This window comes from Grus americana, chromosome 1 (assembly GCF_028858705.1).
Source record: "Grus americana isolate bGruAme1 chromosome 1, bGruAme1.mat, whole genome shotgun sequence".
Classification (NCBI taxonomy): domain Eukaryota; kingdom Metazoa; phylum Chordata; class Aves; order Gruiformes; family Gruidae; genus Grus; species Grus americana.
This window is the reverse complement of record NC_072852.1, coordinates 201,240,782-201,467,614: the sequence shown is the minus strand read 5'-3', so window position 1 is coordinate 201,467,614 and position 226,833 is coordinate 201,240,782. Positions and strand designations below refer to the sequence as shown.

General features: G+C 39.3%; 1 protein-coding gene across 1 annotated transcript; it reads left to right on the top strand.

Annotated features, from left to right (window-relative positions):
• Window positions 1-22,613: 22,613 nt before the first annotated feature.
• DDX10 (DEAD-box helicase 10) lies at window positions 22,614-216,112 on the top strand. The gene is made up of 18 exons (XM_054808723.1): window positions 22,614-22,844; window positions 34,429-34,489; window positions 34,710-34,840; window positions 36,517-36,675; window positions 37,125-37,245; window positions 38,378-38,567; window positions 40,707-40,833; window positions 42,062-42,224; window positions 43,706-43,790; window positions 57,377-57,478; window positions 64,267-64,354; window positions 71,039-71,127; window positions 78,915-79,383; window positions 137,144-137,257; window positions 139,438-139,599; window positions 158,181-158,237; window positions 202,896-203,029; window positions 215,483-216,112. The coding sequence occupies exons 1-18, from the start codon at window positions 22,632-22,634 to the stop codon at window positions 215,670-215,672; spliced, it is 2,655 nt and encodes an 884-aa protein (XP_054664698.1). The 5' UTR covers window positions 22,614-22,631; the 3' UTR covers window positions 215,673-216,112.
• Window positions 216,113-226,833: the final 10,721 nt, after the last annotated feature.

The following is a 226,833-nucleotide window of genomic DNA, read 5'->3' as shown; positions in this document are numbered from 1 at the left end:
AGAGCAAAGCGTTAAGGCACCCCCTTAATGTGCCTGGTTCTTGCTTCATTTGGCAGCGGTAACAGCCTGGTACATCTGTACTTGGACCGTGATGCTCTTGCTCCCTTATTGTTTGGGAACAATAATGACAATCAATCACCTCTGGGCACCTGGTACACCTGTACCTGGGTTGTGGCCCAAAGAGGGTGATGCCAGAGAAGTTCTGAGTCTGCACAACTGGTGAAAAGTACCAGAATATTTTGCCATCCGAGCTGGGCCAAAGTGGAAAAAGTACCTGATAAGAGTCAATTATCTTGGATTCTATACATAGCAATTTTAAGTGAGACCCTTTGAGCTCTCCTGGATCGAAGTGGGCTGTGACCAGCATCTCCCCTGAGCTGGGACACCTCTCAGGCACAAACTCCTTGAGGACCATCTGCCAACAGAAGGCCAGGGTGAAGCCAGCCTTCTTGAATCTCAACTCTTGCCAGTTGAGGAATGCTGATGCATTGGGAGTATTTGCTCCAAACTCAAAGAGGGAAATTTTAACTGTAAGCTAGCTTCCTTCATCCACCTCTCTACTTATATACGTGTTTAAATACACACACTTGCCTTCACAAGTGTGGGTGACATATATCACTGGGCCCAAATATTTTTGTCTGTGTATACCTGTATGTTTCATGTTTATATATATCAATATATCTATATACTTTGATTTAAGATACCTTATAGTAAGTTAGTGTGAATCTTGTCATCTTCAAATCTGTAATTAAGTCACTGTTTTGATCATAATATATTTTACTGAATTACTTGTAAATCTTTAAATTAGCCAATTACTGAGTGCTGCTAAAATTCAACCTTTGATTTAACTCATCCTATTAATAAATTTTGAATTGACTAAATCGTAATTGTGTCAAACAAACACCTTCATCCACAACAGTGTCCTTAGAATTTCATAATTTCTAGTGCTGAGTGAAGAAGGTAGTACATCTTACAAAGATTATTACTTCAATTTTAATTTAATTAAGAAAATTAAAATAAATGTAACACAATCAAAATCTTACAAGCTAAAATAAAGTTGCATAATAGAAAAACTTAATGATATCTTTAGTTAAATTGTTTGAGCTAAAAGCATATCATGTTTTGTTTAAACCCTGAAGCAAGTACAGTTATTAATGCCCCAGAGAAAACTCAGATTTTATTTATATGCTCAGTTTTGGAGGACAAGGTACAGCAACTCTGATACAGCAAAATCAGAATGCCTCTGTGAATATACCAGGGGAAACTAATATAACCTGTGGAGTGAAAATGCCTTCTGTCCAGCTAAGAAGCAGATTGTCTAGAATTTAATTATATCACAGATAATTCTGAGATCTTTTTTAGCACTTAACTGTAAGAGGGCTTTTATTGCAGGAGGATCACTAGGAGAAGGCAAAATCCTTACTCTACTTGGTTTGCGTAACTACCCCAACAGCAGAAGTTGGGGGAGTAGCTCATTCACATCCTGCTTTTAAATATCAGTGACTATGGATGTTGGTCAGCTATGAATATAGTAGGTCAGAAGAACAAACATAAAGAGTATTATTGACTAAAAAATATTTTACCCTGGCTTTGTTTATAGCAAGCAAGTTCCACCTGGAAGATAAGGTAAAAGACACATTTGTGCTTCAGTTCAACTTGCTAGCTAATCCTCTTCTACATATGTTGACAATGAGTCTAAATATCTTCAGCTGCCAGAGAAAGTATTCATTTTACTAAATGTAAACACTTGCAGTGTAGACAGCTCCCTTTAAATGAGTTTGGCTAATTACTTTTATTTTCAACGAAGAAAACCAAATGCTTATAGTACACAATTTATCTGATTCTAAACTAGACACCTAAAATAGGTCAGATGAATCATGCCTTAAAAGAGGCTCTTTCTCTTCATTGAATACAAAGGGAGTCTGGCACAGCTAGCTCAGAAGTGTACACTGTATATGTCTAAAGTTAGGTCAGAGGAATCCCATCCCACCTGTTCGTACACTTAATGAAAGAAGAAATACCAATACAGTATAAAAATGAACAAACTGTCCCCAGGCTTTAAAACAAGCTGTTTTAATCTTGAGCAATTCAGCTCTTAATTTAGGGTTTGATTCGACTCCCATTGAAGTCAATAGTGATATGTTTTAAGAGGAATTTAATGAGACTTGTCAATTATTTTTGTTTACTCTCTCATCAAGGATACTTAACTAAATTCAATGAGAAATGGATGCCCAATGCTTAATGAGAAAGGATATTCTATAAATACAGGTTATACTTTGAACAGGATATTTTATAAATTAGTTTTCTTCCATCTTTTAAATTAAATATCTGAGCAATATAGATCAATCCTTAGTGATAAATGTATTTAATAATTCTAATTGAAGTAACACCAGAAAGTACAGATGTTGTTTCCTTCCACAGGATGATCAACCCCTTAATTAACATGTGTAATATATTAAACAAAGTTCAGCAGGATGTTATTGCTCTGTTTAAGTGATGACTCTGAAACTTGCTTTGCACTGTCAGTTTTACAGAGCTCCTCAGTGCTGGAGCCCAGATAGCAATAGGCATATAGTACTACTTATAACACAGACCACAATGGAGTTGTAGTTGCAAAGTCTGATAAAAACTTTCGGAGCCTAGTATAGGTGATGAAAATGAAGGGTTTTCTAAATGAAACCATTGAAGATTTACTACATAGCCTGGGTGTAATCCAGTCCTGACCTCAATGTTGGGAACTGAGGAAAGAGTGGGCATGCACTTACATGACTCTGACTGTGACGTGTAACCAGAAGCCTCTGCTGGCACTAATGGCAGAGATGAAGCCAAATGATTTGTGTTCTCTTTCCTCCTTGCTGAATTCATGCTAAATATCTAATTGGCTTCACAGTTCATCGATTTGCATGTGCAGCTGGTACAGAGGTCTTGAAGGACGGGAGAGAGGAAATTCTGTCAAAGGAGTTAGCATCTGTGTGAGGTTATAAAATTCTAGAGTTAAACTCCAAACTTCTATTCTTTAATTAAATTTCTACTTCTACCTGAAAACCTGTTTCAGAGTAATACAGGTTTGAGATTCTGAAGGCAGAACATTACCAGGAGCTGTGTGAGCAGTGTGAGAGAGAAGGCTGTCTTTCCCTGGCTCTGCACTGAGAACTGTGCATTACAGGTTCCCCAGCCAACGCCTGTTAGACAACCGTGGTGCAAAGGAAAAAGAGGTCTGCTTGGAAGGATTCTTTTAAACATATTAAAACCTGAAGTAGCAACTCTGCATATTAATAGCAGGATTAAATTAAAAGAACTGGGTCAGTATGGGAATGGCTGAAGGCAAAGGACTCTCTCCAGTGCACCTGGTAGTAAAAGAAGAGGATTTAACTAGATGGGGAAATATAAACAGCTATGAAAGGTTAGAAACAATGATGTAAAATCAAATACTTTTATTCTCCCTACCCCATTCCTGTGGCGTGAGATTTTGCTAAACAAGCAGTTCTCCTGTAGACCAGCTCTGCTGTGCCATTCCTGGCTTTCATCCACTCAACATCCTTGCCACCTTTGATTGCGGCGCCAAATCCAGCCACTTGTGAATAGTCGATCTGTGTAAGCGTGTAAGGGAGAACTGTGTGCTCTGCAGAGATCTTTAATGGGGAGCACTGAAGATGATAGCACATAATGCTAGCGGGGTAACTTCAGCACCTTTGGTGCTTCTCCTCCTGGGGAGATCTATGCTTGAATTGTTTAATTGTGTCAGCCTATATTTAAGAAAATTTGGTGCAGACTAACTGAAACTCTGGGTCCTGAAGGGATGCAGAATTAAGAAGTCTTTCCTGTTCCAACTACATTAGCAGCTTTCCTGCAAATTATCACTTTGTTAATTAACCTTGTAGATTTTATACTGAAAGAAACATGAAGTTTGTATGTGTTAAAAGTGACAGTGATATGTAATCTATTACTTAGTTTTATTACAAGGAATAATGCAAAACAGAGAAATTGTATTGATAATCCACAGGGAAGGTGTTAGAGGCTGTGTATATTCATATAACTGCAGCATTTTCTGCTAACTTTTGGTACGGTGACATGCTGAAGAATTTATAGACGACCTCATTTTCCGGTAACGCTATCCATAAATTTGGTCTTATATAGGTCTATTGCATCAGACGAAAGAATTACACACAAGTTTTATAACACTGTAAAGATAGGAGGGGTTTCACTTTCTTAATTACTAGCACAAAAAGGCTAGTAAAAGCATTTTGATGGCACAAGAGCTGTCAAAATAACTTATTCAGTTTTAGTTTCTTGTTTTATTTACCAGCTCACATGAACTACATAAAAGTCCCTTTCTTAAGAGTGAATGGAAAACTACAGAACCAAGATGGCAAAGCCTTAGTAATGGCTGGGATTTATCGAAGATTTGTATGTTCAGTAAACAATCATGTTCAGCTGCTCTGCTGGATTTGATAGTGGAAATGTTGCCACATGATCAGCATGGCAACAATCATTACCAAATTAGTAAAATTGCACAATAATGATTTTGTACCTCATGTAGCATGGATACTTTATCTAGTATCACAAGTTAATTTGCAAGGATTTGCCTACTCTGCAGGTCCATTGACACAGGTCCTGTTGCATTACAGAGATCCTTATGTAGTGGTGCTGGTATACCTGACAGACTGTTTTTGAGATGTGTTGCTGCCCCAGGAAATAGAAAATGGCACTGGTAGAATTGACTACTTTAATCTGGCAGGATTGACTACCTAAGTGTTTTAGCACGTTGAAAAGCAACATGTTGCATTACCCGAGTGACACACTATTATTCACCAACAGCAGCAGCTGCCAGCAGCAGCGGAAGTAGTAGTATGGCTCCCAGCTGGAAAAATAATCTGGAAGGAGTTAGGAGCTGCCCATCACTTTTAACTTCTCTCCCCTGTACAGACAAGCAGTGATGACGGTAGCTACTTTTTATATGATCTTAAAAATCATAATGTTGTTAGCGGCTGGACATGCTGTGCTGGGGATGGGGATGGGAAGGATACTAATGGAAAAACAGTCTGTGTTTCTAAGGAGGAGCTGAATCCTGTTACCTGGAACAGCAAATTTTTTCCCGCTCTCCTTAATTTCCTTGACACTGTGATGCTTGGCAAAAGATGCTCAAAAAGGAGGCAGAAATAATTCTGTGCCTTTGCAATTAACCCTTGTCATGGATGATCATTATTAGGTCAGAGCAGCAAAGATACATTTTCATTCAAACACCTCCTCACTCAAGGTCAGGAGCAAAACTAGTGCTTCATCCATGCCCTGATGGTGACACTTGTACTCATTTTCCATCAGCTCTGGTGACAAAGAACAGATGTGTATTAATTCAGGCCAAGGAAAAGACTTTGTCAGCCAAGGCCAAGGCAGCATGAGTGCTGTGGTGGGCTTACCCAGGCCAGCAGCTGAGCCCTCACCCAGTCTCTTGCTCACTCTCACTAAAAGGGGTGAGGGAGAGACTTGGAACAGCAAAATCTGAAAATTCATGGGTTGAGATAAAGACAGTTTAATAGATGAAGCAAAGCTGCATGTGCAAGCAAAGGAAAATAAGGAATTAATTCACTACTTCCTGTCAGCAGGCAGTTATCCAGCCACTTCCTGGGAAGCAGGACCTCAGCATGCATTACGGTTACTTGGGATGCTTTAACCACAAACATCCTCCTTTCCTTCTCCTTTCCCTGAGATTTTATTGCTGAGCACAATGTCGCATGGCATGGAATATTTCTTTGGTCAGCCTGGGTGGGCTGTCCTGGCTGTGTCCTCTCCCAGCTTCTTGTGCACCCCCAGCCTACTGGCTCGTGGGGCAGAGTGGGAAAGAGAAAAAAACCCACAACCCTTGGCATTGTGCAAACACTGCTCAACAACACCCAAAACACTGGTGTGTTATCAACACTAGTTTAGCCACAAATGCAAAACAGAGCAGGGCATGGGCTGCTATGAAGAACGTTAACTCCATCCCAGCCAGACCCAATACAAGGGCTGGCCACATTCTGCTGCTGCTGCTGCAGCAAAAGTCATCACGAGATAAGAGGAACTCCTGTGCTGGAAGATGTACCTAGAGAGGAGCTTCATGTGTCCGGGGATGGCATATCACTATGTCAACCTACAAATAAATTAAAAATCCATAACATGTTAGAAGTCTGACTGATGCTTACCTGGGAGAGAAGCATACTGTTACAGCCCATGTTCTCTCCTCAAACAGAATAAATTATAATTGTATTTATGTATATGTTTTGTCTGCATTCAAAATGCAAGCCATCAAGCACTACAGCTTGATGGACCCAGGCTGAGTTCCACTGCTGGGTAAGTGCGTGGAAGAAGCTGTCAGGGAAGCACAAGGCCAAGGGTGTGGGGAGGAGCCCAGCTCGGAGCATGGTTTCGTAGGTGGGGCTGCTGGAGAGGTGTTTGGGCCAGGACCAGGAGTGGCTCCACTGCAGGGGTGTAGCAAGGGGTGCGGCCCCAGGCACGGCTCCAGAGGTGAGGTAGGCATGAAGACATGAGGTCCAGGGTGGGGTGGGAGAGTAGCACGTGTGCTGGCAAAATGCCCAGATCCTGGATCTGTGCCTAGAAAATGATAAAGAGGAAACCAGGAAAGGATCTACCAAATGACCTTCTTACCTGGGGAACCTAATTTTGGCTCCAGCGTGGGCTGTGGTGATACCGTGCTGGTGCATGAGATGATGGAAGCAACAGCATGGGCCGAGGGTGGAACAAAACAGGCTCTGAGGAAGGCAGATGTCCAGTGGAGAGATTGAGTAAAGTCTGAGGTAAGAGTCTGAAGTGACAGCAAAGTGTTAAATTGCAACCTGCAGCATCCAGACCCAACAACCACCAGCATCAATGATGAGGAGGAAGGGCAGGAGAAACTGATGAAAAGGATGGTGAGACAGCTGTGGAGAGTCTCGCAGATCACTTGCAGAGAGAGGCGATGCCTAATCTGACAAAGCCTACTAGTGCATAGTTGACCCAGCAATGTATTTGGAATAACTTTGAACTGGGAGAATACTTTTAACTAGGTCATTGGTTTGTGTCATGAAGGTAAAGTATTACTGACCTAGTTGAAGGAGGCTTCAGCTCCACTCTAGTGGATGATCAAAGCAGAGTGACTCCTAGAATGGGGAAAGGGAAGAATGTTGATTTTGTTGCATGAAAATCAGACTGCGTCAGTATATGAAAGCAACCAGGGGGCTAGAAGGAGCATTGCAGAGCATTAGTACTGTGGCCTGAAGGGGACTCAAAAGGAGTAAGTCTCAGTCCCTGGCTTACAGCCTTCTTCAAGTCTTCTACTGGATTTTTGATTGACATTACTTAATGGCATATAATTCTCTATTATCACTGTCATGGAATTATATAATTCTCATTTAACAGAAAATAGTAAACATCAAATTTATGTTCATGCCTGTATTCCACTACGGGAATAAAACAAACAGTAAAATCCATTATTTGTAATTCTATATGATTCAGAAATTCTGAACTCAGACCTATCTGGAAATAGAGCTAGGCTTCTGAATGCGGCAGTTACCCTCCTGCTGTCATGTGTTCTTACTGTAGTTAGGAAACAGGACTTTGCATAGATGATTTGCACAACCAGGATACGTAGAGACAGAATCGATATTTTTCTTCCAGTGAAAACGATCCAACAAAGTAGTCCTGAATACCGTCTAGCTGCTTGGGGTAAGGGTAAACAGAGTTCCTATGTACTGAGGTATTTGCAAACTGGCTGAGTAACTTTGTTAAAAGGAGATCAACTTAACCATACACCTAGTATCAACAATTTTTTAGTAACTTTATGCAATAAGATCTTGCTCCAGTGCAAAGTGATTATAATTGGAGGCATTGTTCATAACAATACTAGTGCATTATGTTCATGTGGTGACAATGTAAACTATTGTTCAAAGTACAAGGCAGTCAAGCCATTGAGGATTTTTCTTATCTTCCATCTATTCTTCAGTCCCCTGAATATTACTGTTCTTTTCCACCCATTCCTTTTAAGTTGTTTTCCTGATAAAAAGATAAACCCCATATTTCCAGTGCAACTGCATATGATTTTACTATAACGCTGGATTTCTAGATGATTTGAATGTCTTTATTCAGTGTTCTTTCAGGCAAATTGCTGGTGGGGTTTTTTTTCTGTACTGCTTATGTGCATCTGTGGGAAGAGTTTGTTTCTCTGTCACCATTATGTGTAGAAGCCTTTGCAGAAGATTAATGACATCAATTCATCTCACTAAATGTGGTATCAAATGCAGGTACCTATTTAAACATTTTTGAATGATGTCACTTCAACAGCTGTAGAGCTTCTATATAGCAAACTACATATCCTAGTATGTAGCTATGCTATAGGTATCATAAGTGGCAACAAGGCAAAAAACTACAGTGGTGTCTTAGAAATTACAGTGCAACTTTATTGCTCTAATTGGAAGCTCTTGGAACACCAAAATGACAAATTACTAAAGTGCATAAATACTTGTAAAATTATTTAAAACCAAACTAGCATATGGCACTGGTTTTGAAGGATCTGTTTTCTAAGAAAGCAAACGTTGGTTTTGTTTATTGCAAAACTCAGGAGAAGAGGGGTACTCATATGTCACTAGTTCTGAGCTCCTCATATGTCGCAACATCAGGCCTTGAGTCAGAAGAAAGGTCTCTGAAGGCATGCAAATGTATATGATATAAACAAACACAGCTTCTACATCTGCACTCTTCACTGAAAAACTGTTAATATTGAATTTTATGAGAAACTACTTTAATACTGATATCTTGATAACTGTTGATAGGAGCCTTCTACCTGTTGGAGACTATCCAGCTCATAAAATACTTTCCCAACTTTTAAAGGCTGCATTGCGGTAGTAAAGCGAAAGTCTCAAAGGCTTCTGGGTTTTGTTCCTCTCGTCATTATCTGTTCTTCCTCCATTCATTGTTTCTATTTTTACATTCTGCAGAGGTAAAATGATGTGATTGTCATCAGGGTAATAAACTGTGAGTTTATGTTTACATAATGGTCTCCTGCTGAAGAAAGTAATGAAATAAATCTAAGACATTTATTTTAAAGTAAATTTAAATGATTATTGGGGTAAAATTTACACCCTGTTACTGTTGATCCTAGACCACAAAATATGAAAGAAAATTAAGCTTCAAGGTTTCCAGGGCAGCTTCCATCTACGCAGTAAAAAGTTAATCCAACACAGGAATGTCAACTGAGACTGTTGAGATACTTCAAAAGTAATACACTGTGAATGCTTCTTGCACGTTGAAGCTGCTGAAGACAACAGAAATGGTGATAAATTTACAGCAAGGACCCTTAAGAATCTGCAGCTCATCAGAAACTTACCTGTTTGCAAGAGTTTTAATACTCTGAGTACAGCTTCCTCCTGGGAGCTGTAAGAACTGGAGAACAGTCGCTGTGAATCCCTGCTCCTCCACGCTCCCGGGCGGCATGGTGCCAAGCTGTTGAGGAGCCAGGGAAATGCACGGCACTGAAACATCCCATCACTATGTTGGCAAGCAGGGTTTGAAGGCCAGGAACCATTAGCTGAACTCTTCAGATAAATGTCTTGCACATCAAATCAGCATGTAGAGAGCTGATTTGATTGTTCATAATATGGTTAGTCTGTAATTCCTTTAAAATAAACAATTAACTATATCTATCACAGGATTATAAAGGCTTTTCTGTCTTTCTAGAAAAAGCGTGGTTTTCAACAGCTTATTTTTCACTACATTTTTTTAAATTTGAATCGATGCTCACGTCCTTAATGAATTACAGTGTATCTCCGAGGTCTTTATTTGGCAAAACACATTTTTACAGTTCATACTGGCCAAGAACTGACACGGAATCTGTTCATCCTGTACAAGGATTTTTGGGGGCCTAAGAAAATGCGGTTACCTATTCCGACCTGCAGCAGTTGCCTTGCCTGCCTCACAACCTTAAGGACTGTGAACAGCTTTCAAAAAATCTGTCTGTGACACCAATCTTCCCTGTCGCAGTTGTTGCCCATCGAACCCCTCCCTGGAGCCGCTGTAATTGGATTCATTGCAGCAAGGCATCCCCGAACAGGAAGTTTCTCGTTAATATTGCTGCAAGGAATGGGGTGGAGTGATTAGAACAAAGCAGCAAAATAGCTGCTATCAAGAGCGAGGATCAAAGAGAAGGTGATGAATGGGCGGTTTTGGTTGTTATTGCTTTTGAAAGGTGACTGAAGGGAAAACAAAGCAAAACACGCACACACAAATTGTTGTAAGTTAAAGCTCTGTAAGTTAAAGGTCTGGATTCTCAGTCCACCAAGTTCACTCGTGCTGTACTGTTAGAAAAAATTCCACATTAGGGAAAATAAATATTTTTCTTCTCCTCTACAAGAACATAAACAGCAAATCAAATGACTCTTCCTTTTTCCTAAATTTAGACTGAAATCTCTCACTCCATGTCCTCGGGTTTCTCCTCTGTTCTTTAGCTCCTTTTCAAGCACGTGTTTTTTAAGCAGGATCTGTCTTTTATGTTATCTTTGTATCTCATTAGCATCATCATCTCATTAGCATCTCAATAGCATCATATGCCACATTATGCTGATATGTATTATGTCAATTTTTATAGCACAACAAACAGTAAGCACAGATTTACAATGAAGCACAGTAACAATAATAAATGGTAGGAAGAACAGAAGCTTTTTGTAACTCCAAATTTGGATTAATACTTGTTTTTCTCTGAACCTGTCAATACTACCTCGAGCACAGAGGCAATGCCAGATGACAGGACACATTCTTGCCACAGTGTGCTTCTGCGAGCACTCAGTGTGATTAGATGTGCTGCTTAGAGTTTTATTCATCCCTAAAAGGGGCTAACTTCTTTCCATATCTGAAGCACTGCAGAGTGAAACCTAAGCCTCGTCAACACCTACAGCAAAACTCCAGCGAGGACTGGATTTCAAGTTCTAGCAGTATTTGCGTTGCTGTGTTCTCGGTCTTCTTCCAAGAGAAGCTGAGCTACTCAGATGTTCTCTGCTTTATTTACCCTTCCTGTGTAGTGAAGGTGCTACTATTGCCTGACGGCACAAGGCTGTTGAGGGACCAGATGGTATGGAAATCCCAAACTGACCGATATAGGTTGATGTGAATGAATGCACGCGGTTTTCTTCTGTGCCAGACACGGAAAGCCAGAGCGTGGAATATCTGCTTTGGACTTTACCGACTGACATGCAGTATAAATTCTTCACAGACCATTTACAGTTCAGGGTGCAGAAAGATGAGTACTGTTGCTATTAAAGCTCTACGTGTAGCCATTCAGCTGGACAACATACACATATATAACATAATGGTATACAGCAACAGCAGTCGGGATTTTGTTGCTTTCACTTTTAGTTGCTCCTATTGCCCTCACGGGATAATTTCTGGCTAGGTAGACAGTGAACGCCTAAATAAGCATTTTATAATAGAAACAGTCTCTTCATATCACTCACATTTTATGGGTTGTAAAAATCAACTCAGAGCCCGTCCTTGGTACATATAAGGTTTGTATGGTTGTTCCCTGTGTACATAATTTAATCTTTATTTACATTGAATTTTACTTGTCATTTTATCACCTGGCCAGTTATTCTACAGTCTTCACAGGAAATCCTTGCTCACACTAGATAACATACTGTTGGGAGCAGCAAGGCTGCTCTGCAAGGAAAGGTGAGCCGGGAGTGCAGAGTGACAGCCAGGCAGGCAGGGACAGGGGGCTTGGAACTAGATGATCTTTGAGGTCCCTTCCAACCCAAACCATTCTATGACTCTATGATTCTATGACAGCATCCTCCATGCTGACAAGGCACGGTCCCACAGTGCCTGCACAGGGTGAACAGAGCAGGTCCCATGGTGGTCACCCAGCTCAGCTACGTGCCAGCGATTGCCAGACACACAAGTCTGTGGGGACCCAAGGTCCAAGGTCAAGCCAGGGAGCCAACTCGGTGCATCAGGGTCTGTGTCCAGATCACGTCCAGTGAGCTGCACGGCCAGCGCCAGGCATACTTGCAACAAAGCTCAGACAAAGACCAGTACTAAGGCTCTGCCTCCTCACTCCTAACTCCATTTTCAGATCACTTCCAAATGTGTTGAAAACCATGAGCCAGAAAAGACCCTACAGATTGCTAGTGGTGCTTTCCCTTCACTCTTCAAAATATTTATTTATGCAAGAGGCACTTGTAAATATAGCTTAAATATTATTCAGGCATATTTGATTTGTTCCTTTGTGAGCAAAATAGGAGACTGCCAAGTAACTTCTGCATAGATGAGTGCCGACAGTTGCATGGTTATCCACGTCCCCTGGAAGCCATGAACCTGAGCTCTGCGGTAGGAAGTTTATGCTGCCAAACTCTACTGAGCGGCAGAGCCTGTTAGCTTAGACTGAGCGGCTGCGGCTGTCAAGCTCCTGAATTTGGCAGGAACCAACCTTCTGTAGAGCAGTGCAGAGCTCTTATGGGGTTTTTGTTTGTTTGTTTTTATGAGTTGTTAAACCTGTATAATTTAAATCTGAAATAGAGATGCTAATTTCATTAAAGAATACTGAACATTTTGTGAACTGGATCCAAAGAAAAGCCACTGAAGTATTTGTTTAGGCTTTAACTTTGCCCATGAATCAGCTGCATCTGCTGAAACAACCTGTTTCCTGAGTGTTCTTGTTGACGCTAAAATGATTTAAAGGTTTGCTAAATGAAGTGAAACTGGAACACTAATCTGCTGAGAGGCTCAGTGAAGCTTTTTAGGTCCATGTTTTCACATGCCTCTTACTGCGTCTTTACATTTGGTGAACATTAAACTCTTTGGGGAAGGATGCGGGACAGTCAGTTCCAGCTTGCAGGCACTTAGATGTCGTGTCTACATGTCATGCTCCCATTATAGTGAGTGGAGATCTAGTCAATACAGCTAATGGACTGTAGAGGGGGATTCAGATGACTAAATGAGATGTCTCTTTCAAAATGACCCAAATAGCTCTACAGTTTCCTCTGGCATTAAACATAAGCATGTAGTGCCCTGGGGTACAGAAGTATCTGCACAAGGCTGGCAGATACGACATGGGGCATATGGGAGATCTGTGCCCTTCTGGAGAAGCAGCTGAGGCTCAGGCAGGATGCCTTACAGCATCTCAGATGGCAACAGAGCAACTGAACCAAGCCCCACCATTTAGATGCCTACATGTAGGTGTCTACAGTCTGGAGCTGAATCCCACCTCTGGGATTTGATTGTTAAGAAAAGTTAAATCATTATGTTGGTTTGTCTAACAAAAGTATCTGGAATCTCTCATAAAAATGTTGGTTTTCCTAACAATGTTTCTGGGTTTGCTTTTTCCTTGTTCATACAACTAGCAGTAGCACAGAAAAGTTATTGTTAGATTCAGTGTGTTGGGTTTGCGTGGCAAGGTTTTGGTGTGGGGGGGTGTCTACAGGGGTGGCTTCTGTGAGAAGCTGCTAGAAGCTTCCCCTGTGTCTGATAGAGCCAATGCCAGCCGGCTCCAAGACGGACCCACCGCTGGCCAAGGCCAAACCAATCAGCACTTCTGTGATAAAATATTTAAGAAGGAAAAAAAAAACAAGTTAGAGAGAGCTTTTGCAGCTGGAGAGAGGAGTGAGAAGATGTAAGAAATTCTGCAGACACCAAGGTCAGTGCAGAAGGAGGGGGAGGAGGTGCTCCAGGCGCCGGAGCAGAGATCCCCCTGCAGCCCCTGGAGAAGACCATGGTGAAGCAGGCTGTCCCCCTGCAGCCCATGGAGGAAGGATGAGGGGGTGTAGAGATTCCACCTGCAGCCTGTGGAGGACCCCACTCTGGAGCAGGTGGAGGCACCTGAAGGAGGCTGTGACCCCATGGGAAGCCCACACTGGAGCAAGCTTCTGGCCAGACCTGTGGACCCGTGAAGAGGGGAGCCCACGCCAGGGCAGGTTTGCTGGCAGGACTTGTGACCTCGTGGGGGACCCCACGCTGGAGCAGTTTGCTTCTGAAGGTCTGCACCCTGTGGAAGAGACCACGCTGGAGCAGTTCGTGAAGGACTGTAGCTCGTGGGAGAGACTCACGTTGGAGAAGTTCGTGAAGGACTGTCTCCCATGAGAGGGACTCCATGCTGGAGCAGGGGAACGATGAGAGGAGTCCTCCCCCTGAGGATGAAGAAGCGGCAGAAACACCCTGTGATGAACTGACCGTAACCCCCATTCCCTGTCCCCCTGTGCCGCTGAGGGGGAACGAGGTTGAAGTCGGGAGTGAAGTCGAGCCCGGGAAGATGGGAGGGGTGGGGGGAGGTGTTTTAAGAGTTGATTTTATTTCTCATTCCTCTACTCTGTTTTGCCTAGTAATAAATGAGATGAATTCCCTCTCTAAGTTTGGTCTGTTTTGCTCGTGACGATAATTAGTGAGTGATCTCTCCCTGTCCTTATCTCAACCCACAAGCATTTCGTTATACCTTTTGTCCCCTGTCTAGTGAATGAGGGGAGTGAGAGAGTGGCTCTGGTGGGCACCTGGCCCCCAGCCAGGGTCAACCCACCACATTCAGAAATCCAGCTATTCAGGCACATGGCTGTACTCCATCCATCGTGAACTGACCTTCAGTAGGGAACTGTGGACAAAACTGCACAGCTTCATCACCATACTGCTCTGGTGAAAGAAAATCTTGGACCCTTTCCTTGCCTTAGCAAGTGTCTAGATGAGGGGTTTTAGCGCAGCAGCTTTTCTGTCTCCATTTTTTAGAACGCTGCGATCACTCTGGTGTTTGGAGGTCCCATGTGGCTACTCGTGCTTTAGTGACAGTATCCTTTTCACCTGAGTCTTGACAACACCTTCTACTTGAGAAATCCAGTACAACTGAAATAATAAAGCATGAAGACAAATTTCTTTTTAGTGTGATTTTGCAGTTATATATGGGATGAATTTGGTTTGACAACTTTACAGTTCATGCAGCTGTTATGCATATGGGCCCACACTGGATTCCTACCAGAGCACAAGTACCAGGGACTGACAGTAGGAATGGTTGGGCGGTATGGACATGGGCATGGGTCTAGCCTCACCTCTGTCAGCATAAGCAGGTACTACCAAGGTGGTTTATCTTCAATTTCCTTTTACCTTCCCACGTTGCCTTTCTGTGACTGACTCCCAACCCATATCTCTTCTCCAAAATTGGTCTCATGACCCATTATTATCAAATATGGGTCTAAGGAGTATAAATGTTTAAACCAAATATAATTTCTAAAGCCAGAACTATGCAGATAGATAGGGCAGGCTGGGTGGATAACACTTCACAGCTACACAAAGAGGTGTTATTAAGTCATTATAAATAGGAGAGAAATGTGCATCTCAGAGTTGAGCAATACACCTAGTGAATAAACTATAGAATCAAAATAATAAACTATGACTCTTTCTCCAAATGCAAGAATAATCAAGGATATAAAAACCAAGGATAATAAGGCGTACCTGCCTCATAAAGGTGCAGTGCCATTTTTTACATATCTGACAAACTAAATATAGTGTACTATGCTAATGGACTGAGAAAAACAATACATTAACTGTGTCCTGAAATAACTCTGAAATAAAAGAGCCCAAGAACTGTGCTAAATGAAAGTCCGTTTTTCCATAAAATTATTTTCTAATTAAAGGACAGCATTTAAGTGCGTCACTTTTATACTAAGCCTCACTAGCACCATGGTATACACGGTTCTGTTTCGGAAATGGTGTTCTTCCAAAACGTGTGATCGTCTGAGAGGTTAACTAATCTTTCGTAATTTGATTTGTCAACTCTGTATCTGAGTCAAGAAATCAGCTCAGTTTGCGAAAGAATTGTCAAACGTGTTCAAAATTAAACACATATTTATGGAGTTCCCTGAACTGGAATAACAGCCTGTGCCATGGGACTGTACACAGATCCCGGCCATCACAAAAAAGCAGGCTTGACTATTTAATGGTTCCTTTTAGTGCGTATCTAGTATGATCACAGTTTATTACTCATGTTTATTTCTACAGGTCTGTTACGGCCCCTAGTGGCTTAGATACACTGAAACATCATCGTGGTCCTGGCACCAAAAGCTCTGAGAAGTGCAAAGTGCTACAGGGCAAACTGTAGAAGCAGAGAAGTGATGGGGCCTGCAGAGCCTGGGTGTGTTTGACAGTTCTGAGAGGGAAAACAAGTTCCAGCAAACCCCGTCATATATTTCTTGCAAGATTTGTCATGCTTATAATTTTCAATTATAACAACACTTCTGTTGGCTTAAAGGAAAAAAGTTTCGATTTTGTATTTGTTTTAACCTCCATCCCACATCTTTATAAAAAAAAATTCTACATACCATAATGTTTTGCAGAGACAGATCATTTTATTTAAAGACTGAAAGTAATACACAGTAAGTCACTATTTTTTTAAATTACTTTCTGTTTTACAGGTGGTCACCTTGTCTGACAATCTGAGTGAAAGCTTTCATCATAACTTTCCCAACTTTGACGGGCAAAAACTTCATTTTGAGGGTCCGGCAGACTAAATCATGAATACTAGGATCACCAACAGCAGTCCTCTAGAACACAAAAAGTCCTTTGTCATTCCAGAAGAAACGTGTTTATGCCATCTTATTAACGAACTCTTCAGCTTTTTTTTCCTACAGTTGTATCATACAATATCATCCAACACTTCCTGACCAACAGTATCAATATTCTTTGCATTTCTAGAGACTTGACAAGCTGGTTTTGCTTCTGATTTTGAAGAAACTTGGTTAATTTTCCCCCATCGCTGGTTTTCACGTACATCGAGTGTTTTTGAAACATCATGGCACAAAGTTTAATTTTACTGTGTAAACTTAAATCTGTCCTTTGGAGAGTGGTTTTCATTTAAACATTTAGTAAGCTGGTTGCTGTCATTCTTATCAATGTAATTGCCATTTAGTCAAAATCCTGGCAACCAAGAGAACAGCAAAGCCTAAATCTTCTCTCCTCCCCCACTTTTCCCAGTCTGTTTCATCCCAGGTTTTAAGATGATAACAGGCTTATAACCTGTGTCTCCTAAAAGAATCCCAATTTGGAAACCTTTTGAAGGACAATTTTAAGAACTGAGGGCTGTTTCCATAGTGGTGGCTACTAAGTTGTCTGTGGCCAAAGAGAATGAGTGAAGGACTAGTTTGAAGAGGGCCATGTTTCTCTCCGTGAAGACATTGTTTGTCCTCCGGTAGGCTCAAGCTTGAAAAAGATGGAGCTGCTTTCTAATGCTATTTTATATATGATAGTTGGCATTTTCAAAACATAAAACTGTTTACCAATGTGCAAGGAAAAGACTTAATTCTAAAATTTTCTGTGCTAGGAACATTTAAATCCAGATAACTGTAAGAAATCTTTCAGAATTAACTCTATGTTGCCTATGTATGTCTGTATTGCCAAAGTTGCAACCAGTAGTTTGTTCCAAGAGTTTTTAAGCTGGACCACGCATTCACGTTTATAGTAAGACTACTTTTTTTCCAGAGTAGAATACATTTTGGAGTGTCTACATAAAACCAAATTCCTGTAATTTATATACTTGGTAAAAGCGTTTTCCTTTTATTACTTCCACAAAAAGAGCCCATAATGTCATCTGCAAAATCGTCTTTATTTTATTGTTGGGAAACAGCAGCTCATTACTAAGAGGAAAGTTCAAGCTCTCAATTACACCGCACAATATTCTTGGTCATAATTGACAATATTTATTCATCACAACGTACCCATTTGCTCAGACCAGGAATTACTGAAACAGAGTGTTTCTACTGTGTTTTTGAAAATCCAGTTTAACTTTTAATTTCTAAAATTTAATTTCTTGGGTGATAGTTCTTTTATTATAGGACTACTCAATACAGGAAAACCTAATTCTATTAATTTTTCTGAATTTTTTTCTGTATTCTTTTTTTTTCTTTTTTGTGTTCTCCATTACAGACACCTATTGTGCCTCTTTTTTAGAGTTGCTTACCCTGGGTCTGCATAAGAGTGCCGAAATCTCTCTTTTAAACTGACAGCATTGCTTTTTTTTTCAGCTTGCAGTGCTCAGAGTAATACTTCCAGGCTGAGCTGAAATAGGGTCCTGAGCCCATGGACAGGGTTCAGGAAAGACCCCAGGGGAGGCCTGGCAGGGACAGTAAGGTCCAGTAGTGCCCTCAGGGCCCTGACATCCACCCTAACACCCACTTCTTCTCTGAACAATTCTGGCCACCACACCTAATAATGCTCGTTTAAAGTGATATTTCTTTTTCCAAGTAGGATTACCATTTTTCTATGTCATACTGTACATCCTTTAGTCAGATAACATTTCATTACAATTTATTATAGTAACATTACTTCTATTAAAAATAACATTCACAAATCTGACTGCCATTTCCATATTTTTTTCAAAATAGTCTAAGTTACATCGTAGTATTGCAAATATTACATTGAAGATCCATCCTTTCAAGCTACCATGTCTCATTTACAGATGCTCAAGCACAATCTTCAGATGCAACTTCTTACATGCTTTCTCTCAAGTCTCCTGAAGCATAGCAAGTCAGCCTTGGAAGATAAGGAGAAGAGTGTCAAGAGCCTCTCAGTTGAGGAAATTCTCCTAGCACTTGGCTGTTTCATTGAGAAAGGCTTTAGTGGTATTTCATTGACATCTTGTACTTCTGGGGTCACTTCCTCTGGTTTGCTGATTTACTTCTTTAGGTAGGTGATCAAGATTATGTGGAAAAATGGAAAGAAAACAGGTTAGTACAAAACAATCAAAGATTTAATGGAAAACCCAAAGCTTAACTTAAGCAGACACAATGTTACATTTTTTTTATTACATAAAACCAACCCCTAGTTATCTTAAATTCCTGTAGAGTTTTGCAAAGGAAATGTTTAACTGACGTACATGGCATGTGAACAAGAGTCTATGCAGCAGCATGAGGTACCAGAAGAAATGGCCCAGCAGGCGTGCAGGGAGTGATGCATGTGCAGCAAGTCAAGAGCCTAAGACCAACCATGAAATGCAAAAAAAGGTAAGAATGAGGAATTGGCAGGAGCTGGGTGTAGGGCCAACTGTACTAAGTCCATACCGTGAAGAAAGCCCCACAACACAGACATGGAGCAACAGCAGTATGATACAACTCAACTTGGCCCTGAGGTTTTGTCAAGAGAGAATATAAAGGATACCAAAGATTGTGCACCATCATCACCTTTCAGGATGAACCCAGAAGAAGCGATGAAGGCTTGACTGTCAGGGCACAGTGAGGGCTGCTGCTCCCCAAGAGCCAGGAGCTAAGTGTGATAACGCGGCCCCTGAGCGAGGGAGCAGGGCATGCTCATGGGTGGCAGCCAGGGTCAACCAAGAGCCCAGCTCATCAGACAAGTCTGTGGTGATGAGGCAGGTCCAAGGTCAAGCTGGGAAATCAATTCTCTGGTCAGAGTCAGGATCAGGTCTGGTGGCCATAACCAGGGTCAGACACAGCTGTTGGTGACCGGGCAGGTCCGCAGTGACGAAGCAGGTCCCAGCTCAAGCCGGGAAGTCAACCTGCAGCTCAGAGTCCCAGCCAGTGGGGTCTGTGGCCAAGGACAGTCACGGCTGTGGTTGAGCTGGAGACCAACATGTCGTATGACATAACCCGGGCAGGGCCTGGAGCCGCAGGGTGGAGCTGAATTGCGGCTCTGGGCAGGGGTGTGGGGAGGCCTTGGCCAGGCAATTAAGGTCTATGAGTGCCCTCAGGGCCCTGACCTTGACACTTGGTGCCCCTTGTCCTCCTTGTCACCACAAATAACCCTGCCCAGACACATAACACATGTCTGCGCTTATGAGTAGGAAAGCCTGAGTATGCGTGAGAGTGAAATCTCTGTGAGAATGGCTGTTGGTGACATTGGGCTTGTTTAAAATAAAACATTGCCACCTTCTTCTCTGTGGCCTTGTATGGAGCCTTGTTACATTTATTGCTATAGCCATACTCCCTTCCTTCATTTCCCCAAACTTCAAGTAAACAACAGTGCTTAAATCATTTATTTGTCAGCTTGTAATTTTTTCTTTTTCTATTACTCAGAAGGATCTCTAGTTTTGCCACAGTTATAGGGATAGTATTATTACAAGACAAATGAAGTAGTCTTGCATATTATAAATAAATCAAATGCAATGGCATAGAATTTGTTCCTGTATAAAAGGGAAATGTTCACAAACCACTGGCTATTTCTCAGTGAAGCCCCTCAGGGTGAGAGGACAGTAGGGAAAGGGACAGGTGGCTCCGGGGCCTTGGGAGGCTCCCAGACCTGCAGCATGGGGCCAAGAGGCTCTCCAGCCTTTTACCTTCTCCTGTGGGACACAGGACAGGATGCTTTTGACTTTCTGGTTTTCCTTTCCTGGTATATGGACCTCTTGGCTAATGAACAAATAAGTCACTAAAAAGCATTGGAAACATATAGGCATAATTATGAAGATGATCAGAGGGCTGGAGCACCTCTCCTATGAAGACAGGCTGAGAGAGTTGGGCTTTTTCAGCCTGCAGAAGAGAAGGCTCCAGGGAGACCTTATAGCAGCCTTCCAGGAGCTGAAGGGGCCTACAGGAAAGCTGGAGAGGGACTGTTTACAAGGGCATGGAGTGACAGGACGAGGGGTAATGGCCTTAAGCTGAAGGAGGGTAGATTTAGATTAGATATAAGGAAGAAATTCTTCCCTGTGAGGGTGGTGAGGTACTGGAACAGGTTGCCCAGCGAGGTTGTGGATGCCCCCTCCCTGGAAGTGTTTAAGACCAGGTTGGATGGGGCTTTGGGCAACATGGTCTAGAGGAGGGTGTCCCTGCCCATGGCAGGGGGGTCAGAACTAGATGGTCTTTGATGTCCCTTCCAACCCAAACCATTCTATCATTCTATGATAATTAACAGTGTTCATCATGATAGCAGCAAAGAAGTTGTTTTAGAAACAGGATGGCAAGATATTATTTCCCATGTAACTTTTTTCATGGAGGATTTATGTCCGTAGTGACTCACAGACCACTGCTGCTGTTCTGCTATGAGAGATGAGCCTGCAGGCAAAACACAGACCAGGTGAGCAAAGACAGCATGTTCAAACACAACACTTTTACCTGTACTTTTACTTACAAAAAGGTTAAACTCACCCCAGTGCTGCAACAGCAGAAATTCTACACAGGAGGGTTTTTGTTTGTTTTTCTATTACAGGCAGACTGATAGAAAAGTTTAAAGCTGAGCCCTGCAACAGTCAGATTGTGTTAGACTGGGACTTTGGTTTGGATCTAAATTAATGTGCTGTAATCACGGGAAAGATGTGCCAGCCCCCAGAAGCACATCCTTCGGGGTGGAACAGCACCTCTTGCAAACAGGTTTTCACCAGGTACTTCTGAAAAAAAAAAAAATTGTTTTGAGAATAAAAACTTCAGTATCCTTCCTAATTTATCTTAACAGCAAATTAACCCATAGAGAAAACTACTGCATTCAAAGCTGTACCTGGGAGGAGAGGTCCCATCAGGGCTTATTTAATGGAGATTTTCCCAGCCCTTCCTGAAATTAGGAACTTAATGTATTTTAGAGGGAAAACAAACATTTCTGTGATTGCAGGTTTCCCTGATCTCAGGGAGGAGGGAAAACATCTTCAGCAATACACTCAACGTACGTATGGCAAAAGTGGAGCTAATGAAGAGACACTCCCTTTTCCCTTGGTTTTCTGGAATTCCAAGCTCTCATCAGAGGCGGTAATTATTTTGGGAGTCTTTCACTGTTCCCCTCATCAACGTGTTTACTTCCTTCTTATGATATTGCATAAATATGTTTGGCATTTTCTCTTCCTGATGTGGCACAGCGACTCTGCGGACTGTTGTTAATTCTGTGTGCTGATGAAGTGCTAAAACTGACTCAGCAAATCGTTTCTGACCGTCCAACAACCGCAGAGCAATGCAGACCTTCCCCACAGGGAGGGGTTAAGAATCAGCGCACGTAAAGATAGCATCATATAAATTTGCAGGTTGATTAAATCTAGTTACTTTGAGAGATGTGCTTCTTGTAAGAGACCACTCTTATAGCACCCGATGTAAAAGAACTCTGCACGTTTGCAGTTCTCCCTGTGATATTCTGCCAGCCCTTGGCATGGTTCAAGGCTCTGAGCGAAGGCCATTGACTACAACTGGATTGTGAAGGGTCAAAACGCGACAAATGGGGCTTGAATCCAGCATCTTAAACACAAAGCCCAGCGTATGTCTTTCAATTGCTTTCTAATTTTTCCGAATTTGTCTTTTTTCCTGTAATGAATTAGCAAATAAAGCATTAACAGACCTTACTGAACTCTTCCCCTTGCCCCTCTGTCACGCTATGTTAGAGGACAAAACTTATGACGGTACCAAGCACAAACTTCTTTTCTATTAAGGCTTTTTTTTTTCTTCCCGTTTTACAATGTCTATCACAGAGCACATTTTGCATGCTGCGCCAAAACCTAAGGTTTTTGGTTATATGTCACGAAGTGTGATTTTTCCTCCCCTCTTGTGCAACCCCTTAACCTTCCACAGGCATTGGAACGATCAGGGGCGCCGCGGCCCTGGAGGCCGGGCCGGGCCGAGCCGAGCCGAGCCGAGCCGAGCCCTCCCCCGGCGGCGCGGCCGGCTGACGCACTCCGCCTGCGCCCAGCCCCGCCTCCGGCAACCCCTGTGCGTCCCATGCGGGGCGGCGGTAGCAGCATGGGTCGGGCCGGCAGCGATGGCGGCAGCGGCGTGCCGGCGGCGATGGACCCGGTGCGGAGCTTCGAGCGTTGGAAGAAGAAATACACCCGGCGGACGAGGAAGCTGCGGCTGCAGCGCAAGGAGCGGAAGCGGCCTGAGTGGCAGGTGGAGCGGGAGGGCATCAGCCGCCTGGTGCAGCGCTACCCGGAGGTACGACAGGGGCGGGCGGCTGGTGCTGCTGGGCCGGGACGGGGAGTGAGGGGCTTTGCAGGGCGGGGACGGGAGGGCATGGCGGGCCTCTGGGGACGGAAAAGCGGTGTGTGGTGGTGTGGGGGTAGGGCTGGGAGGAGGGAGGGATCTTTAGGAAGGGCAGGCAGGGCAGACCAGGAGAGGGTGTCGCCCACTATGTCAGTAACCAGCATGGAGCTCCCCTGGGGATGGACGAGGAGCTGACCGAGAGCTTATGGGTCAGGATCAAAGGGACCGCAGGGGCAGGGGACATCATAGTGGGGGTCTGCTACAGACCACCTGACCAGGGAGACCAAGCGGATGAGACCCCCTGTAGGCAGATAGGAGCAGCCTCATGTTCACAAGCCCTGGTCCTTATGGGGGACTTCAGTCACCCCGACATCTGTTGGAGGTTCCTGGAGTGCATAGATCACAACTTCCTTCTCCAAGTGATAGAGGAGCCAATGAGGAGAGGTGCCATGCTGGACCTTGTGCTCACCAACAAGGATGGGCTGGTGGGGAATGTGAAGCTCAAGGGCAGCCTTGGCTGCAGTGACCACGAAATGGTGGAGTTCAAGATCCTCAGGGCAGGTAGGAGGGCACACAGCAAGCTCACTACCCTTGGCTTCCGGAGAGCAGACCTTAGCCTCTTCAGGGATCTGCTTGGTAGAGTACCATGGGACAAAGCCCTGGAGGGAAGAGGGTGCCAAGACATCTGTCTTGTATTCAAGGATCACCTCCTCCAAGCTCAGGAGCGATGCATCCCAGCAAAGAGGAAGCCAGGCAAAAACACCTGGAGGCCTGCAAGGATGAACAAGGAGCTCCTGGGCAAAGTCAAACAAAAAAAGGAAGCCTACAGAGGGTGGCAGCAAGGGCAGGTAACCTGGGAGGAATACAGAGAAACTGTCTGAACAGCCAGGGATCAGGTTAGGAAAGCTAAAGCCCTGGTAGAATTAAATCTGGCCAGGGATGTCAAGGGCAACAAGAAAAGAAGCTATAGGTATGTCAGTGATAAAAGGAAGACTAGGGAAAATCTGGACCCTCTCTGGAAGGAAATGGGCAACCTGGCTACCCAGGATATGGAGAAGGCTGAGGTACTCAGTGAGGTTTTTGCCTCAGTCTTCACTGACAAGTGCTCTAGCTGCACTGCTGAAATCACAGAAGGCAAAGGCAGGGACTGAGAGAATGAAGAACCGCCCACAGCAGGAGAAGATCAGGTTCGAGACTGTCTAAGGAACCTGAAAGAGCACAAGTCCGTGGAACCTGATGAGATGCATCCGTGGGTCCTGAGGGAACTGGTGCATGAAGTTGCCAAGCCACTCTCCATCATATTTGAGAAGTTGTGGCAGCCTGGTGAAGTTCCTACTGACTGGGAGAGGGGAAACATAACTCCCATTTTTAAGAAAGGGAAAAAGGGAAGACCTGGGGAACTACAGGCCGGTCAGTCTCACCTCTGTGCCCAGCAAGGTCATGGAGCAGATCCTCCTGGAAACTATGCTCAGGTACATGGAAAATAAGGAGGTGATTGGTGACAGCCAACATGGCTTCACTAAGGGCAAATTGTGCCTGACAAATGTGGTGGCTGCTTATGACGGAGTTACAGTGTTGATGGATAAGGGAAGGGCAACTGACGTCGTCTACATGGACTTGTACAAAGCATTTGACACTGCCCTGCATGACATTCTTGCCTCTAAATTGGAGAGACATGGGTTTGACAGATGGACCACGCGGTGGATAAGGAATTGGCTGGATGGTTGCACTCAAAGAGTTGTGGTCAACGGCTCAATGTCCAAGTGGAGAACAGTGATGAGTGGTGTTCCTCAGGGGTCGGTACTGGGACCGGCACTGTTCAACATCTTTGTCGACGACATGGACAATGGGACCAGGTGCACCCTCAGCAAGTTTGCCGACGACACCAAACTGTGTGGTCTGGTCGACACTCTGGAGGGAAGGGATGCCATCCAGAGGGACCTTGACAGGCTGGAGAGGTGGGCCTGTGCGAACCACATGAAGTTCAACAAGGCCAAGTGCAAGGTCCTGCACGTGGGTCGGCGCAATCCCAAGCACAACTGTAGGCTGGGCGAGGAATGGATTGAAAGCAGCCCTGAGGAGAAGGACTTGGGGGTATTGATTGATGAGAAGCTTAACATGAGCCGGCAGTGTGTGCTTGCAGCCCAGAAAGCCAACCGTGTCCTGGGCTGCATCAAAAGAGGTGTGACCAGCAGGTCGAGGGAAGTGATCCTGCCCCTCTACTCTGCTCTTGTGAGACCCCACCTGTAGTACTGCATCCAGCTCTGGGGGCCCCAACATAAGAAAGACATGGAGCTGTTGGAGTGAGTCCAGAGGAGGGCCACGAAGCTGATCAGAGGGCTGGAGCACCTCTCCTGTGAGGACAGGCTGAGAGAGTAGGGCTTGTTCAGCCTGGAGAAGAGAAGGCTCCAGGGAGACCTTATAGCAGCCTTCCAGTGCCTGAAGGGGGCCTACAAAAAATCTGGAGATGGACTGTGTACAAGGGCATATAGTGATAGGACAAGGGGTAATGGCCTTAAGCTGAAAGAGGGGAGATTTAGATCAGATATTAGGAAGAAATTCTTTACTGTGAGGGTGGTGAGGCACTGGAACAGGTTGCCCAGTGAGGTTGTGGATGCCCCCTCCCTGGAAGTGTTTAAGACCAGGTTGGATGGGGCTTTGGGCAATGTGGTCTAGTGGAGGGTGTCCCTGCCCACACCAGAGGGGTTGGAACTAGATGGTCTTTGAGGTCCCTTCCAACCCAAACCATTCTGTGATCTGTGAGAGAGTATGTGTCTTGGGCAGGGGTGGGGAGCACCCCTAGTTGGCAAGGGTGTTCCTCTGGTTGTTGGTGGTGCCTGTAGGTAACAGGTTTGTTGGGTGACAGTGCTCAGTGGCAGGCAGAAGGGCTTTCACCGCCACGAGGCAGGGACGATCCTCCGTTCCTTCCCTTTCTTCCCCAGGCAGAGAAGAGGGCAGTGACTGCAGTCCCACTAAGTTTGGGTGGACTGCCTGTGCACAGGCTGTGGAGCGGGTGGTGGAGAGACCCTCAGGAGAGGAGTGAGTGTTTGAGAGTGCAGCGAGGAGGACATTGAAGCAGACGGTGGGAATGGTTGTAGCCAGTGACACTTGGCCCTTCTGACCAGGCAGCATGGATGTCTCATTGTTGGAGGTGGGACACATTTGTCTCCATAGATGACGTCCTACAGACAAACATCACACTAGAAGAGTATGTTGATGAACCTCTAATCAAGAAATAGGTATGTAAATATTAGAGCCAGGGTCAGTGGTGTTGGTTTTGTCACCCAGATTCCCTTCAATTCCTCTGTGAGATGGCTGGCTTTTAAGCCATATTGATTAGTGGAAAGTACTATAATTGTGGATAATGGCTTACATGTGCTGTGCTTGTGTGTTGCTCTATGTCCTGCCAACTTTTGCTGAATTTGTGGTTATTGCTGGGGAGGAGCGTGGCAGTTGTATTTGGTTACCCAGCACTCAGCATAGCTGATTGATAGCAGAGACTTTTTGGTGGTTGTAATTCGATTGAGCAGAAAGTAATGACACAATAGGTATAGAGTAAACATGTCTTACCATGAAGAGGTCGTGATAGCTTCTTTGGTTAAGATTCAGCAAGTTAGTATTCTGAAGCTTCACACAATCATTTGCCTTACTGGTTTGAAAGCAAATGGTATACTTCCAAAGGTGGTCAAATTACTGTTTTGAATTACAGATTAATTGACAGGGAAAAAATGGATGTATCATTCGTTGTTTTGATGATAAAAATTAAAGATGGTAACTACATAAATATATTAATATTTTGTTGTGGATAAATTTTGGGTTAACTTGCTTTGGCAATATTTTTCTACTCACTGTAGAAATAGAGGACTTGTCTGCTTTCACAGTCAGCATCTTACTCAAATCATTAGAAGCTTGTATTTTTCTGAGTGGGATGACCATTGGTAGGTATGTGTCTTCCACTGGGGAATGAAAAACCTCCTACATTACTACAGTACTGTTGGACTGCTTGTTATAACCTAGACTGAGATGGTTGCCTTTGCATGGTCTCTGGAGGGTGTGTGTCTGAGCAAGAGGGAGTAACTGGGTTAAAGCAACTTGGCAAAGGCTGTGTCCAGAGTTCGTGAACTCTGCACAGATCCCAGGGTGATGGGCTTATTGTTTATATACCAAATTGCAGTATATATACAATAGGTTGGTCTGTATTTCTGTGTGTTTGAACACAGACAGGGAGATGTGTAGTGAAATTAATTTTGCATGTTGTCAGGCCCTAATAGTTCCTGCATTTGGTAATAGCTTGCATTTACTTGATAATGTCACATGCAAATTAGGCTGCTTCATTACCTTTGGGTACTATGACAATATCTAGCTATTCTCTATATCTTGTTTTAGAGTCCCATCACTGGTCATTGAATACTCTGAGCCGTCACCCACCATCAGTCTCATAGATAAAGTGGTCGAGTTCAGGGGATAGCTTTTTCTCCTAACGCCGTAGATACATGTGTGCAGCAGCTGAAGCAGTATGTTGCTCCTGTGTATTGGAATTATATGTATATGGCATGGGCGTATTGAGAGGCAGGAGCAAGATCACCAGAATCATCAACTAGAGGAGATGCTGGCTTTTTGGAGTGCATTACAGCCTCTTCATCTGTGAGACTGATTGGCCAAATGTGATCCCTCTTCATCTGTCATTTGCCCTTAGTTGATCTGGATTCATTTGAGGAAGATGATGACAATGGAAAAAAAATCTAATTATTTAGGAGAAGGTAGCAAGAACACTTAAAGATTTATCTTGGGTGTTCGGTCTCAGAGATGAAGTGGCAGAAATATTTTGAAAAATGATCTCTGGAAAGCCAGCATTTCCTCCACTTAATGCTGCCTTTGCCTCTTTGTTCTCCCCATACACGGTGTATAGGTTCTCCATATACAGTTTTGCCATATTTATGGTGTATGCATGTATTAAATCCCTATACACATCCCTATCTATTACGCTAGTTCTTACAGGGAAATACTGCTTTGCTATCTGTCATGCCACTCTACAGGCGTGCATCCTTGGCAGATAGTGGGGCATGGCTGTGTTGCTTACGGATGTATGTAAGCAGGAGAGAGGTTTAAAAGGAACACAGACAAGCAGTGAGTTAGTGAAACTATGTTCTTTAAGGGAATGTTGTAACCCCTGGTTTTCCATAGTGAGGTCAGTATTCCTTTCCTATCCTCGTAAATTTTAGGGTGGTATAACTGGATTGTGGTAGATGTGCAATTCTCAGACTTTTTAGTTTGAGTAGTCCCCATTCTTATTTTCTACAGTAGTATGTTCCTCCTTAAATATTTTGCATGATATTTAAATGCAGTCACTTTTCCCTGAAACACGTCCTATACATTTGATACTTACATTTAATTTCCACTCATTCTACATAGATTTATGTTATACTGGCCTTATAGTCAACTCTGTCAATTACTTCCATAGATACTTGTGTTTATTTGCTGTATATATGGCTATGTGAATATGTGTGGAGGCCTCTATGTCACCAATGTGCATGTCTGCACGCACATTTATGTCTGAGACATGGGTGACAATTCTGTGTCTGTGGAGCTTGGGGCAGCATAGGTAAGGAGTGAGTGGTGGGAGGTTGTGTTTGTGTGTATATATAGAGGTCGAAGAAGAAAGGCTGGTAGTGGTCAGGCATTTATCCATCAGAATGAAGACAGGGTAAACATATGTTTGTATTAGGATAGTTTTGGGGACTCCTGGTCTCAACTCTTCTGGGGTTTTGCTGTCATCTTGCTTCAGGAGTCTTCTGCCTGTGAACATACAGGTGGATGCCCACCTAGCTTCCTGTCTGCAGTCCTTCATACCTCATATCTCCTTTTCTGGTCCCTGACAAGGTTTTCCACTTGGTCTCCTGCAATTTCTTCCATATTACCCTGGACCTGGTTATAGTGAGAGTGGAGATTGTGAGTAAGTGCCAGGTGCTTGGATCTTCAGGGGTCTCCAGTGAGTTCTGCATGAGGCAGATCCTTTCTTAGGGACAAGGGAATTAGAAAGCTCTTTGGTAAGCTCCTTTCTGTGAGGAGCACTGGCTGGGGTCTCTGGCATGCAGGCTGTGGGTGCATTTGGTCTTTGTGTGCTTTTGTCATCTTGCATGTGGCATGGAATAGGGGAAGCATGGCTGTTGGATGCAAAAGTATCCACCTTGCCCTCCTTCTTGGAATATATTGTCTATAAATTCCAGTGTGAGAATGACTGCAATGGATAACCAAGACAAAATTTAACAATAATGAAGAGATAACCAAGATATGTTTTTACTGGATTTTTTTTTTGTCATTTGTTGACATGTGATGACAAATGTGTGGCAGCGTAAATGGAAAACATGAAATTTAGTTTCAGTATGCCCAAATCTTGGGATCATTCTCTGTGTTACATGTTCCTAGATGATCTGTTACCTGTCGATCCAGTGAATTTGTTGCCTAACTGTAAGGCTGTTAGGGAACATTGTCTTCTCCATCCGGTTGTGCTCATGAAAAGCATTAACAGCTAACTGATGTCCTGGGTAAGAGTGTAAATTCTTTCTAGTCTGCTTCATGTCAAATTAGTCAAGTTAGATCAGAATACCATCTGAAGTATTTGAAATGAATTTTGAAATTTGAAATGCTCTCACCTAGAGCAGATTAGAGAGAGCTCACAAGTACAGATTACCAGCAGATTAGAGGAGGTAATAATTTCTGACAGGGAAACAAACTAAGTAGAAATTGGTGGTGTTTTCCAGTGGTACACGTAGATATGGAATAGATCTATCACAAGATCCACCTCTATCACCAATCCTTCTTACTCCTGCAATTTGGGCTTTATTTAAAAATAATCCAGGATCTTTGGAGTTTAAGGTTAACAGATCATTCTTGTGCTCCTGGAAGTTTGTAGGGCAGAGAAATAATACAGGAAGCTTTGTGACAACGCCTTTCCTAACATTCCTGTGTCTCACTTTTTAATACTATTCTCACTCTTTTCCTTCTTGGACATCTGTAAGAGCTAAGTTTATGCATGTAATGATTTTTAAATTGATTTAGAGGAGTTTAAGGTAGAAGAGCAGAACACTTTGTCTTCTCTGTGATTAATACATCAGTTCTTACTGAGACGTCTACAGTTAAAAAGAAGTTGACCACTGAAATACGTAAAGCAGCCTTAATTATTTAGAACTATTTCACATTGCTGCAATAGCCCATTTCATGTGTCACAAACCTATTAAAACCTATCCCTTCAGTTACATGCAGTGGATTACTTGAATTCTTTTCTGATGTTAGTAAGATAGTTTTCCCTCCTGTAGGCATACTGTTTTCCTATGTGGACAGTCTCTGGTTAAAATGAAAGTGAACCTGTATACATCACTGAGTTGTCATCCTTTAGCATGCAAAATAAAAAGTCTGGGAATTAGCCCAGTATGCAATATTGCATGTGGTACATAATATTTTCAAAATTAGCAACTGAATTTGGAAATATTTGTCAGAAATTCCAATTTGTGAAAGTTGAAAAAAGAGCTTTTATGGTGATTTCTGATAGAACATTTTTGGGGTGGGGGGAACTCCTATCTTAAAGTATGTGCTTCTCAGCACAAGTAGATTTTATAAAAATAATTCACCTTTAAGATTTCTAAGTAATGTTTGGCACAAGTTTTAATTGCTCTGCTAGGACACAGTGAAAGTTTGAAATCTACCTTGCAAGAGCTTTATCTTGAAATATGTCAAAAATGGTTTTTAATAAGGGTGTTATCACCTTTTATCTGGAGATCAAATTCATGCATTAAATTACTTTTCTTGTTTTTACTAGAGAGAACTAGGCTGAAAAGAGTAGTGTTGTGATCTAGGTGCTTTAAACAGGTATAAACCCTCAGGAAAAAGCAGTGTAGTTTTCTGTAATAGGCAGAGCCTACAGAAGGCTTGGTACTTCAAGGAGATAGAAGGCTGATCTGACAGCTCAGTAGCTCTTCATTTGAGGCTTTCTCTGGAATTGTTATCACGAGTTGTCAGGAACGTTTGAGGACCATTTTGCTTGGTCCCTGTGTTGGGAGATTTCTGTTCAGCAGTCTGTTAGAGAGATGATACCTATTAGATACGCACAAGTTGTGTAAGCTTCCCGTTTGACATCTGGAAATCTCGGTTTATGGATGCTAGTCAGTATGAATTCAAAGCTGTGTACCTTCCTCTTCATCAGCTCAGCCTTTATAGATACAGTAGTCTATTTTTTTTCCTGAGTTCTATGGGGGTTTTTTGTCCTGCTGCTGTTGATTGTTGTGAACTTTGCCAGTGAAAGCTATCCACATCTTCTGATCATCTCCTGTCGGCTAGAACAGACTTGAAAGTATTACATTTTTCTTAAGATCTCTACTTGACATCTCAACATTTTTGTAAATCATTCAGCCAACTCATAGACTCAAACACATGCTCTTGGGGGTTTTGTGTGTGTGTATAATTAACAGGTATACTGTAGAGGTGGATCCACACAGAGAAGTAAATTAGTAGGTGTTAGGACAATGAACTACTTTTTTAGTATGTTTTGTACCCTGTAGGACAGCTCTAAAAAATTCATTATACCAAGTGCTAGAGGTTGGTCAATCTGGTGAGCTTCAGGGCATGGGTGGACTCTTGTTGTCCCACTCTGGTAGATGCAAGATTGCTGCAGTTCTGGGTCCCCAAGTCCAGCCTGCAGTGAGTGTGAGTGTTTATTCTCAAGAGGCGCACATGCGTGCACACGCACGTGTCCAGCCGCAGGTGACCACAGACAGAGCAGTGCCTTTATCAGCACCTGTGCAGGCACACACACACAGCCCTTACACACATGTGAGCAGTACGGATGGCAGGTACTGTTCCTCTCTGGCTGATCACAGTTAACGTCTGCTAATCAAATGCATACCCACACATGGAAAATGGGTCTCTCCGGTAGCTGGCATTAGCTACTCTGTCTGCCCCAGAGCTGGCCTCGGGCCCTGGTTTCCCCAGGTGCTGGCACTGGCACCCTCCAGCCTCTGAGGTTCGTGTTCGCGCTCCAGCTGCCGGCACTCGGCTCTCGTGCTGCTGCCCACTGGTCTGGCTTGAAGGTCGCTGGTGGTCTCTCACATGGGGTCAGAACAGAGGGTGTGCCCACACAGAAGGTGGATGGAAAGGATGTAAGAGTAAGTAGCAGTAGTAGTAAATAATTATTTACATAATTATATAAGAATATTTAGTAAGACTGCAGGATAGGCTGTGGTGATGTGGTGCAGGGCTCAGTCAGAGAAGCGTACTGAGCAGCCAGTGGTTACCCAGGACCTTTTATCCCCTTTTTCCTCTATTTTCTCATGCTGGTTCCTCCCCGTCCACCTTGATCCCTCCCTGTCCCTGCCTTTGATCCTTCCCCTAAACATCCGTAATGAGCCTTGCACATTCCCACAACCCCCTTAAAACACCTCGTGAGAAGTTGTACACCATCCCCAAACGCTTGTCCCCTGGACCCTCCCATGAGTCCCAGGCCCCTGCAGGCGCTGACCCCTGCCAGCCTGCAGGGCCTCTGGGGAGGGGGTGGCCCCACTAACGCCTCAGTGGGGTTCACTCAGGAAGCCCGAGCTGGCTGACCTCCATCCTCTGACGGTCCAGGGAGCAGCTGAGTCAGGGTGCTTTAACTCGCGATGACGCTAGTGGGGCTCCTTCCCCGATGTCGTTCCACTGATTCTCGTGGGGTCTTTGAGTCATTAATTACGTAACCTAATGCCAAGTACATGCAAAAAAATCTTGACACTAGCACTGTGGAGTCAAAATGGGAAAGTGGAATGAGGGAGAAACGTGTTTGTTATCTGCAGTTATTTCCTAAAGTGTGTGTTTACCAGGCCTTTACCCTGCAGAACATTTACCTGCTTTTTTGATGTCTGATCTCATACAGCAGCTGCAATACACTTCATCCTCATTGCTTTCCTGGAATACACTTTGTCCTCATTGCTTCAGGGGATCTGAAAACACAGATGGGAAAAGGACAGGTTAGCTCTAGTAAGGTGGTAGGCTGTAGGGAGGCTGCCAGCAGTGTTTGCGTGTGGTCCTTGCAAGTGAAGGAGTCTGCCTCTATGGATGGAAGCCATAAAGGTTAAATTGTTACAATTTAAGCAGGTGAGCTTCTCTCTTTCAGAAAGATAACTGCTCTGTACTTTGCAGCATAGTAATGTTTTTTTTTCTTAAGCTGGAATGGTTAAAAAAGAAGGGAGATAAGAGCTCTGAGTTCCGTTTTATGGGATATGACTATCATTACTCCATTTGCAGTAGCCTCCAAAACCAGTCTGGTCCTCTGTGGATATTCCCAGAAAAATGAATTTATGCTTAGTGTGCATGAATCATAAACTCAGTGCTTGTTGCAGCCATACAGAAATATGAAATAGAATTATAGAATCATAGAACGGTATGGGTTGGAAGGGACCTCAAAGATCATCTAGTTCCAACCCCCCTGCCATGGGCAGGGCCACCCTCCACTAGACCAGGTTGCCCAAAGCCCCATCCAACCTGGAAATGTTCAAGGCCAGGTTATAATAATTGGCTAGTTATGTGTTGTGCCGTAGAATTTTTATTATAATTTCTATTGGCAGTCTGACTGGGACAGTTTTGGAGAAAAAGGCTACAGAAGTTCTGATTTTTGCAGATATTGTACATATGTGAAATGCTTAGCATGAGGTTTAATTACAAGTTATGTCCGGGGCTTGTGACACGGTGAATTGTAGAAAATTTAGACCTTGCAGTATACTGCAGTATCTTTTTAAAATATGATTTTTAAAATTTTTAAATTTTTTTTTCTACATCCAGTTTTGGACCCCAAAAAGAAAAAAAAATCGGAAAGACATCAATAAAGTAGATCCAGTTCAGTGGAGGGCCATTGAAATGGTGGGGGTTGGAGCACTTGCCCTGTGAGGAGAGGCTGGGGGAGCTGGGGTTGTCAGTCTGGAGCAGAGATGGCTTTGGGGATGGGATGGGGACCTTACAGCAGCCCCCAGTGCCCCTGGGGAGATCATTGAGGAGGTGGTGCAGAGTGGAAGAATGAGAGACAGCAGGTGTAAGTTGACAGAAGAAGGGCTCAGTCTGGATCACTTTTTCCCTGTGGGGACAGTTGGGCAGAAGGACAGGTTGCCCAGAGAGGATGGATGTCCAGTTTCTGTCCCTGAACGATTTCAAGACTGGACTGGGTGAAGCCCTGAGCAACCTGACCTGACCTCAGAGCTGACCAGAGCAGGAGGTTGGAGCAGAGGCCTCCTGACGTCCCTTTCAGCCTAAATTGTTCTGTGATTTCATGATGACTAGAGCTTGAAGTTGTGCTATTAGCCCACGTGATTAAAGTGTATCTTATTGCTTACTGAACAATTTATGGTAGAAGAGCAGTTTGGCTTAGGTCAAACTGGTAGAGATTGCCTGACCAGCTAACTTGGATCAGGTCATACTGAACTACTACATATTTATGTTAACAGCTACGTAAAGAATGCTATTTAATTTCTCTGTTATGCTTAGAGTGTAAGCACTGATTAAACTTAATTTGTTTCAGATAAATGCAAGTGAAATTCAAAGATTTTCAGATTTTCCGTTGTCAAAGAAAACCCTAAAAGGTGAGTACAAAAGTTTTCTTGGGAAAGTAACTTAAGTAAAAATGAATGTATTATTTATCTGCATCTGAACGTTTTTTTGCTTTAAACTAACTTTTAGATAAGTACTGCCATGTACAGTGTTTTCTAAACAGAGGAATACAGCTCTGGGCAAGACAAAAATAAAGTTGTGTGTTTTTTCCCCCACGCACTGTCTCTTCTCTTCCTACACTGCAAATACTAGGATTGCAGGAAGCTCAGTATCGTGTGGTAACGGAGATACAGAGGCAAACCATAGGTTTGGCTTTACAAGGTAAAGACGTACTTGGAGCTGCAAAGACTGGATCAGGCAAAACCTTGGCTTTTATTGTACCAGTAAGTAATTTACATCCTCCTATTTGTACTTAAACCAAGTTATCTGGGAAGTGTTGGATGTCAAACAGCTTAGGTTAATAGGTCCTGGGAGAAGAATTATAATTCAACTGATCTAAATGTTCCAAGAAAGCCAAGATACGGATTTAATAAATGAGGTTCTGAAAGAAGTGTATTTTCAGTCCTAGGAATATTCTGACACTTAGAAACACCATTTTGACCCTTACATTAGTAGACCCTGTATGATTTAGGAAGTGATTTTGTTTTTTTTTTCTCAGGAATGTGTTTTCCTGGTGCAACTCTAGTTGTCCAGTTCTTTTAAAATATGAAAACTAAGCGCATGGAATAGAATGGCAAAATGTCTTTAGTTCCTTAGACTTTTTTTGGTGGGTTGTTTTCACTGCTTTAAAATTTGGACCTTATATAGCAAACATAAGCTTAGTGATTGTGGACTTCCATTTCCTTGTTGTCTTTTGTGGAGTCCTTAGAAATCACTTCCAGGTGCAAGTGAGAAAACAGGATGAAAACCCCTGTCATGAATAATACATATTTGACTGTTTTACTCAAAACATCATGCTCTACATTTCATTTTTTCAAGTTGAAAGTGTAATTGAGACTTTTGCCTGAAGTGCACATATTAGTGGATACAAACCCCATCACGTTATGGTTAGATAAAGGGAAAAAGAAATGTCATTTTGATTGTGTAGGTTTTTTGGTTTAAACATTACTTGCATTTTTGTGAGCATAAATTTCTTTGGAGCCTATTCTGTCAGTAACTGTGGGAACAGCAGTAGATGTTTTGAATATCCTCTCTAGCTGAGCAGATTTATGCTGTGTGCTTTTTTTTAAAATTTATTTTTTATTAGTAAAGAATAAAAAAATGTAAGTGGCTTCAAAATATAGTCTTGTAAACTTCAGAAACAAAAGTGAGATTGCTCAATTAGTTAATTGTTTTACAAACCTTATTTTTGAAACAGTTTAGGGGAGAGAATTGGTAAGAGAGGAGCTAGAGAGATGAGGAGTGAAAAAAATGATCAATTGTACAAGGATACTTAACAGACTTCAGTATTTCAGAATGCTTCAGGTATTCATACCTATGAAATCTTTGTGTTAGGATTAGCTGACTAAGACAGTGTTTCTGCAGTGTGAATTCCTAAGAGGAAGAATAATCCTGGTCTGAGGTTTATGGCAACTGCAGTTGGAATGCTCTGTATATAGCATGTGTGGGTAGTACTGCTTCAAGTCTATAACTGGAATTAAAGCTGCGATAATTGACTTTCTTATAGTTGCTCATTCTGTTTCGGGTTCTCACAAAACCTTGTGAGCAGGGAAGTTTCTTGTATTTTTCTACATCTGATTTCTATTCTCATATAAATGATTAAGGTTTAATTTTTCAGAATTTAGCAGAGTAGGATTAATTGTGCAGTAAAATGTTCATGATTTACCACCTATTACTGTCATAGATTGGTACTGGGGAACTTTGCTACAGCAAGTATCATTACCATCAGTTAGAATTGATATATAATCTAACTATGTGAAACATATACTGATGTTTCTTCAAGCTATTATTGTACTTAGTGTGGCTTTATCTCTTTTCAATGACACTTTTTATTACAAATTTGTTGTTACATATTTTCATTCTGAGATTTTTATAATGAGAATATGGTAATTGTTTTCAGGCTTTGGAACTCCTGTATCGCCATCAGTGGACTTCAGCTGATGGACTGGGAGTTTTGATAATATCGCCTACCCGGGAACTGGCATATCAAACCTTCAAGGTTCTGCGTAAAGTGGGCAAGAATCATGAGTTCTCAGCTGGCCTTATCATTGGAGGAAAGGTGCGTCCTTTCTTGGAGTTTGCCGGATGGAAGCATAAATGAGTGCTATGTTAGGTGCTAGTTTAGGAAGGAAACCCTGGAAATGAAAAGCCAGGGAAGAGAGTAGTTAATGGGAACCTATCAGTGACCCACTTGTTTTCCTCTCTGTGTACTCTTGTCTTTTTAAGCTTTTGCATATTTACAGTCTTTCCAGGTTACATGACTGGATGGACCTCCCTGCCAAGCCTTCCAGGACTATCCTCTTAATCTAGGTTATTCTGAAATATTTGTTGCTCAAGCCGCAAGTGTGAGCATGCTGAAGAAATTGTGATATCTCTGTAGAAAGAGGAAAGGCTGATCCTTGACTATTCTTTCTAGAAACTATCAATAGGTTAAGCTGGCCTGGTCATCTCTAGTACTGAGCTTCTAGTGGGAGCAACTAGAGCTAAGCTGGTTTAACTCCTTTTCAGGATCTGAAAGAAGAGTCTGAAAGAATCCATCACATAAATATGCTAATTTGCACTCCAGGACGGCTGCTACAGCACATGGATGAAACTTCATATTTCTATGCATCTGATCTACAAATGTTGAGTAAGTTTTTTAAGTACTTGTAAGTACTCAGAAATATTTTGTAACAGTTCATAATTGGGTGGAGCACTTCCTTGGGCAAAAAGTTTGTCCTAGTCATGGTATGTACCTGAAATGGCATTTAAGTTCACACACATACAAATTAAAATAGAAAACAAGAAAACCCCTTTCTTGTGTGTCCTTTGTCTCAAACAGCTGCTGAGCATGCCTTCCTTAGGATGATAAGAACAAGTAGGTGAGTTAGTAAGGAATCCAAACCTAAATGTAATGAGATCTGTCTTGGCTAACGCTGACCTTTCTGTTCTGGCCATGGCTCTCCTATTTTGCCTGACATGATAACTAACTATATGGAATATCCATTGCAGCGTGTGTATTTCGGGCCAGTTCTAGAAAACACTTTTCTTTGAATTTTAAGACACAATGCTGCTCCTCTCATTGTTTTGTTAGCCTTGTTAACGTTGTTTCTTTTCATCCTTCCAACCTGAATAAAAATTTCAGCATAATGAAAAGGTTTGCCTGCCACTACGAACTGCGTAATCTTTAGCATAGCTTGAGGAACTTAGAAACAATTAAGAAGCTAATGAAGCTGATAAAATGTGAAATTATGCTTGCTATGCTTAGTACAATTCATGGCAGTTAGACAAGAATTGCATTAAATGTAAGCCCTTTTCTTAAAGCTTTGTCTCTGTGCTACTCTGTTTATTCCCTATGTTTCAATGCTAAATTCACCTTAGGTACAGGAGAGGCTGTTTTGCTTTGTCACAAATAGTACAGCACTGTTTTATATTCCATGTTTTTGTTTCAGTAATAGGACAGGGAGTTTGTAATTTGCAGTCTGTCTGCAAATTGCTGAACTGTTTACTTGAAATGGTGGTCTTTTATGCTTCAGCATGTGAAACTGAGGGCTATTATGCATAGATTATGGGAAATGCTATGACTTCTATTGCAGTTTTTTAAAAATACATATTTTATGGAGTACATGAATATCCAAAGAGAATCCTGTCATATACAGTAATTAAGCTAATCTCTGCAATTTAAGTAGGCATGGATATTTATACTACATAGATTTGATGTATGGTTTTTTTAATGTGAATAAAGCTAAAACGAGATTTTTTCAAACTATCTCTCAATTCAGTTCTTGATGAAGCTGATAGAATTCTAGACATGGGGTTTGCTGACACAATGAATGCAATCATAGAAAATCTACCCAAGAAACGCCAGACCTTGCTTTTTTCTGCAACACAAACAAAATCAGTGAAGGATCTTGCACGGCTGAGTCTGAAAGATCCGGAATATGTTTGGGTTCATGAGAAAGCCAAATTCAGGTATGTTGGGATAATTTTTTTTTTTTTTTTCTGTGGGGGGTGGGTTTAAACAGACAATGACCCTACTTAACTGCTTCTCTGACTGTCAGTTCCCTGAATCAGAAGTTATGCTGTGCATCTTCTTTCCCGCAGTGTCTGATCCTGTTGTGTGCCTTCCTGAAAGCACGGAATTTCCAGATAAGAGGGTACTAGTTCTAACTGATTCATTACAGGGAGGCTGAACCCTGCATTTGCCTTGTGGCTCCTCAGGCAGCTTCGTAGACTGGAAATTTTCTTAGTGGGTTATAGCCTGGATGGAGTAGCGTCCTGGCTGTAGCACTTGCTTCCGAATTCCCTTTTTTGTTGTTTGGCTTCCTTGCCTCCTGCGTATGCATACGCTGTGCAGAACCACCAGGTGTGTTACACAAATACAATTTTTCTTTGTGCCATTGATAAATCTGGCTTGCCAAGGAAATGCTACCCGATTGGGAAAGTGCAGAATGACAGTCTTGTTTGTGTATTCAGTATTAGGTGCCCAAAGGAAAGCATGTGGCATTAGTCCATGTGCAGTAAGTCTTGGCACTTCCTGATGTGCTGGGTTTACTGTGGACACAAAATAAATTTATCATGCCATACAGTTTGGATCAGAATGGGAGGGCCTTGCGAGAAGTGAAGTATGTGGTCTGCCAAGCTCAAAAAATGTAATGTGTCACTTAATGAAAAATATATGCATATTGTTTTTTGGCACTTTTTTCTTTAAAAAACCTAACTGAAGAATGTTATTTAATATTTTGAATTTCTGTGGGTTCTGTCATCTAAGTGGCAAATTGCTTATGAACATGTGGAATTTTTTTCCCCCTGCTTTTCTATGAAGTATGCATATATTTCCATATGTAAGATGCAGGAGAAGGGTGAAGCACAGTGATAAAAATGGCTTTCCCAAGAGCAAATGAGAAATCATCAGCAAAATAGAACAGCAGAACCAGGTTGAATCCTGAGGCAGTTTTGATTTGATTATCTCTGTACTGTACTACAAATACCTTTTTTAATCAGTAGTGCTATCAAAGGCATCTTAAATAAGCGTGATTGCCTGAAAAAATTGTGCGGTTAGTAGCCTCTTAGCAGAAGATTATGTATAAGCCTAGCCTGTAGTCTTCATATTGAGGTCTGACTATACATCTGTTTCACAGATCTCACATTTGTTTTGAAGGCTATTTTAAATTACATTTTCTTAAAATATTTGGGGGAGTTCAATTAGATAATAAACTGAATCAAAAAAAGGAAAGTATTCATATGTTTTAGAATTTACAGCCTTAGTGTACAATAAGGTTATTGCCTTATGAAAACAGTTTCCTCTGAAAGACTTACAAAGCAAAAGGTGCTGTGGCATAATTCAAATTAACTAGCAGCACTGGAGCAGCATCTTGTAATTTCATTCTCCCAAGTGGCATCTTTATTAAAGTAATTTTGAATACCCTTGGTCTGTTTAGGGTGAAGCAGAGGAACTGTGAGATGTGAGCATTTAGATGTATTTCAAGGACAAATATGCCAAAGAATTTTTTTTCTTTAGTTTAGTTTATTTTGTAAAGAATGGAAAGGTGAGTTAATATGACAATTCGGATCTTTACAAAGTCATTTTGCATGTCAGGGTGTAATCAGTAGAAGTACATCAATGCTCTTTTTTTGTGCATGATTAGACTGTGTTTTGACATTGCCTTAAGCACAAATGATGCTTTAATAGGACTAATAGACAAAATTGCATTTTAAGTCAAGGCAATTTGAATGTCACTGCTTAGACATGGAAAGACTTTGGCTTGCTAGTAGTAAATGAATTTAGAAGTAATGTCAAAAGTCATTCCCTCCTCCCCACTGGCTTTTAGTAAGGAAATTGATTCATCTTTCAAGAGTAGCTTTCTAGTGGAGCTGCTAAGACTTGTTCCTCAAAGCAGGAGAACTTTCCAGCCTGACTTTTTTTTTTCCTTCTCTTTTTTCTGGGTATTTGTCAGACACTCTTGACTTAAAAGAAAGGACAGATAGCTCTATAGATACTGTATGCCTGTATATTCTCTCTCTTCTTTTCTTTCCCATCTTAATGTTATGGGGACTAACGGTATCTAAATGTACTTTTTGTTTTGGTTTGGTTTGGTTTGGTTTTTTTAGTACCCCAGCAACTTTGGATCAGAACTATGTTGTTTGTGAGCTTCAGCAAAAAGTAAACATGTTATACTCTTTCCTAAGAAGTCACTTGAAAAAGAAGAGCATTGTGTTTTTTGCAAGCTGTAAAGAGGTATGGCTTTTCCCCTCCCCCCCCATAGCATGTTAAAACAATTAAGATATTTATGTAGGTGTCAAGGCACTAGAGAGGTGAGATTCTGGACTAGTTTGCAACAGGAAACTGGAGGAGGTACCAAACATGACCTGCTCCTGTAGGTATATCATGCAGGGCCTGGCTGCCGGGAAGAGCGATGACCCAGGCTCAATGCAGGAAGGTCCTGGAGACCTCAGTGTACCTAGTCATTTTTGTGCTCTGCTATTAAAAATGAATGCAAAAAATAATGTCACTGAGGGCCAGCTATGTCAGTTTTGTCTCATGACACATTTTGTAGTTGTACAGAGTATTTTAATAGTTGCACCTACTGTCTTTACAAGCTTATAAGTCTGCCTTACTAAGAAATCATAATTGTGAAATAGCGCAGGGAAAGGTTTTTCTTATGGGTATATAGGAAGCAATTCTTCAAATATCTACTTGTATAGATGTTGCGGGACTGTTCCGTTGAAGTTATTTGTGTGGCACAGATATTTATACCTATAACTGCTGCATGTATCAAATATTTTATAACATACAATGGTGTAGTAAATATTCATTGCAGTTCTTCCACTTGTGCAAGAGGTTACAATATTTTTGTTGTTCTGCAGTTGGCTGGTGAGTACGGTGAGGTGGTAGGCTTAGTTGTACAGAAGTTCTCTAAGCTGCAGCTGTTACTGCAACATACGCAGTTTCTGTAACTATTTGCTTAAGATATTGGATAGCCACCTGCTATAAAATAATGCTGCAACATAGTACTGTACGTAAGAGTAAACAGACTGCTTTTCTAAGAGAGGTAGTTGAAGCTTGAAATAGTAAACCAAGACTGTGTAGACTGCTTTGGGTGCAAGCATAAGATGCTACGCCCCTCCAGTATTGTCTAAAAGCAGTGCTTCTGATGGACTTTTGATACTTTGGTCCCTTGCATACAGCCTGCATTGTTGTGTCCCAAGTCATTCTTGCTGTTACCTACTCTGGTTCCTTTTAGGAAATGCCATCAAAAGACGTGCCAGTCTTGAGTGCCATAGTTCATTTCTTCTTCTAGTACCTGGGCATGTGACAAAGTCTCAAAATAGCATCTCTTGTCTCTGATGCGGATAAAAGTGTGTTTTATTTGATGTGCTAAGTCAGTTGCTATATACTGGATGTGATCTTAACAAGTTTAACATTGCATGGTAAATTCCTGCCCCTGCCCCGATTTGTTGAGTAGGTCCAGTATCTGTTCAGAGTGTTCTGTAAGCTTCAGCCTGGTCTTCCTGTACTGGCACTCCATGGCAAGCAGCATCAGATGAAGAGAATGGAAGTCTACACTTGTTTCGTTCGGAAAAAGGCAGCGGTACTTTTTGCTACAGATATTGCAGCTCGTGGCCTGGGTATGTACCTGCAGAAGCAATATTTATTCACAAAGTGCTAATGTAACCCTACTGAGACTTTATCAGACTTTATGCTCTGAAGACCAACCTGATTTGTAAGAAATGAACTTATAGTTTGCTTAAGAGCTCATTAGGGTATCTCAGAAGAGATATGCTTCTTAGAGTGCTGCTGTTTCTTTACTGAAGAGGCACACTTGTGCTTTTTTTTTTTTTTTTTTTTCCCCAGAAAGACGTATGTTGTCATTAGTTTTGTAATGGCATTTGTTAGTCTGGTAGTCAGTAGAACCTCTCTTTCCGCCTGTCTTTCCTCCTGTAGTTTTTCCAGCAATATTCTGTGACAAATATCTGCAACAAGAGAAAATGGAAATAGTGATGCATTTGCTTACTACGTGCCTTGAGGCAATATTTCAGCGGCTTGAAGTATTTCTGATGTTCCTGAATCCTGTGGGTTATTCCAAAGGGTATGAAAAATTACTAACCTACCAGGATGTGGAAATGAAAACCTGAAGAAATTTTGATGTCTGAACTATGAATGGCATTATAGGTCTGTACTCTTAAGCAAGCAGAAAAATTGATGAAGGAAAAAGCAAGAATATTTATAGGAACTGTTTGGGCTTGAGTTTCTTTCCTCTGGTCGTTATGCGCTGAATTATGACTGTTTTCAGGAGTTTACCCGTTCTTCTTTCAGCTAGCAAACCCCATTGTCCAAAATGTAAGGTTTTGTCAGTATGCTACAAAAGGAAGGTGCTCTAAAAACAAGGCAGAAGTGAAAACTGTTTATCATACCTTCTACACTGCTGAAATCTCACTGGTGAGGATCTAATGTGGGTAACCATACCTCCCTAATTGTGGAATACTTCCTGACCAAGCCTATAGCTACGCTGTAACACAGACTTAGTCCAATGCAATGCATGCTGCTGCCGGGTGAAGTGCAGCAGTTACTAAATGCTTATTAATTATATCATTCAAATTCAATGTTGACTTCTTTGTGAGGCTTGGTCACCTCCTCCTGTCTTTGAGAGGGACTATGATATTCTGTATGTGGACAGCTGAGGTAATGTTATCTTGCCACAGCTAACTTCAAACCCTGGTGGTGTAGGGTATTGATACTCTAGGTGAAAAGTGGGTCAGATATGATTATTTAATTATTAAACGTAGTGGTGTTTTATCATCTGTGTGATGCAAAGCATGTCTCTTCTTGTCAAGTGTGAAATTATGTTCCATTCAGTGCACTGGCATAATTTAGGAAATGAAGACACCATTAATTTTAGCTTGCTTTGATGAAGAGGATGATTGTTTATGATATGATAATACATGCAATTAATTTTATTTTTATTTCAGAGGTTGCACCCAATGTCTGTAAATTGGTCTAAATGATGGTTCTTACAAGAATTAATGCTCCAAAATAATATGTTGCTCTTGAATCGGAGGATTTTGGGTATGGTGAGCTTAAATTTTGACATGTTTTTTCCTTTACACAGATTTTCCAGCAGTGAACTGGGTCATTCAGTTTGACTGCCCAGAAGATGCAAACACATACATCCACAGAGTGGGAAGAACAGCCAGGTTTGTTTTCACTTTTCATTAATATTTTAATATATAAAACTAGATCCCTAATAGGGACAGATAATTGGCTAAAGACTCACTTGAAAAAAATCAAGGTATAAATTGAAAAGAAAGAAAGGCTGTCATCACCAAAAGACCCTTTTGATTACTTATGAGTAATGGTTTGACATAATCATTTCTTAGTGAGCTTCAGAGACACCTTAGAGCAGACAGAAAAAATATCCCTAGTTTTTTAATCTGATCAGGGAAGATTAATAGTGAGGAGGCAAAAATCTTCTTTTGCACTTGGCAGGTTTACCTTAAAGGCTGAATTGAGCATGTTTGTGAGTGGAAAAGCTTGTTTTGCCACCACCATTTATAGATAAATAAGACTTTGTGGATCCAATGTATTCGTGTCATTAAAGACTCTTCAAAAGAATGGAAATATTTCTTCCTTATTTTAATTTGGGGAGGAGGGAATCAAATAATGCTAATTAAAGGTTAAATTTTTAATTTTCTAAGTCTTTTGTAGAATTATATTCTTAGGGATATCTTTATTTGTGGCTAAGCCTTTATGATAAAAAGGAGTTACCCAGATGTACTGTTAAAAACCTGGTCCTTGATCTCTGAAGTAGGTTTTTAAGAGAAACGGGAGTTGTTACTGCGTATAATTCAGTAGATCAAAAACTTTATGCAATTATCTGAAGGACAAAATGCAAGACCTAGCATTATATCTTGTACATAAGTTAATTTGTTTGTAGTAGGGTTTGCAATATAGACTGTTGTCAAATGTAATGACAGAGCAGTTGCTTAGAATAGGACTTCAGCACTCTACGCTATAGGAATTTGGTAGCTGTCTTCCTGGATCAGATGGCATTAAATTTTGGTGACCGTAACAGGAGTGTATGCTTCCAGCCCTCTTTCAGAATGTGGAAGTTCTAGCTATGTTTTCACTGTAATTGGTAATATCTGCCCTATTCTGTCCTGTGTTCTCCATTTTCTATACACCTGTTATAATAGAAGGGAATAATAAATAATTAAATGCTTTTGGAAAAAATCTGTCTATGAACAAAATCAATGAATGTTATATATATAAATAGATAAAACTGGTAGCTATTTGGCTAAATTCAAATCTATGTGTAATCTCGTGCATCCCAATTGAGAGAAAAGCATGTAGGCTTAGTTCACATTCTGGGTTTGTTTTTTGGTTGTTTTTTTTTTTTTTTTTAATCCTGTGTGGCTTCCACAGAAGGCTTGTAATTTTGTCTTTATGGGATACTGTCATCGTGGAAGGGAAAACCATATATTTGACACTGTTTAATTGGCGGTTTCTGGAGGGCTTGTTAAGCTCTTTCTGAGCCATGTCACTGAGTTAAAGCACCTGCCCTGGAGTGACAATGCTCAGGTCTTGTCCCAGGTCTCATTAGGTACCAAGAAGAGTGATTGTACGTAGGTTTAGAGTGGGGAAGCAGCTACATAAAGAGAAATAACCCTCCTTTTCCACAATGCTTTTAATAAAATGTCACTCTGACGAGGACATTAGCCTTGCAACCTGAAGGGTCTGTCCTCAGCTGCCTCTCGAATACAACTTTCTGTGATTGCTTGAGGGACAGATTTAGGCAGAAGCTTGGGGTGGAGGGTCTGTCCCGTAGGCCATGGCCATGCTGGATGCCTGCCCCTTGCTTCACTGGGCTGGCAGCTGCATTTCCCTTTATGTGACTTTTTCAGTAGCCAGACCTTACTGAAATTTGGAGTATGTCTGAGCATGTTGTTTGAACCAACAGCATGGCGACTGATATCGAAAGCAAATTCCTTCTGTAGGGAAAGTTTTATGGATATTTTCTGTCTTTTAATCTGATAAAAAGGTCAAGGAAGGTTCTGCCTACACTGAGTTTTCATTCTGGAGAAACATACAGGCTCTCTCTGTTCTTAAAGTAGTCCTGGAAAGAGATTTGTTCAGTGCACTTAACAGCATGCAATAAATCTTTGAAAATAAAGCAAGGGAGATGTTTAACAGTTTAAAGTAAATACTATGCGCTAAGTAAATATGCTAACGCAGTTTTAGATGTGGGTAATTGAGAGTACACTTCTTGATGAAGTCTAAATGTTGAGTAGGAAACTTCACTTGTTTCAATAGCTACAGTTAGTATGAGAAGCTCATGATTCTTCTAGAAACTTGACAAAAATGAAATGAAGTGCAGTTTAGTAGTCCTCATTAATGAGGTTAGAGATAATTATGAATTCTCATGGATTATAAGAGTGTATAATTGCATGGAATGAAAGCTAAATTAAATATCTCAGCTAATTAAGAGACTGTGTTAAACTGTAATTAAAACCGGGATGCCAAATACTGTTTACTTTTGAAATCAAATTATTTTGTGATACAAAAGTAAATATGAAAGTCAAGAGAAAAAATATTTTGGGGATTGGGCTGAAAAACCTTTGCCTAGCAATCATGGATGTGTTCCCACATCTGTTTTACAGTTTTGCAAAGCCTTATCTAAGATGAAAGATAATGATTGATTTTTAAGTGGATAAAACCACTGTGTTCCCTAAGTAGCATTTCACTTGCATTTTATCCTACTGAAGAACATAAATTGCAACTCCTGCATTTCTGATTTATGGTAAAGTAAGATCAAGAAAACCTGGGTGTTGTCCAGTAATGCTTTCATTTTATAGTAGAATTGGCATATCTTGATTTTTTTTTTTTTTTTAACTTGAAAGGTATGTTATGATTGGAGTGATTGGAAGCTGTTTCTTCCAACTGCATTTAAAAGTGTTTATTTAAGGTCTTAACTAGTTCAGTAATAGAATTTCTAAACCACTGACAATATCATGGCCATGCCCACAAATATTTTTGGCTATAATTTTGTCACAGAATCTCTTAGCAAAGTCTGTAATTTAAAATACTAGATCAGTGTTTTCCTATGTGTTTTAGTTTCAAAAATTCTAAGTAAATAAGAGATATTTGTAGCAGTTGTCTACAAAACTGATTTCTTCTGGCTTTTAATTTCTATTGATGCCTTCTGTTCTGTAGCCTATGAAGCTTACAGTTGAAAATATTCTTTGATTAATCTTGTGAAACAAGTTACAGTGCCACTAGGGGACAGCAGAAGATAATAATTTCCGAAGCACACTGATACTCACTTTTTTCCCCCCAAACTGTTTTTCCAAACATGATTTGTAAGTTGTGTGGCATGAAAGGAATTTATGTAGGGATGTTTTTCTTTCATTCATGATTGCATTGATGAGTAGAAAAGACTCTGAAAAGTCTATTTTATCTTTCTGTTCATGCGTAAATATCTTGTATTTTAGATGTACCTGTATCCTGGCATGTCTCAGTAATTATTTTCTTTCTTTCCTAGCATTACATTCCTCCCTCCGCTCCATTTTTTTTTTTTCTCCTTCAGAGGAGACTATTAAAAACGGTTACTTGAGTTTAGTGATTTTTCTATCAGGAGTCTCTTTTTTAAAGACACTGACAGTGGAATCTTAAACAGAATAAATCTTTTTGCTCTGCAGTTTTTATCTGTGGTATGTCCAGAACTTTATATAGGCTTTAGATTTGACTCAGGCTCAGACTTCTGATGGTATTTAATCCAGGCTAGTTGGTTAGGTTTCTTAGGTGCTTAAACTGCCTTAGGAAAGTCAGTGTAATTTTGTTGTTGCTGTTAAATGTAGTGTGCATACAGGCATGCATGTTCTGTCTAGCTCTACATATGCTTTTTTCCTTTTGGTAAATTATATTCTGAGAACAAATGGAATAATAAAAGTCTATCTTTCCAAAGCAGGATACTCTATTGCCTACCATCTTTATACTGGCTGGTACGATGGTTAGAACCAGGAAGTATGAATAAAGATTTAAAAGATCTAGTCTTTCCAGTGCCTTAGGAATACTGAAGAATATACACATATCAAATTTTGGAAAGGTGAAAGGGGCAGGTCATATAATGATCTTATTCTGTCATGAAGTAAAATGCTTTGAAGCATGCTCATTGGGGCTCTCCTTAAGTAATTGCACATTTTATGTGTGAAAGTGAGACTAATAAGCCTTTAGAGTAATCCTTGCAAGTGGCACTAAAGCATTTAAAAAATGTAACATAATGGAACTATTTTTCAATGGGGGAAGCTTGATTTTTTTTTTTTTATTATTTTATTTTATTTTATTTTTTCCATTGGGAAATGTGCCCCAGGAATACATGTCTTGGGTCCTGAATGAACAGTACAGCCAAGATGGCAGCTCCTTGTTTGATTATTTTTTATATTTAAGGCTCATTGCCACACTTTTACTGATGTTTCTTTAAAAATCAATGCAGTATTTAGACCATCTCATATTATATAGTAGTCAAGTCATTATCCTGACTCAAGTGAAGTAAAAATAGCTGCTAGGGGAGGTCAGAAGAAATTGTTGACACCACATATTTAACTTGCAATTCACATTATTAAATTCTCCAAAATTAAACACTGTACCCTAGCTACATTCCTGACAGTGGCCTGCGATGCCACAGTCATGCTGTCACCATGTTATCTGTTAGAATTCTTTTCATAATGACATGGTATGAATGTTCCAATATGCTGAAATATTAAGTGGCTAAGATGAAGCTATCCTGTAAGCTGTAATAAAAAATAAATAAGCACATGTATTTTAATGTAGTGGAGTGGACACAGCTGAGTCTAGGCTGGAGGACCCAACAACCTCCCAAGGCCTTTTGAATTCAATTTATTCTGAGACTAGCGTGATAAGGTTGGTGAGCCACTGCCTATTCTTGTCTGTTATTTCTTGTGACTAAGTCTGTCTGGCAAACAAGGACACCTAGCAGTATAACTGAATGAAGAGGATTATGGTTTTGTGGTATGAATAAAACCCAGTCGCATGGTTCTCAGAACTTGGCAATAGATATAAATAGGCTACTGTCCAGGCAGGAGAAAGAAAAGGATATTAAGTGATCAGAGGAAAACAAAACAACCCCCAAAATAAACAAACCCTGAAGCAATCTCTAACTTCATAGCAAAATTTACTGATTTTTTTTTTTTAGGATACTGAACTAAGGTCTATGCAATGGAGAAATAGGAGTGAACAAAGCATTAAAAGTGAGCTAAAGCAAAACCAAAAAATGAAGCCAGTTCACTTTTTGTTGTTTGTTTTAAATGCTCCGTGGGGTGTTGGACTGTTCACAACCCATGGGAAAGAGCTCTTCTCCCTGGCTGAACTGAGGAACCAGCAGTGAACACGGTCTGTCTGCAGCATTTGCTCAGCTGTGAATAGCAAATAGCTTTCTAGTCTATTGTAATTTTTGTTGGGCTGCTTTAATAGGACTTGCTGTAGATGACACAGCACTGTTTCACTTAGCAGTGCACAGAGATCTCTTGTTAAAGATTTGTTGCTTTAAAAAAAAATATGTATTACAAGAAGAGACCATTGATCATGTAGATGGGATAGAAATTCCGATATTCATGCATTTTTTTCTGTGCTCATTTGTCACTTAAAAAAATAGAATAACAAATTACCATGTTAAGGAAGAAACCCAGCAGTATAGAAGTTATGATAAACAGTAGATAAAACCTTTCTTGCTCCTGGGCTTGGAGAAATAATGTTTTCTTGTGCTGAAGCTCAGAGTTCACCAGTCCTCATTGTATCAGAAGGCCCGGAAGGTAGTATAATTGGAAATGAAGCTTTGCCTGAGTTGAGCCCAATATGACAGACCTAAAGCTGTTACTTTAAGAAATATGTTTAAAAATGGTAGCTTATATAATCAGATTTAATAGTTGAATTTTAAACAAAACTATGAAATACTGTAGTTCTGTGGAAGGCCTTAGAGGTAGATATGGATATTAATTTCTCTTTGTTGAAGGATAGTGTGTGGGTGAACAGATTTATTCATATGCATATCAGATTCAAATAGGTCTCAGGATAGAACTGCCCATTTTGATATTTTCTGGATATATTTTAATAGATGTCTTGTATTGTTCCTTTACATAAAGAGTGCAGCACAGACAAATGTCTGCGTCAATGAAATGCTTTTTCCTTCATTACTGTAGTTATTTTATCAAGGAATTGAAAATAATTTTAAAATAAAATATAAATTACATACTAGAAATAATAGAACTTAACTCTAACTTTTTTCTAATCTGTATTATATTACGCATGATTGTTAGGTTTTTAACTAATCTATAGACTGGGAAGTCACTGTTTGTAACCTAGCTTCCAACAGCTAGATGTGTATTTGCATACTCAGATGATGATTCTCTCTTTCCAAGTACTTCTTACAACAGATGAAGAACTGTACTATGCCATGTTTTTCTCCTTCATCCTAAAGTCTCAATTGCAATAGTGTGTACATTACCTACATAATTTCACTAGCATATTCTTTCATTCTTTACAGGGGTAAATCTTTGCTCTAGAAGCAGGGATCTGTGCAGATTTTTGAATTTTGCTTGTCAGTTATTCCATGTGATTGAATTGTCTTGTTCTTGATTCTTTATGGAAACTAAAATTGTATGCAGAGCTTTAAAGAACATTATTGTTGCAAAATCAAGTGCTTGAGAATATTTATGTTCTGAGAAGGGTGTGAATGGTGTGCAGTGAATAATTTGACTTCACAGTGGAAGTAACTATTAAATAGTTTTGTATTAATAGTTTGGCAATCGTGTATGATGAGCAAAGGGTCCAGCGGAAGAAGAGTGAGGATACGTAAGTAGAGTGTATCGTAACAGCCATACAAAACTAGGCAAATGTAGCGGGCTTGGTTTTGATGCTATTCCAACTGCTTTACTTACTGACCTTAATGTCTTAAGGAAAGCAGTCTTTTCCTTACTTCTGGTAAGTCTCTAGTAAATTTGACTTGGGTGAGGAAGAGACGGTTGAGAAGTTGAGCTGGCTTCCCTGATGCCTGATTTCTTTTCCCTGAAGAGATGTACTATGGAGAGTTTTTGCAATACTAATGTATCCAAAGGTGGCTTGTTGGCTTGGAACGCAAGACATTTTAGCGATGGGCTTTGATTTAAGCTCACAAGTTTTGTAGTGATACCTTACTTCCTTCTATGTCTTTTGACAGATGAGATGACAACATGTGTTGATACTATCCATCCTGGCCCAGTTAGGCTAAAATTAGATCTTTAATCAAGTCAACTTGGTAAAGTCTCATTTAAGTTATAGATTAAAAAACCCCACAAAACACAGGGTTTTTTTGAGAATGGTGGTAGATGTGTGACCTCCAAAGCATAAAAATTATGTACGTATGGTTCCTTTCATGTTCATGTGTGGTAAATAGCTTCAAAAACATTATCACCTCCTTTATATTGAGTTTTCTGTAATGGGAAATATTCCAATTCAGGAAACTGTAATGTAAGTATCTCTATATCCGCAACCCTCCTCCCCCAAATTTTACGATTATCTCATCATCTCCATGTTCTCCTTTTGCCAGTTTTTAAAATAGATTATTTTTTTCTTGCCAAACAAAGCAGCAATACTGCCTTTAACTTTCTTGAAATTTGGCATCAACTTATATCTTCTGAAATACAAATGTTAGGGAAACATGTTGCAATACATCTGTTCAAGACAACCTGTATAACATTTTCTGTAAGATCTGCATATCCACGCAGGCTATCCTTACAGTTCTCTTTCCATTGCTTTCCCATCACTTTTTTTCCTACTGGATATCTGCCCTACAGCAGTACACTGGTGCCAGATGACCATCAATCAGATGGTTCGCATTCCTATTTTATTCTGATATCACTATGACTCGCATGTCACTGACAATTAAAATATGGTGCATTTGACTGAACTATATGTTATAGTGGTCATGGCAAGGATGTAATATTACTCTGAATGTAGTCAGAACAAGCTCCCCTCTAAGCTGCGTGGCAAGGTGAGGTTGATTAGTAACCATACTATGTTTTCATCTATTGCCTTTGTGATAAAGTTAGTACTGCTTGCTTTAATAGTGTTGGCTAGGGGTATGTGTAGCCTTTGGCTGGCTCTGATCAAGGGTAGGTTAAGACAGGTTAAGATTAGCAAAAATTGAGTGTCTGTTTGGCCTGCACAAAAAGCATTTTTTCTCACCTTGTCCTCACCATGCTTTCAGTTCCTTCATGCTGGATACCAGCTATTGCCTCAGGGTGATTTTTAGCAGAAGTTTAAGATAGATTCTGTCGTAGTGAGTAAACCATCCTCTTGATTTTAGTGTTTTATTTATTTTTTAGTATGAAACAAAACTACTTGGCAACTCTTTGTGTTTCATTGCTAGGGAAATGGTGCTCTTGACACCATGGTTCTCTACTTCTAATTACCCTGTATCACACTGTCCTAAATAATTTATCCCATTTCCTTCTTGTCCAGCCTTTGGTGCTTGCCCTTGATTGTGGGCATCCTTTTCTCATCTGCAGGCAGTGTAAATACGTCATTCCTACCCTTTGCTAATGACGATTTGTCACAGCTTTGTTGCTTGTAAGTCAAGATTGAGTTGCAGAGAAGTTGCCTGCCTTTTACATAAGTATTGAAGTCAACAGACTCTTGAAAATAAGACAGATACAAGCTAGAAGTATGTGAATTTTTTTTCCAAAGACTTTCTGCAAGTAAGATGCAATTTTCCATAGAATTGGAATGAATCGTATCTGGTATCCTAAGAGACTGTTAAAATCACAATGCAAAGATGAGTCCCTGCTCTGGTTTCTTGATCACCTTGAGGAGATGACAAGATAAGTAATATCATCAATTACTACACAGTCCAAGAAAGTTTGATTACTTTGAGGTTTTTAATTTATCTTTCTCCAGCACAGTTGAGGTGCATACTTAGTGAAGAATAAATCACAAGAATGGATTAGCCTTTTAGGACAGATGTTTGGTTTTGGTGATGACAGACAACTTGAAGGCTGCAGTCAGCAAGAATGGGGAGAACTTCTCCTAATGTCTTCTCATCTGCAGAAGTAGTAGTCCTACTGCTGAAGAATTTCAGTAGCTGAGGTTGACGCTTTGCTGCTTTATCATCTATAAAGGTTTAAAGGTTTTATTTGTCTACTGAAAATAATTGCAGAAATGTTCTTTTGTTGGCTTTAATGGAGAACTTCATTCCCTTAGGAATGTTCTTTTTTCCCCATGTTTTAGGCATTGTAATGGAAAAAAATTTTGAGCAGAAGATCTAAGTGGTTTTTATTGCTTATGCCAGTTTTTAGTAGCTTGTGCTTTCATAAGTTTGCCAATATAGAAGCTCTTAGTATGAAAGACACAGAGAAAACACTTTTGAAAACTTAAATTTTCCACTGCAACCTCTCTTTTTGAGGTTATCTTTCAGACCATAATTTTATTAGCACATTACTAAGTTATTTTCTTTTTTGAGAAATAAGATAATACTCTGCCCAAGTAGAACTTTTTTTTTATAGGCTTGCATTTTGCTTTAACTAAATACCCACTGGGGACACTGAACAGATACAAACCTTCCCAGATGGCACTTAAGATTGTTTGGTTTTCAGCTTTCTCAATTCTGTAATGATTTCATTTTCATGTTTAGCTCTGAAGAACAGCATTAATATTAAACTGTTTTAATTAATTAAATCACACTTACAATATAAAAATGAGCAAGGACTGTTCCTCCTTAGCTTCAAGTATGTTTAAAATACTGGCATTTAAAAGAGTGAATGTTTCCAAAATAGGTAAGGAAAAAGATTACACTGCATCAATAGTTACCAAATGTCTTTCAGTCCCCTGGAGTTTCTGAAGGCATCAGCTCTGAGAAATATTTTCAATGTTGGTTTTTTTTTTTTTTTTCTTAGTAGTTGCGAAAAGATGAGAAAGTATAGGTGTTTGGAAACCTCTGTCTCTTCTTAGTCTATTTTTATATGATTGTCTCTTTACTTAGCTATAATACTATTTTCTCTGTGTAAAGGCTTGCAAGAATTAATATAAACATTGAATTAGTTGTTATCCATAGATACCAGATTTAATGCTTGTTTTCTGTTTGCGAATTATCTATGGAATATGCCTTTAGAATTACAACTCCTGAATTTGTACTTTCTGAAAACATAACTGACTTGGCATATAATGTGTTTAGCGCTAATAACACAAGAACACCATTCAAGGGTCAGATGGAAGGTTCATCTGATCCTGCATCCTCTTTTGAGAGTGACCTCAAGGGTACTGAGGAACAGCTGTAAAAGCAAAACTAATGTAGAATGATACTTCCTGTATCATATCATTCCGGACTTTGGGTTTGTGGCTTGCAGAGAGAGTATTTGCACTCTCTGACCCTTGATGGGTATTTCTTCCATGATTCATATGGCACTGGTCTTTCATAGTGTGTTGCACACAAATAAAATAAATATAATAAAGCAACAATTTAAGAATGCCACATCAGGCACTCCATGATAAGAAATGCCAGAAGCAACAAAACTACACAAATCACTTCATGCCTTTGACTAAATTTAAGGAATCTGCAAAAAATCATCCTTTGTAGGTGTTTATATAGTGTGATCAACACTTTTGTCTTCTTGACAAACGAGGAAGATTCTTGTTAAGAGGCTGAACAGATGTTCTTTCCAGATACTGGATCATTCTCATAGCTCTTTTTGGAATCCTCTCCTTTCGTAGCATCTGTTTTGAAAAGAACAGCAGAGCTGTGTTTTATTCTGTACTCTAAATCAGTGGGACTGGTATTAACAGCAATATTATCTCTGTCTTCCTGTCTGATACAAGGCTTGGGTAGATGAAAGAGAACGTTTTCATCCTTCTTTCTAACAGTGCTCTGAGGGCTCAGGTTCTTTTGATGAATAATTAGCTGCCTTGGAACTGTGATCATAAATTTTTGCCATAAAATGCAAAGTCTTCTAAGGTTCAGTGGCTTTCTAGGATTTCATTGCTTGTTCAAGCAGTGGCAGTCCTGACATTCACCCGCTTTGTGGAAATATCATCTGGAATTTGGCTGGGTTAAAATATATAGAGCTTTCTTACAAGGTCTATGTAAGCAAGTCATTCCCAACCTTAATTCTTACATAAAGGATCTAAACATTCATGGGATGTTTGGTCAGCAGTGACTTATGTCCTCCTGTGCTGTTGGTAAAGGTAATAAATTTCCTTAAACCAAGCATATGGGTTGCTTTAGAACTCTTTTTTAGAAACATTCTACAGGCTGATAATTCTGCATTGAGAACGTTTTAGGTCTACTAAATTAAATGGATTAAAATCAAGTTAGTATAGGTTTTGTACAGTATCTCTCCCTTACTCTCAACCCTAAAGCAGTATTTTCTGGGACAAAGTCCAAATGCTTTACCATTTGTTTTGGTACTCATCAAACCATATAAACCCAGTAAATTACATAGTGTTGGTATGTGACAGAGACTCTCCTCTTTATATCAATTTGACTTCCATGTAAAATTTCAAAATCTAGAATGTAAGGGTTAAAATCTCATTATGAAAACATTTATTAAACATTTTAAAATTACCTTTAAAAGTTAGTCCCCAAACCCACCATGTATAACATTGGGGGGAAAAAAAAAGGCATCCGAGAGCATTTTGTTGTGATTTTTTTTCAAATTCATCGAATGAAAGCAGAGAGCTGTAATAAAAGCTGTCAGACTGTTCTAACTGCAGATTTTGTTGCTACTTGCATTGCTTACTATGCTGTGACAGATAGTGTTTATAGTTTTCAAACAGTTCTGCAGTACTGTTTTTGCCAAGTGATAACTGTTTATACTTGGAGAAATGTGGGCTCCCTATGTTCCATCTGAAATGATTTTTATCAGGTAGTGGTATGAATCTTGTTTGGTGTGCCTGAGAACGTCCTTCTGCGCTCTTGGGCCTTCAACTTAAAAGCTGTCTTCAGCCAAGGAATATTGACTCTATTACTTCCTTAAATAGTGCTTATGTCTTCTTTTCTGTGCACAACAACTGAACTGGTGTTTCCTTGTGTCATTGCTGAGCTTTTATTGGAAAGATATATGACCTACACAGTCTTGTGGTCTCTGACCCAAAGACAAACTAGTAACATCTCCCACCCTTCTGCTGATAGTTTATACCTTTTTTTAATATCCTTTCCTTGATGGTTCTCTTGATGGAGAAGAGTGAATGCAATTGGAGTAAAGACCCAACAGGAGAATGTATCATGGAGTAACAGAAGCTGAAGATTTATGAAATGGCAACAGACTGAGTGGAATAAAGATCAAGGCAACAGTTAACTTTCCTTATAGAAAACAGAAAGGACAAAACAGATACACTTAAGATGGATGAAAAGTTTTACCAGCATAGGAAAAAAAGACAAATATGACTGGAGTAGGAACCAAACCAAAGGCCTGTTAAGGTAGTAAATAATTTAATATAAAACAACACTTGAAAAATAATACAATGAGTATTTTCTGTTTCAAATAAATGGAATACTCATGTATTTACCCAGTTTATGTATAGGCTTACAATCTGCTGCTGCCTAGGGACTTCCCTGCGAGTAGCTCTTGGCAGTTAGACCTGCTCTATGTAGTAACTTACCACTCTTATTTTGCTTTGTCCCACATGTTGCTCTCATCAGTTGACTGTGACTTTGAGTTGGATTCTGTCCAATTTTGGCTTATTTCTGAAATTTAGCTTGATTGAAGTTTTTTATATAATGGAAGACTCTGCAATAGTTTCCTGTCAATCTGTACTCTTAAGAACTATTTGTAAATATAAATGAAATAATATATGTCTTACAATAGATAGGGACTTAGTTAATGCAGAGAAGGTAACTCATCATTACTACTTTGCAGTAGGACTTAAACCTGTTTTCTTTTTTGTTTACTAATGCTGTTGGGTATTTTTCCCCCATGAATGTCTTCAACTTGTTAAATTTGCCAAAAGTAGGAACTGACATTTTCTTAAACAAAAAGAAAGTGAACATGACGTTGCTTTAAGAATAAAATAGAAGAATTTTTATTTCTTTGCCAACCATGTATCTTGAGTAATTACCAAGTCAGCTACATTTGATACAGCTGTTAAGTGCAGTGAAGAGTGAACACTAGATATGTTCTTATGGGATCAGTCTGATTGTATTTTTTATTTTACACTTAAAAACTGCTTCTATAAATGAAAGAACTCCTGTTTTTATGCTTTTCTTTCAGTGATGCCTCTGTGACCTGTTAGAAAAGTAGCCTTTATCGAACATGCAAGTAGTTGTTGTTGTTTTGGGATCAAGGCACTTATCCTTTCCCAGCCTTTACCGTCTTTCACTTGCAGGATGCGCAAAGGAGAATCAGTTGTTATCAGGTGTTAAGACTTGCCTGTTGGTAAAGGATGAATGCAAGTAGCTGATCTTCTAGTATTGTAAGCTTTGATCAAGTGCCATTTGATTACTACAGAAATATTTCTAATCTAGGAAAGAAAAGATTCACTGGTCTGAATCTATGTCTTAGTCCTGGATGTTTAGGGATCTACGTGTAGTTTTGAAATCAGTTCAAGTGGAGATATTGGCAAGTCACTTAACTGGTTTGCCTTTTCTTTTCCCTTTGTAAAGTCAGGATTTTTGTCTGCTCTTTGGGCTGCTTATAAAGAAGCAAATGTAAATTCTCATTATGTGTTGAAAACATCAACAAAAAATTGTATTTTTTGCATGTTCTTGAGGTCTGTCTTTTGTGGTTTTCCCCCTGATCAGATACAAAGAAGGTGGTGAAGCTTTGTTAATATTGCTTCCCTCAGAAGAAAAAGGCATGGTGGAACAGCTGGCACAGAGGAAGGTACCTGTCAGTGAAATCAAGTAAGTGACTAATAGTTTGTCGGTTACTCAGCCTTCTTTCTGCAGGAATAATGTGTGATGAATCTATGACAATCCTGATGGAGTAAAGTGCTTGAATTGCCTGGAGCTGGACAAACAAGGGAGATTTTGATAGTATTGCAGGAAGGAAAAGACCTTGAGAGGTTACCTATTCCATCTCCTTTCCGAAAGGCAGGATCAGCTACATAAATCATTCTTATCAGATGCTTGTCTGACTTGCCAATATCTTCACAATTTCCCAGAGTGATCTCATCTATACTCGACAGTTCCTGCCATTAAGGCTTTTTCTTCAACTATCTGATAAGCCTTGTAATTTAAGTGAAATATTTCTTTTGTCTTGTGCCAAGAATATATGGAAAATTATGTATTCTCTTACTCTTTGTAACTACTTTTTATGTAATTGAACATTATCATGCTATCACTTTCTCTTTTGCAGATTTCTTTAATCTGTCCTTGTATGTTTCTATACCTGTTATCATTCTTACTTCTCTTACCTGTCTTTTCTTTAGTTCTAGACTATTTCCCCAGTTTGTCATGATCTTTCTGAATCAGTTAGTTGAAGAACAGGAAATAAAAGATGTGGCTAAATGGTCATTTTACATACTAGAGAGAGTATTCCGATGGAGACCTGTAGAATCTGTACAAAAGAGAACTGACTTTGAAGGAGTTGCAGAAGCATGTAATGATACCATGTAAAAATAAAAAAGCACTTGTATTTCCAGTTTCTATTAAATGCAGAATAATGGACATGTAGGAAAGACAAAAACATTTAACTGTAAAAATAACAGGAAAAAAACCCCACAGCACTAAAAGAATTGGTGGTAATTTCTTAATTAGCAGCTATAGGTAGGAGGAAGTTCATTGTTCTTTGAGCCTGTGAGTCTAACGCTGAATTAAAAGAGGAAACATAGCGTGAAGGAAATATGGAAGAAGAATTGAAAGCAAGCCAGAAAATACGGTATGAACCTGACTCCATTTTGAATGCTTATATAGTTCAGGTTACACCATGCCAAAGATCACAGAGTGGAGCTAGAAGAAATCCAGAGAAGGATGGCAAGGTAGGAAATTAAGTTTCTCTACAAGTGGGTATGAGCAAGGCTACGACCGTCTTTCTTTGAAAAGCTATGATTTGAAGGTAAAGATATGGATATCTAAGCAAAGAAGGTAATTAACTGTATGCAGGAAATGTTTGTGGAATAATTGTTTTTGAGAAGAAATCAAAATAGGGTGGAACTTTAAGTGATTATTATTACCTCATTGCTTAAACCTCCAGGTCTGCTCAAAATTAACTATACTGTATTCTTTGAATTCTAGTGTAATGAAGGATGGTAAGAAATTGCCACTACTTACAAGGTTAACTGTTATTTGTTACACTTTCCATGTACGTTTATGTCAAAACTTGAGTTAAAAAATAAAGTGAACACATACTTTGGGATTTGTCATTACTGAAATTCTCATTACTAAATGAGAATCTTTTTCACTTCATTAGCTTTTTCAACTGTAAATTCAATAATAGGATGCATTACAGTAAGGTTTTTTGGTTTGTTTATTTTTTTTTTAAACACCACCCCAAAAAATCATTCTTTTACTGAGCCACTAGGGCATATGTGTAATAAATACATTTAGGTAACAATCTTAACTGGAATAATTATAAGCAAAGTCAGGGCTTTTGATTGATAATATATTTTAACAGCCTGCCCTGAGATCCAGTTTTCCAATCTGCAAAACATACCTTATTAGTATTTGTAACATCTTAATGAATGGGAATGCTTTCACTTAGAATTTGTCTACCTAGTGTGGTTAAGGCTTTGTACTTCTAAGAGGCTAACTAAAGTTCTTAAAAAAAAAAAAAAAATTCTTATAGTTACTTGTGGATTGCAAACCAGTTTAATCCTAAAAGCTTTTAACTACAAATTTTCTTAGGTTGTTTACTTCTAGCCAGTTTCCCAATTAATACAACCCTGGTATGTTTTGGCAGTTGATAAATTGTTGAAGAAGTTCCATCAACCCATGGATCATGTTCCAGGTCTTCTGTTGAAGTCTTCTGGTGTTGTTTGTGTATATTTACCTAATTATAGGTTATCAAGAATTGATTTAACTTGTGAGCTAGAAGGTAATGAGCGTTGCTCGCTGCCAACAGAGTTTAATTCTTTGAACTTCTGAAACTCATTCTGAAAGCTTTTTGTAATTAAAGTGTTTGTTTTGCTGTTCTTGTTAACCTGTTGTCTTGTGTAGGGATCGCAAGAACTCGTTTTCTGTTACTTTCCTTGTTTTGTATTTTCTGACTTAAAGAAATGTTAAGAGCTGTTTGTATTTCATTTAGACAGAGCTTTTAAAACAGTTCCATAATTTGAAAGCAGAGAGAGAATAACTTTTTTCCTGAATACCTATTCAAAAGGCTAGGGTTTAGGCTGTTATCTTAATTTTCAGTTTTAAATCTAAGCTCCTTGTAGAGCCTGATAGTGTACCATTCCTTTCTAATCAGCACAAGATGCCAATTTACAGGGAGTGCTTTCAGGAATACATCTCTTTTTCATTGTTCGAACAGAGCAAGAGAAAATGCAAAATATGTGATAATAAATATCATGTTTTAGAGCATTCAAATATAGCAAAAAGCTATTCTGAAAGTACTAAATATTACAAGGTGTCTATAATTTCAAAGTTTTACATGCAAGCTGTAAACTGAACTTATTTTTGATAATACCTTGAGACTAATTCATGGCATCCAGTTTTGTTGAGTAACAAGATAAGAGATGCTTCCTAAGGCGTTACTGTGACAAATTTTGTGCCTAGAAAATTTTACCAAAGGAAGTACAAGTATACATATACCCACAATGTAATACTGCTTTCTTTAATATTATGACAAAAATGTAGTTCTTCAAGAAAACAACAACAAAACTTTTTTTTTTTCCCCAACAATGGAGAATACCTGGATATATATTTCAAATGACAGTAATATTAATACTAGGGAATCTATTAAAACTTGCTGCCTCTCAATTACCATAATTACTGTAGAACAATTCATTAGTGTCACTAACCAGCGTGGTTATGCACCTGCATGTGATCTGCTGATGTGAGGCTGGCAACTCTGAGCAGCCGTCCTTAGGTCCCAGATATTCCTCCTCTCTCCAGCCTTCCAGGTTGTCCACTGTAACCACAGCGAGCCACGTTCCAGGCTGAGAGCGCAGAGCAAAACCTGCCACTGCTTGGAAGCCGGGTGGAATATGGAAACTGTTTTGCTACATGATGGCAGCATGGTCTTTTTGGTGGTTGTTGAGCTTTTGTGGTTTAAATTCTGCTTTGGAGGGGATGGGGAAGAGAGGATATCTAATTAAAGCAGTGTTTGTATCCTGGTGTTAAAAACAGTGGAAATGAGGGGAAAGCAGAGTGCATATGGACCAGGAAATTTGGAAAGCCACATTTGATCAGTTCATAAGACCAAGCAAGCTGAGTTCATATTTATATCGTGGCACAATCAAGTGTGGCCATTTATGCAACTGCTAGGCAAAACAAGTTTCAAAAAGTTATACTGCTCCTTAAATGCAAGAATTGTTCTCACAAAGAAAGAAACAGCCTAGTTAAAATGACAGACAATGCCATAAAATCCCCTTCTAGTCTTTGCATAGTTGGTTCTAGCTCACTGGCTCTTAGTTGTCTAGGCAAGCTTATAAATAGTGATAATTCATTTAAGTGTTTATAGTTTAGGTTTGTCTCTCTTGCCAAATAGTCACATGTATATAATTATTGTAAAGAGTTTTATTTGTTCAAAAAAAAAAAATAACACGCCAACTCATTAAAACCAAAATCCAATTTAACAGTGACCAGCTTTCTTATTTTTGGAATCCCAGCATGAGATGAAGACGACAGTGGGTGGTTGTCATGATACAGTGTTGGAGAGGAGAGAATCCAGTGTTACAACTCTTCTTAATATCCAGTGTTGCAAATTTAGTCATTCATTAACAAACACACAACCTCAAAATGTGCTTGGGACACCAAATTCTTGGTTGACATTGCTTAGATTTACACCACATCATCTTGCCATGCTTTAACTGTAAAGTATCTTGTGTTTTCTGTCTTTTTCAAACCCTTTTCTTGCAAATCTCAACCAAATTACTCAAACTAACATTTATGTGCAGTCAACAAATGTCATCTTGTCTAAGATTATTGTTCATTATTCTTGTAGTCCCAATGATGTATTGACTCCTATAAATAACGAATCATATTCCTACAGTAATCAAGTCATAGAAAATAATGAGTAATAGCGGGCCCAGGTGAGAACTGGAACTTGGCATGCATTTTGAGTTTGACAGTGAATAGTTGACAGTCCCAACTACTCTTTGAATACAGCTCCAAGGCCATTTTTGCATTTACTTAAAGATTTCATGTGGACCATGTTTCCCTAGCTTATGAGAATGTGCAACTGCCAGATGCTTTGCTGACATCAAATATGACATCTGCTGTTTCCTTCCTGTTCTTAAAGGCTGCTAATGCTGCTATGAAGGATAATCAAACTGATTAGTTATATTTTGCTTCTGACTAAGCTATGTTGGCCATTGTGTGTTTGCTTATTTTCTTTAGGTGCTTACAAATTGGTTTTTTGGTGTCAAGAAAAAAGTTAATTGTTTAACTTCTCTTTTTTTGCACCCTTTGAAGATGAGCACTATATTTACCTGCCCTGTCTCAGATTTTTATCCATCTCAGATGAGTTCTCAAGAATAGATACAACTATGACTCAAAGTGCTTTGACTTTCTCTCTAGTTGCTATGGAGCAAATTTCTTTTGACCCAGCTGATTCATCTTAAGTACTTGTCCTATGATTTGTGATTCTGGAGTGAGCTTGGACTGTGCTGTAGCTGTTGTTAGCTGAGTGCAGCTGCCACTTGGAGCAAAGACAAGGGAAAAAAGACACTGGCTAATTTAAGGGCCTTGAGGTCATCTCTTAATAGCTTTCCCGTAACTTAACAGCAATCCAACACTTCTCTGGGATCTCTTACTACTGGTGTTCATGTTAATATTTTTTTGTTGTTGTTATTCATGCTATCCCTTCTTTACTTTTTGTATCTCATTTGTGCTTGTAATTCTTATTTATCCCAGTGCATTTGTGCTGCTGTTACACTTGTCTTCAGTTCTACTTCAAACTTTATTCTTGAGTTTCAGGTCATTGTAAACATGGTTTTTTTCATCTAGCCAGCCTTTTTACTCTTCCTCCTGTCTTTCCTTTGCAGTGAAATAGTATACTTTGTACTTTCTAATACAATTTGGAATTAAGCAAGCCACTGCTTTTATTTTCCTATTCTACCATTTTTCCTTTGTTAGGATCATAAATATTTTTGTTATCACCTTTTCAATCCTGTTTTATAGAATAAAATCTAGAAGAGCCTTCTCTCTTTTTACTTTTTCTATCTTTGGTATCTTGTGTGCATTCTGTCCTGCATTCCATTTCAAAGACTTGTTGGTCAGTTTGTCCCCCACTGAATTTTTCATGCCTCTTCTTTTCTTTCTTAAATCTTTCCACTTTCAGAGCAAATTATATGCTGGCTTGAAACTGGAACTCAGCTTTTTGATCTTTCACTAAAACTGTAGCTAAATAGCTCGTGTGCACTACAGTTTTCCGCTGGCTGTATCTGACATAGATAAGAAATTGAAATGGTGAAGGAATAAAGCTTGATGTCTTTATAAATTAAAGTATTCTTTGGTAATACCCTCTAACCCCTTGCTTAATTGCTGTTTTCATATTTAGTAGGAATAATGGATGATCATAATGGCTTATCTTACAAAATATGACTATAAAATGTTTCTTGCCTAGTCTTTTAATCAGTCATGTTTTTTAGACTGTCATACTGCTATGTGAAGAGGCATGATTTTGATTTTTTTTTTTTTCTTTCTCCTTGACTTCCTTCAGCAAAGGCTATGTTTTGTCGTACAGTATGAGATGACATGGCACACAGCAGCAAGAACCAGGTTAAGAAATCTGGTAGCTGTGCATCTCTTTTGACCTCTACTTGAGGGGTACCCTCCTACCATGTTTGGTAGGTTGTATGATACACTTGGGTGGCACTAGCAGATCAAAACCAGAATTAGGTAAGAAAAGATCTGGGCAAATAAACCTGGAATAGCGTAGGTATCACTGGAATAAGTGTAAAAATCCAGAGTCTGGGAGAGGACTTCCATACCTTCTCACTAGGTTTAATGGCATTTTCTAGAATACAGTCACTGGTCTTTATTCACCTGATCAATATCTTGAAGGAGCTCTTAAATCTGTTTAATCTCAATGTCCTTTATTTTTGCTCATCTGGCTGTAGGAAAGAAGTACTTAAATTTCTGTATTCCCAGGGCACTGGATCTTACTTAAGCTTTCAAAAATGCTAAGAATTTCCTTATGAAGACTACTATCTCAGTATAAAGTAGTACTATAATTCATTATGCTTCTTTTATATTTTTTGTCTTTATATTTTTTTATAAATCCAAGAAGTTCTTTTACTGCTAATTTAGGCTTTGCTTTGGAAGAAGTTTCACCACCTTCACTGAAAACTCTCTGGAAAAAAAGTCTGAGCTCCCATTTGTCTTTTCTGTATTATTTGTTTGAGGAGTGTATGCTTCATCTTTAATATTGTTCCATTCTAAGCTCTTTCATAGTCAGAATAGCTTGATGCATATTAAAGCAAAGCAAAAGACATGAAGATACTCCTGAGAACTTATTAGGTGCTTATTTTTGCACGTTCTAATAATTAAAGCTAACCTTCTTCCCCCTTTTTTTTTTTTTAAATTAGAATTAATCCTGAAAAACTTACAGACATCCAAAAGAGGATGCAAGCTTTCTTAGCTCAAGATCAGGAGTTAAAAGACAAAGCTCAAAGGGTAAGTCATCTACTGCACTATAGTTCTTGAGGCATGCTACTTGAATAGAACTGCTGTTGGATTAACTGACCTCATATATGGCCTAGCAGCAGTGTTTGGAACTGCTAAATTGTTCTGATTTTTAAGCTTTAAAGCATGGCATCGATAGAAACAATAATCACGCATTAGCAGTTGGTGGTAAGTACGCCTGTATAGCCTGTGTGAGTTGACATGGGCTCATGATCCTAATGCCTGGAGATCCACCTGACCTACTACTGTTGTGCCAAAGTTAAGGCATAGATGAGGACATACTTATTTTAGAGTTTTGGGTATGAAAGTAATTTTTGATTTAGCAGTCACTGCTTCTCAACTGTTTGAGGGTTTTTACTGTTATGTTTGAGTCTCCCAGCTGTTTGAGACCTGAACCTGGGAAGGAGGAACCCCATAGACCAGTACAGACTGGGACCAAATGGCTGGAAGGCAACTTTTCAGAAAAGGACCTGGGGCAACAGATTGTCCTAGGGGACAACAGGCTGAACATGAGCCAACAATGTGCCTTTGCAGCAAAGAAGGCCAACCACATTCTGGGCAGCATTAGGCAGAGCATTGCTGGCAGGTAAAGGGCAGTGGTCCTTCCCTTCCACTCTACTCAGCCCTGGTGAGACACATCTGGAGCGCAAAGCTTGTTTCTAGGCTTCCAGAACAAGACATGGACGTACTGGAGGCAAAACCAATGAAGAACCGCAAAGATGATCAAGCACTTGGACTATCTCCTGTATTAGGAGAGAAGTATAAATTAGAAAGAGCTGGAGTCTTCCAAGAGGTGCCCAATGACAGGAGAGGAGGTGATGGGCACAAATTTATATACAAAAAAACTTTGTTTAAACCGAAGAGAAAAACTTTTATTGTGAGGGTGGTTGAACATCAGAACAGGTTGCACAGAGAAGTTGTGCAGTCTCCATTGTTGGATATTAAAAACTAGGTGCATTCCTGAGCAGCCTGCTCTAGCTGACCTTGCTTTAAGCAGAGGTTTGAACTAGGTGATCACCAGAGGTTCCTTTCAACTTCAACTATTCTGTGATTCTGTAAACCATAAAGCTGTTAAATCAGTACAAATACATCTTTTTTTCATCACGTATCCTTGGTAGCATGGTGAAGAATAGGACTGTGTACCCTTTTCAGTTCCGTAATCCTTTTGATTGAAGGGAGATAAGTAAATTGGTAATTCTTCCTGCGAGGATTTTTCTTGGGGAGCTGATATAGAACATTTTGAAATAATAATAATAATAGTAAAAGGTTACTGAAAAGTAGCAGATCTTATTCCTTGGCTTAAAAAATTAAAAATATGAAACCGTGTAGGCCTCGCATGCCCCCTTTCTTCATCAATTTTTATTGTTGTAGCTCCTGAATATAAACGACAGTTTGTCCTTTCTCAGTGGTAAAATCCAATGCATTGAATAAAGCATTTTAACTTCCATTTGAATTTAAAGAGAAGGAAAATAGCTTTTCCAGATAAGATGAAGTAGTACATGAATGGGACTATGAATGGGATTTTTTTGCTGTGCTGATTAATGTTGGAAGACTCCATGAACAATATGTGAATTTCACCAAGATTCTAGTAGATTCAGGGAAGGTAGAAAAACTTAAAATAACTAGGTAGGTTCCTGGACTAGAATGAGCTAATTGTAAAAGACACTTTCCATGGAAGCTGGCCTTTGAAACATTTCTGGGCATTGCACTTCCTCTTGCCATCACTCGGCGCATTTGCTGACCTTTGCCTGGTTTTATAATATTTTTAGGCTTTGAACTCTTTGGGATAGACCTTACTACTTGTGTTAATGTAATGCTGCAATATGTTTGCTTTCTGAGGTTGGTTGGTTTCTTTGTAAACTGTGTGGATATCATGAGCCTGTGAATTCTGTAGTTGTACCAAGTGTCTTCCAAACTATGCAAAATCAGGAGTTCAAATTGAGATGCAGGGAAACAAGATAATTGGAAGAATAGTGAGAAAATCTTTTCTGTCATTTCTTGTTATACATACAGGTAAAATTTAAAGAGCACTACCAAAGGCCAAATGATCAGATACCCAGAAATGCCAACGCCAGAGAAATACAAGATTGCAGAAATTCTGGATTAGTGTAAATAACTTTTTATTTGTCTAAGCTAATGTGGGGATTGATGACACCTGAAGATATTCTGGTAAATCTTAGTGGCAGGGTAAAATGAAAAGGGGTTCATAAATGTTTAAAGAGAGACTAAGAGTTGTAGCCTTTCTGTTGAACTTGGATGTAAAATGGAGCAAGTTGCAATATATAAGACTCTTAAGGTGAGGTTCATCTCACCTAACTTTAGATGTCCTGTGTGAGCTAGTCTGCCTGAGCTTTTATTTATAGCTGATGGAGAGGAATAGGCACTTCTAGGATGCATCATGACATAGATACCTTAAAAACCCGTTGAGATGGATGGACGGTGGTTTCTTTGCACTGCAAAGGTAACCTGTGTGACGTGACCTAGCTTGGGTCAGAGGAATGTCATTCTTACTTTCTTAAACAAGGAGTCTTAAATCAAAGTGCCTGAGGAAGTCAGTGGGAATAAAATGTCCAAGGCTACGTTCAAGGGACTGCTTTTAAAACTATTTTTGGTGTTTAGGTATCACAGGTTTTTGTAGAGCACAAAGTATTACTTGTAGTATGTGGAATGTCAGCGTAAGCTTCATCTTAACGTTGCACAGGCCAGATGTACTGGTGACATATTACGATCATCTGCAACTGCCACAGGAAGTTGCAGTTACACCAGTTTGTATCAGAAGTGACAGAGCAGCTGGTTGGGGGAGGATGAGAGTAGGAGGAAGCCAGCATCATCTCACTTGGAATGAAAATACTAATAAACCTCTCTGGTTCTGGCTTTGCCTTTTAAGATCTCTTCTTAAGATTATTCTGAATTGGGCAAAAGAAAATAATGATAAAGTTTAAAAATAACACAAGAGTAAAATCAAACATGGTTGTCAGCGTTACAGATAAAAGCTTTAATTTCAGAAAATTTTAATTTACATTTAATTATCCTTTCAAACCCATTTTGTTGCAGATTTTCATTTATGGGTCGCATTGCAGTGTCATCTTTCAGACAAACTGTATATACATTAAATTTTTGAAAATTTTGAAGTATGAACAAGTGGTTTATCACAGAAGCGTCCCTCCTTAATAAGCATTACGTATGAGTGTTCAGACATACTGTGCAAATGTGCCCCAGTAGTCTTGCATATCAATGTGAATAAAACAATACAAATAATGCAAATGAAATCCTGACCTTGGATCCTTATCTGGAATGCTGGATTTCTCAAAGGCATGAGCGTTGTGCTGTCTAGCCTATCTGTTGCAAGGTGCTAAATTCTTGACATTTGTAAGAAATAAATTCCTCACCTGAATGGATCAGATAGCAGTGAAACAGCACAGCTATGCACTGAAGTTCAGGTGGGATGTAGTTTACTGTGTTGAGGGCATGAGGTCTAAGTGATTGCGTTCTCTGAGCTTGTTGATTTACTTCAAGGTGCTTTTACTTTGTTTAAAAAAAAAAGAGATAAAAGAAAATTCTTGATTACTGATTGCTTCAACAAACTTCATGGTTTGTTCGATAGGACATGGTTCCTCTGCTATTGCTTGGAAAGAAAGGGTAAATCAGATTGGGGCTCCTTTGAAACCTTTGCAGTTCCTCTCATGGACTGGTGCTGCCTTTTGGCATTTCTTGTAATTTTAGTATTTAATACATCAATTCATCCAGTTCTGAAAAACAGTTTAAAAAAGCATATATTTTTCTTGCTAGTTTGAATGTTACTGTGGAGGGGAGATACTGGGACACTGAAGTGATGTCTGTCCGTTAAATGCTCCATCACACCAGAGGGACGTGCAGGGTGTTACAGCCTGAGATTCCAGTCACACCCTGTTACTTTGAATTATGTCAGAACAGCACATAAATTGAATTGTGTGTGTTTTAATATTTAAAACAATTATCTAAGAAATGCATCAATAAATCAAAACTTAAATGTAGCAAATTAGTAGAGCATAGTACTTGCTGCCTTATGTGTTTCTAGTACTTGTACGATAATCTCAGGTGGTTTTGGGGGCCTTTGGCTACTATTGTAATAGAGCTGTAATATGTTTCTGATGCCCAACCATAACACTTTCCATAATGGTATAAGTTAATTCATATACTATTTTTGAAATGTTCAGTTATTTAAAAAAAACCTTGAAAGTGATATCAAAATAGCAGTGGAGAACAGCAGTTGATAAAAGAGCAGGAAAAAAAGTTCAGACTGACTAAACTTGTTCTCCCTCAGCTGTCCAGCCTGTGTGCACTGAGTGACCAAGTCTTAGGAGAACTGACTAAAATCCAGGAGGAATGACAGTATTTTAGAAGGAGGTCAAAGTAAAGGTACTGAAATCAAATGAAAATCAAAGAAGTCGTTTACTCTTTCTGTACTTAATTTCTCTTCTTGTAAAGTAGAACAGTTCTTCTATGCAGTATCTAACTTTGCTAGTTTGGGTGTAAGTTCTTGGAGTAGGGGGTATCTTTTGCTGCAAGTGTTCACAATGCCTAAAATAATAGCGAATGAGGTCAGCTGAAGACTTTAATCATCATTATATTACTATTGAATGGTCTTTGAAGCCTGTTACCTTAATTAGATGCCCATTTCTTTGAACATAGAGCAATACCATCCTGCATACAGTCCATGACAAACTTGAAAAATTGTTTTGAGTCTGAAGGGGCTGAACCCTGTTGACAGCTGATAGATGCGAGTTAGAACATCTGGCATTTCTTTGGTGGTTCATTCTTAGTTATTGTAGGGTTTGATACATGTGCAAAAAGTGTGTTTCTTCTGCCCCTTATCTGTCACTTATTAAGTTCTAGACCATGTGTACCAAAGAAATACTAGTAACGTAAGTGGATGGCTTTATAGGTTATCCAGCAGGCGGAATGATATTTCTACCCTGGGGCATGTAATGACTCGTGTAGATCTTCAGATCTGCAACTCTCAGCTTCATGGAAAAAATACCTCTTGTTTAACCTGCTTTTTTCCATCTGTCACTACAGAGAAAAAAATAAACTCTGTCATTTATTTTTGTCACTGCTTGCTGGACAGCAGTAGATTAATGAGATCTGTCAAATTTGAAGCCTTTTCCTAAAGGTTCTAGATATCTTCATAAAATGATTAATAATTTAATGTGAGCAAACAAGTGTTTTATTCCGCACCTCATTCTTGGTAGCAGCTGAATGGATTGTGCTAGCACCTTCCACTGCTGAAATTAGTTGAAAGACATAATTTAATCAAAAACTTATCATTTGGAAAAATAAGCAAATGAAAATTTACTTCTAGAATGAAGTGTTGGGCAGCTTGAAAGCTATATCCCTTAGCTCTACATATCTTACAATTCATAGTTTTTATTTCAATTTGCCAGGGGGGAAAGTATTATTTTATGGCATTGCTTAATTTACTGTCTCATCTTTTCACCTTTGGAAATGTTTTTTCTCTTATAAGCATTTAAAGGATCCCCTTGAGAAATTGATACTCCTAACTGTTGGGTCTTTTCCTACTCTGTCTCAAGTTGACAAGAAACAGGGGTTTGTGTTTTTTGGTTTTTGGGGGTTTTTTGTTTTTGTTTTGTGGTTTTTTTTTTTTTGTTAAATTCCAGATTATTATTAATACAATTATTAATACAATGATTTTCTCTGACAGGTGCCTGTACATAGCAGAACAAGGGTGTGATTATAGTATGCTTGAATATAACCCTACAAGCTTAATTGGCTATCGTTAGTAGTGTTTGTTGGTTTAAGCCTTGTGGTAGGAGTTTTGGTATGTGTTAGGGATTAGGTTATGAGCAATAGAAATCCAAGGATCTTTTCTGATACTTAAAATATTCCAGTATTTATGCTGCTACTGACAGGCAGGAATAGACTGTGTAAAAGAAACATGAGAAGAATAAGAATCTTTCCTTTTGAGAAGGATGGAGGGAAAATGCAACACAAGATTAAGTTATTCTGTTATGCAGTGCTTCCAGGTTCTTGTTAAATGTCTGGGATTAATTGAAACTTCAGTCTTGGGCTAGTCTTAGTAAATGTTGTATAGTGAATTTATATTGGTCAACTGAGTTGCATTCATTGACTTCATGTATTTATATATTTGATGAGCTGATGGCAAATGCAAGGCAATAGAAATTATCTTAGGCCACAGTGAAAGGCAACTACAGTAAGTTGAATCACTTTCTGTTAGTGGCTAAAATTAAGTCAGGACACCTTAGATAGATTGATAGCAACACAGTCTGTTCATGCTTCCACATAATTCAGATGTCAGAATAGCATAACAACATCTGGCAAAGCTGGGGAAAAAAAAAAAGAATCAGTGATGTTTCCTTCTGACTAAATTGCCATATTTTCCTTCTAGGTAAAATAACATGACATACCATTGGGAAATTCAGCCAATTGATGTGCATTTAATGAAATATTTGAATACTTGAAGTTGCATCACTTCTGTAGTACTGATAAATTTTGGCTGATGGGTATAGTGTAAAAGAATTTCAATCTGAAATCAATGTTAAACCACTTAATAGTGAAATTCTATTTTGTGTTTAGAGCAACAGTACAATGTTAGTTTCATGTGTTGATAATTGAATGGTTTCTTATTTTGTGAAAGACTTTTATTTTTTCTTTCAGTGTTTTGTATCCTACTTGCGTTCAGTTTACTTGATGAAGAATAAGGAAGTATTTGATGTTTTCAAATTGCCTCTAGCAGAATATGCCCTGTAAGTATAATCAACTTGGAAAGTGAAAACTGTAGAGTAGTTTTGCAGTGTATGATAGCTTTAAATAGCTGTTTTGACTATGTTAACGTACAGAATTGGACAGTCTTGTAATGTATTTACAATTCCATAGTTATGTTGTGCTTTTGCATATTTTCAAAGACATTCTAAATAGAAATTATGTGTAAAACCAATATATCTCTACAGAAAGAAATAACTTAGAGCACAAGGTACATTTGCTATATACAGTAGACGACAAAACTTGTGAAGTAAAAGGATAGAGAACAATAGGGTGGTTGGGCATTTTTTGGTGGGGGTTTTTTTTGTTTTGTTTTTTCAGATTCACCCTTCAGCTTCATAACTAAATGCCAACCTGTAAAGTGTATTATTTAAAAAGAAATTGGAGTATCTAAAGATGATATATTGCAGTCTCATTTTGAGTGTGATTGGGACATTGCTCCTTGGACATAAATTACTTTTCAGAAGATTCAGTGTGCTGAAACATCTGCACTGGACTGAATAGCATCTATTTTACTGTGTCTATTTTTGTACATATATGTGAACTGTTCCACATTTTGTATGGGAAGGAAATTAATTCTGACAGGTTGACTTTACAGATGACAGCCATCTGAGATTGTTTTAAGATGTGAAGTTTTCGAATAATCTCATGGGACATAGGGTAGTCAGAAGGGAGCAGGAAGGTTCTCAAAGATGCATGGTAAATTAATTTTATGTCTGGAATTTCATACAGAGACGACAAATCTTCAACCTCGTCAGCACGTGGCATAATGAACTAAAATGTGACAAATTACTAGACTGTAGAACACCTGGTCTTCCTGTGCTGTGCTGCAATTAACATGATTATGGTTTTTAAGGAACATAAGCCTATTATAAAAGATGCTTTCTTACTTTATAGACTGAGAAATTTTTAAAAAGGAGAACTAGCAAAAACTTGAAAAATTTCCCTGCATGCATTGCCTGCCCCTTCACATGTGTGATTTGTCAGCATCTTTAAAACCTTATTGTAGGTCTTACTATGCTGAATGGAAGGGGTAGTGGCAGAAGATTAGGACTAAGAGGGATGACCACAGAAATTTAACCAGCGTGTTAAGAAACCAACTGACAGATGGTGGCAGTGCAGAATTTTTGGAATCCCAGTGCCTCATTCAGGGTGGCGTGCCATCTCGTATCTGTTACTGATGTGGACATAGTTGTCTACAGTTCTGTTCTTCTCAGACCTCTGTGCCAGGATTTAGTCCTTCATCAAAGTAAATTCTAATCTCAACTTTGCAAAGTTACTAATAAGTCATTCCTGTATTAAAAGGGAAGAAACCAGACAGTTGTTTAGAGAGGGTAGGAAAGGTTTAGTCAATGCTGTGAAATATATGGAAGTGTAATCAAAAAGTCAGAAGATAATAAATCTGGAAGATAGTTTGGAGATTCTGCTCTAAATGAACAGTTTGTTGGCACTCTTCTTCCCCACTCTCCAGACTGCTAGTCTACCTAAATACACGCTGCAGTCCCCTGGCTTTCAATTCAGTGCACATCCACTGATACAGCGCATCAGTCAGCTTAATTTATCCAGAAGGCCCTCAAAGTCTGGTATGTTTGAATTCTGCATTCAGAAGCAACCTTGGTGTATGTTCAAACGCATAAACTCATGGCAAAACCTGGAATAAGAATCCTTTCTTCCCTTTACTTTCTGTGTGTATTCTCTGAAATGTATTTCAGCCTTTCTGTGGAGATTTACTGCTAGCTTGATAGATGTTACTCCACTAAAAATCTTGCAGAGAAAACAGGCTGCTTAATGCCCCTGTCAGGTTTGCATTTCAGTCTGTCAGGCTGTTGCCTGCCGTCTCCCTTGCTCTCTTGCCTGGCTTGTCTGTGCACTGAGATTCTCTTAAGCTCTGTCGATTGAGTCTGCAGAAAAGCAGCAGTCTTTTTTATTTTCATATGTTATATAAAATTATTATCTATATAGAAAGTAATATAAAAATTAAAAAGTGTGTGTTTGCATTTCTATACACATATGTATTCTAGAGATTGATCACTTTTAAGCTGTGAGACATTAGTATTCTCTCCTGTACCCTCTCCTTACAAATTGCGATCAAGAATAATTTGCTGGAGGAAGTCTTGCACAGGCCTTGTGTTAACACAGGCAGCCTTTAAGTTTGGTGAAGAAGAATCTCGATGCTTGCATAATAGAGAAATTTGTCTTTTTATTGCAAAAGACAGCTTTGAAAACATAAGAAAATACAAACAAACAACAGGGTGGAAAGGAATAATTAGTTAGTCTGGCCTCCTGGACAGGAGACAAGGTAAACAGAAGGCAAGGATTTGAACTATTTTATTTCTCAGGCACTTTATTTTATTAAATGCTAACATATATATCAGTCTCCAGGGGCAGACCTTAACAGGTGAGTGCGCTGCATGAACCGGTTAGTCACAGCTCTAAGGGGCTGCCAAGGAAGGTAATTTCCTCTGTGATTTTCATCATGTCTTCCAGGAGCAATGCAGCATATTTTTCTCTGTTTATCCCTGTATTGGTACATAGAGACAGATAAAGCAGGTTGAAGCCAAGTTATTTGGGAAATGTCTGATACACACAACTTAGTACCCAGCTAATTTGTAAGTAGTGCTTACAGTTCAGTGCTACAAAGCAGTAGGTAGCTGCAGGTGCTGTCAGATCTGAAATACCTCGTACAGTATTACTCATATGAACCTCAATATTCTCCAGTTGTCTGTAGAGTTGGGGCATTTCTCACACAATTGCCCCTCAACCACCTGGAGATCCAGCCATCCCTTTCTGAGCTTTCTGTAACTACTTCTGTAAGCTTCTGAGCTTTCTGATTCTGCCATGCAGATAGATCTCTGAACAAGCTGCCATCTCCTCTCTCAAAGTCCAGGGTCGTTATTCTCTTAGTCATCATTCTTGTTTCTTCTAGGATCTTGAACTATCTTTTCTCATTGTGCGGCCAAGCCTGCTATTGACCTTCACTCACCTTAGAAGTAAATATCCTTGCATATGCATGGATAGCAGTTCCAGTAGAGTGCTTCTCAGAGGTGGCTAATCCAGCTAACTTGGAGAAATAGTCTTTAACGTACTCTAGAAATCTCTGTTGCTGTGTTGCCCTTTGAGCAGGTGTCAGGGTAGCTCAGGTACCAAGAGCACCAGGGCCTGCATCTGCAATAGAGAAGCTTCCTTTGCTTTTATAAAAAAGACTACATCTTGGTCTAAGTGATTGGATTCCAACCATGATGTCCTCTTTGGCCTTCTCTTTGATCCTGACCCATACACCCTTGATTAGCTTGGCCTTCCTTATTATTTGTAAAGTATCATGCATTTGAGCTCCTTAATGTAGAGGGCTAAAGCTGGCTAATCAAATAACACAGCAAAAGCAATTTCTCTGTTCATTTTGGTTATTAATCAGACCATCTGGAAAGCCCGTTAATTCAGATTTGTGTCACTTCAGTTGATTTGATTTCTCCTGTTTTCAAATGGTTGCTCATCCTGTCTTTGGAAAACATTTTAAATGTTAAATGTAGATGTAGCATATATTGCAAGATAAGTAACACACATTTCTTCTCTTGCAATAGCTTCAGGGAGTATTTAACCTTTTTCAGGCTATTTTAAATCTTCGTCTGAATCCGATAGTAAAAGAAATCACTGTGATATGGTTTTATGTGTTCAAATAATTCTGAAGAAGTTCACTAATGGAATATGTCTTACATTTAGTAAACGTAGTAACTTAGTATTAGAATGAAGGACTAAGTTGTGTAAAATTGTTGTGCAGCAGTTCTGCAGAAGTGACTTCAGATTCTTTACAACTGGTTCATATTTCAAAAAGGACTGGAAATCTAGGTGCAGATTAGGAACTCTTGTGACTCTTAAAAGGTTGGTCTTAAATTTCCTGTTTAATATGTTTTGTGCAAGGGCAGATTTTGCTCGGAGTGTCTTAAGAGTCTGTTTTTTTGAAGAGTTAAGAGAGGTGCCCAGCTTTTCACCCAATCTAAATAGAAGCATAGTGAAGTTACCATTTTACTCCAGATCTTTGTATAAGCATAATTAACAAACCTCAGAAAAAGCAATATTTTAAGTGGAATACACCATTCATTTGAATTAATTTTAAAAAATGTTTACTAATCTTTGAATTTCCTTATTCAATAGCAAATAAAAGTGGTATTCTTAAAACCATACAATGTTCTTTCTTTGGAGTTTTACTATTTTAACTTACTTCCTGAAAATCTTCGCTTGCTTTGATTTGATTTGAAGGAGGTACCTGAGCATTGCAGATGTTTTGTTCAGTTACTTCTATGCGTTCCCTGATAAATATTAGGGGATGATGATGTCTGGCCACCTCAGTTTCTGTTGATAAATACAACTGTCAGCTATACTTTCATTTATAGTAGCAAAATAATCCATTGGTTTCAGTATTGCTTTTAGAAGCTGATTTACAATGTCTTGCTCCCAAGAAGTAACTGCATTTGACACCAAAACATGAAACAGGATTGTTTTTTTGGTTTGTCTGCTGATTTGTGTTGCCATTTTAAGGCTACCATAGTCTGAGGAATATATTGTAGTGTTAGCATGTTTTTGGTGTTCTGTACTAGAATTTCTGAAATCTCACTAAATAACTTACTTGCTTTTTGTCTGTCTTTCTGAGAAAACAATGCGCATTTTGTATTCCAGAAGAGCACGTGAATGCTAGCACTAGAGTCAAAGAATAGCTGTAACTTCAGGTGGAGTAGGATTGTGGTCTGAGTGGCATCTAATGAATTAATGAGGATTAATATTGCCCTTTCTAGTTGTTGGAAAGAAAAGCTGGTTCATATATTCAGGTTTCGTAGTATGACTGAACTCTAGATTTGGCAAATGATTAAGAAATAAATTCTAAAGAAACTGTCGAATCTTACAGTATAAGGAAGCTTTTAGCTGTAGTGGAATATGTTTGTCCCGAATTGTTTGGAATATACTATAGGAAAGAGGCAGTAATGAGCCAAAATGCTGGCATTTCTTTGAGAAGTTATGTAATTAAAAGTGTTTAGGGATTGTTTGCGCACAACTTTGAACTTATCTTTTTATTACTTTCTCACCAAATTCGACCATAACACCTTCCCTCTCCCCCAAGCGTAAGGGCTGTATGCTTTTGGGTCAGATGTCATTTGAATTCTGATAGCACTGGTCGTCTTCTGGTAGGGTTGCTAAGCAGTGTAGAAAAATTGGCCAACACTAACTGATAATTAATTTTATGCAATTATTAAAGAAAAACATCAGTGCAGAAGAGCAATCTGGCAGATGGGATTTCATATTTGAAAGAGAAAAGGTGTGTTGAAGTCTCCTCCACATCATGGGCTGTTCTTTCGAGTTGTCTTTTTTAACTTTTCCTGTGGAGAGAGTAGTTTCTTCACCTCGTCAAGCTTTTCTCTGCAGCCATGACCCTGATCTTTGATACTAGCTCTGGAGACATAGAAGAGAAGCTGTGATAAAATTGGAGTTTGCAACCCTGTGTACATTGTGTCTATGTCTGTCTGCATGAAGAGGAGAAGGGAACACAGATTGTGTAGTTGCCATATAGTACTATTACTTGCAGTACTATGCCAACAGTTGACAGCGATACTTTATGTAGAATAATGTGAAGTCTGCAAAAACAAAAATGTGTTACTCTTGCAAAGGGGTTTTTTTTTTTTTTTCTCCTTTGATCCCCTTGCTGAAAAGATTGCACATTCGTTGACATTGCAGCAATCTCTTTATATGTGTTTTACCGTGCCTGATGTTAAGGCCCAATTCCGGGTTTGAATCTCCTCCAGCTGCTGCAGTGAAGCATTACATCTGCTTTGTTTGATTATTTTTGTTTCAGTTAGTCAATAGGCCAAGCTGTAACACATAGTTTTATTGCAAAGGTAATTAGTGTTAACTGTCAAACACTGAAACAAGATTGCTGGTTGCTCCAATTTCAGGTCCCAAATGTGTTGTGTTATCCTCTCAGCAGTGCACTGTCAGTATATCTTCAAAATACACTGGATAAAAACTTACTTTGGTCTTTTTTTTATAAAACTCTATTTACTTTACTTTTGCTGTTAATTGCTTGTAGAAGAACAGTATTGGGTTATCAGAAATACTTAAAATTAACTTTACACTTAAATTAAGGCTTTATTTATTAAAAAACTTGTTCCTCATCCTAACAGTGTGGGCTGCTTTTTGGGTGTGTGTGCGCCTTTCAGTGTTTCAAGCTGTGGCCAGTACCAAAACAGCCCTGTTTAACCACAGGTGTGGTTGCATTTTTTTTTTTTTTATTGTGGTGTGGGGTTTTTTTGTTTTGTTTTGGGTTTTTTGGGTGGGTTTTTTTGGTCATTTAAGCAGGGTGCCTCTCCTGTTTACTACTACTCTGTCTCTTTGGCTGCTATTAACAGTTCAAGGCTCTCTGGGGCTACCGTCCAGTCTTGCTACTCTGCAGTACTGTTTGGATGCTTCATGGACTGTATATAATGACATTTCCGTCAAGGACTATGGAATTGATTTTTGCCCTGTACCATAACTCAGGTTTCTTTATTCAGAGCTGTATGGTGAAGAGAAGACATAATGCTGGCTACTTGAAATGGGCAGCATTGAGAGGAGAGGTGGCGTATGCATAACTGTGCATAATCTGAATTGAAAGAGACTGGTCTTTTTATATCTGTGTGTGTTCGTGTATATATGTAGCCATTTTACTTGGTTAACTACTTTGCTAAGTGTACATATGAGCCCCAAGAATCACAAACACTGTCAGTTCTGTATTGTGTGTTTTCAAATGCAGCTGTGGTCTCCATGTGTTCCTTTCACAGCACCAGTGTCCCCCCATAATTTTTATTCACCTAATAAGAAGACTCATGAAGTCTGAAAGAGAATTAAATACTGCTTTTTTTAATTGGTGTTGGCAAGGTCAGGTGTTACAATAGTGGGCAATTACAAAGTTTACTGAAGTCAAATGGTCTGTTAGAGGCAAAATATCTGTTCCCCTGTAATGCTCTCCAGTATTGTTGCTATATGGTATTCATGCTTTTTGGCTAATTTTTGTCCCGTCATAGAATAGTTTGGGTTGGAAGGGACCTCAAAGATCATCTAGTTCCAACCCCCCTGCTACAGGCAGGGACACCCTCCACTAGACCAGGTTGCCCAAACTTCATGTAGAGTAATAGTATAACTTTGAATTTTCATGAATAGTTAGAGTAAATAATAGTGCTGTTGGCACGGCTAGTTACATATGCCACAAAGGTCAAAGCCTAGAGGGATGCGGGCAGGTGAGATTTCCTCTCCCTTAGCGTTTTCTGCAATTAGTCACTTATCCATACTGTGTGTGTTCTTCTAATCTCTCCATCATCACAAGGTGATGGGGATAATGTTCTGGGTGCACTTCTAGCAGTGAAAGACATTGACAGAGATCAGGGCTATCTTCAATACCAAATTACATGGGTGTTTCTTCCGCCATATTTTACTGTGAATCATAGATAATTTGCTCTTGTCTACAGCTTTTCAGGTTCTTTGATTTCTTTCAAGGGAGGATTTGTAACCGTGCTTTAGAGTTCTCAGTTATTTCATATTCCTTCCTCTCCTAAGGTTCATGTGCATTTTTCAAGCTAAATTGTCCTGTTGTAGGCCACATACTGTTTTGTAAATACGTTGGTCAAAATGTATTAATACGAATTACCATAAATAAAATCGAATCACTTGAGCCATCGATGAGGGCTTCTAATTTAGTCAAATTTTATATATCTACCTTTCAGATTAACTTATGTTTAATTCTGTGCTTTAGATCACTTGGTCTTGCAATGGCACCTCGTGTGAGATTTCTTCAAAAAGTTCAGAAACAGCTGTGTGCGAATGAGGCAGCTGATGGGACGGATCAGTTGAAGCAGACAGAGCAAAATAAGAATACCATCTCCTTGATAGACAATGAAGGAGTGGAGAAATGCGGAACTAATTTCAGTGGAAAGGTATCTGTTACCAAAACAAAGGAAAAGGAGAAAAGGAGAGAGACTGAGGAATGTTCTGCTTCCAGTGAAGGTGCTGAGGAGAGTGGTGAGTCTGAGGATGAATTGCAGGAGGTTTCTGAGGAGGAGGAGGAAAAAGAAATTCCTGTACCAAGCAGGGTTCCAAACCCAGACTCCACGCAGTTCTTTGAAGATGATGATGATGACGATGATGATACTAAAGATCTTGATTTGCTGACAGTGAAACGACGGAATGTTTTTGGTCTGGAAGCTAAAGATAATCCAGCACCGGTAAGTTCACTTTTATAGTAAGGCTCATGAATCTTAAGGATTTTATATTGGACATACTCCAAGTGAGGAGGAGGAGAAAAGAGAAGATTCTGCTCTTGGCAGAATACTTGCGTGAAGTCAGATGTGTTGTCCGTATGTATCGGAGGTCAGAATTGCTCCCAAAAGATAAGTGGTGTGACTTATGCTTTTATCATTTTGTTATTAGCAGAAAGTAATTTTTTTTGCCTAACGAATATCCTTGAAGGTGCTTTAATTTATGAATAACATGATTTGAATACATGGGAAATTTTGACAGTTTTAACTCTTACCACTTAGTAATTTGCTTGTACCTCTCTAAAACAGCTGCCACTTCCAGTCATAATTTTGATGATGTACTGCAGTTTATGGCACTGGGAAGCAGATTTCAATACATAACGAGCCACTTCCTGGTAGAAATAATAACAAACAATCTTTACAATAATGTAACCTTCAAAGTATGATTTTTACTTCCAACACGACCTTTGCTATTGGGAATTGAGCCAGTATCAGAGAGAGAGAGTTTGCGCAGTTCTTGTAAAGCGTGGTTACAAAGGCTTATTAAAAGTATTCACATAGATCTTTCATTTCCTTAGCAAGTAGCATTGTAATTATAATAACCATTATAATGCTTGGTGTTTGGAAAAATGTTGCTTTCATTCAATCTTTAAATACCATGTTATAGTAAGGGTGGGGTTTTTAAATTTTAATTATTTCTATAAAGCAGATTTGGTATGTACATATTGTGAATTTTTTGTGTATCCTTTGCTATCTAGCAACTATATCTCTGTAGTAAAAAGATCCAAGTGAAATAGCCATCTGCTTCAGCAAGATGTTTTTCTGAACTTATATGCATGCAAGCTGAGCCTCCTGTTAAGCAAAGTATTTATTTTTCCAACTGGTATTTTAAATCTTTTTCTGTGCTGTTATTTAACAGCACAGGGCACTTTTCATAGCCTTATGCTAATCAGCCCACTAGCTGCATTTATAAGCAGCTTCTTTCCTTTAGTATTTAGTGAAGTGTTATAAACTAGTTTTTAGCAACTAACTTTGCCGAAGATTAGCAGTTGCACAGTAACCCAAGCACCACCTGCACTCTCTTCTCTACTACGAGGAGGCTGCCGCAGGTCGTCATCTTGTCCCAGAACTATGCGAGGAGGATGCTCCTGGAATTACCTTTCTGTTCCTGTTATTCTAAGCTTGAGCTGTCCTGCCCTGGCACAGCCACTGCCTGGCAGTGGCTTATATTTATTAATAAATTTCAGTTTCATGTAGAAAAGAAATCGCTGTTTTAAAAATGGAGTAAAAGATTTCTGCCTTAGTTAAAGAATGATGTTCTCACAGCTTTCATATCGCCTCATGCTGAAATACACGTTACTTTTGTATGTAGGAAAGTGAATTGGGAAGTTTTGTTAAGGAAATGGTAAAAGAATGAACAAAAGACATTTTAGGAAAAATACCAGTGATTTAAAAAGTAATTTGGAACCTCACTGGGTAACCTTTTAACAGTTTTCCAGCATTAAACATTTATAGGTTAGTTTATGCACAGGCAAGTCAGAAATTATTTTCTGTGATTCAGCGTTGACAACATAAGGGTTAGTAATTTGTACTTGGGATGCAAGTGTGAATCATAGAATCATAGAATGGTTTGGGTTGGAAGGGACCTCAAAGATCATCTAGTTCCAACCCCCTGCTGCGGGCAGGGACACCCTCCATTAGACCACGTTGCCCAAAGCCTCATCCAACCTGGTCTTAAACACTTCCAGGGAGGGGGCATCCACAGCTTCTCTGGGCAACCTGTTCCAGTACCTCACCACCCTCACAGTCAAGAATTTCTTTCTAACATCTAATCTAAATCGACCGTCCTTCAGCTTAAACCCATTCCCCCTTGTCCTGTCACTACATTCCCTGATAAACAGTCCCTCACCATCTTTCCTGTAGGCCCCTTCAGGTACTGGTAAGCTGCAATTAGATCTCCCCAGAGCTGCCTTTTCTCCAGGCTGAACAAGCCCAACTCTCTCAGCCTGTCCTCATAGAGAGGTGCTCCAGCCCTCTGATCAGCTTTGTGGCCTCCTCTGGACTCTCTCCAACAGCTCCATGTCTCTCCTGTACTGGGGCCCCCAGATCTGGATGCAGTACTCCAGGTGGGGTCTCACAAGAGCCGAGTAGAGGGGCAGGATCACCTCCCTCGACCTGCTGGTCACGCCTCTTTTGATGCAGCCCAGGACATGGTTGGCTTTTCTGGGCTGCAAGCGCACACTGCCGGCTCATGTTGAGCTTCTCATCAATCAATATCCCCAAGTCCTTCTCCTCAGGGCTGCTTTCAATCCATTCCTCGCCCAGCCTATAGTTGTGCTTGGGATTGCCCTGACCCGCATGCAGGACCTTGCACTTGGCCTTGTTGAACTTCATGAGGTTTGCATGGGCCCACCTCTCCAGCCTGTCAAGGTCCCTCTGGATGGCATCCCTTCCCTCCAGCATGTCGACCACACCACACAGCTTGGTGTTGCTGCCAGACTTGCTGAGAGTGCACTTGATCCCATTGTCCATGTCGCTGACAAAGATGTTAAACAGTGCCGGTCCCAGTACCGACCCCTGAGGAACACCACTCGTCACCATTCTCCACTTGGACATTGAGCCGTTGACCACAACTCTTTGAGTGCGACCATCCAGCCAATTCCTTATCCACCGCGTGGTCCATCCATCGAATCCGTGTCTCTCCAATTTAGAGACAAGGATGTCATGTGAGACAGTGTCAAATGCCTTGCACAAGTCCAGGTAGATGACATCAATTGCCCTTCCCTTATCCACCAATGCTGTAACCCCATCATAGAAGGCCACCAAATTTGTCAGGCATGATTCACCCTTAGTGAAGCCGTGTTGGCTGTCACCAATCACCTCCTTGTTTTCCATGTGCCTGAGCATAGTCTCCAGGAGGATCTGCTCCATGATCTTGCCAGGCACGGAGGTGAGACTGACCGACCTGTAGTTCCCTGGGTCTTCCTTTTTCCCTTTCTTAAAAATAGGGGTTATGTTTCCCCTCTCCCAGTCAGTGGGAACCTCGCCAGACTGCCAGGACTTCTCAAATACGATGGTGAGTGGCCTGGCCACTTCATCTGCCAGTTCCCTCAAGACCCGTGGATGCATCTCATCAGGTCCTTGTATCATCTGAAAGACTGTGTATCATCTGAAACCTCTTGTATATGGGGACAAAATAATGAAATATTTAGTTATTCTTCTAAGCAGCCATGAACAAAAACCCCAAAAGTTTCAAGATCTGTGTCATTAAGAACTTAAATATAATTTAAATAATCTCTTACAGAATCGTCTACAGTAGCGCAATATGTAATTTTTAGGAAGCAGAAATGCAGGGCATGCTATGCCTAACTGGGAACTAGTCTTGATGCGTACGGTAGTGTGGTGTTTATTACTTTCTGTAAGTGCGAAAATTTTTGATAAATTGTGGAGTGCTTTAAATTTAAGGATTCTATTTCAGTAGGAATAACAGAATAAAAGTTTGTATCACTAACCACATACTGTCTTTTAATGTTTTGGCACACAAATGCATATGATAGAAATTGCACAGAAAGGTTCAGGATTTTTCATAGAAAATCATCTTTTATTTCATGTATGTACCTCAGCACCACATTTTGTGGATGTTAAAAACCAAATTGGTAACTTGCTACACCTTTTGTATTTTTTCCTGTTTATTTTTGGGATAAAAGTTTTGCAGCGATGATTACTGCTTTAAGGTAGATCAGTTCAAATCTAAAGAACTAGAAAGAATTGATTCCTGTGGGGCGTGAGGAGCGCCGAGCAGTGTGAGCGTAGTTCTCCTGGTGCTGTGTGTTGGAGTCTCCTTCAGGGAGGACTCGGGAACCAGTTTGACTGCAGTGCACTGGATCCTTGCAGCATTTCTAGGATGAGGCAGTGCATTAATTACTAGTATCAAATGCTGCAGAGAGTCTAGGAATATGAACACAGAGTATACTCTCTGCTAGAGCAGTTAGGGTTTTTTTTAAAAAAAAATCCATTCTGTGTGCTAAATAAGGTAGGAGTGCTGTGGAAACATTAGTATGTGATCATCTAATTAGGAGATTATGAGTATGCCCACAAAGGTTGAATTCAGTTTGCATTTATGCTTTTAATGTCTAGGATTGATTTTGCAATTTCACTCTTCTTCTATTACGCTTATTGCTGACAGCAAAACAGTCCCACTGTGATTGTTGAGCTTCAGGACGTTTTTGTAAATGGAAACGTTGCATTCCATTTCAGTTTTTGAATAGACACCGTTGCTTCCTCATCCTCACGTCTTCCCTAGCCCCTCCAGCGGCAGAAGGAGCAAGAGGAGGCGTAACGCTGGCTCCGAGTATCCCATGTGCTGGTGGGGCACTGACCTTTAATCACAGGTGGGGTGGGCTCGCCTGTCTTTGTAACAAGGGAAAGGACCTAGGGCACAGGAGCAGGGGTTATTTAAACTGATGATGTGCTAGAAGGCGATTTGTGTGACTTTTTTTAGAACATTTTGTTGTTGCTGAACGTCTGTGGTACCCAAACTAACAGTGAAAGGTAGTCATGGTGTGAAGTGAGACACATCCAGTGTTAATTCCTCTAATAGCAGGACCGGCGTCTCGATTCCACTCTTTCCTCTTTCCCTTTCTTAGTGTGGCCCTTGGCTGCCTGCGTACTCTGTCTCCGTCATTTAGTGATATAACAGATACAAAGCAAAATATGTTTGCTGCACTGCTGTATAAAAGAAGAAACATTGGATAAGGCGAAAGACCTTGGCAGATATTGCAATTTTGTTATGAGCTTCTGAGCTCATTTTTGAAGAGGTACTCACTAGCTGCCCTATTTATGATTTTTACTTAAATATGTCAGGATTTTTAGCTGGTGATCTAACTCATGGGACTTATTTAGAAGTACAGTGCTCTTATGAATAAAAAGAAGGTCAGCTATATGCAGAGAGCTATTAGCAGATATGCAATATTTAGCTGTTGTGTTAAATTATGGAAATTATTTGTTTAAAGTGCGTTTAACAATATTAGCAGTATTGATGTTGCAAAGACTATAAGTACTCCCTGGTTACAAACTTTGTTTTTAATGCTAATTTTATGAAATTGGTTGTTGCATTTGGAAATGCAAAAGCTATAATTCTTAAACTTCAAGCATTATTTATTTTGAGAACTAAGGTTAAGCCTATAGTAGTTTCTTCTTGGTTTTGTTTATACTTTATTTTTAGTCATCTTGTCAGACATATTGCATATTCTCAGACTTGTCTTCTGCTATTGAATTTTCTCTTTTAGGATAGAGAATATTAAATTACTGAGTTCCTAAGATTATTGTGACTCCCTCCCTGCTCCCCCATCTCTTGCTTTATGGACCCCTAAAACTTCTCAAGTGGGGTATTTACTGGCTGCTTGAAACGCTGTAGTAAGCATAAGGGTGCAGAGGGCTGCCTTAAATAGTACCTGCAGATTCCTTGGAGTTAGTCTGAACTCCCGGAGAGCCTGCTGTTTGAATACTGTAGCTACGGAGGGAAGTTGTTTTATATGTCGTGGTTCTGTCTCAGCTGGCCAGCTTGCCTTGTAATCTAATAATATTACGTACAATGACATTTTCTTACACCTCTTAGACACGTGAGCACTGTAAACTGAAATATTATGACCTGGATATGTACATGTTCATAAAAGCAGGAGACAACAGCGAGGGTAAATCTCCCTAACGGGAGATGATAGAGGAACCTATGCCAAGAAGCAGAGAGCGGTAGCTAGTTGCAATGTCGACTTTGCACAGAAAGTGAATTAAGGAAACATCATTTAATATGCACCAAAGTGAGGACATAGTCCTCCAGCATTTCCTTCTGTGATGTTGAGAAGGCCTGTTACCACCCAGAGAAATCAAAATTAATTTTCAGAGTTGTGATTCATCTCAATTGCTTCTCTTACATTGATTCTTCCGAGTGGGATCTCTCTCCTTCTGTTCCATGTTATGAGATAGATTTTTCTGTGTAAAACATCTTCTCATTCCTCTTACTAACTCTTACTCTTATGCTTTCATATTAATTCATATTAAATGTCTGACTTTGTCTCCGCGGTGCCTTTCAGGAGGATGGCAAGATAGGAGATACCCAAAGGAGGGAAGAAGCAAGGGAGTGAGCTGGCTGACTCTGGCAGTGGCGTTGTTTCCCTTATGGATAGTCCTCTGCTTTTGCTGTGGCAGCGCGTTGTGTCCAGGAGAAGAAAGCAGCTCTGGGCATCCCGCTAGCTATAAAAAGAGCATTATTCCTTGGAGATGTGTTGCAAAGCTAGCATTTTGGCAGAGCAAATATACAAGTTATTTATTTTTAAGTTATATAAAAGTCAGTACTGTGATGCATTACATACCATAAATTCTCTTTCCTACAGAATGTAAGTGCCTTAGGTTCTCAGCCTAGTAACAGTGTTCTTGTGTATTTCTAATTGATTATAGCAAGTCATGGTATATGAAGTACAAAATATTTGCATACAAGTGAAGGAGGCCTACATCTGGATATTAGCCAAAGTGCTTCACGAATACAGTGTTAGGAAAAAAAATCTTTTATCAGCCATGAACGGAAATGAAACCTACTGATGGTACCTCAAGCCTCTTTATGCACAGCAGCCAACACAGAATGCATTCCACAGGGCGAATGGAAAATTTTAAAGAAATCCCATTTTCTTTGTGTGTAATTTCAGTACCTTAAGTACAACCAAAACTTGTTTTTAACAATGTCTATGATGTCCAGTTATATTCTATGTAATTTTAAAAAGTCTTGTCATTCAGGAGTGCTTCTGTAAGCTACGCAAAGGATAGAGCAAAAACATTTCTTTGTGTTCTTGGACAACTTTGGCTGTTGAGATTTGCAGGGATGTTTTTTCCCCTGGCTTTATTATTTTTAAGTAGAACATTCGTTATTTACTTGCTAGGTTAAACTGTGTAACAGAGGCTTTTCAGACAGTCGTTTGTAAAAACCCGTAATCTGCGTTAAACTCGAGATCCATAGTTCACTTACTGTTTTAATCTTTCTTCTTTGCTCTTTCAGGTTAGCTGCTTTAGCAGCTAGTGCTTTTAGTCACCCTTCTGTCTGCTTCACACCCATCTTCAGATTTCTCTCTAATGATTTCTATTTCAATTATTTTTTAGCAACTTACCGCAAACTTCTGTAGCGTATGAAAAATTGCTGTAAATATTCGAGTTTCTTCACCTTCAAGGCAACATTCCAGATATTTGTGTCAATCCCCGTGATGTTTAGGAAAACTGGAAAATATGTGTGATCTGTAGGATTAAAATTCTCTCTGAGTTACTGGTAAGCTATGTATTTCAAATAAATTGCCGTTATAGATCTCTAAAGGTATGAGTGCAGCACAAAATGGTCATCCTAAATATTTTTAATCATCTTTAAAATCAGGATAGAAAGTATAATTTAGGAATTCTATTTTAACACCTGCCCTTCTCACAGATTTTAGCTTTCCATATCATAAGCTACAGAGTACATAATTCTGGTAATGTGCTGGGCTTAGCTTCTGTGAAGTTTTACATTTGAAAGTGCTTTTGAACCATTCCGTATGCCATATGTAGCAGCCTCAGAAGTCATCTTCACTCTGCTGAACCTGCTGAAGCATCACAGCGTGTGCTGTCCGACCGAGAGGAAGCTATTTTGCAAAGAGTTTCCGTGGCTAATGTGTACTGAAATACTTTGAAACTCGTGTTTAACAATGTAAGTGGTGAACTGGTTCTTGAGCGAAGATCCTGGTGGTGGATTGATGGTTCGTGCAGTGCTGAGTGATGTGAGCAGGCTAGGCTGTTACTTACGTGCTCGGGTTTCAGCATCTGGTGCGACTTCGGGTTACAGTGAGGCATGCTTTGTCTTGTGATTGAATAGACCCAAAATGACAGGGATGCCTGGTCTTATATCTCAGGAAATATTAGGGCACTGTATGATTTAAAATGATTCACTAAAATACCATTCATTTAATACTTCCAGTAGGTTACTCAAGCCTGCAGTAATACTCTTGGTTTTAATTGTGCTTAATCACTGATTTATAGCCTTGTTTAATGTATTGCAGCAGTCTCATAGATGAGGGTTAGCCAAATACTCTGCATTAAAACTGTCTAGTAATCAATATTCTCTGACTCCATAGGATTTGTAACTTCTAAAATGCAACAATTTCCTTTACATCATTAGTGCCTGAATGCTTGCTGAGTGGTGGCGTTGGAAGTATTTATAACTATGACATGGTTTTTGGATAAGTGATTTTCTAGAGGTTGAGTGCTAAAATTGTGAAAAGCAACTAGAAATTATACAGCACTAATTTTTAAAGGAAATGCTGCTTCCTGAAATAGTAATAAAGCAGCCCTACTAACAAATACATATCCGGAGTCTCCTGATTATTGTCAGCACTGTGTGTAGTTAAAATTACGAGATTTATTCTTTATTGTATATGTGAATGTCTTCTCTGATGCAGACATCTGCTACTGTAAGAATTGCTTAACAAACTGCCCATTCACGTTTTCAATAATATTTTGGGGCAGATTTCTGAATTCGTATCTGAGCTGTGTAATTTTTAACTGGAATTGTTTGATAATTAGGGGTAGAAAAAATCTGTGGTTTTGGTGATGATTCATCAGCTGTTAGCCAAAATGAGTCCCCGGGTAATTCATTACAGTATCACTACCATGCAAATCATAATGTAATGACTATTTTTAAAAGGAAAAATGTGTGCAGTACTCTGTTTTCAAATAGTGACCTACTGACTGACCAGGAGCTGGGCCAGGGATCACAGAAAATCTGCTTGGTCACATGAAGCTGATGCTCCTTGTTTCCATGAGACACTGATTTGTCCCACCGAGCAGAGTTGTAGCGTGGCAGGAAGGGCTGGGAAGTCTCTGACCTTCGGCAGGCTGGGCTCTCTGCTCTCCATCCTCTGTGAAGAAACAGCTACTGCCTCTGGGGATAAAAATCTCTTAGAGGAGCTTTGGTTTGATTGAGTGAAAGGAAATTAAAACAGTTAAGGCCCCAGTCACCAGCTTTATTTCAGTCAAAAATAAATGAAGTATAAATTGCTTTTGGGCCAGCCTGGCAGGGAAGTCTTAGAGGTCTTCCCATCCTCCATTCCCTGTACAATGCTGTTCCTGTGGTAGCTCTCCACTTATTTCAACCCAGGGTTGTTCCTCTCCTTTGCCTGAGCTGTGTGTGTGTTTTGTTCCTCCAGCAGCGAATCTTGCTCCAGCTGATGCTCACTTGATCGAGACCGACCGCTTTGCCTGCTCCTTATGGCCCCTCTGAAGTAATAGGGTTGTGCTTGAGAAATAAGATGTCTGGCAAACATGCCTGAAGAAAATAGGGGTGCATTAGTAAATCCCTTGGATTCCCATAGAGTCGGGAAGGAAGTATTAGTGTCCTTGAGTGGGAGAAACCCATGGGAAAACAAAATGATAAAGGTGACTTTTTGAGGAGCTCTCAAATCTGTCCCCTACGTGACCAAGACCACAAAGCGTTATTTAAAACTGCTTTTCATGCTGGTTTTTTGGGGTAATGTTGACTGTGCTTCTTGCAGAGAGCCTGTGCAGGTAGGCAGCTAGAGGAGATAAGCTAACCTCATTAGTATTGTGATTAAAACTAGGTTTATCAACGAGCAGTGTGGAAGAGGAGGAGTGTGTTTGAGATACTTGGGCCATGTCAACCTTGCTATGAGCATGCTGGGAAGGGAATATGAACCAGTATCAATTTGAAATAATAGTACTGCCACTTTTAAACTGGAGTTGCTGAAACTGCCTTCCCTGCAAAAGCATGATGTTTTACCTCTGCGTTGGCTTCGTAGCGTGCCAGTGGAGTAAGTAAAAGAAGATGTTGGATATTGTTAAAAGTTTGACTCTGAGAAAAAACAAATATCTGTCCTTGTTGGCTTTTTAGGGAGATGTTGGTGAAAGACAGCTTTCCTTATTTCCATAATCTCTGCATTGAGCAAAATTAGGATTAGTTGATGTTTTGTTTACATTGGCGCTTTCTCGGAGTCAGAGTGCTGGAGTCTTCAAAACACCAGCTCTGCCATGGCATCTTCCCACCAGGTTCACAACAGAAGGGCTGGGTCTTGCAGACAGTGTGTATTTCTGTCTCCATAGGGCTCTTTCTGTCTTGATGGAGAAATAACGCATCTACCTCATCATTTTGGGGAAATACTATTTTTGCAGTCATTACTGTTCCCCTGTATATATACTACTAGTCCGAATTTTGTTGGTCTGTACTTCTGGGTGGTGTTCTTGTGTTAGGCTGCTTATAAATCATTAATGAAGGGCAGGGGGTCTTTCTGGTGGGGTCGCAAGTCCCAGTTTCACTCCTAAACTGTTTTTTTTTTAATAAAGGGAGATAGAAGAACAAGCTGATAATCCTCAAAATGGCTAATAACAGCTGCCTGCAGCCTTAACATCTGATGCTTGTTTACATTAAGATATACCGAAAGCCAAAATGTACCTCAGCCCCAGCTGTTAGTGGACTTGTAATGCAGTAGGTACTTGTTCACCTGGATTCGCTTATGCTCCAGCCATGGGAATTCACTGATTTGGGCTTGAAGAAATGGGTAATTCCTCAGTTTGCTCATGTATTTTCGGACCTGTGCGCTGATCTAGATTTACATCATCTCTGCTAAAGAATAAATCAGTGTGAGCTGTTGCTGTTATTTCCTGTGGTCTCTAATTAATGTGAGATTGAGCATGAGAAGAGGACAACTTCTTAGAAGTTCTGTGAAAGTTTACACATCCTGGCTCACCGATAAGTACAGTGTTTGCAACACAGGCATTCACTGTGTTTTCTAATATCCTATTTCTTGAGGTTTTCAGGTTGAAAATTGAGACTCCCTTGAATTAGAAATGGGAAGTATATTTGCAGAATGAAGTTACAATTCGGAGTCTTTGTTTTCATGGTGTTTTCACTGCCATTTGTGAAGTAATCTTAGGGTCTCAGATAAAAGACTAGGTTTTTTTATTTTTTTATTTAAAAGCTGTGGCTTACAGTAATTTGTTACTTTCTCTAGTTTTTGTTCCAATAACTTTCCCAACAATGTTGTCTGAAAAGTACAAGTAAGTTCTTGTTTATCCATTTTTATGGTGATCACAAAAAGCCGAAGCTTTTTAAAAATAAGTATACCCTCTGGGATATATTTATATGTATGCTACATGTCAGAAATGATGTGATAACAAAAAAAAAAAAAAAAGACCAGTACCAGAAATCAAGACATGCTATCGGTGAGAGACTGTGGTAGGTCAGTGAGTGATGCAAAGTTTATTTTGATTAGCAGACTGAAAAGAAACACTCATCTTATTTCCAGCTTTAGGACACAAATTTTGAATAGACATTTCTACTACATACAGCTCTTAGAACAGTGTAGAAACAGTGTTGGAAGAAGGAGGTGCAGTGTAGAAGAAAGCTCTGTAAATGACTGTGGCAGAAACTATGGGAACTGATGTCAGGAGAGGATTGAAGGGAGAAAGGAGGGATAAGGTGAGAGAGCAGAGCTGAAAGGCCGTAGTTTGTACGAGGATGACAAATGCACGAGGCATCTTTCCAACCTGATCCTTCGGGAGCCCATAGGATACTGTTAGCAGATTCCTGTCTCTCTTAATATCGTGTTTCATGAAAATTTATACTACGTCTTTTGCAGTGATTTTTTAAAAATATGTTAGTGTTGCTCACTGCCACAGTTTACAATGTTGACTATTCATCTGGTATGTGATCCCCCCTCCCCTTCCTTACAGCCCTTTAGTGCTGCAGTCATTACATTTTATAGATGTAGAGGGAAGCCATCATCTGGTCTGACTTCCCTGGATATCATAACCCTGATATCTTACTCTGTCACTCTTATATTGAATGCAAAAATTGAATTTTGCTTAAGTGCATCTTTCAAAAGGCATCCTGTCTGGATCTGAAGACATGAGGAGAAATCCACCACTACTAGTAACTTTTTCCAGTGGTTTTAATTCATTTTTTGTGTTGCATTGAAGTATGGGATTGAAGAATAAATACATAATTAGAGGAGAGCAGCTGAAAATAAAGGTATTCTAGCAAATATTCCTTTGGCCTGCAAGAGAGACTTTATTTTAGCACACAGAAGAATGTGAGAAGAAAATGTGATACTGTTATGGAGGAGGTGAATAATATGATATAAACTAAAAATGCAACGTGCAAATGCAAATTAAGACAGCATTTAGCTTAGTGACACTTTGTTACTGAATGTTATCAAATGTTGCAAGTAATTTGGAAGGCATCCCGTAGTTCCTTAGGTATGGAAAAGATGGTGTGGGAGTTGAAGGTTGAATATTTTGGCTGACCGAACTTGAGTCAAATTTCTGCTCCTTGCTGGTTCAAGTGTTATAATTAGCTTAACAAGGCAAGCCTTAAAATAAAAGTTTTATGTACCATGTCTGCAGGTAATTTTTCTTTCTTTGGTTTCAAGATCAGCGTTTATTCTAAGCCAAGGAAATGTTATGTTTTCATTAGCCAGTTTTGGTTTTGTGGCTGTTCTCTCCCCATCCTTTTTTAATGTGGGAAATTTAAAACATAAATTACTTTGACTTCTCTCCATTTTCAAGAAGTATTTTATTCTTTTTAGTGTAGCTGAATTTTTCAGTGGGTCATTGAAGCTAATCAATCTTGATATTTCTCTGTTACTGCTAATCTTCTTTTATGGTTGGAAAAATAACATCTTCATATTTTATTTTACCTTTGGACACTTTTTACGCACTTACGAGCAATAATAGCATTCTGAAACATTTCCTGATATAATGTAGAACAGCTGCTAATGATTAAAACTAAGACAGCTGTAATGGAATATTTACTGGCTAAGTTGAGAAGAGACTAACAAGTAAATACTGGTATGAGAAATGTTGAATTCTTCTAGTGAAAAAAACATTGGAGAATTGAAATGCAATTTTAGGTTAAGTTTTTCTGTCAAGTGTGAGCATTGCAATGAAACAGAAGTCTTGTCATGTTGTTTTCAGTTTTCGCTTTAGTTGCTGAAATACCAGTTAAAAGGAATTTCAAATGATGCTGCTATTATACTCACCTTAATGTCATGTTAAGTGCTGCGGTCTCTGAAATGGGTAGGGCTGTCCTGGTACCCACACTGTGCTAGTGTTGGGGTAGGTGGTAACTGATGTAGTTGAAAACTGATCTCACTTGTCCTTTCTCTATGGGTCTTCAGGTAGATTAACATCTTGCCTCTGTACCAGCCTACCAGCATGTTCTCTTGCGCTGGAACTTCTTGGCCATAATATCTACAGAGCCAGGCAATTCCTCAGGTATTTTCTTGGAAAAAGATTTAAAGTAAATTGGAGCAGAACTTATTTTACGTTTTGATTCTGTGCCTGCCTGAACATTAGGAGAGAATCTAGAAAAGGGTGCGTTATCGGCTGGTGCAGGGTGTTTGCTACCAAGCTGATGTAGCAGCTGATGTATCAGCTGGATAAGAAGAATATCTAGGAAGATACTACCCCCTTATGGTGAAGGAGAAGGGACTTAGGGAGGAGGCTCTTTGCGGTGCCTGAGTTTTGTTGGGATGAGGCAGGCGACAGGCTGGAAATCCATTATTTTTTTTCCCCAGTTGCTTGTCATTGCCTGGACAGGGCTGTAGCTGCGTCCCCGCAGGAGGGGGACAGCCTGCTGCCGCTGCTGCCAGAGGCTCTGCGGGCAGGGCTGGCGCTTCTGCCGAGCAAGGCACAGGGCCCAAGGTGGACGTGCCAAAACTGGCGCTGGGCCTCTGCCGCTAATGGGGCTGTGCTACGCTGATAGGAAATATCTGTGCCTCCTGGTGCCTCACCTCTGTCTGCTGCTTTAGTTTTTTTCAGGAACAGAATGCTGCAGTGTTCCCCTGCTCCTGAAGGAGTGACGTTGTTGCGTGGCTCCTGGTGGGTTATATGGTAACTCCGAAGATACTTAGTTAGATAAAAAGGAATTAATGGCAAGGATTTAAGTGTTTAAACTGGAGGAATAGCTAGTTTTACTGTCGCTTCTAGCTCTCAAGTCTGAATGTAAGGAGAGAGATAGGTCAAATCCACAAAAATTAGCAAAAGCAATTTTTATACATGCACGTATAACTGTGTCTAAATAAAGCTTTTACAGCTAAAAAATTATTAGCTCTTTCCTGAAGTTATTCATCTGAGAAATTTAGTGTTTCTAAAAGACATATTCCCAATTAAATTAGTTCTCATTTTTGCAGCAGGAAGGCTCAAATCTACATTAAAGTATTTTTATCAAAAACATTAAATTCAGATGAAGTTCTGTAGAGGTACATATTCAGCAGGTTAGTATTTATATTAAATATTCAAACTTTAAAATCTGAAGTATTGATCAAAGTGTTCTTTTCCTTGTACATATTTCGAATAGTCTTCAATGATACTTGTGTAGGGTTTTGGAGAACTTGGGTTGTATTGGCATGTAACCTAGAGCTTGGTACCTGGACAGAAGGACCATAGGAAACTGTGTGTGTGAAAAAGTGTGTCTCAGCTTGGCTTTCAAGAAATAGAGTGGTCCATGCCTAAAGAGAGAGGAGGACAGCAATGTTCCAGTTTGGAGTGGTAAGGGGGAAGCATAATTGTAAGCTCGGCTAATAATGCTGCTACAAAATCAGTAAAATATGAGTATTTAATTTCCAAATGCCACACCTACTAAATTTGTTTCAAGAGTAAACCCAAACTTTCATATTCTTAATTCTCTTCAGTGCTTTCGATCAATTCATTTAGAATTTCATCCTCCTTGAAATGTGGTGGGCATTTGTGATTCACAGAAAAAGCACCATATATTGCTGGAAGCCGTGAATGTATTTGCAAAGAGGTGTGAAGCTCTCGAAGCTCAAAAGTATCTTTACAGATGTCAGTGACCAGGGTTTACCTTGGGAATGTTTAATGAGGTGGCTTAGCATAATAACAAACCAGTTGTTTAGATATGGGTGACATGAAGCTTTTCACAAGAATAGCTGTGTGTTTGAGCGCAGTGACGTTAAGTAGGGTGACAAGTTCTTCAGTCATGAGAGATTACGTAGCGCTAAGGAGATTTAAGGTGGTGGGAGAAACCTAGGTTGTTATTTTTAACTGTGAACCTGTAACCAGTTTGTTTTCCTGTGTTTGGTTTACTCTGAGCACGTGCTATGAACTCATTTTCCATGCTATGTAAAAATATCCTTTTTTGTCACACATAGGTTGCTTCAAATTCATTGAGCAGTTCTGTGTACATTAATGTCTGGTGTTCGTGGACTGGATGCCTGTAGCTCCTTGTTGCTTGTGATTGCAAAACAATAGAAAATTGTTGAAGTTCAAAGCTTATGTCTCATGGTAACCTGTAATGTCAGTATGAACAGTGCATTCAGGCTTTTTAAACTTATCCTTTCCTTTTTTATTTGTTCTTTTTGTATATCTTAACAAAGAAAAGCTCTAGCTTTTATCTTCGGACCGCTTTGAAAGCGGGACTTCCTATCCTGCCTAGATCGATGAATTATAACTGAGTTTCACTGTCTCGAGACAGACTTTTGCCGTTCTCTTACCTTCAGCCGAGGGGCTGAAATCTATCAACGAGAGCAGTTTAGAGCTATCTATCATCTGCCTTTTCAAACTGTCCTTTCTGAGATCCTGCTGGAACGTATAGCTACTGCACTTGCCGTGTTCATAGCCTGAAAGGGCTTAGTACAAAATAGAAATTCAGTGCTTGTGCTGTGAGACCTGGGGCATCTGAATGTCAAACTCTATCTGATGAAATTGCATTCTTCTCCTACTTTAATAGGATTGTGAGGATAATATAGTTTAAATTTATAGTTGTCATAAGGATAAGGTCAGCAAGTAGATCAGAGATGAATTGGAATTGACCCTGTTTTCTTTTTGCTTGAGTTAATTTACTGACTTACTAGGCTACCAGTTGCTCAGGATTCAGTGCGTGACTAAGTTGTGTCACAGGTTGGGTTATCTTAAACTTTTTTTTTTTTAAAGAAAATATATGACATATACATAAACTATTTAACCCTTATATATCTTATATATACAAAGTGCATATGTATATAATGTAAAAAGATAGGATGTCATATAGAATATTAATTTTTATATATTTCATTTCTATATATAAATTCTCATATATATACGTGTGTGTGTATATATATATATTAAAAAGATGCTGCCCAAATACTTCTACCTCCAAGGTCTTTCCTAAGAAACCTTACTGTTGAGTCCCTGAACTCAGCACAGTTTATATGGGGTTAAATTTGCTAATGTAAGTGGCAAGAGTCTGATGATTAATATTTAAATTTTTGTGGTATATCTTACTGTCTGAGCTAGGATTACCAGCTTTTAACAGGAGTTTTTTGGGGGTTTGTTTTGTGGTCATCTGGAAGATGCTTTGGTTTAGAAGGTCATCGGCAAAGGTTGCAGAGAAGCAGGCTATACCTGTCTCTCAGGCAGTGTATTGTAGATATTCCATATGATGGTTATAGGATAAACTTACTGTTGCGCAGGGGATGTGCTTCACTTTATGTTCCCTTCTCCCTTACTTTATCTATGTTGTTTTTCCTTCCCTTAGTGCTGACTCTGTCGCAAACACAGGAGTTAGCTGACCAATCAGTTTTCTTTGTGCAGAAAGACAAGTCTGCCGACTATCCCAGCCTTGTATTTATTCTGAGATGTTGGTCGTTAAATTTTCAGGAAAGAGAATGAGTTGATACCATCTTGAGCTCATGTTTGTATGTAATCAAGGCCAGATGCGAAGATTTCCTGTTCATCCCAGGGAACAGTGGTCGGAGTTCTTGAACAACTCCTCAGGAGTAATTGTAGCAACGTAAGCAAACCTGTTTACCTTCAGGTGTAGGTTGAGATGCTGGAGGGTAAGCTTTATGTCATTGCCTGTGTATGGTAAATAGTAGCTAGACTTGAGGAAAAGTAAGTCATCCCTTTTGGGTTATTCAACCTTCATGATTTCCTTCAGTGTAAGTGGTTACGGTTAGTAGCTTGAACTTTGGTGAATGCTCCCTGTGCATCAGGAGTGGCAGAAGTTGTCACCTATTGCTTGGCATTAGTTTTAATTACAGGGAGGGAAGGGATTTGGGCTTTTTGGTTTTGTTTTGTTCTAGGCAAATTTCAGAGCAGGTATTGCTCAACCAAAGCACATATACAATAATAATATAAGTAAAAGTATATGAGAAATAGTAGATTTTAGGAGAGAAGGCAGAAACACACTGATATGCAAACAGAAATGAGAGTTCACCAGTGGCAATTAGAATTTTTTATTTCTTCTGGGACACGAGTTAATTTAAAATGTATGAATTGTTAATACTTCACCTTTTTATTGTATTCCTGATTTTGTATTGGATATGCTAATGGCAGTTAAGCCAATGAAACCTACTTCTGTTTTATCAGAAAGCTGCTGCAGTTGTCAGACATTATTTTGTGAGCATCTGTCACTTTTAATATTGGGTTGGCAAACCCCCAAATTGGTAATGAATAAATGAATTCTAAGATCTGAATGGGCTGTGCTTGGATCAGAAAGCTTTGGTGGCTAGCTGTGTACACAACAGGCAACACTTCTAAATACTGGGTCTAGACTAATTAGGCTATTCTAATATATGGGTTGCTGATGAAAGCACTTAAAACTTTAGTTGAAAGAATCTTCAAACAAACAACAACAACAAAATCCAACCAAAAAGCCTACCCAAGAACTCCCTCTTGAGATTCAAATTCAGAAGTATTGCTAATCCCAGCTGTGTAGTCAGAGTAATGTGCCAGCTGTCCCAGACATAAATTTCTTCATATTTCTTCACCGAAAGGGTTGTCAAGCACTGGAACAGACTGCTCAGGGAAGTGGTTGAGTCACCATCCTTGGAAGTATTTAAAAGATACGTCGACATGGCACTTAGGGACATGGTTTAGTGGTGGATTTGGCAGTTAGGTTAATGGGTGGACTCAATGATCTTAAAGGTCTTTTCCAATGTAAATGATTCTATGATTCTGCCCATTGAAGTCTTGAGTAATTCTACTTCTGTGCAAGAAGAACGTTCTCCAGCATCACAGATCAGTGGATACTCTTACGAGGTATATTCTACTAAGTTTCCTTTAAAATATTCTGAACCTCCTTCAGTTTCTAATTCTGCATATATGCATGTGTATTCAGAACACAAAAGGTAATATTGTCCCTTTTAGTAAATCAAAGCCTAGACTAAAATGTATTAGAGATCTACAAAAACCCTAGGCAAACTTTTCCCAGTGGTTGGTGACAGGAAATAAATTGGCATGTTATGTTTCCCAGGAGAAAAGACTCAAGGCTTAAAATATGGACTGTTAGTGAAGAAACCTATTCGTCTTTCGGTCTGATACTGGAAGGACTACCGTCTGAATTTGTCCTTGGAAGAAAAGGCACGCACGAGCCTTTCTTTTAAGAAACTGCTCTAAGTTTATTTTAGTTAACAATTCATTGTTGACTGGTTGTTTAACTGTCCTAAAACAACCTGAAGATATAATTTTCAGCTTCACTTCTTAATTTAGGGGAATAAATAGTAGAATTTGAAAGTGATTTATTTGAATCAAAAAGCCATGAAGCAAGACCAGGTTTTTTATTAGAACAAAAGTGCAAATATTGAAGTCCCATTGCATCAGTGACTGTTCACATGACAAAATTTATTTGCAGTAAATGCCCTAGAAATGAATTTTTTTTTTATACCAGTCAGCCACAAGCAAGGGAGAATGCAGAAGTTATATTTATTTTTGGTTTTAATGGAGAACAGAAGCATCTTTCCTATTTAGCTCCATAGTTACGTGCTAGCCAGAGCTGTATCTTTCCTCCAACCCCAAATGTTCAGCATTTGTTCCCTACTTCATTTTGAGCATCTTTCTCCTTTTTAAAAGGAAGGATTTTTTTTTCTGGCAAACATTTGAATTTGGAATCAGCATCCTTTGTTAGCTGGTGATTTTTTTGTATTATTAAGTGGTACCTGCTTACACATCATCTCTATTCCTGTGGGATGTTAATTTTGAGTAGTTACTTGGCAGACAAAATAGAGGAGGTACAGCACTCAACAAAAGCATTCCTATTATACTGTCTGAGTGGATGCAGTATTTTCTTTTTAAATGAGGAAACAGTACAAAAATCAAGTGATACAGACAGGCTGTAATAACTCCAGTTGTGCAACCAAGCTAAGATGACACACAGAACTTCCATGTCTCTCATGCATCTGCCTGCTCGAGATACCAGGAGTGTGGAAGGGAGGCTGTTCTCCTACTTCATTCACAGTAAAGTCTCATTTCCCAGCTGTAGATTGGAGTCATAGCTGGAAATTCGGTGTCTTTGTGTTGTGAGGGAGCAAGCAAGGAACAGGAAAGTGGAGTTACTAGAATTTAAGTCTTGCTCTGTGCAATTCTGCTGAAGACAGTTAATATGTTCTCTTGAAATGCTGCTTTAAAACAAATGTGTTGTGTTCCTGTTGCCCCTTCTGAAAGCAAACAGGGTTAGTGCCAAAAAGCCTCTGTAACTTGGTAGTTAATGGATGAAGACTCAGACTTGTCCTTAAGAGAGTTGTAGTGCCAGGTAAAGGTGACTTGGTACATGCACTACTGCTTGTAACTTTTCCTGGCAAACTCTTTATTGAACGTAATCTTTGACATGAAACCCTGAACAACTTCACAGCTGTGAGAAAAGTTACCTGATATGCACACAGTGAGGAGCTGGAGTTTAAAATATAAATGGATGATTTACTTTGACAGTACCTATATGTATGCAAATCTTCGGAATCCTCCCCTTCCCTACATAAAAGCAAAACCTGGTAACTTCATAGGAATAGGTTTTCTATGGGAAGTTTTATGAAAATGTTGCATTCTTTTGTTAAGCATAAATCAGCTCTGTGACACAGGCTGCAGTACTGCAATTTATTTGGGAAATGAAAATAATGCCTTGACCTTGAACTGGAATATTCTTAAATAGGGAACCGAATCTAATCTTATATGTACACGCTTAAATGCTGAGCCTGACACACTGCTGCATGTGCATTCGCTTTTGCTAGCATTTCCAGTACTCAAGCAAGGTAAGCTCATGTGTAGGTAGTCTGAAATTTGAAAGCTCCCCTCTCTCTAAACAGTGTCAAAACCCCCAAAAGCACAGCTCAGGTCTCTAGACATTCTCAGACAGTCTTTATTCTTGTTGCATGAACTTGAGTCTTAACCCCATTCAGCTCATCTGGCCCATGCCCCATGCTTTTAAAATAGAGTTGGTACTTATATCTGAAACAGGAAAGTTTAAATGTAAAGTAAAGTATGAAATACATTTATATAACCAAACGTGTGATGATTCTCACCTCAGAAATGCTCTCAGTAGCTGCAGCGGCAGCCAGCTTGCAGTAGTTAGTGGTGCATTTCCTTGCATTCACTTGAGTGTGAAGATGTACTTCAAATAACCCAAAAGTTTAAAAGCACTTTGCTTGCACAGGTTGTTATCAAATAATTGAATTCATAATTTTGTAGTTTACTAAGACTGTATGAGTATACTTGTGTCGACGATGTGTCCCAGGAGATGCTTTTATTATTTCTTGAATGACAATCTAAGTGCTGCGCTCAACCACCCTAACGAGCAGGCTGAGGATGTGATTGGGGAAAGGAGCTGTTGCTGACAACATGTTCCCTTTAGATTTGGTTGGGGCAGTAAATAAAAGGTACATAATTTGCATAAGCCTATTAAGTGGTATTCTCAAGGGGAATAGCAATAATTTCTGATGCTGTTTTCAGTGCTGACAGCTGATCTATGTACAAATTAGACATTGAAAAGAGTTCCAGTGAGAAGGATACGGTGGATTGGCTTGTGGCTGTGACACAGCAGTGTCAGGGAAATGCAGAAAGTGTAAGTCCTCCTGTGAGCAGTGACTGCTCGGTCTCATAAATTGTCTGGAGTGAACGGAAAAGTTATACCAATTCTGTCATTCGAAAAAGAATGTGATTTCAAGGATTTAAATGCAGGTGTAAAGAGATTAGTGAGAGCAGCATAAATTACATGTAGACACCTATCTTAACTGGAGAGTATACAGATGTTTGTTTTTCTGCCTAAAATAAGCCAAAATGAATCACGAGGAAATTGGACATACGTTATTTGCACTGGCTCATTTAAATCTGTTTCACAACAAACATTCATTTGAACCACACAAATTTGTATGGGGAAAAAAATCTTTTGTGCTTTATGGTGTTTCTTGGAGTGGCAGATTGAAAAAGTTCAATACATCCTCCTCCTTAAATAGAAAGCTGCTGTATGCTGTCTCTTTACAAAAGGGACAACTAGAGTAACTTGACTTGGTAAAGGTCTACGAAAAGACAAAAGTAAACTTTCCTTTAAGTCTTTATATCAGTTTCCAGTTTCTCATTCAGGTGTCCCCTATGGAAGGTGTCCCATTGTGTTTCCTCACCATTCAAGAGGGTGACACAATCGTAAGATTAGCCAAAGTTCATGTGTGACGCTGTCTCCCAAAAATAAAAATGATTTGTTGATAAGCACAGTTATGAAATAAGTATATCAAAATCTTCCCTCTTTGTTCAGAGATGGAAAACTAGTGTAGCCTGTATTGTTGGGATGCCAATATGTGCTCAAAATAGAGCTTTAACATTTGCCTAGGATGTCTCAGAAGCAAATGTGTGGGTTTTGTTTTCTTTTAACACAAATGTATAAAAGGATTTTCAGTACAAGTATTTTTTAAAACTGTTGACTGGTGTAGAAAAATGAGCTCTAGAGACAAAGGGAGAAAAGATTTGGACTGTTTTAAAACCCTTCATTATTCTAAAAAAATATTTGTCTTGGCTTAAAAAGCGGATTTTAATTTGCAGAATACCCAAAGTGTTATTCAAAGTCAACATTAGATTGTGTTCCTAGAGTTTGAAATTATGATTTTATTAATACTGTGTAATTAAAATGATGAGTAGAAAATTAGGACTTGGCATTTGGGAATAGTTTTATTAATATATTCCATGATATATTTTGTGTGCTTATCCAGCCTGCAAAAGTTCATAACTTCTTAGACTTTTGGCCATTTGTTGAAACTTAAGTTCATAAAATCACCATATCACAGAATCATAGAATGGTTTGGGTTGGAAGGGACCTCAAAGATCATCTAGTTCCAACCCCCCTGCCATGGGCAGGGACACCCTCCACTAGACCAGGTTGCCCAAAGCCCCATCCAACCTGGCCTTGAACACTGCCAGGGAGGGGGCATCCACAACCTCTCTGGGCAACCTGTTCCAGTGTCTCACCACCCTCATAGTAAGAATGTCTTTAAGTTAATGAAAGCCTTTTCAAAAGATACTACAGAATAGTTAGTAGTAGATACTGACTTTCTGATAATGATTCAAAGTATAATTATCTCTGGTCTTGTCACACATTGTGAAATACTTGCATAGGTGTCACAGAAATGTTTTAACAAATATAATTCATATTTGTTGAATGCTTTCTGATTTGAAAATGTGGTGCCTTAATGCCCAGAATTAACATGCCAGATTATTGTTGCAGCAGTTTTCAGTTCTGTCAGTAAAATAGGCAGCTTTGATTACCTGTTGCAGTGCAGTTGTGTCTGAACAGGGTGCTGGATAATCTCATCCAGGCTTCCTTTCCCATGAAAAGTTGGACCAGATGATCTTTGAGGTCCTTCTATGATTCTGTTTTCATGTGGTTATGTGACAGATTGGTCATATACCTGGTGAACAATTATGTAAACTGAGGAGTCTCAGGAGCATCCCAAAGTGTAGTCAGGGCTCCCAAGCATCAACGAGCGCAGTGACCTTGACTTGCAGCTCGGCCAGCACTGCTGGATGCTTCACACACTCAGCAACTGGCCCCCGAACGTGCCTTTTCTGGTATGGCATTTCAGGATGAAGTAATGTGCTTTGATAAGCCAATAACCTTGTGGTTGTACTATGCAAAAATTCCAGAGCTGATGGTTGAACAGTTTTATACATTAATGTGGTATGAACATGGCAGGCAGCACAGTGAACCTTAAATTGTCCTAAGCTGAGCCACCACTGTGCCCAGTCATTAGGGGTCTGATAAGAAGACATGAGCAAGCCAGGGTGTCAGGCTTGCTCTAGACTTCCTCAATCCTTCATTTTCTCTCTTGCAGTGAGGCAGGGAAAAAGCAAATTTTACTGCTGACTTCAGAAGAGTTCTGGGATGGGTTCTAGGATTATGTGTTGCTCTCTTTTTCTTGACTGTGTCTGAAACTGGTGCGGACAACTGTGCATACTGGTTTAGATAACAGGTGCAAATGCTGGAGTTGAGATTGTAGATTTAAAAGTTAGGGACCAGAGTTTTGCTTCTTCAGGTTGTCTTTTTTCCCATATGGCTAGATACTGTGCTGCCTTCAGGAGATTTGGAGGGGGAAAGTTTATTTTAAAAAAACACAAGAGAATCTTGCAGAAAACTTTGGAATTACTGGACTACCCCTAAAATAGAGTAGAAAATATTGTATTCCTTTAGTGCTTTTCATTATGAAAACACCGACAGAACTTATTTCTGTTCTTTCAAAGTTGTGAAAGAATGATCGGAATAGTTAAATTTCAAAATTGTTTTGAAGCTGGTTAAGTAAAGGGATCTTTAAGGTAACTGTTATCTCTTTTAAAAAGACCATCTTCATCCCTATACGTGCTTTATTCTTCTTGAATAAGTAACTCACCCTGCCTCACTTTCCTTTATTCAATATAACAATTAGAACAAAATACTTGCCTAGATCAGTGTTGATTGCCAGGTCAGTGCTGTGCTGTTTCAGCAGAATACTCAGACTTGACTTGCCATTGACTTCCCAGTCCCCGTGTTGAGTCAGCATACCAAGAACCAAGTCAAGAGCCTTACACTGTGCTTCACTTTGAAGGCAAATTTTGCTGTATAAGTGCTGCTGTATTTGTTCTGAGAGGTTTATTGAGTGGTACTTTAGTGTTTTAGAGGGATACTTAGAGCTACTACATAGAATCACACAGGTTTGATCGTATTTTCAGAGCACGCAGGGCAATATCTATTGGTTTAAATGATGCCTTTGTTTTCATAGAATTTAAATGATAGAGCGAGAGTGGGTTCTTAGAGAAATTCGCCAATCCCCAAGTTCATTGCCAACCAAGAAGTGCCGTGTTAAAATGCTATTCTGGTTTTTAAACCTTCTCCCCAGTAAGGAACCTTGAGATATGGATGAGACAGTTTATTTACATTGCCTTTAGCTGTATATATTTAAGAAGTAGTGGAATAACCTTTTGTGTAAATTAATTTAATACTAGTTTGCATCCTCTGTGCCAGTGTCATTGTAAGCAAGTTGCTGCCTCAGTAGTGTAACACATATTTAATTTGGGGCCTTTTCCACTCATAAATATTGTTAATTTGGCTGATATTAAATGAAATGGTTGGAAGTTTAACTGTATAAAACTAAACTGAAAACTAGTTATGATGATTTCTTAATTTGATGAAAATGTGATGACAGTGAAAATTGGTTTGAATAGGAGTTACTGATACTTAAGAAAATATTAAAGAAAAACTGTGGACCTTCTGGTATACATTCTTAGTTTTCTCTCTTCAGCCTGGAGCTTTTAATGTCTTTTAAAGAGAAATAGATTATTTACCTTTTTCTTGCTGTTTATTTTTGTCAAGAGGAAACGATTTACAGAATCTCAGAAGGGTAGGGGTTGGAAGAGACCTCTGGAGATCATCTAGTCCAACACTTCTGCTAAAGCAGGATCACCTACAGCAGGTTGCACAGAATCATGTCCAGGCAGGTTTTGAATATTTGTATTGATATAGACATATATGTTATAAAAGCTAAGGGATCTCTTTGTTGGTCAAGACCTGATGGATAGTTCAAGTGTTTTACTCAGTTTGCAGATTGGCTGCATGCTTTGTATTTTGCTTTCTTAGAACCAACAGCAGAAACCCGTCCATTCTTATTCTGAATCCTTACACCAGTCGTCCAGTGATCGTCCTCTGAGTTTAAAAAGGGGAATGAGCATTGGCTTCAGTATTGAAGAGTTGAAGTCGCCCACATCTTGCATGTGGAAAGAGACTTACCTGGCTGATTTCCACCTCCTATTTCTCTGCAGCTGAAGTTTCCGTGCCTTTTTCAGGGGTTCACTGTGTGCTTTGTAGGTCACCCCATCACTGTGTGCAAGCCAAGGCCCTTGGGATGGTGGAGGACGGGGACGAGAGTGTGGTGTGACCCCATGGCTCTGTGGGAGCTGGTGGGAAGCCAGCTCAGTCCTCACCAAGTGCTCTGGCCTCTTGTGTGTCCCTTGTGCACGAAGCATCAGTTGTTGCATATTTTGTTGGCCTCGTTCACTGGCAAAGAAGTCTGCTGAGAGATCTGAAGTAGTGCCTTCTGTTTTAAATAGTGCTGAGCATTTTCAGTGACAGGGACACATCTTTCAATCTCTGCAAGGTTATAAAGTTGTGTCGTGCACTTCAACAGAAGTATGTTTAATGTATAGGATAGTGAGTCATTGATTGCACAAGTAGATTCTAGAATACTTACCTGTCAATTCCCCATTACAGAATGCTCATGTGTAATCAGATTAAGCTTTAAAATACTTAATTTGAATTATTTTTTCTGACTGACTATATGACATGTTTTATATAGGCAAAATATAAATGGAAGAGTAGGAGTCTGACAAAGGCACACTGTGCCCATAGAAAACACACCAGGAGTTTTAATAACGTGAAATGCTCTTCTCTCATTGCATTAGGAAAAATGACACCTTTAAGCATCCAATCCCTAGAATATTTTGGAGCATTCATGCTCGTTCTTTACCTGTTCCAGGAGTTCTTTATTTTCTTGGGAATTATTTACCATGTCAGGAACCTGCTGAATTGAGCTCTAGTGAGGGCATGTCCTAACATAGTTTGTTTAATTCTAGCTATATCATTATCAACCTTTCTGGCAGGGCACCCTGGTAACACAGATGTGTCTCATTCATGTATGAATAAATTCCATCTCTAGTGGATTGCCTTTGTTTATCCAGAATACTCTGATCCTATTTTATTTAGTGTCCACTATTAGTGAGTTCAGTGGGCCTAATTCTTGTACATAGGGTGAATTTTGTGATGAGCCAAGTGATTATGGATTAGTTTCATGGGCACTAATGTTGCATCTGGAAGAAGAATCTTTGCCAGCAGGTTGCAAGGCTTTTTTTTTTCTGGTGTGCACGTGAATTCAGCTACCAAATACTGTGTGATGCTGTCAGTGGTCTTTAGCCCTTAAATGATTGTTTCCACCAAAATATAGATCAGTATGTTAACACTTTCTCCCATATGTGACAGCACACAGGCAGGCTGTTTTCTGTAAAAGACTCCACCAAGCTGGCACTGTGAGGGGAGAAGTGGAGACGTATGAACTGGCAAGACACTTAAAATCTGTGAAATCTGTTGGCTTCTGTTCTTTCCTCTTGATAGAGTGGAAGTACAGAATTATCTGTGTCTGTGGCTGCAGAGGCAAGTAGTGTAATGCAGTAAGAGTGAATCTGCAGAGCAAACCCTGTGTCTACACTACATACGTAGGAGTTGTTTATTCCTGTGGACCAACTGCCCATAAGCAGTCAGAGCACGTAAGGTGCGCTCCTGGGGTGCATCTGCAAGTCTTGTTTCATCGAAAAGGAACCCATTTTGTGTGCTTTGAGACTGCTCTAGTGTACTCACCAAAACATGGTAGGTGGGAATAATCAGGAGAATAATTTCAAAAGCATCCTTTCACGCAAACTGAAACATCACTGGAGACGCATCCTGCAATGCTGATGGTATATTTTGTGGCTTAGTTTAAATGATGCCTTTTTTAGTACATAGTTTTTTTGTTGAGTAACTTTCCTCTCTACTTACTACTGATTATCAATGATGTTTATTCAGCATAAAATGCCTATGATCTACCATATGAATTTACTTTCTTCATTCTTAACAGAGTATAAATTGGATGATGTGTATACACATACCCACAAATGTGCGTGCACATACTTCTAGTGAACAGTTTGTATGTCAGTAGGTGTTACAGTCTGTTTCCTCTGACCCAGTGTAGTCCTGGTAATGATTAAGGCATTCAGGATGGAGATGTGCCAGTATTAATGACTAACAGCATACACTTGGTAATGTCTTTCTGGTGCTGAAACCACCTGTGACCAATACCCTCTTCAGCTCGGTGTTGTAACTGCATTCCCCAGGACCAGGTCATCTTCCTTTCCCTGCAAAGGGAGGAGTGCACTATGCTTGGACAGGCTTTGGGGGACAAGAGGAAATGGCCTCAAATTGCTCCAGGGGAGGTTTAGGTTGGATATTAGGAAAAAATTCTTCACTAAAAGGGTGGTCAGACATTGGAACAGGCTCCCCAGAGAGGCGGTGGGGTCACTGTCCCTGGAGGTGTTCAAAAAGCGTGTAGACATGGCACTTTGGGACATGGTCTAGTAGACATGGTGGTGTTGGGTTGACGGTTGAACTTGATGATCCTAGAGGTCTTTTCCAAACGTAAAGATTCTATGATTCTATGACTTACTACTCTCATTAGTCCTTGCCTTATGAGATTACTTCAAACAGTGGGACATTGTGACTTCTAAGCATATAGTTCTCTTACAAGGTCAGTGTTTTTTCACTGCATGTTTATGCAGTTCATAATGCAGTTCTCATTTTTGATACTGAAATGTTATTGTAATGTCACTTATAATTTAAAGGAGACAAGGATTTATAATTGTTTGCTCTAATTTGCTTACGAAAACTTCAAATGTAAAATTTCAATACCTAAAGCTCCTATTAGATATTCAGCTGAAATTCTGTGGAGACATAAAAAATGGTGAGCTCTTAAAACAAAAGGCTGGGATCATGAATGTAAAATGATTTCACAGCATACCCAGCCCCAATCAGTGCATTTGAAAGCGGGGCTTACAATGTACAATTAACCTTGAAAAATCTGCACTGCTGTATTTAATGGAATTTAAGCCTCCACACCAATATGAAATGTTGCTACTTCTCCAGATGTGTGTGTGGCTTTCCAGATGTGGAGCTGACAGTGCCTGGTGGTATCAGCCAAATGGTGATCGTCTGCAAGGTTGGCCAGTAATGGGATTCTGGGAGCTAAGCAGCTGGTTTTCAGTATTTTACTTAAGAGTTTGTTGGGATCAGGTAAAACTATCCAGTTGGGTCAAATGATTGGCCTTTTACTCAGAACTGTTTGTCAGTGCTGGTGGTAAGGGCAAAGCAGGGGAAGTTTCTGCAGCCCATGCCTCCAAACTGCACAGCAATTGCAGTATTAAGTATTCTGAGAACTCTCTAAGCTCTTCTCTTACACTAAAATCTGCCACAGCTTTTACAGAGGAGATAAGGCAGATGATGTCACTTCTCTAATCCTCCTTGAAGTATAGGTACGTCACTGGAGGGAAGGGAGAAATTAAATCTTTCGTTCTGGACAGCAACACAACATTTAAAATGTTATTAACTATCTGACGCAGTTTATAAAATTGCATAGTTTGAATTTAATAGTTCTACAGATGAAATTTACTATACAAAAAAGTATATTTCTAGAATACAGCTAGAAGGCACGAAGATTCTAGTATCAGATCTCTGTTAAAACAATATTGGATTTGTCAAGTCTTCGTATCCTTATCTCTCTTCCTGAATATAACTTATTTTCTACTCTGCAAGGTCACACTGAATCTTGTACGCTACCAGGATATTCATCACTATACAGTCCTTCAAAATTTTCTCTTTCATTTCAGTTTTTCTTTTAACTCCTTCCTTGTATTTGGTTGAAGTGCATGGACTTGCAGCATTTTCTTTATAAACTATTGAAATCTAGAAGAGGTTTATCATCTTGGAAAATTTTTCTTAGGAACACAGTGTCTTTGAATGGACTCTTTGGGTTTCAGGATTCAGGTTCCTGTGATTGCATATGGAAGCACCATCATCTCTTTTTTTTTTTGGGGGTGGGGTGGGGGGGTGTTTCCCTTTTTTTCCCTTTTTTTTTTTTGTTCTTTCTTTCCTCAGTTCCATCTTGGGACAGGCTTAGGCTTCTTGCCTGAATTATTGTTTGGGAAGCCATACTTTTTCTTCTCTAATGATTTAAAATGTCTTCTAGTTTACAGTTTAATTTTTTTATTTTTTTTAAGATTTAATTTATATCCACCTCTTCCTGGCAGGTTTTATTTTTAACTATAAATAAATTTTGTATTTACTCTCAATCTTTTAGGGGCATGTTGTCTGATTCTATGTTATATGAAGGAGAGGTTTTTAGAGGGTTTATTATATTACACACCCTCATCCCTGTGGTCTATTTAACACATAGGATTTGCTTGTGGTTGCCCTGTACTGAAGCTGCTCCATAGCTCTCATTATCTGTGTTGCTTTGTTGTGTATCTCTTGCAATGGGTCTGTATTTCTGAGGCAAGATGATCAGACCAGATGTAGCTACCAGAATGCAGAGTGTATCCTGAATACATAATGTTTAGTTTTCTGTTTTGTTCTTGATTTATTTGCCTCTTTGATTGCACTCAAGTGGTTAGCTCATGTTTGAAAAATCATGCACAGTGATTTTGAGATCTTTAAGTGGGTGATATAGCTAATATAGAACTTGTAAGTGTGTGGATAGTGCTGTATAGCCATTTTTCTGTGTTACTTTGTGTTTTCTGTAATTCAGTACATCATTTTATTATCAAGTTGCTCAGTATCACTGTGATCCTTCTCAATAAGTTTGTTGTCTACAGATTTTTCTAACCTGGTTATTCATTCTTGCTTCAAAATTTCTTGGGAATGTGTGGATCAGTATAAATCCTAGCTAAAATCCTTGGAAGATCCTGTTAACAACCTTCCTACATTGTGAAAAATGCCCTTCACTCTTTTCTATGAATTAACTCTTCATCAACGTATAAGGGGGTCTGCCCTCTCATCCTGCATAACTTCATCCTTTATGTTCTTTCCTGATCTTTCCAGGCTATGGCTGCCTCCCTATTCTTTTTCCTCAGAAAATGTCATTAACATAGTCTTCGTGCAGAAGTCATTAATTAGAATTCTGAAAATGGCAACGCCGAGACTGATATTTCTGTTGCCAGAGCGGTAACTGTGGGCAGTGAGCAAGCAGGGCGCAGACGCTGACTCCTCTTAGCCGAGCGGCTGGAGGAGAGGCGCTGGGCTGTGCCAGCAGACGCCGAGCTGTGTGGAGCCTGTCGCTGAGCTGGGCTGGAGGCAGATAATCCTGAGCTGGAGACAGATAGTCCTGAGAGCAGCTGAGGGCCTGGAGATGGCAGGCGAGCAGCTAGGCAGATTCACCTCCTTTAGGTGTGTTTGCTGTTCCTTTGCTCTCGTTGCCTTTTAGAATTTTCCATTTTTCTGTTCTTTTCTACTACAAACAAGCTGATAGGACTTTATGTCAGCAGTTCCATCCTCCTCCAACTGTTCATATTTCCTTACCTTTCCACGGATGATTTTTTGCACACCACCCCTCCACCCTCCCCCCCTTTTTTTTCTCTCCTGTTATGCTTAGGGAGTCTGAAATCACACAGTGGCAGCTGCTGGTTTTATTTTGGGAGGTTCATTCATAGGCTACTTATGCTATCGGCTCTTGTGCCTCCCACAGACCTTTTAGGCTGTGCTTGAGGGACTTGTAACCTCCTCTGCAGTCCTGCTCTTAAACTTGCAGTAACACCTTCTTCAGTATAGCTAGATGACTTGTAGCTAAATTACACCAGTGTCTCTTCTTTGACTTAAGTAGTAATTTTCCATGTGGCACTGTATCAAAAGCTTTATTGAAGAACAGGTTTTTTTGCATTTCTGTTCTTAAAATCTTTTTTGATAACTGAAGAATATTGGTTTAGCCTGGCATCTTTGGTCAGCCCCCGCTGAATCTTGTCCTATTTTATATTTTTAAGTCTTCTGTTACTGTTTCCACCAAATGTTGTTCCAGATCCTTTCACCCCACTGAGTCACCTGGTGATAGTTGCTCTATTTTCCTGGCGATAGTTGCTCTATTTTCCTTAGGCCCCATTTGTTACTGCGCTGTGTTGTTCTGAAAGCACGTTCAGATAATCTGTAATCCTTTATTTTTCCTGCATAACAACTCCACTAGCGGTGTTCTTACTGTGTCTTTATGCGGAGTCCTAGGAATCAGTTTGACTTCATTCCTATTAGGTGTCTTGTATGATTTCTTTTTCTCACACGGATCCCTATTTCTGCTCTTAAGAATTGTTAAGAATTTCACACTTGTTGGCAAACCCTGTTTTCTAATGAAGTTGATCAGTCCTCCAACTGGTCTCTAGTTTCTTACTTTCTCAGCATACACTTTTGGGGCTTTAATTTTTCATGCCTGCAATATCCAAGGCAGTGGGTACCAGAGCGCGCGACACTGATGCTCTGCATCCCAGAAGGACCACTTCCTTGCAGAGAATGAAATGCCACCTTCAGGGACCTCAGGCCAAATGTAACTCTGTGGGTAGTATTTGCAATTCCCCGAAAACTGCTTTCCTAAAGTGAAAACTGATAGTTTTTAATTCTGTTGTTACTTGGGTCTTATTTCTTGAATGTGTTATAACAGGCATCTGAACTGCATTTCCTATCAGCTTTCTGTAGTGGTTAGGGGAAAGGAAATGAGATTTCTTAATGTCCATTTTCTATCAGACATTATTGACCATTAATGGCCAAGGGTGGCAATAAAAAACCCAAAACCTGAGGACAGTGCATTCAGCAGGAAAGTTATTATCTGTTAGTTCTCATAATAAATAAATAAGTAAATCTTTATTTCACATAGCCACCAAATAGCCTAATATACTTCATCCCAAACTCTGTAGGAATCACAAGCTGTTTTCATTTATTACATATTTATCGAAAAGTTTATGTCATATCTCTGATTTCTGTCCATAAATTTTACTTTGCTGAGAATACTTCTCTTTAGTAGTTTAATAATGGCAAACTAGATTTTTGTTAAAATTATACTAAAAAATTCCCCTTTAATTTTTTACCTTAGTGTTCCTTTTTTTTGGTATTACTTCTGAATGACTATGATAGTTACATCAAAATGATCCAAAATTGGAAGCTTTTCTCAGACCATCCAAATAAAACCACATAAAAGTGATTATTGTAGTTGCTATAAACAAGCAAGTATTTTTGTCAATGGCTGTACACACAGAGGCAAATATTCAAATCCGCTTTCAACAGATCATGAATCTTTGTGTCATCAATTAATGTAGAAATTTTTAACTTTCTGTTTATCTCTACTGATGTGTCACCTTATACTTGGTATATTCCTGTCCCAAGTGATGTGCCTTTAACCTTTTGTGTGTCTCTAAAGAGCTCATTTGTTTACCTTTAGCCTAGCATTTCTTTTATAACCTTCCTGTATATAAAACTGGAAAGTCTTTCAGTAAAAATTGCCTTATGTTTTAGCTTTACACTAGTGTTGCTTTTTAAGAAAGTTATTTTTTTTCTTTCTTCTTGCCGTGTTTGCTGCCTGTGGAAGTTGATTTGGTCTCTAATGAGCTAATGCTGGGATTCAGAACAGAGCTCTTATTGCTCTGTGGTGCTGCATCTTAACTTTATTCCCTTTCTGATATGACCTTATTGTTAAATCTTTATTTCCTTTTTGGTTTTCATCTCTCCTTTTTCTTTATATCTTTTTCCAGTTTCACTGGGATAAACTCTTGGTTTTTTTTAAAAAAAGTGTCATGCATGAGAAGAAACAGCAGCACTATAAGTAGTGTATGTAGAAGTAGTAAACAAGCAAATGCATGAAATGTTTTGGGGTAAACTGATCTTTAGAGAACGAAAAGGGATTTCAGCAGATGCCTGTTTGGATTAATGCTTTTTGTTTGTTTTATTCTCAGAGCTTGCTATTTGTATTCTGTGCTTTTTATTTACTGCGTCATGTAACCTCCGTTAGCTGAAATTTGCATTTCTGCCTTCATGAATATGTTATTTTTCAGAAACATTTTGGGTGGATGTAAAGCTTTATTGAAATTTCTATTTATTTAGGAAATACATCTCTGGAGGCTCCAGAAGAAACAATATCCTACAGTGTTTAAGCTTTGGTATTTCCAAAGTATTTATTGCTTTAAGAAGAATCTGTAGAGAAGGAGAATAGTAAGATATTAAGTTTGCAGTCAGAATAAAAATTGTTTTACGGATATAATTTGAAAGAAATTAAGGTATTAAAGAGCCCCCCTATCACTACCTTCATTAAATGATGCACCAGCAAAGGCAGTAATGGATTTTTAAGCATAAAGCTTGCCTCATTTAGAGGTTAACAGTTTGCATTTGAAAAAAGAGACCAGTATAAAGGCTTAACACATGTAGTTTCCTTTTTAACTGCTTATTAAAACAACTGATCAAATGCTTTCCATCAGATTTATTGCTTGCTTTCATCTTGTCTTAGCCATGTGTTTCAGTAACATAGAATGATAGTTTAGCAGAGTGATTTGGTAATGGCTGAGTAATAAGGTGGCATCTGATCTGGGCATAAAGGTTCTGCATTTGAGGCTGTGTTTTCTTCAGTACAGCATCCAGGACATAACTAATGAGGATTTGTAAACGGTAAAGGAGAAGGTTGGGATACAAAGGAGGTGCGTTGCTTCACAGCGGTGATTACTGAAGATCATCTGAGTGTAGACCCAGGGTGCTGACCTGGTGGTGCAGTAAATGCGAATTTCCTTTGCAGACTACAACTACTGACAAATAACACTGGCGAAACTGTGGGCGAGGAGCACTTACAGTAATCACAACACTGGCAAGGGGGAAGCAGCAGGATAAAAATAACCACCTTGTATTTCACTGTGCCTTCCATTACTGTAGCAATGGAGATTTTATATGTCTTATGGCCAATGGGAATTTTCTGCCTGTGGATACTTTGGGCTGAGTCCAGTAGTATCTAGTGAAGCATTTCAGCTCCAAAATGCATTGACATTGCTGGTTCCTGAATTTTGGTTTGTGGACCAACACTAATCCTTGAGGTTTATGGAATGAGGCAAGCTGAACACTAAATAGCGTTGGAGGAAGTGGAGAGGCAAGATAATAAAAAGGAGAGAGCATCTACCTTGAATCCTGTAGATCAGCAGTTCTTCTTCTACAATGTAATGTAAAAACCTTGCATTTGAAGGCAAGGGAACACTAAAAATCTATTTCCTTTACTAACTAAATCAACAAAAATATAACACATGATTTGTGTATGTTAATAAAGTACATTTTAAATAATCCATGCATAATCCCGACTAAATGCAATTTATATTTTGTTTAGCATAGATTATAAAATCTCTTAGTAAAGGCTGGCACTTCGTTGCAGTAGGCACTTAACATACTGCATAATGCTGCGGCAGAGTTACCAATTTAAGGTGAGAAAACACATGGACAGAGAAGACAGATGGGGAAACACAAGGTAATGGAGACAATTATGAGTGTTGTAATAAGCTGTGGTTCTTGTGTACCATCTGCCCAGCTACGGAGAGAAATTTTGTAATACTGTTTTTTTTTAATTGTAGTGCACTGTTTCTCATTCTGCCTTAAGCAATGCATGTGCGTAGATATATCTCTATGCCTGAGCAGTGTTGGTTGGGAAAGTATATTACGGCAGCAGAGAGTTCCTCAGCTCTCAGCTGCGTTTGACACCCAGATGTGTGGGTGCCTGGGAGCTGCTTAATGCAATTACATTTGGTAAGGGGATATTGATGAATGTTGGTCTTCAATTATAACCCAATTATATTTGTTCCAGTCCTGCAATGAAGTATTTTCTTCTATTGTTGCATAACTGTTATGATTAGATTTGACTGAGGCTTTTAAGATTTTTACCCTGACTGTTCAGCTAAGAGTAGTCATCTTTGATGCAGTGCTAAAGTACTAGGGACATAAATGAGAGCACTTGTGTCTGGTATGTGGCGTTCCCAAGTTTTGCCTGAATTGGAGTATTCACATGACTTTTTTTTTTAAAGCTATCCAGCGGTTGGCTTCCCTTGCGCAAATCATTCTTTAAGCTGTGATAAGCTAAGTCAGCTCCATTCATCTGAGTAATGGAAGTTTGATTTTTTTTTTTTTTTGGTTTTGTTTTGTTTTGTGGGTTTTTTTTGTTGCTGAGAGTCCAGGAAGGTTAAACAGTGGGACTGTTACATATCAGTGTTTCCCCAAAAAGCTCTTTCCATCAGATTTGGAAAACTGCTGACCAGTTTGATGCTAGGTTTAGGGTCAAGCTGACTGTGGTGACTAATACAATTAGTCAGATCAAAGGCAACTGGATTTATGGCAGGATGATGAAAATACATTTTAAGGAGAGAGATGGGTGGAGAAGCTACAGTTAGTTAAGTTAATGTGGTTTGGGAAGACGAGCGAGGCTTATTTTGCATGGGGAAAATGTGAAGATTGTGGGTGTTTTAATAGAAAACATTGCTTGACATAGCTGTTATCTTACCTAGTGATTTCCTTGGCTTTTTTTGGCTGTTGGAGTAGTAAGATGCACAGCTGAGAGGCTTTCACAAGGCTTAATGAAAAGAAAGTTTTATCAGATCTGTTACATTTTCAGGACTTCTGGTAATGTCCTGTCCTGGATAATCTGGTGGTTGTGGGGCAGGGCCCACATCCCTTACAGAATTTGCAACATTAGATGTATGAATATATCTTATCTCTGACAGCATATCGGAGTCATCTGCAGCCTTTATGTAGAAAGTCAGATAAGGTAAATAATAAATAGCGATATTGGTTTCTTGCAACTTAGTCTAACTTCTAAACTTTTGTATGTCAAAAGGTCATATGAGTGTTTTATGCGGGAACTTCAACTTGAAACACAATTTCTCAACAAGAATTGAATGCAAATACATTAATGAGGTATATCTGCTTATGAAGGCAAGCTTAATATGATGTGGTGAGACTTTGAAAGGTGGTTCTGGAAAGAGCAAAAATAACAAGGAATCCCAGATACTTGTGTGGAAAGACTGATGCTGGTAAGTTGTGCCATTCGAAGCACAACTGGTGTTGCAGTCCAGTGCCACACCACCTTTTTGTGGTGGGGCTGCGGTAGCGGAGGGCATGGAAAGAGTATGAAGGTTTCTAGGGAAAAAAACATTAGCAAGGAGCTGGTGCATTTTGTGGGGGTCTAAGTGAAAAATCACTAGAACACATCTTGGAGAATGGGTAGGGGTGACCATAAGGAAAATCACAAGCTTAAATTTCTCCTGGGTAGGCCTCTACAGGTTACTCCTATAGAGGAGAAGGGAGGTAATGCTTCTCCAGCAGTTGATTCAGAGCTTCTAATGTTTATCTCCTGCTCAAAACCAGCCCCCTTTGTGTGCAGAGGCAGCCAAGAGAGAACAGTTTTCCTTTGCTTCCTGGTGTGCTACTCTGCTCTTCCAGTTTGCTTTGTCCCTGCTTTGTTTCAGTCTCTCTTATCCTGCACTTCAAGTAAGAAATGTGCTAATTCTGTAACGTACAGTCCTGCTGTCTGCAGGATGCCTGCTACTTGCTCTGTAGAATATTTGGAAGAAAAAAAAAAAGAGATCTGGATAATATATCTACCCTGTACATAGCTGATGCTTGTACTGCGTTACAAATTGCTCCTATATCTTCTAAGGAAAAATGGCTGCTCTGCAGCTGGAAAGGAACATATCAAACAGTGACCGTCTGCTGGGTTATTCAGGGTGAATGGGCAAACCCACTAATGAAGCAGTTTGCTGCACAGTTGTTAAAACTCTGCTACAGAAAATCTTTAGCCAAAATGGTCGGTGAATCTTTGTCCCTTTTAAATGTGGAAGTGACATAATTGCAGTTTTTTACAGGATCGGATCTGAAATCTCATGTTAATGCTTTGGAGTAAAATGACTTGATAATAATGTGGAGGGCAGAACTTTTAACTGTCATGTAGGTACCTGCTGGTCAGTAAAGGTGCTCACCACTATCGGTCTGTGTCTTGGGTTACCTTAGTGAGAATTGCTTGTGGCTAGAGGTGCAGAGCGCCCCAAAGCTGGAAAGTAGTAATGAGGAAAATTGTTTTGTGTTAGGTATTTTAAAATTGTAAGTAGGTCGTCCCCCCCCCCCCGTTCACCTTTGAAACAAAAATACAATTCTTAGATTAATTTTGTTTCCCTCTATTTCTTATCATTCTAGAAATGCAGCAATTTTCCAGATAAGATTTTCAGAAGGTTTGAAAGGAGTCTTTTGTCTGGCTCCCTTTAAAATTAAGTTCATTTCTCAAACCACCCAAGGAGTGGAGGACCATGCTAACTGTCCAGAGTTTTGGCATCCTTATGATGATGTTGAAAATCATGTACCAGAAAACAAACTCATAGTGGCTCCTTTGAAAATCCAAGTTTTATAATTTTGCAAGTGAAGGACATAATAGCCCCAAATCTAAAAAAAATTTAAAAAAAAAAAAAATTGAGTTTGTTTGAACCACAGTCCTTGCAAATGAGCAATCCATGAAGCTGTGAACAAGTAAAACCTGATTGAGCAAATGTTCATGGAAAAGGCATTCATTTCTGCTGTGCGAAGTGTGCTCACATTTTCAATTTGAAGATTTAAAGTCAAGATTTTTCTAATGGCAAATACCTGTTGCCACTTTCAGCATTTTTTTCCCAGAGGAAGAGAAATATTTCCCTCCCTGTTTTTTTAAAATTTGGCTTAGTGGGTGATTTTTATTTTTTTTTAAATAAAAGTATGGCTTTTTCTTCACATACATTGTATTTTAAGCAGTGAGAGTGGGACTTATCAAAAGACAAATTTTATTAAACCTGTGTAAATAAGTGAGCAGATGGATTCTCAAATTAATAATCTATTTTGCATAAGCTTAAAGGTAGGTATAAAATACATTAAGAGCGAATATTTACTGGTGGACTGGCTCTGTGTAATAACATAGTTTTGATTACTGAACATTCCAGTTTTATCCTAGCTAAAATATCGATCTCTTTGCACTGATGGCCTGTAGCTGCCTCATTATTTTTCCTGTAGCTGTACTAAATACTGCAACCTACTGATGTTCTAAATAGCAGAGTAGATAACTGCCATAATTTATTATCTTATTTATCCTCTGGGAACTGCTAAATGGATAGAAAATATATTATGGTTATGTCCTTGAAAGAAGCTTGCTTGTGCAATGTAGTGTGAACTTTTTATCATGCTTCTTATCATGTCCTCATTATTGACCACCGAATTCCCTGAGCTGCTTTTTCCATTTAAAAACAAATCAGTCAAATTTCCTTACTTTATAAGGAAAAGTTCATGTTAGACAAAGCATGAGAGATAGTTGCACACTAGACTGAAATGAAAGATTACCTTTTATCCATAATGATCTCTCAAACTCTGCTCGTCTATGTTAGCCTAAACTCAGATATGCTTTTTTTGTGTTTTCCCTCAGAGCAGGTGAAAATGATAGATAAAAAGAATCTTACCCACATTTCTGTAAATGGCTACAGGAATAAAATCTCTTGCATGCATGATAAAAAGTTACTGCACGGTAAAAAGCTGTACTGTTCAAGCGTGGAAGCACTGTAAATAGTGCTTGTAAAAGCATTTCAGAATTTTTTTCCCTACTAGAGTAGAAGTAAGTCATAGTATCTTCTCCCTTTTGAGACAAATCAAAACAATATCTATGCAGCAATGCAGTGGCATAACCTCAGTTTCTGTAGATGCAGTAGGAAAAATTACTTCCTTGAGTTTTCTTCCTGTTATATATGATCTTTCATGATCTTGGAAAAAATATATGTATGAAATGCTGTAAGTGTTATCTCAAAGTAATATACTTTGTGGTTTAACATTCAGTGGCTTGTGCAGAAGGTCAAATTGGCTGTTCTCACAAACTGGTCTGTTTGCAACAGCCATATCTGATTGTGTTATCACAGTTACAGAACTTAGGAAAATACTTACTTTGTAGAAGAGAGATTTAAATTGCTCTTTATTTCAAGTGGTTCCATCTTGGGTTACTCTTTTGAATAGAAAAAGATCACTAGCAATGCAGAGAACATGGATGTCTTCCCACTCAGCAGTGGTTCTTATGTAGGATCTTTTTAGGAAAGACTTTTTCTGCTGAAAAGTTTTAAGGGAATGTTTTTGTTTAGAATAAGATGTGTCAATGTGAATGCACATGTTTAAAATCCATTTTCAACACTGGCAGTTGATCTACCATTGCTCCTGATTTTCTTGCTTTTCCTAACTCTTTCTCTGCTGTTCAGACTCTCTCCAGCTGCCTTTACATTCTGGAGTCATGCACTTTCCAGGTAAGTGGTATTTGGGATTCTTCCAGCTGTGATCAATGAGTACCTCCTGGCACACTTGCAATTGAAATGGGAAACATTTCTCACCATCCTCGAAATCTTGACTTTCAGATTATTCTTAACTGAACAAATGTCACCTGCCATACGTGACCCATACATTCTCTGAAACTGCTTCAGAAACTATGATTTTTTGTAAGAGATGAGTATTTCACTTATCTCTTATGCTACCTGTCTAGATTTTTTGTTTTAATGGAGACCTCTAGTAAAACTTTTTTTTTTTGGTGATTATGGATTCCTAGGCCTAAATCTATTTTTTTTTTCCTTCATTTTCTCTCATCTGTTGAAATAACTTTTTCAAACTCCTGATTTCTCACTACACCAGTTTGCTTGAATTACAGTGTGTAAAGTTGCTCCAGCTGAGCTAGGTGGTCTTTTCCATCTCACTGAGTGAGAATGAGCATGGGGTGGACCTGGGGGGGCCATGACTGGATTGTGGTGGCCCAGTTGTGCTAACACAAGCTGCTGCCTCCCCACTGTATTACCAGCTCCAGCCTGGTGGCTCCAGCTTACTTCTGGACTTAAGGCAATGTCGCAATTTGTGTGTGTGCCCAGGACCTTAGCTGAGGCTCAAATGAAATAATTCTTTGGTGGTAGAGAAGTGCAGTAAAGTCCAACCAAGAGACATCTGTCAAGAGAGGATTTCTTAATTTAGGGAAATATCTCAGGAGACCACATTCTTTGAATTACAAGGATGGGAGTTAGGCCTGAAAATGGACAGCTTGTAGCTTTTTCGGCAGTGCTCAGAAAAATGCTTCAGGAATGAGTATGTGTTATTTAGTTTGTATTGCTAAAATTGGTATGGTCCAGCTATGGACCTATGTACCCGATGTGTCCTGCGACAGGATTCCCAACAATTCACTGCACTTCCAGTGGGAAGACTGGAGACATCTCTTTGGATGGCAGAAGTATCTTCCATCGCCAAATGTAGAACACTTTCTTGCAAACAGTCTGGCACTTAGAGCTCAAATGGTAATGCCACTCCTGTTTCCTTGCTTGTGGCTTCATGTGGGCTGGCTGCAGTGTTGGCCTTGGCGTGACAATGGGAGAGAGATGAGGAGGACTGATCAGTGCCCAATGTCTCCCCTTTGGTGGATTCAGAGCATTCTTTGGTACGTCAGTCATGCATTTCCATCCACTCTGGTTTGTGAAACTTCATTGTTAAGGATTTTCAGTAAGCACGAGAGACATCCAGGTCTGAGCTGCATAGTTTGGCGAATAGCTAAGAAGAAACACATTTGTTCATGTGTTATCCCTGTAGACTTAATTTTCTGTCTATGCAGAATGCAAAATCCACATTTATTCAAAAGTAGTACAATTAAATCTACAGGGAGGAGAAAAGTGTGTAATGTTATATAAAAACAAAGTTAATTGATGATGATGAAATAACTATAACAAGTAGATTATGTTCATTCCTTCATGTCTGTAAAGTCCAGTGCATTCCTCTAGAAATAATTACTAGTCTGATTTCAGTTTGATTTTCTTCCAAGGATCTTTGAAATATGAGTATTATGGCTCAGATAGGATAACCAGAACATAAGTTTTCCCAGAGACAGTTGTAGAGTTGTAAATGCAGCTCAGGAGGAAAGATTTGTTTGAGTGTTAGAATGCAATTAATTACCTGCCATAAATTTTAAGATAATTAGTATTGTGAATGACAGGTGTTTGTTGCACTTTCAAAACAACTGTCATAAATGAGTATAGAAGTTCTTATAAGCTCAGAAGAATGCTATTGTCCCAGATATACTCTTAGTATTAAATATAATAAGGCATAGATTTTAAAAAAAAATCTGCTCTGCTAAAAGGTTTTACTCTTTGTAGTTGTTGGTATTTTAAATGAATATGCAAAAATAGTGTGAGTTCAATAGTATGAAAGGTGTATTGCCTGCTGTACTTACTGAACACTTGAATTCCTTTTTTGTGTAGAAGGTCATAGTAATAGGTGGAAATTATACTTGATTTTTTACACTTAGATGGTGTTTTGTATGCTTTTAAAAACTATAGTGCCTGAAGTCATGGAGCCAGATTATAGTCTAAGGATTTGTTTCCCACCTCCAATTGTTTAAAGATAAGGTGGGAAAGCATTACTTCTGCTTTGTGGCTTTTTAAGGTACAGGAAGTTGATAGTCGAATCAAAAGATAGTTGATTCAGAACTAGCTTGATGTAAAAAAGCTCATGTATGTGCATAATTTCATGGCATGGTCAGTGGAATAATTCTGTAAAAATATGTAGAACAAACCTTAATGCAGACTTAAGAAAAAGAAATAGTCTGGTTTTTATAGGTCAGTGGAAGTCATCATCTTCCCTATGTGACATCTGTGTGACATGCAGGATAGAGTCCTTCTTAGTATAAAAGTGGAACTGGTTCAAGGGGAGGGGGGGGGGAAGTGGTGCTTTTTAGTTCAGTACTGACATGCAGTGTTACTTCTAATTCAGGTTGCTCTTTTTTATTCAGTGCTTTAAAAGTTCAGTGCTTTTTAGAAATATTAACCCCTAATGTTTCTGGAAGCAGAACTTTGGTTAAGTAATCAACTTGTGAAGTTATTGATAGTTAAATCAGTCATGTTTGGTCCTAAGATTTATAAATTCTGTAGACACACTGGATCTACATCTGACACCTGACAGGGCAGAATTGAAATGCCCTTTTCCTGATTCTGTAGTATCCATCAAAGTTTCCCTTTGACCTTCTTTCTGAGTAATTTGGCCAGGTACAGAATATGTTCATGTTAGCAGATGTCTTTTAAGAAGGCAACTTATGGAATGCTGAGTATTCAGACTTTGAAGTGAGGTACTTCAGAGTTAAAATTTGTGGAACATGCTTTACCAGTTTTTAATTTCTATATTTTATTTAGTTTTATTGTGTTCAAAATGAAAGCTTGAATATTTGTAACAGTTTCTTCACTTACATTCTTAATGCTGCCAATATCAAACTGTCATTTTGTGCTACAGTGGTATGTGAGGAATATAAGATACTGCACAAAGTAATAGCCATACTGAATTCTAAAAGCAAATTAATTAGTGTCTTACTGTAAAATTAGTGATTTCTTTCAATCATTCATAGAAATATTTCCTAAAAGCCTGAAATGTAGGAATTTATTATAAGATAAGGAACATAAACGCACTCCTGTGAAAAACAGAAGCATAATGTCTAATCCTTGTAGATTAAATTTTGTTCTCTAATGTATGTCTTGGTATTTCTCTTGTGACTATTTATCAGAAGTACACTTTCTTTCAAAACTTATTTGGGAACTATGGAGTGTCGTATATGCCTTAAGGGAATACTAAAGATATGATTTCATTTTGAAGCCATTTAAAAAAAAAGATGATAGCAGAGCTACTGTATGAAGTAGAAATATTAGAATTAAACCATGGTGGAACATTCTTTTTTTGTTCACTTTGACTTTGGCGACAGCTAAAAAGACTGATCATTTTCAAAGACTTTAAATTTTAGCATACTTGCATTTACTAAAGTGACCGAAGATTTGTCATAGGTTCAAATATGGATTAAACATGTTTTTTTCATTTCTTAATTAATATTCTGTTGCAGCATTTGTTGTTGTTGTTAACTACAAATTGAGTCCTGATCCTTTCAGAGTCTAATGTTCTGATTAGGTTGAGCCCAGTCCCTGGGGTTATCGCAGAGAGACGTATCAAACATATCTGGTTCTTTTTCTTAAAATTGTTTCAGCTGTTTTTACAAAAGGGTAGGATGATTTGCCTTTATTATTCCTATTTGCAAGAGCTGGTTTTGAGGTTATTCTCTATCCCGGTTTATTTTCCGACACATGTTTTCATGGTGAGTTTATCCTCATTTATTCGTATTTAAAGGTTGTTCTTAAGCTTAAATAGTTTTTTCTCCCTCTCCTGTGTTTTTCCCAGATGTGTTTACAAGAAAGCGGTCATATGCTCTCTGATGCTTCATTGAGCTCTTTATTTCCTCTCAAAAGATGGGCTCTTCATCCTGGTAACTCTTCTCTGCACATGCTGCATCTGAATTCATCTTGAATCGGTCTGAGAAGCAAGAGGTGTGCAGTGTACCATGCGAGTTCACACCACTGCCTGCTGTAGTCGCATTAATCCTTGTCGGCTTTTACTGGCTTTTACTGGCTTGCCCAAGAAGTCTTAGGGTGTGTATTTGTCTCTTGCGTGGCTGTGTGAACAGTGGGGCTCACAGTCATCCTGTGATGGAAAGTGCCCAGTTCCTTTTCTTGTCCTTTCTTCAGTTTGGGCTCTCACGTTAAATTTTGAATTCTGAATAGCCCTTGCACTTTGTGCTATTGAATTTCATCTCATTTCAATGTGTCTCGTTTTCAAGGCTATCTCGTTCTTTTGAGTAACCTGTTGCTCATTCTCTTGAGCTGGCAACAGCCCCCAGCTTTGTGCTCCCAGCAGCACAGATCATTGTACTCACCATTTGTAACTATTCTAGTCCTTGACTTTTTTTTTTTTTACTTCACCTAATACTTTTTACTGTGGTACTATGTTAAATGTTCCACTGAAATTTAAATGAATTATTCATGTTATACTGGCTTTGTCTAAAGAGTTAAGAAAACATTTTTATTGCAAAGATGCCTTTGGCATTCCTGTGCTATAATATATTTCTTATTCAAATTTCCATTCCATTTTTGTAATCCATCATTCCTCTAAAACTTGCTTTTCTGCTTTGCATCCTGTTGAAATCAGACTGAGGGCCTGTAACAGTCTGAAGTAACCTGGATCATATTTCCTTTCTCTTCACCATTTTGTATAAGTATTGGTATTTCCAATTCTACATCACCTGTCACTTCCAGTAAGAAAGATTTATTAAGAAAAAAAATAATCTTCTACCAGTTTTGTGATTTCGTGTGCTAATATTTTCAGAATTCCATGATGGGGATTATCTGATCATTTAATGCCTGAATTGGGAAAAAATAAAATAATAATGAAAAAAAATTTTTTTTAATTTGTTCACTACCAAGTGAGTAGATAGTTTTCATGTTCTGGTTCCTGGAAGCTAAGTTACCTTTTTGCCTGCCTAGTACCTTAGTAGCCTTACTGAGAGCTGAGTTAACATTGAGGTCATGGCAAGTGTATGTTCAGTATCTACCTCACTCATACAGCTTAGCAGTCTCAATTTTTTGTTTGTTTTAATTTTAGTTGTATTGCTGAGGAATTCCTTATTGCTTTCTTCACAAAGCATTGGCTTGTGACCCTCTCTTTATACCTTCATCTTCTCACAGTCAGTATGTGTTCTTGCCTGGTGATAGGAGTTCCACCTTTTCTTCTGTCTACTCCTGTGCTCCATTCTGAGGTGTTTATTCTTCTATTTCGATCTGGACCAGAATTTCTAGTCCTCAATAGATGAAGGTCTAAATCCTGCCTGAATGTTTCACCATGAGGACCTCTGTGCAGAATTAATGCAATTTTTACACCTAATTGTCTTGTTTTTTAAGGGAAAGAAAGAAAATGAAAATCAACTGAGCAGGCTTCTTGAAATCTGCACATTTTTCCAGTTGTGTGAAGTGATAAACCTTTGCTGCTGCTTCAGAAGCAACAGAGAAAATCTTAGTGCACTTCAGCATATCAGCTTACTACACTTCAGTCACTGTATTCTGGCAACTGAAAGTATTTTTAAATGAGTGTTTTGGTTTTTTCATCAGTCTATCATTTTCATCAGTTTGTAAACCCGAAAATTTCCAGCAAAGCACCACAGAGTTCTAGAGAAGTGAGAAGGACTGAGAAAACAGTAATATTTATTTATTTCAAATGAAACAACATCACTTTCATGAGTGCTTTCTTCTAGCAACATCCCTTTACGTGTAGGACATTCAAGGCTGAGTTGTATGAAAACTATTTGAAGGTGTATAAGCTCTGAGGAGAGGGGTGTTTGGGACTGTGGCCATACAGTATGTCCTTTGCTTGTAAATTTGTTCTCAGCCCTCCCGTTTGTTCTTAACAGGTTCATAACTCTCTCTCATAATTAAGCACTGAGAGTTATTGCTGAAACAATTGAAAACTTTTAATTGCTTCTGCTGGATACCGAGATGTGTATGATCTTTAAATAATCTTTTAAAAAACAGGTTGAAAATATTATGTCAACTTCTAGATAAACTTGACCTCTTGCTAAAAGTTGTCCCCTGCAAAGAAAGGAGGTATGGAGGCTTTTAGCTCAAAGGCAAAATGTTTCAAAAGATATGGGAAGGCAGATTTAAACTGCAGACAATTTTGGAGCCCTGAGACAAGTAGTTGCTACTGCTCTGAGATTTAGTACCTGTTTATGTAGATGACTATGCTTACAGTTAGCAAACTCTTTCACACAACTTTAAGTGGGCATCCTTTTTGGAAGGGATTTTGCCCAGAACATTTCTGTAGTGGAACAGAAGCAAAAACCTAGCAGACTGATTCAGTCCTGTTGGCTGTGCTGGTTCAAATGGATGTTGGATCCTCCAGTATTTTTTCTCATTGTGATTTACTTGACTTGGAGAGCAGCGCTGCTCTATGTGCTTTGTGTTCTTGTGGTGACAGTTGCACCAGGCACATGCGCGTGCTTTTCTTACATAGAAATCCAGAGAGTAGATGCGCTTTTCCTCACGTTTATCAATGCTTGACGTTGCCATTGTGTACCTTAAGATCTCAGAGTAAGTTTTGCTACTTTTCCTTACCCGCGTTCTCAAATGTTTTTAAGGTGCATTTCCATCTTGCAGCATGGCTGAGATGCTGGCTGGCTGTTACTGACAGGGCTGTGTGTCCCTGCTTCGCCAGCTCTGCTCCCTTCCACCGGCCTGCAGGACTGCTTGTCTCACCCTGGGAGTGAAAATAGCAGAGTACGATTTGCAGCTGTCTTGGTGTTAGCTTTCTGCCAATTTGAAATCTGTGAAGTAGCTTTTCTTAGGGTTGGGAAAGGACCTTTGCTAGCAAAGGGCAGCAATGAGTGTTTGAAGGACCGGCGCACAGGAACTACAAGACCTCTTCTGGCAGCATTTTTATTTAGTCTGTATTGAATACATGGAGAAAGGAGTCAAAATACTCAACCTTTCTTAAAGGGGAAAAATAATAGGCATGACATACTGGGTTTTTATGGTTGTTATTATTGTGGCATCTCCAGCAGCCTTTAGTTGTGAAGAAATTCTCTCTTTCCAGACTAACCTTGATTGACATTTGGTTGGAAGAAACTGGCTCTGTTCTTCGTGGGTCTCTTGCCAGCAATGAGCAACTCACTCAATTGACCCCCCCCCCTTTTTTTTTTTTTTTCCTTCCCCCTCCTCTTCTATGTGTGTTTTCCTCATGTTTGCTGTGCTGCTGCCTTCACCCCAGCTGGGTCTGCCACACCGAGCTCTTGGTTTGGTGTATGGGACTGTGGAGGAAGCCCTGATGGGGTTCCCATATGGGTTGTGTGCTCCCTATTTGGGAGCTAAATTCAAACAAGCCTCATCTGGAAGATAAACCCTCACAGACTGCCAACTAGTAATACCTCTTCTTTCTCTTTTGAGTGCCGTGCTGAGGTGGAGGCCAGGTGAATGCTTGTACTCGTGTCAGCCCTTGTGCATTGAGAGAAATGCGTTTAGAGGGATCTAGAGGGGAAGGAGTATATGCCATCTGTGTCAATCTACAGATGAAATAAAACTCTTTCAAACGTAATGATGGTTTTCACACTAATCTACTGCTGAATAACTTACACTGTTCAAATGGACAAAAAGCAGTTTTGGATATTTTTTTCAAAAAAATATGCAGTCTTTGCTATTTGTGGTCATAGCCTGTGTAGGATATTGTTGTGGTGTGGTAATTAAATGGGCATAGTTTTTGGTTTTAGCATGTGCAAAAGGAAGAAGAGAGAGAGCTGAGATAAATATATGTTTATCTTTTCAAACTAACTTTTTTTTGTTACTTTCTGATGGCAGATCAGGAGAATGTAGTGAGCAAAATTTTTTAAGAAGCTTCAGCCTTGGCTGCCGCTGTGTTCCTGGGGCCATGTGTGGTGGCTTTTGAGGGAGACAGGGAATGTCACCCTGCTCACAAATGGTAAAAGATATTCAACCTTAAAGAAAACCAGCATGAAATTGTAGTATTCTCATCTCACCTTTTGACCTAAGATTCCTCTGTAGAGTATTTTTAAGCCACAATTTTAATGATGTTATGGCATGTATTTAAGCTTTGGCTGCCTTAATGATTATAGAGAAAAGTCTTTTTTTATAGAATAACTGTGTCTTAGCTACTAGAAAATAACAGTCGCATTAAAAAAAAGGATCTTTATTCCTTAACAAAATAGCCACAAATTTTCAGTTCATTAAAGTCAGCTCAGCATTGTCTTCTTGCTGTACCATTCAGTGATTACATTTCTCTGAATATTTCAATTTAATTGTCTTGCACTAAGATATTAAGTGCAGCCTGGGAGAGAAGGAGCAGTCCTGGTTCTTCTGGAGACTGAAAAATTACAAGTTCCAGAACGCAGCACGTTCTCAGCACACCTGAAGGGCTTAAGGGTTCTTTTCATCCAAAACAAGGCAGCCCTCCCCTCCCTTTTCTACTTGTCTCCCCGCACTCCCATTTTGAGTGTGGGCCTTGTTTCATGTCGAATATTGGTGGGGGATGAATAGGCAAGATCTTCCACCTGCTGGAAAGTGAGGAAAGATCTCATCGTTGTCATTGTTGGAGATCTGTAATACAACAAATTGTGCAAAGCAGGTGCAGGTTTTCCTAGCTCCTCAACTCCACGTTAACCTGTTACAGGGTTTGGGTTGGGGGTGGTTTGGTTGGTTGATTTTTTTTTTTCTTTTTTTAAATGACAGACAAAAGATGGCTACATTTGAAGTAATTTGCAATTTGGTTCAATATCAAAGACATGTTCATGCTCTTATTTGCTGTCTTTTGCTGGAAATAGGATCTTCATCATGGCCTTTTCTTGCTCACAAAAATGGAAGCTCTGGAATAGAGAGGATGAATACCAGTTAACAAAATAATGTATTCTGCTTGTTAATTGATGTTGCATGAGGAATGCTCGTTCATTTACTAAGATGTAATCCTCAGCTTAAGATAACTGCAAGCAGTTCATCTACTTCTCTTGGCTGTAGAAGTGCTGGAGAATTTGATGGTTACTGTGCATTTCTGTAGGATTTTACCAGAGGAGGATTGTGTTGTAATGATGCATTACCTTGTAATGACAGGGAGGCATGGAATAAAAACATTTTATGTCTAGATCTGGCACTGCAGTTACGAGTGGTATTAATCATTATTGCATACTACTCAGTCTGAAACAGTCTTTGAGTTCTTAAGACAGCTTAGCTTGTAAGTGTTTCTTTGAAATACGTTGTTCTACCAACCTTAACCCCAAGAATAAATGAAAGCTATGTTAAGATGTTTGGGTTTGAATTACAGTCTTCTGGAATATCTTTATCTTCATTTAGTCAGGCATACTCAATTATAACTTAATTTACTTTTTGCCTAGAAAAATGTAAAGTAGTTCACTACTCTCTGTTATACCTTTCTTTTAAATAAACTGCAGGAGAGGTCATGGTCTTGTGGCGCTAGAGGCGTAATACTTTAGAAAGGGATGTCATTGCTGCTTATGCTCACAGGTAATGGAGATTTTCAGGCTAATGTAGTAGCTGTACTGAAAATTTCTGTGGTCTGGTGCATTAAATGGAGATATCTTTCAGAGTGACGTATTATCTAATTACTGTAACTCACAAATTTCTTAAATAGTGGTTTTGTCCCTATTGGATCTTATAATGATATACTTAGTTACTACTTTTTGCCTTATTTCTTATATAATAGTCTTACATTTAAAGATTTGGAAAATGAGGTGCAGTGACTTTGCAGATCAGTGCCAAAAACTGTTGGTGTACGTAGATACTAGAGTTGTGTGTATAATTACATAATTTTTAGTACTCAAATCAAATGTTTGTTTTGTGGGCTGGGGGAGCTTGGCTCTTCACTAAAGCACTCTTTAAAATCTTCCTGTTGTGTGGACGAGTCTGAGATACATATTAAAAAGAAAGAAAATAAAGAAAAAAAAAGCTGAGAGAGAAAGATAGGGAGGAAAAATGCATGAAAAATCGATTGTGCGATGCTGCTAATTCGTGGCTCCTTCTGGTACCGTGGGCTTTTATATCAGGGTAAAACATTAACTTTTTTTTTTTCCCCCCCCCCAATATAGAAAATAGAAGCAATGAAAATTTTCTCAGGGATGGAAGGATACAGATACACTTTGTTAATTTATTTTCAGGATTTGGTTTAAATTTATACATGATAAATGCTGCTGTGAGGGTACAGGAATTATATTTCAGAAGACCTTTCAGGAGTAGGAATGGTACCCAGGCATTTCTAAATTACCTGTAAAGAAACAAGAGGAAATAGTTAAAGCAGAAGTAAACCTCTTAACATGAATGGGGAGTAGATTTGTGTGTGGAATAAACAATTCCTTTCTCTCATCTAAATTCATAGTTGGAGGTGCAAAGCTACTGATGGAACCCCCAATGTCATGCAAAGAAAGATTGTTTTGAAAATCATAGAATCATAGAATGGTTTGGGTTGGAAGGGACCTCAAAGATCATCTAGTTCCAACCCCCTTGCTGTGGGCAGGGACATCCTCCACTAGACCAGGTTTCCCAAAGCCTCAAACTGCTGGTGCCTTTGACATTGTTTAGATAGTTACGATTTTTAAGTTGTAAATCACAGAATAAGTTCAGTAATTTAATGTAAATTTTGCTATATCAACATCTTTTTTTTTTAATCCTTGCTTTTTTTACTGACTTGCTAGGAGGAGAAAGTTCAACCTCTATCTCTGTTTAGCCTTTGCCGGAACTCCAAATTTTAAGTCTTGATAGCAGCTGCTAAAATGAACAGTTGGGTATCACATGGAATATGCATTCATTAATAGAAAAAGTTTAATAATTCAATAGAAAATTATTTTAATTGTTTTCAGTGTCTTAGAAGTATTCTAGAGAAATACAGCTATGTGGTGTCAGAAACAGGAGTAAGATTTGTCACTGAAGAACCATTTAATAAAGGTTTCTGTTCTTAAGCTTGGTTCTTGTCTGTGGTTGGAGAGAAGTACTGGGCATGGAGACATTTACTGCCACCTCTTTCTCCTTTTTTCTGCTATCATAGTCTATGTACAAGTAAAAACGATCTCCTAAATAAATGCTTTTTTCTAAATACAAGGAATTGTAGCAAATACCTGTGTAAACATAGAACCAAGCTCATCATGTGAATATACTGCAGAAAATTCTAGTTGTTTTAGCAAGTTGTAAGTTGGTAGTTTTTTTAATCCTCACTCTTGCATTTTGTGTTAAATACTGAGAATTTAATCTTATGTTTAGTTCTTTTCAACTTTCATGACTTAATTTAATTTGTTTTATAGAAAATAATACTATGTTGTTGACTAAGACATCCTCTCTAACCAAACTCTTGCACCCAAACACAAAACTCTAATGAAATTCAGATTCCGATGTAATCTTCTGTCCTAACGGTAATCAAAACCCAATGCAAGCATCATCTAAGCATGTGGTTGCCATAGTACAGTTCTGTCTTTGCTATGGTTTCTTGGATCTGTTGCTGTTTATTTGATCTGAATGGCAATTTAAATGGGAATGATAGTGTGGTGAACTGCTGATCTTTTGGTCTGTCATAATGTGCTTAGCAATATTGAATAGTGTTTATTAGAAGCTTTTCTTATTTCCTCTATTTTTTTTTTCTCCTGTTGCTGTGATTTTTGAAAGGATTTGTATCTGTGCTATTCTGTATGCCAAGAGTGCTGGTTTTCTTTTGAATACCAACCTGGATTTATCCTTATCTTCACAACTGTTACTGTAAAAGCCATGTTCAGTTCTCCGTGTAGGTTGTTCTACCCTAGAAAATAGTCTCTTTCAAAATCAACATTCTTTCAATAGGCTTGGAAAGTAAATTATGAATAGATGTAACAAGTAATTTAGGTGTCCAGCTGTTCAAATGGTAATATTGCGTAAGGAATTACCAACCAATAACTTCGACTTTAGTGTCTTGGTTGAAATTTTGCATGATACTAGTTTAAAAACCCGAAATAACATAAACACCCACACCCTGAAGAAAGAAATGCCCCAAAACATCAACAACCCCATCAATCCACCCTTTTAATTTAAGCCATTACTGGAAAAATTCAAGATCATGTTGATCTTGATCTTGATACTTGACTGATGTGCTCTAAAAGTTTGTAAAGAAGCAAATAGGACAACATGTAAGGAGTGCTGGTTCGGTCTTTTGAGTCCCAACCTGCCTATTTCCATATCTTCACAACTGTCATGATAAAAACTGAGCTCAGTGACATATATAGCTGCTCTGCAAGTTGGTTGGATAGTGTCTGTGAATTTAGGCTTCCTAGTTTTTAACATCTAATTAAAAAAGGAAAAACTTGGAACACATCACCAAAGCAAAATTAACCTCACTTGTATTACATTAAAAAACCACAACATAAGTTAACAAAAGAAGCTTGTTTTCTTAGGAAGCGTTGGGGGAGTTGTGTTGTGGAAATGGAGGGATGGTTTGAAGAACTTTACATTACTGCTGCTCAGTGGCTTCGGCTTGTTCTGGTGTTGACGACAGTGCAGAGAGGCCTGTGGCTCGTGAGCAGTCAGCAGAAATCAGGAAGAACTAGAATAGCTGTCATTGTGGAGAAGTGGGTTGGAAATTAAAATAGAGACCACTTAGCTACCAGAGATCATGAAGGAAAGCAGCACCCATAAATCTCCTTGTGGTCATGCTGCATCCTAGGATTTCTCCTTCTCTGGTCCTTTGTAGTCAATGGGAAGACAGATGGGTGGTTGAGACAAATTGTATTACTCAGAGGAAGTTTTTTGGTGTTTAGAGTTTTGTAGGTGCTTGAAGTAATATGGACTGGTCTGCAAAGTCTGGTTATTTGGCCCTTTTGATGTTTTCCTTCTTATGTTTTATAATTATGTGTAAGGTGTGAAGTTTGTATCTCACTGCTGCTTCTGTGGTTAGATGTTTGTCAGGAGAAGTGAAAATTTCTCTCTCCTCTAACTGTGTGTCTGTTGTAGATAATCAAAGCCTCGTAGTCTGAGTTTGGGAAGTTTATGGGGTTGAGAGGTAATGCTTTATGGTTAGGCTGTTTTAGAGCAGTGGTTGAGGATACTCAGTCTCGTAGCTTCGTGGTGCCTGCTACATGAAAACCATGTTGGTACACTCCCCACTACACAAAGAGGAAGATGGCCCTTCTCTTTGTCTAAGGTTTGGTGGCTTCAATCCGGCAAGCCTGTGTGTTATTCTGTGGGGAATGGCTTCTGAGTCAGAACTCAGTAGCTTGACAGGGGGATTGACAGGCTTGGTAATAATACAAATTTGATAATACTTGCTCCTGTTGTGGGCAGTTTCTTGAAGAAATACAAAACAAGTGTGTGAAATTGAGTCCAACATTGATTTTTTTTTTTGTTTGTTTGTTTTGTTTCTCAGAGGCGGTTGCTGTTGAATTCTGGGTAAAGTAATCTAATAATGTTGGGAGAGACTCAAAAATATTTCCAGGTACAGCACCATGTTTCCTAGGAATTTTAAGGTATAAGCAGGGGGAAGAAAAAAAATCTCACAAAACCCCTACAAAAGCAGTAATGCTTGTTATAGCTAATGTGACTGGAAAATTGATTATAACTTTTTTTCTACAGATATTTTACCCTGCCACAATAATACAGTCCTGTCTTTAGACAGCTTCTGTGGTGAATATACTGTGCTTGCTTTCACAGGCTTGTTGAGTTGAAATTAAAAAGGAAATTGTAGTTAGGAACAAAGAAACTTAACATTTGATGATTTGTAACATTCCAAAGGTCAAAGCAAATGTGTTTGTCTTGGTTATAGAAAGAGACTGTAAGTGCTTTGGTCCTGAGTTACTGAGGATTACATACTTAGTCTATTAAATATTCTATTAATAAGAAAAACTATTCCATATTAGAATAGCAAAATTTACTGGCATTTGTGTTTCTGATGCCTTATCTTTTCAGAAAAAAAAAATAAAATTAAAAAATAGTAAATCTTATGTCTTAAACTTGTCAGTATCTTCATTTAGAAAACCTTTGTCATAGATTCAGCTAAGAATATCAGATCTTTTAAGCCAGAAAACAAAAGCCTGCTCCTTCTTGACAAAAATAGAAAAGAACTTGCATATTAGCTCTATTGTTTCTGATTATATATCAAAATGTTTCTGTGCTTCTAAGAGCTTGTTTTTATTCTAACTCATTAAATAATCCAGCAAGCCATCTGGCATGTGCAAAAGGAAGAAGAAATTTAGACTTTTGGTTAGTAACAATAGAAAATCCCCCAACCCTGCAGCTGAGCCTGCGTTTTATGATTTTTTTATAAAATCATGTGACTCTTAACTTCTAATGTTAACTGTTATATACAATTTTAAAGAGGTTGATTATCCCTCTGATATTGTTTGATCAGTTTAACTATTGCCACATCTTCATAGAAGAAAAGGTGAGACTTGAGGGCTTGTTTTATTGGGCATTGGGCAAAATGTAGGCGCTGGTGAGCAGCAGGTAACCTCTTCTCATGGATAGGGAAGTGCGCGTGAGAAGCACCAGCTGGTGCTTTCACTGGCGTTAAACCAGATCCCTAACAGGAACAGAAAAACCTCTGCCCAGGTCACGCGTGCCTGCTTTGGATCGATGACTTATTTGATGGTATAATTCACCTTTAGAAATGGATTTACTGAGGTAGATATTGATTGAGCAGGTTTGATATGCAGTGTTTTCTGAGTGAGCCAGTCAGTGTGGGGAGCTGCTGTGCCCTCTCAGCTCACTTTAAAATGCCCAGGCCCATGGCTTGCTCTGACATTAGGGGCAAGGTCTGGTCGTCAGCAGAAACCCTCCATTCACTCATGTCTGCTGATGTGACAGTGTTTCTGCCTGCAAAGCCTGTGACCCCAGATTGCAGTGGTGTACTGACCAGTTAGAGAGGAGTCATTGCTCCTGCCATGGTTGTATTCTTTGCAACACTTGAGGTTAACAGATGGAGGACATCTTTTGGCAGCCTCCAGCAGCTGGTGTCGTCTGCTGGCATGGTGAACTCTATGTGAAGAAAGATGAAGCCATGGAGAATGTGGGTTAAATGCCAACCTGCTGCTTGTAAATTGTCAGGTATCTTCTAGTACAAAAGATGAAAATGGGAAATGAGTAAGCAGAACGGCTTCAAAACACAGGGAACCGAGGGTTGGCACTGCACATTAGGAAAGCCTGAGGTCTGCTATCCGTTGGTGTTATGCTTTTTACGATGGATAAATCAGACTCCCACGTGATGGGAAATTGATTTTTCAGTGTAGCCATTCAAATTTGGGGTTAAAGCAAAGGCAGATGGTGGCATTAGAAATTTGGTTGAAGGCAATATGCGTTTGGGTGAGGGGGTCCCAGGGGTGCTGTGGATGGGGGAGGAGGCCATGAGCTGAGATGGATGTAACCAACCCATCCTGCGTCAAGACTGCAGCCAGTTGGAGGAACTCCTGGCTCAGATATGTTAAAGACAGAGCGGCAGCCACTGGGGCAGGAGATATGGGGAGACACTCTTGATATGTGGGGAGCAGATGCTCTGAAAGATGCTGCTGGAGACATATGGAGAGAGAGAGGTGACAGAAGAGAGAGTCTTTAGGACTATATAGGGAGTCCAGAACAATGTGAGAGAGGTCCCCAGGAGAGGACTGAAGCAGCATTTATGGGACCCCATGGTAGCCCCAGGACTACATACATCCCATGGCTGACCTGCCTGACTCTTCTCCTGCACCACATAGCCTCCCCCTTGGGACAGGGAGGCCATGCCAGGAACCACTGCACTAACCCACCCAACTTCCCTCCTGGGCTGCACCACTTCTACTAACAGTGAAGTCAAGTTGTTTGTAAAGTCGTGCCTATATCTGTGATGAAAATGTTTTGATATCTGAGCCCATTTGGCCTTAAACTGTATCAGTCAGGAGACGATGTCTGAAGCTGATGGAGCCTTGGTAGCTATTGCCTTTGAAGGGTGTTCAGTTTTGTAAAGCAATGAAAGTGTCCTAATAAAAAACACAATTTAATTATCTGTGTGGTGTGTAGAGTTTTATACCAATGCTCTTTCCTCTATGTTTTTTAAAATTCTGATCTCTTACCTTTCCTTAATGTAGCATATTGTAAATCTGCTGAATTCACATGCTGATCTTACACTATGCCTTTTAGGTGTATCGTGAGAGAATTTGCCTTCCTATTTGTTTCCCCCTCCTCTAGTTCCTCCTCTTTGTTTGGAAATTTTGTCCTATCCCATTTTTTTCCATGCTACTTTGCAGCATCAAAATACTTTTACTTCTCGAAATCACACAGAGCAGGGAGGGGCAACAAGGTACAACTGGAAATATTGCCTATGTATGCATGCAAACAGAGCCCACTGGATATTTGTGCTCTTTAGCCTGGAAAACCTTTTTTAAACCAAGAAATGTAAACAGCTGAGATTCATATTTAAATATAATTTTACAAAATATTGATGTACCAATTTGAAATGTTCAGTCGCCTTTAATTTTTACATTAGCATATTATGTTGGTACCAATAATGCTGGCAGTGCTGAAACGGAAGATTTTATTAAAAAAAAGAGGAAAAGAGTAACAAAACGAGAAGATGAAAGAAAATGTTGTGTTAGTGAGAAGTATTATCCTACCGCCTTGAAGTACATCTTTCTTTAAATTCTTCCTCTGGACAGTTTCTGTTGTTATACTAAGTAGTCCGTATTTTGAGGTTAAGGGTTTTATGCTTATGCAGACTCTCAAAGAATTTGTGTTTGTAGGATAAGCAAGAGGAGTGAGGGAATAGCGCAGCTTTCTGAGCTGTTAAAGGTGTGCCTAAGTAGTAGTAGCTGCACAGTGCAACAAAAATTGTATGACAATACTGAGGACGTAAGTGCTGCTACAGTTACTATTTTCTATAATAGATATGGTCATTACTTGATAACACAGCACAGTGGCTGTCACAAACCATTTTTCCTATTAGGAAGACTGTAATTTTTCTCTTTTATAGTTCATATTTCAGTGAATTAGTGTGCTGACCATGATGACAGTGACTTTCTGAGTTAGGGTTTTTTTTTGCTTTCTTTTATAGTGGTTTTGGTATAGAAGATGAAACTGATTAAAATGACCAAAATAAAAAGGAAAAGTGAGAATAAAGTTCAGTTATTCCTTTTTCTCTCTGGTTGCTTTGACTACTTTCTGTTATTTATCAGAAGTTTAAACAGTTTAGTGACTGTTTTTCAGGCACTTTTTCCTGAGCAACGCATCTTGGCACTCTTTACAGGGTGATGAATGAGTCGTGGATCTTCTCTTGAGGAGTCTCCACGTATTCCTGTAGAATATCTTTTGCTATAAAATACTTCCTACAATGGCAATTATTGCTTAAAATGTCCTCTGGGTGTATTGTGTCTGGACATATGGCTTTTGTTCTTGAACGGAGAGTTCTCAGAAGAAGAACTGGAGGTTGGGAATCTCCACGTTCTTTGGTTCCATGATGTTACCACCAGATGGGTGGCTCTGTGAAACCTGTGTGGACCATCTGTAGATGTGACAATTTATTTTCCACTGCATTTTACAGAAGTAATTAAAATGGTCCTCCTAGAGTTGCAAACTACCTCTAAAATGTAAAAATACTCTGGATAAATCTTCAGTCTCTGTCAAAAAATAGAAGTGACCTCTTCACCTCTTCTACAGCAAGATTATGCACACAAAAAATAAATGTAACTTCAGTATCAGTGTTTTTTATACAGCGATACTATTTTGCTGGTAATATTTGCTTTTTCTGGTCAGTGTTGCTTTCTCAATGGTAGTCAGGAAAGAACAGCCTCAGCCTGTTGGAAGCAGTCTTAATGTCTGGATTTCACAATCTCTGCTGACTCATTTATTAGTTTCCCTGGTGTCTTCACCACTTTGTTTCACTACAGCTTTTTTCCTATAATGCTAATAACTTTTGCGATTCTAAATGTTATTTAATGCTAAGTTGGGTAAACATCTCCTACCACTGCTGTTCTACACCCAGATGGGACTGCAAGGGACAAGAGTTACGAAATAGGAAAGTTCTTGCATGGCCACTTGTGCCGTTCATTGACACAGAAATAAGTCAAACTGGTGCGCTGTGGTGCCTGGGGACAACGTGATGACAAGTGGGATCTGATTAGTTGTAGCTGATGGCTTCAGTCAGTTATACTGGATTTCTTCTCTGGTAAGGCTTGCTAAACAGCATCAGCTGGTGAATCTAGTGTCCTTGTCCCAAAAAGGCTAGTGAGATTTGAATGAGTCAGGTGTCCTGCTGCTGACAGAATTTAAGTTATGCTGAATTGTTGTCAGAGTAAATGAGTTCCTCGTGCTATGACCTGCTTAAAACACTTTTATGAAAAGGTCTGTTAGCTAATTTTTACTGGAAATTACTCTTACTTGTGTTTTAGGAATTACATTTTAATACATCTAATTGCTTTTAAGAAAGTTTGAAGCATATACTCTGTGACTAGGGAAAAAACAACCATAAGAAATCTCATTTTCTTTTATACAGAATGCATCAAAATCAAAGATGAAGAAAAAAGCAACTAAAACCCAAGAAGCCAAGAAAATCTTGAAGAAGAAATTTAAAGTCAACACAAAAATAGTTTTTACTGAAGATGGAGAGGTAAGGTCACTTCAAAATAACTGCCTTTCGGTGGGAACTGAATTTGTAGTTTCTATAAAGACAAAAATACTTATATTTTATATCTGTATGAAAAGATAAGCTTTTCAAAAGTGTGTGGTTTTCATAATTGGATTAAATTTTGCAAAACTGTTCAGCTTCCATTTAGAATTCAATTCCACTGGAGAAAGAGGAACGCTGAGCACTGACCTCTTTTCACCTTTATATGCGTAAGGTACTTGTATGAGATCTGTTAGTGGATATACAGAACTGTACCTCTTTTCTACCTATTATCTTCAATTTCAGATGGAATCAAGACCCTATTTTTTCCTTACAGAAATGTAAAACAATTTTCCTGTAGGTATTTGTCAAAGCTCCCCCAAGTCTGGAGTTGTTGTACTGGAATTAACTGGTTTTCTTTCCAGCATTCACTATTTCTGGATTAAAAGTTTTCTTAGGAAGTACCAAATTTTCACCTACTGGTGCTGATGTAGCAGTGCATTGAAATTTGCCAGTAGTTTAATTGGATCTTTTAATAGCCCCTGGAAAAATGTATTGATTTTATACCGAAAGGAACTATTGTGGATGCTAGTCACTCTAGGGTTTCATTGTGGCAATAACCTCACTAGCAAGTCTCCACGCTCCATAAAGTTTTCTAACATTTGATTTCACAGCTTCAGATGCGGTGTACGTTGTTTTTCCATTTCCAGCATTAAGAAAACAGTAGCTTTTTTTTTTTTACTCTAGATTAATTTCAGTAAGGCATAAACTGAGAGGTGACCTTTACAAGTATATAATTTGCTTTTGTGACCAAATAAAATAAAGCATTGTATATTGCAGGTGAAGGGAGTATAGCCATATAATTACTGACATTAGACAAAATTTAAAAGGTTTAGAGGTTGCCTCATTGACTGGAAATTATATCTTCAGATATTTTTAGAGGTACAAAAGCTGTTGTCTCATCTTACAATAAATATGCAAATGTTTTATGTACCTATGCAATGAAGCAAAAAAGAATGAAGATGGAGAAAAAAAATACCACAAAGATTATAGTTAGAAAAGTAGCATAACAGAGAAGGGGCAACTTATTTAAGGAAACATAAAGTTTTCATCTATGGATATTGTTCCAGCTTTCTTTCTGAGCTGTTTAAAACTGTGCTTTAAAGTTTTACTGTTCTACTCCATGCGCTTGTCTTACATTTCTTAAAGGAGTTTTATTTTACGAATCTTTCTAGAAAATAGAACTACACAAACCCCATTTTACGAAAGGAAGTGGAAACAGTAGGTTGAGTTTCTTAGTATCCAGGTGAATAACACCCCGTGTGCATTAGGGAGTCCTAAACATGTTTGGTTTTGCATTTGTGTCTGAAAGACATTCTATATTTTCTGCCATATAGTTTCCTTTTAAGAGTTACTACTCTACTAATCTATAAGTAAGAATGACTTTGCAAAGACTACCGCAGATGCTGTCTGCTCATACCACGAGGTCGTAAGATAGGTGGGGATATTTTCTGATGAATATGTAGTCTTTGTGTTTGCTTTAGAGTTTCAGATATTTAAGGGAAGCTGGATGTGTTCAGCATGTCATCCACAAGTCAAACTTGAATCATCAAACATTTCCAATCCAGATTTTGTACAATAATCAATAAAACCCTCCACTTCTGTTTTCCTTGCTACCCTCAAAACGTGAACCTGCAGTCATGGTTTTGTGTACTGCGTGATGAAAGCTGATCTCATTTTTCTCTCAGTTAATATGTTGAAATATTGGTTGTTTACTTGAAAACATATTGCTTAGATTTACCAGTGTTTTTTTCTGTTGCATATATTTTGGAGAGTTGTTTCTTGAAAGCAAATATCATTTTTCTCCCAAAATGACTAGCAGGATTATAAATTATTTGTTTCATTAGGCAAAGAGAGAAAAATAGGAGAAGTTCAAGTGAATCCATTAAACAGTAATATGGTGTAATGGACACATTATTTTCAAATACTCATTTTTGACTGAATGTGATGTTAAATAAAGTATCTGAGTTTGTATTGTGCAAAAATTTTGTTTGTTTGTTTCTTTTGCAAATGACCTTTTTATTTAGTCTAGAAAAAGAATGTATTGGAATATTTAGGGCATCAAAACTTTGATGTGGAAAAATTATTCTAACCATTATTTTTCTTGTTGACGTGTAATGCAGTTAGTGCAGCAGTGGCCACCTGTGCAAAAATCCAGTTTGGCAAAAGCAGATGAGGAAGATGATGCCAGTGGTATCAACTTAGCTAAAGCGAAAGAGATACTGCGGGAAGAAGACAAATTTGACAAAGAAGAATACAGAAAGAAAGTAAAGGAAAAACATAGGGTAAGTTGATCTCTACTTTGGTTTCCGAAGTGCAGAAATAGATACTGTGATATGGATTGCTCAGTGAGGAAAAATACTTAAATATATTGTGAAATAAGTGTAGTACAAGTTCATTTAAATTAAGTGGTTTTTTTCAGGACTACATTGCACACAGGAAGATTGTTCTGACGAAAGTAGCTGAGTAACACAAAGCCTTATGCAGTACCAGTTGTTTGTAACAGTAGAGCTTTATTTACAACTTTAAAATCTGTCGAGTTTAGTGGCAGCATCTTTTTTTAAAGCAGTGTTCAGGGGAAGGGTTTATTTCACAAAGAGAAAGTGTTTGGCATACACGCTCTAACGAATGCTGAAGATGTTTAGAGGGAAGGGGAAGTGAAAGAGTGTCTCTGAAATGTCTTCAGAGTACCACTTGTTCAACATTCAACATTACATTTTAGGTAGGCAAAAGTGCTAACTTTTTGCATCATTGTTATTAGGGCTATCAGAATTTATTTAACAAATTATTCAAATAGTGTCATATAATTTTGGCTATAATTTGAAAAGTTCGGTATGTGCAGCCTGGCTTCTCTCTGGCATTTGAAACCCTTTAAATTGCAGACCATAAGTTTGCAAACTTCTTTTGTATTATCTGTCATGGACCAAAGCAGAGTTTCCTGACCTTGTCATGTACCAGTCATATGGAACTCAACTGGATGTCTTTGAGTTTAGGGATTGTTCTGTTAGTCATTGTGAGAAGGGTTTGGATTTCTCCAGATAACAGATAAATGTGAGATCCCAGGAGTCTGTGTTATTAAAGGCCTGCTTTATACTCAAAGCTTCTAATTTCCAAAGCATTAAAAAGTGTTGTTTTATTGCCCTGCTCTGCAACTGCTTACTTTATCCAGTTTGACTTTATCCACTGATTGCTAGTGATTAGTGCTTAGATGTTCCAGTATCTGTTAAAATTTGTATTTGAACAAATTCATTTCGAGGGGATTTGTGAAAGCTTCAAGTTATGTTTGGGCACTGAAGTATTCCAGCTAAAGTCAAAGCATGCTTCACACATTTAATTTGAAAGTCTACTCCTATAGTCCTGTTATAGTCATTTGACATCTACAAAATTCTCACCTCTTTAGTGAAGTGTTGCATTTGAAAGTAGCTGCAAAGCAATAATGTTTTCTGTGCTATAAGTGAAATCATAGTCAATTTTACAGAAAGCAATCTGTCAGATTTCAAGGATACAGCTTAATAAACACGGAAGGAGAGACTGATTTATGACTTTGCAATCAATCTGCTATTCACTAGCAAATTCATATACTTTGAGTAACGCTGTTGACATCAGACTTCAGTGATTAAATACTTCATCAGTTGGTCTGATGAACACAGCTTCATCGTTATAATGCCAAGGAGAACAAATGACATTGATCAGATATTTACCTACATTAAACAAAAAATAATTCAACTGTGGAGATACTATGAAAAGAGTGCCTCTTTTCAAAAGTGAGGCAGGCAAAGTGAACGGGACTGGCCATATCATCAGTATCGTGGGGTTTTTCTGTAATTATGGAAAGTGTCAAGTTTCTTGTAACCTTGAAAGGCATGAGTGTTTTTCACGTTACACCTAATTATTATCCTTTATGAAATGAAAGAAAAGAAATGAATGGTAGTATGTCAAAAAGAAGGAAATGCATTAAAAAAAGGCTTCTGATTGAGGTATGGGGAAATAAATGTGTATCTAATTTTTAGGGTGGCCTTACTGCATTCAGTCATGGCATGCGCATTCAGATTTATTTTTTTTTGGTGTGGCGTAACAATTTGAGGTGAAAAATGCTTCATATGGTAAATTCTCTGTACATGATGAAGTATTCAGTTTTCTCGTTGTCATTTAACTTTTGAAATGGTCTTACAAACAGTTTAGTATCCTAATATCCACATTTAAAGGAGGTGAAACTTAAAAGGAAACAAGGGGCAGGAAGGTGATAGGTGGGAGTTCAGGATTTACTCATTTGCCTCCCCATCATCTCACTAACCTTGTGGTTAAAGATGGTTCTTCACCCTCACTTCAGAAGATATTCAAGTTTGAGATACTTAATACAGTCTCTGTAAGGGTAATACGTAAAATGAATTGGTAAGGCTGCCACACAGATTGAATGTTACTCCACCTTATTACTAAGTCATCCTTTATGTCTGGGATTCTTGACAGTCAGCTGTTGCTGCTTAGGAAATAGCTGTAATAGTAACAGTCGGGAAAATATATCAAAGTCCTGCTCTTTTGTCTCATCCAAGCAGAGACAAGCACTACCTCCTTTCTCCTGGGTTATGTTAAGCTGGTTTAGTGATCAGAAGATCCCCTCTTCCAGTGACCCATGAAGAAGCTACATTGTTTCTGTGTGGGGCACATATTTTTCAATTTTTTTCTTAACAGTAAATATGTAATTAGTTAAATTCACACTATAGGGAGAAGTTCTATGGCATGATTCAGAAATCATTGATAATTGACATAGATAAACATTATTTTAGCCATTTCAGCCATTGGTTTCTCACTAATATTTTTTGGAATTTATTGCATTGACAGTGGGGCAAGTCATCAGTCCTTCATTAACGAAAGAATCCTGGAGAAAAATTTGAACTGCCTCACAGTAAAAAGGACTCATGTGGCCACTTTCACAGTGACTTCCCAATGGTATCTAAAAATCCTTCCACCTCATAAGGTTTCCCTTCCCAAAAAGATAACATCATCACTCAGCAGCAGATACTTAGTTGGTTTGAATCTTTGGCTGGCATCTCAGTGACGTGAAGGAAGAACTACTACCCAAGTCCGAGTATCATGACTGTACTGCAGCAGCCTGGTCAGGTGCCTGATCGTCGTCTGAATTTGCTATTTAAAGTTTGGTTGTGTCTCTAAGTCTGACAGGCTTACAGGTGTGTTATTTCTTAGTCTCAATTGGAGGGAGAGGATGAAACCTAAAAGATATTTAAGCGTGTTACCAACAAAGGATATGAAAGCAACAAAAAGACTAGGACACTTTCTTATTTTCATGACTTCAGATTTTGTGCAAGTATGGATGTCTTAGTGCCCTTCTTGTGTCATTGAAAGAGGAACTTTTGCAAGTCACATGCTTTCATCCCATCTTACACATCCCCTCACTGGCATTCAGCAGTGCCTTTTATACAAAGCCTTAAATCCATCACTTGTGACTGTCGTTGCTTCTTTTCAAATCCTCCGAACTCCACTATCAGCCAAAATACATCATGGCATAGCACAAACTCTGTTGTCTGACCTTTCTTTGATGCAGTAACTCTAATTATTTCATTCCCATCTTTGTTTTAATTTCCTTCCTGCAAGCAGAGTGCTGGAGATCTTTGTCCATTTAACATCTTTTCTAACAGCAGATGTGACAACTCTGTTTCTTGGTTTTCCACCCTGGTCACTGAATTCTCCTACAACTCTCTCCTTCCTAGCTTTTTGAAAAAGCCGTGGTTAAATTTTGATTCTCTGCTTTTGCTTCAGATTTGTTCATGATCTTTCCTTGACTTTTTCATCAATTTAACTTTCTTCTGATCCTTCACTTTCAGCAAGTTTCAAATGTCTGTATGTTGATTCATATTTCCTCCTCTTAAGTCCTTTTCTTCCTACTGTAGCTGATGCTTGGTGTGGTTTCCTGGTTTGTATGTTTGGCAGTTTTTTTCTTTAAATGAATTTTTGAAACATGATAAATCTATTAAAGTTACTATATAGGTAGATTAGAAGACCACTAGAGACAACTGTGGTTTCATTCTGTATAAACCAACTGTAGCAGTCTGCTCCATGGTTACGTACCTCAGTAATCAGAAAGTCCTCTGAGGCTGAATGTATGCTAATACCTGAAGTCTCTACATTGGCTTTAAAATGGTGACTTAGAATAACAAAATAATTTATGGAAGGCTATGAAAGTATATATTCTTTCATCCATGTTTTTTATATCTTGCACATGCGTTCAGATTTTGATTTAGATTGTGAATGGATGTAGAAAAAGCAGTGTTTTTATAAAGCTTGTCATTTTATAGGTCATCTTCCACTGAGAATGCCTCTCTTATGGTTTCTTCAGCATAATTGTGAAGATTAAAGATTTTTTTGGGAAAAAAGAAGAGAACTTCTTAAAATCAAAACTTGCACAGAATAGCTTATTTTTTAGGTGAATATGGCCTATAAGCTTAATAGGATCTTTCCTTGTGAAACTGTTTCTGATGAAGAGCAAAGCTATTCAGAAAGAGTATCCACAGGCCCTTGCCTTTAAATTCATTTGTGAATGTCATGTAAATGAGCACAGTTTTCAGTATGATCAGAAAAATGTTTTGGTGCATTCATGAGATGCTTGGATTAAATGTGTGTTGGGGTGCCTTAAGGCTTGTGGAAGTTTGCAAAGCATCTACATTGTAATTAGGTTTCCTTCATAAGTCTCACATTTTGTTATTGTGGTGGGTTGAGCCTGGCTGGGGGCCAGGTGCCCACCAGAGCCACTCTCTCACTCCCCTCATTCACTAAACAGGGGAGAAAAGGCATAACGAAATGCTTGTAGGTCAAGATAAGGACAGGGAGAGATCACTCACTAATTATCGTCACGAGCAAAACAGACCAAACTTAGAGAGGGAATTCATCTAATTTATTACTAGGCAAAACAGAGTAGAGGAATGAGAAAATAAAATCAACTCTTAAAACACTTCCCCCCACCCCTCCCATCTTCCCGGGCTCAACTTCACTCCCGGCTTCAACCTTCCCCCCCTCAGCGGCACAGGGGGACGGGGAGTGGGGGTTACGGTCAGTTCATCTCACGGTGTTTCTGCCGCTTCTTCATCCTCAGGGGGAGGACTCCTCTCATCGTTCCCCTGCTCCAGCATGGAGTCCCTCTCACGGGGTGCAGACCTTCAGGAGCAAACTGCTCCAGCGTGGGGTCCCCCACGGGGTCACAAGTCCTGCCAGCAAACCTGCCCTGGCGTGGGCTCCCCTCTTCACGGGTCCACCGGTCCGGCCTGGAACTTGCTCCAGCGTGGGCTTCCCACAGGCCGCAGCCTCCTTCAGGTGCCTCCACCTGCTCCGGCGTGGGGTCCTCCACGGGCTGCAGGTGGAATCGCTACACCCCCTCATCCTTCCTCCATGGGCTGCAGGGGGACAGCCTGCTTCACCATGGCCTTCACCACGGGCTGCAGGGGGATCTCTGCTCCGGCGCCTGGAGCTCCTCCTCCCCCTCCTTCTGCACTGACCTTGGTGTCTGCAGAGTTTCTTACATCTTCTCACTCCTCTCTCCGGCTGCAAAAGCTCTCTCTCTCTCTAAGTGTTTTTCTACTTCTTAAATATGTTATCACAGAGGCGCTGATTGGCTTGGCCTTGGCCAGCGGCGGGCCTGTCTTAGAGCCGGCTGGCATTGGCTCTATCAGACACAGGGGGAGCTTCTAGCAGCTTCTCACAGAAGCCACCCCTGTAGCCCCCCCGCTACCAAAACCTTGCCACACAAAACCCAACACAGTTATCCTCTCCTTCCTCTGCAAATAGGGAAAATTGAAAATCAGATGGATATAAATAAGTAAAAGTCTGAGGTATAATTGTGATGTAATTAATGCTTATTGAAGTTTTGGAAGTAAATTTTAGCAGTTGAGCACAAGGGAAAGGGCAGTAACACTGATCAAAATGATGTGAAAAGGGTTCTGCATTAATGGATATGTAATGACAGCCCAGTGAGAGGTATAGATTTGAGCTCTTTTGAAACGTATAAAATGTTATAAACAACAATAAAGGGAGAAGTGAATAAAGTATTCAGAACATGTTTTCGCACTCAATTTTTCAAGTTTTTCAACTGAAAATGCACTATTGTTAGGAGGAAAATAGAGGCAGAGAGGGATTCATCTCGCTTCATAATAACCTCTCTTACTAACCCAAGCTCAGAAAAATGCCCATTGGTGCTGAAGGAAAGATGAATAGGAGCCTTGTTTCTTACCTCACTTTCCAGCAAGTAAGATATGCTGTAAACTTGGGATGATCGACATGAGAAGGTGGCTAGAAGTATTTTTTTAAAAATTTTATTTTATTTGGGTGGTATTAGTAGCAGACAAGCCAAGGCTGTCTTCAGGAGCCTGGTACTGCAACATGCAGTAGCTCTGTGCCGCCCTGGAAGAAGTTAAACAGCCGTGGTTGTAAGAGGTATGACACCAGTTAGACTTCGGGTCATGGGGGGGGGGGGGGAAATCTGTCAGAAGATGCTGCACTGTAGCATTGTACCACAAGTCGATATTTTAAATGTAATATATATTTTGTATTTGTGAGACTTGTTGCAGAATCTTCAAGTGATACTGCTGTTGCTGGGAGAAAACTGGAGATAATTTGTAGCCCTTGTGCTACTGAAATGGTGCTGATTTGTAAACCTGAATTTCAGAGTTACATAGTCTAGTTTTGCTCATACTGTTCTTAATTCAGTAGAAAATATAGAACTATTAGAAACTGTATTGAACAGAGTACCTCTGTTTGGTTTGTCTCCTGTTCCCTAAACGCATTTGTTAATGGGAAAGTGGATAGTTTTAATGAGGAAGATACACTGTGATATTTCACCCTTTATATATTTGCTCTCCCAAATATTTTTACTTAATTGACTCTTTCCAAGGCTAAAAGAGGCAATTCTTCATACCAGGCTTTATGGAAAGACTTCTATAAAATAACTTGCAGTTTCAGGAAGAGTATACTTACCCCACTAAATTTATTCAATGACTTTTTGATTAAAATTCATTCTTGAAAATGGAAGATTGCAGACTGGTAAGGGGAGCCAAATCCCTTGAATTTCAGCTCAGGAGGTTTCTTCTGTTAGATGGAGGCTGCTGCTGTTCCAGGTTACAGACTCAGCCCTAGCAAGGCTGTGCGTGTATCGCACTGATGTGCACACAGAATGCACACGTGAGTGGCCACAGAGACAAGAGAGGTAGAAAAGCTAAACGCAGGCAGCGCTCACATGAATGTGAACAGCATGGGCAGCGCAAGCTTATTCCTTCTTTTTGGCTGCTCAGGGTTGACGTTTGCTAGCAGAACTCTGAACACCCTCACTCCTTTGATTCACAAGCACACTCACATTCACCGATCCCTTAATAGCATGGGCCCTAAATGTCTGATATCCATACCCACACCAAAGGGCCTTTACACAGTCCCTGGTCTTGACCTTGGGTTTTTCCAGATGCTGGTCTTTCTGCACAGTCTCACAGTGCCTTTCAAATATTCCATAATATGTTTGCTCTTTCCCATGAGACTGATAAACATAGATAACCTTGTTTCTCTTGTTCTTATCAGTTACAAAGTTCTGTGTGAACCTTCTCAAGGTTGTGCTTATGTCGTTCCTTTAGTGATCATCTATCTGTGACTTAGGAGTTCAGGTCTCTGTTACCATCTGCCTTACTGCTCATTAGGGTTAGTGTTTCAGTGTTCAGTTTATTACTTTTTCTCCTCCTTGTCTTTGTCTCACTGTTAACAGAATATGCTTACAAACCACATTATTACATTCAAGGTATCCCTAAAGAGACTAGCCAGATAGATTTAAACATGATGTTCAAAAGGAGTATTTTCTAGTAATTTTTGCATCAGTATATAGGGGGGAGAGTAGGAAAGAGACTGTAACTTTATTAATTTTATATTTATTCACATACAGTTCTTTAGAATCTGGAAAGGATGCTTCTTCTGAAGCAGAAAAATGGAGTTATAATACTATCGGGATGATATAATAGCCTCAGTACTGAGTTTAGAGCTGATGCTTAAAAAGCGTGAAGATTTCTGGGGGCATTTAGGGGAAGAAAAGGTACTATACAGCTGTACAGGATATCTTGCATGCGTGGATAGAGTACCTGGAGAACTGTGGTCACCTCATGATGACCTAAAATCTGTATGAATTGAATTGATCCAATGAAAGATGCACCTGATGTAGGACCCTGAAAAAGAGATGTAGGTTCACTTACAAAGGAAGAATTCATTTCCTTTAGAACCTGCAGTTGGCAAAAAGTTAGAATCAAACTGTGAGTTTGCTTTTAAAAGCAGTAATGCTGATAATTTTAACTAGTAGGAGAACAACAGTGTGACTAAGTCAGTTAAGCTCTCAGCTGATAGTTGTAATGGATTATTTTTCCTTTGTGTATCTCGTGCCACACTGCATTCCTTGGGGTTTGCTTCCTACTGTAACGCTGCAGCCTTTGTCTCTTCCTACCTCTGGCCCCTGCCACAATGCTCAGCCCATGCCGTGGCTGAGCCATGGCCCAGATGGGAAAGCTCTCCGGGAGCAGAACGCCCTGTGCCTTGCCCCTTCCTTTGGCAGCCCCACTCCAACTGGAGCTCTAGGCTCTGTCTTGCTCCCAGTCCTGCTTTTGCAAATGATTTCTGTTGATGACACAGTAGATACGATTTAAACATGTTTGGTTTATTGTTTTATACAATAATGCTAAAAGTACGTGTAGCATATTGTAATAGATCATTGAATACTGTGTATAGCAGGTCAAGAAAGAGAAAAGGCCCCTCAAGGATTTCTTTATTTTAACAATTTCTTACTCATGATTAGAAAAAATTATACGCAATTAAGAAAAATAGGTGCCATACAGCGCAAACCATTCAGTATGCTGGAAGATAAATGCACCTGTGAAAAACAGTATTTGTAGTCTGAAATCAATCAATACATTAATTCCGAAGAGAGATTGCATCATATTTCAAAGGAAATAATCTGAAGGGAAAAAAAAATCTCGGTGCAATATTTTGCTCTTTATTAAGTATAGCACTTGAATAGTCCTTCACTTTGAGGTGAAATTTGTCAGATTTCAGTGTAATTGTACAGTTGGTTTAATGTGGTGCTGGGTGAGGATGATAAAATTCTCTCACGTAAAGAGTGTGCCAGAGTAGGAGCAAAATATAATGGGAAGAGGTTGCTGCAGAGAGGAGCATTTAGCTGAACGGAAAGAGAAGTATTAGAGATGGAGAGATGTGTGGAATACATCAAGAGAGTATTACTTTGTTAGGAAGCCTATCTGAGCCCTCTCATAGCTATTGTGTGCAGGCAATGCCGCTGTTATGTTCCAGCTGCAGAGCTATTAAGATAAGGGGAATGGACACTGACAGGTGAGTTAACAGGCATCCCTTTTGAGTCTTAGCAGCAGCATCTGTCCCTCCGGCCTCGCTGTGCTGCTGGCAGAGGCAAGAGCTTGCTCGCTGTTTGCTTTTCTTTCACTTCAACAGCTGGATGGGCTACACTTAAAGCTTCAAGTGCCCTTGAATGTTTTTTAAGAGTTTTCCAGCAAAATCAGAGTTCTTGGCCTCATCTTGTTGATGTGAAAAATAAGAAAATGAAATAACTGCGAGTAGGTTGTTTGTGTACACCCTAATCGGAAAATGCAGCTGTGGGTGGAGGCTGAAGTAGTGCAGGCTTGGCTTAACTTCAGCTACAGCCTTAATGCTGTAAGGGAGCTTCCAGCACCAGGCTGCTTGTCCTGCCAGAGGATGTAATGGCACAACTGCCCAAAATGCTGACCTCTGACTGTCATGGGTCCTTCAGGCAACCTAGCAGCTTCTGACGGGAGTTGCACCCTTTGCTTGCTGAGGACTTGGGTACTGCTGGGTACCTGGATCTGCACAAGCAGGTGCAGATAGGTGTGGGATTTTCTGTCGTCTCTCACATCTGGTGTATTAGACTTGGGTGTTTCCTTAAGAGTGACTGCATTAAGACAACTCAGGAGTCTGTGACCTGTCTAGATTATGAATTTGCACTCTTAAATGGTGTCATCCCTTCAAAACCAAAAGTAGCCACAGATGAAGTGCATCTTCATCAGCCTTTTTCCTCTACTTTTTGCTAGAAAATACTAGCGTGTTTTGCAGTGCAACTCCCATTGACTTTGTCATTAAGATTTTAGTTCACAGCTTTAAAAGTTACTTTTAAACACCGTTAACTGACTTAATTCCTGCTATAATTCTGTTGAAACTGTATTTTCAGTTGAATTAGGGTTACCTTTACCTCTCTTTCTTTCTCTGTGTTTGTGTATGCGTGTACAAAGTGGGATGGAAGTGTCTGTGAATCCATTTGAAGAATCCCTTTGATTTCTGTAGGTTCAGAATCTGGCTCAGATGCTATTTTCACACAAAGTTGATTGCTGGACTGCCTCTGTATTTTAATTACTATGATTTAATCTCCCTTTCTTACTGGAAGGCTGTTTGTCAGAAAGAAACTGTATGTATACATGTGTCCTACCTTGTGTCCCTTTCCTCCTTGGTCAACGAACATCATAAATTGCTTTTGTGACAATATATATATGTTAAAAGTATGTATGTTTAAACCAGATGACCTACTTACCAACTTTAAAAAAATTTCTATCCTGAAAACGTTCAGTACATTCAGATGTTAAATGAGAAAGGAATAATTTTCAGTTTTGTCAACTGATTTCCTCTGTTGGTTTTATTCCAACAATGTCCTTTTAAGGGTCAGTTTCTGCTAGTTTGTGTTTTCCTCTTTTAAATGAGAATACCTTTTTTCCAACTGTCTCTTAAGAGTTTTCCCAGTGCTTGTTTTACGTTTAAGATTGTCACTGTGTGATCTTTCACATGCTTTTGATGCCACACTTTTCCTGTGTTGTCTTAAATAGGTCATACTAGACCTATGTGTTTCAGTTTCCCTACCTATAAACATCAGCTCTAACATCAGCTCTACAGATGAGGTTTACATTGTTATGTTTATATAGTTTGTTGCTTGAAGAGATTATTTAATAGATTTTTAAAACTGAATGTTAAGAGATTAAAAAAAACCACAAACCAAACCAAACACAAAATAATCAAAAAGCTTTTGCTTTTTTCCCTGAAGGTATTAAGATTTGCTTTTTTAATAGTAACCAATTTTGTACTTAATTTCCAGATTTTTTTTTTAAATAATATTCAAAGAAATACTAATGAGTTGATTCAATTTTATCTTTCAGTTGGGAATGTTGGTTTGTTCTGGTGGTTGGAGCACTGCTTGCATGTAGATGATTTGCTAATCTCTATAACAAGACAAATATTAAACTACATAGCAATATAAAATCTAGCAAAGTCACTACTGAAACAGAATTTTCTTACTCAATGTGTATTCAGACCTCCCTCATTCCATTTATTTTTTAGTAATTAATAAATAGTTCTCACTAATTCTAGTTTTTCTTCCATCCACCTGTGCAGAGCAAAACCACCTTGGAAGAGGGCACAGTTTGATTCTGTGTTGGCTCCCATGTGTGCTGATTGTGTAGCTAGAAGTTAGTAATCTTACTTTAGGGGCTGATGCCATATTTATTAGAGCTGGATTTTCAGCTACCAAATTGCCTGCAAGCTAAGCAGTTAAAAAACCAAAACCCCCCATATTTTGCATGTAAGCAGCACAAACTTGGTATGAAATCTGAGAGAAGACAGATGTGGGATACCACAGTGCCATTTATTAAGTCACTTTTCAGAGCACATCTGTGCTTTAAAATTTGGGTGGAAACCAGCTCTTGAATACAACGATGCCAGTATATGAGAGATGCTGTGAACTTTTGAGCAGCTGTGTGTGTATTTTCTGTAGCACAGCTGACTGTCCCTAACTATATCCCACTAAAATAACAAGAGATAATAAAATACTGAGAAATAATATCAGGTATTGGTATCAACTAAGATATATTTGCAAATGACAACCAGATTTTTCCAGGCAACAGAGTGATTTTTTCCAAACCTTAGCCACCTCTAAGAACTGTTGTGTGGTAACCTCAGCTGTTAAATAGAATAGGCTGATAGCTCCAAATTATGGCATCAGTATGCAAAGGATCAAATATTAAAAGTCTTTGATCAAAACCTGTGGGAGGTCTCGAGTATTTAAATAAGACAACTTCGGATGACTCATAGGAACATGAAATTTTTACAGGAAATAAGTTTGCCATAGGCTTTTTTAATGCTCTCAGGGATAAATATGCCAGAAGTTGCATTACTTGTATTGAGTGAAACTACTTCTTGCCTTTAGGTAAGCAAATAGAAGAGGTCAGTGAAATTTTAGGCTGGTAAAACTGCAGTATATCACCAACTAAGGGAATTTATTTAATGTGAATCTGAGCAGTTATGACCTATGTACAAATCTTTAAAAGAAAGAATTGAGACGTACTGTACAAATTGTTTACAAATTAAAAAGCTGAAAGAATAAATTACTATATGAAACAAAGCTGTTAATGCATGCCAATAAACTCTATATTTTTTAATATTATAGTTAACCCTCTGGACTAAGTAAAATGAACTTTTAATCAACTATAGAAAGAAGAGAGTCAAAGGAAGAGGGGATTTCCAGAGGCAGGGGTGGGCAGGGAAGAATGTACAGCTTTCAAAATTACTGGATTTTCTTTTTTTATAATTAAAATCGTGGCTTTTAAACTGCCTTTATATGCATCTTTCACATATTCCTAGCCTCACCAGCTAGAGAGAGCTGCAGTGCTATTATTCATTATTTCTTTTTGCCTCGACTTGAGAACATGGAATGTAAGTGTTAGAATATGTCTTTCTAATAAGAAGTGGGAGTCTTGAGGGAGAAATAAAAGGGGTATGAGTTTTTGTTTTAAAACCCGACAGTGAAAGAAAGAGGAAATATGAGTGTGAAAAGAAGCCAGTGGCAGATTCTTAACTTCAGAGTTAAGAACAGTGAGTAGCTTTTCCGTATATTAGAATAAGCTTTGTCCATATTTTTCTCTCTTTGTTAGGCAGAGCTGGTTCTGTTGTTGGATCTAGTGCAGGAAAGGTAGAAGGGTTCAATAATGATAACTCTTCTTTGTTTAGTTGAAAGCCAAATGATTTAGCTGTATTACATGATGGAGACTAAAAACATTAATCCCTGTGATTACTGAGGTAGTTAACAATTCTTGTTAACTAGATGTATAACTGAGAGGAAAAAAAAGAGAATTTGCAGGAAATTTAAAAAGATGATCAAGAAGGTCTCTAAGCTGTTAATACCATTAATGTCGATTTTAAAAGGGTCTCGAAACAGCGGGAGAGTTCTAGAAGAGTTTGAGAACTACCACAGAAATCTTTTGAGGGAAATAAGCTGGTAACTCAGCCTGCTGTTAGTCCACACCAGAGTAATAGAAAGACTGGCACAAGATTGCCTTAATGAAGAACTAAATGAAAGGAATATAACGTTAACCAGTGCGGTTTTGTGGAAAGTAGGTGTGTAGTGAACTGTGTGTGTATATCTATTTTTATCAGAGCAGAATCTGATTTCTAAATGCATCCATGGAATACACTGCAATTTCTGCACTTAAGTGTTTTAAATAATAAACAAACATGGCACAAATTAAATGGACCAAGACCTCAGTATCTGGAACATCCCAAACCAGTGGTTTCTGATTAAGTAGATGTTTCTAGTGGGTCCATGGGATTTCTTCCATGGGAAGTGTATTATTTCAAGATATTTTTTTTTAGTGACATGCAAGAAAGCTTTCTTGCTACGTTGGGCTCAAACAAAGCAAGCTGTATTTTAAAATAGGCAGAAATATAAATTTAGAGCAGAATTTTAAGACTGCGAGCTCTTCCCTTAGAGATACAGACGTTGAAAAAGATTTGGGTGATGTGATGGTTGATCAGGTCAACATGAACTATTGCAGTGGGATTGTTCTGACAGGATCAAAAGGGCTGATAGAATTATTTAATATACAAACAGAAGTGACAGGTTGGTTTGGGAAGATAGTGAGATATTTGGGAAAGTAGACCTAACTGCTGAGAAACACGTGGAGTTGATTTTCTTCACTTTACAGAAGAGAAAGTTAAGAGGAAGCATGATCAGCATGTATCTACATAGATACCTAAACTTTGATAATGGAGGTTCCTTCAAACTGACCGATGGGTAAGTTAGACAGTTGAGACAGGTCTAAAAATCAAAGCTAAGTAGGCTCAGACCAGTAACAGCAGTAACTAGTAACAGCAGCTAGTTTTGAAAGATTGTGGTGTACAGTCCTTCAGTGAAATGTTTTAAAGTCTAGACAGAACGTTCTTCTAAACCAGTGTATGACCATTGCAGTTCTTCTGCCTGTGTTCTGCTGGTCAGGCACATTGATCCCATCAGCTGTCCTGTTTCATAAGTCCTTGAACCCATGGTTCTTGATCTATCCAAACTGATCCTTAAATGACATCTAGATGATCTGCATTTATCCACTGCTCAAAACCTGCATATACTACGTTGCTGATCTAAGACAATGGATGTTCTGGCTACTGCCTTTAAGGGGAGGTTGCTTGGTTTTGATCTAAAGGGGCTGGAAGCACTTTCTTAGAAGTTAAGCTACAACAAATTATTGCATTGATTTTTGGTTAAACTTCTTTCTTTCATCCTCACTGTTGATAGCTTGGGAAGGGCATGAGTAGATCTTTCAGCTGTGAAGAAGGTGCTATACGGGTGCAAAGGAGAGCTGTTCAATATAAATGCGAAAGAAAATATGGGTGCTTGACTTCACCATTGTAGATAAAAGAGTATTTAATCAGATTGTGATGTTTCAGACTTTATCTGACAGCCTCATGGCGCTGTGTTATGATGTTATGCTATAACAGAGTGTCAGCCAGTAATATATATAATTAAGTATTCATACCTTGAAACATAATCTTTTGTTTTCCTGCCCTAGTAAATTGGATTTTTCATCTCTAAATTATGTGCTGTTTTTACAAGTAATGATTTATAGCTTGGATAGAACAGTGATAAAATCTGGTATTCTTATTGTGTTACAATTTAGGTATTCCAAGATAATCCACGCTTTTCTGTTGTTTTTTCCCGTCCGTGGAAACTAATGTTGAACAGCTTAGTAGTTACAGATAGTTACAGACTTACCCATAGATGAACAGAATCTATTAACATGAAATAAATCAATATCCAACTGTTTCACTGGTTCAACTTTGCCCCATTTGATTACTTTTTACGGCTGTCTTACAGTGCGTTGTCCGTGTGCGTTCTGCATGGGCCCATATTTCTTCCTAGCAGTAGCAATGTGAGAATGAATGACATGGTAATTAAAATACTCATCTGAGTCTTTGGAGATCTGTGTCCCTGGCTGTGCTGTAGCATTTCTTTGTAACCTAAGGCAAGGTAGTTAATTTCAGGGGTTTTATGCGGTCGTATAAAAGGGCGTCTTTATTATGTGAGGATATTACCTTGGCACAGTAGAATATACAGTTGTCCTCTAAGTAATAGAAAATAAGGTCCTGACTGAGGATAAGTATTTAGGCATTTGCTCAGCACGCTGTACGTACTTACACATGTGCTTGAAGTGGCATGTAAATTTAAGCAGTGCCTTAATAGGATTGTTTCCAGAATTGAAGCCTAAGTTAAAGCCTGACTGCTATACCTGTATTAGCAAGTGAAACAGCCCAGTGAGAGCAAGACTGCAGAGTAAGATGGTTGGTGCTGAGAGCCAGATTGCATGCTGTGTGGTGGTGGGGTATACTGGATTAGGTTTTATCTGATGCTTTGAACTGAATCCCTTTGAGGGAATTAATTCCTCTACTCCATATTCATGACATCATCCTACACGCCACCACTGCCCCCAGTACAGGAGGGCATTGGCAAACTAGAGTGAGTTCAGCTGAGGTCCTGAGACGGTTGTCCTGCGAGGAGAAGCTGGGGGAGCTGGACTTGTTCAGCTGGAGCAGAGATGGCTTTGGGGGAGCTTGACAGCAGCCCCCAGTGCCTGTGGGAGGTCATGGAGGAGATGGAGATGGGAGCCAGGCTCGAGAGAGGAAGAGACCATGGCCATAAGTTAAACCAAGAGGTTCAACGTGGATGTAAAGGAAACTTTTTCTGTGTGCAAACAGTCAGGTGGTGGCACAGGTTGCCCAGAGATGTTGTGTAGTCTCCAACCTTGGGATTTTGACCTGGCTGGATGAGGCCCTGCACAGCCTGGCCTGACCTCAGAGCTGACATTGCTGGGCGCAGGAGGTTGGACCAGAGACACCCTGACGTCCCTCCCAACCGGAACGATCCTGTGACCCTGTGAATGCCCAGCGTTGGTTGGCCTGTATTAGCTATGCTCCTGAAGACTGCCTTGCAGCATGAAACAGAGGAAGCAGGCCTGATGAGGACATTGGCTTCTGAAATGCACTCCTAACTCCAACTTACTGCCAGCGCAGATGTGCCCTGTGCAAAATCTGCTTTTGTTTTTCATTGACAAGGAACCAAATCCCCTCTCTCTCCCTCAAAGGAAAAAAAATTAAAGAAAAAAGAAAAAAATAAAAGATCTTGATGGCATCTCCTGTTGATTGCTGCTGTCTTGTGTTTCTTTTGTACACCTGATTTCAGTCTTTGCACCTATTAAATTTAGAATCTTTTTGTGTCTTTACTATTTTTTAGACACTTCTGTATATTATGCTGTTTGGCATACTCCTATGGCATGTCAATCTCCCACTTTCATAGCTGTCTTCTAAGTGCTCTGTTGTAAATCCCTTGAGCAGGAACTTTGCTGCTATATTGGCTTAAGCCTGTGGCTGTAGTTAAGACACTGTCTTCATATACGATAGAATTTTTCTCTCTAAAATTTTCTAGACTATCCAATTTAAAAGCTGCTTTGTCCTGCTTTGTAATATTTGGCGTGTTACTCTCTAGCTCTGTAAAGTTTGAAAAGGATCACAGTTTTAGCAGAAAAATGAGAGAACCCCAATGGTGACCCCAAAGAGCAAAGAATGTACAACTAAACCATTTAAGACCAGAGTGGGTGAAGGTGGAAAACTTAAGTAAAATCATTAGAAAAGCATAAGTAAAAATTACCATAAATTAATACAAATTTTACTTGGAAGAGAAGGAATCATAACATGGATGACCGTGTTATGACCATGAGGTCATGATGCTTAGGTCTAACCTGTTGGAGAGCAGGCTGCCTGTGTCCGTACCAGACAGTACTCGATCCTGGTGGCTTCTTTTGCCCCATATGATGCCCTTGTGGCCTTAAATGTAATTTTTTTTTAAATTGTTTTTTCTTACTTTAACAAACCTGAAATAAGAAGACAGCTGTGTTGCATCTGTCTACAGTGGCGGGGTTTTTGTTTTGTTTCATAGCATGTGGTGAATACCCTGGCATGTAGCTGTGAGGGTATCGAGGTGTTTGTACCAGACAGCTTTGCACACAGCGTTGGAGAACTGTATAAAGCAGAGACACGCAAACCTCATGCCGTTTTGTCCCTGTCTTTTGGGAGAGGGATGAGTTTTGATTTGTAGAGAAGAGATTGACTTCCTCAGAAAGTGAGTTTGAAAGTAAGCTAACACTTCTGTAGTTTGGTCAATTGGGAGAATAGGAAATGGCACTTACCAGACAAATGGCTCAAAAGAGACTGAATTAGACACCAGTTTTGAAAATCTTGGCGGCTGTGTTCTCCTTTTCCCAAGTCTGCACTCAAACACGCTGCTTTTCCAAGCAACTTTGTGTGGTAGCTACCAATAAGCTTTGGTAGCATCATCGTGATGATACGGCACCAGGACTATTGCTGGAGCTGGAGCTTTCTCATTACTCCCATGAGTGAGCTAAATGTGACTGGTCTTCAGCCTTCTCTGTGCTGAGGGGCTGCCCCTGGACTGATGTTAAAGTAATGTCCCCTTTTTATGTGGACTCAGTTCTAAACATGCTGATGGTAGCAATGGCCTATATTGCTCAAAGAAACTGAGAGTTGTATTCCATAAACATTTTTATGCTAGCATAAAAAAGTTTCAACGCCAATCTCATCACCATCACTAAGACAAAAGAGGGAGCAGTGTGGTCTTCTAAGGGACATGTGCCCTCACCTGAATTTCTGTCCTTACTTCATGAAATAGATAATGTAAAGGATGTTCAATTGGAAGGACCTGACAGAGTCTAAATTACAGATAATCCTTCAACTGGTTTAAAAATAAACCGATCCAAATAAGAACAACAACAAAAAAGCAACAATAAATGTCAATTGAATTAAATATCTTGGCCACTTTTGTATGCTCAGAAATTTGGCAGGCATCTTTGAATGATTTTTATCATTGTGTTTTGCTCATTTTCCCATAGCAGAGTCCCTTTGGTGGAAGGAACTTAATGTTATAGTTTCTGAATTGATGCAATTACTAAGCAAATGCTATTGTAGAATGTTTGTAATAACGGAGATACGAAAGCTAGGGAGAACACATTTTAGCTTTCACTCCCCAGTTGCTTTAGTAATTCTGAAGTTAGGGAAATTATCATTTTAGTTTGGTAAATGCATTGGATTTCATATTAAGCCACTGAGAAATATGAAAAGTTGGATCTCTTGGTGCCATTTCAAGTACCTTGTTTGAGAGACAAATACTAACTTTGTCAAAATACTTACCTGCATCATTCCTTTAAGAGTAACAAGTCTCGGTGAAGATGAAATGTGAGTTTGAATCATTCTTGTAGTTTTATTTCCTTTAAGAACAAGAAGAATGAGTAATATCTCAATCAGATCTTTTTATTTATTGTTTTTCATCAGTAATATGTAGGGGCAATACCACCAGTGTAGCATTGTGTACATTAAAAATATGTAGGTGGCTCAACTTTAATCTTAAAATATTAAAAGAAAAAAACCAAAACAAAACATGCGTTTCCTTTAAAACTGTGCATCTTCTTTGTTTTAGGAGAAAAGGCTGAAAGAAAAAGCAGCAAGGAGAGAAGCCAGGAATAAGAACGCACAGGTAAGGATTTTTGTTATTTCAATCAAGCTACCAATGTGTGTTTCAAACTGTCTTTTAATTATTTCATTCCTTTCTTTAATAAGCAAGGTTGTGATTAATGACTCTTTAAAGACATTTTCTGTTTGCTTGCCTTTTCTTACTCCCTTGCTCTGATGTGGTTATGATGACTTGCTGTGGAAGGATACTGAGAAAGCACAAATATGCGTGTATATGTATATATGTATGTGTGTGTGTATAAAGATATAAAATGTATGGAAACCTTTTGGAATTGCAGCCTCTTTATTCTATATATCAAGTGATTTGCAATTTCAGCTGCAGTACTGATGCTTTTTTTTTTTTTCTTCTGAATACTTGGTCATGTTTATAACTTGCAGGCAGTAAGATTTTTTTTGGTGTCAAATCTCCATTTAAACCTGTTTCTGCCAAACCTTTTCTTTAAACAGCAAGTACTTATATTGGAGTTTATTCCTTCCCCTTGTTAGACCCACAAATAAAACCTTTGCTATCCTTTTATTTATATGTACGTTACTAATATCCTAGAGGCTGTTCTAGTTTGTCATATTGCTTGGTTTGTGATAAACTGAGATTTCATTCAGCTGCAATGATTTTCAAGAATATGGACAGAGTAATGTGTGCCATTTCTCACGCTGCATCTCCTTACACGACACATGAATAGTTACGGTTTGTTCTTGGCAGTTAGCAAATACCTTACTCCCTTGAGAAAATGGATAATGTTCTTTGTCCGATTTTTGCAAGCTGGCTGTACGCTGGGAGGCTTAAGTATAGGAAGATGCTTCATTCTGTAGTTCTGAAGTGGAAAGTAATTACAGTTTAAAATGAAAAGCCTCATAATACTAAGTATTAAGTATGATTCTGTCTTCAAAGATGGCAAGCTATGAGAGCTGTTGGCATTGTGACTCCCCAATCAAGCAATAGAAATTTTCTGCATGTAATTGAATGTATGGAGATGCATACATTTTAATGTATTGAGCACGCATTTTAGGAAAATTATGGAATGAATGATTAACAAACATCTTAATATAGGGAGAAAACGTTGATCAAATCGGGCTGTATTGCATTTGTAAATGCTGCTTGTTAATCTTGCCTCTTCTTAGGAATAAAAAAATCCTCCAATGTCATTCAGCAGCTGGAGAAATAAACCCATTCCTTTCAAAAGGATCTGCTTGCTGATGTACTTCTATCCTATTCTTTGCCAAGCAAACGAATCTCTTTGTCCTGTTGGAAAACGAATGAAGTTGATCTCTATTGAGAAATGATCTGGCCGTGTGTGGGGGGTGTGTGTCCGTGGGTGCAGTATGGGTTAAAAGTGGAGCCTCAAAACTGCGTAAGATAAAGCCGCAATTTGATGCACCTCTGCCTCTCTTCTGTGCAACGCTCGCACTTGGAAAGCTGATTTACTAGTCCTGGTCTAGTGTGAGATTGGTATATGCTTTCTGTGAGAGTACCAACTGTGCAGACCTGCTATTACTTTGACTTAATTTTATTCCTGAAGCGCTTAGCTCACTCTCTGCAAGAAGGTGCAAACCTCAAGAGCTGACATGTCTCCTTGATGAAAACCAGTGGGCTTTTTCTCTTGCTTAGAGGCTATTTTTGCCAGAACTGTGTGCAGCAGAGTCCTGTCATTTTCAGTGGGACTCATTTGAAGAGAAAATGCTTCTGCTGGGAAAGGCTGCCAGCTTGGAGCCAGGCCGTTCACGCCTGGAAGTGGAAGGGAGCAGCAGACGATAGATAAAGGTGGCAGTTTCCGTCTGCTGGGTGTCTGAGGAATTAATTAAGAACACTCCCTGCTTCACAGAATCTTAGAGATGAAGCCACAGTAGCTGAAGCTCTCCACAGTTCATGTGGGATATGACTGAAGCAGCTCCTAGGAGACACCTAGGGGGGAAAAAAAAAGGAGGAGGAAACAGTAAAACACGGAAACTATTGAAACAGAAACTAGTTTAGAAAATACATGCTGCCTAAATCAGGAGTTAAAAACGTTCACTTTTTCACTAGTGCTTTCAGAATATGGCTTGTGATCCACTTACTCTGCCATACACAAATCCTTTGGCAATTAGTAGCATTTTCTTAAAAGAGAAAGCAATAAGGAGAACCAAAAAAGCAGAAAAGGTATTTTTAGTTATATTAATGCAGTTTAGCAGCTGGATAAAAGGGCTAGATCAACAATTATGATCAGCCAGACACTTCAAAGCAGCTGTGGTCATAATTTGTTGTTCCACATCTACCCACTTTATTCCTCGTTTTATTAACTGTGTCTCTCTCACGTTATAAACTCCTTGGCTTACAGAGTTTTACTTATTATCTTTCACTAGTACGCAGCCCACTGGGTCATGACCAAAACATCAATTTACTTTCCCATTCTAAACATTCAATAATAATTCATCAATTATGACTTTTGCATCTCTGCTTCAGTATAATTCTTGTTGTCCTGTTGTTGGTTGTGCCCTGTTTCTGACTGGACGGGGCCTGATGTGTTATTCTTCATCTATGCTGTTTCTTTTCCAAAACTGAAAAGGGAATTTATTTGGAACTAAAACTTTATGGTTTAAAGTTTGTTTATTTTCACCCTTTAAACCCGACACTTGTAGGACTTAATTCTAGACTAAATTTAATGTTATATTCTAGGATTGTGATACTCTTAGTTTTAGGATTTCTCTGTTCTATACATGTTCATCCCTTCCCTGTGACAGGAATCTTGACTTCCTGACACTTTTCATTTACTATACCTATATTTTTTTAACTCATGGCCTACTCTTTTTAATAACAGTTTTCCTTCTGTTTTATACCCCCATATTGCTTTGGGGAGGACAGGAAGTATCTCTTTAAGTTGCAGTGGTTTTCTTCTTTCATTTCAAACTTTCATGCCTTGCATGAGTGCAGTTTTTTGTCTGTATACCGACAAAAATGAAAGATCACAGGAGAGATGGGCCTCCTACTTTTTCTTCTGGTGCCACAGGAGCAATTTCAGGGAAGGTTTTGCTCAGCCTTTGCTGCGCTGGAACGGGGCAGGCTTCCTGCAACTGGAATTGAACAACCAAATTCTCCACTGAATGTGCTTGAGCAGGGGATTAGATGAGTAGGTAGCTGCAGTGTTATTGATTCCACCTTGAATAAATCCCCATGCAATAAATAAACTGGGGAAGAAGCGAGGGCTCTTAAAGGATGCTTTGGAGAAAGTCTTTATTGGAATTTATGACCGTTAATTAAATTTGGGTGCAAAAAGCTGTGAAAACAGATAAAAGAACTTTTATATTCCTACTGAAGAAAACCTGGAAACTTAGTTTTTGGGGAATTTTTTTTTATCATCAGATATTTAATTGTCTCCTGGTTTAGGAGAATTTGATGAGATATTTACAAATGCAGTGTTTCAAGATGAAAAAAGCAAATATTTTATCCTCACTCAGTACTGATAAAATTGCAGTCCTCAAGCCCTCAAAAAAATTTTGATCCTGTTTGCTTGAAGGTGGTCTAGAGAAAATTAGCCAACTGTGTTGTCTTTTGACCAGGAAGAAGTAAAGCAATGTGCAGGAGCCGCGCTAACATGGATGGCTGCTCCGCGGCAGTAGCTGGGGGTTACTTGGTGAAGCCAGCCCCTGGCCTCAAGCAGGACACCCCTGCACCATGCAGTGCTCCACTTTTGCCTTTGTTCTTCTACTTCTAGTAATCTATCACATACTGATTTCTTAGTATACATAAAGGACTTTTATTTTAGGTTTTAACCAGCATTTGAAGGTCCTTTGTCTGCAAGCAACTGTTAGCTGCAATGAAGCTAAACAGGACTGTATTTCTCCTTAGTGAGTTTAGTGTTTTCCTATGCTGATGCCTTAGAGCAGTATTGATGTGTTAAGAATTCTGAAGTGAGGAAGGTTTTTGTTTCTTTTAAAGAAAAATATTTTTGTGGAAAAGGCATTTTCCAGGATCAGCTGAAGAGGTCTGTGGGTCAAGGTTGGGGGGCAGAGCAGGAGTCAGGAGAAGGTGCTCTTTCCTGCCCCAGCACCGACGTGCTTTGTGATCCTCAGCTATCAGCTCCCAACATCATGCAAGAAATGATAACTAGCCCTTAAAAGAAGGCATCAGTATCTGCTCGAAATAGTTTGGACAGCATCTGTAAACAGTGCCAGGAGGTAAAACTTGCTCAGTCATGACAGTTTGGTGCATCAATTCAGCCATTGGCAGTCCTATAGCAGTTACGCCATGCTGGTGTCCAAAGTGAAACAGAAAAACCTGAAAAAGGGCTGACTAGCAGACCAGAGGCTGTTTACCCAAGGTCCATAAGAAAAATGTAGCCTGCTGAAAACCTAGGGAAATCCAGCTTGAACACATACTCCTTAGTGAGAGGGTATTTCTGTTTTAGAAAAGAATGAAGAGGACAAATCATTGGAATAAAGTTGAGGATGGGGATTGTTGTCAGGCTGGAAAACTGACCAAGCACTTGGTTGTCAGGGGCACTTTTTCATCGGAATGAATTCTTGCTGAATAATTGTAGCGTATTAAAAGATCAACAGCAGGATAATAAATATGCTTTAACATTTTTCATGCCCTCTCTTTCTTCCCTGCTCTCTCCCCAAAATATTTTGCTATTCCCAGAGGAATTAGTATTCGTGTATGAGATTTTTACATATTTTACAAAATACATGCTTGAGATACTTCATATATATAATTTAAGATTTTCACAGAGTCATGATGAAGTGAGGAATCTTTCTACTCTGTTATGAAGGGATTTATGTGAACATATCTACAAAATACACGTGGGTGAGCAGGAGGCACATACTTAAAGATATGACAGATTCAGGCATTGATATCTGCCTGTATCGCATCATTGTAAGGTATAATCCTCAATACAGCATTCTGTTTTCTGCACCTTATGCCGTGCTCTGTTGAGATTTTAACCAGAAAAATACTTAAAAAAACCATTTTCTTTTAATCTCCAGTACCCTGCATGGGATTTGAGATACACTTGCTGAATATAGCTCAAAAAATCTTTGCACCATGTGGCAAAATTCAAACAAGAATGGGACAGACTCTGATCTCTTGGGTAGCTATTGCTAATAATCCACTGGGAGAAATATAATCTTTAAAATATGATGAAAATTCTGCATCCACAGTGTATCATTCCTGTGGTTACTGGAACTGACTTCTGTTACCTGACAGCTCTGCTTCTGCCTTGAATTTCCCTTTCCTGGAGATCTAGCCCATGACCTGGTGTTTAGGCTGGAGGCTCTAGATCCAGTGTGGATGTGAACAGTAACTTCAGTGTGGAGAGGGGTTTGCAGGAGTGAAGGAGGAATTTGGTCTGTGCCTCCTCTGAATACGGGTTCCCAAATCCCTTTGATCATTGTATCACTAGGTCTTCTTGGGAAAGTCTCATGGGATGCCCTGCACACTGATGGTTAATGGTGAAGGTGCTTTGGTTCTGGATCACCTCTCATGGATGGCGTTGAGGAGCCGTTGCTTGAGCTCCCTGTGATTTCTGGAGCTGGAGCAGGGTTTCGGGGCTAGATCTTTCTGGTGGTCTGGAGGATATAGAGGTTGTAGAGTTCATTTTGTTCATAGAAGACCTCAGGGAGGGTTAGGTTGTCCTGATATTACAGCCTCAGGACAGGCTACGTCCTGTCACTACTGTTTGATACTTGTAAAGGACTTAAAGTTATTCTTCGTTAATAATTATTCTTCGTTCTGCAAACCACAAAGAACAGCAAAAAATGAAGCAATGATACTTCTATTCACCTACAAAATCTTCCAGTATCTCTTGCGTGGGGAGCTTACAACTGAAATTACCACGTGAATTAGATCTCTTCTATTAAGTCAAACTTCTTTCTTAAAACAATTTAATTAACCTTAATTTAGATGTATCTCTGATCTGTTAGGTCTTGTGTTCTGTATGCATACCCAAAGACTGGAAGTAGCTTTATTTATTCATTGCAAGTTTGTTTTGAATTTCTTTGCGAAGCTCTGTGGATAAACAGAGTAACTTGAAATATCAACATTTTAACCTACTAATTTAGTAACTTCAAACAAGTTTCTTAAGGCAGAATCATGATTTCAAGTTCAAGTTGTTAAATGGAAAATAAAGAAATTGCAGATTCTGAACTACTTGTATTCTATAATATTTTTAAAAGCAATGTATTCTACAATATATGTTAATATCTGAAAATGAGTATTATGTGCCTGTATGGAAATGTTACCTGTATTTTGCTTTTTGAAAATAACATGTTGATGATTCCAGTTAATATAACACTTAAATTGCTTTAAATGAAGCTGTAATAAGTCCTGCCTTTTCTGCAATTAAGTATGTATGTCATTAAACCAATATTTCTGTGTCATAACCCTGAGCAAGTAACAGGGAAGTATTCTGATGGATTGATTTGCCAATTATGCATGCTTCTGTGAACCTTTTCATTGCAGCCACCAGCACACTGGGGATTTTAAATATATTTATCAGATTGACCATTTAAACCAATTGTCCATAGCCATAGCAATTGAATTTTGTGAATATAATATTCACAACTGTTGTTCTTAATCATATGTGGCATGTGATGACAGTCTGCTGCTCTACACGGAGTATGCTGATGATTCACCAGTTGCTGAGGTGATTTCTTCATAGTTCTGGCAGAAGCATTGATTAGGGGGACCGTGGACCTTGCACGTACCCTCTTATCCCCTGAAGGTCTGCTGGGATGAGGTGGATGCACACTGGATCAACACAAATGCATTTTCATTACAGTGTCTGACATAGCTATACCCTGTGCTTTGGTTTGTATTTGCTTTCAAATTTATGGTAGAGAGGAAACTTCTTTTTTCTTTAACCTTGTGTTTTTCTTATTTTTTGGGGTTGCAGTTCTAGGGGAGCTTTTGATAAAATAGGTAATACGGATTTGTAAGAGCAGAGGAACAGGATTTCTGGTATGTTAGGGAGCACAAAGGTTATTTTCTTACTTGATTGCAAATGATTTTCTTAAATTTCTAGGGCAATACTGAGGAAATTTCTCCAGTAGCTAGGTTAAACTCCAGGAAGATTATACTGTTTAATTCATTACTCTTTAAGGAACTTGTTGTTTTTGGAATGTCCATGTAAGTTTGATAGCATTGGAACAGGAGCTTTGGAGCCATCTTAAATTTCCACTGCTGAGTTTCAGAGTTTTCAACATGTGAAAGACTAAACATTTTTGTGTATTTCAGAATCAACAACATTTTGGCATTGAGAGGATAAAAAAAATCTCAGTATTTTTTTAATTAAAGGCTTAGGCTATCAAAATTGCAAGATTGTGAATTGAACTAAGTATGTCCAACATATATGCATTTCTCTCTTCCTCTTGAATTATGTGGGTTTTGTTATCGTTTATTTTGATCATATAGTGACGAATAACTCGTGGTAGTTGTAGAATTAAGGAGTGCTTTGGCACCGTTCCACCCGGGCTCTTGAATGGGCATCAGAAAATAACTGGGTGGCTCCTTGAGTCACTGCTTGAGCTCTGTCTCTCCTTTGAACAAGGGAGGTATATATTATTCCACTTCATTTTTCCTCTTTGCCTGTCTCCGTGGATATTAGGAGCAGGATTTCACCTTTGGATTCCTTCCTGCATGTAGCAGTGTGGTGGAGCATGGGGAAAGCAATACAAGAGCTCTGTTAGTCTTGCACAGATATCTTTCTGAGGCTAACGATTAAACCCCAATAGCTAAGGTTATATACATTTTTCCATTTGAATACACATTTCATCAATTCAGGCAACACATTTCAGTCAATACATGTATTTAGAAAAACAGTAGGTATGCAAGAAACCAGACAAGAACTCTTTGTGTATTGCAAAGTGCAAACACATATATTCAAGGGCCAAGACCTTCCCACCTGAGCTTCAGATTTCCATTTCAGCATTGATTGAATGTTTTCATGCTTAACTGTATAGCACCACGTTCTGTAAACTTAAATAGGGGGAGGAGAGAGCACTGGGACTTAGCTTTGTGATCACCGTCTGTCAATATGTAGGCATTTCATTTTTGAATATGCTGTCTTGTAAAGGTGGTAAGTGTACAATTTAAAACATAACTAGCCGCTACAATGTGGTTTGGAATTTATATGTAAATTAGCAGCATCTTTTCATCTTGGCTTCCGTAATTTCTTGTTCATTTTCTTCACTGATGTGACGCCCTCCTCAGCAGTCCCAATCTGAGCAGAACACAAATGGTCACTTTGCCCCTGCCTGAAAAAGCTGTTCTGAAGTGTTATAAACCATCCTTTAAGCATTTTCATCTTAGTAAACAGACCACTATATGAAGTTAATGACACTTAATTTGTTAATCTGCTCTATGCTACTAGTTAATAGTGTCTAGTAACCAATATTTAAAATTTCTCCCCCTCTAAAGCACAAAATTTAAAGCTGTTATACCAAGCTCATTTGCTGTATTCCGTGTATGTTTTGAGCAGCAAATCAAGTTGTTGTTTATTAGCGTGGTGTTCTTGTTCTCTTTGCCTCACCACAGTCCTTTGATGCCTTAACCAACACAGTACAGTAGAATTGCCTGAACTTTTGGAGATTTAACCCTCTTTTCTGCCTCTACCCTCAATCCTGAAGATGTGGGAAACCCCAAGCAATCCAGAAGTAATGATCTGAGGCTTGCAGCAGCTTTCACACAAAACTTTTATTTAGGAAGTGGAAATTCTTTCTGGATTGGTAGGTCTTTTTCTGTTCTGTTGTGAAAAGCATGTGTATTCACACGCCTCAATTCTGTCTGTATAAATATTATGCAGATGGTTGCATTTCATAAGCTGTATCAGACTGTACAAACTTGTTTATTTTACATCTTGATTCGTTCCGGTATTACTCCGAGCCACTTCCCAGCTTTCCTTATGTGTTTGAAACTTTCTTAGATTATAGACTTCAGATGCAGGGACTCTGCTGCATATCTCAGGTATGAGCTTCTTAAGAATTAGCTAATTGGCTGATGAGCAGGGGTAATCTTTCAGATGTGTTTTGATGATGCTGACATTGTCATGCAGTAAGGAATCATAGTTTTAATTAAGCAGCTCTATTTTCTCAGCATCCCCCCTGTTTATATTCTTGGAATGTGTTGCTTACAGTATTGTACGTAGTCTGCTATAACTACTCTCAGCAGTCATAATTGCTACTAGTGACGAAAATTGATTTGTGCAATCAGAAAACCATTATCTGCATTCTGACTGATAATGCTGCAGTTGCCAACGTTTTAAAATTCTTCTGATGCCTGTTTTTTTCAGAATACTCCAGGGCCATGCAGTCACCAGGATTCTGGCTGCTTTATGTTGAATCTTATGAGAGCGTTAAAAGAAAAGGAAAAAGCTCTTAATAACTCTCTCAATGTATTTTTTTCCGGAGAGTTTTTAAAGATTTAGTGTTTTGTCAGATATACTAGATCAGGAGTAGTGCAGTATCCCTTGTTTTACCACAGCGTGCAGTGTTTGTAATAGGTTTTCTGTTCTTTAACATTATCAACTGTGTTGATAAACCAAACAGTTCGTTATTAGGAAATGCCAAAGTAGTGACTAACCTGTATGGTTATTTAACAGACTGCATGGGGAGTCTGGGAAGCTCTGTACTTCCCCCAAATGGAGCACTGCCGTATGTGTCTTCCTGTCTTGGCTTCAGGCCTCCCTCAAGGTTTCTTTTCCTAAGGCAATGCACAATTTTTATTTTCTATTTTTCCTCCATTTAATGTTTCCTTTCCCTCTTGTTTTGTTTTTGGTTTTGTTTTTTCCTCTGATTTTCAATGAAATTTTTTGAGGCTTTCTAGGTTTCTTATCTCTTGCTGTTTCCTCATGCCCTTTTCTGTTTCTTCTGAAGGACCTAAATTCAAGCTGCTACTGCTTCTATTTGATTACTGTCTGCCCTGTGGAAACTAGGAGAGCAGCAGCAATGGGGAACAGCAGGTAGAAAGGTAATAGTATCATCTGGGAGCAAAGCCTTAGGAAATGTTCTTAGTATTTTTAGGGAAGAGTTTTGTGTGGGGTTTTTTTTGTTTGTTTTGTTTTGGTCTTTGTGTACTGTCTGGTATTTTCCTGACATTGCTTCAAATAAATACATAGTAGTTATATTTTGCTGGGCCGGGCAGTTCCAGTACTGCTGGATAAACATTGATTTTTCCAGTCCCACCATTCCTTCATTGTAGGGAGAGCTGGAGGAGGTTCAGTCTCTATTACTCTTTGCACACATTTATCTTCTCACAAGAAGTCTTTTACTAAAAGAACATCAGTAAGGGTTTGAAGCTAATTACTTGTAAGCTAAGAAAAGCCAGAACTAAAGTTGTCAGTGCTTGTCCCTTGCTGTATAAATATAGTGATGCAGATCAGGAGATCTCCCTGTCTGCTCGCCTGCCCTTCCAGCTGAGCCAGATCCTGAACTCAGAGTTTGCTTAGTGTGTAGGAAGGAGTGGAGGAGACCGTACATTTTCCAGCTATGCAGTGTTTTCAGTTGCTTATGGTGTGAGTGCCATCCATAAATAAATGGATTAAAGTTCCTTTGACAAACAACAAGTACACATAAACTGTGAGCCAGACTCTTGCTAACATCCTTATTTCTAGCAGTTACTGATTTTTTTTTTTATTTTTTTCCCCCAAACTTTTGTGTCTTTTGACTGTATTTATACTCATGTTTCATTCTTTGCTGACATTTATTTTGTGGAGAGGAGATGGATCCAGGAAACCAAAGTTCTTTTCTGGACTAGAAACTGTGATTGTAAATTGTCTTTTAAACTGTACTAGAACTAGCATGGACTCATGTGACACCTGGTTTGGTTGGTTGGTTTTGTTTTGTGGGGGTTTTTTGGTGGTTTTTTTTCATTTGGTGGGGTTTTTTTGTTTGGGGTTTTGGGGTGGGGTTTTTTGTGGGTTTTTTGTTTTGTTTTAGTTTTCTCTGGGAGGTGTAAATCCAGGGAGCCTCAGTGTAGTTGTGGAACTATGTGCTCTTCTGGTCCCCCTCAACTTAGGAAGGATGTAGTAAAAAAAGATCCAGAAAACATGAGGAAGAACTCAAAAAAAAGCCTGATGGTAGTAGAGAAAGAAGACAATTGAAGGGAGATACCAAGTCATTTCCTAACTCATTGAAGTAAGAAGGTACAGCTCTTTATTCTTCATAGGGAAAAATCCCCCAAGTACAATTCCTTTTGAAATTAAGCTTATGCTCCACTGCATGACACCGTGTGGATTTGGCCCACTGAAAGGATTGAGCTCAGTTTCCTCTCCTCTCTCCCACCCTGTGCGGATGCCGTTAAAAACTGGCCAAAGGCATGCATGAAGCTGGACATGGAGAACATGGAGCAGTAGGGTGCTGTTCTCAAGCTTATGCTTGAATGTAAGAGCTGCTAATCGAAGACCGTGAAGGGTTGGTTTGCAGATGCTTTGTTTCCCAAACATTTGAGTTTGGGCTTCTTAACTTGGTTCTATAATTTCCTTAATATTATTTCTATCCTTGTTACGATTGGGAAGTGCAGTTTGCTGTGTCGTAACACATGAGCACTATGACTTGTGTATGATTTAATGTGCAGTTGAGGTGACTGTGCACATGCCAAACTTGACACACAGGTCTTACAAAAGTGTGTTGTGGCATTCCTACCCATCCTTTTTCTAGTTCATGGTGCCTGAAATTCCCTGAGATCTGGAAACAGATTTGCTTTGTGGTGGTAACTCCTTAGATGTCCAGATGTTAGTGGTGATTTCTGTTTCATAGATAATCACAGCCTGCCTTGCCGTTTGCACTTATTTGCCTGTAGTCTCATTTCCTCTTTTGTGCAGTTTATTCCTTTTTTGTTTGGTAGTTGATATTTTCCCTTGTCTTCACACTTCCATTTTAGCGAGGAAGGGAGAAAATAGTGTCTTCCCACCTGAGATTTTCTAAATTACTACTACAGAATTGAACTGTATCTATAATAGTCTGAGAGATTTTTGGTTTTTAGAGCAACAGCTGGGAAGAGGACCTTGTAGTTACAGGATTTAGTACTTGTTCTGAGCTTCTCTTGTGCAGAACTTTCCAACCATTGCCCATGTGATGGTAGATGTCAGATATAGTCAACTGACCCTGTAGACTAATGAGAGATCACCAAGTGCCTTTCTGTTTGTGATATGGGGGAAAAAATGGTCCTATATTTTCAAAAATTGGGTTACTGCACTTTCACAGTACATTGACGCTGATCTTACTCTTGTTTTGTAGAAGATACTTAGAAATACGTAGAACTGTCTTGCAAGCAGTTATGCCAAGTAGTTACTACTGATAGAAAGGTAGGTTAAGCATTTGTCAGTAAGGAAAAAAATCTCGATAAAAAGCTAAAAGAGCATTTTTAATCCTATTTTCTACTTGATTTTTCTAGATGTAGTTATATGGATAGCAACATAGCAGTTTTATGAAGTACTCCATTAATGTATGATCTTCAGTATATATGTATGTATGATCTTTCAGTATATATTATATCAAAAATCAGTTTTTCAAATGGATGTTCATATGGATGAATTGATTTAAAAAAATCAGTTAGCAGGATTAGACTTGGTTTATACCAAGTTTTTATCGCTCTCCTCTGTTCATTCTTGTTGGACAATCTGCCAAAGTTTTGAAATTTTCAGCAAGAGAAATTGTGGGTGGACAAGGGAAGGTGATTGATTAATTACAGTCACAGTCAACTTAGGTTTACATGATTTATATGAGTGGCTATTTGAGCTGAAAGCTCATAAAGATCATTAGGCTTCATTTTAAACGGCAATCTCAAACAGTCTATTTTCTTTGATAATTCATGTGCTGTTAAAAATGTCAAAAGTTATTAGCACTTTTTATTTCCCATCACCTAGTATTTTAGCAGATTACATATCTACAAAAGTAGTGCTTAGGGTAATTATCACTGTTCAACTAACTTTTACAAACTTAAGAGATGCATAAAGTTTATGAAATTCATCCTTCCCAGGCACTTGTGTGGCAAAATTCTATGAATAATGCAAAAGGTAACCCACTTCTTCAGTTAATATTATTCTGATTTAGTTTTTAAAATCATTCATGTGCTATTGTTGTCATATTTAGTTTAGAAGAACTCTCAAGTTCACTGGTATTATTTTTCTGATACCTGGTTAAGACTTGCCACCATTTTTGCAGTGCTGTTACCTCTGGAAAGTTTAACTGGCATGAAGTCCAGTTTACCTCAATGAGAAGTGCAAATGGAATAATTATCCCAGAGCTGGTTTGGCCAGTGAGGTGTTAGGCAGGGATCACAGTAAGAGTGAGTGCTGGGAAGTGGGGTTTTCTCAAAGCAGAGGCTATAGGTGAATGCATCCTTCCTAGGGTGTAATCTCTCCGACTTTAGTCAGAAGATACTTTAGAGCTTAGTTTTTAGTTTGCTGTGCAACAGCAAGGAAAACTGAATAGAAGGATTGAATGATTGCATGAATAACACAGATTGTAGATGCTGGTTAGTCTTAGTTCTACCTTATTTTGAGAGCTATTGCCTGCTTTGGTACAGCGCTAGAAAATTGTGCTCAGGGCTTGGAATAGCTATTCTTGTGCTCTACAGCTACAGTGAAGATAGTGTGTATAAAAGTGAAGATATTCTAAGAATTAATGTTTGCTCAGTGCTTTCAAAGAAGAGGTACTGGTGTATGTGCTTAGTGCTACATAAGTGACTGATTTAGCTTTATTCTCAATTATTATCTTCCAAATAAAGATGATGTCCTTTTAAGTGTAAACACTTAAGTTTGCTTCCTTCCAAATTTATTCTGACCCCTATGAGGTATGAAAATTTTATTATATCACTTTGTTTTGGAGTTTCAGTTAGACAATTGTGTATTCATCATATCTATTTTGGACAAATACACAGTACTTGGTTCCCAGCTCTTCCTCTTTATTTATGGTAAAATATGGGCATGTTAACTATCCATTTGCAGTATCTGAAAATGTTTCCCAACATGCTATCTTAAAAGGTTATTTTGTATAGCTCTGCTTTAAGGAACACTTCTATTTACATATTAGGTTTTCAGTAACATTAAATACTTTTATTGGTACTTCTGACAATATAACTGAACAGTTGCCAAATATAAACTTCATGTAATGGCCAAATATAAACTTTATGTAATGGTTCTAGCCATATCTTGGACCCACAAAGAATATTAGAAGCTTGCTAGCCACAATTATGCAGATATTTCACTTCAGTACCTGTTTGCAGCATTCCTACCTGAACAGCACAGCTTTGTACAGTGGCAACATTACTGTGTTGTTATCATTATACCCAGAAGTAAAAAGCAGCATAAAGAAGGATGTTGTGGCTTTGAAGAGGTGAAACAGTTATTGGAAACTGGTTTCACTGAATTAGGAAAAGAGAAAAGAGCCTTGTTGAACATTTTGGCAGTCGTGCGTCCTCCCTTGACTTCCATCGTGACCTCATTAAAACCAAATCTTTTGGGTATGGTGTGAAGGGCTCTATAAGAGCACCTCACTGCCATGATGACAAGCATCATAAAAGTTAGCCAAAATTAAAGGTGCATGTATAAGTGAAATATCACGTTACAGGCTTATTGCAAGGCACCAACATAAAAAAAGTCATCTTTTTCTTCTTTTTCTGTCTCTCTCCCTGTAAGCCATTACCAGTGTCATGGACCTTGGAGAGGCTCTAAATGTTATGCCTATTTCAGCTGAACTATCCACAAAGGAGTTAGGGAAATAAAACAGCAAAAGTATGAGCAAGTTTAACTGAAATTTAGAGGCTTCACATGGTGGAGGAACTAAGGCTTTACAGTTTGAGACTAGTTGTCTTCACTGTGAGTAGATCAAGTTGAGATGTATGTTAGAGTTGACCTGGTATACTTTTTGGTGACTTCTGTGGAGCATCAGTATTCATTTCTGCCTCTTCAGAGTGATAGCACAAGAGCAGAAGAAAGAAACCTTTCTTTCCAAAGGAGAGAAGGAGTAAGCAGAGTTTGATTTGCCCCAGTAGCTGGAGCAGGAAGAAAAGGAATGCCCATCCTCCCTCTTCATTGCTAATTTTTAAATATTCTTGTGCAGATTTCTGAGATAGGAAGGCTACTGCAGGGGGGGAATTTACTGTAAAAGGACATACACTTTGAGGCTTGAACTGGAGTGATGAAACTGTGCTCTCAAGAATTTTTGGACTGGTGGTACCTCAACAGCACGTCAGTAGATTGTGCCATTTGATGTACACTTTGTTTCTTCTTTCTGTGTTTGAAATTTTCTTTCAGCTCGACAAGAAACATACTGTTGTTTCATTTCTTTATCTCCCTTCTTGGTCCCTGCATGGAGTCACTGTGTTTCATGGAATCCTCTTTTTGTTTTCTCCGATCAATTATTCAAATATGACTGATTCTCTGACAGTTTGACAGAAAGTGGCTGAGTGATGCTTTTTACCTCTTTTGACTTCTCAGTTTTAAAATAAAAAAATGTTTGATATTCTTTGAAATGTTGCTTCCATGTCTTAATTGTGAAGGAAAGGGAGATACTCTCCTTAACCAGGTTGTGATCTGAATGTATACCACACCTCAGAGTCATGGTTCTGGAAATTAAGCAGTTACAGCATTTTCTTAAAGAATGTCAACCCAATGTTCAGTTGTGGTCAGCAAGCGAATGATTAGAAAAGAAATACAGAACAAAACAGAAGATGTGTCTGCAACACTGTCTGCATTTCTGGGCAGCCCCTCTCTGGATATAGAGTGGCACAGATGCAGAAGGTGATGTGCAAATGTACTGAGTGATTTCTTCAAAAGAATCTGTATTCATCTTGGAATGTGGACAGTTAAACCCACGGGAACATGTGCACTACTGCAGCCTGTTGGAGGAACTGACAATGGATTTGAAACAGGAGGGAAAATAAAAATTGAAAGAAAAACCATAAAATACATAAATACATATAGGTATTTTTCACAAAGAGTATAGTAAAGTTTAAGGTCATATTGTGACTGGATAATGAGAAATCTAAAGTTCGAGTTGTGTTTAAAAATAGAACAGACAAATGTAGGGAGGTATCAGTGCTCCATGGCTCTCCAAATGCAGCCTCTGCTGCCGGAAACCCTCACCTGCTGCTCACTGAAGCTGGAAAGGTGTAATGGGGAAGCACCGTTCTGCATGTCCTCTCTTGTATATTTTGTCTCTAAACTTTTGGTGTGGTTGCTGTCGCGGAGCCATTGTCTTGACTTAAGATGACTGTTTTCATGCAGTCATTTTGTGCAGAAGTAAACCCTTACACTGCCACTCCTTTCGCACTCCTGGCTCACTGATACTCAGAAATCCTTTTTGTAGGTTGGCTCTGTCAATCGGTTTGAGTTTGAGCTGAACAAAACCCCCACAGCAAGGCTGCGTTTGCTGTCACTGTGCATGATTCGCATAAATATTTGCATAGAGTTTATGCTTTGTTGATTGTATCTTTTACTACTTTTTCCCTCTCCTTTTCCTCCAAGGATGTTAGCTTTATCTACTAGGCTTCTGAAATGGTCTTTCATCCTGTTTCATTTTCTCTTACAAGTTCCTGAATTTTTTTGTTGTTTGTTCCTGTCTTGTTCACAAACTGTTATTTCCTGTGATAAATAAGAGAGAGAGGACATCATCAAGGTCTCTGCTCTTTTTTTTTCTCAATTATGAGCTAAGGTCACTAATTTGCTTCTTAACAGACATTGTTAGTTAATTCCTGAAAAGTATCTGGGAGATACTTCAAGTGTTGGTCCCAGACACATCAGAGCAGATCTGTTTATTTTTCATGTGTGCTTCCCCCTTTGCTCTGTTAGATTTACTGAGGGGTCTTCATATTTACTGAGGGGGTCTTCATATTTACTGGTTAAGCATTTTCTTGTTCCTGGTTCTGATTGGCGTTCATTTTCATCAGAGCTCTGTACATTAATGCTCACAGTTTTGTCACAGAAATCCGGGAATAAACCTCATAACACCAATGTAGTGTTAAAAGGCAGGCATTCTTTATTGCAGCGCTGGATGCATGGGGGATAGCTCCACCCAACGTGCATGCCAGGTGATCACCAACACACAGGTTATATAGAATCAAAATATACATATTCATTATATTTCCAAGAACAGGCAGTCCTATGATAATCATTTCTGGGAAATCATTTCCATATTCTCCTCCCTGTTACGCATGCTCAGTGATTTGAGTCGGTGGTCCTCAAGGGTCTCTGGTGGTCGTCAGTGGTCTTGTGCCTGTGTCCGCTGGATGACCCTCTTCTTCCAGGCATGCGCAGTATCCTTGCTGTGGGTGCACCCGGCCATAACGACTTACTTCATAAGATTAATATTCCCGGGCCTATTGTCCGGTTGGGTAGGGACTGTACAAGGAACATAGCAGCATTGTACCTTGCCATGGTCAGTTAGCTTCATTACTTATTACCTTGGTTACCAACTGATTTTCCCAATCTGATTCTATAGCTACATTAAGTTAAAATCTTACAAATATAATCAAATCATCCTAACTTTTATATAATCAACTTTTGATTGCTTTATCAAAATATATGTAACAGTTTGAGGAACAAGAATTGCAGATTCGCAGAGCTGTGATGTCACAGAATGTGAGTGTGGTCACAGGATGTTCATGGAGGGTAGGCAGGAGGAAAAGGATGAGTAGCACTCTATGGTTAGGAGCTTCTTGATGGCACAGTGCTCAGGAACATCGTGCCAAACAAACATCATGACAAGCAAGGAGCATCTCGGTGTCTAAAACTAAGAAAGCAGTATCTGGGAAGTGGAAAGAGGCACAGGTATTGCCTTGGCTCTTAGAGGTGTAGGGGCAAAGGGAGACTGAAGCTCAACTGGAGCTAAGACTAGAAGGGGACATAAAAGTTAAAAGGCTGCAGTTATGCTAGTAGGAAAAGCACGTTCAAGGAAAATATGACTGATAGGGAGACTGGCCTAGTGATGGACAATATGGAAAAGCTGAAGTACTCAACTCTTATTTTTCTTGGTGTGGGGTTTTTTGTTTGGTTTTGGGCGGGGGGGGATGTTTTGGGTTTTTTGTTTTGTTTTGTTGGAGCAGAGTATTTCCAAGGCCTCTAGGTGCACAAGTATGGTTTGGAAGGAAGAATAAGAGAGCTAATGATGGGAGAACAACAGGCTGGAGACTTCTTAGAGCAGTGTAATGTATTCATGAGAGGTCTCAGATGACTGGAAAGAGACTAATGTTATACTCCTCCCTAAGAAAGGCAAGAAGAGGACTTGAGGATCTATTGGCTGGCTATATCATCCAGTCCCTTGGAAGATCATGAAACTTGTCCATTTCCAAACACATAAAGGACAAGAAAATAATCCAGAACAGTCAGTATGAATTTACAACAGGCAGCCCATGCTTGACAACCTGGTTGCCTTCTGTAGTGAAGTGACTGCAAAGTGGTCTGTGTGGAGAGTAGTGCTTGCAATTTACCTTGACATTAGTAAGGCTTTTGGCTCTGCCTCCTGCACATTTCTGATTTGGAAGATGTGGAGGTATGGAATGAAAGAGCAATCTATTTGTTGAAGCTCATGAAGTCCAACAGGAGAGGTGCTCGTGCCAGCTGAGGACTGACTGGCAGTCCTGCTGAAAAGGTGCCAGGGGTTGTGCTGAATGCGAAGTTGAATGTGAACCAAGTATGAATAAGGCAAAATTGGTTACATCGGAAGACGCATGGTTAGCAGAATGAATATATGGCTTTTCTGCCTCTGGGGCTGTATCCAGAATACTGTGTCCAGTTCTGAATTCTCCAGTTCAGGGCAGATGCAGAGAAGTGGTTAAGGTCCAGTGAAGTCTACCAAGATGGTCTGGAGTCTAGAGCACATGATCTGTAAGAAAAGGGTAAAGGAGCTGGACTTCTTCAGTATGGTGAAGAGGAGGCTAAGGGACAATCTAATAGCATGTTTGAAAGGCAGTTACAGAGATAGGGGAGCCGAGCTTTTTTTGCGAGTGACAAATGATGTAAATTTGCCAAAAAATGTGACTTGAAAGTTTCAGAGCGGACGCTGGGGAAAAACTTGTTTACAAGGAGGGTAGTGCTGATATGAAGTAGATTACCCAGAGAGGCTGAACCTCCCTACTTGGAAGTTTTTGAGACTTAGATGGACAAAGCCTCAGCTGACCTGATCTAGTGTTGGTGATAGTACCGCTTTGTGTGGGAAACTGGCCCAGAGATCTCCAAATCTCTCTTCCTACCTACCTTTCCATCTCTTCCGTAAACAGCATACTCAGTTTTGGTTCCTTCCTCCAGTCGTTCTACTTCTGGAGTTAGACCTTGGAGTTTTCAGTCAGTAGGAGGTGAGCAGATAGCAGGCAGTAGCTATATCTGGTACTGAAAAAATGACTGTGCCACCTGCTTGTTCCTCCAGAACTCATGTCTTAGCACTACACTGCTACATATGATATTTTCTTTCTTTAAATAGTTGCATTTTTCCCAGTGAAATTATACAAAACTTACGTAAAGGTCCCAGTTGACAGATGTAAAGCAAAGAAACAGCTAAAATTAGATGAGGTAAAAATAGAGGTTGGGAGGCTGTCTGAATGATCTTATCAGTAACAAATTTATGCTGAATTCTGCCAGTTCGCTCTGCTCTGTTTATTAGGTCAGACTGTAGCTCAGACAGAGCTCATAGAAGAGAAAAAGGTGTCATGCTGAAAAATATGCATTTAAAACTTTATTGAAGTCTATCAAAAGTCAACATGCTTTAAAATTGCTTGATATGGCCACGATCTCTGGATTTGGCCCTTGGCAGAAGGAGGGTCCGCTGTTTGAGCCTCAAGAGAGGAAGACAGATTATTTGTGAACTTTGAAGATAATTTAATTGAAGCTTATCAGAAATGTGCAACTGTATGGTGCACTGAATAGTTGGTGAAAGGACTTTTGATGTCATAGTGTTGCATCAAAAAAGGAATTTTCTAGTAAGTGTATTTGTGGGGGAATTCCATCCAGGTCCCTCTATTTCTGGTGAGTGCAGAGTTCATTTGTGCCATGGCAGAAAAGACAGATTCCTGTATCTAATTTCCTTTTTATGGAGTTGCCATAGGGACACAGGCCAGGAATAAGGTTGGGGTCATGCTTTGCAGAATGCTGGCTTCTCTGTGTGAGCGTATTTGTTCATTGCTCTTCTGAGAGTGGTCTACTTTGATTGCCATGGGATGAAAGCACTTTTTGGGTAGTCAGTGAGGAGTCCTTGCAAGTTCACGCTCTATTTTACCCTATGGCGTTTTCTAATGTCTCCATTCTCATAATTGGTAATGTCAATTGTACTGAAAACATTCAGAGAACACCTAAATGTAGACAAAGACTGAGAGATTTGTGCAGATAATATTAGTGACTTCTGATCCGCCAACTAAAAGACCAATTCTGTTAATTAGCTCTGCTTAAAAAAGAGTTGACATAATTCATTATTACAAATCTGTGAGAATACTTTTCCAGGTGCTAAAGAAAATCTGCTGTATTGTTTTTTCTGATAGGCATTTGAAAGACAATTCCCTGTGTAATTCATTAGGCATTGCATTTCAAAAACAGTCTTTGTTTGAAATTGTTTTGCGGATTTTTACAGATTCATATTTTTACAGATCGCTAATTGCATTTGACTGTCAGACACTGTGTGAATTAAACTCCTAGAAGGCTTCTTGGTAGGAACATAAAAGAGTATTAAAAAGATTAATACAGCCTGCATATGTAAAAGCGTTTGGGTTTTTTTTTAATATGTCACTAAGAGCATTCACAGTAGCATCAAAATATTTCAAACTTTGTATGGCTGCGTAGAAGTTATGTTACAAAATATCACTGCACCTGTTAAAAGATGGTTAAAAGAATATTATTAGTATGTATACATTATTGTGTAATCCAAGGCTCTGATCTGTCTCAATAAGCAAGTATTGATTTAATGCAAGGATCAATTTCTGACCATCTGAGACCTATATTCATCTAGAGGCTTTCCTTATGTTAAAATCTGTGAATATAAGGATGGATTTCTGTGTTAAAGGATGTGCTTTCTGCTTCCTGTTCTTCACTTTTGATGTTAGCAAGAGGAATCAGAAAAATGTAATTCAAATCTTGTTTCTTACAATCAGAACAAAGGTAATGGCTGACTCAATAGCCTGTTGTTCACTTATGGATAATGCCTAGTGAAGTCTCCTCCAGATTGTGAACTGCATGCCAGTTTTGGAGCAGGTCTGTAGGCCCCTGTGGAGAAATGAGGTAGAGCAAAGTTGGAGCGAGTCCAGAGGGCGGCCACGAAGCTGATCAGAGGGCTCGAGCACCTCTCCTGTGAGGACAGGCTGAGAGAGTTGGGCTTGTTCAGCCTGGAGAAGAGAAGGCTCCGAGGACACCTTATTGCAGCCTTTCAATACATAAAAGGGGGCTTATAAGAAAGTTGGGGAGGGACTGTTTACAAGGGCATGGAGTGACAGGACAAGGGGTAATGGCTTTAAACTGAAAGAGGGGAGATTTAGATCAGATATTAAGAAGAAATTTTTCCCCGTGAGGGTGGTGAGGCACTGGAACAGGTTGCCCAGAGAGGTTGTAGATGTCTCATCCCTGGAATTGTTCAAGGCCAGGTTGGATGGGGCTTTGGGCAACCTGGTCTAGTGGAGGGTGGCCCTGCCCATGGCAGGGGGGGTTGGAACTAGATGACTTTTAAAGGTCCCTTCCAACCCAAACCATTCTATCATTCTACGAAAGTGACTTTGCCAGAGGGCAGGGAGAGCTCCTGCCTGGGGTATAACAGAAGCAGCATTGGTCTGAATGGGGTTGTCTGTGGACCTGTTGGAGCACTTCTAATTAACAAGTGGAAACTAGGACAGTGATTTGCTCAGTCCTCATTGCTGTTCTCTGTTCTTAGCTTCTGCTTAGTAATGTCTATACTGAGGCAAAGTACAGTGTAAGCTTTCTAGCCAGCTTGGGTTGTTATATAATACGTTTCAGCTCCTTCTCTAATCCGGTACTCCTGCAGATCATGCTGTTGTTCACTATCCCATTTTAAGCCTGAAGTTACAAATTTTAGTCATAATAAATGTCCAATTCTCATAAACATTATATTTTCACTGTGTGTGAGCAGTGCTGCTGTAGTCTTTTGTTTTCGCCTGTTCTGTGTGTCTTCTGGTTACAGCCTGAGCAGCAGGGTCTGGGGAGGAAGAGGATGCTGTTTCCAGAACAGGTAGTGGCAGCAAGATTTTTCCTGGTTGCTGAAGTCTGGAAGTATTGCAAAGGAGGAGAGTATTTTGTAATTATGTGTGGTGTTGAATAAAGATGATTTGGCCATGGTGAAAGTTTTATGTTTTAAATAGAATTGTCTTGTGATTTTATGATTTTTTTTTTTTAATGTTTATCAGCTAGACCTCAAAACAAAGTGCAGATCTTTTCAATGTGAAAGGTGTTTGATATTATATCCAGAATATGCACAGGAGAATAATTTCACAGACACAGCAAGAAACCGAAATTTTCAAGTTTTGCTTTGTTTTTTGGGGTATTTTTTTTGTTTGATCTTCTATCTTTGTGGTGATTTTCAGTAGGACTTGTAACTTGTCCGTCTGCATACTGATCTCTAAAATTACGTTTGGTAGTAAGATGCCTAGCGTCTTTGAAGTTGTCTTTATATAGTACAATTGTTAGAAAGGCACTTTTTAGCTCAAGCACTTCTCAGATATTTGAACACAAGCTCTATACTAGAGTGAAATAGTATAATATTAGTATTTTAAAAAATTAGCTACTTGCCCTGATTTGTGTTTTATTAGCAAACAAATTTATACAGTATCTTTTCAGAACATTTTACTCTCTTCCTGGCTCTTAATTATTGGCAGCTTGAAACATCAAATAGATCTATAGCTGCTCGAGTTATTAATCTGTAACCCTCACCATCCAATGGAAATATTTTCAGTCAGTTTTTACATGTCACTGCTTTTAGACAGCTGTATAATGCTGAGGATGTCAGCACAGAAGTCTCTTTGCCCATCAACAATTACAGCTACAATTTTTCTGTTGTTATAATACATGTGTTTTCAGTATGAGATCTGTAGGCAAAGATACTGAGTTGCCTATTGGAAAACTGTGATAAAGGCTGATGATAAACTACTGTCTGTATTGCAGTGCCAACAACCATCTCACTTATTGAAGGAGCAGGAGATGTCCTCTGTAATTCTAGTCATATTTAACAAACCAGCCTTAGAACAGCTTTCCCACTGTAATGAGCTGCTAAACGAAGTGAGTCTGCATTTAGTCTAATTGAAGGTATTTCTAGAACACTCATTGCTGGTGATTGTAAGCCTCATTTAAAATAGTAGTATGTAAGTCTTCATGGACTGAATTTTTAAACTGTCATTTAGCTATGAATTATGAAATTCTATTCCTATGCATACTACCTAGATAGGTTAATAAATTGTTATCCAGTATGTTAGCCTATCTAAATTTTGCAGACCGTGCGGCTGTAGTACTGAGTGCCTCGTGATCTTGTAATGTGGTTTTCCTTGCAGAGGATTTACTTCTGTTCACGTGTGCAAGCAAAGAGCAGAGGGAGATAGTGAATTCCTTAGACTTTATTTCTGAGTTTGGGCTGGAGCAGAGAATTGAGCTGTTTTTCTCAAATGTCAGGCTAGTTGCTTGCTTGCCTGACAGTCCTTTCTCTCTCTTATTGGAAAGGCTTTTGAAAAGAGAGAAAATGTAAAGATGAAATTAAAAAAATTACAGTGCATACATGATGTGATGAAGGTACAAGCATTTCTTCTGGCTCATTAGTACCTGTAGGCTAGGCCAAGTTGCCACTACTGTCCGGGTCAGTTGCTGACAACGTCTTCCTTTTGAGAGGCATTTCCAAAGGTGTCTTCCAGGCCTTGTTGTTAACGTAGCGGGTATCAGAATTTCAACAGCTTCGTCAATTATTGGGCAATAAACCATACTGACTTTCAAATGTGTGTAGATTACAATTAAAATGCAGATATGGATTATGATGGCTTCTTGAAAGCAACAAATATTTTTGTAAATGTATTAAATCCTTTCCAGGTATAATATTGCAGAGCCCTCTTAACTTCTCATGAACTGATTGCCAGCATTTTTATGGCACTATTCCCTGCGTTATGGCAGTGAAGTTTGCACATCACAGTGTCAGTCCAGCCAAATAGTAAAAAAAACGGTACTCAACCTCCATCATTTGGAGAGTTAAATTGCAAAGATGCAGAAAATGCTGCTGCCAGGCTTGAAGCGAATAGTCTGGAGGTACATATGAAGGAGTGGATAGAGGATGATGGGCTATAACTTCTCCTTGACTGTTTTGCCTGGAATGTTCTGGACTCTTCCTTTGGAAGATGGTTCTTCGAAGTTCTTCAGAGAAGTCACACCATTTGAAATTGTGGTACTTTTGTGTTATTTGTGAAGCATCCTCATGAGTCATCTTTTCTAGGAATACTTTTTAAAAGGCAGTGGGACACATTACATAGGAATATTCTTCAGAATGATCAGGCAATATCCAGTAGTTTGAGGAACAACTGGAATTTTTTTCCTTTTTGGCCATAGCATATCAATTTCATAAGTTTATTCATCTGTTGGTTACCTGCCTTTTTGTAGCTTTGAAAGTTATTTAAAATGAAAAATTCTGTTCTAACCTGCCATTAGAGCTAAGGTCCTGACTTTATGGAAGCTCTTTAAATGCCTTTATAAAAAGAAAACTGGAGTATAGTTTTCTATTTTTTGTATGTCTGATGATAGACTTTAATTTTGCAGAAATCAATAGTAAGTATTAGCTTGGACAGTAGCAGACTGGGATTTTTTTTTAATTCAAAAGTCTTCTGGTATTATGCATTCTTCTTGTACAAAAAATATTTTAGAGTAGCTTAATACTAATAATACAGCTGTCACTGAACAAAAATGTTGATTTATTAGGTGAAAATGATCTTAAAAAGTAATTAAAATTGTTCATACCAATGACATCTGTTTCCATGGTCAAGTGGTTAGAAAGGCTGTCAAAAACTGCACCAGTAAACTGCATGTAAAGGAATCATGATGAAATACATTGGTTTGGCTTCTATGATGAGGTCATTAAGTTAGGGCTAAAATGAAAAGCAAGTTCTTTGTATCTCTTTTACATTAATGTATTTTAATACGATAATGATATATTTTAATGTTAATTTCATTTGTGACTTCTTTCTGCTTTCTCTGGAAGCTGAAGTTAGAATATATTGCTGAGGATGGTTTAAGTCTATTATATACCGCATGGGTGCGTTTTGCTCTTGGGCTTAGGATTTAACCAGTAAAGAGATTATGTATTTTCTTCTTTATATCCCCCACCCCCCTCCCCCAGCCCCAGATCATTGGGATTGAGGGTTTCTTTTTGTTTTGCTCTGTAATTAGAGATACAGCATCCTCTGAACATGTCCCTCTGCAAATTCCTTGCCTTCACAGGAACTACGAAGAATCTTCCTGAGGCATTTTATAGTTGTGGGTTTTGGTGCTCATATTGGATCTGAGGTTTCTTTTACAAAGTTTTGGGAAGTGTTTTAGTATGTGGCAGCAAGGTTTTTATGGAGCGGTTGCCTGCCCCTTCCATTCCTGTGTTACTTGAATTTTTGATGCTGTCTTAATTTTGTTTTCAAGCAATTGAATTGTTGTTTCTAAATAATAAATGGTAAAGATGTCTAAAGGCTGTGTTGTAGTATTTTTCTCTACTTTTTATTTCCAGAAGTTGTTACTTTCTTAGGGGAAATTCCTTACTGTCTGAGCTTACCTAAGGGCAGTTGTTGTGGGAAGAGGTTCAGCGAACCAGATGACACTGACGATGGCAAAGGAAAAGGAAATTTAAACATGTCAATGTATAAAACATTGTGGTATTGTCTACCTTGAAATACCTTGCAAATACTCGTTGATGTAGTGGCGCTTCTGCCATGGTACTGCTTGCAAGCATTCTTGCTCTGGATGTGCTTCTCTCTGTTTGGGTGGTATCAGAGTTTAAATAAAATCTAAAACCAGTTGCCTCAGATTTTCTGTACACAATCTCAATTACTTGAAACCATACTTGGAGCAGGTGTTTTAGTCTCTCTCTTTCCCCGTTATCCATATTATCAGATGAGAAAAAAGCTGAAGTGGTTAATCCCTAAATTATTTTTGGGTGTTGGTAGGTGATATCTTGTTGACGTTGAAAACCTGAGCACTCTGAAAAGATTTGTTTCTTCAGTTGTTGTGACTTCAGCCTGTTTGAATTCAGCTCCAGTTGAAAAGGATGCAGAACCATCAGGTGTACAGAGTGGAACTTTGTGGAAATAAAGAGAAAACATAATTGTAAAGTAAGCAGCTTGATGCAAACATATTTAGTTGGAGGTGTTGCTGTAGCCTCCGGCCATCCAAATGTTGTCCTGAATATTTTTTGAATAAATTTTTTTGAATAAAGTTTTTTTTGCATGTGTCCTTATGGCAACTACATTAATCATAACTGCACTAAGAGCTGCATGATGGCAATAGTTTTAAATTTATTTCTCTTAAATGAAGAGTTCATTAAAAAACCTACTCTGTAGCATATTTCTTAGAGCGTTGCAACATTATAAATGAAATAATACATCAACTGATATGTGTAGTTACCTCTTCAGTCAGACACAGTGGACTTTCTAGCAGAGAAACTTGTACCGAACACTGTCTGAGCAGTGAATTAACTAGGTCGTATGGTGTCTGACTAAGAATTAAGAATTCCTAAGATGAAGTAAAATATCTTTCTATTTTAAATATATTTTTTGATTCTTAAATCACAGGCCATTTAATAGGGAATGACTTAGAGTGCAGCAACAAACATTTGAATAACGAAAGGAGACAGGACTCGTGTGTACCATGTGCTTTCAAAGAAAAAATGGTTGGAAGCACAGCCTATCTCAGATATTCCAGATTAGTAATTTGAATTTATAGTTTTCTTCTCATCTTTCAGTAAGGAGACTGAAATGAAGAAAGTGACCTTGTGATATCAATGCTTGATACTATTCTTAGCAATCCCAGCCTGTGTGTGCGTACCTGCGTTGAGCAATTCCTGTTTAATGCTTGTTTGTAAAAGTGAGAAAATTAATGTGTTGAGTCTCCCTCAAAAATGTGTATTACCTGCTGAAAAATGCATGTATAATATTCTTCTTTATGAACTGTACTGTAAATATAGATATATTTTTAAATCACAATATCAATAAGGTACAGGGAGTCGAACATTCACACAGGATAACACTATTGCTGGACTCATATCACCATTCAGTTAAAAAAAAAAAACAAACAGCATCCTCTCAGTGTTGGAAAGGTTCCAGAAGTAACTGCTCTCAACTACATTTGCTACCATGATGACTCTTATTTTTCCCTCTAAAATGTCAGTTTTACCCATCTGTAGAATTATTCTGTTTAGGCCATTCATTTAACTCTTTTACACCTTTTGAAGAAACCGGGGATTTAAGACTGATCAGCTGAAACCTCTTCAGACTTACTACAGTATATGCAATACATTGGTTCTTGCCATTCTACCTATATTGGAAAGAAAATAAAATTAATAAATAAGGTACCTGCAAGTGGAGCACTTTGGAAAATCTCCATTTCAGTTTTGTCTTTATTCTGCCTCAGCTTAATGAGCCACATTTGTTCAAATTCAGAGATATCAGTGGTGCAGCAGCAAGACCGTTCTGGTGCAGTAGTTCTTGTATGTCTTACAGTCAGTGGCTCTATTTAGCATGCAGGAGGTTTATTGTTGTTCACTTCTCGTTCTTTCCAAACGCTATGGAATATAATTTGGTGCATCTTCATTTCCAAATAAGTGTTCTTTAACAAAATGAAAGTGACTGCAGCGTGCATTATGCAAGCCGTAGCAAAAGCACTGAATAGATTGAAAAGGTGAGGAGGAATAGAAACATAAAGTTAAGAACAAATTTGACAAACTGCTTGTCCAAAACTCTTTGCAGGAAAATTCTAGATTGAAATTCTAAGTATTTCACATTTGCAAAATTAAATTAATTTATCTCGAAAGTACGGTATACTGCATATCTGCAATAAAATGAATTTAACATTTGCACAATGAAGCACAAATAGCAAAGCTAGAACCAAAATAGCTTTCCAATATTTGAATTTCTTCTTATGCTAATTATTTGATGGTAGTTCTCAATTTATCAGCACATATCTCTAAAGCATTTTATTTGCTCTTAAAGCAGCTCTTATTTGTGCTGTTTATGTATATGCAGCATTTCATTGGCATGTGCATACAATCTGTTATAGGAATGATGTTGTCAAAAAATATTATAAAAAGACTCATTGTTCAGGTTATTTTGTGCACAAAATCTTGACTTCTTGGAAACTTGTAATAAGTGCTGTATATTTTTTTGTCTGTGACTGTCATCTGTGCAAGATGCTTGTTTGCACAACTGAATACACACAAAAAGTGTTGGAAATTCTTTGTACCGGTACATGGCCATGCTCAACCTCTGGCTACCTGCTTGGCTGAAAAGCAAGAGAAAAACACATGTAAAATCAGAATTTTCTGGTAGTTCAGATTACTTCAGAGATTTAAAAAAGGCAGTTTAAAGCACAATTTGTGCTGAATTAGTACTGAAACTTCAAGAAGTGCTGCGTTCTAGCTGTCCAGTTTTCAGGAAATAGAGTGAAGTTGCTCAGGTAAATCAGAAGTTGTTGGTTCCTCCTCTTGGATACTAAGGAGATTTCTGTCTATCAGGAAAATAGCTCTCTGGTCTTTCAGTGAAGCCATTTTTCCAAGAGAGAGTTATTTTCAGCTTCTGCGTAATACTGGTTAGCCAGTAAATCTATGTTTGTGCATTTGATTGGTATCAAAGAGGAAGTGATGTAGAATTTGTAAATATAAACATGCTGATTCCAAGGAATTTGGTTTTGGACTGTTCTGAAAAGGTATTTATCCAGGTCAAAAGGTGAATGATATAGTACTAGGCTCTATTAGTAAAAACTGTATCTTGGCAAATATAGAAAGAGTAACCTTTGAAGAAGAGCATTGTAATGGTAAAACCCGCTCAAACCCAACCACAACACCACCCCTCTTTTCTGTCACAGTGTCAGTATACCATTCTCATAGGTTTCCTGACGCTCAAAATACTGATTCCTTTAAGCTGGGCTTCCCTTGTTGTTTGAGAAGTGCTCTCTGGTTTTGGTAATTTGGTGTGCTAGTTATTCTAGTTTCATTTCTTGCTTGAGACTCATTTGAAACTGTTCATTTTGCAAATATTTAGAATATTTAGAGGGACAACACTTGATAACTTTGCTGCTGCTTTTTGTTGGGTGAGTAGTCCTTTGTGCTCCTCACAAGGCTGACTGAGATCCTGGATTTAAGAGGCATTGCCAGCTTTTCCTGTCCTGCAGAGACACCAGCACTTCTAACGCGTGACTGCGTGCAAGCTGACAGAGCGCGTAATGCTCAGTCAGAACTGCACGGTGTTCCTTCTTGTGGTATTCGTGGGTTAAGTGATAGGACTCCATACTACAAGGAGAATTGCTTGTCAGAAGAAACGCAGTGGGGAAGACCTGGGGACACGGGTGGGATCAGCCTGCTGAAAGGATTTCTCCCACCTGTGGCTGGAGGGGAACCACCTTCCTCCTGGCAGTTCCTGCCTTCCCAGTAGAAGCGGCACAATCCAGAATCAAGGTCGCGTGGATTTTGTATGCAGGGCAGCAAACCGATAGCTTACAGGGCTGCTGCCGGGCAGTGTCTGCTCTGGGAGACGCAGCTTCTGAGGGAAAGGAGACATTTAGGGCAGTTAGGATTTCAGCCTTCTGAGCTTCATCTAGGTGCGTCTTTGTGTTTATTTGTGATAGTAGGGGTTATGAAGGTTCTTTAAATGTGATGTGTCACATGGGAAAATAGAGAGAGAGACTTCATCTGCTTAGTGGTGAGAGATCCTCAGTACGAAAGGACAGGAATTGTGGAATCCAAGGGGTAGTCTGATGCATCAGAGATGTCCAAGAATTTCTTTGGTTTTATTTTTTGATAATTTACTTCCTGACAAGAAAGGAATCCATGCCCTGTATCACTCAACAATCTCATTTATCAGCCTGTTGTCACACATTTGGGGTGCTGAAACCGATTGCCAGCGAAGTGGCTGAAGCCCTTAAAGAGGTCAGTCATGTTCAGCAGTGGTGCCTCTTCATCGCAACTGTGAAGAGAAGTTATGGAACAGTGACTTGAATGATGAAGTACCTTTAAGAAAAGGCATTTACAAATAACTTTTTAATCTCTCTTTAGTTATGCATAATGTATAAAACATGATTCTGTGCCTATTTAATAAAAATAGACTTAATACAAAAAGCAAGTTTAATTAAAACTCATAACTGGAGATGTCAGAATGCTGATCACAGATCTGAATGTACTTCTTTCTAAATTTAGTTATATATTCTGAATTTCATGATGGATATTATGTACTCAGTGCTTTGGGAAGTCATGCATAATGTAACAAGGATTTTCACTTAACAGTACCTCTAGCAAATGTTCTCTGTGCTGATATTGTATGCCAAGTAGAGTGATATAACAAATGATTTATTTTCAATAGGTCATTAAATTTTATCTTCAAAATTTTGTGAAACTGCAAGAACTTAAAAAGGAAGCGTAACCCATTTAAGTTACATGCGTGAGGAGATAGGTTTGTGGATGCAATCAAATCACAACTGGATTTTATAATCAGGTGGCTCTACTGGGAGAGAAATAATTTTAGTGACTCCGTAAAGCTAAAATCCTAAACTTGTCAGTTGCAAAGAGTAGTAGTCCTGAAGAAGGCAAAAATTTTATTTTCAAGATAAAATGTTCCCCTTGCAAAGATATGTCACTTCTGTAAAGAGGACCGGACACTTAGGGCCCACCATTTCTCAGATGGAGAAATACTGCTGTCTCTAAAATTATAATAATGTTTAACATTGTTTCAAAGTCACAGTTCTTTTGGTTTTTTGTCTTTGTTTAACACAACAGATGAAAAGGTTTCTAAGTAAGAATAAATTATTGGTTTTCATCTGTCATTTTAGAGTATTAGGTCAGGAATTGAATAATTATGTAAATCTAAATCATTGTATGACAGGTAGTGGAGAAAGTAGCAATTGAATATAATTTTTATGTATGGGGTACATTATGGTTGCTGCCTTTGGATTTTTGTCAAGATTGAAATGGTGAACACCAGCGACTGCTAATTGATTCTTTATGTAGCTTCGTAGGTTCTCAGACTCAAATAAATCTTGAGGATGGGTCTCTAGGAGGTACTAATATGGCCACAGGAAATCCTGTATGTCCTTTCAGCAGTTTAGGAAAGATTTTTAAACATTTATTTCTGCCAGTGGTAAAGCACTTTTATCTATCTGTTGATAAAAGTTTGGTTGGGATTTTTTTTTTTTCTTAAGTAGTGATTTACCTCAAAAACAAAAATTATGGGTTGAAGTGTCATCCTACAGTCTGATGCATTGAGTGGATTATTGTTGGAATCCCACAGGGACCTCAGAGATGCAGTAAACAGTGTGTGTGCTTCAGTGGCTTGCCAGAGGTGCATAGCTTAGCACACCAAGGCATGTGCCTGTGAGTTTGGTGTTCCAGCGGTGGGATAGAGCCAAGACCACCAGATCTTCATGGTAGCCTGGATCTTAGGTCTGCTTGCAGTTTCCAAGTTCAAGTGTATGGCACAGAAACCAAACCTGCTGTGAAGGTTTTGTTAAAGATATAGCTGTATGATTTGAGTTTGTTCAATATGAAAACAAATGTGGAGTTTCCCACATTATTAGTTTTGAGTTGTATATGTTTTATGCTGTGTGAATGCTTTCAGTGCTCCACAAAGACTGGGGGGTGGGGTGGTGGTGGACAGTGCTGCATCAAGCAGGGGAGTCCAGCCGAAGCAGGTGGCTGACGTGGACCTCTGCGGGGTCACTGCTTGGTGGCAGTTCTCCTCTTCCACGCTCTGCTTGTGTGCTTTGCTTGTCTCTCCTTCTCCAGTTGCCACGTTTCTCCTCTTACATGAGAACATGAGCATTTCTTGTTGGACTCATCAGTCAATCTGTCTGCTGGTTCGGTGCCAGACCAGCTGACAGATGTGTGTGATTTTTTTTTTTAACTGGTGATCCATTCAGAAAGTAGGCTTACAGTCTCTTTTGTCCTTGAGCTGGACAAGCAATAGCTCTGCATCTCAATTTTCAGCAGGCCAAAAAAGCATTCTTCAAACCTGTATCCAGGCTGGTGAGCTGTTGGCATGATCTAGAGGAGAGAAATAGAGGAACTGGTCAAATACTTAAAAAGTAAAGGAGCAATCTAGTCTCAGACTGGCGCAACAGGTAACAGGTTTGTAACAGGGAAATTCAGTATAGACTCTAGAAGTATGTTCCACTGGTGAGATTATCTAAATACTGGAATGAGTTTGTGAGGAGACTGGGATCCTCATTACTGAAGGCTTCAAAACCAAAGGCAGGAATCGTACCTTATTCACCAGGGGGGGATGGAGTCAGTGGCCCTGTTTTTCTGGAAGTCTTTGTTTTCTCTTGACACGGTTGCCCTGCAGCATGTGTCAGAGAGGCTTCTGTGTCAGGATTGAAGATGTCCCAGCTTGGAAGGTGAAAGACACAGTTTTTGGATTTTTGGAACACGGCCATTCACTGGGGGTTTCCTCTGCCAGAGAGCACTTAACAGTGTTTGTCTGTGGGTATTGAAATTATCAGGTAGTGAGATTAACCAGTCGTCCAGTTGCTGTCAGTCTCAAGAAGTTACTGTAACAGCAGTTTGGCTAGTGCATGTCTTTGAACTCCTTACAGCAAATCTGAAATGCGGAATGAATTAATTTTATTAATTTAAAACAAGCAAAGGTTCTGGAGGATAATGATATAATGCAGAGTTAGAGCCTACACAGAAAAAAACTCATGAATATTACATAGCGTCAGGCTTACGTTTTATTTGTTGTGTTTAATTTTATTTGTAGTCAAGATGGTGCTTTTCATCAATGCGACCTATAGAGAAAGTGTGTCATGGAGCTGTACTAAATTCTGTTGCTAGTGGAGGTCTAGTAGGGTAATAAAAGCTTACGCCTTTATATTAGTTGTGGCCATGAATTAATGAGAACTGGCAATATGTCTATGCTCAAGCCAGCAGATCCTGTTTTCAGTTTGCTGTTTCTGTTTCCAGTATTTACTAATGTATGGCAAATCATAATTGCAAGCAGATTGTGTAACACCAAAAAGTCAGTAGAGCAAATGAGCTGTTTGCTCTGGAGTTCATAACGAGCAGTAAAGTTAGGCTAAAATTACTTTTCCTGACAGCTTTCTAAGCATGCTATGATTTACTGTTAAATCAATGAGACAAACATTTATCCTTCTTTTTCTCCCTTTCCTTGACATTTTGTATATATGTTGCAAGTATGGGGGGATAGGGGTGTACGGGACCATCTTTAATTATTAATAACAAAAATCAACAGCTCAGTAAAAAGACCAAAACAGTGATTTAAATACATATTTTAATCTGTTGGATACATTATTTTCTTTTTGAGAACTTAAAAATCATAGGTAAAATGAAGGTATTAAGGAATGAGCTATGAAAAAATTTACTAGAATAATCTAAAAATAAACAATTCAAGAAATACAGTTGCTGATAAAGTTTCAGATAGTGATGTGATTTAGCGAACAGTCATTAACTAGGAAAATTAGCTGTGCTTTCTTAACAAGTTGCATCCTTTCCTGGTTCTGAAATAATATTTTCTTCATTTAGATATATTTGATAAGTTCAGTGTGCAATTAAAGGTTGAAAAACATATTAGGATTTGAGGAACTGGCTATCTTTGTTTATTCTTACCATCCTTTTTCAGTCTGTGAATATAAATTAGGTTTGAGGCTGTTGACCATACCAGAATCTCATAAGATAGGATGCTCAGAAGTAGTAAATTTTGTTAGCAACAGAGAATGTATACTTTCATAAACATTAAATTTACAATACAGCACCTGCTTGGATGAACTTAATTTTTCTTCTGTGTATCTGCTGTATTTAAGATAATTCTACTTAAACTATTAAACAGTAACTTCTAAAATATCTCTCTCGTGTATTATTTAAAAATAATTAAAATTCTGGTTGAAATCTGTTTCAATTTCAGATGGAATAAGAGTCAACTTGACACTAATCATAATTAAAAGATTAATAGTAATCACTTGGCAAATAAATGATGGCTCTTTTATCATTTGCTAATGTCATTATGGAAAAGAAAAATGGAAAATGAAAAATTGAGACTTAAAATAGTTAGGGTAAAATAGTACCAAATTTTGTATAAAGTCCAGTGTAAACCAACTGTGCCTCAGAATACTGAAATGAAAACAAAAGTAGCCGTGATTACTCATGTAAAACACTGTGTGAAGTTTGCTTATTTTAATCAGGATTATAATTAGTGATTCAAATCACTGATTTAAATTGATCCACCCAGACTTTGCTGTCTCTGATTCCTTGAGAAACAAATGTAAAATACTATTGTTTTGGTACAGTATGAAAAGTTCAAGTTTGTACCTGCCTGTGCAGTGTTAATAACATTATGTCTAACCATACCTAAGTTTGATTGTTCAGACAGTTTTACCAAAATGTAATTTTCAGGCAGCCCAATAGAGCCATGTTTCACAAAAGCTATTCCCATAAGAGCTAAATGCCAAGGCAATCAATCATACAGTGTACTGTATGCTGTTGTTATGGATATAATACATTATTTATGCAGTATAAAGATTTTTCAGATGTTGTTGAAACGAACAGGCAAGTGAATGAACGACCGTAAGGTATAATATGTCCTTAGCTGAAAATTGTAATTTCCTGTGTTAAAATTTGTAAAGATGCCTTTAATGCTTACAACGTGTCTGAGACTAATTTGCTCCAAGTACGGACTTTTTGGGCGTAATGAGAAGTCAGTTAGCAATCTATAATACACTAATTACACCTACAGATGAGTGCCAGATCTTCTACTCTTAGTATTTGTATACCACTTGTATTTCAATTACTAAACCCAAAAGTTGTTACTCAGTCACTGGAAATAGGGTAAAACTTTTTTGCAGCAGTACAAAACCCAAAGACTATTTGAGGTAGTGCAGTGTGGGTTCCTCAATGAGCCATTGCATATGATCACCACTGATATATTTAATGAATATAATTAGGCACAGGCTTAGGCTTTTGGTGGAAAGTTGTCTCAACTTTCAATTTTCCCCTCACCACATTGTTTCAAACATTTTGTTCTCGCGTTGAGAATAAGATTATAGTCGTCTTCACCAGATTCATTTAATAAACTGCGATATTTGTATGAGAAGCCCTAAAAGACTGATAGAAAACAGTATAGCAGTGGAAAAAAAATTGCTTCCATAAACAGCTACATTCTGAAATAAGGGTGACCTTCTCTTCTCCCTGTCTGATCTGGCAGTTCTTTCTAGTTGGTTTGCAGGAAAATCGGCAGTCGTACCTGCAGAGTAGTTTTCAAACTGTGGTCTTGTTACGCTCCCTGGCTGAAGAGATCTGCAGCTCAGGGGCTTTCAGGGGCAAAGGCACAGCACTGCTGTACTTACTGCCCCTCAATAGATTTTTGTTACTGTTACCTACCTACTTTTTGAGCCCATGTGAATTCTTAACACCTTCTGTGTTCTTTGGCGAAACATTCATGGCTTTGCCACTTGCCACGTGAAGAGGTGCCTTCGGGTGTTTAGCCATGTGTTCCCTAGTTCTGTTTGCTGCTGTTGATTTAATTCCTCTATACCTGCTGCTAGCTCTTCTCCCTCTTTGCTGTTTTTCTACCTCCTTCTCAATCAGTTCCAGTGCTGTTCTCATGCCTTCTTACTTTTCCGCTTTCCTACTCTTTCCCATTTTTAAAATAGCTTCAGTAAGCTCTTCTCTCCGCCATGGTTCCCTTTGTCATCACTCTGTCATCTCCATCAGATCTTCTCTCAATAGTCTTCCTGTCTTTGGCCCTCTCACCTTTGCCTTATGGTTCTTCCCCGTTCATCTTTGATTCCCACTTCCACACTGGCCTTTCGTACTTTGCAAGCTGCCACATTTCTTCATGCCCTTCTATTCGTTTGCAATGTAGACATGTTTCAGTTCTGCTCAATAGACATCATCCATCTTGTTCTTTAGCAACTGCTCTCTGATTTCCCTCTTACATAGCTCCTCTTCTCTGAGAGCCCTGACATTAATCAGCCTTCCTCTCACTTGTTGGTTGTTCACTTGGCCTTTCCATATCTGCTCCAATTTTTAGGGGGTTTGCAGACAAGACCACGTGCTGTTCCAGTGTCTGTCTTCTCTAGTAGTTCCTCCTTCATAATTTCAGGAATCTCATGGTCTTCAGTCTCCTTCTATGACAGCATTTTGCTTTTTTCCTCGCCTTATCTGTGGACAAACCCTGTGCATGAATACAAATTCATGTCTGTACTAATGAATCTTACCTCAGTTTCTTTACTCCAGCTCTACTTTCTGCTCAAATCAAAATCTTAGCTGATGTTTCATGGATTAGGTAATTCTCAAGAAAAAAGTTCATCCTTATTTCGCAGTCATTGTGAGTATCACCATCTCTCAATTTAGCGTATGCCTTAGTATTGCCATGGTCACTTTCTGGTGCTTACCTATATCCTTCTTAATCCTCCTTTTGTCCCTTCATTTTCCACAGATGACAAATTACATGCTCTCTCTTTACTGAAGAGAACCCTGAAGTAGCTTCTTCCTCTACTAACATTCTCCAGCACTATTGCACACATGATATTACATTTTATCTCAATTCCCCATGTAACACTAACTCTCAGCATTTTTTTTGTTTGTTTTGAAGGTGCTTTGTGTTATTTTAGACCTGAAAAATTGTGTTTCTTTCAATTAGTTGGTCTAAAAGATCTTGCCTCATGTAAATCTTTCTTGTTCTTCCTACCTGGCATTTCTAAGACATTGTTATCAAGAGATATTACGATTTTCTGTCTTGACTTCTCTAGTGTCTTCTCCACCTTCCTTTATGAATGCCGTTTTGCTCCATTAGAATCTATTCAAAATGCTGCTGCAAAGTTACCTCTCTTCAAGTATCTCCACAGGCCCTTAACTTTCAGCTCCCTCCGTGGCCTCTCATCTGTCAATTGCTATCAAGAGCTTAGTTCTCACTGGTTATTGCCCGCTGGGGCACCATATCAACCACCTTGATGTTTTTTTTGGCCTCAGCTTTTCCTCACACTTAACCAAAGCTGCTGGTGGATGTCTGACAGTCTACCTCAGAAGCTTTTTCAGTTTCTTCATCCAAGATCCCCTTTGCAGCAATGCCTGTGGAAATATGAGAGGGCAGGTCTCCTGCTGTGTCATGCCCATTGCTCATAATCTTCCCCAGGCAGCTTGCTTCCTTGTCCTTCATCAAGCTGTATTCATCTGTTCTCTCATGTCTTCTACTTAACCCTTACGCCCTTTGGGCCAGGAGTTAGTTGTCTTTTTGCAAAATTTTATAGAAAGGGATTTATGGCTTGAGAAGGTGGAGACGAGAAAACAACAAAATTAATAATGACCCTGCAAGCGTGCAGCATGCGTGAGGCACTTTCTCGTTTACTGGTTACTTGTTTGCATGTTTGAACAAGTATGAACGTATTGCTGCTGATAACTAGATCCTGAATGAAGGTAGACAAGGTCTTGTTCTCACAGCAAGCAGTTGAGTCAGTGCCGTGAGCAGCAGTGCTGCTTCTAGGTTTTTTTTTCCTCAGTTCTATGTGTAGAAGCACCAGTAGCAGTCAAAATAACTTTCACTGCAAGGAATTAATTAGATTCATGTTTTTCTCCCTGTAAATGCGCTATTTTACATATGTATTTTGTACAAGCGTTTAGACTACGTGACTTAAGCAGTACAGTGAAAACATGAAAGTCTTGTCGTGGGACAAGTGCTGTTTCTCATGTAATGAATACAAATCAATTGTTTCAAGAAAAAGAGGAGAACTAGCCAGTTTACAGAATTATGTGACTTACGAGGTTTCCGTTCTGATTATTTCATGTCAGTGCTGCCATTGTTCATTCTTGAAAAATACACCAGTCACTAGGCAAAGAGGGGTCTCTGCTCCCAGTCTGCGCTGTGAGTAGTGGTGGGACACCTCTGCTGCATCACGGCAGAGGATGCGCTTTCTTCAGACTTGTTCAAAAGTGCCAGAAAGAGATACAGAGAAAATTCTCTTGTGTAGGCACCGTCTCTGTGGACGCATGCTGAGGTTCCCTGGAGAAAACTGATGTATTGAAATGTTTGAACACAGGGACTACTTTGGAGAATTACTTTCTGTATTTGAGCTGACAGCCATGACTGCTGTGAACCTGAAAGCAGAGGGAAAGAGGGAGTGTAAAGAGACAGTCCAAGGATTACATGTGGAGAATATAAGTTTAAAAACAGTGTTCTGCATTGTGGTTTTCTGATTTTTTTTTTTGAGAGGGCCTTAGGCTTTTGGACATGTCTGTTGACATGTTTAATTCTCCCAGACTTTTTACGAATTTTTTCTTATAAGGCATAGCAAATAACCCACCCCTTTTTTTTTTTCTCGTAGTACTTGCTCACTTGCAAGCAAAATGATACCTGACAACCTAGCATTAGAAAGATTTCAAAATAAAAATTGTTTAGACTTTCCTGGTTTGAAGCATTTGCGTTATTAAATGCTTTAAATCAGTTTTGTTTCAGACAGGGATTTAATGTGCATGGTAGCGTCTCTGTGTAGCTGCTGGCATGGCAGGTGCAGGAACCTTTATGCTTTGCCAGAGATGAAGCTACTACTCTGTTAATTCAAGTGCCAGAGACTTTGTCTCTGTCTAGGTTTGATCTTTTATGGCAAATAAAACTGTGTGCTCGTGCTCATGTTTCATTACACCGGAACTATTAGCTTGCACTCCTGTGAAATCTGTGTACAAGCAACCTCTAAAATCAAGAATATATGCAGTAGGTTAAACTCTTCTGTTTGTCAAAATTTCTTATATTACAGTGTGTACTTGCTTCTGGTGCTACCCACCTAGTAACTTACTTTCTTTTAAGTTGTATTTTCATGTCTGTAACATGAATTATGTTTAACGGTACAGTTGTTTTATCCTGACATTTCCCACAAAAATTATATTAGTCTGCCCCTTTGTTAAAATCACATTGATAATTGTGGCTAGTAACGACTTTAAAAATCTTGTCTTTACAATAAGTATTCCAATAGGTCTTTTAAGAGCAAACAAAAAAATGAAAAGCATAAGGTCTAGTTGTGAGACATACCCATTATAGTTCAAATGCAGATAAAAGCATATATATTTTTAAAAAGTAAAAGTCTTTGAGTAGATTTAGAAATTCTCAACCAGTTTTCTCTACCTCTCATTTTGGGGTAGATGAGTTTGTAATTTTAAATTTACCAAATTATATTATCTTTCTCTGTATCTCTATATGCATTCATTATGTTGCTATTAATTCTGGTATGGACTATAAGTACTTTGTAGAGATCAATTCTATAGATAAAACATATACTTACTACTATGAAAACAACAGAAGCTTTACTAATATAAAAAAGCCAGAAGTGAATGTGTAGAAATTTGAACAATTTTTGTGTTTTCAGTGGTTCTGAACTGTGCTTGTGGCAGGAGCCATTTCCAGCACAAATTGCTTTGCTATAGTTACACAGCAAAGATTTGAATGTCACTATATAGGCATCTGTGTGTGCTAGTTTGGAACGCAGGCTTACCCATTCACTGGGGCATTTAGGAATGCCAAGGAATAAAATTAAGTACTTTTATGTATATTATTTGAGACCACTGGTAAAAGCATGATTCTGCTAGCTAAATTAGGCTAATTGTATTATTTAAGATGTCAAATTGTTTGATTCTAACCTGTTCTCTGTTCTTCCCACCCTTTTGTGTACCACTTCCTACTTATCCATAAGAAGAAACAAGCCTAGGAGTGGCGGCAAAACCATTGTGGAATGGACGTGTGTCTCACTTATTAGAATTAATGTTCAAAGTTGATGCAGATGACCAAGGGTAGATGACAACAGGAAGAAAGCTCACATGACTTGGTCACAGTTCACCTGAAACACCATTGCACGCGTCTCAGAAATGTGGTCGAAAGGTGGCCTTTCCCCTCTTAGCTTGCAAGATCCTTCATTCTGTGGAAATGATGCCTTCTGTGTTTGAATTTGAAGGCTTTTGATGAGCGTTACATGGTATGGAGTGTAGTTGTTCAATTTTGGCATGGTTTAGGCAGCTCTTTGTATGTCGGATCAGTGCTTGGTTCGCGCCACTGGCTCCCAGTTTTCAGTGTCATCTAAGGCTTTGGTCTTGATCGTCAAAGCAACTGTTGGATCAAACACCCCAGCTACATCAAAGCTGTGTTTCTATTTGTGAACTGCCAGAATAGCTGTATTCCTTTGGGGCAATGTAGATGATGAAATATCAGAGCAACCATGTATCTGTCATCTGGGGACACAGTGTTGTGAGTGCAGGCCATGGAAAAAAAAAACAAACTGCAAGGCGATCAGGTGAATCTAGACTAAGATGTTTTAAAGGAAATGATACAAAACCTTTCTGTGAATGTGTTCCATCATAAACACAATGCAGAAACAACTCACAATTTTATCTGAAAAATAATTGTCAAAAAGAAGAAAATCATTAAAATTTGGAATGCTGTCAGATCATGAAAGGGATTATATTTTTAAATGTCCTTTTATATGAGCTGTAATATGCTAAATTTTTAAAAGTTGTGTACTTGAGTAGGTAACCTCCTAGCGGTATTTAGAGCTTGCCTTTCTTAGCGTTAAAATCACAGAATCATAGAATGGTTTGGGTTGGAAGGGACCTCAAAGGTCACCTAGTTTCAACACCCTTGCCATGGGCAGGGACACCCTCCACTAGACCAGGTTGCCCAAAGCCCCATCCAACCTGGGGCAACCAAATCACAAACACCACTTACTGGGAGAGGCCGTACGTATTACTAGCAAAAGCTAAAGGGTAGCACAGCTCAAAAGGAACTGAATATTGTATAAGTGTGACTGTTGATGGACTGAAATCACGTCTGATCAACTTCTAAACAAACCTTCAAGGTTTTGTTTTTAGCTGATCAGAAATATTCCCCCACTGTGCTTTATAAAGTACTATGGACAGAACTGATAGTGCTAAAACAATTCTTTCTCCGCTCTCAGCATGGCTGCTAGGAACTGATAAATTGCTTAAAGGGTTGAACATAAAAATTGCAACTCCAGACAATTTGATTGGATTTTTAAAAAATGTATTAAATGAGATATAAATTAAATACCATAATAAATATGTATTCTTGGAAAATACAACATTTGTTATGTATTTGCAGATTTTCATGGTGTGTTTTTTCAGTACTCCCTTTTCATCTCATGGTAATAGATAACCTTCACCTGAGTGCCTAATACCTGGTAGAAATGAGGCATCATTCTGCTCTTTTGAACATTTGAGTCCCTTGAGTGTCTGTTTTCTTAAAAAGGTACATCTATTTCTTCATTTTAAGCTTCTCTTAGCCTGCATAACACGTTTACCTGAGCTCCATCGGTCATTCAGCTTTCTTTATGAAGAGAGGAGATTGTCATTAAGTCTTGTAACAGAGACAACTAGAAGTTGAATTGGAGGTATTCTGTTGAGAAACAGGACATAAGCTCTAGAGGAACCTGCCCTGTTTGCCTCCTCTAGTGTGTGTTTCCAAAATGACTACAGTAAGGTAGAGGGTGATCATTGTTGACTTGGTTCAGTGTGGAAGGTTGAAGGCAATGAGGTTTCCAAAACCTCCAGCACAGAAAGTTTGCTGAATTTTTCTAAAATGTTGGGTTTGCATAAGAAGAATCTCCTTATGCCTCAGAGGGAGACTATGCAGTAATGTTTTCATCTCAATGCCATGTTCAAACTGAAAGTCGAGTAAAGTTTCTGTGGAAATAGATTGCAAAATACGTGGGCCAAGCTGGTATTAAAAAAAAAAAAAAAAAAAGACCTTGTCGCCCCTGAGCAGAATGAAAATAGCCAGGTGATTGCCACTGAATCCTGTTCTCCTGACCAGCCTGATTTGCTGTCTGAATGGGTTTCCTTCCACAGCTGAACTTTGTAATAAATACACACTCCAAAGCATATTGTCACTAACCTTAGACATAAAGTACAGGTGGTCGAAATCTGTTCTTCAGTTAATCTCTTCTTTGATAGCAATTGCCTTAGGAAGGATCTAATCCTGAGTCTATAAATTGCATCCCATTTGTATCTGGAGAACTTTTACAAGTGTTAGCTTGAACTACGATTTTACTTTTTTTCTCCAGCTCTTGTGGTGAGTAATGTGAAGTTAAGTCACAAGATTTCTTCTTCTTGACTGGCTGATACAAATTTGAAGCAAGATGGGAAAAATAATGAGTTTCTGTTGTTCAGCTGTGGATGATAAATGTTCATGTTCAAGTTCTCAATAATTTCAGGGTCTTAGGAATATTTTAATGAATATGTAACTGGTGATACTTATAAGAAATATGACCTCATGATTGCTGGTGAATTAAGGAGGCATCTTTGCCAGTTATTTCTTTGTTGTAGTAAGCATTACCTTGAACACATCTCTGCAAATTTTCTGCTGGAAAAAATGAATATGAATGTGTAATGAAAGGAGAAGTTCGATCCGTGTATGTGTAATTGTCTTAATGTGTGCATATATAAATGACAAAACTTAGGAAACAATGCAGTCTCAACATTTTACTGACATAACTGAGAATATAAATGAACAGCACGAGTCTTAAAAGATGACTGCCAATAAATGTTAGTGTTACAAAACTCTGTTGCATAGTGCCACTCATACATATTAAAAAATACTTTGTTTGATACGACAGCTTTGAATACTACTCTTTTTTTCCTTTTTTTTTCTTTTCTTTTTTTAATATATAATTGGTATGCACCAGTTGTATTGAAAGAATAAATGCAATGGGAAGGACAAGCAAAGAGCAAATATGTAATGTTTAAAGAAATTGAAATAAATGATAATTTAATGCAGAATACTTTTCAAATATGGAAATTCATTAACAAAAAGGTGACCTTCAAAATAGTTTTCTGTGGAGTTAGTAGTGCTCTGTAATATTGTACTAAAAGATGAGCTAGAAGATATTTTTTGTAAACAAAAAAAATACTTTAAAAGTCCCCACAAAACTAATACCACCTTTGTTGTGAAGTAGCACCTGAAGTTTCTGGTAATAGACCTGCTTTTTAGTCGATGAATATGTTACCTTAGACAGTTTACAGTGCTGCTGAGTCTAACGATGCTTTTAGTGATTTTATACACCCAGCCATACAATTAACTTTACTAGCATTTCAAAACAGTCAAGAATGAAATGTGCGTTTAGTATGTTTTTCTTCTGCCTTCTAATTGCAAATCTGGCTGTTATCCCTTTCTTCTGCTTGCTTTCAGTGCACTGCAAAAGTGTCACTGAACAAGCAATACAGGAGTCCTGCAGCGGTGACTAACCTTACCTTTCACCAGCTACATTTCCTTTCACTCACTCTGTATGCAGATATAAAAGGGACCTTTAGTATGGTTTTTGTTTGGTTTTGGGTGGTTTTTGATTTATTTTTATTGTGGTGAGGTGTGTGCACTTAGATACAGTGTTCTTTTAAAACTGATGATAGATGGAAGTGGTGAAAAATCAGAACAAAAATGAACTTTAAATATTTAATGATCTGAAGTTATTCATAGAATGAAGGATCATTTAAATAAGTACTGTTTTGGAAACTCAGCTGTGTGCATGTTGATTAGATATATAAACAAAAGGTAGCAATGTCTTTAATTATAGTTCCTTTGCATTTGGTTTTGCTTTTCAGCATAAATATGCATGGATCTAGGGTTCACGTTGCTTAGAAATGCCTGTAAGCTTTTTGTTTGCATTTTTATGTGCATATACAATTGCACACAATTCCGTCTACTTTCTTCGTGCCTGTTAGCAAAAATTTACAAAAGTAGTACCATCAGTTCAGGACTGCATGGAGCAGAACCTGTATCTGCAAAAGCAGTCACCTTTATTATATTATCCAAGACCTTTATGGAGCAGCATCTTCTGTGCCCTCTTTGTTAAGGAATTAGCGAGGCATTCCTGCACCCTGGGCACACTTGCCAACGCCAGCAGCCTGTCCCCAGATGTGCTGCGGGCACTGAAGGAAGCTGAGCCCCAGAGAGGAGGGATGAGTGGGCCTGGGAGGAAGCCTGAAGAACACAGATCACTTGTGGTGGATGGCTGAAGCTCCCTTAGAGCAGTTAATTCAGCTTTTTGGTTAAGCAGCATTTTGGTTTTTAAGTGCCAGGACACCTGGATGAGTTTTAAATCAGACTATTTCATGACATAGTACATCAGACTATTTCATGAAATACACTTTACAGCAGTGTCCACAAGCTTGTATCTCTTTGCCGGTGTGTTTCTGAGAGACGGTAAAGCTTCGTATTACTTGAACACTTGCTCTCAGATAACTGTTGATTAGTTGCTGCCCAGATCTCTCTTAGATTTGGTAGATTTAAGATAACGATATTAGGAAGGGAGAATTTGAATGGAAATCCTTGTGCTTCCTTTTTGAATAATATTTCTTCAACCTTTAACAGCCAGCCTTGGAGGAGAGCACTGATGAGGGCAGAAACGATTCTGTTTTCTTGGCTGTAATAGTGGTGGCCTTTGACTGCAGTTGAGGGCAATGGTTTTTGTTACAGCATCCCTATTAATGGGATTGTGGCAAGTAACACGGACTTGTTTGCTTGTCTTGTAACTCTACGTTTGTCACCTGGCAGGTCGAAGAGGAAACAGTGGCCTTTCTTGATCACAGTGGAAGTGAAGAAGAGTTTGATCCAAGTACTCTTCCAGATCCTGATAAATACAGAGATTCTGATGAAGACCAGGATTCAGAAAGTGAAGACAGCTATAGGTATGTACGCATCTTCCACGTTCATTTTGAAATGTTCATGTTTTTTAGAAACTGTTTTGTTTAGATGTTAGGAACTCATTTTACAGTCATCTTCTTGCTCCTGGGACTTAGTATTTAAGTTTGTCTGTGAGGTAGGTGCTGAACAGAAATCTCTGCTAAAGGCTATTATTTTATTTTGTGAAGCTGTATGAGAAAGATTTTTGAGTCAGTGTTGAAGGGATCTTGGTGAGACCGTTCCACATGCAGAAATCTTGACTAATTCCTTGGAGGTTTCCTGTGTTTCAGAAATGTATTTCTCTATTGTCACATTACAGGTTCTGTTTGAAAGGAAAAACATTGAAGTCATTTGAGGATTTGGATGAGCCCTCTGTACCTGTGCTATATTAAATAAATTTGTGCACCATGAAACTTGATAGGTTTTATGATTCAGTATTACTCAGACTCTTAAACACTACAAATGAAGTGGCATCTGAGTTAGAAGTAAATAGATCATAAAATTAACAATATTTAACTTTTCTTCTTAGTTAAAACCACTGTTTTTAATTATGTAATCCAGAAGATGTTGTTTCTTGTAGTTTAACAGAAAAGCACAGGGTGGGGATGAGGATCCGTGGTTGATGGCAACATACTGCATTTCTTCAGCACATACTGCAGGAAGACTGAGGGATACTGCATGAAGTCCTCTGCGTTTTTTGTCGTTGGCTTCACCGCAACAAGAAGTCCATCTGTGTGTTTCTGACAAACAGCTTGTCGTGTAACAGATTCAGAAACACGGTCTTGACACTTAAATGGGAGTTTAGATCTTTATTTTGCTCTCTTCTAGATGTCTAGGTTCATAAATCTCTGGCTTTTCACATCTGTATCAGCTAAGTCCTAGTGGCTAGATTGTCCCTAGCCCTGTGTCCCTGCACATTGTGGGAGCAGTATGTAGGACTGGGTGTTGGGACATGGATTTAAGAACTGGATAGCCCTAAGTTAACAACCTGGTGACTATGTCCCCTGTAGCCCATTCACCATTGCCTGGATCAATAGAACTGACAAGGATGGGGGAAATGCATTGCTCTTCTGAGCAGCAGTAAATTGCTCCTTCTTTGTGCAAGGGGGAGAAAGAGGGTAACCATAAGGCAATTCTAGTTCTTTCTGGTTTTTTCACTTCCCTAAGCTGATTCAGGATCTCCACTCTGTGTAAAATGAATTAAAAAGCTGTGTGGAACGTCAATACAGCTTCCTAAAAACAAGCAGAAAATGATACCCATCATTCTTGAATAAGATTCTTCCATTTTCTTCTGTATTTATGACCGCTTGACTCTGCCCATCAGCTTTTGGTGGGGGAAGCAGCATAATTTGTTAAAGAAGTTGTCTTTTAATGAAGTTTAAGATTTGGTATTTATTGGGGAGGACCGTATAAGAGGAATTGTTAGTTACTTTTCACGTTACTATAGTTTAAATGTATCTGTCCATATTTGATAAATACATCCTCTAATGGTATTTGTATATTGCTTGTAGTAGAACCAGGTTAATAAGATGAAACTTTATTCTCAGCTTCCCCCAGGTAACATCAGTAATATGGTTAATATTGTCTTTTTAATATATGAGATTCTGATGAGTAAAACCTGGGTATAAGGCAGCAATATGAGCTACAGGATCTTGTAAAACCCCATTTTGTTGGAAGGTGCCATCTCTTGTCTAATATTAACTATGAGACAAGGACCAGAAGAAAAGTGTATTTAGCAATTCTGCATTTACATAGGACATTAACGGAGGTGCCAAGAGAAGTATTTCAGGATACCAGTGCTTCTCCATCGGGGACCATAGCAGTGCCGGTTCTGTCATTTTGCCTTTGCTCAGCAAATTCTGAGCTAACTTCTGTAGTAATGCTTTGCTGCAGGCAACAAAGTAGAGAGGGAATCTTGATAGTAATTGGTAGTTTGTTTCTTGGAAGAAGTAAACCCAGGAGTTTATTGAGAAAGACTGAAGTAAAGCTCTGGTAAGTGGTTAGAGACTGAGCAACACTTGTTTATTGGTATATATGTTGCTGATGAGGAACAGATTCTTGGAATCCATTAAGCTGATGGACAACTGAGCTGGTGGGAAGCAGTTTCCAGCAACAGAATATAGGGAACCTAGTGTCACAACACTACCTGTTAAATGTTTATTTTCCTCAGGCATTTCCTAAATACTGGTAAATTGTTGCATACTTCCTGTAGGAAAAAGATAGTGGTTTAGTGCTGCATTTCTTAAACAAGATTTTGCATTATTTCAACTTGTAGTCTTACCTAGGCTTAGCTATCTTGACAATACAATGTTTTGTAGCATAGCTACTTAAATAAGTATTTTGAAAAAGATAGGGGGTCAGTCAGTTTAAAATTGGGAATTTTGTCAAGTTTACTTTCAGTATCATTAAGTAACCATTTATCTAGGGGAGATCACTTCTGTCTTTTTTATGTATTCATACATTACTTCTTGTATTGATCCTTTCCCCCGAGGTGTCAGCTAGACTCACGATTTAGCTAAGCTTTAAGAATAAAAGTTGACAGAGATGGACAGTTTTTTGGCAGTGGTAATCAGTGCAGATTTTTTGGAATCTGTGGCTGATCTGCCCCCCCACCCTGAAGTCAGAGGGTCTGCTCTCAAGGAGAGTTAAGATTCAAAGAAGGTCTAGGGCCTCGGTCATTTCCCCTTCCTGTCAAGTAGGTTGGAAAAGAGAGAATGTACAAAAAAGGAAAACAGAAATTAAGTAATAATTTCTGATGAAGTATTTTCCTCAGCAAATCTCAAAACACTTTACAAAGGAGGCCAGTATGATTTTTGTAGGCAGGAATGTTGAGTCACGTAAAAACTTGTCCTAACATCATGGCAGTGACGCAGGTCTGGGAGTAAAAATCAGGCACTCAGAGGGCCCACTGAGTGACCCATCCACTAGACAGATAGTATTCCCCTTGAAACTACAGGTAATCACATGTGGTAACTGATTTTTTAAAATATTTTTCTTGTTTTCAGTATGCTGGGTTTACACATGTATGTTTAATATCACGTAGGCACAGTTTAATCTTTTTTGGTTTTCCATTTTATTGGTCTTATCCTTACTTGAGTTACTTTTTCAGGGAATATTTTCCTGGAACTTTGATGTCTACAGTATTTCACTTATCCCAAGGAGATTAGTCTTGAATGTAATTTGGGCTGAAAAAAGTAACTTTGAGCACAAAAAATACACTACATATATATGACTCAATGAGAGACAGATTTTTTTTCTGCCATGTATTAAGGCTTTTAAGGTTTTAATTTACTGAGTATACTTTAAATGTTGTTTGGACTATGTTTGGAGGTGACATTAGAACAAAGTGCAGTGTTAGAACGGTTTCCATGGTACGCTGCAATCCAGTTGCATCCGTGTATTTGAAATACAATTTAAAATCTGGAAGAGTTTTACCAATGAAATTTTATTTTTTAAAATTATGAATTTTGCCTTGAGCCTGGCAAAGGATTACTTACCTGGAAGGTTGGATTTTATTTGGTCTTTGGAACTTAGTTATGTGTGGAAGCTAATTTGTCTAAAAATCATGTGTGGAAGCTAATTTGTCTAAAAATCATATTTCAGATTTTTAATAGGAGATGCCAAGGCTCATCAAATAAACCACATTTTCTATTATAATTTCTTTAAGGTGATAGATGGATTTAATATCTTCTATGTGTTCGAAAATGTAGTTAATGGACATTTAAAATCTCAACATTATTCAGTTCTTTAAAAGGCAGTCTTGCAAAGAAACTGTTAAAACATAAATTTTGCTATGATTTTGATGTGCAATATCGGCACATTCTTGCCACGCAAACCCTGCTGACTTACACAGTTATAATTTTTTTGGCATTCATTTTATGACTACAAAGTTACAATTTGGTTTTGCTTCCTTAAGTGAAACGTTTGTGTAACTCTGTCATGTCCATTTAGTGCTCTGGGAGTCATAATCTGGCTGGGTCACTTATTTGGTATCAGTTTGGGGGTTTAAGCTTTCCCTGGCCAGGGGCAAGGCATTTTTGGGGTAACAAACATGTCTCAGGAACTGCCACCACTTGAAGCTTAATCACCATCCTCTGTCAACTTCAGGACATGGTACTGGTCTCGGTTGTTTGCCCTGACTTTTGGTTGACTGTAATAATAGGAAAGGTCCTTAACTTCCGCCAAGGGGATTTTTAAAGGTTTTTGTTAATTGTTCCATCTTTACACAATTGGACTGAATACTTTCCTGCTTTTCAGTTTTGTCTGTGTTTGCTGGAGGACTAACACAATGGATAGTAGATGTTTTCAGCCTTTGTTAAGAAATTTGGAAAAGTGAGTCAAATTGCTTCAAGTTCTTCTCCGGCATTTCAGCCAAACAGGAGTTAACAAGGACCCAAAGAGCAGTTTCAAACAGCCTAGCTAGACCTGACATTCAGAGCTTTCTAGAAGAGGCCACAGCAGTTTAGACACTGCTCCGATGGGAAAAGTACTACAGATAAATTTGCAACATCAAAGCCCCGTTTTGAGTGTATTATCAGCAGCGATTTCCAGAAGCAGACAGCAGAGACACCTGTATCATGTTATAGCTGAGGACAGGCTGGGAGTGGATTTGTCGGTCATTGCTAAGGATAGTAATTAAATTGGAGTGGTGAGAACAGCCAGGGCAGGTGTGCAAAAGGAACAGGAGAGGGAAGAACTGTGGGATGCTCACGAAGGCAAGAGCAGTGGGCGACAACATGCTGATAGATAGATTTGGAAGATGACAGGATCCAGAATACAATTACATTTCTAGGAGCGCCTGAAAGGAGTGTGTCAAAGTTAAGAGCCACCAATAGCTTCGATGTGCAGCGCAGCATGTGGCGGTTAATCCTGTGCTGGCTTGGGCCAGTCATGTCTTTACAGGCTAAATGCGTTTGGCCAGGGTGTACTGGCCACCATGGTCTGTATTGTCCACAACTGCTGTGACTTCATGGTGCCAACTAGAGTTCTTCTGGGCACCATCCCAGCATATTTTGGTGCGGTAGGACAGGCTAAGAACTGTTTCCAGTAGGCACTGTTGATGAAGCCACATTTCTTTTAGGTGTCTGTGGGTGAAAAATGTAGTGGTCTGTTCTCTAGCTCTGAAGTCACCTTTGAGGCTTACCGTAGGTATGTCTGGAGACTTGTGAGGTGCTCTGAGCGCCCCTTAGGAGGTTTTTGTGAAAGCAGAGGCGCAACTGAAAGAGGAAGATGCAGTGCAGGAAATTAATTTTGGGCTGGAAAAAGAGGAAATCAAGAAAAGCAAGAGAATTTGAATGACCAGTAAGCCTATGGGTAAAGGAAAGTGGTAGCTGAAGAGGCTGGTGGTGAACACAAGGCCATGGAGAAGTGGTATTGATTTTGCATGAGGGAGGAAAGAGGTGGAGGGCATGTATGCATGAAAGGAGGAGGGAGGATGATGGGGACCTGGTGGGTCAAGAATAAAAAATACAAGAACAGGCAAGAAATGTAGCTGCCATTGGGAAGGAGGGGTTTCTGTTAAATCCACGCTCGCCTCATGCACCTCTCTTACAGCTGTCACTGAACTGCACGATGAATTGCTCTTGGGGCTGGGAAGTATTGACCTAATGATTTTAACAAAAAGAAATCAGCTGAGAGTAGCAGACAATGAAATCAGGCTTTAAGATTAAAAAGTACGACTCTGTTCTGTTTTATATTTCCATAATTCAGAGATTTTGCTCAAAATGTTGGATTAAAATAGAAATATGTTGGGCTACACTAGCTGCTACTTTCTTTAAGGGGAAAAATGCTTCTAAAGGGGATAATTCAAAGCAAGTATGTGAGACCTAGAGTATCTTCCTTCAGCAGTCTTTAAAAATAGACCATCTGTCCATGGTTTAAGAAGTCAAAAACATTGTTAATCCTTTCTCCCTCCCCCACAGCATTTATTTTAAATTGGGGGAGCTGTACAGATCATGAGTTAAATTTGCCTTTGAATAAAATTCCCTTCCAGCCATACCTCTACAAGCAGAGTAATTAATGACTCTAAGCATGTAATATGAGATTAATTTTTGTATATCTAGCAACATTCATCATATTTGGTTTAAGGCTATCAATGTAAATTGTTAATGAGGTGAAAAATTTAAGTGTATCGAATAGGATGGAAGAAAAGCAGTTGGATTTCTTAAATATTAATTTTGCAGTCAAATTGAGTTTCTGATATTTCTAATCCCTCAACCTCTTTAAATAATAATGTTGAAGAAGAACAAAGTTACGATTGCCTTTATCATTACCTTCTTTAAATCTTTAATAGATGCTACTGATCACATTAACTTTTAGATCAGCATGGAAAAGATCTTGGACATGAGGGGAAAGGAGAAATGTCTTAGTTCTGGTACTGTTTTGTTTGTGATTTTATGGCCAGTCACCAGCTGGCAGGTGTGCGAGTCAGCAATCAGTGCTGCTTGGTTGTGTACCTTGCTTTATTTATGAAAATTATGGGCAAATTGCAGTTTCTTATACCTTCTTCTTATACCAGGATGCCGATGTTGACCTGCTAAGTTTTATGCGATTCTTAATGCAGTTGGCATTACATTGTCTTCTGAGATGATTCATCTGCAAATCGTGGTGCTCTTTCTAAGGTGTATTATTTAGGCTGTATCAGTGACTTTGTGAAGGCCAGAACTTAGTGTTGCGATGGCCAGAAAAGCACTGTAAGACAGGCATTGTAGGAGGTCTCTGTTTAAGCACTTGATCATGCTGTTTAGCTGCAAAACTGGACATTGAGACATTGGATTGCTGTTGATAGAAATGTGATATTCTTATGCCATGAAAGTCTTTATAATAGTTATACTCTAGCTCACTATATGAAATGGACCTGATGGTAGAATTTCCAAGTGAAATCTGGTAACCTATGCTCTACAGGTCAGACTAGATCCTTCCTGTGGTTCCTGTAAACTTGTCAGCTACACAAATTACCTTTAAAAAAAATAAAAAGAAAAAAATAGTAGTATTTTATCAGCAAGTGCCTGCATGAATGAAGGAGAAATGGGATGAGTATTTATTGAAATAGATTTATAGAAATTAATTATCAACAATTGGAAGATGATGCTCGTCACACAAAAGAAAAGGAGAGGAACGTATCTGAAGAACATCGGTGTCAGGTGAAGTTGAAGAGGGAATGGATGCGAGGGTTGGTCAGGTCGTTAGCAGCATCTGGAAAGGCAGCAGCACATTTCAGAGAAGATGAAGCCTCTGACAGAGGGACACACACTAAATCAGAATGGTTTGATTGAAGCCACGGTCACCTCCAGCTGGAGCAGTTTCAACCCAGAGCAGTGATATTTGATCCATATGAGAATCAGCCCATCCATGATTTCAGTTTTCAGACTGGTGAATAAAGATAAGCTAAAATTGCTTAGCCCAAATACACTGGATAGAAACTCCAGCAGTCCAGGGCTTAGTCAGGTATTGCTGCTTTTTATGGTCAGCCGTGTCTGCGACATGAACAGGGAAGAAAAGTGCTATTACAGCTTCAGGCATCTGATTAGAGTCCACTGCCACTTGTCCACTAGAGCCTTTGGAAAGTAAAGGTGACCTCAGAGCAGAAGTGAGATGCTGATGGTTAGTTTAAGTGCTTTTTCCTGTCAAATCTTCCGTATACTTCCTGTGCAATAGTAAGAAATATTAAGTATACTCTCTTACTGGTGTGGTTTCTATTTACATATTTTTTCTTCTTCTTCCAGATTAAGGTGTTTCAACTCCAAGACAGACTTGTCTTTGGCTTTTACTACTATTACACTGGTATTTCATTACAAGTAGATTATTCATCCCTTTTCCTGCAATTTTTTTTTATAAATCTAGTTTTAGAGCTGTTTTGATTTACATCAGTAGAATGGCCAGTAAGGGAAATAACACAACACAATATATTTTCATTACCATTTCTGTGTGCTGTAGCATTCTGACAGCAAGTAAGAAAGAAGCTGCACTGGGCTTTATGGAAGGGACTGCAGTAATTAATCTTCATTAGGATTGCTGCCATGGCCTTGTGAATTAAAATTTATTATGTGGAAAAAGGTTTGTGGCACAGCATGTTTGATTAGCAAAATGCCAATATTTATAGGAGAAATTATTCCTAACTTTTCTGAACTGTATTTATTAGCAGATTCCATTCATTTTTCCTGTACATTTCTTTGGGAAGGAGCTCGTGTGCGCTATATTGCAGCCTGGAAACTTGACTCATGGCCTGCGATTCAGTGGCAAGGGTGGTTAGTTTCCAGAGCAGTGCTGGTAAATCTAGGCTCCAAAGCAAGCTCTGATAAATGTTAACTGAAGCAGAGCTTGTCTAGAGATCTCACAGTACCACGCCGTTTAAACAGCAGCAACTTGGCTGTATGGCCGCACGTTTCAAATGGCTGACTCTCAAGCACTTAAAATCTAAACCTTACAGCTTGTCAAGATGTACCTGGAAGCCCAGAAGCGAGTTAAATACTAACAATTAAAAGCTTTCTATTTTTTCCTGGTATCTCACCTCAAAACACACTTGTGAGATTATTTTTTTAGTAGTTAAATAAAGAAGTTCTTGATGTATAGCTATCAAATAGTTAGATACCCTGTGTCCCAGATGGCATTCATATATGCTGGCATTTATTTAAGGGACAGGATTCATAAACTGTGCTTTGGTGTTTGAGTAATGAACATTACCTATGAAATGATAATATCTGCCTTTGTTGTTACAGCTGTGCAAACGGTGACCACAGAAATTACAGTGCCTGTTGATAAGTTGGTTGTTAGTACCTCCTCGCCTGTGTAAACACAGCCCGTCCCTGTAAATCCTTCCATCAGGCAGCTTCAGACCACGCGGGTTGTTCAGGCGGCTGAAAAACTTAATTGCACCAGATGGTAAAAGGAAGGAATTGTAATCCAGCTGCACATGCCGCTTTCTAAATGTTATAAATAGAAGACAAAAAGACACACTGGCTTTGGTTTGGATCTGAATTGTGGGGTTGCTTTCTAACTGCGTTGTTCTGTTAGAAAATAGTTCACCTTAAAATAATTTTATTTTGTTTTGGCTATTTGTGAATGCCAGCTGGTAGTGCATCAGTTTGTGTGTTTGTGAGGAATAAGGGACCATTTATGTCTATGGGAAGAGAGCAACGATAAAAAGCTTGGCTCTGCAGGGTGGGCTGACAGGCTAATGGAGACCGAGGAGGAATTCATTTGACGATAACTGCAGAAGTTATCCCTGTACAGCTGCTTTCACACACTCAGCCCTTTTACATGCACATCTGAGAATTACACCTATTACATCTCCCCCAAAGAGCTTTCTGTCCAAACAGCTAAGAAGCTCCCAGATGGAGTATGGGATAACCCTAGGCATCATGATGCCAGACATCTCTCCTGGTGATTTTCCACCTTCCTTTTAAAATTGCCACTTTCACCCTTTGTAAAAGCTACATCTCTGACTGCTCCTCGAGAGTAGTACAGCCCGTCTCCACACCATCTGAACCACTGCTGGTAAAAACGCATCCTGCAGGAGCAGGGTTGGGGGTTGGAGTAGCTGATCTTCAAATGTCCTTTCCAACCCAGCCCATTCTACGGACAGGCACTGTCTGTCTTCTCTCTGCATCTCAAAATTACGAACATCTTAGTCACACTTTCCACATGACTCTCTGCTTTGCTTCCTAAGTTTCCTTTATCAAATATTGTTTTGCTTTTACTTTTTGTGCATCATGAAAACACAAGCCTTTAGCTCTCTTCATTGCTCGGTGGCTTTGCTGCTTCCAACTGTTACACATTCCTCCTTATTCACCTCTCCAGTTTGCAGCCCAGTAGGGGTCAAATTAGTGTGAAAATACACCTGCTAACGTGTAGATACATCTTTGGTATGCACTACTAATCGAGCACCATGATCCCTTCAGTAATAATAAGAAACAGCTTGACTCAGCATAATCTTCCCACAAAGCTTATGATGAAAATTAATCATAATTGTGTTGATGTGCTTTTGTTTGTGGAAAAAAATAGATATCTCACAGTTCCTTCTGAATGTGTTTTATATTTAAATGTTATGCCTTACAGACATCCAGGCCTATGGGCCTCTGAAACGCCAAAAATGAATATTGAAGTCTGCTATTTCATAACTTGCGAGATTTCTGCAATTTTAATTGCTAAGATATTTTGAACTAATGTCCTTGATGAAGCATTAGTCAATTAAGAATGCAAACTGGGCTTCAGAGTCCATTCAAATGCTGGAAGTAATCATCTCTTTTGAAACAAGCTAAAATGCTTTTACTTAATGATGTTTCAGCCTCACGCTTTTAAAGTGAACACCCATACTCTGTCCTGGTGAAAGCGAACACCATGAAACTCCAGCCCAAATCCACACTGGCCACTTGTAAAAGTGAGAGGTCTTAGTGCTTTAGAGTATTTTCATGTACTGTCAGTATAGCTTCAGCATTTATGGAATATCTTAAGCACTGCAGAGAGAAATAGTGTCCTTTCCCCAGAAAAGGAATAAAATGAACATTGGTAGCAAGCACTGAAAAGCCATCCCCATGCAAATGACAACTCAAAGCCGGTAAAGTTGCTATATCCTTTGAAATGTCCCAATTTTAGGAGAAGTATTTGATGCACAGTCATCAGCTATTTATAGAATCACAGAATGGTTTGGGTTGGAAGGGACCTTTAACGATCAGCTAGTCCAACCCCCCTCCCATGGGCAGGGACATCTCTCACTAGATCAGGTTGCTTTATTTCTTTTGGATAGGCAGGGAAGGACAATATAAAGGTAGGGTGTTTAATTTGTTTTAATTGTGGGAATGCAAGGTGTTTCTCATGGGATTTCCCTCCTCTCCGTGCTGTAATGAGCAGGCAGGGGTTGGCACCGTTCTTCTAAGAAAGGTGGGATGGATGAGTGAGAGAGGCAGGTCACATCTGCAGTCCAGTGCAAGGCTGTCAGATCTCACGTCGCTCCTTCGTCTCGATGGTGAGGCAGCCAGAAAGCGCAGTGTGTGAGCCAGGAAGAGGAGGAAGCGTTGTGCTGCCAATGCCTCTCAGAGAACGTCTGGGAACTTCCTGAAAACCCCATATTTAGGGGTTAATGTTTGGGTTAGGCTGGTTTCCAGTGAGTGGTGAAACCAGCATTTCGCAGGCTGGTAGCTAGTCCTGTGAATGGAAAAACAAGGTGGGCAGCTGAAGGTGGTTTGAAGTGGGCATTGGGTTCCCGTGCTGTGTTGGTTCGGAGAACAGTATTCCTCAATTTGAGCTATTTGTTATAACTGCTGTTTCTACTTGTGACATCTCTAAACAGTATTTCTGAACAAAACATTTCACAAACATTACATTTACACTTAAGCAATTATAAAAATTAAGGCAATTAGAAAAATTCTTGTTGAAACTTTTTTTTTTAAGTAAATTGAATTTTCTGGGTAGGAATTTGCCAGATTTTAATTGACAATCTGAATTTAACCATCTATTTTAGAAAAGCCTAAACTCAGTCTTTGAAGTTCCATTGTTATATTCTTTAAAATACAAACATGAAAAGCCAAGAATGCCATTTTGTTTCAGTTAACTTGTTTGGGGAGAATGGTTTGGGGTGCGAGGGGTTGCATTCTGCTTTTTTTGTTATGAATTCTACCCTGCAGCATAAGACGATCAGCTCTCTATAACCTGGTACGCGGATATTATGCCTTCAAATCGATTTTGTTAGATTAGATTATTTTAACCTTACATAAGATGATTTATAGCAAATTTTCTATGTTATGGACAAAAAACGTGAAGATACGTGAAAGCTTGGGCTTTCCTCCTGTTGCTGTCATGTGGCTATGTGATAGAAGTCGAAGTATTAAAACAGATACGCAGGCATTTCGTCCAGATTGAAGGCTGCAAAAGGCAATTCAGTCAAGTCTTAAGAAAAACAGCAGAAGAAATAGGAATTCACCAGGGAAAATAACTGCGTTTGGGCTTTTCCTCTTCCTCTCATGGCAAAGAGGTGGTTAATGGCTTCCAAGGAAAGCTTCTGAAAGAAGGGGAAAGAGTGGCTTGAATGAGATGGACCCAAATCAAAGCTGTATGAAGCGTAGGATTCGCCAATGAAATGACAGTTCTCATGTTTTTATTTTTGTCGCATATTTATTTTAGACAAGATCTTGAATGCATGTCAAGGTCCACTGACACATCACTAAATCAGTTTTGTCAAGTTGTCTGTCACTCTATAAGGCAGCAAATATTAGATAAGACTGATAGTGATATCTTGATATACTGTAATCAATTAAGAGAGCGGAACAGCCACCACCGCCTCGGCCTGAAAGCAGATTTAGACATTCAGAGTTCATGGGCTTCTATTGCTTCACTCTTCTGAAACGTAATTTTGTTTGCTCTTATCTTGACATAAATTTGCCTTGTTTAAAAGGAATTGTTTGATTACATGATGATATTGATTACCACAGTTGTTAAAAAGGCTAATTGATTTGTTTCTGCAGTGAACTTGAGGAGAAAAGTGGAGGAAAGAAAAGAAGCCGTAGCAACAGTACCGCAGCAGCAGAAACGCCACTGAAAAGAAAGAAGGCGAAATTCAGCCAAGAGGAGGACCCCTATTTGCCATTAGATACTGGGCTTTCTCTGGCAGAGGATGAAGAGCTTGTACTACATCTGCTCAAAAGTCACAGCTAATTATTTTTCTGCACGTTTTCTTTTCTGGGACATCTCCACAATTTTGTCAGTAGTCTACACAAAATGAATTTGGCATCTGGGCAGCTGGGTACCAGCGGACGTAGATAAATGATGTCCGTGTGCAATGGGATTGTCTTAGATTGGCTCATAGATTATAGACAATATTTAGTTTGATTTATAAGGCTTTCTAAACGAACTCTCCAACCTAAATCCCCAGATGTCATTTTGCAGTAACACATTCATAATTTAAAATCTCCCAAGTTTTGAAGCAATTATCTTTTTTATTTTAATCTTGCTTTAAATAAAAACAGGTTGCTCCTTTCTAAAGAAGAAATACTGTTGGCAGCTGAAATCACATTACTTAAAAGTAAAATGCATTTTTTCTTCTGTGTATCTTGCACATATTTTAAAAATATTTTAATAAAAATTTCTGAAGCCTTGGTGTAAACTTTTGGTGTCTCTTTTGAGTTTTGTTATGAAAACATTTATTTATCCTCCAGTTACAATTTCTGTTATGATTCTGTCACTGGTGTTAGGCAATTCAGAAAACCACTTTTAGAAGCTAAAACTTTGAATCTTGCGTTTGAATCTCATCTGAATGAGAACACAGTGATGCCACAAAACAGTAGAGCATAACACTGCCTGGTAAAATCGGTTACAAGGTAGATTTTGTGGCAGACTTACAAGTGGAAGTGAGTTACTTTTTTTGTTATGACCAAAATGAAGAAAAGTGATTTATTTTTGAGCCTATTTTCAAGTTTCATCCCATCAAGCCATGGTTAGTTATTGCAGATCTTGTGCATGCTTACCCATAACCGCTGCACCTTGATGAACAGCAACAAGACGTATGCTATGTGAGTCCTTTCCCGGAGAGAAGAAGCAGGCATTCTCTCTGAAGCAAAACAAAATTTTAATACAACACCAAATTCTTAGTTATTTAAGTAGATTTTCTTCTCTTGCTTGTACCCATGACACCTTGCCAGCTATGAGCCAATCTTACTGTCGTCTTGCTTGCATTCTTGACTACCCCCTTGAGAATATTGGTGCATCGTTCAGAAAAAAGCATGGTAACTCTTGCAGGCAATATGGAAAATGATGAAAACTGCAGCGAGTTGTACACATCTCCAAAATGAGCTGGGCAAAGGGGAGGCTGCTGTGCAAGAAAATGAAGGAGAGCAGGAAAATCCAATGTTTTGTTTGTTGACACAAGTTTTTTGATGGTGAACAGGCATGTAAAGTGATGACTGTTTTCAGCAGGCCCTGTCTTAGTGAAGTTTATATGGCAAAGTATAAAGCAAAAGTAAAACACTGAGTAGGTACAAAGGCCTGAGGGCTTTCCCCTGTTGCTTCCCTTCAGCAAATCATAAAGTACATGTGGTCTCAAAAAAGCTGTACGTTTGCTCTACCTATCACCTCTGTGAAGAACATATTAAAGTAAATACTTCTGTTATTCAATACCACTTTTTCCATTTTTTTGGTTACAGAAACCTATCAGCACCAATTCAGCCCAAGCCCTCCTTCCTCTCCCCTTACCCTGTGCTATCTTCTAGTTCAGTTACCCAAAACTGAAAATATACTGCAAATTCTTGTCACCAAATGTTGCTCCCACTGTTCTGCCAGCAGGCAGGGTATCATCAAAACAATATTACAGGCAGAGCACATCTGCCATCTGCTCCTTCCTGACAATGTGGAACGAGAAGAAATGACTGAGTTTCACAAACAGCTAAACATGAAAGATGGGACCTGCTTGGCAGCTGGCGCACGGTGGTGTGCAGTCTACGGTGCCACCATGGGCCGGGAAAATACTGTGATCTGGGAATAGTATCACTGACAAATCTGTTAATGAAGAAGGATCGGCTGTGATGCTGTTGCGACTGTGCTTAGGCTCCATCGTGTGAACGGCTGCAGGGAATGGGATGAGCAGGGTCAGGAGATGCCTCTGCCCTGGGATCATGGGTCCTGCTCCTGCAGTCGTGGAGGAAGGCGGTTAGCTGCAGCACAAGGAGCATCAACAGCAGGAAGCTCTTCAAAGATGAGCTGGATGTGGATGATAATACATACAGTGGTATATATGTCTTATTTGTAGATCCGTAGCGTACTTTGTGGTGAGCAGTTGTCTTGCGTGTCACCTGACGTCTCTCAGCTAAAATCTTTGCTCTGAGAAGGTTGGATATAGTTTATTGAGGACAAGTCAGTAGAACAAACAAAAGATTTACCATTTCTTACTGGAATGTTCCCATTCATATGCTGGGGTGCAAGAGAAATATTCTTACCAACTGAGCAGTAAGATTAAAAAATTATGTATGTTGTCAGGATTGTGCTGCACTTCTCTTTTTGTGATGTTTTCATTGTCTGCATAAAATAATTTTTCAAGTGCTCTTACTTTTGTATTTTGGGATAATGGCATTTCTAATGTACTTGTGTTGTCTGATACAGAGCCATTGTTTCTTGAATCCTTACAGAGTTTGTCCGTCTACTTCAAACATAGCTGTCCTTGAGGGGTGGTGTGTATCCGGGGTGACTCCCCAAGAATGGAGCCACGTGAAAAAGTAGAGGGAAGGAGCATGAGGCAGATGCTCCATGCAATGAGTGTATCTAAGAACTGGGAACTGCTGCATGTTGCAGGAAGAACAAGACCAAAAAAGCCAGGATTCAGCATTTTGAGGCAGTGGCTGTGGCTCTGGGTTTTCATTCCCATCAGCTGTAGGTCTGGTTTTAGAGGCTCCTCACCAGCCCTGCTTTTAGCTGTGTTTCTGGACTAAGAAAAAAAGTGCAAAGTGCACAAAACAAATGTTAATCTCAGAAATGCAAGGATTGACTTGACTGAAGGGTGTTTTCTAGGGACCTCATTTGCATTTCACACCTGTGGACCTCTCAGCCATGATCTACTGCCAAAAGACCGGGCACATGTGTCCAGGGCTGAGGGGCCAGTGGAGTGGGGCCAGCTGGGGCTGTCACCCATCGTCTCCCTTTCTCCTGATCACAGATACGACACGTGCTGCTGTAGCATCGGAACAAATCCCAGGCTTCTGCAAGTTTGTGCTTCACGTACATTATAATCCCAGCTTTACACAGGAGAAATGGAAGTACAGAAATCATTTGGCTCATCTGTAATTGAAGACTACATTGATGGGTTTATGTAGTTGAATCCACAGCTCCTAAACCACTTGTGATTTAGCAGGAGCAGCCTCTCCCTTGGCATCTGAACTGCCTTCTGTGCAGGACCGTAACCTCCAGGTGTGGTGGTGTCTGGCACTGTGAGCACCCCGGGATGGGTTTCAGGCTTCCTTCTCACCCCGCAGGCTGCAGCCCTCCATGGCCAGGGGAGAGAACGTGGCGGGGCTGCTCCTCTGGGAGGGGTAGCAAAGTCTGGGTATGGCGGTGAGCATTTCCTAAGGCCATTGGCCAGGAGAAATCCTTAAATCGCCAAGCAGGAAATCATGTTTTAAATAATGAGTTTTCATATTAGTTTGCATTGGCACTTTGTAGTAATCGTGGTTGATTTGCTGCTGCTGCTAGAATGGTTCTAGTGTGATTTATAGCTGGGTATAGAGTGAAGACTAAATCTAGTCCATTTAGCTAATTCTGAGGGTATACATGAGGCATTTATATAATGTTATAGTTTAGGAGGCTTTTATTCAGAGTCAAATTTTCTCTTTGTTGCGTACAAAATAACAGAGACATTTGTTTACTGCATAATTTATTACAATTTGTTTGAAGCCTCTTTTGGGTGGAAACTGGAAGTCAAGTAAAAGTCATGAGAGCATTGAAGAGTTTGGGATTTTTAGATTAGTTAGGTGGACTGACAGTAAATGTGGTAGCTATCGAAGGCGTCCAGCTTGCAGTATTTTCATGAGGCGTATAAAATATGTTGTTGCAAAAATACTGTTCTGCCTCCGCATCAAAGGAATTTCTGTTAGGTGTTCACTTTGTAAAGACCTTACTGATGCAGCACATTAAATTGTGTGAAAGTATAAGAAATACAGGCTCTAACGTGAGTGGTTCCAAATCAATATTTAACATTTTAAATGGATATTTTTCTTTAAATATTGTATGAATCAAAATAAAAAATAATCTTTATTCCTCCTGCAACTGACTGAGTCCAGCTAGAGCATTGACTGGTGTGTCCTGCTCTCTGGCCATACTCATAAAGAGGGAGAAATGCCTGAAGCAAAACATTAAAAACCAGAGAGCTGTGGTAGGGAACATTCGATTCAGACTATAAAAAATAGTACAAGATCTGAAGATGCTGAACTGACCCCGTGGGTTCGTCTAATCCTGGATACATATGATAAAACTGATATAAAACACAAGAAGAAAATGTCTCTTAGTAAAGGTTGCAAATGGGTATTTTTCCTTATCATGCTGCTCTCTAGTTTGACCTGATTGATCCTTACTTCTTGTGAGAGGTGGAGTATGCCTTGTAGCAGGGACGCTAAGCTGTGGTAGGCTGCTGCTGCTGCTGCTGCTGCTGCAGAAATGGCCACTGTGGCTCAGGATGTCGCTGCTTTTATGCTGGAGGTCACTGCCCCAGCCGTAACCTTCCTCTGACTAATAACCTGAGGTTTAAATTGAGTCGGTTGGTTCTGCGCTGAAACGGATGAATCCTTACACCGTCCATTTTGCTGATGGGGCTGAGGGCTGATAACAGGCAGCCGCAGGACGGTCAGACTTTCTTGTGCAGCAGCCGCTTCCACTGTTAATTTGATAGGGACCTTGAACAGAGTGTAGCCAAACCTTGCACCCAGCGTGCTTCAAGCTAGAAGATCCAGAACGCATCTTAACTCCAAGAGAAATACAATTTCCAATCAATAGTTTTAGTAAGAAAAGACTATTACCTTCACTTCTTGACAATATTTCATTAAATTTTTTTATTGCTGTCTTCTCTGCTGTTTGCATCTCCTCTGAATTTAGTCTCGTCCTTTCAGATTAATGTTTTATTCTCAGAAGTATCTGCAAGTTTTATCTTTAAAAGGTGGAACTAGATGCCAGAAAATTGCATTGTTGTCATCTTTGTAAATCATAACAATTACTATCGAGGCTTTATACCAAGTGAACACTTTTATAATGAAGTACTCCCCAAACTTCAAAGGCAAATGAGTCAGTCAAGAACATCAACGAATTAGAAAGCCTAATGCAGAAGAAGATTCTTTTCAGGCCCGTTAGGAGGTATTGCTGTGATTAAATCAGTAGTGAGAAGTCGATCTGTTCCAAGAATGCCTTGTGCATTGCCTATTTTTGTCCATGTCTGGCCAGAAGCCATTGTCTGCAAAGAAAACTATTCATCAGATTCAGTCATGTAAAAATGATTGCTTAAATTACACTGGGCTATCAGCTAGTGGATTTACCCAGGAGTGGAATCTCTTGGGTAGATGCTATCTATAAGTTTTGTACATCATCTGAGATGTGTTTTGTCTATAAAATATAGATAAGTTTAATTAAACTAAATTAGTTTTGTTAAGCAGTTTTTGAAATCCTTTTGAGCTGAGAAGTAGCCGTGCCGAGATTTCAGCTGCGTTAAGAGGAAACTAATGAGCATTGTTCTCCTAATCACGTATGGGATCCTGGAGGAAGATAATGTTCCTGGCTATGGCCTCTCTGGGGCTGCAGAAGTCCCCTCTCTCATGCACAGCTCGTCCCTCTGATGCTAAACCAAAGCTGTTAGGAAAAAGCCATGTGTAAGTACAGGCTGTAAATTGAACTTGCTGTTACTGGCGGTGATGTGCTTTAGCTTATCACACTTTAAGGTGAAATGGAATTTGGTTCATTTTTTTGCAAGTCCATCATGTATACATTATGCTGTCCTTCGTAAGGAAGTAAAATAGTTCCTCCAATCTATGATTAACAGCCATACTCCTGTGATCCTTCCCACCAATTGTATTTGATTATACTGAAATGCAACTTGGTTTTATTCCATGAACTCAGTGAAAGTTAATGTCTATAGCGCAGGAACGAATTTAAGCTTGCTAGTCGCCACAAATGTCTTACAAGTTGCATCTCAGCAAGTTACAGGGATTTTATGCCACTGCCCTGAGTACAGTTTTTATTTATTTGGAGATGTTACCAGGCCTTTGTGGAAAACACTGGGATTTGTTTTTGTTTTTAAGAGAACTTTGTGTTCCCTTCTCAAAGCAGATACTGCTGTGAATCATTTTCCCTAGCAATGAGGTGAGTCTACTCCAGCACACTCTCAGTTGCACTCAGAAACTTTCTGATGTGCTTCAGATTGATGCCCTGACTTGTCAATAAAAGGGCTGCTCATGGATGGGCAAGTGTGCCTTGTCCGGGGTCTGAGTCAGTGCGAGCTCTGTCCTGGCTTCCAGCCCTGGCCAGACAGAAACAGCGGCTGAAGCCTCGTGGTTGCCCCTGCTCTCTCATAGGTAGCTGCTTTATGAGTAACATCAGAGGTGCTAAAAAGCCTCTTAAACCCTCCATGGAGCCATTTCTGACTAAGGCGACAAGAGTTATGGGGCTTAAGTTCTAAGACAAGCAAGACCATCATGTTGGGTGTCGGGGGTGTGTGGGTGTGCGCACCCAGCGCATGAAGTGGTTTGTTCGTTGGATGGTCCAGGCACCCCCAGGTTGTGTCTGCAGCGACAAGGTGATGGAGTGAGTGGCTGGAGCCTGTGGGCCGACTTGAAATGAGACAATTGACTGAACTTTCACAATTCAGTATTTGATTCCAGCTGGGAATTTTGGACAGTGCTAGAAATTTTCCCCAAGGCAACACCTGCTGTGTCCAGTCCAGTTTGTATGCCCGCATTAACATCCTGGATGAAGTGTCCCAGAGACTTCCCAATAATTTAGTGTTTTTCCTTTTAACAAACACTCAGAGTGTCTGTGCAACCCTAACCTGGGTGCAAAGAAATGCTGGGAATTCAGTGAATGATTTGGTGTCATCCCACACAATATTACATACTGACATGACTGCAAGTCAGCTTGCAGATGGATCCTGTTCCCTGAAGGGAAACCAGATGTCCCGCTCTCAATCCCCAGGTCATGGCAAACGGCACAATTCCTACATATATGCTGCTAGCCCTGTCCTCAGTGGTCCTGACCTTCAGGGGTCGTTGTGTGATGGAGACCTAGGACATGGTTAAGAAACATAATAGTAAATAACCAGCAAGGTTACGGTGAGCAGCAAACACCCCGTTTCACTCTAGCACTGTCTGGAACGCACAAAGCGATGCACGTGAGCCCCATTCTTCCTCCAAGAGACTGGGTGATATTTGCCTTTATCTGACTATTTTTAGAGTTGTTCTCTGTAAATCTCTCCATCCTACATCAGGAAAAGAAGAACATCCTATAGCCTTATAGGGAGCTATCAAGCTTGTCTTTGGCACCCTTTTGCCAAAACCCTCCCCCCCATCACAGGGGAGAAACAGTCCCCAGCAGAAGCACTGGGCTCTGGCTGATGTTCCTTGGCAAACCTGTGTGCTGCAACGTAAGGCAGTGACGAGGTGACGTGAGGATGTTAGCTGTCAGGGGCCAGGCCAGGAGCTTTCCTTCAAGCCTACATCCTCCCTGACAACTTTTTTTTTTTTCTCTTTTAACTCCATAAATTTATTTTCCTAATCTTACACCTAGCAGAAAGTCAGTGGAGGGGATTGCAAGGGATCAGCACGCAGGGGAAACTCAGCACGCAGGGGAAAGGCTCCACCGCTGCCTTCCCTCAGGCTATGCTCTTGTCCAGCATCTGCTCTGTGGCTGCGGCTGCTGGGCTGGATGGTCCTTGACCCACGCAGCTGTTCAGTTGTCTTTATAAAGACGAGTTCACCAGTGTAAGGAATCAAGTGTGCTGGGTAGGATGAAGAGCTTGCATTTCTTAAATATATGTAAGAATGTGCTAATCTAGTTCCTTGTCTAGTGAGTAATTAAGCCCATTTACTCTTTCTGCCTCTTCTTGTAGATGCTGATACATTTTTTGCAAACTGGTTTGCTTCCTCAGCACCTAATTTCGGCATAAACAATACCAAGCTGTTAGTGATGCAGAATTGCCTGGCTAAAAGAGCAGCTCTCCTCCAGAAACTTGCTAAATAAAATCAAGGGAGGGTAAAATTCTGCATTACGCTCTCTTTTTATTTCCCCACTGACTTCACCGTGCTAAGCATCTGAGATTCTCGTTTCTATCCTCTGTTTCATGTGGTGGAAGCAAAGGATGGGAGTGCAGGACTTGGGCACCTTCGGGCTGCTGCAAACCCCCTCTGCCTGGGGCTGAGCAGCTGCCACAGTCCCACCCCAGTGGGACCTGGATAGTAGAATTATAGAATGATAGAATGGTTTGGGTTGGAAGGGACCTCAAAGATCATCTAGTTCCAACCCCCCTGCTGCGGGCAGGGACACCCTCCACTAGACCAGGTTGCCCAAAGCCCCATCCAACCTGGCCTTGAACACTTATCAGCACCGTTCTGCTAAGGGAGGGCACCGGGAAGATGCCTGAGCCCCTAACAGTGGTGTCTGCAGCAGTATGGGGTCTGCACAGAGACAAGTGGCACAGAAAAAAACCAAGCCCTGCGAGACCCTTGGCAGGACAAGGAGTGAGAAAACACCAAGGAGAGCGAAGTCAGAAGGAGTGAGACATTGGGTGGGAGACAGCCAACGTCTTCTCCTGCCTACTGAAGTCTGGGTGGGCCCATCAGAGATGGCTTGGGTAGGTTTGGCTACGGGGAGATGCCTTCTCCTGGCCACCAGCAGTTGCCTGCTCTGGAGCGGTTGCTCCTGTCCTGCCAGCGCAGCCGTGGGAGACAGGCGTGTGCAGATGTCCCCCAGGGCTGCCACTGCAGCCAGTGCCAATGCAGTCATTTGGTCTTTTCTAAAATTTGGTTGAATCCTCTGTGTTATTTGATAAGTGTGATTGGCCAACTATGCCGTTTTGCAAGATTGTGTGCTTAAGATAAGCTCTTTCATTGCATTAGCTACTCAGAATTATTTTGAATGTTCAAAATGTCTCTCTCTCTGTGATAGTATGAGATCTTAGACATTTAACAACAATTCACACTCACATTTCTGGTGGGTAATATTCAATATCTCACCTAAATATTCTCCTCTGTAGCGTAAATATTCATCATTTTCCCCATCTACTCCTGACTGCCTGCGCAGATGCTGAAATTTTCTGTCAGTCAAGTCATAAGGCGTTAAGAGGGGCAGTTTTTCTCAACTAAGTGAAAATATGAGCTTGTCTATTTAGCTCTGCAGCAATGCCAGCATCCATTCTGTGCTCGGTTAGTGCATGTCGCTGCAGCAGCCACAGCTTCTGCAGGAACAAGTAACACCATGAAATCATGTGCTGAGTGTTTTATTAGGGAAATACAAAGCTCAGCGTTTGATCCTCTGTGGTAAATCATCTAAAACACCCATCCCAGCCTCCCGCTCTCAGCCTCCTGCCTTCCCATTTTCCTGGTCTGCTGTGTGTTCTCGTGCACTAGTGCCCGTTTGACAGGCAATACCTGCCCTGGAGCAGCCCGGCAAAACGCCTGTGGTCCTCCCCGGCAAGGGGCCGGCAGCGGTCTGAGGGCTGGCAGGAAGCTTGTGTTGGCCCGTCCACCCCTGGCTGCAGTGGTTCTGCCCCACGTGCTGCAGTGATCTCTGTAACACCCACTTCCTTCCTGCGAGATGTCTCATCTCCTGCTGCAGCCTCTCATCAGCAGTACCTTCATGGGCTCACCAGGCAATCAGGTCCAACAGGCAGACTATTTCTCCTCTCCAGCATCTATTTAGCACTGCCTTGACTCCTCTTGGCCATCTGGTTCTTTTCCTTGAGCAATTGCCACGTCCCCCTCCAAGTGCAGCCCTCTAAGCTGGCCTGAGAGGTCCCTCTGAGGACCACTGAAGCTGTGCCGGGCAGAGGATGATGCTGCAAAGCTCCGGCAGTGCTCCCGTATATGTGTGCCTGTATGAGGATGATCTTTTCTGAAATGTGGGTTTGCTGACTCCCAGGTCAGGGTTATGCACTCTCACCAGAAGCAAGCTTCCTTCTTGTTACTTGTGTACTTCAAGGTCAGAGTCCGTGTCCAGGCAGCTTTCACAGACCATCTGCAAACTGTTATTTGACTATCTATCTGTGGAGACTGTCTTCGGTTATCTGTGCATTTATTTTATAACTATATAAAAGTTAGAATCATGGAATCCTTTAGGCTGGAAAAGACCTTTAAGATCATCAAGTCCAACTGTTAACATAGGACTGCCAAGTCCACCACTAAACCATAGAATCATAGAATCCTAGAATGGTTTGGGTTGGAAGGGACCTTAAAGATCATCTAGTTCCAACCCCCCTGCCATGGGCAGGGACACCCTCCACTAGACCAGGTTGGCCAAAGCCCCATCCAACCTGGCCTTGAACGCTTCCAGGGAGGGGCCAACTATCTAAAACTAACTAACTAAACCATGTCCCTAAGCACCACATCTACACACCTTTTAAATACCTCCAGGGATGGTGACTCAACCACTTCCCTGGGCAGCCTGGTCCAATGACTGACAACCCTTTTGGTAAAGAAAGTTTTCTAATATCCAATCTAAACATCCTCTGGCACAACTTGAGGCCATTTCCTGTTGTCCTATTGCTTGTGACTTGGGAGAAGAGACCAACACCCCCCTCGCTACAACCTCCTTCCATGTAGTTATAGAGAGCGAAAAGGTCTCCCCTCAGCCTCCTTTTCTCCAGACCAAACAACCCCAGTTCCCTCAGCCACTTCTCATATGACTTGTGCTCCAGACCCTTCACCAGCTTCATTGCCCTTCTCTGGACACGGTCCAGCACCTCAATGTCCTTCTTGTAGTGAGGGGCCCAAAACTGAACACAGTACTCGAGGTGCGGCCTCACCAGTGCTGACTACAGGGGGACAATCACTTCCCTGGTCCTGCTGGCCACACTATGTCTGATACGAGCCAGGATGCTGTTGGCCTTCTTGGCCACCTGGGCACACTGCTGGCTCATATTCAGCCAGCCGTCGACCAGCACCCCCAGGTCCTTTTCCACCAGGCAGCTTTCCAGCCCCTCTTCCCCAAGCCTGTAGCTCTGCATGGGGTTGTTGTGACCCAAGTGCAGGACCTGGCACTGAGCCTTGTTGAACCTCATACAGTTGGCCTCAGCCCATCGATGCAGCCTGTCCAGATGCCTCTGTAGAGCCTTCCTACCCTCAGGCAGATCGACGCTCCCACCCAC

Coding starts and splice junctions, on each gene's coding strand:
- DDX10 (XM_054808723.1), top strand. CDS start 22,632: ATGCGGGGCGGCGGTAGCAGCATGGGTCGGGCCGGCAGCGATGGCGGC. Junction 34,490..34,709: donor GTCAAAGAAAACCCTAAAAG/GTGAGTACAAAA, acceptor TGCAAATACTAG/GATTGCAGGAAGCTCAGTAT. Junction 64,355..71,038: donor TAAAAGACAAAGCTCAAAGG/GTAAGTCATCTA, acceptor TTTTTCTTTCAG/TGTTTTGTATCCTACTTGCG.